At 42.1% G+C, this 245,186-nt stretch overlaps 6 protein-coding genes, 4 long non-coding RNA genes and 1 other non-coding gene across 21 annotated transcripts in view; 6 read left to right on the plus strand and 5 right to left on the minus strand.

Moving 5' to 3' along the window:
- SBF2 (SET binding factor 2) overlaps positions 1-18,418 on the plus strand; it is a 231,713-nt gene extending 213,295 nt beyond the window's left edge. For all 6 annotated transcript variants that reach the window (XM_077179816.1, XM_077179818.1, XM_077179820.1 and 3 more), the window contains 8 exons: positions 6,012-6,138; positions 6,994-7,121; positions 7,628-7,861; positions 12,044-12,148; positions 13,223-13,416; positions 13,892-13,979; positions 15,417-15,548; positions 15,822-18,418. In XM_077179816.1, the coding sequence (XP_077035931.1) occupies positions 6,012-6,138; positions 6,994-7,121; positions 7,628-7,861; positions 12,044-12,148; positions 13,223-13,416; positions 13,892-13,979; positions 15,417-15,548; positions 15,822-15,920 (1,107 nt within the window). In that variant the 3' untranslated portion in view covers positions 15,921-18,418. The remainder of the gene's footprint in view (positions 1-6,011; positions 6,139-6,993; positions 7,122-7,627; positions 7,862-12,043; positions 12,149-13,222; positions 13,417-13,891; positions 13,980-15,416; positions 15,549-15,821) is intronic.
- A 39,079-nt stretch (positions 18,419-57,497) lies between these two features.
- On the plus strand, positions 57,498-61,473 carry LOC143694260 (uncharacterized). Its single transcript, XR_013182604.1, has 3 exons — positions 57,498-57,593; positions 61,218-61,293; positions 61,386-61,473. It is a non-coding gene; the product is annotated as an uncharacterized LOC143694260 (long non-coding RNA).
- Positions 61,474-73,190: 11,717 nt separating this feature from the next.
- SWAP70 (switching B cell complex subunit SWAP70) lies at positions 73,191-109,415 on the minus strand. Its single transcript, XM_054635144.2, has 12 exons — positions 109,226-109,415; positions 100,419-100,559; positions 95,217-95,390; positions 87,206-87,433; positions 84,536-84,682; positions 84,185-84,293; positions 82,730-82,911; positions 79,275-79,382; positions 77,963-78,129; positions 76,997-77,195; positions 75,544-75,640; positions 73,191-75,222 (listed from the first exon to the last, which is right to left on the minus strand). Exons 1-12 carry the CDS (start codon positions 109,322-109,324, stop codon positions 75,113-75,115), a joined length of 1,761 nt encoding a protein of 586 aa, XP_054491119.1. The 5' UTR covers positions 109,325-109,415; the 3' UTR covers positions 73,191-75,112.
- LOC143694331 (uncharacterized) lies at positions 109,405-118,020 on the plus strand. Its single transcript, XR_013182709.1, has 3 exons — positions 109,405-109,543; positions 114,223-115,216; positions 117,010-118,020. It is a non-coding gene; the product is annotated as an uncharacterized LOC143694331 (long non-coding RNA).
- Positions 118,021-120,173: 2,153 nt separating this feature from the next.
- On the minus strand, positions 120,174-130,678 carry WEE1 (WEE1 G2 checkpoint kinase). The gene is made up of 11 exons (XM_054634725.2): positions 129,918-130,678; positions 127,687-127,895; positions 127,125-127,191; positions 126,869-127,041; positions 125,835-125,956; positions 125,108-125,254; positions 124,621-124,716; positions 124,454-124,539; positions 124,185-124,355; positions 123,948-124,093; positions 120,174-121,523 (listed from the first exon to the last, which is right to left on the minus strand). The coding sequence occupies exons 1-11, from the start codon at positions 130,482-130,484 to the stop codon at positions 121,373-121,375; spliced, it is 1,935 nt and encodes a 644-aa protein (XP_054490700.1). The 5' UTR covers positions 130,485-130,678; the 3' UTR covers positions 120,174-121,372.
- Positions 130,679-132,509: 1,831 nt separating this feature from the next.
- Positions 132,510-175,917, minus strand: ZNF143 (zinc finger protein 143). Of its 4 annotated transcripts, none has more exons than XM_054634424.2 (17): positions 175,785-175,885; positions 167,917-168,060; positions 163,712-163,830; positions 162,819-162,911; positions 162,306-162,389; positions 162,008-162,088; positions 160,881-161,077; positions 156,975-157,049; positions 152,737-152,856; positions 151,677-151,752; positions 149,679-149,804; positions 146,599-146,778; positions 145,245-145,472; positions 143,851-143,999; positions 142,372-142,533; positions 141,429-141,575; positions 132,510-139,494 (listed from the first exon to the last, which is right to left on the minus strand). In XM_054634424.2, exons 3-17 carry the CDS (start codon positions 163,821-163,823, stop codon positions 139,411-139,413), a joined length of 1,914 nt encoding a protein of 637 aa, XP_054490399.1. In that variant the 5' UTR covers positions 163,824-163,830; positions 167,917-168,060; positions 175,785-175,885; the 3' UTR covers positions 132,510-139,410. The 4 variants fall into 4 exon arrangements, with proteins under 4 accessions (XP_054490399.1, XP_054490394.1, XP_077035940.1 ...); XM_054634419.2 differs by having other exon boundaries at positions 163,700-163,830; XM_077179825.1 differs by lacking the exon at positions 167,917-168,060 and having other exon boundaries at positions 175,785-175,917.
- A 163-nt stretch (positions 175,918-176,080) lies between these two features.
- LOC129121825 (uncharacterized) lies at positions 176,081-193,603 on the plus strand. Of its 2 annotated transcripts, XR_013182711.1 has the most exons (5): positions 176,081-176,436; positions 182,171-182,270; positions 188,288-188,478; positions 192,031-192,951; positions 193,076-193,603. It is a non-coding gene; the product is annotated as an uncharacterized LOC129121825 (long non-coding RNA). The 2 variants fall into 2 exon arrangements; XR_013182710.1 differs by lacking the exon at positions 193,076-193,603 and having other exon boundaries at positions 188,322-188,478; positions 192,031-192,164.
- Positions 177,525-212,015, minus strand: IPO7 (importin 7). The gene is made up of 25 exons (XM_054634234.2): positions 211,788-212,015; positions 203,423-203,504; positions 201,678-201,831; positions 201,187-201,345; positions 198,760-198,916; positions 198,038-198,127; positions 197,524-197,618; positions 197,337-197,421; positions 194,189-194,323; positions 193,583-193,682; positions 192,474-192,550; positions 192,025-192,141; positions 191,151-191,240; positions 190,479-190,644; positions 189,578-189,738; positions 188,615-188,743; positions 186,925-186,991; positions 186,721-186,846; positions 186,332-186,429; positions 184,851-184,946; positions 183,943-184,163; positions 183,632-183,837; positions 183,060-183,266; positions 182,589-182,705; positions 177,525-180,329 (listed from the first exon to the last, which is right to left on the minus strand). The coding sequence occupies exons 1-25, from the start codon at positions 211,869-211,871 to the stop codon at positions 180,232-180,234; spliced, it is 3,117 nt and encodes a 1,038-aa protein (XP_054490209.1). The 5' UTR covers positions 211,872-212,015; the 3' UTR covers positions 177,525-180,231.
- Positions 190,802-190,982, minus strand: LOC129122296 (small nucleolar RNA SNORA23). Its single transcript, XR_008534566.2, has one exon. It is a non-coding gene; the product is annotated as a small nucleolar RNA SNORA23 (small nucleolar RNA).
- Positions 211,995-226,973, plus strand: LOC129121754 (uncharacterized). Its single transcript, XR_013182712.1, has 2 exons — positions 211,995-212,361; positions 220,139-226,973. It is a non-coding gene; the product is annotated as an uncharacterized LOC129121754 (long non-coding RNA).
- Positions 226,974-228,458: 1,485 nt separating this feature from the next.
- TMEM41B (transmembrane protein 41B) lies at positions 228,459-239,616 on the plus strand. Of its 2 annotated transcripts, none has more exons than XM_054635508.2 (7): positions 228,459-228,757; positions 230,575-230,692; positions 231,684-231,812; positions 233,390-233,483; positions 234,315-234,419; positions 236,202-236,340; positions 236,798-239,616. In XM_054635508.2, exons 1-7 carry the CDS (start codon positions 228,670-228,672, stop codon positions 236,965-236,967), a joined length of 843 nt encoding a protein of 280 aa, XP_054491483.1. In that variant the 5' UTR covers positions 228,459-228,669; the 3' UTR covers positions 236,968-239,616. The 2 variants fall into 2 exon arrangements, with proteins under 2 accessions (XP_054491483.1, XP_054491482.1); XM_054635507.2 differs by lacking the exon at positions 228,459-228,757 and adding an exon at positions 228,778-228,939.
- Positions 239,617-245,186: the final 5,570 nt, after the last annotated feature.

Below are 245,186 nucleotides of genomic sequence, written 5' to 3' on the forward strand. Positions count from 1 at the left end.
TTATGTCTAGTACATGTTCAGAAGAAGATGGACACCAACAGTTGTGTTGTGTAGGAAGAAATTAGGTTAAGAAGATTATATTCATTTTGGATTAATTCTGAAGTCTGTCCCTTTCTCCATCTCAAACCACTAAATGTAAATTGTTTGCAGAGATTCTGTGTATGCAAACATAAGGGCTTCTTGCATAGTTCCTCTTGTACATGTGTCCTTCTTTTTCCACTTCTCTGATTTTTCTCACTGAAAAAGCTGAAAGTTTCCTTGACCTTATTAACCTGTGTTAAAATGTATGGATGACTGTGGATCACAGAAAATTAACTGTTAAGGCACCAGCCTTTTTACTGGGAACACACATTCATAGTGAATACTTGCATGAAAGAGCAGTCTGTGAGTTGGTCCTACTCTGCTACCCAAAGAAAACTCCACAGATTAAATAATTTGCTAAACCAATGGAAAGCAATCTTCAGATATATCTATGTGAGATTGATAATGAATGAGCTTAGAGGAAGAGGAGTGAAAAACATGTTATGGAAAATATCCCCAGCTTTGCTTGTGTCCCAGTGGTAAACACAAACAGCCATCATTATTGCTGTCTCAGGAGTTAATAAATCCTATTCTTGGAATTGGCATTGATTGCTACAGCACTGCCCTTATGAAAACCTTAGAAATATTTGTCACATCTTCTGTTTCATCCATTTCCAGTGGTTGTAGTCAAAAGATTGTTTTTTATTTGAAATTGGGAGATTTCTCTAAAGAGAATCAGTAATGCATTTTTTGTTCAAATAAGTTAAGTTGCCCAAATGTCACACTTTTTCTTACAATAGGCTTAGGGTTATTGCTCCATTTCTGCAGTAGGAAAAAACCCATATTCTTGGTTGCAATGGCTACAGCAGGACAAAATTGCCATGTGCTCTAATTCTGAAACCCATCTGCCTGGTAGTTCACTCAATTCTGTAAATCAATAATTTGTCATGGTCATGGTGCTGTGTTCTCTCTGCTCTCAGGTGTCTTCTCTAAGCTTAAATTGGCTGATTGGATAACACCATCCATTGGTAGAATGGAGGAAACCTACCTCTGATTTTAAGCAGTAGTGTAAATTTGGAGCTGGAATCCTTCCAGCATCTCCCCTTACCATGTTTTGATGCTGTTCTGGTGCATGTGCACTACATTTTTTGGGAAGAATTGGAAATTGCACCAATGATTTGTCACTTAGCTTAAAACCATTGGGGTCATCAATGTAAAGTCAATGTGGAGTCATCCACCCAACTGGACTAAATCCAGTCCAGGTAAAGCCACAGCTGTGTGGAATGGCTGCAGGGACCTCAGCAGCAGCTACTTCAGTCTGTCTACTCTGGGCTCCTTCTGATTTCTTGCTAATGTAGACATAGCCTACATCCTGTTTCTGCCCCTGGAAACACTTTGCTTCAGTTTTACTGTAATAAATCTTAGAAAGTTGTCATTACAAGAAAGTTATCCTCACATGCCCGTGCAGTATTTCCTTCTCAAGTGATTCAGAGATGACACAGGTTTTGGAAACAAATGGGTTATCCAGAAGAAAGTTAAAAATTAAATGCAAGGATTTGGGTTTATTGCCATGAAATAGAATGGACCATGTTCTCTTCATAGTTTTTCTTTAAGTTATGTTTAACAAAATCTGCAGTTCTAAGGACATGGAATAGTGGATTATAGTCATTCCACCTTTAAAAGTTGGAATGAAATGCAAAGTGGGACAAATCCCTGCTGTTGAGAACTGTCAGGTGCAGTTTTGCCCCAGGCTGCACACATGTGAATGTGTCAGGAAAATTCAGGAACTTCACCTTTGTAATTCACCTTAGGGAGCAGCTTCAGTGCCTGTCACTTGTTGGAATCCAAAATGCAAGGAACTCTCAGAACTTTGAGCCTGGAAGCCAAAGCTTAGAATTAAACACAGGATTTGATCTGAGACCTTGGAAGGGGCTTCCAAACTTAGGTGCTAGAAGCAAGAATGTGGATTTATAGTGTAAAGCAGAGACACATTCAGCTGAGTAAAGGGAAGTTTAGAGTTTTAGAGTTTAAGTGATAGAAAGAATAAAAGTAGTTACAGAGGTAAAGAAGGAGTTTAGAATGCAGTATTGTAGGTTTGTGTGTCATAACATGATTGGCTAAGAAAGCTTACACTGTAGCATGGGTCCATAAGACAGAATATTTAAGGATTGGGTCAAATACATAAATATCCTTGTTGGCAGTGTTTTATTGGTCAATAACTCCTTAAAAGGTCTTGTAACTAAGGGTCTTGTGACCTTCTGAATGATGCTGTAATGATTTGAGCCAAATTCACTCTTCCTGCCTATGTAGAAGATAAAAAAATAAACTGCATCATCAAAAATGACTCAGAGGTCTCGTCTCTAATTCCTTCCAAAATTCCCCCCAAGTGAATTAGCACAGTCACTCAGCAGGTATCTGCCTCTGTTTTAGGAAATACACAGGTTATGAGCAGGTTCATTTTCTGGAGAGAAGAGCATTTTGTGTTTGTGGGTTTGAGCTGTGTGCCCTGGGTGCAGCTGTGCCGGCAGGACCGGTACCTCCTGCTGCCCATCAGGAGCTGCTCACTGCTGCTCTCGTGGAGAGCTCAGGGCTTCCTGGCAGCTCCCAGCCAAAATGCTGGGGAAAATTTGCTAGAAAAGACCATTAGAAGCACTTCAGCTTGTCCATCTGAAGGAGACAGTACCTTCTTCTGAGGAAAGATAAGGCTGTGAAGGGGTTATAATTATTTTGCCCAGTGTTATCTTCATCCAAGACAGGGCATGGGAAGCACAATCAGTCTAATATTGATAATATAGACTTGACTGTAAGCTGAATGACCTACAGTCCCATGGAGAAGGAAATTCTGAGTAACTTTTCTAGAACTAGAGTTAGGTTATCCTAATGATAACTCTTCTAACTCATAGTATTGAGTTACCAAATTCTAACAGTGTGGCTGTAATTTCTAAGAAAATTTATTTTGAAGTCAAATTATTGGTTGAAATTTCATATGAATTTATCATAAAAAATAAGTTTTCTCAACATCTGTACTTGAAAGTTTTTGTGAATTTTCATTGGTTTCTGTGCAAATTGTTACACAACTACAGAATCCAATTGCAACTTAACCCTGAAGTGTAATATATTATGTATGATCAGTTTTCAAAAAAATTACCCATTAACTGGAAGCAAACATTTGGTCCTTTCCAAGTACTTTTAACCTTTAGAATCCATATACTAGGTGCAGTAAGAAAATTACCAAGAGCCAGTACATGCATTAAATATCAGGGGTTAAACTAAAGATCCAGAGAAAACAAATGAAGCAGTGATTCCTAAATTAGAACTGCATCATCTTATAAAAAGTCATTGTTTATGCCAATTTCTCCAGGTGTCAGCTGAATTATTAATGCAAAATCAGTCTTTCACAATAGCAGCATCTGGCAGATGCTTTCCCTGCTTCTAGGGAGACGGAGTTTATGCAAGTGATGTCAGTGAGGAAGCTTCTCTTATTTTTCTTCTGAAGCTGTTTGGTAATTTATTAACTATAATTAAAATAGGATGATTTTCTAGAGTTGACATCTTTTAAGCCCAGTGAGGAGCTGTGTCCCAGCACCCTGTGTAAGAGGAGGTGAGTGCTGCTCCCATGGGAGGTGTGCTCAGGCATTCCAGGGTTTGCAGGAAAACCTCGTAGCCATCACCAGCACAGGACCTTTGGAGTGTTGTATTCCTCATTCAGGATAAGTAAAATTGATTTAAAAAAACAAAAATGTATTAGGAAACTAAGGAAAGCTGATAGATCTGTAAGATTATTAAATACATTTAGGAGTTACTTCAGTGGGACCATGGTAATTTTAAAAACAACTCCAGAATGCTGAGTTTCTCTAATCATAACATTAGAAACATGTACAGCTTTAATCAGGTTTTAAATGTTCGTGTACTATGGAGATTAAGACAACAATAATTACTACATTGTTTACCTCTATCAGAGAAATGGTTTATAGCTGTTTTCTCTTTAAAAGTAAATTATAATTATAATAACTTACTGTTATTACAATATTTCTGCATCCAGAAATCTCAGAAGTGGAATCACCCACAACATTTAGAGCCATGACAGAATTTTATCAGCAGCTTGTTCTTGTAACTCTTGCATGTATTAAAATAATTGTTGGACCATAAGTAGAAGTTAAGACCCTGTATATATTTCATGTCAAATAGCAGAATGTTGCCTCTCCTTCTTACAGTATATTAAAAAAACCTTCTCCTAACACAAGGAGAAAATATGTTCTAAAGAAGATATGGAAAAAAACCCTCTTTTTTTATAAATAGAGCTAAATACTTAATTTGTCTATAAAATTGAAGTCCTGAATGTATCATAGAAAAAAAATTGCTTATTCTTACATCTTTTATTCTTACAAATCAGTGCAGGAATGTAGTATTTGTATCAGGGGAAAAATGGGGATTAAATAAGAGTGGGTATATTGAACTGACATGTCTTAAAGTATCTGAGCATTTAAAATGCCCAGCCCCAAGATAATACTGAGATACAGTAACAGCAAATTCTCTGACTTAAACGCTGTGTGGGTGTTTGTAGGTCATTTCAAGGGATTTTCCTCTCAGTGTTGTATGTTCAGTAGAAAACTTCTCCTTGCTAAACACTTATTTCCCCCTTTATTTAGCTGGTCTGTGTGGAAATATAAATGTAAGGAGCTTCAGGTAATCTTAGTAACAATTCCCATCATTACTGAAAAAACCCCATGGAGTAACTGAGAGGTTGAGAGAAAACTGATAAGAGATTAGAGAGAAAATATGGAACAGAGAAATGAGTGGTGGGAATGCAGAAGACAAGGCAGGGGTAGAATGCAGAACTAAAGGTATATTACAGGTTTGATGGGGAGCTAGACAAAGAACAGTGGTACTTACTTCAAATGTGAAATTCAGTCAGCAGTTTCTTTTTCAATTGCAAGCTATACTTATTTCCACTGCAATTAGGAATTTTCAGGTAATTGCTGTGTTTATTCTGAAAATAAAGAACCTGAGTCATAACCTTATTTGAAGAGTAAATTTTAAATTAACACATGAAATTTCTCCAAGCACTCTCTCATCAAGATTTTTAGAATCTTTCATTTTCTATGGATATCAAGTATAAATATCAGTAACTAATGCTAAATTTTTTGCCATGAATATTAAACTTTGTGCTTAAAATCTTATATGAGGCTCTTTATGATTGTGTTAAAGAGAAGCTGCTGTGAAGAACCAGCAATTTCACAGTGCTGTACTCTGATAATCTTGTATCGTTTTCTTAAATAAAGTCTCCTGACTCATGTTGGAGACATTCACTGAATCAGACAGACCCACAGCCTAATGAGGGTCACAATTTAAGGAATGACATGGTTTTTACTGTTTCAAAAGAATAATGGCAAGACACCTCCTCACTGTGGGGTTTTTTTCATACTCTAATATTTTTGGTCATATTTTGAAAAGGAAGAAATATGAGTAGACTAGTAAGTACCTGAGAAATTGGCTGTTTAGGAGTGGTAGGTGGAATCTCATTTGCAGCATTGTCTCTGTACTCGTCTGCTTCGTGGGGTTCTCAGCAATAGACAGAAATCCAGTGTGAAACCTTTCAGTTAAAGGTCTAATTCCAGCCACATCCAGGAGTAGCATCTTTACCTGTGAAGTTGTGTGGTGACTCAAGAATTATCATAGAAGGTTTATATCCAGGTGGATTTCCTGGAAGAATCATGGGGATTGTACAGAGTATGATACTGCTTGTTACACAGTTCACTCTATCTGCTCTGAAATGTTCTTGCAGCACAGACAATACATGAATTTATTTAGCCAAAAAATATTCTAGGACAAAATGTTAGAAGGATTTTTGTGACACTTGCAATTTGTTTTCAGCATTCATGGGGGAATTGTTTTGCTGTCATTTCACTTTATTATTTCTTACATATCTATTTGTATTATCCTCAATATCCACTTTTTTCCTTTTTTTTTTTCTTAATTTTATTTTTTAGATTCATAACCAATACCCGACAGAGTTTGAGTTCAATCAATATTATCTGAAGTTTCTGGCTTTTCATCACATATCAAATCGATTTAAAACATTTCTTCTGGATTCAGATTATGAGAGACTAGAACATGGTATGTGTGATCTTTGTGTCTTGCATACTGCTTGTGTAGTTGTTGATATTTTTCTCCTCAGTATTTGGTCTACAAAATCTTTGCCTGGGTTAAGATGGTCCAGTAGCTGAGTGGTGACCCCAAAAGGAATTTCCATGTCATGAAATTACATTTCAGGTGTAGAAAGGAAAATGGAGGTGAAGAACATGCCTGAGCTGTGCCTCTGATGGCCCTAGGAGAAAGTAGAAGCAATTAGTGCCATGCCTAATTGGCATAAATTGCTACATTTTTAGCAATTTTTCTGGGTAGTTCCATTTTCCCTACTAAATACCTTCTTTTAACAGAAACAAAGTCTCTGTGAGTCCATCAGAGAGTGCACAAAGTTTCAAGAAGGAAAAGCCTTTCCATCCATCGATTTCCTCCCACTTCTTCCTCCCGCATTATCTTCAGTGTTTCTCCTTTTGTATTTTCTGTTTTACTCCATCTGTCATGTGCAACCTGACTGGTTCCAAGTCCTTAGCTGCCCTCAGAGCCATTTTACTGAGGCTACATCACCCAGCTGAGGCTGTTCTTGGGACTTGTCCACTCAAACATGCTCCAAATTTCTCTGCTTTGAGGGCTGCTTCTCATGCCATATGATCAATTGTAATGCTTAAAAAGTGTTGCAGCTGTGGGGCAGATTAGACTTGAGCAACCATTTAATTCCAAAAAAATGTTAATATCTATTATTTATCTTCTTTCTTTATTTCCTCTTGCAGTGGCATTTGATAGTAAAGTTTGCTATACCTTCAATGTGTGAAATTCCATTGGGCTGTGCTTTAGCATTTGTTGAGCATTATCCCAAAGCCATCTTTTTGCTGCTCTTCTTTTCCCCAGGGACATTGTTTGAAGATAAAGGAGATAAACATGCCAAGAAAGGAATTTGCATTTGGGAATGTATTGAAAAGATGCACAAAAGGAGCCCTATTTTCTTCAATTACCTCTATGCCCCTGCTGAAATTGAGGTATGATTTTTCTTAAAATGCAGGTGGTTTGTTATTCTGAGTGATTTCTTGAGTACTTTTTGGTATCTTAATTGTTCTGAACTGAGTTAAGTATTTGGTGGACAAAAATGACCCTACCTGATTGACTGGAGCAGTATCTGAAAGGCATGGAAATGTAATTTAAAGGGCCAAGTTCTGGAACATGAATTCATGCATCCTGGTAAACTAAATGAGGTTCCCTGTTTGATTTCATTAAATTTTATTAATTATTATTAAAATTGTCTTTAAAGGGGAACTGAGTTGAGAGTCATAATGGGATACATTTCACATTATCTACATCTCTGTCTTACATGACAATGTCTGTCCCCTAGACTGGGCTGTGTCTTGAATAATTCTAGAAAATTCACAGTGCACTCACCATTGTAGAATTCAATTTAGAATAATCTGGAAAATACAGGTATTGTGTTGTAAATCTGAAATTCAAAGGCTTCCTTCATGTCATTTTACTAACACTTTGTTTGAAATAGGCACTGAAGCCAAATGTAAATATGTCCAGCCTCAAAAAGTGGGATTATTACGTAGAAGAGATTCTGGCTACAGGTCCTTCCTATGATTGGACCATGGTACCTGCAAAATGCAGTGTTTCAGAAGAAAATGACCAAGCAGATGGTTCAGTCTCTCAGACTAAGAGGAAAATAGTGTGGCCATGTTATGATGATGTAAAAAAAATACAGCCTGATGCCATCACCAGCCTTTTAAATGTGAGTACTTGTGTTGCACAGAACAGTGAGTTCTCTTATGCTCCTGAAATTCATATTTGCTTTTTACTGAAATTATTGCCTTACAGATGTACTGTTCTTAAAGGATCATGATAGATGTGAAAACAGGTTTTAATAAGACTGATCTGGAGATGTGGTGGAGGTTCTGGGAATCAATCAGACTTCCTGCAAAGCTGATGTTGTTCTGGATGCACACTTCCCTGGGAGCATGCTTTAATTGTAGTCAACAACTACTCATGGATTCATTTCTTCACTCTCTGTTTTAAAGAATAAATAAAATTTAGGTTGTGTTTTGTAGGAAATGCAGGGGCAGTTATTTTCATTTGGGAAAATGGTGAATCTTGCTTTCTTCACTTCTTTCTCCTCGTTTTGAAGTAGGTGTGTGGTAAAATAACAACCCAGATTCTTGGACAGATCAGAAAATAGAATCTGACACTTGTTGATTGTAACAATTGGGAAGCAGATACACAAACATAAACTGAACATCTTGGCCCACATTTCACAAAAAAGCTTGCCATGATTGCTTTTAGTTTATTCATGTTTACTAAAAGCTAACTGATAAATTTAGATATCTTCAAAATATTTTGGTACTTGAAATAGATGCTTGATTTTGGCTTTTTCTTGTTTGGGCTCACTTAGGCTGCTTAGTTTCTGTCCTCATTAGAAGATGAAAAATGATCCCATTATCATCATTGTTAGTAGTGATTTAGAGTGATTTAACATCTGTTATTTAGAGTGATTTAACATATGTCTTCTCTTAAAGATGAAGGTGTTTGTTGATTACAATTAATTAGCAGCCTAACATTTGGTTATCATCATAATTGATGGTGCAGGAAAATGACAAGGGCACTCCTCAATTCCATTGTTTTCAGCCACTTGCATGTCCAGATACACATCCCTGTGTGCAGTGTTTTATTTTGAACACTCTTTGCAAACTTTACCTTAAATTAAAGCTGGGATTATGGAGCCCACTACTGCAATGCTTGGAAAATCAGGATATGCTCTAGGCCCCTAGTTCTCCTGATTCAAAGGTGATTTTTAGCAAGCCTTAAAGCAGGAAGCTTCTGAATGGATGTGAGTCCTTGAAGATTTTGATAGGGAGTTAGCTTTATTCTGGCACATTCCTCAAATTCCTTTTGGTCTGCTCCTTCCAATCCTGATTGATCGAACGCAGGACAATGCTCGGTAAAAAAAATAATAAATCAAGAGAATCTCATGTAAAACCCCCCCTGTAAGAGAGTCAAAACTTCCCAGAGGCAAAGGGAGAGCAGTCTCTCAGCAGGGAACATTTTGGGGATTGTTCAGCAAAGCACAGAGAGGTTTGTATCAGGTAACCAGAGGCCAGGAGCACATCAGGAACACAGCAATGTTCTCCTGCATTTCTTCCCAGGGTAGGTGCCAGACTATCCATGTCCACAACTGTGAGAAACTGCCATGTAACAGGGAAATCAGCCATGTTACAGGCTGAAGAAATGTGGGTCAGCTTTTATGGAGTTTAAATGTTATTTGTGAATTAGATTATAGTAATAAAAGATAGCAATGGAAAGAACAGTTGGAAAACTTTGGAGAGGTTGTATGAAGGTTACAAAAATATTCTTCTAAGTTTAAAAAGCAAAGTGAACACAAGTGTTCTTTTAAAACAAGTTGTTAATTTAGGGCTATTGCTGATATAGGAGAAAGACCTCCTTTAATCATAAATCCACTGAGAATGTGTTGGTATCCAAAAAATGTTTCAATTGAGACCATATTTAGCATCATAAATTACTGGGGAAGATTGAGTCTTGCTTAGTTTATAATGATAAGCCCAAATTTGTTTGTTCTAAAGATATTTTTCAACTGAAAACTAGATAGTGCACTTCAGGATGTAAAGCTGAAACAGAGAAGTTATTGAGTGCCTTAATTCAGAATTTTCAGAGTAGAATGTGATGCTCTTCTTTTAAGAGTGGATCATATCCTGGTATTTGTAAGAATTGTGAGAAATGAACCTGTGTGCATTCACAGACATATTGTGGGTGCAAAAGAGGAGATATCCAGAGTTCTGGGGCTGCTGCAGATGTAACTCCTGTCTCTACCATTCCAATTTTACAAAGCAGGTTATTTAGCAGATCTTCTGGAAGGCACAGTAATACTAATTGATGGTTATTAATTGCAGGAAATGAATAATCTCATAACTGAATTTGTCATAAACATTCTTTTATATATATTTCTTTCTTATATATATATTTCTGCTCCTGTAAGCCTGGACAACAGCAGATCAACTAGAGTGTTCAATTTAAAGATTTTTTTTCTTTCAAGGAAATGCATATACTCAGAATCCATTCCACACATGGAAAGGGAAAAAAAAAAAAATCTGCTGCTTTCCGTAAAATTTAAAACTGAAGAGGCATGAGTAAATCTTAGTGATTTATTGCCATGTATGGTTTTTTACATGGGGTCTATTAAAGGAGAATTTAGTCCTGACTTTTCAAGTTATATACAGGAGATTGTTGAAAGTTTTTTGTGAAAGTTTTTCATTTTAAGTTCTGGAAGCACTACTCACTATGGAGCCAAAAAAGAAGGAATGTGACCCAGTTGCTAAGTAACAAGTTTCAGTTACTTCCAGATTCTGCAGAGAAGGACTTGTACTCAGAAGTCAAGACTAGGGCAGAAAGAGAATGATCAGATTAAACTGCCTAACTTAGGGCAATAAAGAGCTTATATCCTTTTGCAGCAATTTGGAAAGGATGTTACTTTAAAAAGCATCTGGTAAACTGATTCAGTTTTATGCCCCCAGAAGTGTTTTCCATTCAGCATTTCAAAGACAAACAAGTCATCTAGAGAAGGCTTTAGTCTGGCTTGTGTTCATCATTCCTTAATTTTTTATCTACCTGAAGATACTCCAAACAAAAGTATTCTGGTTTCATTTCTCAGCAGAAGGAGAGCATATGTGACTTTCAGCTACCTTCAGTATTTCAAGCTTCTTGTTTGATTCTTACTGTTAAGCCACATTTCTTATATTTAGTTTCTCTTTGGAGTTTTCTAATTTATCTTCAGCAAGGAAAAGTTTGTAGAAATATTTTGTTCCTGTTACATTGTCAAATGTTGGCTTTTTATTTTCACCCGAGTTCAAAATTTAGTTCAGAAGTTAATTTCCTTATCAGAATGTTTTCTTACTTTAAAAGTATAATAATTTTCTGTCTTTCAATTAATAACAATTTCCTGAAAAAAAAATAAAATCCAAAGATCAATAGGAATTGGACAATATTATGAAATCTACTTTAATTATTAAGTATGGCAGAAGTAAGTAGAGACTTTCTCTACTTCAAAAATAAATGTCTTAGATGCTTAGTTAGCTTCTATATAGCATGAGAAACCTATGTCCTGTGGCAATTTTTTATTCCATCATTAATTCTTAATTGAATTTGCAAAATTGAGGTTTTAATTTTATTTAATTAACAAGAAGATTCAATGTAGCTGTTGAAAGTAAAAATGGAGAAAAAAGGAAGCATGGCAAGGAATATGGACCACACTTCAAAGTCTTGACAAATGTATCAATGAGTGTCCACAAGTAAACATAAACTCATAAAATTGCCTCTTCTTACTTAACTTTGCACTGTCTTATTAACAGGAAATAACCCTAACTGGAGGTTATCAACATAGGTCATATTCCCAAGTTCCACAACAAGAACATGTTGTTACAGTTTGGCATCCAGATTGAATAAATCTTTCTGTTTCATTTCCTTCTTTTATTACAGCTTTGTATCACATTTTATAAACCAGGGTAAATGTTAATATTGGCAGTGTCCAATGTTGGTGTCACAGCACAGAATTTGTTCTTTGTAAATATTTTCATAAAATACAGCCTGTCCTTATCAGTGTTGTGTTTCTGTTATGGCAGAATTTTCTGTTATGGGTGTTGAATTTTGTGTGTACTGGGGGGGAATTGGAAGCCTGGTGGCTCCTCCAACCTGGGACATGCAGGACAAACAAAATGCGGCTGATGCTGTCCTGGGGTGCCTCTGAGTCCTGATGCTGATGGCTCTCAGTTCATAGCTCGTGTGACAGAGGGGTTTGAACTTCACTGGGTGAAAACACTAGCTAGAGAATTGTTGTTTAAAAATGCTTGCCAGGGAGTGATCAGTTAGAAATGTTTATTCCTAAGGAAACCCTTGTTACTCGTTTCAGGAAATCGAGAGGTTGGAAAGTAAATTAAATCAGAGCCCAGAGAGGTGGCAGCTTTTGTGGGAAAGGGTCAAAATGAATCTCAAGGATGACAGCAGACAAGACAATGTAAGTAGAAAAGAGCTTGTCCAATGGAATAATTCCATTCCTGCTATATAGGCTACCTGAGGCACTGACAAAATCACTGTATTTCTTGGAGTAAAATCCTGCTTTTGAAAAACTGAATATGTTGTTCTAACCCATGATATTGGCTTTTTATTTCTTCATGTTGAAAAATGTATTTTTACTTGTGCTGTTTATCTAGTTGATTTTCCAAAGTAGTTGAAGGCATACAGATAAAATGAGCATTTTACTAATGTAGAAATGTGTGATTTTATACATTTGAAAGATTCTTGAAGTACTAAAAAAGTACTTCAAGCTCAGTTTCTGAAAGTAGCCAAAAGGATTCTCAGAGATACATAAAGACATTTCCATGGCTAAAGGGATTTATAATTTTTAAGTAGAGATAAGAAGTATTCATGCTTGTGTTGCCAATTCCTCAGTGTGGTAACAAGAGGAGCTGACAGTATAGATACTTTTTAAGTCAAAGGCTACCTCTTTGCTCTCTGTGTGCTCTCTAGAGCACCTAAATGCTGCTTTTTGGGAGCTTGGCCTTTGAACTCTGCACACTGAGTTACCAGTTCAAGACTGTATCAGTAGTGTTGTCATTTAGATTAAGACCAAATACAGAATCCCTCTTGTTCCAGGCTATTGAGATTCTACTAAAATAACATGGATCTATAAAGTAGCTCTTGGAAGCCATAGGTTTTCCTTTCTCCCCTTCCTTCCTTTTGAAATCAGGGAAATTTCTTGTAACAAAATGTCTGTTTGTTTTCCCAGTTTCTTCTGAGAAAGCAAGGCAAACACTGTTCAGGACTACGTCACTGGAATATGTGAAGCTTTTCTGAAATACTGATTTCTCATACCTTGTGAACCCTTCTGCCTAAGAAATGCAGGGAATTGCCATCCCTCTGCCTTCTTCTCTGAGGCTGCACTGAGTTGTATTAGGAAGATTTTTTGGCCTGACAGTAGTTCCCCCCTTACATGTTGTACCATGTATTTCTTATGAGTACAGCACTGAGACCATCTCACAATGCAAGACACATTGCATTACCTTTTCTCTCCTATTTCCCTCTTTTTCAGCTCCGGAGACATCCTTCTGGCTCCTCAGGGATGATGTCACCTAATCTGCATTCCTATCAGAAGAGGTCTTTGTTGGAAATACCTGACAGTGGGCTGGGTGAGGAGCAGAGTTCAAGCATCTCTCCCTCCAATGGAATAGACAGAAGAACAACCACACTGTACAATCATTTCACATCAAAGACTGATGAAAATAGGTAAACTGAATAATCAGACAGTAGTTAGCAATAGCAATCAGATAGTATATCTGAATATCATTGAATAATCAGACAGCAGTTAGTCATATTTTATTAGATTGGTTAAAATCTCTGCCTTAGGAAGCAATGAAGCTTTCACGTGCACGGAACGTTTTGTGGCTACCTTATTCCTTCTTTTTGGATTTGATTACTTTTAGTTATCTCAGTGGGTGTGCCTCTCTCTCCTACCAGCATCCTTCACCCCTCCCTTTCATTAGATGCACAAGCAAATTGTAGTTGTACATTTAATGCATCCAAGGTACTAAAGGGTGTTTTATCTGTGTATCACAGTTACCAATAGCTAAACCATTGGTTTGAATCTTGCTGGTTTTCCTGCAGGAAAATAAGTGTTTCATATGTATGTTGAAAGGGTTTAATATGTATCATTATATCCATAAAATGGGGTCAATGCCACTGTGTTTTCTGTCCCTCTCAGATCTTTTGAAGGTACGCTGTACAAAAGAGGAGCTTTGCTAAAGGGTTGGAAACCTCGCTGGTTTGTGCTGGATGTGACAAAACACCAGGTAAAACTTTTTAGATAATAGACTTCTTTTATTATTATGTTGCTCCAGTTTTATTGCCTGAGTTTGTATAGATTGGTCTTACAAAGAATATTAGTAATGATGATTTTCAGATGTGATGTGTGCTACATCATTTGTGACCTATCAATGTTTGTCTTGTGTGTTTTGTAGCTCATACAGAATTCTGAGTGGACAGAGGAGTTTTAGTATTTTGCCTTTTATTTTATAGAAAGAAACATATAGGAGTATTTTTTAAAAATATATGATTGTATTTTAAAAATATACAGAAGTATTTTAGATTAGTCAGAGTCATGAAGTTAGTAGCAAAATTATTCATAAGTGTCTACCTAATCATTGTACAAAAAGGAGCACCAAAAATAGACATCTCTTGGTCTAAACTTTTTATCCAATTTACAATATATGCCAGAATTCTGCAGTAGAAATTTATGGTCTTGTTACTTCAAATAATGTTGGGTCATCAGGCAGTAAAATATTTTGAACCAAATATTGCACAAAGTGGGGGTTATAACTTCTCAGACTCATGTATTCTTTTGTTTAAAAAAAATTAATTTATTGTAGTCCATACACTTTAAAATATGTAATATAGATAAAGACAGGCATCTCTTGAAGTGCTAACTGACTACTTTGAGATCAGTCTGGTAAATACCAACAAATGTGCTGTTTGTAATTATTCTCCCTAATATATCCTATATATCTTATATATAGGAGAAAAGATTCATTTTGCAGGAGAAAAAAAAAACTTTTACATTTTTTGTATAACCAAATAACCTTCTGAGTATGATAGATGTAGGAATGATACAGGTCAATCCTAGCTGGAATTCTGTTGTTTGACTTCTGCTGTGAAAGTTTCTGTTGCTATTTTGCATTGGCTTATGGGAATTTGTTGGGGTTTTGTTGTGGGGGCTTTTTTGGAACTTGTTTGCATGTTGGAACTCACTTTACAGAGTGATTAATATCCATATCAAAGTATCTTTGCAAGGACAAAAAAAAAGCACAGACTTTGTTCAACCTCTATGTGCAGTATAGGAAAATGTGAGCTTTCTGTGTGGTTTATAATTACCTAAAATTATACTTAAATTTCTGCTGATCACTTTAAATTCTTGAAATAGAGAGGATAATTGTTCTCTCAATGCCTCAGTGAAGTAAAGCTTTTGTGTTGATTTTATGAATTGACCAGTGAAGAAATGGTTCTGCTTTCCTGCCTCCCGTGCCCTCTGCCCAGAGCAATCCGTGACTATTTGCTTCTCTGCTCTGCAGCTCTGGGGACAAAATACTCTTCCCCCACCTCCTCAGCTCCTAGTAATCTTTGTGCTTCCCACCCTTAGCAGTCAATGCCCCAGGCTGTATCCAGGAAAAGGGAATTCATCTGAAAGGTCCATCTAAAAGCACATCTGGGTTTTCTTTTCTCTCGTGTTCCAGCTGCGATACTACGACTCCGGTGAGGATACAAGCTGCAAGGGACACATAGACCTTGCAGAAGTGGAATCTGTGATTCCTGCTTCTCCAACCATTGGAGCTCCAAAACATGCCAGTGAAAAGGCATTTTTTGATGTAAGTATATCTGGTCTTTACTTGATCTTTATGTGAAACTTCCTTCCTGTGATGTGTTGAAGCTCCTGGTTCCAGACCTGCTGGAAGGTGTGAGCTTGGAAAGAGCTGTTGTGCCATCTCAAGACAAAAAAAAAATTTATGTAGCTAGCATCACTCTCAACAGCAATAGTTCAAAAATGTTACATTCAGACCCAGTTGAGTATTGCACTTTGAAGTCTGCAGGTTTTCTTTTCCATGTGCTGACATCTTTGTGTCCTTGTTTTTCCCTTGCAGCTGAAGACAAATAAACGTGTGTATAACTTCTGTGCCCAAGATGCACAGAGTGCTCAGCAATGGATGGACAGGATCCAGAGCTGCATTTCAGATGCATAGAAAGGAGAAAAATGTTCCATGATAAAGTCCCATTTAAAGCACCTCATCCTGGAAGAAACTGAGTTCTGGAATGTTACTGACACACAACCAGCCTTCCTTACATTTCAGCCATTAAAGTTCATAATAAGTTCATTTCTGTTTAATAATTATAACCACTGTAACTGCTATTTTTTTTTCTGCAGGGAGGACTTGAAAAAATAATAATCCATTTATCCTGATTTTCATCCTTCTTCAGTACAATTCCTAGCTAGAAAAGTGGGTTGTATTTGCACTAGCATCTGATCCCAGTTTTCTCATTTCAGAGCTACTCTGTTAGGAAATATGTCCAAAGGAAAGTGTAGAAATTTTCCCTTCAACCAGAAGTGTATTTCCACTTTATTTAGATTTTTAAGCAGATTGTTCTTATTTCCAAGCTAGTCATGAATAAGAGGGAGCATGTCTACAATTCCTTAAAGCAGATAAATAAATGAAGCTTGTGAGTCCAGTGACATACACACCAGGTTGCCAATGTTTATAGACAGTAGGTATTTTTAAAGACCAAAAAAGTGAAATTGCCTGATGCCAGACTTTCAGGTGTCTTCTCAGTGTGCAGGTCATTCTCTATCTTGTGCTCTGCTGAGTGCTTCTGCAATGTTGTTATGGAATTTCAGAATCTAGGGATTACCTGAAGACCATAGATAGCACTTTTATTTTCGATTCTGTTTGCAATTCCCATGGGATAAACGAAAGAAAACTGGCTGACACTACCCTGGAGCAATGGAAAACAACAAACTAGGAATTCAGTAGATGAAGGATCTCTTGTGTGTGAGTTGTATGTGTTAATTTATATGCTGTTCTGCTCACTGTAAAATAAAAAATAACGAACATGATAATGCACTAAACAATGAAGCAAGCACTTGCACTGAAATCTTTACAATGCAGACATTTTGCAGGACAGAGGTAAGTTATTTGTAGCAGAACAAAACAAAACTAGCTAGTTAACAACATTTACAGATATTAGATATGTACATAATGAAAAAAAAAAGTTTGAGGTGTCGTGATTTGATACTTTTTAAACATTTTTTTGCACATTAATTGGAAGACTGTTTATAGATTTTTACTTTTGATGAACTTGTGTTTGTTCTGCTTAAAATCCTGGTGAAACATTTTTAATAGCCCCAAATTAGTTGAAATTTTACAGTCTACAAACAATGAGGACTTTGAGTAGAATATGTAGGTAATTAAGCCATTGTTTTTACTTTGAAATGTTAATATGTTAAATAGCACACTAATATTACAAAAGGTCTGTAAATATGATTCACTATTTTCTCATTTTTCCAGACGTTCTGCTTGTAATTTAATGTCAGCCTAACCAAACTGACTATACTTACAAGATTTTTCAGTTATTAAACTTTGTGGGTTTTTTTATAACTAATGTATTTTGTCAGAAAGGAACATAGATTTCTCACCACACACAATAGGAAATGCAGCTGTTTTTAATGCAATTGCAATTTCAAAACAAAAATATGAAGGATTTTTCTAGCATTTTTCAATTGACAAATTTCCACCTGTGACAATGGTGTTTGCACATTTGTATTTTTCTTTGTATATGAAGTACTTTTATATGTACTTTGTAAAATACTGATCCTGTTCTTAGGTTATATGAGGATATACATACCACTGCTTATTTTGTAACTGGTCAATTTTAACGCTTGTATGTTATGTGATATATGTATGCTAACCATCTTGTAATAAATACACTCCTTAAGGAAAAGTAAAAACTTTCCTTTTACTGTAAGAGAGAAAAAAAAGCAAGACCCACCTGTTGAAATATTCCACCAGGGCACAAGACAAATCCTTATTTACTCTGTATTAAGAATAGTGGGTGTATTCAAAGCTACGTGGTCTTTTGTATACTTGTAAATATTCTGACCTAAAAGTTGCACTTGGGCATCCCTAACTCAAACACTTGTCAACAGTAGCACTAAAGAAATCAGAATTTAAAGCAAAATTATCATTCTAACAAGTCTCAATGTATAGCCTTTACCAAAAGGCTAAATACACATAATGTTCATACTGAAGTCATTGAATACTAATGTTAAATATATTTTTTAAAAAAAAAAGATTCTGTATGGTATCACCAACATGAGTCAACTGCATAATTTCACCCTGAGACGTATCACACTCATATCACCTTATGCAAAGATGATCTAGTTCCTAAAAAGGAAACTATAAAATAAACAATGGCAAGGTCTGACTGGAGACTGTGCATGTGAATGGAATTCCTGGGCGTGGTGTGGGACAGCAGAGTCCAAAGGGAAAAGGGAACGTGTGGCAGAGGTGGGGACCCGTGGCAGTTCTGGGTGCTGTGGTGCTTAGAGGACCTGGTTTGCATATTGAGCTTGGCATGGATGCTAATGTTGCCTTAAATGTTGATCTCAGTTTTTAGTGTCTGTATTGATGGAAAATGGACTTGAGCAAGTTAACTTAAAAATACCCAAATAAAAGCTGAACTGAGAGACGTGGTGTTTGTGGTGTCTGTGTAGGCAATGTACAAGGGAATGGTAGAAAAAGGCTCCTGGTGTGAGGACACAGAGTTTGCAGTGTCACCCTGGAGGTCTCTCCTCTGCACAATGAAGATTCCAACAGAGACTTGGAGAAAAGTGGACAAGTCAGCATAGCTTAGGTTACAGGGTTTGCCACCGTGCTTGAGTTGTATCAGCAGCAGCAGCAGAGAATTAGGGACCGAGAATTTGTGTGGGAAAAATGCTGTGTACAAAGGGATTCAACTTCCTACTGGAACATTTTCTAGAAAAATCCACCCAGGAGTTGGGGAGGAGCAGACGTGCTCCCCCTGCTGTGTCACATCCCTATTCCACTCTGTGCATCAGAACATTCCTGCTGTAGAAAAGAGAATTACAACATCCCAGGGCTTACAGGAGGGGAGAGCAGTGTTTGTCCTTCTCTGTGTTCAGTAACAAAACATCCCTGGTGTAGGTGGAGGAACGAGTTTAGGCTTTGAAGAATTGTTACTGAGGTATTTTATCAGTGATTTCTCTTCCCTATCTAACAAGTGTTTTCTATAAAACCCCTTTCTTTTCATGGAGCCTTAGAATTACTACACTGAAAAATAAAATACTTAGCATGCCACATGTGTGGGTCACTGGTTATGTAATGGTACACAAACAGCTAACAGACCCAAGAACAAATGTTCAAAATTTTGTGTCACATCCCACACACATTATTTGTATCTGATATTTTGTGAATTTCAGACATAACAAAAATGCAGTGATCTTGTCCAAATACTGTCATTTTGCCTTTTCATCCTGTAATATTCTTGGAGAATATTGAAGTGGCTGCACCACATTTCTCATTTTTCATATTTGTGATCATCCAAATATTTTGTCTGTTCATGATTATCCTGTGGTTGCTTTGGAGAGTCAGAAAACTGGGATTAATCTACCCATTCCCCAGTTTTGCTGAAGTTCATGCTGAGTATCACTGTTGCACCTACTCTTTGGGGTTTGTCTGTATTTGATCAGTTTCTTCCCCACTTTTGGCTACTGTGCAAGCCAAGGGCAGTGGTAGCATCCCCATTCTCGTTTAGGGAATTTTCTTCTTCGAGTTTTTCCACATCCAGTTTTTCATCAACTGATTGTCAGTAAGGATGCTGCAGGTTCAGTATTGTTTCCTCTCTTCACTTACCAGTCAATATCCAGTGGGAAATTACATTTTGTCTAGTTTCAGCTTGCATTGTATAGTTCGGGATTCCTCCTTCCTCTTCAAATTTTGCTTAGAAGTCAGAATTTGCCCACTTAGAATAGGAAATGTTGCTTAATTTTGGCACATTCTCAGTTTTTCCATTGCCTATTCTTTGGTGAAGATGTGTTTAAGTGTCTTTTGGGAGATTCACAGGTTCAGGTTTCACAGATTCAGATTTTATCTGCAACAGACAGTAGTAGGAGATGTTAATAGTTAAACTAAAAGCACCACAGTACTGTCCTGAAGGAGATACAAAGGTGGCAGTTCCTTCAGGTATTAAATAGTGCTTCTTTCAGGTATTAAATAGTGCTTCTTTCAGGTGTTGAATAGTGCTCCTTCTTGCCCCTTTACTCACCTAGAAAAACCTGAGGCATAGCCTTAATTTATTTTATTTATGGATGCCTTGTTAATCAGTGTACATTCAGCAAATATCAATGAATACTTTGTTGTTTAATGAATTTCTCTCACTGTTCAACTCAAGAATTCTTGGAATTCAAGCCTGTCACCAAACAGGAACTCCAAAGCTTGGTAGTGTCCATCTGAATTCTATTATCTGTCCAAGAGTTATGCCAGGTGCAACATCCCTGGTCATGTCAAGACCTCCAGTAAGTTCAAATTGATAATATCATAAAATTGTGTGTAATTATCAGAGAAGCTCAACATAGTGAACAATAGTGCAGGTAGAACACTCTCAAATTTAATTAATTGCCTGCACAGGCTTTGTTTGTGTTGCATTGCTTTTGTGCCATCCCAGTAGTTAAAACTTCATTTTGCTTCTGCTGTGCTCACATTATCCCTCACATTAAATATTTTGATGCAGTAGTTGAAGCAAGTACTTGCACTAAGTTTTCAGTCAAAAATACTTTGACTATTTAGTATAAAGCATTCAAACCTTTGTAGGATTTCATGCAGTCAAATGATTTGGAATTGAAATTCTCATTCCCTACTTTAAACAAAATACTGTTGAAGAGTTGGTACTGGAATTGCCATTGATTTTTGATGAAGTTGGGCAGCCTGTTTCTCCAGGATGCTGGTAAGATTCTTTTTATAATCTTTTTTAATTTTCAAAGAGCTCTCATTTTCAGTGCTTCCTCAATTAGGATAAATCATGTATTTGCTTCAAAGCAAAATTAAGTTTAAAAATCTCTTCTATTTTTGTACTTAAAACAACTAGTTTTCTTCATCTTTAAAACTGTTTTCTGACCAAAGAACAGTCAAAACTTAAGTCAAAATTAACTTGATTTCTTCTCCTCAGGCCCCTGACTGAAAGGAAAGCTTGCAGAAAGTCTTAATCTGGTATGAGTACAAAAAGCTGGAAAATATCCCATCAAGTGCTAATGAACCAGAGGCAGGCATTAACTGGGGAGCTGCTTTTGGTGTGTGGGATGGTGTCAGTGACCAGTGAGTGTGTGATGTATGTTAGCAGTGGCAGGGCAGGCTCCTGACAGCCTCAGAAAGTGTCAGTCTCTTGCTACAGCAATCAGACCTCTGGTTTGAACCAGAAATCTACATTTTCCATGCCCTTCTTCACGCATGGGCTTTGAGGCTTTGCTTCTTCAGTGACACAAATTTCTGGAGAGAAAAATAATTTTTCAGATAAGCTGGTTTTATCAGTTATTATTTCAGTCATTAAAACCACACAGCTGACCACACAGTGGCAGGTGTGACAAGTTTCTCAGCCTAGCAACAGAACCCAAACATGCAGATATTTCCTGTGATGCTGAATGTGCTTTACTTCAAAGGCTGCTGCACACAGGTTTTTGTCATGCAAGCAGATTTTCTATTTTTGCTACCAGAACTAAATGTTGCTGTCAATAAAGTCATAAATACCCCAGCAAGCTGCTATGGACTGCCATAGCTAAATTCTTTTAGCTGTTGTCTGAAAGGCCTCAATTGAAAAATATTTCTCCCCTGGCCTAGGTCACTGCATGCCTGTAGCCTTTTGGTGTTCAGGTATTTCCTGGAAAAAGGGTTCTGTGCAGTTTCTCACTTTATCTTTTCTCAGACCTGGTCCCCATTTCACAGTGAAACATTATGCATATTTAATTCTTTTAAATTAAATTCATACAATACTTGAGATAAGGAGAGCTTTCTTTATTTCATGATAGCATCTCAAGAAAACTGATAACTTTATTTGAAAAATATGTATGGGCAACCCAGACAGACAGAGTTCCTCCAGTTTATATTGGGATTGCAGCCCAGCAATTTCTGTTCATTTTCATTATCAGTTTGAGTTACACAAGAGTGTGATGAGGCCTCCAGTGACACTCCAAATTATAAATTACTGGATCACTGCTCTCACTGGAGTATATTAGAAGCTGGGATTTTAGATAAAGCTCTTCCCACCTAGCCATGATGAGCTGAGATTATGAACACTCTGCATGTCAGGAGCGGAGAGGGGCACAGGAGAAGCAATCCCTGGCTGGCTGCTGTCTGCCAAGGGAAGGAGCTGATGCCAGGGTAGAGCAGAGAGGACACCAGCCATGGGAGCAGCTCAGTGCAGGTGCAGCTGGCAGACAGGGCCAGGGAAAGGCACTGCCAGGACACAGTGGGGTGGGCACAGCTCTCAGTGCACGTGGGAAGAGCAGCCCTGGAAGGGGATCCCATTCAGCCACACCTTCAGCAGCACAGGAAGGTTTCCCATCTCCTGTGCTTCCCCCAGGGCAGATGCTTTATCTGTTCCCCAAAGCCCCTCTCCAAACTTGTCTCACTCTCTGTTTTGGTTTTGACCTTTACTTGCCTGACCAGGTCTAAATTTAGCTGAGAGATTTTTGAGAAGCAAAGGTGACCCCTGTTAGCTCGTGGCCCAGGGGTGCCTTGAATACTTGCAGGTGCTCTGAATGCTGCAAGCCAAAAGGAAAAAGCTCTTTGTTTCTCTAAGTGCTCTGAACCAGTGGCTAGTTCAAGCTGTGCATGTATATTTTGGAATTTTGGGGAGCTGAGTGTGGTCTGCTGGGCTGCCATGAGGAATAACACTGGATCTGAGCCTGGACTTCAAACACCCTCAGCATTTGACAAGTGATTATCACTCTTTGGAATTGGATTTAACAGCACTGAGGAAAGAGGTCAATGTGAAGCCAGCACCAAGTGTGCTGAACTCTGCTCCTTGCAAATACCATGGCTCATGTTGCTATCAGTGTCTCTCCAGGAGAACATCACAGCTTTGTTTATCAAGAGCCCACTGGGCCAAATTATTATCAGCTGCTGGGGATGGGTACAAAGGATGCACTCTCAAGTCTCTTCTTGAATTTCCAAATTCTTTCCATGATGTAACATACTTATCTGCTGTGTGGGTATGCTCAAATGTGGAATAACTTATAATACACGATTTTGTCATACAGTAAAATATGGGTGCCTTTGCCTTCTGTTTATTGCTTTAACCAAAACAATTTGATTATAAATTTTCTTGCCTTTCTCCAGGGTAGCTGAGCTGCCCAAAAATTGCTACAGCATTGCTGTATCCTATTACTAATTAATGCTAATTTTATTTTGAGATATTATGTAATTAATATTGTTATTTTCCGTAGGACAGCATTCCTAGCAGTTTGAAACACCAACACCACACCTAAAACAAAGTCTCCCTTGGTACATCCAGTGAATGTTTTTTCAACCAGAACCCATATAGCAAACATGCCTGTTCCATTTCATCTGCATAGGGAAAAAGAAAAATACGTGATATGGCAGTAAGGTGGGCTCAAATATCAGTATATTATATATATAAAATATGCTAATAAATACTTGAGGAAAGAAATGGTACTTAGAACTCCTACCTTTGCTGCTCTTAAAGGAACTTGGTAGGTAACACAAGCACTTAGTTTTTGGATTGCTAATATGTGGTTAAAACAAATCTAAAGCTGCTCCTTTTAAAGATAAAACAGTGACACTGTGCACTTCAACAAGAAATAGTCCTAGAGCCCTTGAAAAAGAGGACAGTTAATATACAGGATTTCTTGCCAAATCAGAAATTACTGTTATCAAACTCTGCAAAGCTAGAAGAGAATGGGAGAGGAGAGAGAAACCTGTGGTCATTTTTGAGAACAAACACCAATAGCAGTTACAAAGAGAGGTGAGAAACCCTCAAAGCAGCCAGCATCTGAATTCTTCACTGCTGGATTAACACCAACATGGTACAAAATACTTTCAAATTATGGGTGTTACCCTACATTTCTCTATAAAATGCAAAGTCCAGGCCTTTATGAGAAGGCATTTACAGACACAACACGTGCAAAATAAGAAAAGTCTAAAGCAAATCCTAAAACTCTTTGCCCCTGCCCTGTTACACCAGGTGGCTTTGAATGAGGAGAGTGGGCAGGGCAGCAGCCAGGCAAATGGAGAAAATGGGAAAATTGTTCTTTATTACAGAACTTGGAAAAGGTTCCCATTCTGCTTGGAATTGCACAGGTTGGCAGAGACCCTGGGAGAACAGAAGACTAAAACCTCAAACCCAGGAAGGATAGAAATGACAAACTGTGTTTTATCTGTTGTCAGTGCCTTTGAATTATGTTTCAGGAGCATGGCAGCATTTTCTTCTGAAGAGAAAGACTGAGAATGAAATTGGGGTAAAAAAAATACACAATTTCCATTAATGTTATAATTTTAGTGTTTGTTATTTAAGTTGATATTTTGTTATTCTGAAGGGGAGAAGAGGGTGGCCATGAGACCCACAGGTGATTCATGCCCTTGCCAGAGGCACTTCTGGATGGATGAAATGGCAGGAAGGAAATGGCTGGAGCCACCAAGAGCCACCAGGGATCTAAATGGGATTCTGGTGCTCCAAAAGGTAACTGTGGAGTCTGGGGGCAAGTGCTGGAAGTTTGGATCGATGGTGCAATTCCAGGAGTTGTTGTCCTCTAGAAACTGCTAAAATATGGAAGGCTTTTGAACAGGAACAGCTCAGTTTGCAGCAGTGTTTTAGCGTGATATTTTGGGAACATGAGATTGCTGTGCCTGAGGCTGTGCTCTGCTCTGGATGGTTTGTGGCAGCCTGCCTTGGGAAGGTGCTCACAGATGTCTCTACTGCTAAAGGATTCCTGGGTGTGGAATGAGAGAGTCCCTGGTGGGGTTTTTGTGTGCCACTAACAGGTCACCTTCAGCCAGCTTCACAGGGAGCTCTGAAGTGTGTGGGGCAAGACTGAAATGCCATGGTCCAGGTGCTGAATTCTGCCCTGAGAGGAGAAGCTTCTGTGAATTATTCAAATAACTGTCCCAAGAGCAGCTGCAGGACCCAGTGGAGTGTTTGGGATGTGTTGCATTGGTCTCTCACAGCACATTTTATGCAGAGTTTGTGGACAGTGCATCCTGCTGGAGCTGATTTCTGTCAGCTCTGAGGTAAATTCAGAGGTGCTTTCCCTTCCCTCTGAGTGGTAACACCTGGAGCTTTACCAAGTCCTAGCAAAAGCTGTTAATATGCTATAGAAATAGAAACAAGCCAAAAGGTGGCTGCAGCTGTTGTTTACTACATGATTGCACAGTCTAGTTCCATATGTGCCTCTGTGGAAAAGAAGTGCTTCAGAATCAGCAAATAAAAATTAAACAAACTGGAGGAGATAAGTGAAGCTAACCCACCTTCAGCATCTCATTTGTACATTACCAGAGCCTTTCTGTATCCAATCCCAGCCTCCCAAAGGATTTGGGGTAGATCAGGAATACCTCTGAGCCTAATCATGGCAGTGGAATTCTTCCACATTAAAATAAAACACCAGATCTGCACATATGCTGAACGTGTTGAAGTTGTGTGGAATAAAAGACAGTTTGGACATTCTGTTAATGTGATGGAGAATATTTTGATGTTGTAATTTGCTCTAAGAGCATGTGTAAGTAATTGCTGCATGAGGCACTGAAGTCAGATTGACTCTTCACAGATGCAAACACTTCCATCTCCCAACCAAGAGTCTTGACTCATTTTGCAGTGCAGTGTGTTAGAAAGCATTGATAGGTTTTCCTCTTGTTAACTATGTTCTATATTTTATCTGAAGAAAATCATACTTCTGCTATGTCATAAAATATTTTATTTCTTTAAATTCTGTTACAATTATGAGCAACAAGAAATCTGCTGTGCTCAGAAGATTCCTCTATTCTGACCCAGGGAGGGTACATTTGCACACTTTGCATTTTGTGCATTACACGAGTCAGTGACATGTGTGTGACATGCCAATAGAGGCAGAATCTTTTTTTACATGGTGTTAAACAGCTCCTGCTAGAAACCATGATAAGTGTGTGGCAAACTGGAGAACTTACCTGTAAGCTGCAGGTGGATTCCATTTAGATGGAATTCTGGGAGGTGTGGAACAGGATGGAGCCTGCAGTCAGCTCTTTCTCTGGGCAATAGGATGGATACACCATCCTAAAGCACTTTTTAAAGATCCCTCAGCTACTGTGGCCTAATGGCTGTAGCAGCCACTTCAGACAGGCCAAGCACCTTCCATGAGCTGGATCTTTCCTTGCTCTGCTGCAGCACTTCTGGATTTAGCTGACTCTCAGAAGGGATCAATTGCTCGGCTCTTGAGTGATACCATGGCCAGCTAGAGCATTTCTCTGTGATTACATGAACATAAACAGCATATATTGCACACTGCAGCACTTAGTTTGACTTATAACTAACTTCCTGAATAGCACTGTCAATGATAAAAATACTTGGAGCTCTCCATTGTCTTGGCACGTTGTTTGACAGGCCCATTTCTCTGCTGTCATAGGTAGCAAAATTCAGGAAAACGTGCAGCTGAACATGTGGGACCAGAAAAATGGCTATTCTTAGTTCCTTTGTTTCTTTACTGCTATTCCTGAAGTCTTTTTCAGGGGCTGAAATTATGGCCTGCTTGGCCATTAGGGCCAAACTATTTGGCAAAGCTCACCCTGAGTTCAGCAAAGCAGAGATTCCATCCCTCACGAAGGTTATCATATCTGCTAAATTGAGTTTGAGCTCTGGTCATATGGAAACCAGTATTTGCTGTTATTATTAAAGCTGCTTTTCTTTCAGCAGAGTACTTTGGAACCATGTTTCTGTCCTCTCTGGATTTACCATCATCATTTCCAAAATGCTGTGTTCTGGAAAATGAACAAAAATAATACATGTTAACAACCATGGGATGCTGGGAAACTTCACATGGGTTTGGAAGTGACACCATAAATTTCTTTTAATTCAGTGGATTTATGAATTCACAAAAGAAATGGTGAGATTGTGTTTGTTACAAGCAGTAATCAAGATGAATATATGATGCAGGAACTATTTTATTGCAGAGTCAGCTGGCTGGACTGTAGCCCTTCAGTAATACAGCAGCTATAGAAACTGGTCAGTGCTTCCTGCAAAATGATGCAAAATACTCCAAAATAATGGAAAACTTTCATGTCACAGTGTTCAGCAGCCTGAGAGCCCAGCCCAAGGACAGATCTCCCCTGGGCTGGTTATGTTTGCTGTGTTAAACGGGGCTCAGTCCTTCAACGTTCACCATTTAAGACACAGCTCAGAATAAACTGGTGCAGAGCCATCATTTATAGCACTGGCTGCAGAATTTTTCCCAATTATCTCTGGAATTATTTAGAAGTAAAGCACATATTCCCAGCTGCCAGGTGCGCTATGAGGTGTATGAGATTCATTGCTATGTGTGATGAGCAACTGCCCCTGGGGTCAGCTGAGCCCTGAAACTGCCTGCAGACCTCTAATCCTTTCCTTTCCTTTCCTTTCCTTTCCTTTCCTTTCCTTCCCTTCCCTTTCCCTTTCCTTTCCCTTTCCCTTTTCCTTTCCTTTCCTTCTTTCCCAAGCTAGAGGCACATAAAGGAATGTCCAGTGGTGCTGGCTTCCTGCAAAAAGCTCCAGTGTGTGTTGGTGCCTCTCTCAGTGTCACTGCACACTTTAGGATGGATGGCTCCAGCCCTGGGAAATGGGAGTAGGACAGGGAGCAGCTCCTGAAGGGCAGGGCAGGGCAGCTCTTTGCTCCTGTGCAGCCTCTTGGAGTGAGCACAGTTACTCACAGCCAAAGAGGAACTTCAGCAGGGCTGTTTGCTCTCCATGCTGTGAGAGATCCCCCTGGAGAAGAAGCTCAGAGCCATTTCCTCGTGTCACAATCCAAGGCCAAGCTTGATGGCTCCCTGCTGCCAAGCTGAGGGCCAAGGAATTCTTTAAAAGTGCAGGAAATGGAGATCTGTTACTCTGGTTCAAACCAAACTGCAGTGAAACTGCAGTGAAGTCACCTGATGTTGGAACCCTGGATGCTGAGAATTTCAGACTTTCTGTGCTGACAGGCACAGACCCACAGGAGAACACTGCAGCTGACCTGAGGCTGAGGAGAAGGGCTCCAAAATGGATTGATAGCACTGGGATTACGGGTGTGGAGTTGGTTAGAAGTGTGTAATATCACAGGGTGGAAAACTTAGAGTTTGGGGTTGTAGAATATAGTAATAAATATGATGGAGGTTTTAGGGCAGAGACAGGTTCTTCTTCTTTACCTTCTTCTTCCTTCTTCTTTACCTTCTTCTTCCTTCTTCTTTACCTTCTTCTTCCTTCTTCTTCATGGGTCTGGGTGGTATTTTGTAATTGGACAGAAAACTCTGCATTGCAGGCTTCGAGTGATCAGTTATTGGGTTAAAAGGGAAAAGAATTTAGGTGTCAGTTCTTAATTGGATAGTTTAGCCTTAAAAGACCTTGTAACAAGAGATAGCCATTTTGTGCCTTGCTAAGGGAAGAGTGCAGAACATTGGTAAGAAACAATAAACACCCGAGGCTGAACGCGAGCGATCGCCTCAGGTGCCCTCAATCCTAACTCTGATAGAGGCAGGAAAAGGAGGCAGAGAACCCACAATGTGATGTAACTCACAGTGTTTCATGGCACAGAAAATCAGCATTCCAGACACTCAGTGGGGCTGGTTGGTGTTTCCATGAGCTGGAGAGGCTCTGCCCTGTGACCCAGGCCCCGTTCCAATGCGGTTTGCCAGCGACGTTTTCACTGTGGGAGAGGAACATGCAAGACTTCCAGACTCAGTGCTGCCACTGCTTCTCTGCCTCAGAGCCTTCAGAGGGAGGCTTTTCATAGGGTTTGCACTGGAAAATCATTTGCATTGCATTTTGTATGGTTTGCAATGCACATCCTGCTTTGCTCTCTACTTAGACGTGGATTTGTATTGGTTGGTGCCAGGGCTCCAGTCAAGTTTTCTGGACTATTGTTACAGTGTGTCACAGATAAAATTGCTTTGTCAAAACACCACAAAAATGCTTCTGTGTCTTTGGCATCCGCGCTCAGCATTCTGGAACCATTTATTTAATTTACATTTTTTTCCTTTTTCCTACTATCCACTCTTTGGAATGTAGAAACAGTAGCACATCTTCCTTTTAACTCTGGTTTTGGTGAAGTTATAGGCATTCCTTCTGAAGGGTCTGTGGCTCTGTTCATTGGAAAGAGTCCTAGAATGGGTCGGGAGGGACCTTACAGATCCTCCAGTTCCATCCCCTCTGCCATAGACATGGACACCTTCTCTGTCCCAGGCTGCTCCGAGCCCCATCCAAGCTGGCTTTGGGCACTTCCAGGGATGGGGCATCCACAGCTTCTCTGGGCAACCTGTGCCAGGGCCTCACCACCCTCAGAGTAAAAGAATTTCCTCCCAATATCTAATTTAACCCTGCCCTCCTTCAGTTTGAAGCCATTTCCCCTTGTCCTGTCACTACCTGCACTTGGAAAAGTCCCTTTCCAGCTCTCCTGTAGCCCCTTTAGGCATTAGAAGGTGCTCTGAGGTATCCCCAGGGTGTTCTTTTCTCCAAGGCTGGACAACCCCCACTCTCAGGTTTGATATTTCTTTCATTTTATCAAAGACACAAATTCAGAGACATCATGAGGTCAACTTCATGATTTAAAACAAAACCAAACCAAGGCATGGACACATAGCAAAATAAAAGTATTATCTTCTTTTGTTATTCTACAGTGTTATTCTGTAAAGAATTTGCTCTACAGCCTACACAACCTTGAGGTGAATATGAATTATTTGTGTTTTTAACCCATGTTAAAAGTTAACACCAGTTATTTCTGGAAGTGCTAACTGAAACCACTGCTTTGTAGCAGGACAGATGGAAGATCTGGTGAATTGAGAGGCAGAAACAGCAGGGAATTGTACTTTATATTTTTTTCTGTCCTCTTTATCTGCTTTTTATCTTAGCAGTCAATTATCTGAGGAACCAAGGACATCTGTGTCCCACCATGAGATGTGGGGAGCTGGAGCAGCGAGGGATTCTGTGAGGATCACAACGTGAAGGGCTGCAACTGTTCATGGACACGGAGCAATCTCTGGAGGGAGCATCCCACGCCTGTGCTCAGCAACAGGGACAAATACTCTGTCCTTCTGCCTTTTCCATAACAAAATACTCTTGTCCATAATACCAGAGAGCATTTGCAGTCTCTAAGGTCCTACAAAATTATGCACCAGGGTCAGGCTTTCACTCCTGCAATGTGATAGTTTACTCCTACATTTTTTTCGTAGTTATCCAGATGTTCTACTTATTCTGATTATCCTGAGTTTCTCATCTTGTTGTCATTATCTGGGGAAGTTCTTGGCTTGACTAAAGCAAAAATTTACACTCCGTGTAGTTTTTCTGGGTGGGCATTTCCAAAGCTGTGGCATATTTCAAAATAATTTATGTCTCCTTGTTCTAGATCTTCTGGTCCTTTGTGTAGTAAGACCAAGAGGACAAAGAGTTTAGGATATTTTTTTCACTCTGTGCACAGTTATCTTTTTGCCTGCTCTAGTTTAAAATACAGAGGAGGTCACCTAATTTACAGTGAACTTGGCTGCCACTTTGGGGTTGTGATTCTTTTTCTTCTTGAGACTTCATTGCCCTTCTTAATGCAGAACAACTTATGGACTGCAAATATGACCTTATGGGATCTGAGTGCTTGGATGAGAAGGATTTGGGAGTAAATTTTGCTTGTTATCATTGATGTGGGGGTTTTTGTCTTTAGGAATCTTATTAGAGAGATACTCTTGACCTAAAAATTCCTCTTGCTGTTAATAATATCTCTCCTGTAATAATATCTCTCTGCTATTGAGCATTTATGACAGTGCTGCAATGTTTGCTTTGCAACCAAACTCCTGCTCTTTGGAAGATGAACATTCTATTGAAATACTGCTGGAAGTTTTTGTTTTACTATGCTGTCCTTGGGTGTAACAAATACTGTTTAGATGGGAAGTCAAAAGCAAAAGGTTTGAGAGGTTAGTTTTATGAATATCTTCCTAAATCAATCCTAGGACTACAGAGTATGTTTCTTAATATAATAAGAATTATTATTATTAATAAGAATTAAGAATTTCTTAATAATGCTTTCAAGAGAATTCCTAGAAATTGTTTCAGATTGTTAAACAATGTCCTTCAGAAAGTATTCAAATACAATATAACTTTCTACTAGTGAGGGAAATTCACTGCATGCTGTTCAATAGAAACAACTAATCCTAAATTCTACCTTTGTAATTCCTGAAAAAAACCAGGTTTTCTGAAGACTCAAACCAATTCCTATTTAACTCGATGCCTTATTCCAGATAACAGCTACTTGTTTATATGCCAAACTCTGAGGTATCTCTAAGACAAGATTCCAAAATGCCAATGCCATTGTAGTGTATACATTTAATTTGGGCAGGGGGGAGGGAGGGAAAGAGGGAAAGAGGAAACAAACATGAACCTAGTTTGTTTCTGAAGGACTTCACACACTCCCGTGGCCTTTGGCAATAAATTGAGTTTAGCTTTCACTGATGATATTGAATAAGGCTGATCTAACCTTGTCTAGACCTGTGAGGGGTTTTTTCCTCCCCACTCCATGCCCCACCCCAAAGATAAATGTATTTTTACACTGGGTATGGATATTGATGTGTCAGCAGTGGCCTGTGGTATCTTCCACAACAAAGTTTATTCAGGAGAAGACCATCTGAACCCAGTTCAGTTTCTTGTTTTCAATTTGCTTGGGAGCTATTATTCTGAACTCTGCAATGTAGAAATAGTCACTGGCTTTTGCAGTGTTCTAACCTTGTCCTCTTTTTGCCTCTTTCAGTAACCTCATTTAATGAAATGTGTTTCTTGCTGGGATACGTGAGCGGCTGTAGCTCCCTCCTTCTCCAGCGATCATCCATTCCAATTCCCTTAATGTTCATGGCAGAAACAATCTTCTTTCAAAGCCTCTACCTGCAGCCCAGATTCCTCTCTCAGTTCTGGGGGCAGCTGGCATCCACCCTGCTCCAGAGCAGGAGGGACAGGAGCACAGCCATGCTCCACTTCCTTCCCCCTCTTTTTGGGACCCCATGACTCTTGTGGGTCCCTTCCAACTCAGCATATTCTGAGTGAGGCAGCCTTTACATTTCAGTCACCCTGCATATATTCCTATTTTAATTTAGCTCTGTATGGCTCCTTCCTATGATGGTCAGCCAGAACAAGCAAACCCTTAAGGTCTCCCAGCAGAGTTCTCCAGAACAGTCCAGGGTATTACAAAGCTGTTCCTGCACCATTCTCTGGTGATTGCTATCAAACCCAACTTTAACTGGGCCTCCCCAGGTGTTACTTTTCCTTGAAAGCTGCTAAGCAAGAAAACAGCTTTCAAGGAAAAAAGCTGCTTGAAAAAAAAACAGCAAAAAACAAATTATCAATTACACGAAAATCTTTTTGCATCACTTCCCTAAATTCCTCCCATGTCAAGCTATGACATTGGTAAAACAGGATGTCAAATCAATCATACTGGTGCAGGACTGCCTGGGCATGGGGAAAGCCTTCAAGTGGTGTTTTGGGTGGTTTGGATGAGTGCACAGATCTGTGCTGACCTCCTGAGCCCTCTGTGCTCCTGTCCTCAGCTCTGTCCTCAGCTCTGCCCTCCTTTGGGGCTCCCTCGTGCCTTGGTGCCTGAATGGGGCTGGTCCTGTGAGCTGGTGCCAGTGGGTGGAACACCTCCCGAAAAAACTTACCCAATATAGCCTGGTGGTTTCCAAGAACATTTTCTGCTACAATCTGAAATGCATCTGCAGTACAGAGTTTGCTTCTAGTTTTATTCTGGTATCCTTTTTTGTAGGGTAAACTTCACATATCTTGTGCTTTATTGAGCATAAATGCCTTGGCCATATCATCACAGGGAAGTACTGCTCTGATTTATTTATACTTTGATAATGAATTTGGAATTGTTTTTAGCTCTCCACAGGGCCCTAATTGTAAGAATAGATGAAAATGCAAATGTTCTCATTCAAAACAGCAGTAAATATGTTTTTAACTTGTTAACTCAAGTGGAACTTAATTAGGGTAGACATGTATTTACTGCTGTCCTGGACTGAGGTCAGTGAGACCTGGCACTGTCAAGTTTAGTTTTTGATTTGGTTGCTACAGAATGATTTATAGAAGTGAAAGAAAAACTTGTTTTTGTCTGGAGTCCTAGGCCTCTCGATGCTCAGTGATTAGTATCCTGGGAGCATGGTTTTCAGCACATTCTGCAGGATTTGGTTATAAATCTCTGTCCTTGTACACTTCTTCAGACTACCCCGATAGGTACAAACCTCTGCTTGTGCACACCTCCTCTGCTCTTAATTTACTGCAGTCAAGTGAATGCTGGAAATGTGCCCCAGGTGCATCCAAGCTTTTTCAGAGTGCAGGAATACCCCTGAACACATCTAGGGCTTGAGAAGCTCAGGTTCAGACCCAAATGCTTGGGAAGAGCAGCCAGCAGCTGAGAGCCCTGTGACAAACACTGGGAGAGAGAGATTCCCAGCTGGAGCCATGTGGAGCTCACTGGTAAAGGCTGTAGCTGCTCACCAGGCTGCTTCAATATGTGGGAATCCCACCCTGATCCATGGAACAGAACCTTTGCTTTCAGGAAAGCAATCCTGTGAGGGGAAAGCAGAGTCTGGCTGTGCCCTGGGTGAGGGAGCTGATCTTGTTAGGCTGTGGCTTGTCCGGAGGAGCTCAAGCCTTGTTCTCCCAGGGTGGCATTTCCCTCATTTATTTGTTCTTTGTTTAGCCCTGCATTTTTATGTGCTGGCTGCAGGTCAGTCCCTGCTCAGCCAGCAGCTGCACTGGCCAATTCAGAGTCACCAAGCTCAACTCAAATGTTAGCTTCTCTGTTCGTCCCTAGGTTTCCCAGGATTTTCAGCAGTAAATCTGGAAAACACATCTAATCCTGCTGAAGCATTCTCCAGCCTTCCTGACATGAAGGATTGTGTGGTGGCCATGGTGGTGTGTGTGCAGCAGAGGAGTCCCTGGGACACAAACCAGTGATTAGGAGCTGTGTGGTTTGGGGGGAAAGAGGAGAGGTTGTTTGCTATTTCTGGGTTAGGGAAGGAAGGCAGTTAAACTTTGCATTCATGAACTGACTAGAGGAAACAGACCCAAATCCAAAAATCCTGCCAAATATTAACTTTTTGTTGACGGTAGAATTTGTTCAGTTTATACACCTGCTATAGAAGTGCTTTTTATCAGCAACTGGCTCATTTCCAGAAATGAATATAAGCCTCTGGCCAATAATAGACAGAATAATACAGAAACACAAACAAAATCACAAGCAAGTCTGTCCCGAATGATTTATTCGCATTTTCACCCACATGGAAAGCAAATGTTTTGATTAATTTGCTGAAAGTTTACTTCTCTTGCTTTCCTTAACATTTTTCTTTATTATTGGATTTACATCTTAATACAAATAGTCTGCTATATATTTAGATATGTTGTTTGGTTTATAACAGTATAATTGGAAAGAAAGATGAAATTGAAGATAGCTACTGAGATACAATAAATTAAAGTTTATCAGATTTGTTTTCAGATCTCTGCTGCCTCTTAACTCTGAAATGTGGAAAACCAAAATTTCATCATCTTATTTGTTTCTTTGTTGTAGAGATGGAGGTGCTGACAGAAAGGTTGATGATGGCTGAGTAAACTTAAAAAAGGAAAAAAGAGAAAGAAAGAAAGAAATAGTGGTGATTCCTTAAGATGGAAGGAAAGGGGATCTGTCCTGGTGTTGAACAGTACCTTTCTATCCACAGATATGGTACAGGATGGAAGAATCTGGCTCCAGAATGGTCTTGCCAAATAAACCCAAAAGGCATTTGAGGTGTTTGCCGTGACTCCTCGTGAAATTGGACTCCCTTGCAGAGCTGGTGCACAAAACTGGGAAGGTTCTGTGCAGAAGCAACTGGATAGGCATTCCTTGCTGGGCTTTGTTAATTTATGTGTTCTGAGCTGCTGGATCCACTTTGGAACAGAGGAAGGTCTTAGAGGGGTACTACTCAGGACCTTAAGAGCAGTTCCCACAGAATCAGTGCAGTTGTGTGTTTCCCATTCTGCAATGAGCGCGGCGCCTGTTGGGTGCTCACCTTTGGGAAGAGGCACAGGGCACCCAGGCTTTCCTCTGCTGCCTGGGGCAAGCTGGGCCATCCCCACCACCTGCTCCCATCCCTGGAGGCAGCGCTAATTTCAGTAAATGAGGCACATCTGACTCTGCTGTTTGCTGCTGGAAAAGCTGGATCCCATTTTCCATGGCCTGGCTCCTCCTCCTTCCCCCAGAGGAGGACAGCACTGCCATACGGCACAGCAATCACTGGAAGTGGCCAGTTCAGGACAACTGGAAAGGAATTTGAGCCATTACTGGAATTCTAATCTCAGACTCTTCTAGAAAAGAGCTTAACAGCTTTTTGCTTGTCCTCTTGGGTCTGATGTTTGACAGGAAATGAGTTTGAAGGGTTCAGGAGCAGGTCACAGAACTCGCCTTGCTGCCAGCTGCTCTGCCGACCTTAACAGTGTGTTTGCAGAAATCTGATACACTTGCTTATTATTAAAGCCTTTTCTCTGAGAAAAGTTACTTCCAAAGCCAGGTCCTACCAGACGTATTTCTAGAATATTGCATCCTCGCCTCTCTGAATTCTTCTTCACTGACACTTGCTATGACCTAAGACTCCAGCCATGTAAAAAATGCTGTTTTGTAATTCAAGACAGAGTGAACAATTGTGTTTGCAGGCATGTTTATGTTTGTCTTTTGCAGCACTTACTTTGTTTGTCCTTTACGTGCCCATCTGTGGGATTTCAAAGAAACTCAGTTCCCCAATCTTGCCTAATTAATCAAATATACCTCATAGACTTCATAAAATAGCTCAAATCTAGTCTCAAGAAAGCAATTGTAATGGATGGGCTGACTGTTTCCTGTGTAGCAGCTGAGAAGTATATTCCCAAGCAAATTTAAAAATAAGGCAGCCTCCATGCATTCTTGGAATCCTGTTGGCAAGTCAGAGTTGTTCAGAGTAGCACGAAGTTCAAACAGGCCATGGAGACCAATGGCATGTCCCTCTTTCTTCACTATGTTTCTGATTTAGAAATCACTTTCCAAATTAAAAATATCAGAGCAGACAGAGCAGATCAGGACAGCAGGGAAGCTCAATAACGGGGCTGTGCTGGCAGGAATACTGCAAATAAAAAGCTGTGGCAGAAGTACTCTTGATCACCTGTTTTGAGAGTGCTGCATCTTCCTGAGGGAACAGCTCTGCAGCTTTGTGTGTTTCCTTATAGGAGGGCATGTCTAGGGAATAATCCCTGCTCAGAGCCTCCACTTCCAGCCCAGCAGCCTTGCTATTCCCCTCCTCTTCCTCCTGCCCAAGGAGCTTCTTGCAAAAGTACTTAAGGAGATGCAACTAAAACAACCCAAACTAGGTAAGACTAACTGGCTATATCACTGCATTTTTTATTCTCTTTATTTCTCTCCTATGTCTTCACTTCTGTAGGAACTTGGCTCCTCTGCAGCTTCTGCTGCTTTAATATATTGGTCAGTTTGCACTTCAGTTCAGCCTTCTCAAATGTCTGCTGTCTCTCCAGAATCAGCGTGTCCTGGAAAACAAAATGTGTGCAAATACACTGACAAAAAACAGACACATGGAATACACAAATGTACCATTATTTGACTTAGTTCAACCGGTGAAAAGTCTTCCAGAAATCTTGAACAACAACTGAAAATGGACTTGGAAGCTCCAAAGACCCATCATTCATGGCTAACAACTACTTCAGTCCTAATCATTTGTGGTTTCTGCCCGTTTGAAAATTAATGTGCAGGTCAGCCCACTATTAATGCAGAGCTGAATAGTAAACCTCTGATTCAATGGTGTGATTGCCAGACCTGGTAGCACTAAGCTAAAAGAAGATATACTGTTTGCTCCAGTGCTACATATGTGCAGCACTCTCCAGAATGGAAAAGCCAAGGATTAATAACAAGATTCTGACTCAAAATGTTTCTGGTCTCCTTGTCTTCCTTAGGGGTTCCTAAGAGTCCTGCTGCCTGTCCTTAGCTGCACTATTTGAGAGGAGCTACTTCTGTAGGAAGGAGCTCTCACTTAAAGAAAGAGTGGAAACACAGCAAAACTTTTCTACCACTTGTAGTGCAGTGGCTGCTGTGAGAATGGCCAAGAAGAATGGGTCATGAATGCACAAATAATGCCAGCTGAAGGAGCTGACACTCATTGCTCAGCACCTCCTCCTCACAGGATACAGTCAGGGTTTGCTGGGCAAGAGCTGGAAAGGGGCAGAGGGGAAGAAACCCATTGTGTTAAAGCAGCAGCAAAGCCCCTCAAAGTGCACTGCTCTGGTCCTTGTGCAAGTTCATCCTCCCCTAAAACCAGAGCCAGTTCCCTTGCTGTCCATGGAGGGCCTGGAACTGCATAGCTTTCCAAAAGAGCACTTGGATTTACAGACAGGGGAGAGGCACCTGAGCAGGAGCACCCTGGATTTACAGACAGGGGAGAGGCACCTGAGCAGGAGCACCCTGGATTTACAATCAGGGGAGAGACACCTGAGCAGGAGCACCCTGGATTTACAGACAGGGGAGAGACATCTGAGCAGGAGCACCCTGGATTTACAGACAGGGGAGAGGCACCTGAGCAGGAGCACCCTGGATTTACAGACAGGGGAGAGGCACCTGAGCAGGAGCACCCTGGATTTACAGACAGGGGAGAGGCACCTGAGCAGGAGCACCTTGAGTCCTCCCTGCTCCTGGCTGCACCCCATGGCTGCATCACCCCCCAGTCAAAGCCCCACGCTCCCAGCAGGGTCAGGTGGAGCTCAGACTCCCCTGGGATCCAAGCACTCCCTTCCATGGCACAGCTGAGCTTTTGGAGCACAGGACATGTGGGCACAAAGAACCACTTGTCTTTTAGATAGATATTTATGAGCTGCTGTCCTTTGCTGTGGTGTAACAATAGTGTGGGGTGCTGTCAGTGCACCAGGAGAGGTGTGTTTAGAATGTGCAAGATAAGAAGATTTTGGGCAGGGTGGGCAGGGATGAGGCACCCTGATAGTGGAGTAAGTGTACACATGACATGCCTCAAGAAACCAGCTCTGTTAATTGTTTTTCTGGATGAGATGGAACCTGAGACCAACCTTAGCAGCAGGAGTCAGTACTAACTTTAGAGCTAGAACAGAACATGGAATTATTTTCTTTTTTCCCCTTTTATAATTGCTGAAAGAGACCTTGTTGAGATAGGCCTAATTAAATTACTTCCTTCTATAAGCATCACTATTTCTAAGACCTGTTTTGAGTGCAGATATGGGAGGCAGTTTGTGCTTCACATTCATTATGAATATTTCAGATTTGAAAAAATTAACACGTCTGTTAGTACAGCAATGATGGAGTTGTACAATATCTCTGTTGTAGGGCTGGTTATATCTGGAAGAGAATCTGCTCCAAAGAAGAGAAATGTTTATTTTCCAAAATAACAAAATCATCAACATTATCTTAATTAATTTTAATGACAACAAGAAGTTAGTTCAGTCCTGGAAAGGTTAAAGCCAGGAATGTTTGTCAAGGAGCTTGAGAGCACAGGCAGCTGCTGACCCAGTGAAGTCACCTGTATGAACTGCTGAACATTTCTTCACTGCACACACTGTGGCTCTGGGGGATTCTTTTGCTTGGGATTTTGTGTCTTTGTTTTCTTAAAGAAGAACATTCCATTTTACCATCATGGAAGCTGAGAATCCAGTATTTTTCTTGACTCGGCCTTTGTTTCAGAAAGTTCCTATCAGGAAAAAATAAAAGCAAACAACAAAGCAAACCAAAAACGTGATCCAGAAGATTACAACTGCAAGAACCATTAATTTCCCCCTTCTGGACAGAGGCCTGTATAAAAACTTGCTTATAAAATCAGAATTTCAGGGGAAACTCCAACTTAAAGATTCATCATTGACTCGCGAGCCAAACAACTGTAAATGATGAATTAAGAGCAGTTTAATTCAAATCTGCACGTGGAGTCTCCTTTTTTTGTCATGTGCTATCAGCTTTTCTCATTTGCAGGTTTTCCTCACTGTTGTACAAGAAATAACACAAAAATTCGAGGACAGAATGAGCCTGACTGCACACAGCGAAGGTTCAAATGTGCAGGTTCACTGGGCTGGAGAGAAGGAGCAGAGAGCAACACTATTTTCTTTTATCACTCCTAGTGATCCTGGGCAGGCTAGTAGTAAATGGGTGGAAAAAATGTTGAAAACAAATGTTGTTTTCTTAAATTGATGCTATTCACAGCAATTCACCTTTGTGTGCTTTGTGATGCATTGAGTTTTAACTGCCTCGTGGCCTCTGTGATTCCTTAAAGGAAAGTGCTGATTAAATATATTTTTCTGAAATAAATTTGATCCTTCATGCTCAGCCACTTTAGGAATCATCTCATGTGGCCTGATTGAAAAAATCCAGTGGACTTGGAGTAGGATTCATGTAGGTGATTACAATAAGCTTTGGATCAAACTCGTGGGGAAAGAAGAGTGACTTTCCCCTAATCTCTTAAATTCTTCTCCTCTCCTGTTCCAAAGCAATTACAAAACTGGTGAAATGGAAGGAATGGTTTCTCTTGGTCTTGTGTTCTTCATCAGTCTTCAGATTTATTTTAGGCTATAAATTGCCCTAATCATGGATGTTTTCTTGTTTTTGTCTTACAATGTTTAACTGCAGAAGTCCATGTTTACTGCCTTTGTGCAGCTGCTGCTGTGCTGAGATTGTTTATCTGCATAGTGCCTGTCTGCTGTGGCTTCTTAGGTATTTCACAATCTGAAAACCTCCAAACTCTTCAGTAGTTGATAAGAGAACTGAAGCATAATGTTCTCAGAAACAAAATCTATCAGACTGAAAAAGCTGAGGGGTTTTTCCCCTCCTTTTGTGAAAGCATCTCTGAGGACCAGCATAATAAAAGCCATTTTTTGTGGCTGTGCTCTCTTGTGGTGCAGCATGTCCCACTTGACTGCTGCCAGAGCACAGCTGTGTGAAGCCAACATTCTGCTGAAGGGTTTGCATGAGGCTGGCAGCAAGACACAGTGGTTTTGTGGAGCTGACTTGTACATCCCCAGCCATGGTGCAGGGAATGCTGCTGCTCTGCAGCCAAAGTAGATTCAGCTGCAGATCACCACAACTGTCCAGCGCTGCAGGGTAACCAAAGAAGTGCTGGGCTCTTGAGCCAGGCTTCCCCAGACATATTGCCACTGCTGTGTAAAGTCCTGGGACTTGACATACTGTGTGTGGTGGCATCCAACTGGAAGAAGACGGAATTTTGAGGCTTGGAGTGAAATTTAAATTCCCATGATTCTTCTTGTCCTCACATCCATCTTGTTTTTTTGCAACTGAGCCAGCACCAGTTTGAAAACATTGGCAAGCACCGAGATGTTCGTGGGGATGAATATAAACAGGCTGTTGCAAGCTTGTCTGAAGACATGCAAAGCTGTCAGGACCAGGGCAGCAAGGGCAGCCAAGGAGGAGTCTGGCACCAGGCACACAGGATGTCACCCCTGCCCCTAGCAGACAGCCTTGCTCCGTGGAGTGGGGTCTGTCTGGACAGTCAGTGATGGCTGGCAGCAGGTTAGCTTTGTACATCTGGGACTGAAAATGGGCAAAATCCCTGGTGACCAAAGCCCTCTGCAGGGCTGAACAAGCCACAGTAGGTGCTTGTGAGTCTGTGCATTTGGGAGCCCTCAGGTTGTTTGATTTAGGTGATTCCCCTGCTTACACTTGCAGCCCCTGGAGCAATCCATAAGGAAGAGCCCACAAAGCCTGCCCAGCTGCAGGGTCACCTGTATTAAAGCATGAGGGCTCTGCAAAGCCCCTTGTGCCAGACTTGCCCCAGCCACTCTTGTGACTCTTGCAGGCTCTGGCCATGTCCCTCAGTGCCCTGCAGAGGAGAGACTCCATTGTGAGCCCGCTGTCCCCATGTCAGGCACGTCACCTCCAAGCTCTGCTGTGGCTGCAGGAGCTCTTCTGCACAGCTTGGCATGAAAGGAAGGGCTCCAGCCCTATGGGACATGTGGGAGGAGGAGGCTGATAACCTTGAAGGCAGACTTGCCCTTAGTCCAACCACTAAACAAATGCTGCCACATCTGGGCTGTAGTCATTCGCGCCCCTGCTTTGAGGATTAGGACTGCTGATGGAAAAATGTGTGCTGTGCTTTGTTTGGAAGGCACCCTGCATGTTGAGGTTGTGATGTATAGCCCCCATCCTCCCCTGAAGTGTGTGGCTGGAGTGGTGAACATGCAGAAATGCTCTGGATGGGGGAGAGATCAGGCTCTGTACAGAAAGAGGAGATTTCTAACAATAAACACATTTTGTGTGGGAGTGTGGTGAGTTGTTTTTTTGCTTGATTGTTCATGGGTTTTTAAAACAATTTTTGGTGAAAGATCCTAAATATGCATCCTCAGTGCACACTGGTCATTGAATGCTTGAGATAAGCTGTCCTGTGGGTAGGATTCAGGAAAAGGGGCTCTCCCAGTGCTCAGAACTGTCCTTGCCACCACTCCATGCAGAAATGAATGCTGATGGTGCCCCAGAAAAGTGCAGTTGCAGAAATAGGGGCATGACAACAGCCTGGCATCTGCGGTGACTCTTGGAGCCCAAGTCCCTGTCTGGGTCATGCAGGCTGATCCTCCAACTTCTGCAGCAGCTGCATCTGCAAGGCCACTTCTCCATCCCCTGTTTTCACTTCAGGAACCCTTTCCTCCACTGCTCTGTCTCTTTATTTGCCTCCTGGGATGCCCTTGAGAGCATTTTGAGCATTTTGAACATGTCGTCATCTCTGGAGCTCTGCTTTTCCCGACGTAGATTGGACAAGAATTTGTTTAACGACAATAGCAGCCCTGTCCTTAGCTGCCATGAGTTGTCAGCTGTTGGGGGGAAGGAGAAAATGAGCTATTGTAAGAATGATTCTTTCATGCCAACTGGAACAAAGAGCTTGGGTTGCTCCCCCTTCCCCCTTTGTTTTAGCTTTCTGGTTCTTCCCAGTCTTGGAGACAGCAAGACATTTTCCAAATGTTTTTTGCCTTTAAAGAATGAGGGGCATCAGTCTACCTTGAGGAGAGGAGTTTAGTAAAATTCAGCACAAATCAGACTGGTGTCTGCATCTGTTCTTACAGAGTTTGTTGTGGCAAAGGGAAACAGTTTTTCCTGCAGAGGCATGGTGGTGTTTGTTTGCACTTTGGTACTGGCTGTCCTCACTTCAGCAGGTATCTCTTTTCCAAAAGGCAGGGGACAAACAGAGCTTTGCACTGGAGTGGAAGGACACCACTGGCTCTGAATGGTACTGCCTGTTATGAGTCACTTTGAGAACTGCACTGCTGTGCAATTCTCTCCCCTAAATTAGATTTCCTTAAGGTTGCTTTTATTGTTTGGTTCTCTTACCTTTCCCAACCACTGCAGTCAGCACCAATTGCACAACAGTTAAGTGACCCAACAGCCCAGGGAGAGGTATGTGAAACCCTCCTGGTGCCTTGAATCATTTGTATTTTGCAGTCTCTGGCCGTTTTTTTCTAATCCTCAGCTGCTGCTTTGCCACTGCAGTGAGAGCTTGTGCTCCTGCCCAGCTACTGCAGTGCCACAGCCTTCAGTCAGGTGGCTGTGGAGGTGGAGGCAGAGGAAGGGTTAAAAGGAAGGTGGTGTGAGCAGCTGGATTGTACTGGATGGGAGCAGGTGAAGTGGTCATTGCCATCATTAGGAGGTATCCAGAGAGCCTGAACTTTTTCCAGTCTGGCCTCCACTTGGAACAAGTTAGAGATGCCACCTTTAGTTAAAGCAGAGGGTGGGGGATAGTGTAGATGAGCACCTGCAACAAAGCTGCTTTAAAGACACAGCTGGTAAGGCAAGAGGAGCTCTGACACAGCTGAAATATTCCCATTTTCAGCTCTGTGTGCATCCTGTTCCACTGCTCAGCACCTCTGCTCTGGCTGAACGTGCTGAGGCTGAGGCTTTCACTGCTGCATGGGTCCTGTTTGGCTCCCTAATCCCCTGCAGCAGGGACAGGGGTGCTGAGAAAGGGTTTTACTGGAGGTGTATCCCAGTTCAGGAAGCAGGAGGGCTTGGGTTTCTGTGAGCACTGGGGTCACCTGGGGCTCTGTTCATCCTGCTGGCACTGGCATCAGGGTGTCTGCTTTTGGGCATTTGCTCCTCACAGTGGTTGGTGCCTAGCAAAAATCACACAGGTTTTTGGGGTGGGAATCAGCCTCCAGCTTCACTGCAAGAAAACTGAGCTCCCATCTCCTTGTGCACAACTGTGAGAAAGCTCCTCAGTAGCAGTAACAGAATTTGAATTCACAAACAGCTCTTGGGTGTTTGAGGTATTTGTTGTACTTCTTTGGGGTTTGTTTCTATGGTAAATTACAGCTCCAGGTAAGTCCTAACACATGATAGAGTGTAGGTCACACAGTCTGCTGATAGAATCCTGGCATGGGGTTATGCTGAGGATTTGTCAGAGACTCATCACAGTTTAGACTTTATCCACTATAGGTTTAGGTCTGACTCCTAAAACTGTAACTTGTACATGTCATGTACTAACATGTACATCCTCTCCCTCCCTGAAGCCTCATTAAATGTTCACTCTGGTAAATTGCTTTATGTTTCTGATACAGTTGACCGACCCCTAGTGCTTAATGGAATTTACCAGGAGAGCTGGAGCTGCATAGGGGTGATGGATATCATCAAACTCTAGGGCAGCTTGAGGGATGCATCAAATGTGAGCTCAAAATGTGAGTTCAAAATGTGTGCACGTACAGGGGGCAAATGGACTCCAGCAACAGAAATAGTTCCCTAATGCCATATGAGTTACTATGTCACAGGAGCATTAATCAATAATCTTACTCCAGGAATTATTCTGAGGCTGAAGGGCAATCCAATCAACAGCAGAAGGATATTGGTGCTGCCAGAAACAAAGCTGCAAACAGCACAGGAATTTGAGAAAATGCATTCAATGCTGTATTTGTAATGGATTTACATATTTGTATAACTGCAGAGTGAATTAATTTTATTCCCACTGCTTATGATACAAGGAAATCTGGGAAGATAATATTTTCCACTGATGGTGATAATAAATGCGATCTGTATTAAGTAGTTAAAATTTATTTGAGCCAAAATTCCATAAAAATTGGCAAGTCATGTATGGGCAGTTTTTCCTGAAAACTGGCAAGAAAGTGAGCTCAAGGAGTGTTGATTGAAATCTGCATGTTTATCTATGCTCCTAATGCTGTTGGAAAAAGCCAAGAGGTTTTATACTGGCTTTTGTAAAAATATGTAAAATGATGAAACCCTCCAGGAAACTGAAATTATTTCCCCACCACCTTTACATTGCTCAATGCAGCTGCTGTGCCACCCACCTCGTTACTGGGGCCAGGGGGCACGGCCACTTTGTCACTTTGTCACCCCTGGGTTCCTCTGTGCCAGGGCTGGGCAGGGGGCTCTGGTTGCCTCTGCTCTGCCCTGCCAGCCCCTGGCACATGGGAATAGCTCCTCAAGGACTCTCTGGATGCTTTGGAGTTGGGAGGCAGGGACATTTCTTCCAAACTCCTGGGAGAATTTTTGTATGTCCAAAACAAGTTGTTTTTCCTTCATTGTTTGAGAGGGGAAGCTTTCAAAACCTTGCGTGTATTTATGTGGATATATAATCAAAAGTATCTCTTAATATATATATTTACAGCAATATAAAGATATCTCTGACCATACATATTTAAAGATGAAACTGAAGCCAAATCTACCTTTTAAGCCCCAGACTGGCCCTGTCCCTTTGCAGTCAGCAGACAGGCAGCAGAGCCAGCTGCAGAGATAAGAGGCAGGGTGATTAAACCCTCCAGACCTGGACTCCCACCGACTCCCAGCACTTCTGCTCCAGATCTGAGCCTGGTGGCACAGGCAGTCTGCAGCACCAGGGCAGATAGCTGAGCCACTCCAGCAATCACAGCTGAGCCCTGGAAAATGGAAGGGGTGAGTCACATGAGGGAGATGAAAGCCAGCACTAAGTGCTGTGATTATTCTATCAAAACCAGTGCTATAAACATGCAGTTAAAAAAAAAAATATATATATATATATATATCCCTAGCTAAACAATGCCATCAGGTGACATTAACTGGTGACACTTTCTAATCTGGGATTCTGAACTGGCTGGCTTTGGGTAAGCTTTGCTTTGCAGCAAATGGGAGCAGAGGGGTAGCTGTGCTCGCCAGGCTGGGCCCACTGAGCCCAAAATGGGGCAGTTTTGGGACCTTGATGGGCTTGTTTTTGTATTGCTTGTAGTTAGAAACCTGTTGGTGGATTTGTGCACACACTGCACTGCCATGGCTGGAGCTGTGCTGTCACTGTCACAGGCAAATCCGGGGTCCTGCTGTGGTTTGGGTCAGCAGCCGTGGCTCTCACAGCTACAGCCACTGCAAAGGCAAAAATTCCAATTGCTGCAGTGTTTGAAGGGTGGAGGGAACCCCCTCTCCTTCACAGTGGTGGCTGCACTTGCAGCTGCTGTGCAGCTCTCCCGGAGCCCTCTGTGCCGAGCAGGAAAGGTCTGTCTGTAACCAGACACTGGCTGTGCCCTTCAAAGAGCTCCAGAAGAGGAAAGGAGAGGTTTTGCTCACACCACTGACTCTCTTCAGGAGACCAGGAGAGTTAAACCACAAAAAGTCCTTTTAAATGTCAGGATGATGTAAGGTACCTGTGTCCCACCCTTCTTGGGTGTTCTTGGCTCCACTGTCCTTGACCCCAGTAATTTCAGTACTATTTGTTTTGAGTAATTTTGGTTTTGCTGCTGCATGTCCCTGTGAATAAGAAACAATGTTTCTATTGGCAGCAGTCAGTCCTCCATCCACCCATGTCTCCTCCTCAAGCACAATAAAAGCGCAGCACAGGCTCCCCGTCTCTGACCTTCCCAGTGAGGGTGCACTCTGTCACCCAAGTGCACTGAGAGCAGCATTCCCTCCTTTGGGTGTTCATCCATGCCACTGGCAGAAGGTGCCAGGTTTGTGTCTAGGCTGTGAAGGCACCTCAGGACCTGGGTTTGGAGGTTTGCTTGATGCCACTTGTAAATCCAGCTCCAGCTTCTGTAACTTGAGAGCTGGCTGTGTGAAGTCACTGGGAGCTCTGCCATGCTTATTTGGGCATGACAGCTTCACACTCATAATTTCCTGGGTTTGGGAGTCAGTGTTTCTATCCCAACCAACTTTAAGCAGGGAGAAGAGGATTATTAATAAGGTTAGCTCTCCAGGGCTTGGTGTTTTTTTTTTCTTTGCACGTTGCCATTTCTGGGAACTCCACACTGCAAAGCTTTGGACCAAAGGTCTTCTCAGGTTTTAAAAAGCTAGAAGGTTCCTGCAAGTCTGTGGGAGGCATCTTTCTGGCATCCTCCTGTGCTTGGCTGCAGCCTTCAAGCCTCCTGGGAAATGAGTGAGAGCCCAGCCTTCTGCAGGCAGTGTCAGCATGCCTGCTGGCTTTAATGATAAGGGGCTTTTAAATGGCTAAAATGTTTTCTGCTTAGGAAGAATGAATCTCCCAAGAAGGATGTCTGCTGCAAATGAGAGGACTGCACTTCCCATTAGCTCCTCCAAAGCCTGATGGAAGTTCCCTGCTAGATCTGTAAGCCCACCCTATAAAGTTCTAAGAAAATATCTCTGAGTTCACATTTCAGGACCATTTGTTCACCATAATTTGTTTACGCTTCACTGAAATGTTGGATTGCTAAATTCATAACATCTGCTGATGCCACTGGCTGCAAAAGGTAGAAGCTGTCACTTACTAGAGTGTGAATAGACATGTTGGATGACTTTGTGGGATGCCTAGTTTATTTTTCTTTGGTACTGCTCAGCAGGCATGGTTTTGCAATGCTCCTAGAACCAAAGCAGGACCAGCCCTTGCATCTCCCTCACTCCTGCTTCCTGGCCTAGAAAGGGAAGTGTGGTGCTGCTGCTCACAGAGAAGCACAGCTCTGTGGTAACAGGGGTGCAGGGGGACTAAAACTCCTCCTGGACTGGGTGTCTGCCCCATGGCATCTTCAATCCCAAGCTCTGGCTTCCTTCTCCTAGGTGGGATACTCCCAGTCCATCGATCCATGCTAGAGTAGTTTCTTCTTGGTGCACAACTGTAGCAAGATAATTATCTTCTAATGTGAGGTTCTTGCTTGGGCTGTGCCCTGAACAGAGATTATTATTATTCCAGAACAGAGATGTATGAAGTATATACCTCTGCAGTGTATATAAAACACACAAATACCCAAACAAAAAGGTACTGATGCTGTTTGCAAGTGAAATGAAGTGAGGCTGGAGGAATTGCTTTGTTGTTGTATGCTTACCTGGGTCTTATTTCATTTTTTTTTTCCTCCCCTTAAGAAAGGCAGTAAGAGCCTACATTAGAGAAAAGAACCCTCTGAACTTCTTGTCAGGGTCACACAGTGGTTACATGATAAAAATGGAATGTATATCCTTGAGCAGACCATGACATGACCTGGTGAAATGTTAGGGCCTGTGATCCCATGAGAATCAGACAAATTTTGGAGTTTGGACTTTTTCCTATGCATCAACATTGTTCTGGTCAGATGTTCCCTTCACAGTGCTGTTGCTTCCATGTGGTCCTGCACAAATCCCTAAATTTCTCTAGTTCTTCACTCTTCTGCTCAGTGAAATAGAGCAGAGGTTCATTTATTGCTGCCTTAGAGGGTTGAGAGTGGCTGCTCTGCAGTGTGTGCTGTGATGCCCTGATGAAAGCTACCATGTAAACCCTGATAGTGCAGCATGCCCACACTGAAAAGCATGCAGCCTGCAGAGTTAGACAAACTTTCTTCTCACTTGCAGAGAAGACAAGTCTTTCAACATGTTTTGGTTTTGGATTTTGATCTTTAACCTCGATACTTATGGTGGTTGGAAGAAGGAGAGAGTTGGCAAGTGTCTCTCTGTAGAGATTAACCAGAGCAGGAGCAGTGGAGCAGCTGGGGGGGATCCCAGCTCCTTCCTGCACAGCACACCTAGCCCAAGAGTAAAGCCTGTGTCATGTCAACAAGAAAAGATCTGCCTCCACTTGGCAACACAGCCTGTAACACTAAACTTGCTTTCTTGCTGTTCTTTCTCTCAGCACTGCTGGTATTTCCCTCACCTTCCTATGACAGCTCTCTTCTCCAGGCACAGGGGGGTCACCACTGTGTTCTCTTAACAAACTGGAAATGAGGAAGTGATGCTAAAAGTTCATCCTTTAAAAGCACTTTAAAATCCTTCTTTACCACCTTGTGAGAGGGGAGAAAATGATGTGGAGACATCTTGGGGTTTTGTTTTGACCTTGATTTGCCAAGGTGTAGAAACTACATGAAGCAGCCCAGGGTTTTAGTTTCATTTGTTCTGTCCTCTGGTTTCATCATTTTGGAAATGTAAACAATGCACAGAGGATCTTGTTGCAACATCTTCCAATAAGAGCAGCATAAAATCACCCTGGCTACGTGACTCTCTCAGGTCCCTGCTGCCTGTAATATTCCTTCTGATGAAGTAATTCAGAAGTGTATGGGCAAATCAGGATGTTCTTGATCTCTGCTGATGCCATAGTGGCATCTACTGTAGGAAAGACCAAGCCTTGGCCCCTTTCTGCAGTGGTCGCCTGCAGAATGTCCATGCAGAGTTCTGAGAGCAGCTGACACCTTTGTAACCCTGGGGAAGGGCTGCTCCCCTCCTTGGCTTGTCCCAGGGCAGGGACAGGGTGCACAGGCAGGGTCCATCCCTCCCAGGCTGGCTCCTGGATGTGCAGAGGAATGCTCCCCAGGCATGCTGTGAATGATTCACACCTACATCCCCCCAAGGCTCTTTATGGGTGAGGTTTTGCCTGAGTCTGAGCAATTTCCTGGGCAAAGCCCTTCCACTGTAAATCTGGTACGTGGTCTTTACACCAGCAGTGCTGCAGTCATAAAGCAGTGACAGCTCTCACAATTAATGCCAGCACATGACTGGCCTCCTTCAGTCTAAAATAAGTCATTCCATGGTCTTGTGAGGGCCAATATGAGGAAAGAGATTCCAAAATACTGAATACTTGAGGGGATTAGCAAAAAAATGCAAACGTTTGTCTTTCAGGTTAATAGCCTGCGTGGATGTTGTCATCCTGCCCCTGGGAACCTGTGGGTTGGCATCAAGGCTCTCTCTGAGCATGTTGAGAGTAGTTAAAGCATTATTAATACAGGCCACATTCCATGGATGTGCAGTTCTGAGGTGCTGAGGACACCCTTGTTAAAACCTTGGCAGATCATCACAAGCATCTTCCCTGCTTTTGGCCTGAGGGAGGTGTTCCTTTATGAGCTGCATTAGTCAGGAGAAAAAGGAGAAGGTTTCAAAACAAAACCAAAGTTCAAACCCAAAAAAACCAACAACAAAAAAACCTTTTAAAACTAGGATATTGTTCTGGGGCATGTAGTTGCAGGCATGTGCAAAGGCACAGTGAGTGCTGAGGAAGGTGTAAGCTTTGCTGAGAAGGGAGCTCTCGAGCTTCCAGCATGGCTGACAAGCACTGACTCCTCTGTTAAAGACCTGCACTCTGCCAGGAAGCTTTCCAGCTGAAGTGGACATGTTCCTACCACTGAGATAAAACAGCTTACTGAACTTCAATGAACTTGCAGAAAGGATCTGAATTTTTTTGCTCTAAAAGCCTTTTCCCCATGCAAGTGAATGGAATGCGTGGGACTTATGACTAATGGCAAGAAACTTCAGAGCAAAATGAGGGCATCACACAGTCAGGAGTCACAAGTCTGTTCCTCAGCACCTGGCCTGCTCAGGGGCTCTCCTCTGGTTGCAGCTGCCTGAGGAACCAGCTGAGAAGTGTTCATGTAACAGGTTCTGCCCTCAGGGGCTGCAGGAACACACCAGGAGCAGTGTCCTGGGCAGTCTTACTCTCCCTGTTCCCTCCTGCCAGCACAGGTTAAACAGGTGGATGTTAATCCTCTGGAAAAGGAACAGACAGGACAGCAATTGAGAAAGCATTGTCCAGTTACACTAAAGCTTTATCTCTGTTGTGTATTTATTTTGAGCAAGAGTGATGGAGGCTGGTTTAAATAAGAGCCTGCTTTAAGTTTCTCTGTACTTTCTAATAAGTGCTTTCAACCCCAGCTCTTGTGTATGGAAAAAGAAGTCTAAATAAAATGTAATTATAGTATAAAGTTAGCTTTTCTCCTCACTCCAAAGCTTGGAACATGGTTGTTTTTTACAGTTTGTAAAAATTCATAATGTTGTCAGGCTTGGTGAAGCAGTACCCACTTCTGTGTAGCTGAGGACCTTCATTCCACACTGTTTTCTTCAGAGGAGGGAATTCCTGACCACTGTCAGGACTGTAAAGACTCAAGTGGTCCTTGGAGTGCCCACCAGTTCAGGCAGGGCTGAAGTTTGAATACTGGTGTGGGTTTTATGCCAGAACTTCCTGGTGGTGACTGGGAGAGCAGCAGAGTCTGGGCAGGAGGCTGGGCTCAGTGACACCCACTGCAGCTGAGCCTTGTGGCAGCCCATGGAGGGCACCCTGAGGCTCAGCAAAATGCAGAGCCAAGCAGGCAGGGTGCAGAAACAGAAGGAATAATTACAGCAGCATCAGGCCACCAAGGGGTGTTGGGCTCACGTGCCTGTGCAGATGCTGGGGTTTGCCTGCTTCCACCATGCTAAGCTGGAAGTGAGAAGATGTAATGCTCCATCTCAGGAGACATCCAGCCTCCTGGAAATATTTATAGCTGTTAAAGTTTCTCTGTTCAGAACAAGCCAAAAATATTGGTGTGCTTTGCATGAGTGTGTTTCTATTCATATTTCCAAAAATGCCTACCTCTTCACTGACCTTCTGCAGGCTGCTAGAAATTGCCAGGGAAGGGCCTTTAAATATTTGTATAAATTACATATTATATATGTACTAGAAATACATCTAAATACAACATTGTTGATGTTGTATCTGCCATCTGATTTTGAAAAAACCAGCACAAACAGAGGGGAAAATGTTTCCTATTTTAAATCTCTTTGATTACTTGCCTGTGAGCAGTTGATGAATCCAGTTGGCCTGCTGTAAATCTGGGAGGGATTCTTTGGACAAAGTACCGAGTGTATTTTGAACTGTTTTAGCTGAAAACAACTCATCTTTTTAATTACCTCTTTGAAAAGAGGTCCACTGGTTAAATTCAGCACAATTTTACACGCGTGTTGGGAGGTGTTAAGAGCAGCCTGAAAACAGCACTGTTTGCTCTGAAGAGAAAACTTTCATCAGGGTAAAGGGAAATTATTTGGGATTGATATTGACCTGTTAGTTATTTCTGGAGGGCAAATAAAGTGGGGAAAAATCAATTCTGCCCCACAGCCTGTGCTGGTGAGTAGGGGATGGTCATGCTCAGGAAAATTACAGAACATGGGCTCCCTTGTTCTCTCTGATGCATTTGCAGGGGAACTTGGTGGGTCACCACATGAAGTCTAAAAAGCTTGGTCATCACCCCCATTCTCCTCCCTGGCCCTCAGGTGGGTGTAATGCTGTCTCCCAACCATTGTCCAGCACCCCATGACTGTCCTGGGCCTGGGGGAAGGTAAGAGCTGCCCTGCATGGCAAGCAGGGCCACATTTGCAGCTTTCAGCCTGCCAGAGCAGCCAGTGGCAGCACAAGGGTGTCCCCAGCAGCTGTGCTGGCTGAGGGCCACCCCTTTGGCAGGGCAGGAAGGCACAGCTCAGCCAAGCCTGGCTGAAGGAGCCCAGCCCAGGGGAGGAGGGTGCCGGGCTGGCAGGAAGGGACGTGCAAGGAGCAGTTTTCTGACCAAGGCAGTGTCCCACAGGAAGTCTAGGGCACTCTCAGAGTGGATTTGTTCAGCCTCTGCCTGAGCAGGCCCAGGGACCTCGCTGTGTCCCCTGGGGTTTTGCTCAGACACTGCAGTGGATACTGAGGGCTCTGCTGGAGCAGAGCTGAGCCCAACAGCTCACAGCTGTTTGACCATCGTGGAAAGCCGAACTACGGAGAGGAATTTTTCCTTGTTGATTTGTATGATTTTCTTTGGAGAGCAATGGTCCTTTGGGCTCTCTGCTTTTTCACTCATCTGTTTAAAAAGCCCCATTTTGGGACATCCCAATTCCTCCAGCCAAGAAAAGCTGGATTCTGCTCCTGGCTTGCTCAGAAATGGTTGCTCAAGAGCAAAATGAAGCATTCCTGTCAGGAGTTGGATGCACAACATCCAATGTGCTCCTGGGGTCAGAGGAATGGGTCCTAGGCTCGTGGAGAAATCCTCCTCATGGCAATGCATGACGTCAGTGCAGGAAGGGCCCATCCAGCCCTGCATTCCAGTAGGAAACACAGCAGCCAGGTGAAACGTCCAGCAAAAGGCCAGCTTAATAAACTTCCTGCTCAGCTTGAGGACAGGATAAATAGCTCCATGATGTCTGCTTCACAAAGCCAAATTGCACACCTCTCTGTATTGCAGAGCTGCTCTGGTCAAGGGACTGTCAACATTTCCCATCTGGATGGATGATTTAGCTGCTTCCCTTCTCATCAGGGCGTTTGACTTACCCAGTGCTGCTAAAAGACTGTTTTTATGGAATATAATTTTCATCCACTGGCTATGTCATCCTTGGGCTTGAAAAAGGAGTTTTAAGCAGTATTAGAGTGGAAGGATAATGAATATTTAAACACATAATTTTGCAAACCCCTGGAGAATAAGAGGAAACTTAGAGGCAGACACACACACAGTCTGGAGATGGCAAACACTCTCCTCTCCTTGCCTTTAGTTTTAGAAGGATCCATGGATTGAACTATTACTCATTAGAGTCTGCACCCCCAGCTTTGTGCTCCACGGCAGATGCTCAGTGTTTGTAAAGAAAGCAAACTTATTGCACTGTGTAATGAGATTTGAATGCAAACATTTAATTAACATTATCTGTTCAGAAGCATTGTTTAAACACCAGTTAACCTTTCTGTGCCAAAGCTGAATGAAACTTTGAAACTGGAGGCTGGGTTTTCTGTCCTGCTGACCAGTGCCATGGATTGATGTGCTGTTGATACAACCGCTTTCTCAGGTTTCACCTATGGAAGTCTGTGATGGAGCAGCAACTTCATTAATTTGGCCCATACGGACTCAGTTGAATGCTAATATTTTGACCTTATTCCCTAGGAAATATTCTTCCTGCTGCACAGATTTGGAAAGCATAGCCATCCCTGCGTTCTGAGCTGCATTTATGACAAACTTTCAGAAAGATAATATTTCACACGTAAATACGTGAGTGTTGGTTGTTAACACTTTCTGTATTACCAGAAAAAGGTGAGTCCTCGTTGCTCTGTAGTTTTGAGTGCTCCTTTGCATTTCTCAGCACCCTGAGGTGTACAGGTCTGCCTGCCCTCTAACCCAGGAAGGACAAGAATGTGAGTCCTGTGTGCAGCTGACCTCACCTGGGCTTGACACAGTCGTGAACCTCAGCAGAGAGGATAAAGATGCAGAGGTTACAAAAAAACCCTTAAATACAAAGGTGTTTAATCAAAGAGCTCCTTTAATGGCTTTGTGCAGCCAAAGCCCCGTGGTGGATCCAGCAGGCTCTGTTAAGGAGGAGTGTGGAGAAGCTGGACATTGGTTACTCATTGACTGACCCACACAGTCTAACTCAGTGATCACTGAGGTGGAATCTGCCTGGTTATCTCAAGGAGGAGGAAGAAACTGGGCTAGGAATTATGTTTTGTGAAAATACAATACAAATTCCTAACCCAGTTTTCAGCTGGGAGAACATGTTATTGTTGAACAATTGATACCACTTCATGGAAGCTTATTTTCTGTGCCTTAAGGGAAATTCAATTAAGTGAACTGCTATTTTAGAACACTGCTCTTTCCTGTCACTGATGAAGCAATAACAGTTGCAGAACATGGGATTTTCTGGGAGTATTGGTTGTTACTCTCATTTATATTAATTTTTCAGCCTCTATTTGAATCTTATCTATAATACCCTCCAAGAGAGCCCACTAGAGACCTAACTGATTTCACTGGTGCCTCCAGGCTGCTGTGTGCTTGCTGCCACAAGGCAAGGAGAAAGGCATGTCCCACAGCTGCAGGAGGCAGTGCTAGAGGAGCTGTGGCCCCAGTGAATAGGGCTGTGCATGACAGCAGCTGAGGTTTGTGGCATACTCTACCCATAGGCACTTGCTGACATCCAGAGGAGCCTGTTCCTCCACATAGTGAACTGCTTTTGTCACTATCCAGCCCAGAAACCAAAATGTTCAGAGTGGTGCAAGTCCATTGTCTAGTCTTTGCATTTGCTGAGCTGTAATGAGCATGGAAAGGCAGAGATTTGAATCTCACATGACAAGAAGTGTCAGGGTTGGGGATTAATTCTCTGTGAAATAATTTTGGTGATGGGATGCTGCCAGGACGCCTGACTCTGCATTCCTCAGACACCCCAGATTCCCAAACTGCAAGGAGAGGACTGTCTAGGCAAGAAATGCAGCATGAACTTGTAAACTTTTCAGAGATATCTTAGCACCTTAGTGGGATGGTCTCAAGAGCCTGCTGTGCCAAAAAGGTGCCCCTTCTAGGACTGGGGCCATGTCTAGAATGCTGGACTTTAGTGAAGGGCGCATTTTTATAACTGTCTCCTATAAAAGGCTAAATACCAGGTTAATTAGGCTTGACCGTGCTGACAGACTCCTAATTAAATCACTGTGAACAATATCAGTGTTGCATAACTCTATTTCCATCAAAATCGCCAGAAACGAGGATATTTTCGTTGTTCCTTGTAAGAGATGAAGGTCTGACAGCTTGTTGCCATTTCCAGTACTGCTGGTTCATTAATTTGTCCATAATTCTGATCTTTCTACTCCATTCCCATCTCTCTTTGGCTCTCTGTTCTGCTTGTTTAGCACTGCCATTTTGGCTCATTCAGTATCATGCTGTATTGTGCCTCTCCCGTACCCTTCTGTCCCTCCATCCAGCCACACAGGTACAAATGTGCAGTCCCTCAGCAGGGATGGGTCCTGCAAAACACCACCTACCACGAGCTTGTAGCTGGTGTATCTGGTGTCCAGCACCTGCTTTGTGGTGGGTTTTGGTTTTGGTTTTTTTGGGGTTTTTTTTGGTTTTTTTGGAGACTTTGGAGTCTGAGTCCCTGGGCAGAAGTCATTTAAGCAGAGTGGAAATCCAGCCTGAGCCCGGGCTGCTCCGGGATGTTGGCAATCCATGTAACTCCTGGGTGCTCATTAATTGCTGTAAGGGTTAAAGGGAATGCAATGCCTGGTCTTGCTGCCAGTCTCCTGCCTGTCTGTCTGTCTGTCTGTAAAAGGGGGGCCACTCCATGCCAGCCTTTGAGTCATGCCAGGAGAACAAGCCAGGGCAAAGCCCTCTGCTTGCTGCACAAACCCTGGGAGCAGCTCACTGCTCTCTCCTTTTCAGTTCCTGTGCTTCAAACCACACTGCAGCAGCTCTTAGCAGAGCTGAAGGCAAGAAATGCTCACAGTGAATATTGGAACTTCAGCCTGCTGAGCCCCTAGCCAGGGGACAGCAGCAGTGGATGCCTGTTGTCCCCTCCTGTCCCCAGGTATCTGGGGAGCCCCTGCTTGCCCAGCGGGGAGCAGGCAGCACAAGTCTGGCTTTGTCTGGCCTTATGCCCACCTGTGGGTCACCTCAGGATCAGGAAATTCCCAGCTGCTCCCCAAGACTGGAAATGGTGCAAGGGGAACATAACCTGGACGTGGGGTCTGGCCTGAAATCTCCTCTCCAACTCCAGAAACAGTTTGCTGTCTCTGTCTCAATGTTTTTGTCTATCTCTGCTTAAAAGCTTTAAATAATGTCACGAAACTACTCACACATCCCACACTGCAAAATATATAAACAGTGAGAGGAGCTGAGCGTGTTTAACAAGCTGGAGCACAACCAAAAAATACTTAAAGCCTGTGATCAGCTTGGTAGCACACAGGAGCCACCAGAGGATGACCACAAGGGTTGACTCAAGTTCTGCTCCCTCTTCTGCCTTCCTATCCCATTGTACATCCATGATCTCAAAGTTATTCATTCTCCCGTGACCTGGTCTCAATCAAGCCTTTAGCTCTTGTTGCTGCTCATGTTCCATTTCATGTGCATCAAGTTCTCAGGACCTTGAAAGAGCCACCATGTCTTGAAATCCCATTTCTTGGGCTGCAGTTCATCTTGCCTGTTCTCTCCCTCTTGCCCCCTTGCTTTGTGCTCATACTCAGCCCTTGTGATGTAGAATGCAAATAAAAAGGGTTTGTGGGAGACTACCAGAAGATTGCAATCTTCTTATCTCTCATTCCAGACTTATCCTGAAATGACTCGTTCTTTCTTCTCTTTTTATTTCACAATATAACCATTTCACAGAGGAGGTGACATCTTTCAGTGCTTTAGCATTTCATCTCCCTATGTCTTCACATTTTTTTCCACTTTCTCATCTGCATGTTACCAACTTAATTATGCTGCACAATGACTTTAAAAAGGCAAATTCTAACAAAGGCTAAGGAGGATGTTTCTTGGCAGCTGGTCATGGTTTTGCCTTGGGCCCATAACTTTGCTTGCCACTCTCCACTGGGCACTGAAGCTGCTCTTGTGTTTAAAGATAATTGCTCCGAGCAAGATTATATCATATTTTCTGTCTATGCTTTCAGGAGGGTTTAATGCTGTATAATCTGCTCATTATAAGCACATCTCCAGACAATAGCAGGCTGCAGAATACAGTGTGATAAAGTGTTAGCAAATCTTGTTCGTGTTCACTCCCTGTCGTTATATTTAGGTTCTAATGGTTCAAGAGCACACAGAAATTTTATTAAAATGGGGCTCAAATTAATGGCTGCAGATGTACCCAGTTTTCTTCACCCATAACTAAAGATGACAGGGACTCCAGAAGAGGTGCATGATATTTTTCTGAATCAGTCTGTCAAAGAAGCTTAAGAGCTTGTGTAAGATCTTGCTATCTAATGATGCATATTGACAAATCATGTTGATGTGACTGAACCAGCCTTCAGTAAAGGCACTGGAGAATAACTGCAGCAACTACCATCTTCTCCAGGGAATTCCAGGTAAATTTCTGAAGCTCAGCATGCCCTTTCTTTTTATGGCCCATTTTCCACAAGCAGCACCATGATGCTTATTCCTTCTGCAGCAGAGCAATTTCTTGTGAGCATGACTGGTAGATGAAGTAGCCAAATTCCATTCAAGACTGAGGAGAAGTGACTTTGCCTCCATTTCCTGTCTTGTTAAAGATATATCCAATGTTTAAAGACTTGGGAAGTTGTGTTTCTTGAAAGACCAGTTCCTTTAAATTCCTGCATACATATTTAATTTCTGAGTGCCACGTGTCAGTTATGTCCTGAAAACATGGTGAAGACACATTATTTCCACATGGGTCAGAACCATCTTTTGCAAGACTAGAAAGGATCTGATCTTGTCTCAAATTGTACTCCTGGTTCCTAGAAATACTCTTGCTGGGAGATAAGGAATATGATGTAACCATTGATGTCCCCTGAGTATTCTGGATTGAATGAAATCCTCCTCTACCATGAGAGTGGTCGTAGAATAAAAATTCCAGATGGGCTAATCATAACACAAACATTTACTGAGGTTTCAAGCTGGGACATCTGGGAGAACAGCTATGGAGCAAAATGCTAAAAAGAAAAGGTGCATTTATCCTAACTGGGACAGCTTTTACCCCGGAGTGAGCAGGGGAAGTGCTTCATTTGGCCAGCAATAATTAATGGCAGGAATTCCCAGCCAGTGCCCCCTTGGACTTGAAGGTGAGCCCATGAAGGTACTTACTGGGGGTGAGGAGGGGTCTCTTGGGGAGCCTTGTCCCTGGAGAAGGGCACTGTGGAAATATCTGGTGCTTGGGTGAGGTTTTATAGTGGCATTCCCTGTTTGTCTTCATTAATGTTTAAATTTATCATGTGGGGAACAGAGCCGAACTTGAGTTTGCTCTATGTGCCATCTACAGGTAGGGGGGTGAGAGAGGCTTCTCCTCCTGCTGAAACCATCCTCATGCTTTGTGTTTAATGTAAACAGTGTGTTTAGAAATGTATTGTCTGTGGCAGACCTGACATCACAACCAAATTCTTTAAAATAAAGTGTTCAGGGGGAATCGTGTGTCAGCTGCCTAGCGCTGAAATGTATGGAATGGAATTAAGCAAACCTTTTCTTAATTAAAAAAATGAAAACGGATTCTGAACTTTAACTAAGGGTCACTTTGGGATGATTTTTAGACAGAAAAAATCTTGGCTTTCTGGCAGGACAGCTGTGAGGGAGTGCTCTATTCATTAGAACACAATTTGTCCAAGAAAATACGTTCCAAGTCCTAATCAATTTAGATGAAAACTTGCTGGACAGGGTTCAAGCAGGCCAGTTATGAGTCTTATAAAGCCAAACCCACATGTCTCAGTGGGCAGGAGGCAAGATAATCTTAGCTTACAATGGAATGTTTAAATGTATACAGCTAAGACACTGACATAGGCACAAGGGCTGGTTCTTTTGTGATGGGGTTTTTTTTTTCTCCCATCATGAAGATGGGTTAGAATTTTTAAGAAGAATTGGAATTTTTAAAGAGAGGGAATATCCCTTTAAGATATAATCACTCATGCTGAATGGACTGTGGCCATATCCATCCTTTCTTGAGCATCTATAGAAAGATTTTTGGAAAAGGCCAGCTTCCAAAGCACTGGGAACGGAGGTGTGCCTCCAAATAAAGGTCCTGGCATCGCAGGCTCTTGCAGAGTTTTATAATTCCCAGCTGTATGAGGATTTTTTTTTTTAATGAGCTGCTTCAGCAGTGGAAATGGAGCAGTTTGGAGAAGCTGTTGCACAGTGAGCCCCTGGGAAGGTGACAGCATGCACAGCATTGTTCTGCTGTTAAATGCAGGCTCTTTCTGATGACACATCGCTACCGAGCACAGAAAACCACAGCTCAACACACCCCCAGCCCTCCTGGGGTTAATGGTGACTATTTTAGGGTTTGCTTTTCTGTCATTCAGTTAATTTCTCCATTCTTGCAGCTGGTAGCTTTAAAACAATGTGTTTGCAGATCCTTGCAAATTCCCATAGGGATGAGATATATAGCCTGAGCAGTCTTTAGCCTGGGGAATATTTCATTTCTTAATCTGAAATGGTTTTCTTACTTGCAGAGTCTTAGCTAAGGTTAATCTCCATCACAAACATGAATCAATGGTGCCTTTCACAGTAACTTTCAATGCCTGGTAGAAAGCCACAGCAACAAGTTGGTCCCTGAAGCGCCAGTTCACATTCACCTCTTGGCTAGTGGATCCTCTGCTCTCCTGCATCCGTCACTGGGAAGGGACAAACACAACATTTCTCTTCTCTCCTGACTCTCTTCTGGCACTGGAAGGCCTTCACTGACTTCAGGGGTGAAAAAAATTCTTTCTAGCTGTACGTGGCCCTGTCTACACCACAGGGCAGCCCCTCAATCCCAAACTTGTTACTCACCAGCCTCCTCCTATCCAGGACTGAGACCTGAGCCAGGAGCTGTCTTTCCTCATCACGACTCCTGTAATTTCAGGGGGCAGTGAAACACCCCTTCTGCCAATCCTCCTCCTGCTCCTTTGTCCAACACCACCACCCTGCACCTGCATCCCCCCTCTTGACTCAGAGAGGGATTTACCAGCGTGGCTGGGGCTGGATGTGAAGGAGAAGGATCATACAGTGTTGTTAAGCAACTTGTGGTTAAAGTCACAAACTCTGGAGACTTCTTGACTACTGTAAACGCCAGCGGCTCCTTGTCCCACAGCCTCTTCCTTCCTTCACGCCCCACTCTGCCAAGTCAGCCACCTGAGACTCTGCTCATTGCTCTTGTTTTCCCTGGCTCTTCTCACTTGTTTACTTTAAAATCTCTTTCCCTCCCCTTCCCTTCGTTTGAATTTCTTGCAGGAGGGTCTTGTAAGGACACCTACTTCAATCAGAATTTCCTGTGAATTAATAGGCAGCTTTTTTTTTTTTTGAGTTTTACATGTTTTGAAATAAAAATGTGATCATTTCTTCATTGCCCCTTCCCCGAACTCTGCTTTCAACAAACCCTCTTCTTACGGAAAGCCGTGGTTTTAGAGGCCCAGTGTGAAAGGCAGACTCTGTCCCACAGAGGAGGAGGAGGAGGGGTACTTTGGATGCAGCAGGACAGCCTGTCACCCAAGGGAAAACAGCCGACATGCTGCTGAGGCTGGCTGCATATTTTTGTTTCAGAAAGCACTCCAGACTCAAACCACCTGTGAGTGAGTCTGGCTGGCTGATTTAGCAGGGCCTAGCGCAGGGTGTCCTGTCAAAAGCCACGCTTATTTTCACAAAGGCAAATGAATCAGGTTTTACGTAGCAGGGCGACAGCTCGCTGGGACAGGCTCATTAAAGCTTTGTAAAACAAACTGTGAGCGAGAGGTGCAACATTTCCCCCTCCAAACCCGGAGAATAGACAGGCGTCCTATGGAAAAGTGAGTCATCATCTCTGTGGTACATTCTGTTCATTCTGTTATAATAAACATGAGTGTTTGTTTGCTGAGTCCATCAGCATGCAGACCCAAACTTGATCAGGAGGACGAGCTCCTCGGCCGCTGCCGGGCTCGCGTGTGCGCCGCTGTTTGCTCCTCGCTTGGTTGTATAACAGCACCAGTCATGTCAGCCTGCCATTCCAAGAGGAAATAACAGCACTTCCCTCATTTCTTTCAAATCCATCCCAAATTTCTATAAAAGACATCAAAGCAATTACTCTGATGCTTCCCGTGCTTTCCAAATGACTCATCTTCTAAAGAAACTGCTGGAAAATAAGGCACAAGCAAGGTTCCTTAATTCCAGGGCTTGAGACTTTTAAGAATCTCGTGGAAACAGGTCAAAATAAGAAGCCACAAACCCACCTTCTCATAAAACCCTTCTCCTTGTTTTATATATTTCTCTGCTACCAGTTGGAGCTGGTTTTACAAGCTGCACTGCCAGGAGATAAAGCAGGTTGTGAGTCCAGCTCTGTGACTGCAGAAGGTGAATTAGCTGGCCAAATGTGTTCATTGCTGCTGCTGTTGGAAGATGACTTTTAAATAGGATGATGCTTGGCTGCACCTAGAGCTAGCAGTGAAACAAGGGATTGTCTGCTGGAAACAAGGGGACTTCTGGGAAGGAAGTTTCCATGCAGCATGAGTAGCATTTTGGAAATCTGACTCCTGCCCTGTTATAAGAACGGGCAAGATGTCCACAATTTTAAATGCTCACTGCATTTCTAAGAACTGTAGATGGGCAGGAAGGATTGCTTCTGACTTCAGTGGGAAGAGTTGGAGATTGGACATGGGTTAGAAATTTGTTGGGCTATAACTTAGAGTACTTCAGCTATTTCCATGGAATCACTTGCTAATTACAATTGCTTGTCTAATGTGCTCCAGGAAATGAGGCTACTGTCCTGCAAAATCTGAAAGGAAGGGCTGGGGACAATGAGCATCCTCTGCCTGGCTCTGACAGGTAGGCATTCCCAGCTTCTGGGGTGCATGGAGTACCCTTTAGAATGCTCATTTTGCTGACTTTTTTCTTCCACCTTTACCCACATGTGGAAGGAACAGTGGCATTGCCATTGCAGACTCTCTCATGCAAGAGGACCACACACCAAAAGGTTTTGGGGTACCAAACAGCATAAGACTGCAGGTAAAATGGCTACTTCACTCCTCAGCCTGAACCTACCAGGGGCATTCACGTTGGAAATAAAAACTCTTGCCTTTTTGCTCTGGCAAATATCTGGTGTGGGGTGAATCTTTTTGGGTGTTTTCTGCCTCGATAATATTTTGTTTTTTAATTTCTCTGCAAGTTATCCAATAACTGGAGTCCATTCATCCTTTCCAGTCCAGTACTACAAGTATTTTAGCAGCTGAGGAAAACCCTGCATTTGTCCCTCCTCAAAGTCTCCTCGTGCCGCTGGTGAGGTGAGGAAGTGCTTCAGAGGCATGTGAGATGCTCTCAGCATGCACAAGCCAGCTCCAGGAGCCAGCCCAACTCCAGGTTTCCAGAAAGAACCCAGAGAGGTCTCCCATCCCACAGGGAAGCAGCATCCAAAGGCTCTCCTCACCCTCTGCAGTGTCCCAGCTTCTCTCCGTGAGTCAGGCATCGCAGGAGAGCTTCTCCTGACCATAAGTGGGATGTTTAATGAACCTGAGGTTTTTAATCTTTAGATGTTCACAGCTGTTCACAAAAATATGAAATACATAGTCCAGCATGAGCAGCTGCATGCTGGGAGAAAAAATGCATAGCATTGTACTTGATCAGGGGTCAGGATGTCTCTGTGGGTTCTCTGGCAGGAATGAGTGGTTGGCATTGTATTTTTCTAGGTAAAATACAAGAGGTTTTACCCAGTAATAGAGCCTGTTGAGTCCAGAGCAGCCTGGCTTCTTGTAACATCCCCTGCATGTCCATGCCTGTGTTGCAGGTAGAAACACCACATTTAAGAAGTGAGGAATGACTTAGAGGTCTTCACAACCTAAACTATTCTATGATTGGGATCACTGAGTTGAACTGACTTGATTTCTGCTTTTTATCCCTATCAGTGACTGTCTTCTTTCCACTGTGGAAATTGTCATTCTGTGACCACACCATTGAAGGGATTATTTTTATTTTTTTAACCTGCTGGCTATGGTTTTTAAACAGTATTTTTTAATATTTCATGTGTGTGTGTGCTAATACAAAAGCAGGGGCTGTAGGAAGCTGCAGGTCTTTGCTGTGCTGGCTCCTGGTGAGCCATGGATGCATAAAGCTGTTTGGTATGTGCTGCTGCAAGAAGTACATGTGCAAGCAGGATGAGGTATCTGTGGGTGCAGGAGCATCTCCCTGGGAGCTCTAATGTTTGCTTTGCTGACAGTATCATTCCACTGAAGCAGCTCTCAGTTGCTTTCTACCTCAGCTTGTTTATCTGTAAAATGGAAATGGGGAACTTCCTAGAGAACCCAGAGCCATATTTTTAATTATTCATAGCCTTTGCATACCCTTGAGGCGAGTGTAAGCTGTAAATCTCTGAAGCTGCATACCAACATTTCTGTGGTTTGAGCATCAGGGGAGCCCCTTTTGCACAGACACTGCTGTATTCTCCTGACTGTGTGCTTCATGGCTAGCCTGTGCTCAGCCCTTGGCATGCAGACCAAGCACTGGGACCCCTGACCCCTTGCTGTGTGCAGAGCCAGGTGTTTTCCTGCAGAGCCTGTCCTGCTGGGGGCTGAGGGCTGGAGCTGGGAAGGTGCCTGTGGTGTGTGCTGTGCGTTTGAGGTCCTGAGAGCAGCGTGTGGCAGACCTGGGCTCCACAATCTGTGGGGGCACGGGGCAGCACCAGCACGGCCCTTCCCCAAGCTCCAGCCACACTCTGGGCCAGGGCCAAGCCCTGCCAGGGCTGTGGGCACACACAGTGCATCCCAAACAGGATGGAAGGTTGCTCAGGTCACCTTGTGCCTCTTGGTAAGCAGCCCCGTGCTTCACCATGAGCTCCCTGGAGGCTGTGACATTTGAGCTTGCACTGGCTGCCCCAGCAAGGGGAGGTCAAACAAATTGAATTTCTCTTCTAATTAGCTGTCTATGGCTTTGATCCATTGGAGGCCTTGTGTGTTTCAGCTGGAAGAAGGCACGCCACGTTCCAGCTCCCTCCCGCAGCGGGGAAGCGGTGATGCCCCGGCAAACGTGCGCGCTCAGCTGAGAGCCACCGCTGCAGCCTGGCCTCTGTGGAGAAGGATCCCAGCTTCCCGGGGCCTCCCTCTCACAGAAGTCAATTCCTTCCTATTGTCTTTGCAAGTTCTAACAGAACAGTAAGCTGCAGTAAGGAGAGGGGATATGTTCAATTTGAGCGGCGAGATTACGATGTTCCGAATAAAGCCGTATTTATTAATAATTACCTCTCTGCCATGACTTTAAATTCAAGCAGCTGGACAGCCTCTGCTCTTTATTAATTTCCTTGGATCCTTGGCACGAAGCCCTCAATTCCTGTGATGTAATGGTATAAAAAGTTGGCTCCTGACTGAGCTCCCACCCACAAGTTCTAAATTTGGAGCATGGCAAATTTCTGCAGATTCCAGAGACAGGCTATGCTCAAGACGTGCTGATGCCTTCAGTCCCATCCTATTGCACCAAACAACAAGGTTGTGGGCTTTTTATAACGGGGATCATAAATATGACTCAGATGCACATGTTGTCTATGTAAGCACTTGGGGTTGGCTATCACTTTATGGTACTGGGAAGAAGCCAAGCCAAATAAAAATTGTTTTGAGTAAATATTACATTTCTAGAGCATGAATAAGTTTTCTCTGCAGCCAACGTGTCACTAATGGGAATAAAGAAGAAGACGGGGTGGGGGGAAAGCAGTAACTAAATCACCCCTCTGAACACAGACAGTCTGCAGCAAGACCTGTTGTTTGGACTCGTCTGGGGTGTGATATCCCAGATAATTCATAGCAGGTCTCAGCAAGGCCACGAGAGATGGAAATAAAAATAGCTGTATAGCTCAGCGCCGTCCTGCTGCGCCGCTCTCGTTTGGGTGGGATCTCCAGGAGTGGTATGTAAAACAGGCAAGCAGAGAACCCAGTGTCCTCCTCTCCCCTGCTCCCAAATGTGCAGAGGCTCAAGCATGTGGATTGCTCCATGTGGAGATCGGTGTTGCTACTCACATGCTCAGCACTAAGCGTGTGCACATGTCTGCCCAGGATCCAGGCCAGGAGGAAGGATGAGTTTTTCATCCTGCAGTTTTTGGACCCCAGGGGATGTCTGCACTGCAGGGGGGAGGCAGAAAATGAGCCCACGTGCAGCTCTCATCCAGAAGGAAGCAGCTCCCTGGCAGCTCTGTGGGGCAGGGATGTGCCATCCCACCACGGGCACAGGGCTGGTTCCTCACAGCTGCTGGCTCTGCTCCAGCTCCTCCAGCAAGCTGATAAGCCTCAGCATCCCCCAAAATCCCAATTGCTCCTGCCCTTGAGCAGTAGTCAGGGAACAGCTTATGAAGTACTTCATGTACCTGAAATGCAAAGGGATTAAAAAAAGAAAAAAAACTCTTTCTGAAAGAACTTTTCAGGAAACATTCCCTGATAAAAGGAATCCTCAAGTCTTTAAAAAATGTTAGCCAGAGAGAAATAACAAGTGAGAGTCTAGCTTTGAAAATCATTAATGTCTTTTCCATTTTCCTGATGGGCATGTGCAATCCTTCCTGTTGCACCTGTGAGCTTCTACATGTCAGATAAGAGCTTTCCTGAGCTTTGCTGTCTTCTCCTTTTTTATAGGCTTCTTTCAGAGAGCAGGCAGAAAACCTGGCTTTAAAAGAGGAGCTCAGACAGGAAGCAGCAATCTTCCAGGAGGATTTCTGAGTGAAGCAGGAGAGCAACTGGCTTCTTGAAGTGTGAATTTCAAAGATCCCTACAACCCCTTGGCTGCACAGTTGGAGCAGGTGAGCGGGGAGAGCCCTCGACATTCCCATGTCCCGGCCGTGTCCCTGTCAGAAGCTTTTGAAGAGCTTCTGTGTGCAGTGGACTGGGGCTTGCAGCTAGAGTGTTTGAAGGGCTGTGAGCCCTGCAATAACCACAGCAGCCCTGACGTCAGCAGACCTGTACCTCCAGGGATTAGTGCTGAGAAATCAGGGCCGGTTTGCCCAGCTAAGGCGGTTTTGACTGTTTGAAGGATCTGGGTGATAAGTCCTTTTTCCATGCCTTGAATGCTGCCAGTGGTCATTTTCTGCCAGAAGAGCAGCCCAAACAGTGTACATGGGGCTGGCTCCCTCCCCTTTGTAATGCATTTTACAATTTGGAGAAACTTTTGTAACACAAGAAAGTGTTTTTACATATTAGAGCTTCTAAATTGTTAGAACAGTTGGAAAATCCTAATTGCCTCTAAAAGTCAAGGAAAAAAAACCAGGAAAGAAAACATTTTGGACTGCAGAATTAACAAAACTGGGAGCTGAAGTTCAGTTTCCTGGACAAAAATTTATTCAGGGAGTCCTGTCGTACTTGTGACTTTAAAACAAACACTTGAACCTTCAACAAGGGATTTGCATCTACCCCCAAACTTGCTCTGAGATGCAGAGCTTAAGCTTTAGCTTTGAAAACTCTCCAGAGATGCATTGTTGAGGTTGGCCATGTTTAGATTTACCCCATGTTGTCAGGGCTCCACATGCACAGGGGAGGGGAAAACCTACCTGGAATTGATTCAGCAGCTTGAATGAGAGATGACAAAAGAGGGCTTGGCGGGAGTGCTGGCCTAATTTCCATGAAACTTTGGGGGTAGCTGAATGGTGATTTAAGTCCAGTTAATTAGAGGCTAAAGGCTGCTTCAATTTGTGGTTGATACCCAAGAGGTTTTCTGGCTGCCAGGGATCAGGAATAAAGGTGGAGGAGCTGGAGGTGACACTGCAAGGGGCTGGTGCCACAGAGCTCTGGCCGTGCCCTGGTATAAATGGTGTTTTCCAGGCCTCACTCAGCAATCTCTGATTTGCACCTGGTGAACACAGGTTCAGAGTATCACTTAAAGAGCCCTCCTTTCAGGGACAGTTCACTGTTTTGCAGATGTCTGTGTGCTTTTTTAATAGGTAAAGATCACCCATCTTTCATCAGTGCCCAGCAGAGGCACAAGGAGGTTAAGGGACCTGACGAAGGTGATAGCAAGTCAAATTGTTTGGAATTTTGTAGCTCTGAAAGATCATCTTTCTAAAACAGGAAACCCTCTCAGGAGTAGTAGGTTTTCATTAAAACAACAGTTCAAACCTGTCGATCTTGATCTATCAGGAAAAAGAGGAATGTAGAAAATGTGAGAGTTAGCTTAGCCTCCCTTAAACTAAACCACCAGGTTCACGTTCCTATGGAGAAACAAATACCCTGCAGGCATCGTGGTGTCTTTGATTTATTTTTGGAAGCTGAAAACTCCCCCTCTTGGTGTCTGAGCTAAGAAAAAAAACAAGGATTTTTTGAGGCAACAAAAGGTTTCTGGAGGAAAAAACCCTCCAGTCCCCCTTCTCAAGGGCTTATGACACGAGCAGTTGAGCTAAGGTAATCCAACTTAGCCTCCCCTACATTTCAAAATTGGGTTAAAGTTCCTAAGTCATTGAGGGAAAATGTTACTCAACAGAGTAATGACTCCCTAATTGGCGTGGCAGGCCTTGGCAGCGGCGGGTGCGGACCCTGCTGTGGGTCCCCCGAGCAGCTCGGGGTGCCCAGCGTGTCCCCAGGAGCGAGGGGGCACCGCGGCCGCCCGGCTTTGGGTGACTCCAGGGGCTGCGGTGCCCAGGGGCGCTGACAGCCGGGTCAGCATCTGCCCGCTCCTCTCCCTCCTTCCCCGGAGGCCGGCGCAGCCCCGGGCAGAGGTTTTGGCCGCTGTCGGTGTGGGCTTGCGGCGAGGCAGCAGCGCTGTGGTGCTGCACGTACACGGGTGACGCGGCCCGGAGCGTGGGGCCGGCCCGCGGTGAAACCCCGGCGGTGCCGCATCCCCGGCTCTGCCTCCCCGGGCGGGATCCGCACATGTGATTCATTAGGAGCCTGCCGGGCAGGGCCCTGCTCCCCGGGCTCTGCGGGGCCGTGCGGCGGTGTCCGGCTGCCATCTGCTGTCCGGCGCCCGGGGGGGTGCCGCATCCCCCGAGAATCCCCCGCGCATCCCCCGAGAATCCCCCAAGAATCCCCCGAGCATCCCCCGCACATCCCCCGAGAATCCCCTGAGCATCCCCCGCGTATCCCCCGCGTATGCCCCGCGTATCCCCCGAGAATCCCCCGAGCATCCCCCGAGAATCCCCTGAGCATCCCCCGCATATCCCCCGAGCATCCCCCGAGCATCCCCCGAGCATCCCCCGCGCATCCCCCGCGTATCCCCCGCGTATCCCCCGCCACCGCGGCCGGCGACAGCGCGGCCTGAGTGCCATCCCCTGGGCTGCGGCCAAGCCGTGAGCAAGCTCTGCCCAGACTCCCAGGGCCCCCCGCCACGGTATCTCCCGCATTCCTGCGGCAGATCTGGTATTCCTTATTGTTCTCCCCGTCTCTGGGGGAGCAGCTGCCGCTGCCTGGCCGGCCTGCCGGGGCAGGAGCTGGCGGAGCCCTGGGCTGCGGGTCCCACGGCTCGCCGGGGGCTTTGGAAAAATCGTGTCAGTCTTCTCACCCTGCTTCGGCACGTAGGGACTTGGGGCTCCATGAGAATGAGAAAAGAATGGAAAACTGGAAGAGCAGCGAGTGGCTGTGCAGCTCCGCTCCCCTGGAGGTGCTGTGGGCTCAGCAGGCCGGGCCCGGGTTGGCCCGGCTCGGCCTCAGCCGGGAGCTCTCAGCGCCATCCCGAGTGCAGCACACAGCACCTGGGCTTTGCTGGCAGCCCCAGGGACACCAGGGACAGGGACTGGTCCGAGCAGGGCGAGGGGCAGAGATAGAGCTGCCCTGGAGCTGGGCAGGGCTGGTCCCTGCTCTGCACCCGGGGCACAGCAGCCTGGCCCAGCATGGGTACCCAGCACATGTGGAGTTTCCTGGTCCCTTCCCCTCTGACTGGTTCTTGTACCCCATGCCTGCTCCATTCCTTGAAGTATGATTTCAAGGAATGCACCCTCTGGATTTTCTGCTGCTGGCAAGAAGGATTTGCTGGCTGGAGGCGGCTGAGGGCCACTGCAGGCTGGGCACTTGCCATCTGTAATGGTGGCAGCGAGGGGCCTGGGCTGGAGCACGGGCAGGCGGCTCTCCTTCACCACAGGGGCCATGCCCAGCTGTCCTCTGCTGGTTATTTTGGGCAAGCCATCTCCCCAGGAACCTCCATGGGCCAGCAGAGACCCCCCTGGACGTCGTGCAGCCCTCACAGGCAGGCAATGGCCATGCTAAAGCAAACCAGCAAACACAGAAGGTGCCACCTCCATGCCCCCAGGGAGCAGTGCCACAACACTCAGCTTTTGGGGGTGTGAGCAGGCTGTACCCTGCTCCCATCATTTCCCACCTCCTGTGTGGGAATAAGCATGGCCACAGACATCTTTCTGGCAGGGAGGAAAGCCTGGCTGGAAATGGGGCATGTTCCACCCTCACAGAGAGATGTGGTGGCTGTCTTCATGGTTTGGGGAGAGTAAATGGCCCAAAGCATCACTGGCAAAGGAAGTGGTTCATAGAACACAACCTTGCACTGCTCCAAATGCAAAAAATCAGCCCCAGTGTGAGAGGCACTTTCTGAAAATGTCTAAGCAATGTGTGACCATAAATAAGTTTTTTTTAAGTGTGGTTTGTTTTGCTTTTTTTTTCTTTTTTCACTCAGGGCTGAAGACCCACCACCCCAGAGGACCTGCATGTCCCCAGCACTTGTACCTTGAGTCATGGTTGAGAAATCTCCATGCTGGGGCAGGCTAATTTGAAACAGCTAATTAGAAACAGCTAATTTGTGTCAACACCAAGTCCAGGCTGCTTTTGAAACTGTCTCGTGTCTATGCCTGATCTCTCAATCCCATCTGAGATATCGAGGTGTGCTCAGAAATAGTGTAACAACAGGAGTGACAGCAGGTGAGTGTTTGCATGAGGACATTGTTGTGCCTGGATCCTGTTAAAGGCCTTGGTGTGCTGCAGCCACAGCAAGCACCTCTATTAATTAGCAATTACTTTAACAACTGTGTGCAAAGCTGGTGCCAGATCAAGCCTCTTTGGTGGGCAGAAGAGTGATGTGAGCTGTGAGCACGCTGAGTAGGGTAGAAAGGGCTTTTTTGTGGTTTTATTCACTAAGGGATTGATAGCCCACTCAGTAAAGGCTTATGGAGGAAAGTGAGTGCATTTGTGCTGGAGATTGTGATTTCTTTTTTCCTTATATCAATATTCTGTCCAGTCTGCCATGGACTTTCCTCTGACCCTGCTGCTCATATCCTTTTACATTTCCTCTGGCAATTAGGCTAAAATATGAGAAAAAAAGCAAGAGAAGGGCTCTTGTCAAGTGGTTCCTCCAGGGTTGTGCACACAGGTATTAAAAACTACCTCATTAAATCTCCCTCTCAAGGCCTTTCAGAATGTTTAACTGTTTTGCATCATACCCTTCCAATTTTAATTTCTTCTGAAGGTGAGATGCAGCTACATTTCCCAAACATAATTTCATCTTATGTGTTAAAACAACCACCGGCCTTTCCCTTTTTTTGAAGGATGGTACTTTTGGCACACCCAGTGTTAAAAACACCAATCTCTTGTTTTCAAAATTTTAAAAGTTTAATAGTAATAAAATGGTTATAAAAATAGTAATACAATTAGAGTAATAATAATTTGGACAATTTGAATTAGGACAATATGAGACAATAGAGACAAAGAGTTACGGACATCTGGGTACCTTTTTCTGGGCAGCACGAGCCCAAAGGATTAGCCCTTAAAAGCAATAGCCTGTTACATATTCATACACTTCATATATGATGCATAAATTCCATTCAAATACAGGATTCTGTCTAGTAATTGTCAACTTCTTCCTCCAAATCCTAACAGCACCTTCGAGGCAGGAAGAAGTTCATTTCTTCTGATAAGAGGGCAAGAAATTCTTCTTCTCTGAAAGATTTAGGTGTCCTCTGGCTGCTATCTCACTGCGAGTCCTTTCTTTTTTAGAAAAGTATCCTACATAGCATCGTTTCTATTTTAACAACTTTTATAACCTAAAATTATATTTAACACAGTACTTAAGAAAACTAATACAGCATTACTTTCTAACACAACACATATAATATTCATTTTAACATTTGCGAAAAGCCAATCATAAAATACATGCATTTTTCACACCCAGGAAGCCAGTCCATAAGGCAGTGCTTTCCTGCACTTTTGAATCCTGCCATTTTCCAGGTAGTTGGAGTTCACAGCGAGAGTAAATGTGTGGAAGCCACAGTAGTGTCTAAATTGTGTCACAAAGTTTCTGTTTGCATTTTATTTTATAATCATATATATGTATATATAATTTATTTAATTTTTAATATATCTATATTTATAATGTGTTTATATTATATATGTGTATAATTTATTCATTTTACATATATATATATATATACATATGCTATAATTTATTTTGCATTTATTATTATATTTCATTTTATTTTATTTTGGCCCTCACGGCCACATGAGCTGATATCCTCTCCTCACACACGCCCACCCCGTTCGTGGCTGGAAGGGGCGAGCCCGAGTCCTGCTCCCAAAAAGAGGAGTACGTGATGCTGAGCACGTCCTCGGCTCGGCCCCGCTCCTGCAGCCTCGGGGCGCGCACACAGCACCTGGGCAAAGGCTGTGTGCAGGGAAGGAGCCTCCCTCTCACGTGTTTCCTTGTTCTGCTTTTAGGGAAGCCGCACGGCAGCCCGAGCTGCGCCTGCAGATGCGAGATTGCGGGATGCTGTATCCCACTGCGCACATTGTCCTCCTGCGGTGCGCCGCGGTTTGGTCGGAAAATATGTCTGAATTAGCTCACAGCCCCGTGGTAACAACAACAACAAACCAAAAATCCATTTTTCCCAGGCTGACGGGATGTCCGTGGGCACACTGAGTAGGAACAGACCGGGCTCCTGGAGCAGGGGCAGGGCTGCGGTGGCCAGGGCGGGGAGGCGGTGGCGGTGCCGCAGCCGCGGCGCTTTTCCCGGGCAGGGCAGCGGCAGGGTGGCTGTCCCGGGACACCGCCACGGCCGGCAACACCGCGGGATCACGGTCTGGGACGCTGGGCTGGTTCACCACGAGGTGGCAGCCGGAGCCCGGCGATGAGGCAGCCCCGGGGCCGGCCCGGAGCGCTCCCGCTGTCCCCAGCTCGGTGTCCCGGCGTGGGCAGCCGGGCGGGGGGCGCGGAGGCTGCCACGGTGACCCCAAAAGATTTGTTAAACAAACAAAAAAAACCCAGACAACAAAAATACAAAAAGCCAAAACAAAGGCAGAGAGAGATATAATTCTCGAGTCACAAGACTAGGAAAGCCCCTAAAAATCTTAAGTGTGAAAGGAATTTGCCATTCTCAGAGGACAAGTGTACAGCACACCTGCCGCCCTTCACCACCCCTTCCTTTCGGAACAAATCATGGCCTCTCACCCCAAAGCAGCTGAAAGGCCTTGTGGATATCCCCTTCCTGGCCCTGCACCGGTTTGCTCAGAAATTGTTTACAAACTGCTTCACATATTTGAGATAAAAATCAGAGCAGTTTTTTTCCATTCGCTTTCACTGAGAGGGATGGTGGAGCTCCCATTCCAGGTGTCCTGCATGACTGAGACCCAGCATCACAGGATAGCTAGGGCTGGAAGGGACCTCAATGATCACCTGCTTCCAATCTCTCTACCATTAACAGGGCCAAACAGGTGCTTCTTTTGACTCTAATGATCACCTGCTTCCAATTCCCCACCTTCCCAGGATACAGATTCTGTCCCAAGACACTGTTCCTTGCCCCGCAGAGGCTTTGCTTTTGTGGCTGCTCATGCAGGACAGTGAAACAGGAGTAACATGAGCTGCTGGAAGCCAGCCTGTTACAGTTTGGGAATGTGTGATCCAGTGAGCACAGCTCATAAATCAGCTCCATAAAACGGTCACAGGGAAAAGAAAACAAAAATAAAAACCCTAAACCAAACCCCATCCTGTTTGCAGAGGGAAACAGCACAGTACTGGGGTTGTGGTTTGCAGGACTGCTCCAGCAGCAGCAGGTAAATGAAACCTCAGTCTGGCAGACAGAAACAAGTGGGCTGAGCCCTGCAGTGCACAGCTTTCCCCTGGCCCCTGTGTGAGCCTGAGGTGTAGTTAGGGCTTCTTGGGCAGAGCAGTGGCATCCCTAATCCCAGAGTTCAGCGGGATATCCTGACCAGGAGCAGGCTCGTCGCTTTGTGGGAACAGCAGGGCAGTTCCGCGGCCCCACGGGATGCCGGCACAGCGGGATGCAGATTTCCATGCCCGGCGGTGACTCACGGCTCTGTGCTCCCTTGGGATGCTGCTCAGTGCCGCTCCAAGGGGCTCATTCTCAAGTGGTATTTTTGCTCGGCATGCAAATAGTTTAATTTTTAAACCAACCACACCCCCCAGCTTTACTGAGCAAGGCTTCACACAAAGCTTTTTTAATTTGCCAGAGCAAGCAGAAACGACTAAATTAAAAGGAACGTTATCTCATTTCCTCTTCTGCCAGACAGACAGACAGACAGATAGGGCTGACACAGTGTGAGGGGCTGCTGTGTGTCTGCCCCAACAGCTCCCTGCGGCTGAGCCTGCTCTGCCCTTGCCCCATCCTGCAGCAAGGAGTACTGAATATGAACATTTGAGAGCAGGAGTGCTGCTAAAACAAAGGCTGCTTGTGTTATCCTGTGACCACTGCCTTTATTATGCCTTTAACATCCCATTGATCCGACCACTAAACTTCCTCCACACAACAGTCACTGGATTTTGAATTCCAACAGGCCAAAAGAAACCCAGGCAATAAGACATCCATTAATTCCAAAATGTAAATTACTTTATATTACTTTATTAAACAGCCATTTCTAAAGAACAGTAAAAAATACGAAAACATGCAGCATTTGTTGTTCTTAAAAAAACATTGTCCAAAATAAAGACTGTTAGAAAAATTAAACAAGTTTAGCCCCAATACCCCTTCTGCTCTCCACATAAGATGTTTGGTAGTTACAAATACTCTTCCAGCTCCTTTAGCAAAGTTTAACCTTGTGTACATTAGTAACTCTATTACAGGTGGGTGGGTTTTTTATTCACATTGCTTCTGTAAATGTGATCAATTTAAAAAATGCACTGTTATCAAGTTTAAGGAACTACTGTTTTCCTGTACAGTGAGTATAAATAGGAAGATCCTGGATTTTCCTGCCATTCTAATCAGCACTCCATTTACTGAAACATTAAAGATTTCAATTAGTACAAAAATACAACCAGAGAATAAATGTCTGAAAGATTCAGTATTTGAGTGAGTCTTAGTTAATAGGCAAATAAAATACTATTTATGACTTCCAAATCTGGACACCACTTCTGTACAGCTTCTGCTCTTCCAAGACCCAAGTATCACAGTGCTGCACAGCAAGGCACTGCTTATCCTCCTGAAAAATTCACTTCTTATTTACTACAAATAATTTAACATGTAGCTGAACTAACAAGCAGGTGAGGGATGGATGGCCAGGGTACAGTCAAAGCTGCTCACAAGCCACACCAGTGGGCACCTGCTTCTCGAGGGGGCATCTCAAAATGTCTGTACAACTTGGCAGGAATCCTGCTTTACTGAGCAATGCTGGTGTGGGAGATCTGCAAAGCAAAGTTACAGCCTTGTTCCTTTTCCCTACAGAAACAGAAATAACTGGCTTTGTCCCAGGAGAGAACAGTAAGGCACAACAGCAGCCTCTTTGGGAAGCCTTGGTACTACAAAGACTGAAGTTATTTTATTGACAGGAATTACTTTTTTTTTTTCCTAAAGCAGTATCACTACACATTTATCACTTTTATTTAAAAAAACATTTCTTCTTACATTTTTTTAATCTGGCCTCCAATTAAAAGTAAGACAGTGCTCCATCTAAAAATGGTGGGATGCTATAATCAGATTGCTTGCACAAACACAGCCTTGACATGGAGGCTATTTGCCCTGTGTGTGCTACCACCTTCCATTGATCTGTTTCAGAAATCTGTGAGCCAAAGCTTCATCTTTTATACTATGAAGAGAATTCTCAAGGCTTTATTTAGCACTTCTCACGTATGAGACAGTACAGAAACAGTCTTGTGTGACTACTTTTTCCAAATGTCTTGCAGCAGTGTTTTCTACATGCCTATCTCCAGTTCTTTTGTTTGGATTCCTGCAAAGAGAGGGAAATAGGACACCAAATCCAAGCAGGCAGCAAGCACCCACTGATGGCAGCCCCCCCTTGCCAAGGGAATGTGTCTGAGCACCAAGCACTGTGCAGAGAGCAACAGAGGGACAGCAAAAGTAAAAGGAGGAAGGAAAGGTAATGCTCCATCTCAGAGTTGGACACAACCTCCAGGACTGATTTACCCTGGGTTGAAATGATACTAAACTGAACCAGCAGAACAACTGCTTCCCTGACCTTCTGGAATGAAAGTGATGCTGCCTGACTGGTTAGCTGCTGTCAGATTGTTACAGGCTACTATAGGAACAACTCTGTCACAAGCTACATTTCAATACAAACTTTCAGTTGCAAAGTCTTGGAAACGTGAGGGAAAACAGCGTGTCCTGTCAGACTCCACCCACTGGAATGGCTGAGCTCTGAGCAGACCCTCCAGCCTGGCAAACAGCATTTCATGAGCAGAGAGGCCCAACCTGCTGAGCAAACTAAACTTTGTAAGCAAGAGGCTGCTCTGTGCAAAGCAGAACGAGGGAGGTGGGCTCCTGTTCTGGGCCACGTGTCAGCTGCCACTGTCACTCTGAAGTGGCTTTCTTCCCTTTCCAGCTCCTTTGTCTCTGCTCCAGTTCAGCTTCAGTGAAGGCAGCCGGGCCCCAGTTTGTGATTAAGTGAGGATTCTTGGAGCCTGGAAGATGGAGAGCAAGACCTGAGACAGGCAGTTCTGACAGGGACATCACACTCCCACAATGCAGTGTTCAGGCTGATCCTTGCTTTGTTTTAAACATAAAAGAAACAAACAATATTGATAATAAAATTGTTATAGTAGGGCAACTAGAGGGAAAGACTTGGAAGCCCCCATCAGCAGTTCTCACAAAGGGTGATATTTATAGGCTGCTGTGAACCAGTGAACTATAGGAAAAGGCAGACTTCAGTAAGCCACCAAGTGATGGAAGTGCATGAGACAGAATAAATACATATTTTTGTAACTCTTCTGTCGATAACTCACCTGGCTCTATTAGTCGAATCAATCCCTCATGATGAGCTACTTTATCTTTCCAACTCTTGGTGTTGTTAGCTGCTGTTTCCAACTTCTTCTTAACCTCCTGAAATAAGACAGAGCCCACTTGAAAACAACAGCTTTACTCTGCTTTTATATAAAGATACAACACCTTTTAAACCAAAAGCCAGAACCATGCTTATTCCCCCAGCTCTCTGTTTAATGTGGAAGCATCCTAAGTAATTTAGTCACCACCAAACTCCAAAAAAAAAAAAAAAGTTGACAAACCAGAATCCTAAAATAACAAGGTTTTACAATATTGTGTAGCTGTGTAATGAAGCTAGTCTTCATTCTTCAGCCTAGACTGGTTTTTTGGACAATTCCAAATGGAAGGCTAGAATTTACATTTAATTATTTCTAAAATAATTGGTTTGTAGATTTTTTTTTGTGGTTTTGTATGTCTACTCTACTCAGCAATTCCTTTGGAGTAGTAAATGATGCTTCCCATACAAAAAGCCTGAGATGTCACCTAAAAAAGAGCCAAGTACTGGCCAGAAGCAATCTTGTGATGATGTGAGATGTAACACCACCCTGGGAAGTTGTAAAGTGGCCACAGCTACCCCAGCTGGGCCCTTGCTTGCAGTGAGCGCAGCATTCATGCTCTGTGCCAGGCGAGACAGGCTTGTCCTTCAGAGCTCACCCCATAAACACCCTCCCCTGCTAAACACAAACCCAGCCAGGCTTTCTTTCCTGACCTAAATAAATGCAGGATCAACACCTCTCTAGCCCTGGAAAGTCTGCAGCATTTCAGCCTCTGGATTCTTGCTGGATTCTGGCTCTTATTTCTTCCATGAACAGTTACTGACCTTCCCCAAAAGCACTCAGCAGAGCAGAGAGCAGGCCTGGCTTTTGGGACACGAGGCTCTGCTGCACACTGAGAATCTCAGCTAATCTATCTCCTACCTATCCTTAACTTCCATTCAGTGCTGAAATACATTGTTGAGGAGTAGGTGCCTACAGTAACACATTGACCTGTCCTCTGTAGAAGACAATACAGTGCCATAACATCATCAAAATACTGCAAAAATTACTACATCAGAAGCAAAATGCACCCAGTTATGGCAGTAGTGGGACTGCACATGAAGTGAGACTGCAGTACAGGACAAATGTACACAGAGTATTTCAGGATGTGACTGAGCTGGCCTGCATGCAAATTGTGACAAAAATAAATAAAAGAGGTTCAGAGGTGTGTCTGAAACAGATCCTCTTCTTCAAATGTAGATACTGGTCTAGAAACTGAGTAAAAACTAGAAAAAAAACCAACAAAAACAAAAACTCAACCAACCCAACTGTCCTACCTCTTACAACTTTTGTGCCATAACCCTTAAAGAAGCATAATATTGAAGAACTTCAAATACAATCTATGGCTAACGATGAGAGGTTGATGACCAGAGCAGCTCACCTCATACTGCTCAAGGGCCTCCTTCCTTTCCAACTCAAGCTGTTTCAGTTGCTCCATGGCCACTTGAAGAGCCTGTTCCTTCATCATTCTCTGGTTTTCCAGCTCTTGCTTCTCTGCTTCTGTCATCTGAATGGTCTGTTGCTGCTGCAAATGCCATTTTTCCAGTTCAGCTCTCTTTGCTGTCTCCTCTTCCAGCAACCTGCAATGGGGATTGTGATGTTAACTGCACTTTTCACATAAGTCGTATCCATGCAGGGAACCCAAATTAATTAATTTTTTCTTTCTTCTTTTTTTTTTTTTAAGAAGGAAAGAAAATATTGTTTTTAAAAAAGCTTGGGAAGCAGGGGAAAACAGGGGAAAAGTTATTGTGTGTTGGCTTGCCTTCAGTGTCATGCCAGCAGTGCAAGCAGTCTGACTGTTACAAAGGGCTATTCAGAAAATGTAGTCAATAATGCAAATACACAACACAGAGCCCCAGAAGAAACAGGCATGCATAAGTTATCTTCATTGTCTTAGGAGGACTGAGTATATGAAGAAAAAAACCACACTCCACAAAGCCACTGTAAGAGGAAATTTAACCCTATATCCTTACAGTTTAAACCTGTGATAAAATACAGCAGAAAATTCTTTTTACAGATACTCCTTTATAAAATAAACAGCTGAAAAACCTGTAGTGATCTGAGTTTTTCACATGCTGACATGCACAACACCTGATGGAAAAATAACTGCACCTGCTTTTCCAAAACTGCTGAGCTTTCCCTCTGCTAAAGGCTAATCAGACATATTTTAAAAATCATGAACAGCAGCTTCAGCCTTCATATCTTAAGGAAAAATAAAATCTGTGCTGTGTTTAGACTTGAAGATAGTTCCCCATTCCAAGAGGCAAGCAGTCATTAGTAGCAGGGCACAGGTACCCACTATTGGCAGGGGGGACTGAAACACTTTTCCACCTAGTCAAAGCCATACCTGGCCTGAAGTTTCCTCACAGTCTCTTCATCCTGACGCGCCTGTTTCTCATCCTCCAGTGCCTCCTGGAGCTGTTTGTACATTTCTTCCAGTTCACGTACTCTTTGTAAATACTGTTCCAGTTCAGATGATTTCTGAGCAACCTGCTCTTCCATTTTTTGTCTTACCTAGCAGCACAAATTTGGGACACATAAGCTACCATTCAACTCAGGTTTCCAATTTTTAAAGGAATTGCCAGCTTTCCCTCAGGCCATGTTTCCAGAGACAAACCTCTTCCTGCTGACTGCAGAGCAGAACTGATAAAATTGAGGCTAGATCTGCAGATGTGGAACTAAGAGCATTTAAAAAAATAAATAATAACACAGGCTACTTATATTGACCTACTTCCTGCAGCACAGGATTTCTACAGGGGTTCAAACCTAATTTCAGTCAGCTTGATCTTGTTGCTTAGTTTACAGATACACAACTGAAGGAAGAGAAAGGTTGTAGAGAGGCCAGGCATGAAGGTCAGGCTGCTTTAAGGGCACTGTTTTCATTCTCCCCTTGGCAGCAGTGTATCTCACACTTCTGTCTCTGGATGATGGCACAGTATGGATAAAGGGGGTTGGAATGTCCTGCCCCATTGGTTTGCAGGCTGCTCCCCTCAGCTGACCCAAATCCCAGTGACCCAGAAAGGGATTGTATTCAGGAATTCATGCTCAGCCCATAAAGCAGCACTGTGTGCATTAATGTCCTGAAATGTCCCATCACATCACTTTTGCTACTTCTTTTCCCCAATTAACAGAACAACCTATCACAGCCCCTGAAGACTGAAAATCAGCTCTTTGGGGAGTCTTCAGTGTAGCTGAATAGTAACAGTATTGTAAAGCAGCAATATTTATTTATTTTTTGTATCTGTCTGTGTGTATAATTGTAAAAGAACACACAGCATAAAAAAGCTGTTCTAGGAACACATAAAATGCATTTTGCTTATTCATACAGCAAGTACTGGCCTCAGCTTCTCCATCTCTGAAAACTGCAAGGGGAACTTCAGTCTGCATTTGTCCTTCAAACAGTCTATTTTTTTTCCCAATTTTCCAGTCATATTTAAACCTTGAATGCTGCACAAAGTGTAACCAAGCTGTTCCAGTATTTGAATTCACCGGTAAAAGTATTTTAATCCTACATCTCAAATAAACACAACATAGATTCCATTCTCCAGGCTCCTGCAAAACCTGTGGAATCCTTTCAGTGGCTGCCTGTGAGGGAAGCCCTTGCTGAACACATGGCTCCCTATGTGGAATAGCAGCAGAACCCCTCGTGCACTTCTCACCATTTTTTCTCTCTCCAGCTCCAGACTGAAGCGATCTTGTAACTCAACTTGAGTCTGAAGCCTTTTCTTCTCCTCCTCAGCAGCACGAGCAGCTGCTGCTTCCAGTTGCTGAAAGAGAAGGGTGGGGGGTAGGGGGAAGAAAAGAAGGAAGAAAACAATTTGTCAAAACTAAATTATTTTGAGGGAATGGAACTTTATTTAACAACTTTTGGTTTTTAAAAAAACTGAAGAAGCCTTCAAAAGCATCAAGGCACCAGTTTGGGTTTTTTAATGTCTGAGACTACTCACAGACTTTAAATATAATTTACTATCTTGATTGTTTGCAAGACAATTTTAAATTTACCAATGAAAAGGCAATTACCTGACTATCTCCAAGTTTCCTCTGAGTCTTGCTTTGCTCAAATGATAGAAATCACTGTATTTCCTCCTCTACCTCAATAGGATAGAAAACTTATCATGAAAAAACACATTTCAAGCAGGAGTGCATAGGACTTCCAATAGGGAAAACATGCCAGCAAGCACAGAGTTCACACAGAAACAGAAATGAGAAGCACTGAATTGCCATGGGAAAGCAGAAGTGTCAGGAACTTTGACTAGAATAAGTGATTGTGCTATTGTGAATCATCCCTCTAATATCCCCTAAACTGCCAAGTAAGGTAAATAAAATCCTGGTCCATAATCATCACTTGAAATTAGGAGGAACATTAGCTAGGGCCTGGGAAACAGCTGCTGATACCTTTCCACCTCCTGCATCTTATTTTACTTTTGTTGAATCTTGATTTCACAAATAAGGACAATGGTCACAGTTGTTCCTTTTGCCAGGATTTCAATCCCTGCAAGGTTAGAAATCTTCAAGTACCAGCCTAAACTTTACCAGTAGTGAAAACAAAACCATTCTTTCACAAAATTTTCCTAAGAAAGTTATCTGATGCTTTTTTTAAAATATGCTGGGTTATGGGAATTGCTTCCACAGACCTTTAGCAAGTGCAGTGCACAACATAAAGATGACAGAGACCTGTTGGAGCAAGCCCAGAGGAGGTGACACAGGGACAGGCTGTACAGAGAAGCTGTGGATGCTTCATCCCTGGAAGTGTTCAAGGCCAAGTTTGATGGGCCCTGGAGCAACCTGGTGTAGTGGAAGGTGCCTCTGCCCACAGCAGGGGGACTGGGACTGGATGGTCTTTAAGGTCCTTTCCAAACCAAACCTTTCTGTGATTCTGTCATGCTCCTGAAGGTACCACATTTAAACCATGCTCCCTCACCAACCTAGATGAACTAAAGAGATGCCCCAATGATTAAAACTGCCAAGCTCCAACTTTCACTCTTTTACATGCTTGTTGTACACTCTGGTCTCAAATAGATGGGAAGAAGTGAAGGAGAAGGTTCAGGTTTCTGGGTTTATGTTGCAGAACACAGCAGAGAACCTCTCTCCTTTGCAAGGCTTAAATGATGCCAGTGTTTGAGAAGCAGCACTCTTCCTCTGCCAGGACATTCAAAAGCATGTCATTGTAGTCAAATCCAAGATGCCTATTTAAGTGAAATCTCCTCTAGATTTCCTTCCCCACTCTGAAATGAAACAAACATTGCCAATACTGAGCTGAGAGGGTGAACATGCAGAGTCAGAGGCAAGGGTGGGTGCCAGGCCATGGCCAGAGAACTCAACAAGTAAATTATCTTTGTCCACTCAGTATCAGCAACTTCCTGCTTCATCCACCAAAGCTGTTCCTAGCAGGTAAGGTAACTGGGAACTGTGCACTTCAGGGAAAAGCCACAAGTGTTGGAGGGAGGAATAGAACAGGAACACACCATTCCAGCAGGCACAGACAGCACAGAGTCCCCAAAGCCCATGCAAGATCTCAAATTGAAACAAAAAGGGTGCACGTGTCCTGTGCATGCTCTCACACAAGGAAGAACTTACCTTCCTGTCTGTTCAATGTGCACATGTCAAAATTCCAGTAAAAAATATGAAAAAAATCTATTTTAGACAACAGCATTTATTCTTTTGGAATGCTCTACTGCAGGAGCTACCAGAATACAAACCAGTCCCAGAGTGCACTTTGGCAGATGCTGCATAAATGGTGGCTCACTGCCATCAGCAGCAAATCAACCTCTGAGCTTCCCAGAACAATCCAGTTTCCTGAAGCATTTACAAAGCCCTTTCCTTGAAGAACAGTTTTCTAACTAATCAAACCCTTTCAGTTCCTCCAACAATGTGCCTCCTCCCTAGTTCCACCTAGGCAAAGTGCAGTAGTTCATGTCACAGCCTAAGACACCTTCCTTGAAAAATCTTTTTGATCCAACCCACTCCAAAAGATGCTTCTGGCCACAACTCTCTGTGATTTTTATGAAACTGTGATTTTTATTAAACTCCCTGGAGCCTGCCAACATCCCACTGCTCCTTTGGGGTTGCTCCCATGTTGCCTTCCCCCCTAAGTGTTTTTCCATAAAGTAAACAATGCAGAAATCCTACCTTATTATTTCTGTTAATGGGTACATTACTTAGCAGTAGAAGGTAACATAGGCTATCCTTTATTGTCTATGTTGCATTCTGAATCTTAAACACAAGGCAGACTACAGGTGCCAAAATTAAATTTAAAAATGGTTTTCCACTGTCAGACTCCATTTAAGGCAAACAGAGTAATAATTACCTACATCAGGACTATCAGTGCAAGACTAATTTTAAAAAAGACAAATTTCTCCTTGCCACAAATTGTGACAATGGCAAGAGTTTAAAAAATGTGGGTTTTAAAAATTTTGTTTGCTTTCTAGACTTAAAACTCTAAATGTCCTCACAATATTTATAGCTGCAAAGACCACTGAATTTTTTTTTCTAAGGGCTGAAGCTGGTGGGTTTTATTTATGAAAAGCTCAAACAATTATGCAGATTTGTCCTAAATGGGAATGAAAAAAACTTACATTAATTTAGGGAGGTAGTGGAGACATGTAGAGTAAACAAAGGAAGACCTGTACTGCTCTAGCACCAGGGACTCAGCAGCCAAAATGTAAGGCAGGAAGTGGGGAGGGTTTGAATTAGAATATTGGGTTCTAAGCTCTTCTCAAGGCACACTCCACACTAAAAGTAAGAAAAGCCACATATTTTGTTTTCAAACATAGAAATTATAGAAATTCATCTGTGGGAAGAAAAGAGTTCCCATAAACATACAAATAACATAACAAAACTTGGGTAAACTATAGAAGAAAATCTTCATGCAAAGCCCCATGTTTGACATATGTGTCTGACAGAAAAGGAAAACTGAAAATATTGGTTTCTCCTGTCTGCAGACACCATCAACAGAGCTGGCAGGCTCTTCTTCACCAGACTGCTCAGTACAGGGGCATGACACAAGCACAGCTGCTCTGGAGGAGTCTGCTCCATGTGCCTGAACAGCACAGACACACCAGTCCAGCCACAGGCACGGAACTCCGGGCTGGAACGCCGGCGGCTCCGCTCCCACCTTGCGCACGGTCTCCAGCTCCTTCTGCTTGTTCTCGTTGGCCGCCTGCAGCTCCCTCATCTGCCGCTCCAGCTCCTCCTGCTCCGCCTGCAGCTTCTGGCGCAGCTCCTTGCGCTTCTGCCGCGCCTCCTTGTGCGGAGGAGCGCTGCCCGCCCGCAGCAGGCTCACCGTGCTCTGGATGGCTGCGGGGACAGAGGGGAGCACCGTGAAGGGCAGCGCTCAACTTTCTGGGGAGGCCTGGTGAAGAGACCCGCAGTGCTCTGCTGTGCTGTGCCGTGCTGGCTGCGGGGTTGGGGATTTTTGAATGTATTTTTAACTCAGAGAGCACTGTTGTCAGTTGTCCTAATTCTCATCAGGCTGGCTGTCAGCACAGAGTTGTGTTGACAGAAGTGAAAGGCACTTAGCTCTCAGTGCTGGCTGCGTGCCACAAGGATAAGGTCTAATGCAATTGACATAATGCAATTCCACTGCACTGTGTCAATCCCAATATTGATTTGTAACAGGCTATGGACATACGAGTCACGCATACACCTGGCTGCAAGAAAAAACCCCAACCCTTGAGGATTTCTTACTACCTAGACTCAGTGACTTGGCAAGGAGTAAGGTGTTACCTGCCTTCCCTAGAGCCAACCTTAAACCCTGAATTTTTAGATACTCCAAGGGAAAACTTTCTCCCAGTAAGACAGTAGCTCTCATTCACTTACATGCGGTGACAAAATATTTAAGACAGCAAAGCTGAGGAGTGGCAGATGATTTTGGTATTTTATTTACATACCACAACCATGAAAAAAAGTCTTCTTTTGAATCATTCATCATACACCTGACTTTGGTGCAATGAACACATGCTGCAGGTAAAGAGGGAAGTGCAAATGAAAGCCCAGAGCTCCAAATATTTAACTGCTGCACATTCTTCAATGGCATTGGCAGCAACAGCTTTTGCAAGGGCTTCTACCTCACTCTGCAGATGGATGTACCCATCACATATCTGGGAAGGTCTCACAAGAGGGGAGACCTATTCCCTTTACTGTGGGACTAGAAAAGCAAGCCCTAATTCCCAGCTTTATCCTTAGCTCACCAAACCATACTACTTCAAGCAGAACTGTACAACCAAAGCCAGTATTTTACAGTGCCAAAACAAACAAGCTTTCTCCCCAAAAGCAACAATTTACAATGTTGCTTCCTTTCCCCATCACTAGAAGTACAGTGAATATAAAAAACAACAATAACAACCATTTCATTTTGGTTATGGCTGCCTGAATTGAGGCACCTACATGACAAAAACTGATTTCCCTTATGTGGATCTTTAGTTCTTCCTGAGTCTCAGACCCCTTAAAGTTCCATGTGCCCAAAACAGAGATATCAAAAAATCACAAGACAAGAATTTCAAATTTGAATAAAGCACTGCTGTAAGAATTCCACTAAACTTTGACATAACTGGCATTTTTGAAACCTCACCTTGAATCCATTCCTGCTTCTTCTTTTTATCGGAGGCACTGATCTCAAAGGTTTTATCAAGACATTTGATGAGGAAAAGGCATTTCTTTCCATCTTTGTCAGGCAAGGCCTAGAATGGGTAACAATAAAGATTAGCTTTGCAAACAGTGAAATCTAATTTACAAAGTCAAACAGCATTTATGCACTTATGTGTCACAGAGCTACAAATACCAGCACTAAGAGCCTTTATTAAAAGGGTGTCGTATGAAGTAAAAAAAAGCTCTGTTAAAAGATACCAGGAGTCAATCCCACACACAAAAAATGATTAATTCTGATCTTTAGAGACATACATTGTTTTTGGACTGGTTTTACCTCTACACAACAGTTGCCATCCAGTATGATGTCTCCCTTCTTTTCCTTTAAATCTTCACTTACATAGTAGGAAATAATATTGGGTTTTAGCACAAACCATCGTTCCATCCAATTTTTCCGTTTGTGACCTTTTTTCAGCATGTAGCCCTGTTAAAAGCAACAGAGCAGCTGAAATGCCTGTCCTCTGCTGAACCATCTGGTTTTTTGGTTATGTAAAGATGTAAAGACCCAACAAAGCACACAGAAAAGTTACCTCATAGCCCCAAACAATTTCAAAGTTAGCCAGTATTTCAGCTGTACCTTCCATTTCTGTAATCATATTCCCCAAATACTTACATACTTTTGTCTGACAGTTAACTTCCAAAAAAAGTCAAACCACAGATGAAACTGAAACATCAACATCAATATAAGCTATGAACAAGTCATATAGAAAGTATACTCTGTATCCAGAGTATTCCAGATTATGAAGATAAAGAAGTTGGAAGGAAGACCATGGAACATTTTTCTGTAATGGCTTTCATCTATAACTGAAACACCTATTAACATTTTTAATACATACAAATGTTCTTGTACTAAATATATATATAAAGCAATGTGCTGTGGCATACTTAAGCCAAAGGTATCTTTCTCTACAGGTCTGAGGAGTAAGAAAACATTCAGAACAGTTGAAGAAGCCTTTTTGTTTAAAAAACAAACCAAACCAAACAAAAACCCAAGCCACCCCTACACATACAGCTTATCTGTGCTCAGCTTTTCTAGCCACTGAAACGTGTCCAGAGCCAAGGCCGTGCCTATTCCCAGGTGGCATCCCACTCCCCTGCTCCACACCAGGAATGCACAGCTTTGTCTGCCACCCCCACACTCGGGGCTGAGCTCTGGGTGGTTGCAAGGTCATGTGAAGGACTCCTGCAGCTTCAATCTTTCATGCTTTGCACAGTCTAAGTCATAGGCAGAGTTTTTTTTTTCCTTTCCTGAATTACCAAATTTGCTTTCAAAGCCAAGTCAGACTAATATTTTCCCCTCAAATTTCTGCAACATATTTACCTATTATTTCAGTATCAGCTGCCTCTCACCTTCCAAGAACCCATTGAGAGCTCTTGAAAAGCAGGAGCTTTTTCACACCAACCATCACACAAAAGACACATCTTTCAGAACACTAAATACCACAAATTTAACTATTGCTGCTACCCTCTGTAAGCCTTAGAGATCCAGGATGTGTTCAACAAAAAGGGTAGCACAATGCTTGGTTATGAGACCATGTGTCATTAATTAATACCTTGAAGCAATTATGTGATTACTGCAATAAACAGGACAATTCTGAGAATCAACAAGGTACCAGGATACTGAAATCACACAGAACTCCACCCTCCACCAGGTCAGTAAGTGTCCAAACTGCCCAGGAGGCACAGGGCCAAATCTTGACACAAACTATTTTTAAGTGTCAAGGAACCATTCAAAGGCACTCAGACATCCTTGAGAAAGAAGCCCAGGCACCAAGAGAGGAAAGAAAGGAGACACAAAACAAAACAAACAAACAAAAAAAGGTGTGGGGGAAGACACACAATGCACTATCAAAACCAAAAAGAAATCAGATTTTCTCACAAGTTTCAAGTAGGATTGAACTGACACTGGTTAATTTATTTTCATGGTACCAAACAGCAGAATGACTTCATTTTGCCCTCAACTGACTTTATGTGTGTGTGTGTCCCCAGCCCTCACCTCCAACAGGCAACCAGCAGTTAACAAAAATAGACTTTTGCATTGTTCTGTGGGTATTCTAAAAGAATTTCCTGTGCCAAGACCTTCTGATGGTTTCTTCAGAACAGCTTAGGAAAGCCTGCCAAGAAATCCTTAGTTTCTCTCCTCACCAAGAAATCAAAGATGAAAAAAATTCTCTTGTCAGGTAAAAGTCAATTTTAAAGAGCTGTCTAGGTAAACTCTGCTGTGACCCCTCAGGTCCCTGTGGTACTTCAAATTCCCATGAAAGAAATGCAGTTTTTAAAGGCATTCCTAAACTGATAATCCAGTCACTGGAAACCTGAAGGAAGAAGTTTGCTAAGAATACAAAGGCCAGCATGATTTCTGGAGTCTGAGTGCAGGTAAATAAGCTGTCAGTCATGTAGCCTGCTAAGCAGAACAAGAAGGGACAGCCCTCTGGAGCTCTTCCACACCTTTTTGCCCTGTTGAAGTGGGGCACTTGAGAAGCCAAAATACCCTGGTCCAGACCCCCTTGTTTAAATATAGAGGTTGTGCCCAGCACAGCTGCCTTTCCTACAGCATAACTGAAACTACAGAATAGCATTTCCAAGACTGAAGAGCTGTAAACAGAACTGAGAGCATGATGCAGCTATTTTGTGGACTAACAAGCAGCTGGTACTAGTGTAAAAAAGGTAATATTTCAAGTCAGAGCCCACTTTTTTCACTTTCTAAGAGCAAGCTCTCCCAAGAAGCAACTCATTCATAATACTGCTACAATTACAACAATCTGAATAGCAGCACAATTTCTTTTATAAAAATGAGCTCATATTAAAGAACCCTTACAGATAATTTATCTAATTTCCTCCGGCTCATCATTCAATAGGGTAAAAAAATTTGAGCACAAATTGAACATTTTCTAATTAAAGCAATAAACAAGTCTACTTTAGAACATTCGTTCTCTGTGGTTCTTACCTGCTTGAGTACATCTAGGATGAGCTCATTGAAGACCTCACTGATTGCCATGGACACTGTCTGCCTGTCCATTCCTTTACTGAACTGCCCGCTCCCGATGAGGTCGATCAGCTCCCACGCGGAGAGTCCCTCTCGACTGGTGTTGAGAGCAATCTTGTAATGGTCAAACTGCTCCTGCTGCCAGCCTGCTCCCATGGCTTCCGTGATCTTTTTCAGCAAATATTCAATCTGTGCAGAAACACAAGCAGAAATCCATCATTTGCAGGAAAACACATTTGCAAGTGTTTGAGAGCTATAAAGGAAGTTTCTCCAGAGACTCCCATTACAGTGAGTTTCCTATGCTCACATGTAGGCCCCCACACGTAGGTGGTTCAATTAACAAAGGTTTTAAACTCCTGTCTCAGCTGAACTCTTCGCTGCCAAGCCCATCCCTCAGTTACTCTCTTCACATGAAAACAAAGAATTGAACCTGACAGCCTCATTTAATATTTCAGATTCCTACAGAACACATGGGACCTTCCCTGCAATGGCTTCCAAACTGTGAATGACTGAAGCGTGAGAAAGCAAGAAGTTTCAGAAAGTATTTTGCAAGCAGAAAGCAAACAAATAACAAAAAAATAAGAAAAGAAGGCTGTTTGGACTAGAAGTGAAATGAAAAATGACCAAGGTATGATCTACACCTGACCCCTCTTCTCTAGCTCTCAAGCACTCCATCCCTGGACACAATCCTGACAGTTGTATCAAAAGAAATAAAAGAAAAAATATTTCGCATCTGCTTTTGTTACCTAAATAAATTCTCCTTGTCCTTTAATCTTTCATCACTCTGTAAGCACTACCATGCACAGGACAGTAACACCAGTCAAAACAAACAGAAGAATGAAAAAGAAGCAAAGAAGGCTAGGGCTCTTTAGTCTGGTTTTTTATGTTGGTTTTAAACTCATCAATGTTCATTTGCAGTATTTTAAAGTAAATCCATCTACAGTATCTACATCTGCAGTATTTTAAAGTAAACCCAGCTCTGAGGACATGCAAATGCTTTTAATGACTCTCTAAATGAAATAATAGGTGAGGGCCTTCCTGCTACAGCTCAGAGTCACCTTTTAGCTGGTCTAATAGGCTTTTGAGTCTCTATGCAAGAGATTTGGGAGTACAAAGAAATTAAGGAGTGTTTCTGTCCCCCACACATTTCACCACAAGGACTCCCAGGCCTCAATATATGATGGCTGCTGTTTCTCTCTCCTCCAACAGGCACAGCCAAGTCCCTTCCTTTCCCCCATGTCTATGCTCAGGAAACACAAGTGTGCAGTAGCACAGTAAATCCCAAATCCACCCTGCAGAGGGATGTGCTTTTCCCACTATTTCAGCTCTTGGTGTCACAGCCCCTGCTCCAGGGCATGTGGGTAAAAGCTGCAGAAAAAGGAGAAGCTGCAAAGCTGCTGCAGCACTGGGAGGAAAGTTCCTGCTCCTCTGAATGGGCTGGAGTACACACACCTCCAAGTTGTGCCTGTCACATCCTCCTCAAGTCTCTCTTAGGAGAAGACAGCCCAGCCAGGCACAGAATATGCTTCCAGAAATTGTAGGGAGCATTGTTTTTCAGGCCAGCCTTACCAAGAAAGACACTTCAGTAAGTTTTAGCTCCTCGTGCAGTTCTTAGTAGCAAAGATAGGGTCTAACAGAGGCCTCTGCAAAAGTGGCATTCAAATTCACAGCCTTTAAAATAAGCTTTGCTGATTTTCACTCTCCAAAATCCTTAAGTTAAAAAGACAATCCAAGGCTTTCAAGCATTGACTACCATAAATCCTCAGTATTCAGTTACTGGCAGGAAGCAGCTTACTTCCTACTCCAGACATGTTTTATAGAAAAAAAAAAACAACCCAAAAAAAGCCTTCACAGAGTGCAAAAACAGGAGCACTGAAAAGCTGTTTCAAACCTCCTAAAACCTTGATTTTTTCACCCACGTTCAAAACACATTCTGCCAGTCTGCTCATTCCCTTTGAGCAGCATCAGTTCTGAACTATGATCCTGAACTGGAAAGAAAGCTAAAATAACTCAGACTTAATTAGGTAGATGACATATCTGCCAAAATGCTACAAAATAATAGTCATTAAAAAAAAAGAAGAACTCCAACTATAAAATTCATTGTTCCAGAATTTTACCACCTCTTACACTGCTTGAGGCATGGCAACTTAAGGCCTCAAGTTCTCAAAGTCCTTTGGTTAATTATCTAAAAGTACCAGGTCTCACCTGCAGACAATGGAACACACACACAAAGAGCACACCTGAATCAATTTTTTCCCATTTTTGCTCAAGCCATATAAATAAAATGTGGATCAAACTAATGGTCTGGAAATGATGCATTGCAGAACTCTTGGCCAGTACATGTTATCACAGAATACACTAAAAATAAGTCAACACATTGTTTCCTTTAGTGTCATTTGTACACTTTTAATCTTTTTTTGGTTCATAGATTAGATTTAACCATTTAAGTCTGTCAACCCCCATCTGCAAGTCACTTACATGACTACAAATATCCTACAACCTCACTAAAGTACATTAAATACTCATTATTTTAAACTACATTAACTCTTCTTAACTGAAAAATGACCTGTGCATGTTACAATACAATTTCTAAAATTTAAAAAAATTAAAGGTTTATCTCGAATTTAGTCACATACATGGCTAACCAAAGTTCCCAGAAAAGGTTTATCTGATCTATCTGCTCAACAGCAACAGTAACCTTTGCACAGCATGAATATGGAAGTATGAGGTAAATACAAAGAAATAAGTTGCAATAAGTGTGAAAGCAAATAGCAACCACCCATTAGGTGCTCAAATGAGGAACCCCTGAGAGCAAATGACATTTCCCCTCCTCCACAGAGATATGTCAACCCAGCAAATAACTGACAAATTAAGTCTCCTGTCTCAAACATAAACTACTCTTGTGGCTAAAAAGCAAAAGTGAAGTGATGTTTGCTGCTATTTTAACAAGGCCTTGCTTTCAGGTCAAAAATATGCAAAACACAGGTGCAAAAATACCAGGGAGTTGTTAACACTACATAAACCAGGAGGGACCCAGTGGCTCCACACTACCAAAACCAGCTTCCATCTCAAAATTTTCAGCCAGAATTTTGCCAAGAGAAATCAAAAATAATAACAAAGAACAGAGTTCTTATTAGAGTCTGTTTGGGAGCTTCTTTCAGAGGGCACTTTTTCCCCCCGCCATGTTTCAGTGTCTATTTGTTTTCCTCTTCCAGGTATTCCTGCTTCCATGAGGAATGAAGCATCATAGATTTTTCACAAATATTTCTGATACACTATAGAGTAGGTCTCTTAGAATAAGAAAAATAATGCCAAGGAGGCCTTCATGCCCAGCAGAGCACAGCAGACAAGGCTATTCTGGTTCACACTATTCAAATAATGTTTGTGATATTAACAGAGCAGATGTTAAAAGTCTACTCACGTTGCCTAAAATTCTGTGGGAGTATATGTCACTGGGCCACAGCCATGAAAGCAGTCAGAACCCCTCTCACAGTCACCAACTCCTTTTCTTCATCCCATCAGAACATCACTTACTTTTATGTAAAGTATTTGTTTCTTCCTTTCCACCAGCAAAACTGTGTTCATTATCCAGCATAAGCCACTACCTTGTTTCTTTTTTTTAATATTGAATCAGTGTTAAGTGAAGTATAGTAAAGGTCAACTCAAGAAACAACCTGCTGTGTGAGCTGAAAACTATTTCATATTTCAGCAGCCAAGGAAGAAGGCAGTGAAATGGGAAGAATGCCAAGTCTTCCTAACCAAGTGACTAAAAATCTTCCTAGCCACTGTCATCAACTTTTAGAGATCATGAGTCAATTAAAACCCCACACAAGCAGCTTTCATCCTCTTTATATCAGTTTCAATGTAATTTCTGAAGGGCCAAGGGTCAATTCCCAGTATTTCATTCACTCTTTCAGTTTCTGGTACTAGAATGCAGAACAAGGAAGCAAACATGGCCATAAAAACACACTCCAGAAGAATCACTACTGGATCAGATTCTCACCTCCCCAAGCTAAGAAAACATCACCTCATTTTGACATGCACAAAAAGCCACACAAGGCTTATTCCTCTCAGGAGGATTAGAAATGCCATCTGTTAATAAATTTGAAGACTTTTGGTTAATTATCTAAAAGTACCAGCTCTCACCTGACCTCCTTAAATTGGAGGACAAGTGAAAAATGACTGTACAAATCTTTCCTTGTGAAGCCAAAAGCAGCAAATGTGTTTGGCTTACTTGAAACTAACTGTGAACACTGGATTACAACACTGAGTATGCAGCTTGCAGCACGTGTATCTCTGAGTTTCACCATGAAGAATAGCCCAGAAACACAACTAACCACACACCACAGCGCTCAGGCGATAAAGCATTCCCAAGGCTGCAGTCACATGTCCAGAAATAAGAAAGGGGAAGTGCTTGAAAACCTTTTTATAAAACAGAAAATGTCTGGTTAAAAATTACCAAGACACACAAATAAGTCTGTAACAACTAAGAGGTGACTTGTAAGGAAAGCTCATGACAAATAGAAATATTTCTCCTCTTATGAATTCAGTTCTCTCCACCTTTTTTGCTTCATTCTATCCCTCTCATGGAAGAGGTAATGCCTGCAAGAGCTGAAGGAAACACACACTTGGATGTGTGCATCTCAGATGATCTAATGGAAAATCTGGCTGTGGGGAGGGGAAGGAGCTCCCAGCCAGTCCCTGCTTTCTGCCTTGGCACATGAGCACCTTTGCAAAATAGACATTGATGGATCTCTGCTCCTTCCCAGCTCTTCTGAGTGCTCTCAGCTGCCCACCAGTAGGCAGCAGAAGGAACACTGGAGTGCAAGGCCATTCCCAGCTGTGCCCAGTGCTCCCTGTGGCCACCAGCTCCTGTCCCTGTGTCACCTGAGTTCTCCCCATAACACAGAGGGATCCTCTCAAGCTTGAAGTCACATTCCAGAACTGCACATCCCAACCCAATCCCTTCCCCACACTGGTTTTACAAACCTTATCTCTCTCAAGTGCAGGGCTGGCATCCCTCCTTCCAGGGCAGGTGAGGAGCACAGGCCAGTCACTGCCTCTGGCTTTCAGCCTGGCCTCTGCTGAACAAGCAGCATCTGCCCTTGCATCACCTCTCCACTGCTTTCAGATTCTCTCCTGGTAACTCTTTTCCTCACCTTGCTCAGCCTAAAGCTCTTCTCAGCCTGCATCTCTGAATCCTTTCCAAAGCAGCTTCCTTTCCCTTCTCTGGATGAGCTGCAGCCATTTGCTGCCCATTGAACCCTTGGGCAGGGAATCAAGACTTACACGTTGTAGCTGGGGGTAACACCCTGCCACATTCAGCTGCCTAAAAGGAAAGGGCCAGCACAGCAGCACCAGGGCAAAAGTACATGACATGGGCAAGAAGGAAAGACAGTGACTTCAGTAGTTAGTCAGCACAGTGCAAATAAAGTGAAACTGCACTCAAGCAGTAGGCTTCTCCAGATATGAGATCTATGAAGTGACAGCAGAAACCACTTATCTCATTTTAAAAATTGCAAAAAGAAAAAAAAAAAAAAAAAGAGGAAATTCAGACTCCCAAGCTCCCAAGCATGTCTCAAAGAGCAGCTGCTCCACATGAAGTTGTGTTAATACATTAAATTGAGACCAAAGTCTTGTAATTTTCAACAGAGGATGCAAAAATCTTCAAGGGATCACCCTTCCAAACTGAAAGCATGTGGCAAGTATCTCAGTTACTTATAAAGTGGAAAAGAAACAAACAAACAAAACAAAAAACCAAAAACAAACAAACAAGAAAAAAAAAAAAAAAAAAACCCACCCAAAAACCAAAAAACAACCAAAAAAACCAAAACAAAAGCCAACAAGTGGAAGGGAGGGAGGAGGGGGAACAGCTGGATCCCACACAAACTGCTGGATCTCTGAACCAGAACTGCAGTGGATGGTGTGTTGCAATATTTTCAGCCAAGGATTAGAGCAGGGCAGGGCAGGAGAGCCTGCTCCCTGGGTGGGAAGTGTAGCCACACATGAGAGGTTTACACTGCTCTCAGCAAAACATCAACAGCACAAACAGCAGGGCTTCCATCCCCCTCCTCCTCTCCTTCACTTTGTAAAAATCCCCTCACTGTACACATGACCTGCAAGGCATTTTGTAAAAAAACATCTGAGAAAAAGCAAAACTGGCTGAAACTGAGACTTTGCATTTTTATTTTGGGAATTTTGTGCAGAGAATGGGAAATTTTCTGGAAAATGGGAAATTTTCCAGAAGTACAGAGAACCTGATGCAGGACCAGTGCAAAGCAGAAAGGAGTGTGTTCAACAGGCAGCATTCCTCCAGTGGCTGATTACATTACCTGTGTGGTCTGAGGGAAGGTGGAGTGAATACAGGCATTGTATAGGATAAGAACAGAGCAGCCTTTCTTTGTCAGTCAGGCTCTGTAAGCTTTCTTTAAACAAATTGCACAATTTAAATCTTGCTGTCATCAAGGAGATGCAGACACAGATCCACAATCAGAATTTTTTTAACAATCCAAGTAGAAGAGCAGTACAGGTTAACCTGGACATTAAGGATGGGAAGGAAAGCAAACAACAGCACATAGAAAATCTGGAAATCAGGAAATTCTCAGCTCAGTGCTGACTCTGCAGCACATCTGCCAATGCTCAGACATGTTGCCATTACCTGGCAGCAGCCACAGAAGGCAGCACCAATCTGGGGCTTCCTTGGTGGAGAAGGAGTGGGGAGCAACACCCCAGAGCTGGCAGGGCTGAAGCTTTTAACCATGCCAGCAATTCAGGAGATGTGAAATGTCTGCCCACAGGTAAGCCAGGCTGCACAGCAGGACACACTGACAAACCAGAGATGTGGATTTCAGTCCCAGTTTTGGCATTTTTAGTAGCTCTGACCTACCATGCCAAATATAGCACCACTAAGAAAGGAGCTGTCTTAGCTTTTATAACCATGATCCCTGTTTCCCAGAACCAACAGAAACAAATGGGACAGCAAGCAAGAAGACTGTCTCATTTCTCATGGGAATACAGCATGCCAGGCATGGGCCAGTCTGGCAAAATCAGAAATGTGCAGAGTGAAAGTGTTCTGCTAAAAAGTGAGTCAGAAAGCAAAACTGAAGAGTTTCTTTTGATAGGAGAGCTATCTGTACTTGAGGGTTTGGCACAACACCTTGGAGTCCAACAGTTATGTTGTGAGTGGCATGTTAACCAGACTGTTTTGGTCCCTGGCTGTTCAACAACTTGCAAATATTTATTATTCCATCCCTCCAGTGCTGAACTGCAAACCACTGGGATTTGCATACACAGTTTTGCAAGGGATTATTTATGCCAACAGTTCTGATCTTTCTGCTTCTTTCCCCACCCATCCCAAAGGGGAGAATAGTGGAGATACCAAAATCTTGCTTGAGGGTTAAAATACCTATTTGAGTGCTGCCAATACTTGTTCATGAACTGCAAGAACAAAGAGATCTCTCTGGTGTTATTCCTTCAGACATTTCAAGCAAGAGTGTTCAGGGGCTGGTTGGTTTTATCAGAAACAGACACCACCATAAAATTTTGTATTGTCCTTTCCATCAGGAGGGTGACATAAGACTGAAGACACACCTTGCAAGTCACAATAACACAGAACATGAGGACATTTTTTTTCAGAATCACATGGACCTTGTAAAATTGTAACCACCTATAAGTAAGTGCAGTGATTAAAGATCACATCCATGCATGTCCTGTTTATCCTGTTTAGTCCAGGCTGCTTAAATGACAGACACACAGAGCTATCAATATCTCAAGTATCCTGTGGAAATCCCCATATATCCACCCTGGAAGACAGAGAAATGCATCCAAGGCCTTACAATACTAAAAGAGGGGAATAAAAATTTTAAATTAAACAATATTTCCTCTTAAATTTCTAGAGAGTACCACACTTAACACAGTTCAACTGAGATATTAGGCAAACTGGAGTTAAAGAGTTTAAGTTTTTGGTTCTTACCTCCTCAGGTACAATGATTAAAGGGTATTTGTCCTCTGACAAGAAGTTAAAAATAACCCACACTTTAAATGCATCTTCATCACTAATCAGCAAAGGACTTTTAGAGAGGTTCTTTTTAGCACAGAGAGTCCAGCACATCCTGTTGAATTCAACTTTGTCAAAGTTCCCTTGAACCTAAAGAGAAGAAATTGAAGAACAACAAAGAAATTGATATGCATGAATGGCACAGAATAGCAGATAGACAATGTTTGTCAGGTTTCATCATACAAAAAGCACAAGAAAATTGCAGTTTGCACAAAACACCAAGGCCCAAAAAGAGCACTGTAACAACCTAGTCTGACTTCCTGCATGGGGTAAAATAAGGATTTCCTCCTAGCAAAACTGACATCCAGCCTCCAATTTCTGGTTGAGTTAATTACACTCTGACTCCATGGAAAAGAGGCTACAGTGCACTCTGTGTTTCCTCTAGCACATCAGCTTCCAAACCATCTCCAGAACCCAGTTCCAGCTGCCCTCCTATTGCACTGACTTACTGAGATGATTTTATATAGCAAATTTGGAAACCAGCATAGCCAAATCCACATGTGGATATGCTAAAAGCAATATTGGAGCAACAACCGGGAAGGACCCTTAGTATGTTTTTTACTTCACATTACTCAAACTAACTCTTGAAGAGTATTCATAAACACAGAATAATTTTTTCCTCAAATGCTAATGCACTTAAAATCTCTGTTTTTTCTCAAGCTTGCAAACCTTCACCTCATTGATACAAAAATCCCTCTTGTTTTCATTATCCTTTATCATATCTAGCAGCTGCATCTACAGATCTGTGAATTATTTATACAGGCAAGAGCTCTAATTTACTGTTTTGTTTTCAAACCCTTGTTTAAGTTATACATTAAACCTATTTATTATCTCCCCATAACTTAGCAACGCTATTTCTTTACCAATGTGTTACTGATTAAGGCATGTTTGGCACAGTAATGGAAGCCCCTTTGAGATTTTAGAAAACACATCTAAGGAACAGGTTCTTGTACCTCTTGTGGTAGTGAGACCAGTAATGGTCAGTGGTTTTTTCTAAAGATAAGCCAAACCACAGATCTCAGGTGCTTGAAGAGTACCAATGCAAACTGTCTGATTTCCTGCCCAGTCTGGCAAGCAGTCAAATACAGTGACCACAGCACACTGGCTCAGTCAGTGACAGACATGGAAGTTGATGAACTGATGTGGGTGCAGGGGAAAAGGAGGGGAAAAACGATTTAAAAAAAAAAAAAACCAAAAGCAAACAAGAAACCAACCTGATGACAAGAATAGTCTCCAGGCATAAGAGTGAGGCTATCAAAAAAAATCAGAGCTTGCATGAGGCTACAGCTGTCCTTTGAATGAGGTGGCAGCTGTAGGAGCCAGAGCTGCTCCAGCCACAAGCTCAGCATCTGTCTTGCTTGCACAAGAAACACAGATCTTGAATGAAACATCAACTGAATGAACAAAGACCCTCTGGATGAAGGGCCCGAAGTCAGGATTCCTTCACCTCTGTTCTATTCACCAGCACTTCCCTCCTTGGCTACTCTTGCCTGTGCTTTTTCTGTGTCCTCTCCACCCTGCCCAATGAACCATGACTTCTCTTCTGGCAGTGCTTTTCCCACCCTGACAGTGAGCAGTTCCACCTTGGAAATGTCCTGGTGGTGCACAGGTTCTGCTACCACAGCAAAGCAGGAGTGCAGCCCCTCAGACACTCCTGTCACAGCCCAGGTCACCTGCAGCACGTCCCTGCCACCAGGGCTGTGCACCAGTTGAACAGGAGGTTTCAGAACCATCTTACCACAGGGGAAGAGGTCCCACAGTGCAGCAATCCCACTTTAGACATGAAAGCCCTTTTTTCAGAATCCAGATTTGGTTCTGAGACAGACTTTGTGGGGCCCACGTGTCATCCAGAACATAGACACTGTTTAGGAATTATTCAGGACAATAATTACATCAGCACATAAGCCCTGGCTCTCCAAAATAACAAAAATATAGCAAGCATTGCTAGTCTAACTTGCATTCATGAAGTTGCCTGGAAGATGAGGTAACCTAAGGTTTGAACAATGCCTCCCCTCACCAGGACTCTTCCCTGCTCTGAATAAGGCCTGCTGTAAAATGGCACCACTGCCATCACTGAAAGGGAAACATTTCCAATTGGTATTTAAAGATAGACGTTGTAAATAACAGAACATGCTAAAATATGGTTAAGGAACCAAGTAAAACAAATTATGAAGACACTATACTGGCAAATCACAGCTCCCTCCTGAAAGAGACATTTACAGAACAAGACAGGTTTTGTTTCTGATGCAAGAAAATTCTAGATAGATGTATCTGCTGAGTAACAAGATGCATAACATTGGAAATCTTCAATCAGACCATACTAATTACTGCAATAATTTACTGAAATTACCTATGTGAATAAAGGAAATTAGTTGTAGCAAATGTACCTCACTTAACTACCTTGTCTTTCTTCACAATTGTCCCTTTCTTGATGATTCCTTGGTTCTATATAATAAAGCTTTATTGCAGGATAAGTTAGCACCAAAAAAAATAGAAAAAGTTACAACTGCATTTAAGAGTACAACACAAGTTATTTCCAAAGGTTACAAAGTCCTCTCAATAATTTTCTAAGTCACAGCTATATAACTATTTTAAAAGAAATTTAAGAAATCATCCATAAAATATTTATGAATGTCTTAAAGCAAAATATCTTAAGATCAAAAAACCTTTCTTGAGCCACTGGCTCTTGCTTGAATCAATTAACTCACTGTAAGATGCATGACTGGAAATTGAGAACTTCCTGTGTATCTGGGGTATAAAGCATCACTCCTTTTTTAGTAGCTTTGCTTACTAACAGCAAAGAATATACTAACAGCAAAGAATATACTAACAGCAAAGAATATACTAACAGCAAAGAATATACTAACAGCAATTTTTCTACAATCACCCCATCTAAAATAACAGATTACGCCTTGGAAAAATAAAGAAGGAGTTTCTTGTTTGCTTTTTTGTTTGTTTGTTTTAAACAAAGGAGACACGCAATGAATCAGTGACTTCATCCCACTGCATGTTGTCTTTTGGCACTGATTAAACTCATCTCTAAAAGAAGTCACAGACAAGATTTTTCCTGTCCAAAAAGACAGCCTTCTGTCCAAACAACTTCACTAATTTTCTTATTTACAAGCATTCAGTCAAGATCAAATAACATCAAGTTATAGATAATTTAATCCTTTTCCTTAACACTTCAATCTTTTAAGATTAACTGATGATATGGATATATCAGGCAATCACTGGAAGCCAGATCAGTATATGAATAAAACAAAACAAAAAATTATACATAGTCATGTCCTTCCCTTTCATACCTACTTACTTACATAGCCAGGTCTGTAATTTTAATATAAAAGTGTCACTTAAATGCCATTTTGCTCTTCATTTCCATAACTATTCTCCCTAGAAACACTCTTTAACAATAAAGCATTTTTATATTTGAAAAAGCCATACACATCTCTTTTGGGTTTTCTTTACTTAATGGCTTGCTACTGTCTACAAAGAGTATTAACCCACTGTGGTTCAGCCTCTCCCACTGTAATCCTGTGGTCAAAATAAACTAAGGCCTTTTCTTTTATCCCAGAATTTGGGGAAAAAGACTGCTTGGTCTCCACAGGATCTCAGACAGCCAAGATGAAGCAGAAAGGCTATCACAACTTCTTAGGGACAAAGTAGGATTCTTCAGCATCAAACAACCAAGACATTAAAGAGTTACCTCTACCTGTATTAGAGGCCAACCACTCCCACACATCAAACAGGACACTCTTGGCCTGTCTCTCACACTCTTTGGGTGGGAGAGAACACAGACTAGAGAGGCAGAGAAGCTGATAAACTAGATAGAAGCTGATAAGCCAGACATAAGCTGCCAGACTGCATTATATATATCCCATTCTCCACCACTATTAAATGGAGGAGCAGAAATCAGCAAATGGGGCTGAGGAATTTGCACCATCTGCAATTGCTGCACTGGACTTCTCGGCAGTATGTCAGCTCAGGACTTCTTCACATAACGAAACAGAGCAAACAGCTCTGTATCTCTGCAGCCACAACATCAAAGTTTGAGGGTTTCTGGGGCTGGCCCTCAAGTGTACAAGAAATCAGTGGTGTTGAAGCTGATGTTTCCACCATCACGTGAGCTGCTTTTGCTACCCAGCCCAGTATGTGAACAGAAGACAGAAAAAAAGCAGGAAGATCATTGTTTGGGGCTTCCTAACTTTCCATCCCAGTGACCACCTACTTTACAACATGATGGAGAGGAGAGGGAGAGGGAGAGCCCTGCTGGCTTTCCAGAGTTTCTCCTGAAACAAGGCACCACAGAAGACTGAATAATGCTCTGACATGAAAGGAAAAGAACTTGCAAGACATTCACGCCCTAATGTCACCCACTGTAACCTTCTGAAGGGATCTACTTATTAAAGTACTTGGTGACAAACAGTGAAGATATTTTGATATTTTTACCCTTTCTGTTTGCAAAGGAGTGTGTGACAATATTCTGTTGTAGCTGCAGTATAAAGTGGGACAAGCTACAGCTCCCAGACACTTTCAGATAAATTCAGGCTGAGGTGCTTTATTGTCACAGCATGTCACAGTAGAGACAGCCACAATACACAGAGTATCACTGCACAATTTCAGAGGGCTGCAAGCCTCTGCCCTTCTTGTTCTTTAGCCCAACCTTTCATACCCCTCATGTTGATGCACTGCACCTGTGTGCCCTCTGTTCCCTTTGGGGATTGGTCAGTAACACCTCAGCACTCCATGGCTCATCACCTCCAACACTGCTCACCTGCTTCTCACAGCTGCAGCCCATTGGGGATGGGGCTCGGCCACAGCCCCACTCCCAATTCCCACAAACTGTGTGCCTACTCTTTATTAATATGAGCACAGTTCTGCATGACCACAGCTTAGGCAAGGGCCAGATGTAACAGGAAATACAAGATGTGGAGAGCAGTGCACTCTTCTATTTTTAGGCACAGGCTCCCCAGAGTAGCCACGCCATGAGGACCCACAGACACACTCCCAACCAGTGTTTCCACACCAGCAGCAGCCTCCTGCAGGCACCAGTCACCACAAAGACACTCTAACAACAAAAGCTGATACAGGAAGCACAGAATATGAGAATTCAAAACTTACCTTTTCCAAGATGAATTTGTTTAGATAAGGCATATAACCCTGATTGGAAACTGGTCCTTCGTCATCATCCCTAAAGTGCTCTTCCAAGGCCACTGGATCATGGGGAACGTTTAACACTGTGCACAAGTTGTGAGACAGGACCTAAGGACAAAAGATAAACCAGTGACACTGCTGTCAGCCTTAACCATGGTGTGCTCCCTCCAGAGCAGACCTGTGACTCCAAAACCATGTGCAAAGTGATACTTTGATGTCACCACAAGTTCTGCCCCACAAAGTTTTGCAAAACATAACCAAAAAATCCTCACTTGATGGTTTCAGAGAGTTGATTGTTACAGAAGCAATGTGAGCACAGAGAGGTCCAGCCCTAGAGAGCTACAAATGCAGCTCCCCTTTGTACATATATCCCCATGCAGCTGAAAATCAGGAGAGGCATGCAGGAACACCAGAATAATATTTTAGAGTGAAGTCAGATAGCTATCAAAACAACCACAATCACCTAGCCTTTGAAACTATAAATATTTATATCTAGTGAAAATGAGTAACAAAGAAAACAATTTAATATGTAGCTTTAGTTTACAAAGAAAAGACTATTCAGATTAAAGCATTAACTATGGATTTCTCTCATCTGCTTGCTTTTGGGCTGCTTCTCAACATTGACCCCATGGTTCAGCTGCAAAGGAAAGTAATGTTACAGAAAGAGGAAGGGTTTAGGTGTGCTTCTCAAATTTTTATTTTAAAAAGCTATTTGCATGAAGTATGTCACGAACCTGACACCCACTAACACTCATGTCTGTTCTTGAGAAATGACCTTCAAGAAGAGACTACACACTTGACTAATTTTAAGGAAGTACTGAATTACTAAAAACAAACTAGCCAGCCCATCTCAAGTTCTTCAGCCCGAGCTGAGCTTTGCAAGCACAGACCAACACCTCAGTACCAACAGGAAGGCAGAGTCTGGGCAGGAGCAACTCCTGTGCCACCAGCACTTCCCAAAAAGCAGCAAAGCACCATCCCTCCCCCTGGCTGTTCACACTGTCTGCGGTCAGGTCAGACCTGTAACAGGCTGCCCACATCACCCCTTGGCATGATGCAGAGCTGAGCCTCTGAAGATGATGTACCACCAACATGGGCTGGGTTAAGGATTTAGTATTACATGCCATGGTTTGCGTGGGAAAAAATGTAAAAAAGGCAAAAAAATACAGCTAAAAAAAGTTATACAAAGGTAAAACAGATCACATCTTTTCAAAAGGTATGCTGCCAGTGCTATTATTTTTTTTTTTAATTGACAACTACATGGGACAAAGTGCAACTGAATTTTGTGGATTTTATATAGAATTTTTAAAAAGAGACCAAAATGATGCAAAGAGAAAACAGAAAAAAACCAAAAACCAAATGTGCAGAAAACTTATAAGCATGCCTATTATGCCTATTTAGGTGAGTAGACACAAAAGATGGTCAAAGATGAAGTAGTTGTAAAAGAAGAAGTGAAAGTCTGAAGTCGTCAAAGCCTAGGAAATCAAACCAAAGCTACACACTTAAAATGTCTGGGCTTTCCCCCACCCACCTACCACCAAGAAAGAAGAAAATGTACATTTACTATTCTGATGCATGATAAGGAGACAGCAGAATCTCTGTGTTAGTTAGCAGAAAATATTACAAAGATAGCCCAAAATGTATATTGACTTCAGAGGAGAATTCCTCTCTACATACCTCCGAAGTTAAACTTGCTTTCAGAAAAGAAGACATTTCCATGAGAAATACATATTTTCACAGATGTATGCTAACACTAAGGCATTAGAGCTAAGAAGGCCTAGAAATTTTTTAAGAATTAAACAACAGCATCAGCCATAGCACAACAAAAGCTGCACTTCCCAAAGCAGCAAAAGAGCATTTAGAAGTTATCACATTTCACAGCACTCTCCATCAATAGTATATTTCACTTCAATCCATCCTTGTCTCCAACCAGATCAAGAATTTGAGTCCATGTGATTTACATATGGGGTTGGGGGAATGTACTATCATGTGTGCTTCCCCTTCTATTTAAGGCTTCTGCTGTTATTTATAGAAGCTTGAGGGATTCTTGAATTTCTGAGAGAGAGAGATGATTACTGTTTTCCAACCACACTGGAGTTGCTAATACTATAACTAAAAAAATACTCAGCTAATAAAAATATTCTGAAAGCATGACTGATTTCAGCCTACTACCAAAGTAAATTAAAAAGTCTTGATAAAATACTTTCTTATCATGTGCTTTCTACATATTTGTCTTCCTTTTTTTGGTGTTCTTGCTGTGCTTGGGCTGTCAGAAACCTAGGTGCTTTCCACATCAAGTGACCAACTTACCAGGAAAGAATTCCACTTTCAATGATTTTCTAAGATCTGCTTTATCTGTGATCTCTCTGGTGCCCAGGGCCCTTTTCATAACTCAGGAAATTCCTCGGCGCCTGCCAAAGCTGCTGTTCTCAAACACGGCCAAGTGCCAGCTGAATTCTTCACGTGCAGGGTAAGCCAGAAAAGTTCTGCCCTGAAGTCTCCTTTGGTTTGGTTTTGTTCTCTCAAATCACATTATCTGGACCTGAAGATACTCTATGTTAATTAACAATTTCTAAAAACCCCAACAAGTAGCTGAGCACTAGACTAATTGGGGCACAAAAGAATCATCTTGCCTTGCAGAAGCTACATCAACCATGAGGAAGTTTTGCAGCAGTCAGGATTATTCCCCCAGTGCCCACAGGGTTGCTAGGCAGCTTTCTCCTTCCGCATTTATCATGCTCTGGATGCCACATTTAACAATTTACCTTCGTGCCAAAGCCAGCTCCTGCCCCAGCCCACACACTCATCTCTGCTGCAGCACATGGACACAGTGGGGTCCCCAAGCTGGGGTCTGAGACAGCACAGGCAGCCTGCAGGGGGTTCATGATACCAGTGCACTCCAGGTATAACAATTCCTTCACTTTCCCTTGGAAGTTTTTAAGAAGGATGCCTGGTGGCATCCCATCTTTCCCTGGGAACGCTGAAGGTGTTCTGTTCCAAATACAAATACAAGCAAGCTGTCATCACAGACTTTGGATTTACTTTATTATGTCATGTTTCATGCCTCTTTACCTTCAGGTCTACTCTGCCAGAGCTGCTCCTCTCTTGAGTTCCCATTTTCCTAAACTTTCAGTGCGTGTTGAATTGTTACCATCTGAGTAGTTTCATTTAACCATGTCCCATACAAGTGATCTGCATTTCTACAGGGAGAGGGAGGATCTGACTACCTACTGCTCAGTGACAAAAATTTGGCCCAGATGACAGTGGGAGCCTTACCAGGGCAGACTAATCCTGCAGCAGCCATTGTCAACTTCTTGGTAGTTTTCTCTTTTTCTTTTCCATCTTTCAGGGGGGTCCGCCCATTCCCCGTCTCTTTTTCAGATTTTAAAATGTTGGCATCCCAGATCCCAACAGCTCCGTTCGGTGGCTTTGTGTGAATTCATTCCAAGACATTCTTGGCTCATCTCTCCCTAACATCCATGTCAGCAGCCAGCCAGCCAGCCAAAATAAGGCTACTCACAAGTACTTTCCCTTTTTCTTTTATGACCAGTGTTAAAAGTAGCATCATGTAAGCCCCTCATCACAAGCACCAGGTCTTTTCATCCAGGGTACACCGAACACACACCACATCCTGCATCACCACACCCCCAAGGTCCAGCTTCCTTATCCACTCAGGTAGCACATACCCCATCTGGAGCCTCAATATTCAACATCAGGGTTTCTGCAGCAGCCTCTTTCCCAGCTGGATGAGTGTATTCCAGACCAGGTTCCTGACACTTGTGTCCTTCACCCACACAGCTCCTTTCACCACTGGGCGCTTGGACATCCCTCATCAACATCACCATTTTCAGCAACCTCACCCCTCCTTCTGCCCTCATTATCTGCACAATCCCCCTTGGCCTCCAGTCACATCCTGGGGTCAGCCTGAATCTGCCTAAGGAGTCACGGCCTTTCTGTCCTGGGGCTCCCAGCCCTTAGGAAGAGCTCCTTGTAAACATACTCCAGGTACTGCAACTTCCTTCTACATCTTCCCTGACAAAAGAGAATCACAGAATCCATTAGGCTGAAAAAGACCTTTGAGATCATCAAGCCCACCCTATGACAGAACACCACCACATCAACCATGGCACTGAGTGCCACATCCAGTCTTTCTTTAGACACCTCCAGAGACTCCATCACCTCCCTGGGCAGCCCATTCCAATATCTAATCAGCCCCTCTGTGAGAAGATTCTTCCTAATGCCCAACCTGAACCTCCTGTGGTGCAGCTTAAGTTTTTGTTCTCTTGCTGGTTGCCTGGATGAAAAGACCAATCCCCACCTGGCTACAAGCTCTCTTCAGGCAGATGTAGAGTTGTAAGGTCATTGCTGAGCCTCCTTTTCTCCAGGCTAACATGCCCAGCTCCCTCAGCTGCTTCTCACAGGACTTGTGCTCCAGACACTTCACCACCTTTGCTGTCCCTCTCTGCACTTGCTCCAGCACCTCAATGTCCTTCCTAAACTGAGGGGCCCAGAACTGGACACAGCACTCGAGGTGTGGCCTCACCATGCCCAGTACAGGGGACAATCCCTGCCCTGCTCTTGCTGGCCACACCGTTGCTGAGCCAGGCCAGGATGCCACTGCTGCCTTGGCCACCTGGCACAGGCTGGCTCAAGGTTAAACAGGCTGCTGATCCACTGGGAGCTGCTCCTCTCAAGCACAGCCTCATGGCCCTGTCATTTCCTCATGCTCCCCGTTTTAGTCTACAGGCAGCCTGGGCTTCCCTGGCACAACATCGTGCCTCCCTCACACCTCACCGACAGCACGGCTCACGGTTACCCTAACTCACACACTGTGAGCCCTGCTGACAGCCCCAGAGCAGGACCCTGTCCCTGAGTCACAGTGAGTAATTTCCTACTGCCCTGCACCACTGCACAAAGCCGATTGTCCAACGGGGTCCTGCCCACTCAGCCAGGCTCCCACCCTGCCCCTGCCTCACTGCATTGTTCAAGGTCTTCCTCTGCGCTCAGACCACCCCTCTCACCCCTGATTACACCATTCTTCCTCTTCCCACAGGCCAACTTCTCATCTAGGGGAAAAGCAAAGGCAAGGGGTACAACAAGCCTGTAACACTCCAGAAATGAGAACAGACCGGTATGGATTTTCTAAGCCTGACAAGTAGTTTTGGTCACCCAAAGTTATAATACAGGCCTGAGCGAGACAGTATTTGCTCATGTGGCTCACCATCCACTTTCTGCAGATAGCACCCAGGAGTCCAAGACCCCAAGACTAAGAAAATAAACCCCAATGCAGCATGGAAAACAAGAACACCAAAACAAACCCACCGCCTAAGCAGAGACAAGTCACAAAGCAACAAGTGGAAGAGCTGCCAGAGAGGGTTTAAAAACTAACTGGTGGATTTTTCCAAGATCCAATCATACACACACACACTACAAGCAATTTTGCTGGCTGTCAAGTGGAACTGTATTTGAAATTACAGTGTTTCAAGATCCAGATGAAATGTGGATTTAACGCTGATACTTAAGAGAAACTTCTAAAACAAGTTAATTTTAAAATTGTAGGTTGTAAGAAAGATGAAATTGAATCTAAGTGTAGAAAAGGAAGTAATTTGGATGTAGCTTGTGCTGGAATCACAGGAGCAGCTGTAACTGTGTACACAGAACTTACACCTGAGCCTTGCTGTATCAGTGTTTGAACATGCCAAAAAACACACTGGCAGAACAATGACTGTGTCCAGCTTTAAAGCTGTAATTTAAGAACAGAATACACAAATGTTTCTGCTGATGTAGAAAAAAAAGACTTAAGAGCTGCAGCCAACATAACAGTATAACTTCTGAAGACTACCAGTTGAAAAAAAAAAAAGTAGAAAAACCCAAACAAACAAACAAAAAAAAATCAGTGCATACTGGAAGAAGACAATATTCAAAATTACACTAAGAACTGATTTGACTGTCTCCTCTCTCAGCAGCTCAGAACATATACAGAAGATACAAATGGATAAAAGACATCTCATTACATCCTTACTATTCCAAGCAAGTCTCATTTTTGCCCTCAAGCATTTGCTGTTTCTCCAGACTCCAAAACAGACCAAGCTGACTCACCTCTATCCATCTGCTCTAGATCTACTGAAAACAAATGTGTGACGCAAACCCTTTGCAGTAGGGCCTCAACTACAGAACACACACACACACACACATATATATTTATTTTTCTCATAGTATTTAAAGTTAATTATTTATTTTTATGGAAGGTTCAAAGGTCACTTCTAGGCAGAGTAACTAAAAATCACTTCCTTTAACAACCAAAAGTATTATCCTTAGGAATTTCTCTGAAATGTGATGGCACCACCTTATACTGGATTACAGAAACCCATGGCCAGTAGGTTTTCTTACTGAGAAGGGAATAGTTCAGCAGGTTACAACACTGCCATTCTCACAAAACAAAAAGGTTTTTATAATTTTTTAAAAACAGCCATTCCACTCAATTATTAAGCATATTTTTCTAATGTCATAGATCTCTACTAACCTGTTGGTCTCCAAGCATCATCAGTGCTCCATTTCACAGGAGTGCTGTATCTTCCTCATGATGATGAGAAACACTTCATTGGGAAATACCTTCTAAGGACAACACAGTCCTATCTCTATCATACAGGAACTTCTCTTTTGCTGTCCTGCCTGCCCTTTTTAATTATGTGGGGCTACTGCCACCCTGCACACCTTTTCTCCCCAGCAGGTCCATCAGTTCAACACCTCAGCATTTGCCACAAAAAGTCTGTGTAAGAACACCCTCTACTCCCTCCTGAAAACTAATTCTTGGTGGCCACAGGAGAAGGTGGCAACCTCATTTCAGACTTGTTTCTGCACTCACAGATCCTCCACCAGGCACTTCCCACAGGACTAATTATGGATATTGATAGAATATTAATTATTCCCACAAGAATAATTAATAATTAATAATTATGTCACAGACAGAACTGCACAAACACACAAAGCCCTGCTTTTTTTGAGGACACTGTACCAGCCCACCAGCACAGTGGCAGCTCCTGTAGCCATCTCCTTCAGGCCAGCACCTGAGTGTAGGAATGTGCCCTTCACTGATGGAGTGACAAAATTATCTTTTGTCTCCTTAAAAAGGAAAAAAAGCCCAGAAGTCTCTCTCCTCAATTAGCTAAAAAGACACCTCACAGGACCTTAGGGACTTCACCTCAAACTTAAGGATAACCAATTAGACAGATGCCAAAAAGTCCTGCCTAAGCAATTTACTAGAAAAAGAAGACAACAAGGGAACTAATCGCTTTTGTCAGGTGTTTTAGCAGGAGCAAGAGCCTCTTACACTTAGCTCGGTTTTTCTCTGTAACGAGCTTTGTTATTTTGCCTTTTATTAAAACTTTTCTGTTTCCAACACTGCCAGAGAAGCCATACTGCTGATTTTATACCATCTGAAGTAGCTGAGCTATCTCAGGTGTGATATAGATGTCCAAGAGCTTATAAGACCTAGCTCGAAGAGACCATTCTATCGCCTGAGGTTTTGCAGTGCCCTGCACCACGACATCTGCAGACACTCTCAGGTGAGTGCATGGAGCACACCAGCTGTGGTGGGCAGCATGACAGGAAAAGAGAATTCCTATAAAAAGCAGGACGATAAAAACAAAAAAAAAGGCTTCTCTGCTACTTGCTTCAGTTCATCCTGCAAGGCTGGAACACAAAGATTCACTTTCATTGACACCCAGGACCTGCACACATTTTCAGCCGGAGTTCACAGCCAGGTCTGGCGTCTGGCCCGAATCCTGCCCCGCAGTCACTTCTGGCCGATTCCGGCTCTATCTCGCAGCCCCATCACCCCAGCAGAAGAAAAGGAGAAGAGGAACAGGCTGCTTGCAGCACGCTGCCAGCTCCGGACCCTCATTACATAATGCTAAAAATAAAGTCCGTGAGCTGGGCTGGTCCGTGAGCGACCAGCCACGCTTGGGAACAGCACCCAGAGCGCGGCCACTGTCGCTGGTGGAGTTAATCCCACAAAAGGCACAAACCTCGGCTGATTGCTGCTGCCCACGCAGCCCCAGCGCCGAGCACAAGGACCCACAGTCTCGAATGTCAACAGGTGTTGCGTTCTTATTCAAAATATTTATTTAGCCAGATTCCTGCTATTATTCCCAGGCCAAGACGGTCCCATAAAGCAGGGCCAAGATGGGACTGGATTCAGCGAGCTGCCTGAGAGCTCTTTTAAGAGCACAAACACTACTTCAGCATATAAGCTAAGGAAAGAATGGCACAGTTGGAGCCTCTTGACTAATTCTCCTGTTTATATCCAAATAAGAGGGCACTGTGGAACCTCTCTCTCCCCTTGGCAAGCTGTGAATTTCACTTGGACGCAGCCAACCCCTATAGATAGGACCTTGTGGCTACCCCACAAAAGATTTTGGCCAGAAAGGGTAGCAAGGACATGTGGTTGAAAGCGGACCAGAAGCACAACAAGGGTTTGTGCGCTGACATCCCGGGGAGGACGGAGCGGAATGAAAATCAGCCTGCCCGGGCTCCAGGACGGCTCCGCGCCAGCCGCCCGCGGGACGGAGGTGGCCGGGGCCCGCAGGGACAGCGAAGCCGTGGGACGAACGGCGGGGAGAACGCGATTTTCAGCGCCCAGAGAGCCCCAAAGCGAGCGCCGTGTGCCCCCAGAGGCAGCAGGCGGGTCCCAGCCCGCGCCCCGTGCCCGCGGCGTCAGCGCTCGGCGGGGACCGACCCCTCGCACCCCACCGGGCTGGCCGCCCCCCGCTTGCCTTCAGCTGGGACTTGGAGACCTTCCCGCTGCGGTCGAGGTCGAGGGCGGTGAAGGCGTGCCAGATGGACTTGAGCAGCTCCTCCTTGAGCCCCACCATGGCCGGCCCGCTCCCGGCCCGCGCCCGCCGCCGCTGCTGTGCCCCGGCCTGCACCGGCCCCGGGGGCGCGGCCCGGCCCCGCTGGCGCCGCCCCGGCAGCCGCGTCCCGCCCCGGCGGCTGCGGAGCGCGGGGGGGGCGGCCTGCGCCCCTCAGCGCCGCCCGGCCCTGCGGCTCACGGCCTCGTTCTCCGGCCCGCCTGGCTTCCTCTGCTGCCCCAGGTCTGCCTTTTATTCTTACTCGGAAATGCACACGGTTAAACGGACAAGTGCTGGATCCTGTCCCTTTCAGTTTATTCCTGACGGCTCGGTGTAACATGGGTGCATAAATTAACATTGGTCGCTTTCGTGTTCTTCAGCAGAGTTAAAACGCCGTTCAGGGTTTTCACGTCAGGTGAGATAGTAAATAAAACAATAAAAAATTGTCATTGTGACATGCTACTGGAAAGATAAAATAAGCATTACATGGTAATGCAGGCTGTCATGAATAGATCAGTGAGCCTAATACTTTTCTGTCTTTCCAAATAATTCCCCGCTTGAAAACTGTGGGTTTTTGAAGAACAGGAATGCAGTTGAGTCTGGGAATGGAATTTATGAAAGTCTCAGGTCCAATGCTCCCAGCAGGGTGTACCTCACAGCAAGGAGAGCAGCTTTCCTCTTGGAATTTTTCTGTCCCACAAACAGCTCGGAAGGAAGGCTGTGCACAGCGGGAGAGAGTGCAGTGCAATCCCAGCGCAGGGGGACAGCTAAAAACTCCTCCTGCTCCACTGCCTCCAGAGCTGAAGCCAGGCAAAATGTGACCAAGAGGAAGGAGTTGTGTTGTTGGAAGTTTTTTTGAGAGTTGTTGGGTGTTTGGGGTAGGTTTTTTGTGTTAAGTCTTCTTTAATGCTGTGGGATGGGAATAAGCTCTAGTGAGGGCAGGAACACAGTTCCTCTGTGCGAGGACTTCAACAGAGATTATTAAAATAAATCTATGCATAATTTCTTCTGCATATTATAGGAAAAGCAAATTATTATTTATGATGTATTTGCTGTGATCTCAATGGTCTTTTTTCCATATATGGAGTCCCTATAGTTTTGGCTAAGTGTTGGTGTTGGTTGGTCTACTTAGCCAAAAAAAAACTTCTTTCTCTCCCCAAAGACTGGCTTTGGAGAGAGAAATGGAATGGCCTTTTTGTACCTCTTGATGGATGTCTTCAGCATTTCATTCTGAAGAGCAAATACCATAAATCATGTCAGCAGCACAGCCAGGATCCAAACCCCAAATGCACTGGAGACCTAGGCCCAAACAGGAGCCACACACTGAGAGCATCTCTGTGAGCTCACTTTGCAGAAAAGGACAGTGGGGGAGAAGTGAGGGACAGTGGGCATGGTCTTAGAAGGTGCAAAACTCTCTAACATTTATTGACTGACAGAGGATGAGAAATAGGACTCCTGCATGCACTATTTCCTGCAATTGATAGGAAAGTTCACACTTTTCTGTCTCTCTGTAACCCACAGACATTGCTCCAAACACTGAGACTGTCATTCACAGAACCCAGCTCATGATCACTTGAAGGTTTTATTTTCACAGATTTCACACAGAACCATTAAGATCCCAAACTCAAGACACATAATAAACAGCACGAGGAAAAAATTAGGTTTTGCCCAATTTTAGTCTTCAGCCAATTGCATCATCAGAACAAAAATAGCACTCCAAGTGAAATAGTTCTGGCAGGTACAGTTTGACAACTGGTTTTGTACAAGGTGGTGCTGGTTTATCGTGATTCCAGTAAGAAAGGCACTCAGATTCTAAAGTGTCACTTAAAATACCATTTATTGTAGCCAACATTATAGTGGAGAGAACAGTGCAGATAACCTTACATTCCTTCAGGAATCCTGGGCTGTCCAGCATCAACCAGGTGCAGCACGTCACGCACATCCTGCCTATGGAGAATTTACACCATTTTGGTCATTCAAGATATTACAGGAGTTTTGTCCAAAGGGACAACTCTACACATTTTTTCCTATGGCCAAATATAAAACATGTTCACACCAGAACCCTTTGCTGCCATTTTCAAATGAACTGCAGGGCATGCAGGGGTTGTCATTGCAGGTACCATGTAGGACCTGCCCAAAAAATCCTGTGGGACAATCAGCCAGGGAAATTGTCCTCCATGGGTCTGGAGGCCAGGCTGGACAGACAGCACAGCTCAGCACAAGCTGGGCAGTCACAGACCTAACTTGCATGGATCACTGATCCTCCAGGGACAGCAGGCCAGGAGCAGGGCAGGTGAGCAGGCAGCAAAGCCCACTGTAGGAAGTAATTCTAATTCTCATAGGTGATAAATTATAAGATTGGTTTCCTCTATGTGATGGAGACTATAATCATCCACAGATTTTTATTCTTTAGAGATATCTTTTTTGAGATGTTATAACCTCCCAGTAGCACAGTCAGTTGCCAAACACAATCTGCCTTATTCACTGAGCATACCCTAACAGCCTTTTCGCCCTCCTTTTTCCCAACCTTTTGCTCCATAATTTATTCAGGACTCTGGAATCCACAAATAATTATTTATGGTCTTTCCTCAAGATGGATACTCTGAACTAAATTATTAACATAAAAAATTATTTTGATAAAATTTCCTAATGAATCTGATTTGCTAACATTATAGCTGTTACTATTACCAGAAACATCTGCCATCTTAAAATACATTATCATTTCCCCAATTAGAAGACAGCTATTCCACTTAAGAAGGAAAGAGACAACTTTTATATATGCAGATAAGTTAGTAGCTGAGCATCCACAAGGTCACCAGTAAACACAGAAGACCCTTCCTAAAGTGCATTAAAATACAGTTAGATTCAGTGAAAAGTCACTGAAGAAAAGCCATTAATGTTAGTTCTCACATGAATCTTCTAATGGCAGGGACTTAATCTCTGCTTTGAACAGAGTTCAGTGATTTTTTTGGCAGTTTGGATTTTTGGTAAAAACAATAGAGTGGAAAAACAAAATCCAAGCTAAATGCTCCACAAATTGTAAAAAAGAATGAAACCCCACCACACCCACACATTTAAAAACCAACCAACCAACAACAAAAAACCAAACAACCAATCAAACAAACAAAAAACTTCCAGGGAGAAAAAAAACCTAAAACACTAAAACCCTGTGTGTCACTTTTCATTTTCTCTTCCTTCTTTTTCTGGCTTCTGTTACTCCTGATTTAAATGACATGCTAAAATCCTTTGGCAGAACAGGATTTGTTTTCCACTTAGAATATAAATAGTCCCATTCAGGTCACTAGGTTAGTGGTCCATGCTTAAATGCTTCACTAAAATGAGTGGTTTATACAAGTCTCAGCTGCTCCAGCACTTGGCAGGTTAATCAAGAGATGCTTACAAGTTGTGCATAAACCTAGTACATGATTTTATATAGCCATACTCATATTTAAATCCTCAGTGTTTTATAGGATTGAACTAACTGAGAAAAACCAGTTAAAGTGAAGATCATATTTAGACAAACTTGCTGTGGAAAGAAACCTTTGTTTTTTATGCTTACCCAAAATAGCTTTAACAAAGTTACAGGACTGACTGCATCCACACCCAAAGTGTGAGTTATTTTAAGGAACCCTTCTATTTTGATATGCTAATCTGGATCTTTGCTTATCAAAGACTTTACATTCTGAACCTTTGAAGATAAGATTGACATGTAATGCATTAACCATTAATTAACAGCAATCACACTTAACCAAGAACCCTTGATAGCACTACATAAACTCTAAATTGCTTGCCTGGTACAAAAGCAAGTTCTGATGCAACTTCACATACTTCTGCTTTTCCTGAAAGTTGTCTGAGAGCTCAGCAACTTCATTTAAAATCTGTGCTTATTCTAATTTTGTTTCCTCAGCACAGTAAAAAACTTGACTGAGGGGAGGGAAGACTGGCTCTGTGAGTCTCACAGAGTGACTCACAGTTTCAGGAAGGAGCTTTAGTCAGACCCTGCTGAGGCTCAGCCTTGAGGGGTCAATCACTTTTCTCTTGGTCCTCTTTGCAGAAGCTTAATTACTCCTTGTTAGCCAAATAATAAGTATTTGTCAGGGAAGTTCTAACCAGAGGAAAGATTACGCACTTGAACCGTTACTAATTTTGTTTTATGCCACTGAGTCAGTTAAACTGACATCAAGGAAAGAATTCCAGCACTTCAGTTCTCTGCTCATTGTTAGCCCAGGGAAAATCTTCCCAGCCTTGGCTAGAACAGTCATTTTCATTCTCCACAGGAAAACTAAATGGAAGCAAACAGAAATTGAAGACTGTTAAGGCAGCTTTGCAGCAAACTGTGTTTCCAGTATCTGCCACTTGACAGCAATGTTTCAGGAGAAAATAAAACTGAAGCGAATGCTGGGGTTTATTATCAATGTGTTAGTTTCTGAATAGACTTCTCCTGCCATAAAAACATCTCCAGGAAACAGTGGGGGAGAGTGTAAAAAGCAGTAAGTATATTTGACATAATAGCATGACCCAATCCTCAAGCCATCTGAGGAATTTGTCTTTTCTTTATTTTAAAATACTTCAGTAGTTTTAGATGAAACAAGAAGCAGCATTAGATGCTGAATCAGAATGGCAGTTTAGTCTCTCCTAGGAAAAAAAAAGAAAAACAAAAAAAAAAAGAAAAAAAGGTGATTTTTCCATTCAATTCTAAGACTTTCAGAGCCATCTCCAAAGGGATTACAGCAAGGCACAACTATTTCACTATAGTTTTCTACTATTTATACACATGTGCACAATACATGCATTTTTATTTAAACTTCAGAAAACAAACATAATGTAGGGGTAAAGCATGAGGTTACTTTTCAGTTCCTCCCTGGTAACACACTTCTTACTCTATACTTTCAGCTGATAAGGTATTTCTCACCAACTTACAGGATTCACTATGGAGAACACCATACCACAGACACCTTACCTGCAGAGAGGAAGAGGAAATTCAGTCCCATGTGTGCTGCAATATCCCATCTTTTGGAGTGGAAACTGGAAAGAGAAATAGCCAATGGAAAAAGGCATTTAAGCAAGGTTAACGTAGAAGAAAGTCAGTCAGAATCAAAGAATCTTCAGTGTTGGAAAAGAGGATCATTGGGCACTCCTGTTAACCCAGCACTGCCATGTTCACCACTAAACCATTTCCCTCAGTGCCACATCCACATGGTTTTTGACTTCCAGGGATGGTGCTTCCACCACTTCTGTGGACAGCCTGTTCCAATGCCTAACAACCTTTTCAGTGAAGAAGTTTTTCCTGATGTCCCATCTAAACCTCTCCTGGAGCAGCTTGAGGCCGTTCCCTGTTGTCCTGTTGCTGTTACCTGGAGGAAGAGCCTGATCCCCACCTGGCTACAGCCTCCTTTTAAGCAGTTGCAGAGAGCAACCAGGTTTCCCCTGAGCCTCTTTTTCTGCAGGCTGAACACCCCCAGCTCCCTCAGCTGCTCCTCACAGGACTGGACACAGCACAGGGGGACAATCCCTGCCCTGGCTCTGCTGCCCACCTATTTATGACACAAGCCAGGATGCCCTTGGCATTCTTGGCCACCTGGGCCCACTCTGGCTCATGTCCAGCCCCTGTGGACCAGCACCCCAAGTCCTGTTCCCTGAGCAGCTTTCCAGGCACTCTGCCCACAGCCTGCAGCACTGCCCGGGGTGGTTGTGACCCAAGGGCAGGACCTGTCACTTCACCTTGTTGAACCTCATACAATGGCCTTGGCCCATCAATCCAGCCTTGACCCAATGTCTACAGGATCAAAAGGAGTTTAAAATCCCATGTGCTAAGGCATGGATCAAATATATGGGGAGATTCTGCCCTGAATCTAAGTAGATGAGAATGGAAAGAGGCAAGAGGAAAGAGCTGCAGAGGCAGAAACATCTCCTAAGGTTGGTGACACTGCTAAAGGTTGGGAATAGCAAGTGTTTCTCCAGTCCCCCCATCCCTATCCTCTGAAACACCTTGCCTAAAATACTTTCACTAGGGGTGCCTTGTGCTGTCTGTAAATCAACAGATGAACAAGATCTCCTCCATCAGGATGCAGGCTGAACACGTAGAATCTTCCTGTGTATAAATTCAGCAACAGCAGCAGGTTTTATGTCCATCAACTCCCTTGTCTGGCAGCAATCTGAGGGATACACAGGAGATCATTAATCAGAGTCAGGCCACTTAGTCTGCTTTCATCTTGACTCAAAGAGAAATCAGTTTAGACCAGCATGATAATTCAGATGTCATGCTAAATGTTCATATTGTGTATTGTAAGGGAGTCAAATGATGGGCAAAAGGAAGCTCTTTGAAGCCAATGCTTCAGCTTTTTCAAGACTATCCAGAATCTCAAGTTCATTTTTAGGCATGTACAACCTCAGATCTCTGAGCAGCATGTTAAACAATAATAAATTGCTTCCTGTTTAATTAGGCCCAGCAATATTCTCTCCTCGGGGCACCTCCCTTTCCCCTAGCCCAATCCCATTATACTTTGGGAAGACAGAATCTCCATGCAGTTCCAGCTCTCAGCCAGAAGCAGTTTCCTGAGTGCTGTCCTGCCCAGTTTCCTCCTGCTTTCTCTGTGCCGTGTTTCTGGAGCTGAGAACCTTCGCTGGGCTCAGCAGCTCCCTCCGAGGGTTCCAGGCTTCCCTGGAGGAGGGAGGGCTCAGCAGGGCTCAGCCTGATTTCACTCTGCTGGCCATGTTTAGACCCGGCTCCTCAAGCCCAGTTACAGCAGGGATATTTGGAGGTAGCACACACAGGGGTTTATTAAACACATGCACACATCACACACCATACATTCAAACACATGGACTAGGGTGCCCTTTCCAAGTCTACACAGCCAAAGGGGTGACTGGAGATGGGCAAATGAGAACGCTCTTACCTGAGCTACTGCTGCCACGAATGCTCAGTCACTGCTGCAGAACAAGACAATGCCTTCTAACAATCAGGATCGAGTGTCACACCAGCACACAAACACTTCAAAGACAAAACTCAGTGCACAGTTAACAATTCTGTCCAGCAGGTGTTGCTGGAGACTACAAAACACATTCAGGCAAGGTCCAGCTGGCCAGCTTTTGGGAAGGTGTCAAACACATGGTGCTCCACTGCCCCAGATCAGCAAGGACGGGGTGCCTAAGTACACTTCTATTCATGAAACTTTTCAGTGTTATAAAGTAATGCAAGCTGTGACACTGAAATCGAACTTTGGAATATACAAGCAATGCCTAACTCCATTTCTAAGTGGAGGTAAAACTTCCAAAATAAGCCAATTTGACAGGAAGATTTCAGGTTCTACATTTTAGTGATTCAGATCCACTCCAGCTAATAGGGTAACAGGATACTTGGAAATTGAAAAATGAACCCAACAAAAACTATGAGGAAACCCTAGACAACTGCTGTGTGGGGATGCCTTCCCAAAAACAAAACAAAAAAACATACAAAAATGACCTCCAATTGTATTTTGACAGTAATGGCATAAACAGAATTTCATGTAGTATTTGAACACCAGATGTGATTCAATATTTTTTAAAATATACCATTTATGATTCAATTCAATTATTTAGCCTGTAAACCCATCAGTATTTCTACAGACAATGGAAAGGTTTGAATTGAAAGATGAATTATCCGAACAGTGAATCAATCCTTGATACTTGAAATTAATTTTTCTGTGTTAAATGGTGTTGTGTCTTTACAGGAAACTGGGTCTGTAGGAGCTTTAGTCCATCACACCACCCACTTTTTGGTCAGAAGAGGCAGAAAGACTGAGCAAGACCATGCAGGTGGTGTTGTCCAGTAATGCATCATTAGAAGATGGAGAAGACAGAGCAGACAAACGTCTAGAGGAGGTGGGGGTATGAAATACCTGCTTTCAAGTATTTTTACATTCACTTTGAGTTCTTCATGAAGTCATGTCATCTGATCAAAAAAGTTAAGCTTGGGAAATTTAAGCTAGATGAATTCAGGAGAAATATGGTTAAACATTAAATGTAGCTATTTTGAAGCACGTTTGCCACCCAACTCTAATGCTTGCTTCTTAGATTCAGCTCAAGCTTTCCTCTCCAAGTGCTGAAGCTCATCCTGTTACACTCTGCTTGGCTGAATCTCAGCTAATACCCAGCTACATTTTTGTGACAGGTGAGAAGCTCCTCCTTCCACCTGCTCAACTACAGATAAGTTTGGCCCAAGCCTTCTTTCTGCAATAATTTGTAAGCTGCCAAAATTACTGTAAGATTGTTCCTATTAAAAAAAGAAACCCCCTTCAATGTCAGTAAAAATAGATACCACTTCTTACTCAGTAAACATCTGAATCATGAATCACTGGATGCTGGGAATATTCATGGGAAGCATTAACACACACTTCCCAAATTCTCTGCTCCTTCCCACCAGCCACTGTTGCAGCCAGGATTCACTGCCTCACCACCTGCATCAGAAAGGCTTATGAAAACTTGAGATAAAATTTCACGATTCATACTGCTCCCATAAATCACTTTAGAACTCTGAGATGCCTTTTTAAATACTGTCCTTGGCACACAGGAAAAAATTAAAACATCTAAAGTCACTTCAGTCCTATGGTTTAAGCAGGGCACCCCTTCAATGGCACACAAAACCTGTGACCAGCACTAGAATAGACCCACAGAAATTTTTAGGTGGAAAATACCTTTAAGATCATGGAATCCCGCTGTCAACCCAGCACTGCTGAGTCCACCACTCAACCACGTCCCTAAGTGCCACATCCACACAGCTTTTAAATAACCCCAGGGGTGGTGACCCCACCACTTCCCTGGGAAGCCTGTTCCAATGCTTGACAACTGTTTCAGTGAAGAAATGGTTCCTAATATCCCATCTAAACCTAACCTGGCACAACTTGAGACTGTTTCCTCTTGTCCTATGTCTTGTTACTTGGGAAAAGAAGCTGACCCCCACCTGGCTATTATCTCTCTTCAGGCAGTTATAGAGAGTCATAAGGTCTTTCCTGATCCTCCTTTTCTCCAGGCTAAACACCCCTAGTTCTCTCAGCTGCTCCCCACAGGACTCTCCAGACCCTTCCCCAGCTCTGTTGCTCTTCTCTGGACTCTCTCCAGCCCCTCAATGTCTGTCTTGCAGTACTGAGAGGCTCAGAACTGGACACAGCATTCGAGGTGTGGCCTCACCAGTGCCCAGCACAGGGGACAATCCCTGCCCTGGTCCTGCCAGACTCACTATTGCTGATCCAGGCCAGGATGCCATTGGCCACTTGGCTCATGTTCAGCCTGTGTTGCAGCACCCCCAGGTCCTTTTCCACTGCGCAGTTTTCCAGCCACTCCTCCCCCACCTGTAGCCCTGCCTGGGGTTGTTGTGGCCCAGGGAAAGGATCTGGCACTTGGCCTTGCTGAACCTCCTGCAGCTGTCCTCAGCCCATTGAGCCAGCCTGTGCAGATCCCTGTGCAGAGCCTTCCTGCCCATTGAGCCAGCCTGTGCAGATCCCTGTGCAGAGCCTTCCTGCCCATTGAGCCAGCCTGTGCAGATCCCTGTGCAGAGCCTTCCTGCCCATTGAGCCAGCCTGTCCAGATCCCTGTGCAGAGCCTTCCTGCCCATTGAGCCAGCCTGTCCAGATCCCTCTGCAGAGCCTTCCTGCCCATTGAGCCAGCCTGTCCAGATCCCTGTGCAGAGCCTTCCTGCCCATTGAGCCAGCCTGTGCAGATCCCTCTGCAGAGCCTTCCTGCCCTCCATCAGATCATCACTCCTGCACAACTTGGTGTCAAACTGAGGGAGCTTTCAGTCCTCTCACCCAGATAATTGATAAGGACATTAAACAGGACTGGACCCCACACTGACCCTGAGGATTCACCACTGGTGGCTGGCTTCCAGCAGGATAGAGCTCCAGCCACCACCTCAGTGGGCCCAGCAATCCAGGCCATTCTTTACCCAGCCACAAGCACAGCTTGTTTGCACAACAATGCCTCTACTGCTGGTGCAGGCCTCTGAAAATCCGTGATGAGGAGCACAGAACTGTAATAGATATAACAGAGTTTTTACACTGTAGAGATAGAAAGGCTTAAGTTCACTGATAACCCACCAACTGGAATTTCTGACTGTTCAGAAGTATGCTTAAAGGTCTCACTTAATGTAGATGAACATTAAAACACTGCAACAAACCCATATATTTTAAATTCTCTCACAAACAAGACAAGGCTATCTTATAAAGTAAAAACCTAAAGGTACTTCAATGTATCAATTTTTAGTTATCAGTAAAATATCAGTATTCAAATACCCTAGACCAATACTCTGAATTACACTGTCGTATGACTAAAACTGAGAACTCTTAGTTATTTTCTGCTAATTACAAAGCTGAATTTTATACTTTATACTTTCACAATAGACAGACCTACTAACCCTTTATTTACTGTGTCTCTCTTCTTTACATGTACCTCCATGCCACAGAACATGCCATCACTGTGTTCCTGAAATATTCCAACTCCTCCCACTGTTGTCTTCCCAGCTTCTAAATCAGCAGCTCTCTTCCTATTCTCAACAGTTCCTGCATTTTCCCTTACCTCAGACCCAGCTATTCCTTCACATAGTTTCTATTCCTCCACCATCAGTCATGGGTTCCACTTCTTCCAGGGGTTTCATCTTTGCCAGTGCAATACCACTCCTGAGCCTAGAGACAGACTGCTATGGACACTAACACATGGAGTAGGATCCTTCTCTCCTAACTATCAGCAAGTCTCTTATCTCACTCAGTCCCACTCTCAGGAGAGGGAATCACAAGCATCAGGCATGAGTGGGAAGCAGATCTCATCAGGACTTGCCATAGTATAGTCCCAACTCAGTATTTTATTTCTGTAACTACTAAAGTTAAATAAGTGTTACACAATATTAAACAAACAGAACTTTTAACTTTAATATTCAAATTCAACACTAGTAAGAACAAATAGAGCACAAAAGGGAAACATTGTTTTAAGTAAAATGAATGAAGAGACAAGCCAGTAATCAGAACAGTTCTTCTGTCAGCCTAGGTTCAACATCAGCATTGGTTCCATGGCCACATTCTGTTCCACATATTGGAACTTCAGACTGAATAGTTAAGCTGTGTCTGCTGGCATCCCAGACTGCAGTTTCTGTATAGTACACTATAAGCATGATCAAACTTATGTACATAAACAATGAAAAACAACCTGAACACACTAAACAACTATTTACAAGTATTCCAACATAAAAAAACCAAACATACAATAGCCTCAAGAATGGGCAACTGAAGAAAATATGAACATTCAGAGAACCTTATTAGAAAGTAGAACAAAACATCAATAGCCAAGACATTAACAATTGCACTACACTAATAGAGTCCAAATATTAAATTGGTGCATTTTTTCACAATGCACTAGCTTTGAGAGAAAAATGCTGCCTTCACTAAAATGCAGCTTACATTTGTTTCACGTAATTGCTTGAACAAGAAGCCTATTAACACAAGAATGATTGTTTTAATGCTACAGTTTACAGCAAGGACATTGAACTAAAAATAGCAGCAGTTCCACATGGCACTTAATTCCACAGGTTCCTAAGCTGTGGTTTATGCAATGCCTACAAAGTGCTCCCAGTTGAATACACAAATAAAATTCACAACAAAAGTCTACCTGACATCAGGTACATTGACTGTAGGTGGCCTTAAAGCCTGTCTTTTAAAATTTATTCCCCTCTGCTCCAAAAAAAAAAAAAATTAACTATCAAAGTAAGGCCCCCTCCCTCCTTCTTAAAAGATTAGGGATATTGCTTCTTATTACAATGCTGTAACACTACAAAGCAGCACACCACTATAGTGGTTAACCCTGGGACAACGTAACATCTAACAGTGTAACCGAAGGCGTATGGAGTAACATCCAGGATCCTCTACAGACAGGAGAGTAACCGAGCCCACCAACCCCAATGGTGAATGCAGAACCAGCCATAGGGTACAAGTGAAAACCAGAAGCGATAGCTGTCAAACTGGTGGTGCTGACTAGGGGACAAGGAGCAGGAGCTGAAGGCTCCCTCAGTTGCCCAGCTGTGGCGGGGCAGAGGAGCTGCCTGCCCCGTGCTCAGTAGATGGTGAGGCTCAGGGAGCGGTTCATCTTCTTGCCGATGAGGCGCGACGGGCGGCTCTGCGTCGTGGAGCGCGTGGCCATCCTGTCCGTGAACAGCGCGCGCTCCTCGGCCGCCGCCTTGGCCAGCTGCGCCTTCTTCAGCTCCCTGCAACACAGGGACACGGCTCAGCACAGCAACAGACAGCAAACCACATACAGCAGGTCAACAGCCATAACTTTAGGTCACTTTTAGGTCATACTGAGAGCGTTCTGATCCACATCCCCCTGTTTACAACCAGAGGGCAGAGGCGGCATGCTCATTACTTGTGCAGATGTTCTTTCTTTTGAAAAGCAAAGGAAGGAAATGAAAAATTCACACAACTCAGATACTGAAATCTAGCCTGCTGCAAGCAGCTCAGCACTTCAATTACCAGGACACAGGAGGGTGCTTTTACCTCCTAGCACAAGGCACGTGTTAAGTCAGAGTTCATTACCGAGGCTTGCCCAAAGGAAGCATATTCAGCCACACCTGAACTTCTGTGGGAGACTCAAACACTTAGATGAACACAGGTGTGGGTAACTGGCAACAGACAGCTCAGGAAGCATCCTTTCCCTTTTGCATACCCACATCAAAAGCTGATCACCACCTCCACATTTTTTGCCTAACAAAAATGGGAGCCTGCAAGGCAGAGTCACTGAAGGCAGCACAGACATTGCCCCTGTGCAACATTCTGCCAACTGCGCTGTTTCAGAGAATTACCAATACCCAGCCTGAGGACACAGTTAAATCTAACTCAGGATAAAATTATAAAGTAGTCCAACTAAAGAGCACAGTTATCTTTATAAAGATTCCCCCCATACACTGCTTTTCTTCTTTCTTCAAATACTGACATATGGCTAAAGCTCAGCCTCCCCCCATACTCTCTTCCTTGCACAATCTCAAAACTATCCACTAAAGAACTTTCTCTACTATAAGAGTATTTGTAATCTCACTTCACACCCGGCTGCAAAGCAAAATCAAATTTTACAAAGCTTGCTGCACATTGGTGTAGGTGTATTCAGTTTTAAGCTACATGTTTTAGTTTAATAAGCAATTCCCATTATTGTAAGCCAAAGTATTATTCATTGACACCCATGCCCCATCTAATCACCCCCACATTATCATTGTGCCAGTTCACTAGAAGAGAATGCAACCAATTTTCAGTCCTCTTCCTTGTGAGCATCAGTCACAAATACACACTCATGTGCTCGCCCAACCACCACACCACATTACCAGGAAATTTAGTTTTACAATATCCTTCCACTCTTCCCTAGAAGTCTTGAGTTCTTGCCTAGAAATCTTGAATTCTTCCTTCCTCTGAAGAGGACAACACAGTAGAAAAGCTGAGTTGCCTTAAAAGGATTTTTTTCACTGAAGATGACTTACACACAAAAGTGGCATTTTAAATGGTTCAAATGTACAAGTTTAAGAAAACAAATCCAACACAAAATATGCTGTCCCCCCCAAGCTACCTGAAGTATTTTATGAAGCACTTTATGTAGCCACACAACATTAAAAATTACTGTGGCGAAGTGTTGTTTTTAAATTATTCTTGGATTTACAAGGATGTATCCTTGTTGCCAGGCCAGAAGGAATCTTCACAAAACACTAGCTTTGCCATTTTTCAAGCAAAAAGATGTTGTCTTCATATAAGCAAGCAACTTACCTCAGCAAATCTGCCCTTCAGCAACCTGCACAAATTATCTGATTATTCTTTCAGTGTAATTCATAATATTATAAAGATAACGAGCTAATCTAGTACATCTGGCTGTGGTCAGACTAACAATGGCAAGATAACCAGGTAACACTGGAGTGAACCTGAACATGAAATTAACATTTCATTCAAGACATACCACTCAAAAAGAAATCAGTGATCTATATATTCCCTATAAAAGCCTGCCCATTATGCATAACACGTGCAAAGATAACTGTAGTGAAAGAGTCAGATGGCTGCTTATTAATTTACTAACTCTTTCCCCGAAATTCAAGCAGAAATCAGACTTTCCTAAAGGGAATCTCTTTTTCCATGCTTTAATTCAGAGTGAGTGTTTGAGCAAGGGGTAGGACAAGATGACCTCTGGACACAAATGATTCTCTGGTGACCCAGTAACACTGCTGTATAGAGGTCAAATTAGTCCAATAACATTCCTGATGTGCCATTCCATTTAGGTTAAAAACAGGTCCTTTAAGTCATTTTCCAACATTTCAACAGACAATGACCTAGGAAAGCACCGACTCAAATCATACAGATGTAAGCTAGGCTATACCTGTCACAAATGTGTGCACTGTCCTGAAACAGCTGTTTAAAACCATAATGTTTGGTATGCCTTGAATACTAATAGTGCTCTTCGGATTCCCTTAGAGTGTTCAAGAGTTCTTTCTGTGGAGAAAGTTCCTTTTAAAGTTCCATGACCCACTTTGCACTCTCAGGTACGCACGTGCATACAGATTTGGGGATCTCACCCACAAACAAGGACATTCCTGTTTTATCATCACTTCACTCTCAGGTAAGAACCTGTTAGAAGTAAAGGACCCCAAGGACCTACTTACTTTTGCAAGAGGGAGTTCTTGAATTTTTCAGCGTTCAGCTCTATCCGGAGCTGCTCCGCGCTCTTTTTTGCGGCAGAGAGAAGCACTGAATGCTTCACTAGTGCCACAGCCGAAGGCCTTTTCTCTGGATCAGGATTAATCATAACCTTGGGAAAAAAGAAAACAAGGCATCCTTGTTAAGGCCAGCAAGACAATAAATGACACTTATCAGCGAGCCACTAGTACAGGAGTTCTTACTTTTAGTAAGTCTAGTAATTCTTGAGAAAGCACTTGTGGCAGTCTGGGCAGCTTTCCTTGCCGGATTTCATGCCACTGGTCCCCATTGGTTGGAAGAGGTTCAGCACCAGCAGCACAGACAACAGTCAGAGCGAGAGCAAAAATATCTGCTTTTGGCAGGTGAGTGTAGTTCTTCAAAAGAAAAAAGGAAAAATAAATTCACAATTTTTCCCCCAAAGGAAACAGCATGCAGGCCTAACATCACTGCTTCCCACAAACAGAACAGTTACCTCTTGTAGGACTTCATTTGCAAGGAAACGGCTGTCACCTTCTTCCACTTGAGGACTAGAGACTCGAGTTACGTGGCCCAGGTCACCTGCAAGGAGAAAAGAAAGTTACTTTTCAGATGACAACGAGATGATGCAATTCTTTTGCACATAAGTGTGTTGCTTCTCACCTATTTTAAATATGACTCTATCAGATGACCAGTCATCATCATCACCTTCCTCTAGAGTTATACTTGGGACTGATGTTCTAGATATGAAAATGTTACCTGTAAAAGAGCAGAATTGTTAAAACAAACATTTCCGTATTACTTCTACTTGACCTAGTTTCACTACAGTTTGCTTTAGCCTCGCAGAAGTTTTATTTGTATATAAACCCTGTTCAAAGAGTGAGAAGCTATAACTGATTCATTGTGGCCCCTCTGCTGGGAAGGCAGCCAAGTGTTATGCAAGTAGAGTCAATTACACAAAAAGGACCCAAGATAAACTCAACAGTTTAGGTCTGCTCGCCAATTTTATAACTGACATCTTTGTGCTCCTATTCAGAGCTTCAGGGAAGAATTTACAGTTAGTAAGGTGTGGCTAACTGTTCATTTTTCTACAGCAGATTAAATGAAGTGAGCAAGTTGTCAATAGAGAGTAAAGTAGTTACAAACTTACTAGGTTTGATATCCATGTGTACCAGGGACATGGAATGAATGTACTTTAAACCTCGAGCCACTTGAAGCAGCAAGTCCTTCAGTTCTGGTTCAGTAAAGTAACGCATATTCCTGTAATTTTCACTTATGGCATCTGCTAAACTGCCACCTGGAAAACCATTAAAAAAAACAAGTTATACTTTTGCATCAAACAGCTGACAAAGTAACGAAAACTAGCTCCCCAAACCAAGTGAATATATCACAGAGAACTTGCTGGCAATATATAGTAAGCATAAAATATGGTGCTGTATCCTCTTTTTAGCCATATAATAATATCATAAAATTCTTTTCTCCTGCAGTTATCACACTAACAGGATATCAACACAAGGGAAAGGGCTCTCTTTTCCAAATCTCTGTCAGGGCATCAACAATAGCAAAATGCTTCAGAAACAAATTTAATCTCCTTTTTGATGGAAACTCCGGCAATTTTCTCTATTCCAGCTTGTACTACTGTACAGAAGAAAGAATAGCTCTTCTGCTCACAAACAACTCACAGCACTTCCAGTATGCTTGAACATGCATGACTTGGTCTGCAACTTTGTACAGTTTTTGCTTCATCCATCTGATATGCCTTTTCCAGAAAGGAATATCAGTCACTTGAGAGAAAGACAGCATGAGCTATGAGTAGGGTTATCAGTTCCTAACTAGTGTGAAGAGCTTGTAGATACCTGTACATCTTCTTTACTTACCATTGCAATATTCATTCTGTATAAGCATGTGATCATCTTCTGCCCATGCAGAGTAGTACCTCACTACATGGGAATGCTGTCCCAGAACTGCATGTGCATAGACCTCTCTTAAAGCATTCTGCCTGTTAGTCACACAAAACAACAGCACATGTGAGTATTGTGAGGTGAAATTAGTACCATTTCTTATTACAGTAAGTATTTCTAATTAAAATCTTCCTATTCAATTCTGTGGCACCCTAAGCTGGATTTGTACTTATGTCCAAACAGCTAAAATTATTTACATTATATTAAAAGACTTAATCTATGGAACATCAGAAAAAACAGTTTGGTGTGGGAGCCACACTTCCATTACATACTTGGCAACCGATAGCAATAGCAAACTTTAAGATGCATGACTGAAGCTCAAGGCAAAAAATATAAGTGCTCATAAGCCAAGGGTTTGACTGAACTCAACATTCCCTAGACTGAAAGTCTGGTATACAATTTTGTGCAACTCAGACTTCGGGTGTTTATATTATAACTATCTGAACACACTATTGTGTGTTCAAATACTTATAAACTATTCGAACAACTATTCCCCACACTATTGAAGTGTGGGGAAAAGTCCTGAATCACAGGCTCATTCACAAATGCCAAAAAACACCCCCAAACTGACTTAAATCATCTACATGCCACTCAAGGTGACAAGGATGAGGACTCAGTTGGAAATAGTGCCCTCCTTCCATCTCTCAAAGATGACCTTTGCAAGGAAGTGTTATTGTCACTTTGAGAGCAATCTGTTTCCACACAGAATACTGGGACAAACATCTGATAGGAGTGAGGCTAATCAGCCTTTCCTCCCCAGTACTGCACAGTACCTGAGGAGTGGGTGGGGAAGAAAAAAATCAAGTGGCTTCAAAATTGTATCTATTTTACATTTAATTCATGTTTGTTTTGTACTTTCCTCTTAAATGCCTTCTCTAGACACCAACACAAAGAGCCAAGAAGAAACACCAAGAGAAGACCTTTAAGTTTTAAGAGCAGGAAGTACTCACTCATCCACTGAGCCAGCCAGGGGTTTCTTGGATCGTTTTATTGCATAGATGCAGCCATCCAGCCTCTTCACACACTTAAACACAGAGCCAAATTCACCAGACCCAATCTTCTCCAATTCATGGAATTCGGTTGCATACCGTGACTTCATGTTACTTTCTGTTATTGTTATCCTCTGCAAAGATTACCAAGGAAAACATTTAGATCTGCAGACACACAAACTGCTGAAATTAGTATCAAGGTTTAAAGATGGAGTACCTTAGCAGGTCTCATGGCTTCCTCTTCAGGCTCTCCATCACTTGGTTCCATGTCCTCCCCACAAGAGCTGAAATTCACACCAGAAATAACATGGTTTAAGTAAACTTTAAACTGAAGCCCAGAAGCTGTTGAATTTTTCTGAGAGCTAGTTCTTTTATTCTATCTAATTGTAGTTAACTAATTGAACACTAGACATCCATAAACACAAACTCATAAAATTGCCATGCTAATATCTTTGTCATTTCTTTCTTCACATTTCACACTTGTATTTAATGCATTTTTTTCCTCCTGAAGAAAAGACTGTGCATGGCCCATTCCATGAGAGGAAAAAGACCAGCACACAGCCTAGTCTATCCTCTCTGTACAGTAATCAGAAGATCTAGTGCTAAATGATTATTTCATGATATCATGCCTCTTGAAGCACATCCTTTAAGAGCTGTATTATACAATACTAACAACCTGCAAGCAAAAACACATTCTTAGAAGCAATTTGTAACAAAACTTTTGCAGCCAAAAGTAGCTCTAAATACAAGTTTAACAAAGGAAGCCACAAGTCACTCACTCATTCCAGTGTATCCTCTTCCTCCTCCGACATTTGCCATCAGAGTTGTGAAGGAACATGGAGTCAGGAGTGAAGGGATTGATGTTCACATGAGGTGTTTGTCTAAAATCATCTTCTTGCTTCTCTGATTTCCCAACATTCATAAACAGTGAGCCCCCTCGAAGTTTGACTGAGCTGGAGCCTAAACCTTGTGCTTTAGAAAGCAAACTCTGTATTTAAAAAAAAGAAACAAAACAAAAATATTTATAGTCATTTATAGCCTTGACATTGCCTCAGACATTCAACAGTCAGGTCGTGCCTGAAGCCATCATTACAGTATTGTCTAATTAAAGTTAGCATCAGTTGTTTAAATAGCTGCCTTTCTAAGAAACCATAATGCTTTGTACTCTACACAGAAACAGTTCAAGCAAACAAATACTAAAATTATTTTTTAAATGTAGCAAAGCTGATGATGAGAGTAACCTTTTTCTGTCTTTGATCATTTCATCACTTAAACTTCTTGGACAAATCTTTGTCCATTAAATGAACACAGATGAAACTCAAGGACAATCCTGTATTGTATCACTATGATTCGCACATGCATGATGTGAAAGCTAGATCAGACATGAAATGATCTTTGGTTTCTACAAATTTAAGTGACAATCTTAAATAGCAAATGCAACATTTAATATTGATGCACTGGTGCATTTTCTGAGCCTACAAAAAACGGTTCAAGAATTGGCAGCATGGCTGCACTATCAGTTAAAGATCCAAAACTGATCATCTGGGTGGTAACTTGCCAGACCAGGCATCTTCCAGGCACATAACAAAACCTCTCCCAGTTACACTGGGAGTTACACTGAAAAGTCTGCACCTGAGTCTCCTTCAGGTGAGGCTGCAAGGATGACTGGATCACAAGCAGGAGCATCACCTTATCCTAACAACAAAATAAAGACTTGACGGGACTAAAGCCTAAACCACCACAGGGAAGAACACTCAGTACATGGGAATCTCAACTGCAATCCCGAGTCTGCCCTAGATGAAAACCTGTGCTTCTCAGGACACATTTCTGTACTTCCACGGGGTACCTGAACCAACTGATTCTTCCAAAGATAACCTATGCAGAATTTGGCCACCTAATTTAAGAATCCCACTGAAGTGCTGTGTTAAGAACTTGTTTCTAGTATCACATTCCACAAAACTTTTGCAGCTCTGAAGCGTCTGCCTCTGACAAAGTGTAAAATCACCACGAATTTTACCTTTTACAAACTTGTACCACTGATTTTCACCAGTGAACCCTCACTGGAGATTGAAGCTGTAGAAAACCAATTAAGAAGGAAGCCTTCCTCACACCTTAAGTCAGTTGTTTTCCATCTATAGCCTATAGACCCCTGGGAGATTATCCCCGGGGATTATCCCAGGATTACTTCTAAAGGGCTATATGAAAAGTAATGAAGAAAGGAAGCCAATTATCACTAGATTTAAATTCACTATACGGGATTTTACACAGCGTCGAGTTCAAAAGTTGAAATGCCTTCCAAAAGTCTGCTATTGACAGAGTTAAGAGCTACTACCCATCTCTCCCTCTACACTTTGGACTCCCCCAGTTTCCCAGCACCGAAGCGATTCACGTTCGATGCAGGAGGAGTGCAGAGGCTGAAGCAGCGCTGGCACACGGGAACAGCGCTCCAACGCGACGGGATGGCAGCAGAGCCCGTCAGAATGGAGCAGCCTCTGAGATCATCGGGCCCAGCCCATGACCCAACACCGCCGTGTCACCCAGCCCACGGTGCTAAGAGCCATCAGTCCATCTTTCCTTAAACACCTCCAGGGACGGTGACCTCACCACCTCCCAGGGCACTCCATACCGATGTCCAGTCACCCTTCCTGTGAAGAAATTCCTCCCAGGACACGCCAGCTCACCGCTCAGGATCACACCCCAAGCCGAGCTTTAACTTTCGGGCGACACCCCTACCAACCAACGCCCACTCCGCACTCCAGCACGCACTTCGGGACCTTTAACACTCCACGCTCGCACTTTTCAAACACGCCTTCCACAAAACACTACCAAACTCGGGAAACTTTTTTGTTTCTCTGTGACTAACGCCTAAGTAAGCGGCTCGCCCCGTGCCCGTGTCCCGTCGGGAGGCGGCGCCGCCCGGCCCCGCCCCGCCCCGGCCGGAGCCCCCGGCGCGGTCCCGAGCGGCGCCCCCGCCGTTACATAACGGGCCGGCCCGGCCCGCCGGACTCACCTTGGGTGTGTGCGGCGTGTCGAACAGGCGCAGCTTCCGCAGGGTCTTGTGCGGCGGCGTGCCCGGGTAGTCGGGCAGCGGCGAGCCGGGCTCCTCGCCCCGCGCCCCCCGGTACCCGCCGGCCGCCGGGTGCGGCGGGGAGCGCTCGCAGCAGCGCCGGCCCTTGTGCGGGGCCAGCGGCGAGGGCGAGTCGAGCAGGAAATAGGCTCCGGGCGACTTGACCGGCGAGGAGCCGAAGCCTTCCTCCTCCCACGAGTCCCCCTCGTCCGGCAGCGGCGCCGCCGCCGGCTCCATCTCCTCCTCCTCCTCCTCCTCCAGCAGGGGCGGGTCGCTCCGCGCCGGGGTGCGCGCGGCCGAGAGCGGCGAGTCCGCCTCCTGGAACGCCGAGTCCTCGCCGGTGCTGTTGGCGCTGCTGCTGCCGCAGCCTTCCTCCTCCTCCTCTTCCTCCTCCTCCTCGCAGTCGCTGTGGCCGCTCAGGAACAGCAGCTTCTGCCGGATCGGGGCCGCCGCCCGCCGGGCCGAGACGCGCCGCGGCGGCGCCGCCCGCTGCAGGCTGAGGAAGCTCATGGCGGCCGCTCCGCCCGTGCCGGTCCCGCTGCGCTGCCCGCGCTCCGTCCGCGTGCGGTGCCGGTTCGGCTCGCGCTGCCCACGAACGGCCCCGCCGCGCGCCGTTCGGACTCCGCGGCTTTCCCGCGACCGTTGGTCACGTGCCGCGCACGCCGGCCAATCGCGCCCGCCCACCGGGTTTGAAAACACGGCGCGCGGGGGCGGGGCCGCGCGCGGTCGCGTCACGGGCCGCTTTGGCGCGAGCGGGGGGGCGGGGTCGGGCCGGGGCCCCGCCCCGAGGCGGCCGCGCGGACGTGTCCGCCCGTGAGGCGCGCGCCCGGCGCCATTTTAGCCGCGGGGCGGCCCCGCCCGGGCAGCGGGAACCGCCTGGAGACGGCGTCCGGGAGCGCCAGGAGCACCGCGGGGACAGCGCCCGCCCCGCCCGGGCAACTCCCGGGACACCGCGGGGACAGCGCGCCGCCCTGCGGGACTGCCGCTCCCCGCTTCTCTGCAGCGTGGTCTGGCTCCCGTAGAGTTGCTGGAACTGAGCGCGCCAAAATGTCCATAAAAATTATAATACAGTATTTAATTAATTATTAATAATAATAATAACAACACCTTCTGCGCCAGTGAAGGGCGCGTTTTTCCTTTCCAAGCGCAGCCAGTCCATTGCTGTACTTGCAGGAGCGGCACGCACGTGGTTTAAAGGGCCGGGGCGCAGCAGCCGCAGCGCGGCCCGCGCCGTTCGCTCCCGTAGGACGCTTCCAGACGGACACTAGGACACTTCCAGATGGACTCGGCCCCAGCACAGCGAAGGCCGTGGATGCTGGAATCATCCCTACGCGTGCCACCACTTTGCCTCTTGGCTTCGTTTTCTGTCAGGTTACACCCAACAGATAAACCTGCCCCTCTCTTCTGAAGCACATCGCCTTAAAACGAGCCCCTTGGGTAACAAAGCGCGTGAAAAAATAGGGGTTTTTCCAGCCCCGGGAGCCCAAAGGCCAGCTGGGTACTCCTGTGGAGCTGCTCTCCGGACTCGCAGAGCGTTCCGGACACGCAGGCAGTGCCGGGATTCGCTCAGCGCTCGGAGCTGAGCTGGGTGCCGGACGCTGTAGCACAGCCCCTCTCCGGCCTCCGCCAGAGCTGCCCCTGCTCACCCCGCAGACAATGCTCATGTGCTGCCCCTGACACACTCCTGGAGGGCAGAACCTCGCACCCACCGGGATGGCAGTGTCCTCTATTCCACTTCCAGCAATTCCAAATTTTTTGTCCTCTTCTGCCTGAAAATACCCATTTCTTTGCAGAGAGCTGTCCTGGTTTTAGGACAAGCGGTGATGAGCCACAGGAACACAAGTTTTGAGATTTGCATTTTGGAGAAAACTGAAAACAAGTTTCAGAAAACTGAAAGTAGCCAGCATAACCTATGAAAATGGGACAGAGATAGGGTTACATCAAGTAAAGTATAAACACATTTGGTGTGCAATAATTTAGAACCACACTAACATCTCATTAAAAATACTCATTTTTTAAGATGGGGTACAGCAAGTACTAACTGAAGCATTCAAGTTTTAGAACAGATGATGTGAGAGAAGGTTATGTAAAAATAGAATCTCCACCACCTCTTTCTCCAATCAGAGCTCAGAGGGAGATACAAAGCAATTCTTATAACTGACTCAAAACTTCCCAGCCACTATCTGTGGCTTGCTTCAGTCATACATGAAGTTTCCTTTTCTTTGAAAAAGTTTAAAGACTGTAAGCTTTCAATAAATCCCTCCCCCTGTAATGCCAAAGTCTGCAGTTTCCTTCCCAAACTCAACCTAATATAACTCATGTTTTCTGGAGTCTACACACACAGGTATTTGGTGACAGCAAGTGACAAACTGAAGTTCAGAAGCCCTGTTGTAATTGAATGAATTACTAATGAATTACAATGAATTACTAATCACTGGAACAGTTTAGTGGGACAAAATCAAGTGGTAGAGAAGAGAAGACATAGGAGAGGAAATGAAAAAAGGAATAGAGAAATAAGGAGACAACAGTAACATAGTGATTTTAAAAGAAAGTTTATTTGCAATCTGAAAGCATTTAAGAAAGGGAAGTAGTGAATAAATATGTAGCTAACAAAATGCACAGCTGCTGTGTAAGAGTTCACAGGCTCTGTGTATGTGCTGCTCTGAATTCACACCCATTGTTTTGCTGTAGTCTGTCAGGACCATGAGCAGTTGTGTTGAAGAGGTGACTTTTGCCCAGACTGAGGGGAACTTTGCTCCCCTGTGACACCTGTGATGAGCATGAGGAGCCCCACAGAGCCAATTCCCTCCCAGAGAGCACCTGAGCAATGGACATTACCAGAGGAGGAAGAAGCTCAGTGAGGAGGAGCTCTGCAGGTTTCCACACTGTGCCAAATCATCCCAAATTCTCTGAAGCTGATTAAATTGCACCTCTGAACTGCTACAGATCTTGCAGACTCACGCCCTGATTCTTCCAACAGATGTAACAGCACACAGAGTGATGGCTAGGCAGTGCCTGGCTGATATTCCCACAAATTTCAGTGGTTTAACAGTTTTCAGAATATATATTTACAAAATTGGTTCTTTTCCTTCTTATAATACTTGTTTGTAAGGTGCACTGAAGATTTTGCTACTAGAAATATTTATCTGGAGCTGTACACACTTACAGGCAAACAGCTGCTTTTAACTAGGAGTTCTCCAGCTCAAGGAAACCATTGTTTCCAACTTTTGTGTGTAGCAGGGGAAGTCAAAAATGAGGAAGAAATAGAACAATGGCCAATTTGTCTGGCTGTCAGAACTGCCAGAGAAGTGGCATTGCCATCTTGTCATGATTACTGCACTTGCAAGCTCATCTGGAATCCTCCAAAACCACTTCCATCAAATAAGAAGAGTTCTGCCAAAATCTGGCTGAAACCCATTCTACATCAACCAGCATAATTCACCTTATCAGGGGAGGTGTGAATGGCAGAAGAGGAAGAAGGAAAAGCTGCTTCTATGAAAAACAGAAACACTACAGGCAGCTGTGCCAAGGCTGTTGGTGGAGAACTGAGAGCAGAGAGAGATCTTTGCTGTTTTCCCAGCTTTTATCTTGGTTTTCAGCAGGTACCCAGGGACCAGTGTGCTTATCACCAGTGCCAGCAATGGCATTCCAGTGCTCACACAGGACTTGGCATATTCAGGGACAACAGTCCCAGTGGGAGTGTGCCAAATGGGAGATGTTGTGTCTGGGCCACTGACAGCCTAAAGGTGAGCAGTTTAAAGATTATTTTATCTGGGGTTGTGCTGCTAACAGCTGCTGTTAGCTGGCAACCTCTTTCTCTTCAATTACAAGGTCCAGAGTTAAATGTGTTTCCCATCAAAAATGGACTTTGTATATCCAAAGACATGCCAAGAGCTGGTGCTGCCAGTCCTTATTCTCTTTTTAGTCTATAGTCTGTAGGCAGAGAGAACATTGCTCAGGGATTTATTCACCCAGGAACTCTAAATAATAACAGCAAGAGAACAAAGTAGAGAATAGAACAGTCATTTTGACAGCACCAAGGTTTCCACAAAGTAAAGAACAGCTTCTGGATCCAAAATCTAGGAATTTCAGGGAAAATCCAAAGGTACTCAGAAGTTAAAATGTACAAAGTACATTAAAAAAGTACAGGTTGTGCCAAACAGTCACATACAATTCAGTAATTCTCTATGACTATGAGAGCACACACACATGACAGTTTTTAGTGACTTCCTTTTTTGCTTTTAAGTTTACCTCTTAACACTTGAAATCTGCTTAACCAGAAAATGGAAAAACAGTCTGTTCCTGAGAGTTGTATTCAGGAAAGAAATTTCCTCCAAAACATCTGAAGAGTGGAAGATTGCCATGACTGAAACCTGTACAATTAGAATGTCCCAATCCTCTGTTGAGGCCAAGTTAAAATTATCAAAATAGAAAGATTTTGTACCAGCAATTAAAAACCTCACAATGTCTAATGCACAGAAACTAAGTAGTCACTACACTACTAATTCACCTCTATCACTAACCTACCTGCTTCCTTTTTCTCCTTCAGGGAACATGCAAAACCATAAGAGAGGTACTGTGCCTTTTTCCAAATCTACTTCTCTTCTAATAATCTCTTACGTGCATCATTTAAGGTAAGACATTTTACAAACAGTTTTAGGGGGGCAGATAAAAATATTTTTTAAAAATCTGTCTCTTGAATGTATGTGCTTAAAGACAAAAAGCAGCTAATCCCATCTGTCCCACAAACCATTCTTGCACTGTCTGATTTTTCAGTCATTACAACCAATATTAAAATCTGAATTAGCCCTACACCAGGGAAAAAAATCCACTGGAGATGTAGCTTTAGACCATTGTTGTATCTCCAGGAGCTTTTTACATCCTTGTGGGTGGTTTTTGTTATTCCAGCAGACCTGCCAGGTGTTGGAAAGTCAGTCTCTTTCCCTTGTTTTGCCTCACTAAGGAACCTGTTCAGGAACCTCTCAGCAAATCCTACAGAACCAAGCAGCAACACGATGGAGAGTCCAAAAGTCTCTTGAAAAATAAGTAAAAAGCAGTAGCCAATCAACCTAAAGGGTGATGATGGATTTAAACAAAAGAAAGGGTAAAACACCGGGAGGGTTTTGACTACCACATAAGATACTTTTTACTTACAGGAAAAGTTCCACACAGTTACTTGTGCCCTGAAAGTGTAAATGGTTTGTCATTCCTTTGAGCAAAGTGCTGCAAATAATTAAAGAGAACAGTAATACCCCAAAGAAAATCCCTTATTGTTTCAGAACCTGAGATGGATTGGATTTAATTCACATTTCCAGCAGAGATCAATACATAGACTGTGTAGGACCAAGTGCTCACTTGTTGATATAGGCTTCTATGTTTATTAGGATAATTGTATAAGCTTTTATGTTTATTGGGATAATTAAAGTCTGCCTTGAATATAACCCTCGGTTAGAAAGTCTGGTATCACCCCTTCCTGATAGGGTGAGGTGTCAACAACTTAGTGCTAATGGTGATGGCCTAATGAGATTGTTACATTTTCCTCTGGCCAAGCGAACTCCACCAGCAGAACGAAAACAGAATCAAAGGAATGCCAAACTGATGGGACATTTTACAATACACATAACACAACAAGGAAAAATGCTTGCTTCTCTGCCTCAGTTTGAGTGCAGTTTACTACCTCCAACAAAGGAACTGAAAATAGCTCTTAATTTTTCTTTTGTTGTCATGGGTGTCTATGCTTTAGAAGGGTTTTATCCATAGAACACAGGATACTTTTGGGAAAATGGTGTTCAAACACATACAGTGCAAATAAAAAAGTAGGAGTACATTATTATAAACAAGGGTCTGGGGTTTGCTTTTTTGCATCTGCAAAGACAAGGCGATTTCCATTTTTTCAGGACAAAAATGATGCATGCTGAATAAATAAAATTTTTAAAGCTTCAAACAACTCTAAGTTAATAGCTGAACAGGACACAAGTTACCTGTCATTTCCAGTCTCTCAAAATATTACTGCTTAAGAAAATCAGTTTGCATGTCACCCACACAGATATTAATGAAATTTCACCTGTGCTGTTTTAAAATTACACAGAAAATTTGTTTTCATTCAATGACAAACTCAGAGTGAACAGAACCAGTTTGTTATGGGGCACTTCTTCATCTTAGTCAGCTTAAGGTGTTGAGTCTGACAAACCTCAACAGCTGTAGAGCAAAACATTTTCTATCAGATCCTTCCTCCACACCATGCTTCCCTGGGGAAGGCTCCCTGAGTGCACTGGAAGAGCACAGCAGGGCACAGGGATTTCCCTGCTCCAGCAGAATGCTCGCAGAAGCCAGAGCAGGCAGTGGGACAAAGTGGGGCAGTATTGCAGGGCTGAGGAGGAGCGGCCGCCCAGCCCAGCCGGTGTTGGTTTATCGCACCCTGAGCCGTCCTGCCCCTGTGCTGAGCACACACCACGTGCCTGTCTCACACCGGACCTGCGGTATCGGTCAGCTGAGCTGGGCTTAATCACAGCAGCAGGATGAGGGCTGTTTACAGCAGGATTTACTCCTATGAAAACCATTAGCCCTTCAGGGTAAAAGCCGTCCTGTTGTTATGTAGAGTGTGTCTGGCACAATAGGTCACCAGCCTGCAGCACCAAAAATGATCACCTCCTTTACTATCAGGAGAGAGACTAAAATACAGTAAAGCAAAGGCCACCAGAGGGAAAATCTGGAGAAATACTTAAAAGGGAAAAGTTGACTGCGAAGTCTGGAAAGACTTTGGGCTCATTCCTTCATGGGTAGAATTGGTATAGACCCGGAATTGACATACAAGAGAAAAATCATGACTGGAAATGTGGGAGTCAGTCTGCAAGAGGCAGTGATACACTGAGCTGATTTGCTTTACATCTTTTACAAGCTACTTCCTTCTAGTGTGCTACAGCATTCCCTCTGAGACAGTTTTCAAACGAGGGGTAGAATCTGTGGGTAAAGTATAGAGATTTCCACTGCCAAACACCCAGTCCTGTCATATTCTCTGCTTCCTCCTCCTGAAATCCTTTTTGCAAATTTTCCTATCTATCTAACCCAATCTTGTCCTGTCTAGACTCCACTACAGCTCCTTCCACTGCTGGCTGCATGGAAGCAGCAGGTGAGCATCACCAAGGTCTGTTATGAAGGCAGGCCTTCAGCTAAGGCACACATAATCACCTCAGCTCTTCTTTAAACACAAAGCACTCCACCTTATTTATGTCGAGGGAGCTAGCAAAACATGGAAGCACCACCTTTGACTTGGGAGTTTTGCAAGAGTAACTGATAAGGTAACAGTCACAGAAAAAATTTTTAAAATACCACAGCTTTCCTGACTGAGCTGGTAGTGAATGAACACCTTGCAGCAAACCAACTTGTATGAAAGAGAAAGAATACTCACATTTGTACAGTGGTCAGGAAATGTCCTGGGAAATGAAAAGAAATAAGAACTGAAGTTATTTCTTTGCTAAGTCAAAGTCACCGTTCCAGCCACCATTTTCAGAAACTATTAGCAATGAAATTTAAGGAAAAAAAAAACCCTTCAACATTCACATCAAATGATACAACTTTAATTTCTAAAAGGTGATAAGTACTAAGAAACTGATCTAGTTGACAGGCAATTAATCCTCCTTGCATAGTACATTTATCTCCATGGGATATCAAGATTTACAACATTTCAGGAAAACTGGCACCTAAGTGAGCAAGCAACCTCAATCCTATACAAAAGTTACAGACAACCTATATGCTTCCAAGTTTTACTTTGTAATTTATGCAGAGAATGGCCTTTCCTTTGTCCCCTTCTATCCCACAGTACTGTATTCTCTCACTGCTTCTGTGTAGAAAACATAAAAGGCTGCAACCCACACTGATAGAGTACTTCACAATAAATTGGCTCATTCTATTCAAACTTGGCCTTTCTGAGGTCAAATACCTCAAGGTACTTAGTCATGGACTTTATTTTTTCATGTAGGATGTGTACCTCACAATACTTGGGATTCCTTAATAAAGACTTTGTCCAGAGGATGTTCAATCCTTCCCTTGAAAGGGAAGAAAGCTAAAGGTGAGGTTTCAGTGTCAGAAGTGCTCTTAACACTAATCTAAAATAAGCACTGAATCTTACAGGAAGCCAAAAATGTTTAACTTGCTTAACCAGCTTGCTAACAAGACAAGAGTAAAAACACTTCTTCATATAAAAAAAATTGAAAGTTACATTTTGCTGTATATTTTAGACATATCTACAATGGATTTTTTCCTTTACAGAATGATAGTTGGAGAGCAGCATTGTACTTACATCATCATTAATCCCTTTTTCCTAGTAACTTGTGTCCTGATTTTCAAAAGCACTGATTATCAAGCACATCCTAGGTACTGAATGGTAGCAGCAGGCACTCAGAACTGTTGAAAACAACTATTAGTACTTGTACTTTTGCTGCAAATGCACCATTTGAAAATAGTTCACTTGAAAATGGGTAACTTCACCTTTTAGTAAAAATCACTCTTGTAGTGTTTTAGAATGTTTGAAATAACTATTACCAGTATTTGCTTAATACACTATAATGGATTACGATCAAAATTAATGCCAAAAAATTAAGTTTATGATAAATAAACTTTGGAAAAATTTATACAAGGCCGTAAATAAATAATTTGAACTTCAGTCTCAGTAAAAAGTAAAACAGTAAGTCACATGACAATATCATCCTATCTAAACAATACAGTCTTGCTATATTTTATTGCATAATAATTCAAGAGTAACATCTTAAGTAAAATATGTAAAGAAACAAAATCATTAGATTTACTTTCTTTAATATTCAACAACCAGTTCTTTGTACATAATCCAATTTAAAGATAATATAATTAGCACTTCCAGCATTAACAGTCTGTATTTACAATGAGTGAGATGGGGTAGATAATCTAAAGAGTATTCAAATCTGTATGAAACAAATCAAAATACGAAGATTTACAGTAGTAGGCTCAAAATCCAAGACTTTTCCATTAATGGAATGCAATTTTAAAAGGCTTTGTTGCCTTTATTACTTGTAAGGGTTCCTGAAATGGTTATTTAAACAGCTGAAATCTTCAGTAATGCCTTCATTATTTGTACATGACATTAAAAATTAATTCCAATACTTCTAATTTTTTACTTGCTTGTAGACCAGTCTGAAATCTGATGAAAGGATAACAAGGAAGTTTACTATATAATCCTAATTCCATATTCCTGAATGCAACGGTTGGAAGTAGATGATGTCAGTCCATTCCAAGGGTTATGTACACAAAACTTAGAAAATGTTCTTCACTCTTGCATAAAATGTGTACACAGTATCAGTGAGTGGGGGACTTCAAAGTTTTTACGGGCTGTTGCTGGCATGGACCTTTGTTGGTTGAAAATAAAATACCTTTCACTCTATTGTTCTGGTAGCAGTTTTACAAGTTAATCATCAATCCCTGGTGTTTCCCCCTGTTGTATTCTGGAGGCTATTCTAATGGCTTCTTCCAGAGACTGTTGTTCTCCAAGCTGAAACAAACACATTTAAACAGAAAAAAAGTCCAAAACGTTACACTTAGATAATAAATGCATCAAAAAAGTTCTGAAAGCAAAGATCAGGATACCAAACAATATTCAGGCCAAATAAGTGTGATCAGTATTGTCACACCTCTCCTGGATGATAATATATAACAGCAGCTATCTAATCAGCCTGACAATTAAGATAGCTGCTGCTAGGAGATCACACCGAGTTTATATGTAACCACCAAATACATGTGCTTCAAAGAACTGCTGCATGATAAACACACTTCGTGACCCACAAAGTAGGTGATATTTTACTTGGCAGATATTACAAAGTTCAGACCAGGCACAGAAGTCACAGTGGCTGTTGCATTTCATTTTATCACTGGTAAAGCAAACAAACATCTTCATTTTTCTTAACTCTCTTAACAGAAAGTCAGCTCTTTGGAACACCACATGACATGAATTTATAGAAAAAGTGTTCATTTATTGCAGAATCCCAACTGCATAAAAAAGCTGTTGTGATGACACTGTTTGATTCTACAGTTAATTTCCTCTCTAAACTATCTGGTACTACCAGAAGTAAGATAAGCAACCCCAAATAAATACAACTTGACACAATTTTGGGAAGGAATCCATGGAGTTTTATACTATGTTCATGGGAACACTGAAGACAACCTCAACCTCACAAAAAAATGTAAAGCTGGCCATTACCTATTGGCTCAGAAAAAAAACACATATGAGAGTGTGAAAGGTAAAACCAAATTGCTGGACCTAATGGGACAATTCTAAGTATCACTTGTTATTTTTACAGTCACTGCACATCACATTCGGGATCCACTCAAATCCACTCTGTTTGCACCTCGTTAGCATTTCAACAGGACTATCAGGCTACTGGCTTTACCAGGACTTAGAAACCAAATGGATTAATTTGTTAGTATTGAAGTACAAGAGAAAAGCCAATCAAACTCTCAGGAATAATCAATAGTATTTTAATTCTAAAATATCTCCCTTCTATTTGTGTATTTTAAGTTTAATTAATGTAAAGCAACTTAAGCTAATGCCCCATTGCTGGTAACAGAAGAGGGGCATGTGCAGAGTGCCTGTTTTCCTTTCATTCAAAGGACCCTTTTAGCTACTTTTTTCTTTCCCTCATGCAAAAATTGCCTTCTGACATGGTTTCTCTTACAGGCAGTTTTGATTAGTGCCAACTTAGCTCAAAAGAGAGGAGTTCAGATTCAGGGCTTCTCAACTTTCAACAGCACCTGACTTACTACTTTCCATTTAACAAAGGGTAAAATAACAATCTCTTGTTTCTGCTTGAGGATATTAATACTATTCCTTTCAATCTGAGCTCTTAAGAGCTCTTTCATACCTAGAAATTACGTTTTCCTGACAGTGTTTGAACAATGTGAGGAACTATTTACAGAGACTGTTTGTACTGTGCTGGTTTGGCACATTACAGAAGGTCACTATTTCCAAAGATTTCAGATTATTAATCTTTCTATATAACTGTTTGCACTATTTTGCTATTAGCATTTCAAGGTTTAAATAACAAATTTGCTAATTTTATAAGTTCATAGCAATTTATCCTTGAGAGGTTGGCTTTGTATGTGTCAATCCTATATGTAAAGCTGAAGGATGAACAAAAGCACTTTTTTGCTGAAAACCTGTGAGTCCATGAACTACTTGGTTGACTTGAAGTTTGGACCTCTCCCAGCCTTCCCCTTTTTTCAGAGTTCTACAAGTAGGTTTGGAAAAATCAGATGCTGTTTATTCCTCTTTCTCACCCTATATATTATTTTAAATATGAGATCATATAGTTGTGGGCTATTTTTTTTCAGGGAAACCAAGGTTATTCAAATAATTTTGTTTCCTGACTAGGTAGCTTCTAGCTCTAGAAGTAAGAAACACTCCAAAAAAACCATTTCTCCCCATCTTACCTGTACTGCAATTTGTGTCCCATTGGATGTAGCCAACAATGTGACAGGTCTGGTTTCTGTAGTCACTAGGTGGTGTCCGTGCTGCTGGTGTCCCATTTCTGAGGAGGCACTGTGAAACGCTGCTAGGTCTTGGGCCACAATTGCAACCTTCAGGACAGAGACACAATCACCTGCCTGGCACATCTCTTCCTGCCCCTCACCTCCTACCACCCCTGCCTTCACATTTACAGTCAAAACTGGGATCACTCATTAGCATAATTGTATTGTGCAAAAGGAAAGTTGCCATAATTGTGTTCTCCAAATTATTACTAGCTCTTAAAATATAAATATCCTCAGGACTGCAGCAATTTGAGAAATGCACCTACAGACCTGTGCTTATCTACACAGAGATTAATAATTATCTTCATTTTCATGTGGTGCAATTTTAGAACAGTAGAATGAATTTTAACTTAAAGATAACATCATATTTGTACTAAAAAGTTAGCTGTTTTATCTGTACGTTAAAAACCAACCCACAGATATAGACTTACACAAATGTTTCCCATCTGCCAAATAAATTACAGTCCCATAATATTAACCAATGAAATTATAGTTCATACTGGATTCTATACTTAGTTCTGTCACACATTTACTGTGTGACTTTGGGTAAAAAGCTTGGCATTTCTAGGTGTTATTTTACAGACACCTAAATGAATCATTGGACCGGTACCTCAGATATTTTTCTTGGTGCCCCCTTGTTTTTAAAGCATTTTAAAACATTAAAACCTGCAGATGTACAGCCCTGGGTAGAACACATCAGGCACTGAGGAGGGGAATGTGTGGGCCAGGTGCTGGAAACTGCTGAGCTGAATCTGCACCAATGCCAGCAGTGTGGCGGCTCAGGGTCCCTTTGCCAGCAGCTCCTGAGGGGACAGGAGCAGGTGTGCAGGGCAGTGTGCCTCACCTGCTGTCCCTCGGTGCCCTCTGCAGTGACCATGGCCACCGAGTGCGTGCCGGCCGAGGAGATGACGGCGTCGTGGGCAGGGACGGTGATGGTGGTGCCATCTTGTGTCACCATGGTGATGGTGTTGCCGATGGCCTGCATGTCTGCCTGGGAAATGTTCACCTGCAACACACGGCAGCTCCTGAGGCAGGGAAGGGGCTCAGAGCTGCTCAAGCCTCGTTCCCTCTGCCCCACTGGCTGGGATCCAACAGCTCTGACCTTTCAGACACACTTACCTGCTCAGAGAAAAGAATATGGCCCTCAGTGGTAGGAGGGGATGCAAGCCTAATGCCAGAGCCTACAACTCCACGTTATCCCAAATAACAGCATAACAGATTATCTATGCATGTGTCTTGCACAGAGGTCAGTGGGATTTAAGGTTGTACCGCCTGACATACTTTGATCTTGATGTAAATACTAAAGAGCCCTATGAGGGCTTAGAATTGAAGCCACAAATAAACAATCCATAACTAATTAATGATATAAATTACTGATGTCTCCAGTAATGCATTAAGGCATCAGATATATAATTTGATGCCTGATTTACAAGGTAATAAATCCCAGAACTGAAGTCAAGCTGAAAGATAATTTAAATGTAAGAATTCTGTGTCAAGGCTTCTGCAGGACTTCATTTTAGAGGGTAAAAATTACCAGTTACTTAGTATTGCTGCAATTTCCAATATCCTGGCAATGTAACAGGCCCCTTGGATATTTTATTTCAGTCTGAATTCAGAATATATCTTACATATGTTACTGGTATTTCAGTTGCCCTGCCAGCTGATATAGATTTTTTTTTCCCAAAAGCCTTCAATATACTGCCACAGTGAATCAAGAAAGTTGTGTTGAAATCCCCTTCCAAAGAAATCTAACATGAAATCCTTAAAAATATGTATCCATGAAAAACCTTAAAAAAAAAAAGACAGCCATAGGAGCGTTCAAGTGGAAAATAGTATCAAAGGATTCCTTATCCTTTAGTTTATGTTAGAAACTGCACACTACCAACCAAACTGCTTGTGAAGGAAGCACCTGGACTGAAAAGACTTCCCACTCCTCAACCCCCCAGAGTGTGTGCAGAGAAGACAGTGAAGATGCCCATCAGATATTAACAGCATAATCTGGGAATTATGAGAAACCTCAGAAGCAGACTGTATATATAGCAGTTGTTTAAACAGCCCTTTTCAGAGTGACAAAGATAACAAGGAGAGACCAATCCCCTAACTTTGGAAAACTTTACAGTTTCACGTGTCAGAATATGTGGTTTCACTTAGATATTCCACAGGAGCACAACCCTAAAGATATCCTGACACAGCTCCAGAGAATCTTCTTTCCACCAACATTTACCCAGAATCCTGTGTGATTTCAGAGAGCCCATGGAGAAGCTACAACCTGTGCCTCAATTCTCAGCATGGTTTTGTCAGCAGGTGACACTGAGTTACTTACATGTTGGGTTCCATCCTGGGATATTAGTGCTACTTGTTGGCCTAATCCTGACTGAGTAACTGTAGCAACCTGTGCAGAAATGACATCATCTCCCTCTACACCTGTCACATAGGTGATCTGGGAGCCTTTGAGCACATCTTCACCTTGACCTATTGGATACAAAAATGCAACAGGTTACTTTCCATACTCTAAATGCTACCAGGACAGCCAATGACAAGTCCCAGTCTTGTCTGAAGGTTTTAAACACTGCGACAGAAAAAAATAGTATAAAGATAAGAAAAATAAAAGGAGGAAAGATACCAGAAGCAAGTCAGGAAGTCTTATTTTGGGAACAGGGGGTATAATCTTCTAGCAATCAGTTTAAAGACACATAAATACTACACACACATTCAGTTTGTAAGCACATATTAAAATGTGATAAACATTTCTAATTTATTCATTTAATGTTAACCTCTCCATTCAAGGGACTCCATGCAAACAGAACTGGATTTTTTTTTAAGTTATTAATTAACACACATACAGAAGAATCTAGTGACATGCCTTTGTGTGAAGATTTAAGTAAATTCATTATCTTGATAAATGTTTAACCTCAGCAAATAAATGTTATCATTCCTTTAAAAGAAGGAATTAAGCTATAGTAAGTCTGCTTGAGGCGTTCAGTGCAGTTTCCCACCAACGTGGTGCAAAACAACTTTGCTAACCAAAACAGTTTGTGGGGATATTTCTGACCTTCAGCCACATCCAAAAATCACAATTTGACAAGTGGTGTTTGTCCTTTCACAGTATTTCCTTCAGTCTGATCCTTTATATGCATAGGATTCAATACTCATGATACCATGAGCAGCAAACTCGAAGGAGTACTGCAGCACAGCAGCTCCTTTTCATCTCTGCCTCTAGGACAGTTTACAGAAACTGCTCTAAACCACAGCTAAGCCAGCACATATCACTGTACTGCAAAAACAGATTTTTTTTTTCTCAAGGCAGAACCTTTACTCCCACACAAAAAGACTGTCACCAGCCATGGTGTTATATATATACACACTCGTTGAAAAATCCCTAACAAAAGTCCAGTAAGTTGTAATCAGCTTAGAGGCTCTCTGGTCCCTTAGCCACATTCATGTTTTTAGCAGGTTTGCTGAGATTTCAACTCAAACTTCTTTCTTAACCCCATGACTGCTATAAATGAGTTTATTTTCTGGCCAATTCCCATGCAATTTCTGTTTACAAGTTGCCCAGCACCCTAAAAAGTCTTACAGAGAAATTAAGATATCTTTATTAAGTACTTTAACTTCTTATCTATGTTTTCATTTCCTTGGCTATCAAAATCCCCCACCAAAATACCATCCAACCCTTTTTTTTTTCCCAACTAGAGATTCAAAGGCTGCAATTCTAACCTGGAGGTGGCTCAAAGAAAGCCTCTTGTTCTTCCTCAATGGGCTCTGTGTCGTTGTGTGCTGTTCGTTTGTGCATAGCAAGGGTAGAGATCTGCTTGTAGGTCTTCCCACAGTGATTGCAGTTGTAGGGTTTGGAATGAGTATGTACAACATGATGTTTGTATAAACTGGAATACTCTGTGAAACGTTTGTCACAGCCAGGAACTGTACACACATAGGGCTTCTCCCCTGCACGGGAAAACAAAAGGGATAAAGAGAACTTTATTAAGGATGCATAGGAAAAATTGCCAGCAAATTATATCTGGGGACAAACCTTCATTGCCAACCATACTTTAATTTCAAAGGCAACAGAGAAGTTCAACCTCACAAAGTTTATCAATACAACATCTTACTGTCTTTAAGAATTACTGCCTGTAAATTTGGCCTGTTTTTCTCCCTATCATTCCATCTAAAATATCCTTCTGACGAAGGCAGAATGATACAGGCTGAAAGCTGCCATTTCAGTTTGTCATTGTACTGAGAATTTTGTTACTTTATTACTGGAAGCCTACAGTTTTCCTCAATGATCAGATATATTCCTCAATGATCTATATATATATTGATTGACTAATATCACTTTTGAATATTGAAAGCTCTGAGGAAATCCATAGGAAGCATATGTATAAACAATTATGATTTCATATAAAAAAACCTTCAATTTAAAAATCAATGGAATGGGTACAATGTCCAAATTGTAATTTTTAGTTTACATTGTAAACTAAAAATATAAACTAAGCTATAAAACGTTGCTCTATGAAGCTTGTCTGTGTTTCTGTAACATACATAATGCTGCCAAGCTGATATGGCTATCGCTGCTTTTACATTTTAGAATCTTCAAATTTGTGCTTATTATTTCTGCTCACCAAATAAGTACTCTGCTCACTAGATAAGTATTTTCACGTCTAGTCTATAAAAAAGGAAGTTTTGACCACAGTTCCAGCAGCAAGGAAAATATGGGATGAAAGCGTGACTCGTAACAGTGAGCCAAAGTTAAGCTCAGACTTGTCCTTTACTGGTATTTATTTAAGAAAACAGCTCACAAGCCCCAGAATCATATTAAGGATTCAGCCCAATGCCCAGTTTAAAAAACTTTGTATCCAAACCAAAATGATTCTGCCTTGCTAGCAAGGTGGGAAATCTAAATGCTTAAATATCCTCAGCTGAGGGGAGAGGAGGCCCAAACAGAATGACCAAGCCAAGTCATAGAAACATGACTATACCCAATGACAACACACCACAACACTGTTGACAAGGAGAATGACACAGCCTCTCCCAAGCAGATTCCACTTCAAAATACAATAAATCACTCATATACCTGTGTGTATTCTCACATGATTCTTATAATTAGTTGCACTGGCAAAAGCTCTCCCACATCCTGGCTCTGTACAGTAATAAGGCCTTTCGCCCGTGTGTGTCCTGATGTGAACCTTTCTAATATTAGATGTTGTGAATGACCTGCCACATCCTTCAAAGGGACACTTAAAAGGCCTTTCACCTGAAAAAGAAGACAAGAAAAGGTGCACAAGCAAAGGTTACAAAAGAAATGAAAATCCCAAGTTACACTTAGACATGAATGTAGGAACCTAAAGCTACCTAATTTTGTCTGTGAGATCCCTCAGTCAGAAACTGCACCAACATGCCACTAGAGTGTTCTAGTTTAGCCAAAATGAACAAAATTCAGGAAAACGATACAGTCTGTAAGCTAAATTATGAAGCATTGAGATTAATACTTCAACATATGTAGAACAGACTCAATTGCTTGGATTAGCTTGCACACCGCCCATAATCTAGCAACTGTTTAACAGCCTCCCCAATTCATATATATATTATCCAAACCAAGTGTATCATACCACTGATATTTGACAATTGTTAATTCTTCAAATGAAAAAAAAGTACCTTCATGATTTAACATATAACCAGGATAAACACGGATTAATAAAACTTGCTGTAGAAAGCATTAACCTTAAAAAAGAACAAACTTCCTAAAGAGAAACAGCCATGAAACTCAAGTTTTAAACCCCCAGACCAAAGCAAATCACTTTTTTGTTCTTTTAAAGTCTTTTTGTGTAATATAAGTTTAAGCACAGTAACTTACATCACTGCACCACAGCATTTCACTGTGAATAGCAGACAAGGCCAACCAATAATACTGCAATAACCCTGACCTTTCAGATCTATCAAAGCACACAGAGAAGGAGAGCAAGGGGGGTTAAACTTGGAGATGTTAGAGCCACTGACAGGATGTCCTGGGGTAATTTCCCACTTCTAGAGCCAAGTACATTCCACACACTGAGCTGCTTACCAAAGAGCAGAATCTGAGAGCAAGAGCTGAACACCACTACTGATACAACTGTAGGTAATTAGAAATAAAAGAACAAGTCCTGATAGACACTAATACCACAAAACTCCACAGCAGTTCACTCCTTGGCAGAGGAAACTACTATTCACTCCTTCGGGCAGCTGTTTCGGGAAGGTTTTCCAGCTTCCTGCCAAGGCAGTGTGTATTCCCCGAACACCTCAGTGTTGTGTTACCATGGCTCCCCTAATCCTCGCTGCAGCCAGGACCCCAAACAGTCCCAAAGCAGCAGGGCTGCAGAGCCAGCCCCACCCAGCAACAGACGCTGCGCTAAAAACCAGGACAGATCGCTCGGAAACAATGCCCGCAGGAATGTCACCAGACCGGTCCCTGCAGGGGCCTTTTCAAATTCTAATGTACTTCCTAGCCAAGCGACCTGTTTCCAGGTGACAGCGAATTCCAGCTCTAGCAATGCAAAGCCTTGAGGCTGTACCCCTCGGCAGCACGAGGCACCATCCACAGCAGCTCTCCTGATGCCAGAGCTGCGTGGCTGGGGAGGGCATGGAGGAAGCCAAGGCAAGCATTCGATGGCACTGAAAGCAAGACTTGACTCTACTCAAAGACGGGGAGAAGTCGCTTCTGGTTAAAACAGGCAGAAAGTGAAGCAAGTGCTGACCCTGATGTGCCTCCTAAAGAAGGGAAAGGTTTCTGAGCCGTGGCAGGGAGCGGGAGAGCCCAGAGCTGCCCCCTGCCCTGCTGCAGCTTGCACAAGGCATGAGCACACGCTGCTCCATCCACCTGCACAAAGCTGGTGCTGCACCTTTCCTCTCCTTCTTTAGCTTCCTGGAAACTCATAAATCTAAAATGAGACACCTCTGGCCCCTCACCTGCTGGGAGATTATGATTCTATTACTCATATTGTTCAGGTGGGTAGGTTACATAGGGCTGGCTCAAATCTTTTGTCTCAACTGCAAAACAGATTAAATTACCACACACCTTCTGTGGTGGTTTAAAAGGAAAGAAAACAGTCCACAGATAGGAAACCTTCCAGTTCATAGTCTGTACTTGATGCAGTGCATATCAACAGTCCTCTTCTAGAGCTGAGATGATATGTGCTCACACTGATGTTGAAAGATCAAGATAGCACTAATCCCAACAGAATATTTTTGTGTATGGAAGTCCAAAAAACCAGAAATATCTTAATGTAATCCTGAGTTTTTTACAATTTTTATTGCCTACATGTACATCCCACCCTGCAAAATTTTAAGTATTTTTAATTAAAAAAAAAACCACACCCCTACTTATTTTATTTTTTTTCTTCTTGACTTACAAAGATTCAGGCAGTTGAGTGGAAAAGCTTGTCAGTGTTCTAGCAGGGACATAAATATATTTAATGGAATAGGTTAGCCAGTGATAGATTGTCCTTGCTACATTTAGGGGTTGTTTTTCTTGAAGATCACAGGCACAAAGGAGACATTGTGCAATCTTGTTGACACGTGTGTGCAGCCACAGAGTTTTGCAGAGTGTAGTGTGCTGTCTAGAATTTGTGGTTTGGCTTTCAATTTAATGTTTTTAGACAAAACGTAAGATTTTATTTTATTGTGCCTTTGCAACTTTTAGTAGCTGTTGGTTTTCTATGACATTTTGGTTTTTCTGCTGGAAGAAGAGATGGGAAATGAGGATAACAAGCTCAGAATATCAGCTTTCATGGAGCTGGCATGCAAGTTATATTAAAGCACCAAAACTGAGGAACACTGAAGCCATTTCTAAGAGGCAAGACAGATTACTGAGGGAAAGTTCCTTGTTCTGTTACAGCTGCAGATGAAACTGTAAAGGCAATGAGTGGCCCAGTGACAATATAAGTGAGGCACTGCTAGAAGTTAGTGCATTTGCCATAGCAGTGTGAATGCTTTAGCACTTTTTCCAAGGAAAGCATGCTGGATTTAATGCTTACCATGCTGAAATGCTGCTGAGCTCACTGGGCTTCAGGAAGAGAATATACACAGGCTGATTTTGTCAGTATAAAGTCAGAGAATGAGGAAAGAGAAAGAACTAAAAATCCACCAGGGTGAATGAACAAAGACGTGTGCTGACAGTACCTGTGTGTGTCCGAATGTGCTTCTGCAGGTCTCCAGAAGTCTTGAAGGACTTGGTGCAGTTCTCCTCGGTGCAGCGATAGGGCTTCTCCCCGGTGTGCGTGCGCACGTGGCTCTTCAGCCCGTACCCTGGGGACACAAAGGGTGTCACAGGGCACCAGCACACAACCAGGATGCTCAGCAACCAGCACACAACCAGGACACTCAGCAACCAGCACACAACCAGGACACTCAGCAACCATCACCAGCAAAAGATGGGATTGCTATTCCACTCAGCAATGTTGATGAGTAAAATTTACTCTTTCATTCTTTGCAAGCTCTTCATTCTACCCGACAGAGCAGCAGAACTCTAGATAACAGTTTAGAAATTCTTAGAGTCTTTATTTTTTGTTATTTTGTTTATTTCCATGATTCTTCTCCTTCCCTTCAGAAGGATAAACTGTAATTGTGTGGACAAATATTTATTCTGCCTTCTGAAGAAGCCATATGCTGTGCATTCCATCGAGCTTTTACCTCTTCCCACTACTGTCATCAAAATGACATCTAATTATTTGCTCACAGGAAAAGCAATAACCACAAAAGAAGTCAGCAGTAAAATCACATATACAGGTGCTAACCAAAAGTGTCATAGACACTCATTCTCTTTAAGATTACTTTTAGGAACTCATCATCATCAAAAGCTCTACCAGTCTGAAGTGAACTTTGGATCAGACCCTCTATAAATTATTTTGCAATGAGCATTTAAGCAAAATTTTCCTTTCAGCACTTCACTGAAAAGATAATGACCAAAGAAACCTGAAACAGCCATTTTAGAAAATGAACCTGAATGTCACTTGTATCCACAAGTGATGTATAAATTTGTACAAAATAAAGTCTGTAAGAAAATGACATCTACTTTCATTTCAGTGAGTTCTCCCCAAAACAGCTGAAATTCCTGTTCTTGATGTTTTTAAAAGCATGAAGCATGTTAACCAAGCTGAGCATTAATTTACATTTATATCTAAAATAAACTCAATTTCATGACCCAGCCCAGGAGAGTTCTTAACATTTAAACCAAAGACTACGCAGTACTTAAAGTGAACTTGGTCCAAGGCAAGGATGTACAATAGTATACAATGCCTCTGATCAAAAATAGTGTTCATAAACAAAGAGCTGTTTATAGCCATACACCAGTGTGTTGCAAAGGAAGAGAGTATTTAATGACATAGTTTTGAAATCCCTTTACAAACTCTATGCAATTAAACTTAGGTGCAGCCCTTTAAAAGTGTGGTTGTTTCCCTTTTGCTCTTTGCATCAGTATTTATTTTGCTTGTTTCTATTCAAAGCAATTGTAGCAAATGTATTAGAACAGATTAAGTTATTTCAAAAATACCTTATTAAAAAAACAGAGCCTGACTTTTCTAAGCATGATACTAATTTACATTCCAAGTAAAAGAATAAAATTTGAAACAAGTTTTGCTCTTCCACTTCGTTCCATGTTTCATTCCTCATAATTGCATTTTGCACAATCAAATTCCATCTCAGGGAGACCATCATTTATGAGCAGAGTAATCTGTACAAATGGAGAGTTCCCTTCATGACAGATGTCACTCTGATACAAATTCAATAAAGAACACTTAAACCAGCATCTTCTCTTCAAGTTCCTTTCAAATTTAGACCAGAAGATCAGGAATCTGCCCCTAGCCTACAGGTTCAGCTTTCTATTATCATCTCATTTAACTTTTGGTATTAGTTTAATGGTAAGAAAAGCCTATTTTTAACATTATTTGACTGTAGATGAGAGAAGAGTGAGGGAAGTGTTGAGTGCTTGACCTCCTTCCCCCTTCAGTAAGAGTTAAATCCTCTGTCCTTTCTATTGCTACACTAGCTAAAAACGTAACTTTCTTTTTCCAGTTGTCCCAACCAACTCAGCAGTTAAAAAAGGCAATATTAAAAACTTACTTTATTCACAGACAAACACAAACACTAACAAGCAGGAGGAGCTAGTCTGCTCAAGATTACCTGTTGCAAAGGCTTTGCCACATCCGGGATGCTCACACTGGTATGGTCTGTCTCCCGTGTGAGACCTTTCATGCACCTGTTGACATCCAATACAGTGACTTAATGAAATGCTGTATCTGGTCACTTCAGCACAGAAACAGGTCATTCTCAGAGCAAACATATTTTATTTATCTTACTAAGATTCACCTTGAAGTGTGTGTTTATGCCAGTGATGAAAAAATCATGAAATATGGTAACAACATTTTCCCTAAAACTAAAGCTGTCTCTTTGCAAGGTGTAACTTGATCCTGCCAGTCAGTTTGGCACAAAACACTTCTGTAAATACATGCTCAGTTGCCATCATGCACTACACTAAAGACAGGAGGTAAATATGCCCACTCAGAGCCCACTCTCTATCTGATTTTTGACTCCACTGAATGCTTCCAATAATACTCTAATATTGCATGAAACCTCTACAGCAAGGACATCATTTTAGCAATGACTCCTAATGCCAGCCACTCACTGACTCCTGTGGTCAGGGACAAAGCAGCACTGTGAGCAGGTTACCTCATCAGCAAGGGATTGTGCCAGCCTCAGCTGGAATGTCAGCAGCCCTAGACCATTCACCATCTCAGTAATTCCTTTACTTATTTTAAAATAAGGAAGAGAATTAAGAAGTCACCATCTGTGAAAAGACATGCCATCTTTTCACTCTGAATATTAATTTTGAAGAGTCTCACTTTGTACTATGATGGTGAAATATTTCAAAACCTGGAATTTTTGCATGATCATGCATACATGTAAAGTTGATAAAACAAATGCTGGATTCCAGAATTTCTGTGACACTGCTGGTAGGAACAACCTCGCTATGCTGGCAATAGAGCAGCTGAACATGATCCCAGAACACAAATAAACTCAGCTGAGCACCACCAATTACTGTAAAATCAATCCAATAAACATCTGACAAAACAGCCTCATTGCAACTGGCTCCCTCTCCATTTCTATTACTTTTAACCACATAATCTTTCCAAAAAAAAAATCACATTTACAAAGCAGCAATGCACATTTTACATCTCCTCACCTTAAGATGGTGAGCTGTTGTGTACAGTTTTCCACAGCCATCATAATCACAGCGAAAGGCCTTCTCTCCAGTCTGCTGAGATTTTGCTGTCACTCTTGTTCCATGTCCTTGCAAGACAATCTTAAGTGAAAGAGAAAAAAAAAAATTAAAAAAACCCCAACCACATACTAAAAAAAAAAACAATCAAAAGGGATCAGAGAAGTTACACATTTATTTTGCTATCAAGCCAGGGCTGATTTTGACAGGTTTCTTTTGTTTCTCTTCGCTCTGCTAGGCCATGTATTTCTGAGCCCTCAATAAATAAACTAAAAATAAATAACTGAAAACCATGATGGAAACTGTAAAACATTTACTTGTACCTAGCAAATTTAAAAGCTTGCATTAATTAGTCCAATAACAAAGACAAATTATTTTAAATATAAGCACAGTGGTAAAATTAGTAGACAGACAAGTCATAGGTGCTAGCTGTGTTCCTAAGAGAAATTAAGTTATAAATCAGACCACCTTCAAACATAAGTTCATGGAAAGGCCAAACAATAATTAAATATCCTTAGAATAAGCATTTTTTGAAAATGAAGTAAAGCATTTTGTACTTGGTCTGCCATGCATGTACTTTGATCAAACTAATTGGAGCACTGTGAGCTAGGTTCTACTCTCCCTTGTGGCATGACAACAGGAAAATAAACAGCACAGCTTCAGGAGGCACCTGAAGCCCCTTGCACAGGCTCCTTTCTACACTGACATGCAAGAAACATGAGCAAGACCTGACATCCATACAGACAGAACACAGAGGCAGCAGCCCAAACATCAGCACTTCCACACAACTCTGGGCAAAGCAATCGAGACTCTTTTATACAGTCTGTCCTTTCAGATCACCTCCCTTTTGGTACAAATCCAATTCTACTCCAAACTGTCAAAAGAAGATTGCACAGGGTGGATGAGGAGACAATACTCTCAGCAGAAAACACTGTCAGCTGCAGCAGGTTGCTCACAGCCATATCCAAATGGGTTCTGAGTATCTCTAAGGATGGACACTCCTGAAGTCTGCTCCCAACATTCACATTCCCAACTAATTCTTTTGGCAACTGAGGCTCTGCAAAGTGGCTCCCTTTGCTCAGTAGCCTGCTCAGATTGCCCCTTGCCACCCCTGAGCTCCAGACTGCTCCTCCTGTGCCCTGCTGTGATGTCCTGTATTCTGCAGATACCGAGGAGGTTAAAATTCCCCACGAGGCCGTGGGCCTGTGCACACCAGGCTTGCTCCACTTGTCTGAAGAAGGCTTCATCTTCCTCCTGATCATGGCCTTGTGGCACAGGCACCAGCTCAGCCCCCACACTGGGCTGAGCCACCTCCCACCCCACAGCTCTGTGCAGTCCTGCTGTTCCCAGTGGAAGGGCAGCTCCTGCTACCCTCTTTCCCCAGCTGGCCCTTTTAAAGAGCCTGGATCCATCACCACAGCACTTCAGGCACCTGAGCCCTCCCAGCACAGCTCCCTGCACCAGGGAGACTGCACAGCACACACCTTTATTTCCTCTTCCAGAGAAATCACACATTTCACTGCTAACACCTTTCCCACAGATTTTCCAGAGAGGATGGAATAACCTGTTACCTGCAGACTCTTTGTAAGACTAAAGGAGCAAAGTTTAATACAAAACTTTTAATCAGCTGAAATGTGCAACTCCATCACTTCAGAAAGTCTCCTCTGGAACCACAGAGAAAAATAATCTGGATTGAGAACCCATTATTGATACTATTGTTTAACCTGTGACAGCATGAATCACAGAAATCACTTCAATACTTAAGGATCATAAAGAACACACTTGGTTGAGCACCTGCACTGAAGCACTAATTATTTTTTCCTATCTATATCTCTCCTACTACTTCTTTGTTGTTCCAGCATATAAAAATATTAATACAAAATATTTATATAAAAATATGTATAGTTGCTAAGTTCTACCATAAAGCTCAAGTATACCAAAGTTGAAAAGAAAATAAGAACAATTCTGTAATGTGCTGATATCTGCAAGGAAATAACCAGCCATAATCCTACCAACATTAAGATGGATACAAAAACTGGGGAGGAAGCACCTTTCTAATAATGTGGAACTTACTGAAAGGAACTGTGTACTTCAAATACTTTTAAACAGAATGAATAAATAAATAGAATTTTAAACCCCCTATTTTTAAGAGATCACAAATGCATCCTGATCTCAGAGAGGTAACACAGGAGAAAAACAAAGATCTTGGATCAGATTTTTCCTTGGATCAGATTTTTTTACTGCACACATAAAAGCAGAATCATATAACCAAAGTGTGTATTATGAACAGATGGGTATGACAGGTTTGAAAGGAAATAGTGAGATATCCATTTGGGCACAGAGAGTCTTTTGTTTTCCCATGTAGAAATCACAAAGAGGTTTTATGCTTTTTTTTTCTTAGCTGAAACACCTAACTAACCACATGCAAGTCTGAGTGACTGCTTAGCAGTGTGACATCTGTTCTATTCCCTGTGGACTTAAAAAGTTTATAAATATACACCTATTTAATTCTACATCTAAATATGAGACTGTTTTAAATATTATAGATTAATACATATGAATACAGAATGAGTTCCAGGCAGGTATCTACTTAAATCAAGATATAAGAATGATTTCTATTTTTATACAGAACTGATAGCTGTGGGTCCCTTCAACTGAAGGCCAACTGTAGTCACCTTATAAGGGTCAGAATTTGAGACTAAGCCTCATTACCTTTTTCAAATATCAGATCTTGTTTTGTTTGGAACATGCAGTGCTCCACAGATTGGCACATTTCCATATTGCACATATGTTGCCATATATGTATAAGATAAAACCACATCCACATTCAGTTTGCTTTGGGGCTGAAGCCAAAATCAATATTTACGTGGATACTGATTACAAGTAATTCTGCTTAATAGGCTCTTACTTCAAATAAAACCAACAAAGCTTTTATCTTACTCCTCCTTGAATTTTGCCTTTCATTGCAGTTGTATCCCTATTCCAACCTACAAGTGCAAACCCTCTAAATTTCTTGATTTCATTTTCTGGAACATGGTCCAATACAGTAAATAATTCAAGTATTAGTTATTCTCTCCTTCCACAGTCATGCCACACAGCCAAAAGTGAAGCATCTGCAGCTTTAAATATTGTGGGATCTATATTGTGGGATCTAACTTGTAAAAGATAAAAATAGAAAATTTGAGCTGTGAGAGGTGAGCCTATAATTATTCCTTTCACACATGATGTATTTTGAACTTGGAAGAAGACATTTTTCCTCCTTGTCTACTTCATTATTTCTTAAATTAAGCAAAAAGGAGAAAAGGTTTGCCCAGAGAAGCCCCATTCTCAATGCAATGACTTTTCCGTTTTTGATTTTGCCACCTGAACATGGGAGGATATGGAGTTTTTAGTGTTGTTTTAGTTGTATATTTGAAGCCCAGGATACATTTTTCCTTTGTCTTTTCCTTTAATGAAATACATTATAATGCCAAATACCATTCTCCTTACATAATTTTATGGATCCTAGGGAAAAAAGCTTGAGACTTAGTAAGTTGCACCTATATTTTCCATTACCCTTTGAACTTTTACATTCATCTTTTAACATTTAAAGGTTTTTACATTGCTGTGTACAAACAATAAGGATCCAGAAGAAGTTGTTGAAATCTTTTTCTGTTCTTTAAGCATTCTCTAGGAGCAACACTCTTAACTACTGATTCTTTATAAAACCTGCTGTAAAGGTCAGGGACCCTAACAGGGCAAGTGGAATCAAAATAAGTCATTCAAGAGAGAACAGTTCCAGACTATGCCTGGAATGGTCTCTCCTAGATGAAATTTAAGAACTGAGACAGCATTCTTCTGCTTTAAATACTATCAAAAGTCAGCTCCTTCTCTGGAAAGAATTTCTGAAATACTTACATTCTTATTGAAGAAATACTCATGTCAGCTTGAAAAATCTTAGAAAGTCAACCTAATTTTTAATTACCTTTTAACAGGAAAATCCCCTAGACAGCAGTAAGTATTAAAAGATCTTTTACACTCTTGTGACATGATCTTGTGCAGAGTGAGATATTATAATCTATCTGTATAGTTTGAAATCTACAACTTCTGAAGGGTAGAAGCAAACCAGAGTTCATGGCTACAGGACTCCCTGTCATGCACCTTGTTGGGCAGAAAAGACAAAAGAAATAAAAATATTTAATTATTTTGTATTAAGCACATACCTGCATTTTTTTATCTTGTTCATTTTCCCCTATAATTCCTGTGCTACTAACACTGTCATTTCCATCAATAGACACCTGAAAAACAAAGTTGAAATGGGATAAACATTTACACCAGTTACTTTTATTCATCTCAGAAACAGAGGGTTACAGACAGTTCCTGGGTTTATTATTTCATAGCTCTCTAGCTCCCTCTTGGAACACGGATATCCCATAGTACCTGAACTTACACAAAAATCACCTCTTGCAGCATCTGCATTACACAACAGACCAAGTGAGCACAGCAAAGGTGTTTTGTAACAGGCTAGGAAAGACTGCAAGAACTAAGGATGTTAAATTAATAGACAAAAGTATTACAATATAGCAATAGATTTAACAATACCGAGTTCTGACAAAAACCAAAAACCCCCAACATTTACTTATTTTATAATCAAGATATCTCTCTCACTCCATTAAGCAGAATGTACTTGTTCAAACAGCACAACTGCTTTTTGAATCAACATACCTAAGACAATGTGTTACATCTCAATTTGAAAAAGTCAAATAACAGCTAAGCAAGGACTTGGGTATTGCTACATAGGTTTGTTTTTAAAGACAGTCTCCAGGAGGAGAAAGGTATTGCTGTTTCCAAGGAGCTCATAAAAATATTTGAAAGACTGTTGGTGTTAATGTGAAATTTTTATTTAAATAAAAATGTAATTACCCAGTTTAAAAAAACACCCCAAACTCTCTCACAAGCATCAGCTCAAAGAACAGCATGTTACTGGTCACTATATAAAAAAATTAAAGTATACTTTGCATAGTTTTCCATCCCTAAATTGTCTCTGTACTAACCACAGGCATTCACAATAATCTCTGCCTCCATTATATTCAAGGCTGAGACTGATGCACCTAAGCCCAGTCTAAGTGATTTTATTCTTCTCTAAAGCAGCTGGGCAGGACTCCTCCCTCCCAAGAGCCACAGCAGGCCCCAGAGGTCACTGGGGTTGTGTGAAGCACCTTGCCCACAGCACCAGCCCCCAGCAGTTTGCTTGGAGACTGGCAGAACTCATCCCATGAGAGCTTTTCACACTCCCGCTCTAAATTAGACAATTTACTTTTGGGAACTTTGAGCTACAACAGTAATAAGGAAAGTGCCCAAACAGAGGTAAATTTACATTACAAAAAGATTTAAGAGAGTGTCAGAAAGCAGGTAATTTTGGGGTGTTTTTTTCAGATGGAAACAATAGCTATTGTGGGACCTTCCCCCTCAGAATTTTTAAAGGAAGAGGGGGAGAACCTGCACAGAAAGGAGACTTCAATTAGTTCATCCTGAACTTCCTGCTGTTGGTAGAGAGAAGAACTGCTGCCATGAAATTAGAACTTGATCAACTATTGGAAATGAATGATGCCAAGAGAACGTGTGTGCACGTGTTGAGGCATGCACAAATCCCAGTTAGTGCACTCTGCCAGCAGCTGGGATGGCACAGGAGAGCAGCTTTTGGGAGGCAAGGATGTGTTGTAACCTCTTCACCATTCCATCACCTATTCTCACTTCCCTGAGAGCAATGACCTTTTCTCCTGGCTTGCTTTGGGAGGATGGTGGCACTGACTCAGCCCAAAATTACAGGACTCAAGTCTGCATGTGCTTTGCATGTTGGAAAGTGGTACTTTCCTGCCTCAAGGAGAAGAGAGGGACAATGAAAAATGTACACATTCCACCACTTCCAGTGAGCTTCTGGGGAGTCTGCTTGGGCCTCTTTGTATGAACTCTCTTATATTCTACACTGATCTTGGGCACCCCACTGATCTTTCTGTTTCTGCCTGTTGCATAGGACAGGGAAACGAAGAACCACCACTCTCCAAATTCACCTTTTTTTTCTTTGCCCTTTAAAGTTCAAAAAGAAAGCCTTAAAAGAACCAAACAAAAAAAGACACCCAACTTTAAACTTCTCTTTTGCAGTATTGTAAGAATTCTGGAAGGATTCCAGGGCAGATCTTTGAGCTCCTCCTAAAATAATCTCCTTTATGCTAAAGAAAGATTTAGTCTGCCTTCAAATAAAAACACAAGGGCAACTACATTGAGTCAAAGTAAAGGCCATACCACTGCACCATTTCAGTTCCACCAGCAGCCAGCAGCAGATGCTGGAGAACACTAAACAAACAGGCCAAGCATGGAGTGATGCATTCCCCATAATCTTCTGCCAACCTCCAAGCAATTTGTGGTTTATGAACTTCCCGAACCAGAAGTCACGTGTTTCTACCAAATAGCCATGGATACATTTTTCTTCCATGAATTTATCTAATTACTCCTTGAATCCAAGGACATATTAGTGTCCACAATATCCTACAAGCAGGGCAGTGCTTAACTTTGAGCTGTCTGAAACAGCACCTTCCTTCTTCTTGAACCCATCACATGTGAGTTTCACCTGATGTTTCCCAGTTCTGAAACTGGTGCAGCCAATGACAAATCACTACTCTTTTTTGGGCTACCTAAAATTTTATAAAAACCTATCATATACTTACCATGTGTATTTCATTTCTTCCTGTACCTTTCTCAAGGTGTCTGAAATACCAGCTATGAAAACTGTACCTTGCCTCCCTATGAAGAGTGCATGGACATGGAAGAATCACAAAACTACATTTCTTCTTTTAAGAGAGATCCAGGGTTCTGACCATTGAGCTGCTATTTGGTTTTGTACCCAAAAAAACCCCATAAACCAAATGTAGTGCTTGGAAACTCACTTCTACTGGCTGTCCCCTTAAGGGTCCAGCAGTACCATTCAGAATAAGGTTCTGAGATGAAAGCTTAAAGAAAACAATTTTTCCTAAACAAACACTCAAGTGCACTACAGGAAACAAATTCACATGACAGAATTAAAAAACCCATATTGAGTTAAATAGGATGAAAATGCAAATTTATTTGCATTTCTTCTGTTTCTTTTTCACCTTCTCAAAACAGATATGTATCAGAAATTATGATTAATATAGATGCCAGTTAAGAAGGGCAAAGTTGTGATTGATGTAATCTAAATGAAATAGTACCTGTGGAATGTATAAAAGCTTGTGATTACAGCCCAACTAACACTGAATTACCTTTTACTTCATGAAATGTTAAATCACAACACAATTTGACTGCCTGCCTTAGGGTCTCTCAATTCTAACAGACAGAAGCATAATGAAAAGAATAGTGAATAAGCTATTTAATTATCCTAACTGGCCTCCCAAATTTTGACAACTCTCTGTGACATTAAGATGACAGGCTTTAAAATATATTCTGCTCTTTTTCCAGAGCAATACAAGCCCTGATGGCAATTACCTAGCTGCTGGGACACAGCTTAACTACAGAGTCATGGAAGTTGCATCACCCATTACCATACTTACATCATGCTTTGCAGAGCCCAGGAAAGTGAACAACATGAATTTTGTGCATCCTACTGCATTTTTACTATTGAAAATAGAGATCAAAGAAGTTTGTCTGATTGTCTTTTCTACACCTCACACCATGTGCTGCCCTTGCTCAGTACACCAGGCCATACTCTTCCCATTCAGGAAAAAAAACTAATCCAGCAATAGTGCCTGAACAAGAATAATTCAACTTTGTCCTTCTTTGCAAACAGTGTCCTTCCAAGAGACTCCTTTGCAATGCTATAGGATAGAGGAGATTTTAATTTGGCTGTCTAAAGGGCTTTCTAAATCCTACTCCAGTTCAGTGTTCAATCTTTTCTCCTTTTTGTGCAACACTAGGCACCAGAGCTGCTCATGACAGTGAAGCACTGTCATGACAATTTGGTGAGCTCTCTTCTAGGAGTCTGAGACTCTCCCGGCTACAATTTAATTTCTTAAACAACAATTGGCTTGTGCTGCCAGGTATGTTGTGCTGTACATTTTTTTAAGACATGGTGGCTAGAGAAATGCCTTGCAGAGTACCTTGGCTGCATATTGCTCCAAAGCACTGATGGTGTCAGGGTCGATGGCAGCATCTCCTGTGTGCAGTCCTGCCACTGTGCCATCGGCCTGGATGGCCAGAATGGTGTCTGACTGTGGCATCTGCACCGTGTGGTGGATGTAGGCTGTGGTTCCATCCTCCAGCTGCACAGCCTGCAGGGCACTCTGGTCATAACTGTCTGAGGAATGATATTGCACAGTGTTAGGATTCTGAAAGGAGCAGCAGTGTGTTACATGAGAAACTACTGCTCTCCAGGAGGTGTCTCCTGAAGTCACAGACACATATGAAATATATGGGAAATAGAACCACTAGTTTATAAGAAATATAAACACTTAAAATAATACTATGAATAACACAGGAATTTGTTTTCAAGACAATACCTCCTAGAGTTTTATTTCTACACTTAAAAAAGTTCCAAAAAATTTATATTGATCTAGTTTTATTTATAAAGGAAATCAGGAACACAAATATACCTTCCATTTCAAATCCACCTATAATAAAATGAAAATAATATAACAGATCTACTGATATCATTACTTCAGATTTTAGAATTCCCAGATGTCACATTTTAAGAAGAGAATCATGCAAATGTGCAAAAGAACCACAAAATATATGACAACTTTTAACAAAAAAAATCTATATTACATTCTTTCCTCTTACTATTGTTGTTTGTAAAATGTAATTGTCACACTGGTTTAAGCAGTCTTAAAATATATACTTGATCACTTTTTCTAGAGAAGTGGTACTGTTTCCAAGACTAGTGTAATCATCTTCATTTCAGAAACATATGTTATCTGGAATAACTACATTTGCATTCTTGACTGTCAGCTGTCACATTTTCTGCCCTACTACCTAAAGGGATAAACTCACTATAATGTGATCCTGGGCTAAATAAACAGTGAAACACACTGGGTTTGATTCCATTTAAACTGTTATACGAGGCCCAAGAACTGAAACAGTCATTTCAACAATTTTCGGATGTCAAAGCAACAAGTAATTCACACTGTGAATCCCATTAAGATGCTAATTTTTAGAGAGTATCCTGTTAAACACTGCTGAAGTTCTGTGGGACACTGAGGTGACAAATGCCACTTGCCAGAGCAGTTACCTTTTGAGGTGTGATGAATAAATGCTGTGGTTCCATCTTCCAGCTGAACCGCCTGCCCATCTTCCAGACGCAGGCTCTCCCCTGCACAGGAGAACAATTACAGCAAGACTTCAGAGAATGCTTAGGTGGGAAGATCTAACACTGAATAGCCAGGATTACAAAATACCTAAGATCCCTTCATGATTATTTCCATTAAAATAAGAAATCAAGCTATTTATCATGACTGTTAATTACTTAGGAGCAATATTTATCAGGAATACATTATTTTACAACATATTTCTTGTATTATTGCACTCACTGCTTTTAGGCATAGGTACATGTTGAACATAGGCAGCAGAACCATCTTCTAATTGAATCACTTGGCCATCCATTAATTTACCATCTGAAACACACAGAATATTTTTAAGAATTCTAATTGTGTAGCACATCACAGTTTTAATACACAGTTGATACTTTCTAGATTAACATATAAATAAAGTATTAACAAGAAATAATGTTTGGTAAATAGAAAGCACAGTGTTACTGTAGAGAGATTTTAAAATTCTGGGATTAAAAAAACAGAAAAGGTCTGCTGTCCTATCTGTTAGGCAGAATGTTGATATCTGGGTTTGAACCTCATGTTCTGAATTTCATTTTTGCATCTTATTAGTGGCAAAACAAAAACATTTATTTTATAGCATTACCATAATTTCCCACTGGAATTGGAACTTCAGAAACACTGTACAGATTTTGAATGATTTTACAATGCAAAGAGAGGGTTAGAAAGGGGAATACCACTTGAGTAGCCATCAGTTGGCAGTGCTCTGCCTACCTTTAGAATTGTGCTGGATGTAAGCAGTGGAGCCATCAGCCAGGGTAACTGCTTGCAAACTTACACCTTCCATGTTTTCCAAGTTGTCACCATCTAGCAGGGAAAAAAGTTCACCTTCACTTCAACCAGCATGGAACCCTAGAAATCTCAGCTGAAAGACCTCCATAAATTATGACATCCCCTCAAAGCACACTGGTTTGACAAATAACAAGAGTAAGTAATTCTTACTTGCTTTCTGGTTTCTAAGCCTGGGACATATACTAGGGTCATATATTCTAGATTTTGCTCTGTAAACATGACAGCTAAATGTTATTTTCCTTAACTAAAAAAAAATACAATGTTACTGAATAAAGAGCTACACAGCTGAGGTTTTAGGAGAACTATGAATTAAATCATCAGAGCCAAGAGTGAAATAATGACACACATACTCTATTGAAAATTTTGTTTTGTACAAACTACTTGTCATTAATACACACCAAGCTATTTAGATTAAAATGCACATTTAGGAGAGAGTTTGTAATCATGTAAAATCATAACAAAGCTGTTAGGAAACATCAAGTTTAAGCCAATTTCAAGTCAATCTATTTTAAAACTCAACTTGCTTAATGCATACTTAGATATCAACTGAATTAACAAAGTATAAAACAGTAAGACTACACAGAGAATAAAGTCAGATTGTATATTTCATATATTTTTGGCACATTTGCACTTCTATTATCTTAATTAAAAAGTAATTTCCATCTAGAATTAAATTAGTGAATTTAATCAATCTCAGTTAACTGTTTTCTGTTGGACTTTTAATTCAGAATAAACAACATGAATGTTAGTGTTTTATCTGAGTTTCAAAGAGGAAAGACAAAATAATGTAGAGCTATTTTAACCTGAAGGGTCACCTTGCACAGCTACAGCTTCTGTTAGACACAGAGTCACGTGCTGGGCCTCCATTCCTCCTCCAGAAAATTCCGTCATTCCCTGAGAGTCTCGATTGATCTGAGCTAATAACATTGTCTACCTAGAAAGAAAGGATTCAAAAAACAGAACACTGAAATACAGAGCCATCAGCCCAGCTCAATGGGATTTTTATGCAGCTGCTACAAATATTTTATGTTATGTTTTGCATAAAATAGATGCAAAAAATGATTGATTTATTGAAAATACTTTGAAGGAATAAGAGTTATCTGAAATAGATAAGTATTTTACTTTATTTAAGAATTAACTTAGATATTAAGGACTTCAGGCAGGACTTTATATAAGTAAGTGCATCAACCACATTTAAATTTCAGTTAAATATAAATGATTTAACCAATGTACAAAGACCAATGGTGGTAATGACAGTGCAGATAATGACACCTATTTGTCCCCAGAATTGAAATAAAGCTGACAATTCACCCATAGTCACCCATGACAACAGCAGGGCTTTATCTGTATAAATCAAAGATCTTCCAGTGCCAGTAAGAGGTTTAAAAACACCAACACACTGCAAAAGTCTAACTGAACAATTCAACTATTTCCCTCGATTTTTCCAGAAAGGTTTGTTTAAACAAAAACAAAACAATCTGTCCTTTAAAATAATGAAGTATCCCATGATAAAATTTGTTAATTAGACAAAAGGCCAGTGATCAGGGAGTGACTGCTGTACCTCACAGAACCAGACAGAGCCATCCCTTTGCATACTCACATTTTTACCAGGCATGTTTTACTATGGGAGATCACATCACAGCTTTTAATCCTAGTGTGGTTCCATGACCTGCTGGTTTATAATTCAAGGCTGAGAAGAATAATCTAGGGGGTTTCATTTATTTATTATTATCTTTATAAATATATTTACCTATTTTTACCTCTACAGTCCAGAAATCTGCTCTTGAATAAGGAATTAATCAACAGTCTCAAAAACCACTGGGAAAATTGTACTTTTCTCAAAACTAAGGAATAAGGAGCACAAAATTAGTCCACATAGATACTCCAGTATGCCTACAGGATTTAAAAAGTTGCCACACTAATTTAGTAGTTGACAATTACACAAGCAGTATTTTCCAAGTACATCCAAGTGTATACACAATACTTTGTATACACTTGGATGTATACATCAAATACTTGTTCCTAGAGCTGCAGGCTCAGTTTCTTATTTCCAGTTAAAGGAACAGACACAGCTGAACAAAGGAAGTGGAAAGCAAGGGTACCTTTGGGAAAGTTTTAAACCTCCTGCCTTTTTCATATGTCACATTGAAAATCATACCAAAAAACCCAAAACATTACTAATGATCAGTACATAATTCTGTAAGAAATATGCCTTCCAAGATTAATGTCCTCATAATTTCTCTCTGGAACATTAAGGAAATTAAAATACTGGCTCGGAATAAGGAATTTGAACCTCGAACAACTGGCATCAAAAAAATATAATTAAGAGAGAAACCAAAATATAATTCAAAATGGGTGTGAGGGTATTTTTTTAGAATCCAAGAGAAGATGGGTAATTCTTCCCAACATCCTTTTCAGGAAAAAAAGCTTTTACAGAAAATGAGGCCTCTGAAAGAGATGCAATACACACAAAAAGAAGAAGCCACCCAGACTAAATTGCATTTATATAGATGTCTCTAAAGAAAATTAAATAGAAAAATTTTTTGGATACTGTAATCTAACAGACAAGGAACTGTATGAGGATATAGGAGAGCCTGAGTTCAACCTCTTGCTCTGCCAGGTCCATGACTGTGAATTTGGAAAAGTAACTTCTTTTCTACCACTCATTTATAATCTCCCCACCTCAAAACAGGCAGTAAACTTTCACTTAGGAAGCAGTTTGCTCACAAACCAAAAATCAATCATGATGTAGCTACAGAGTCAGCCTAAGCAGGCACAGAAGCAAAGCAGCCCAGCATTCATGTACTATGCAGAAAACTGTTAAGTTTAAAAAACCCCAACAAATACGATCAGAAAACTGCAGTTTAAAAAAAAACCACAACAAAACAAAATAAAACAAAGCCAAACAAACCACCACCAACAAATCTAGCAACAAAAGGACTTTTATCCAGCCAGTCTGCAAGGGCTGCTATTCTGGAGGTCCTACTAGCTTGTAGCAAGTTAAATGAACTATTTCTGGTACTATATGCTAGTGGTACCCAGAGGCTGGCTGTGCTCTGACTGCTAACAGAGGTCTGTATTGGCAGCATTTTCCATGCACTCAGTTTTCAGGACACCTCATGGAAGCAGGCTGCAAAACAGCTACACCACTGCACCCAGCAGAGGAGAAAGGCTTCACAACCACAGGTGCTCACTGGAACTAGAGTGAAACAATTCCAGCAGATTGCACCTCAAAGGCCTTTCAACTCAAGGGTCTACTGGAGGAGAACTCCCTCTCTTAGACCCCCAGCACCTTTAGTATCACCTCCCTTCCTTCAGGACTCATGGCTCTGCTCCCACCCTTGGGCAGCAGCGAGGGAGCCAGTCCATGCAGACAGCTGCAGAATTCTGAGTCTAAGCAGAACTAATGGCTTAAGGGGTGAGTAGCTACTTTGGAAGGAAAACAAATCTAATGCCAGATATATTCAAGTGCTGCAGGAGCAATAGTTTTTGTTTAAATTGTTTCACAGTGTTTGTTACTGTAGCGTGGCTATCAACTCACACACACTGAAAACAGCTGAAGGGAACTGCTGCACACACAATGGCTACAACTTTCCTCTGTTCCACAGGATCTGGACTATCATACAACCTCACACAAGAACTCAGCAGCAATGCAGCCTGTTCCTCCCAATTCCAGCTCCTTTCAATGGTCACTTCCAACACACCCTTTTCTCAATCCTCTGTCCTTCCACAGTTCCTTATCCCCAGCTCCATTCCTTCTCCTTGTACCAATTTTCTTCTTCAGTCCTATCATGATACCATATTTCCAGAACATGATTCTTCCCAGCTATGATCCCATCCTTCTTGTCAGAATAATATCAAATACTTTCATGCCCACACCAACTCCTTCTGCAACCAGTCTCCGAATCTTCTCTTGCTGCTGCTCTGTTCTATGACCCCCTCACACCACTGAATATCCCCTTCCTTCCTCTCTGTGTCACCAGCTCATGTTCAGACCCACCTTGGAACTACATTCCCAAGAGGCTGGAGTATTGGGGTCCCCCCAAACACCAGCCCCAGCTTTGACTCCCTCTGCAGGGACACAGCAGCTTTGTTCTGACACTGCTGTGCAGGGAGGAGAGCCCTCTGCCAAAAGTGGCTGAGATGTGCTGCTCCCTTCCAGGCTCTCCTCTTCCTCCCCACTGGAGAACACTGACCAGCCAGACAGGGCAGGACAGATGCAGGAAGGACAGATGCAGGAAGGACAGATGCAGAGCTGCCTGTGCTGCAGAGAAAAGGGTCAATCTGTCAGAGGTAATGATGCCACAGTATCACTTGCTGAGGGTAGTCAAATACAGGAACAAATTGCCAAGCCAGTTATGGACTCTCCATCCTTGTAAAGGTTCAAAGCACCTTGACACAGCCCTGAGCAACCTGGGCAAATGAGACTTGCTTTGATCAAGCCTGAGCCAGATAAATTTCTGAAAGTCCTTCTAACTTCACCTGCTCTCTGGTAATCATTTCAATCATGCATACATCTACAACAGCATCACCTTGCTGTTCATGTATCATCCACCCTGCAAAATCTACTCTCCTAACTTTTTATAATTTGCTTTGCTTTTTCAAAACCAGTTGGTTTTCATCAAACTCAAATCTCTTCCTTGCCTCCACTTCAGTCACTCTCTTGAGTTTCCATCAAGTTTGTCTCCATAATTTTTTTCAATCTGAATCTCACCAGCTTCTTTCCCTGATTCATCATTGCTTTTATTCCCCTGCCTTTGCATCAGTTAGCTTTTTTCTTTAAATCTCCTGTCTGCCAGGAGTTCTGTCAATAAAAATCTAGCAGAGATTTCCTTTACCCACTTCAAATATTGCTCATTAGTTAAAGGCAGTTGAAAGTAACCATTTTTAGGAAAAGCCAGGAACCCTGGGGCGGAGCCTACATAGCAGCTCGGCAAAGATTGACACACATGGAGTCTGCTTCATCTCAGGAGCTGTCTTGCAGAAAAGACAAGTCCAAGCTCAGTCACCAAGTACTCACTGAAGTGAAAACTTGAGAGTTGACTTTGTGAACTCTTGCAAATCTTCACAGATCACAGGCAAGCTGCAACTGTCAGTTTCCAAAGGCACATCAGTGACGATATCTGGGCAGACTTGCACAAGGACACGAACGTATCCTGCATTCCTGAAATGAGTAGTCACCAAAACATATCTATGGTATCCATGCAGAGAAAATCTTACCATTCTTTTAGATGGTTCAAACACTTCTCAAAAAAATCAGCCTGAGGCAAAAAAATTTGGCAGAAAATCTCAGAACTGAAGAGTGTGTCCAACCACAGGCAGCCACCCCCTCTCTAGCACTGATCCATCCCTTCAACAGCATCCAGCAGGACACAGAGGTGCAAGCTCTTATTAAAGAAAAAAACAACCAAACCAAAAACAAGCCACCACCCCCTGCAAATTATCTGAACAGAAAAAAAAAATAGGCACACATTAAATTCTCAACTTGGAAACCAAAGGAATGTGAGGGAGGGAAAGGATTGTTAAAAACAAAATTTTTTTTCATGAAGTTGCCTATCTACAGAGCACCTCCTGTAATTTTTCCTCCACCAACACTCAAACAAATAGAATTTTCTGGGTGCTATCACTTGTTTTGGAGAAAAGATGCAATGTTAGAAGAAAGGTTTTTATGTAAACTCAATGTAGCAACTGGAAACGGGAATCTCCACTAAAAAATAGGAATCAGCAACAAAAAAACAGCAGGTGGGATTCAGGCAACTGTAAAGCAAGGGGAGAGCTGGCAGAGGGCATGGCTGCTCTGCAGCAGAAAGGGGGTTTGGGGCACTTGGGAACTCCAGAAGCTGAGAGGAGAGCCCAGTGTGGCTGGAAAAAAGCAGAAATTCGCAATTTAAAGAATAACTGTACCACTGTATTGCTAGACAAAGGAAAAATCCTGCAGAGACAGTAGCAGAAACTCCTTAGAGAGACAAAGATGATGCTTAATGGGAAGAGGATGATCAATGGGAAATAGAATAAAGTTTGTAATAGCAGGCATGGAAGAAAATTTACTGTTACTAAATACAAACTTAAAATGTGTAAACAAACTGGGAAAGAATGACAGGAAAAAAGCAACCTTATGCTTGTTCACTCCCCTCATGCAGACAGCACTGAGAAGTTTGAAATAATATGCATTTATTTCAGTTGAAAGGAAACATCACTTTTATTTTAATACACTTCTAAATAATGTACAAAACCATTGTAACTTTATAAAATATAAAAACAGCAAATAAAAACCAATCAAGAAGGGTAATATGGCAAATAATACATAGCCTCACAATAGTGAAACTTTTATTAAAGATTTTTAGAAACTGTATTCCCATGTTTGACACAGCTGGATCCCAAAAATCAATTCAAGTATGTCCGCAGTGTAACAGTATGAAGATTTTTCTGAATTAATACTGCCTACCTTAGGGTCCTTCTCAACTGATATGATTGCAAATATCAGTAATTTCACAAAACTAGTCTGAGCAATGTATGTTAATTATAGGTACTATTTTTCAGTTTTCAATCTGGTTAAATACATTTCAATTGATAATTCATATGAGTCTCAGTGCAAAAAATAAGTCTGACAGACTGGAAAACTGACTGTTCCACACAAAGTTCTTCCAGGCAACCCAAGAAGACTTTTAGCATTTCTTCCCCCACTAATTACATAAAGTCATTTGTCATCTTTAAGCTCAGAAATAGACACAGGAGAACTAAGACTCTTTTAACAACCTTACCTCTGCTCCCCTACATAGCTGCATGGTAATATTTTCCAGTATTAAGCAGAAATCTCTAACAGGGTCAGAAATTTAATCTAGATCCTGTGGGTGCTTTGATCAAACACTTCAGGAGACATGGATTTCCTTCTTCATCAACAGCCCTTACCTTTTCCAGGATTTACTGCACTGAAAAATTGGGGTTTATGCTGTTGTCAATCAGATTGACTTTCAGTAAGGGTAACAACTTCTTAATTGCTATGTGCTTTCTCACATAATCTCAATTTCTTTCACTGTATTTTCTCCAGTCTCTTATAAAGGCAAAACATAATTAAACAGCAATTTCCACAGTATAAAATGAAAACAAGGCTGAAATACAGAATATAAACCTCTCCTACAGAATCTGGTAACATCAGCTGGATTCAGATAATTTCATAGCAAATCACACAATCAATTTCCTACATGGTAAAGAAGTGTTGTGAATAATAAATAATAGTCCCTAAGTCTGGTCCTGCAGAAAAACCCGACCAAGAGTGAGAGCACTGTCAACTGCACAAGCACAACGTACACACCCTGAAGCAGTCAAACTCAAGGCTCCTTTTTATTCTTTTTACAGTATTTCAGTGTTTCTGTTCCACAAGAGATATATCCTAATAATAAGCAGTTCAAGACTAATTCACTGCCACAGTGTTTGGTATTTCTTCAGAAATGAAAAATAAATGCAGGACCAAATTTATCATTACCTTAACCACACATCAGTCTGACTTAAGTGTGAGCTGTGGGAACTACATTTAGCATGACAAAATTACTTCATGTTCCAGCAGTCTTTTTCCCCCCAAAAGTCATTTCTGTACAGTTTATAGAGCAAATGCTAAAAGTATAAACTTTAAAACCGTTAAAAGTATTGTCTGATCTCAGTGCTTGCATTTTATAGAAATTTAAGAAAAAATTGGATTAACCAGTGCAAATAAAGAATATTTACAAATCCTTACTCTAACTAATGAGATTATGTGTGTGTGTTTTCACTCTGTGGGAATGTGAAGGTTGCTATTATTTTTGAAGGTATGGCATTTAAACACAGGAAGATTTAGAAAGTCACCCACCAACAAGTCCTACACATGTGAGAACACTCAGGCTGATCCCAAATATGACTTCAACCTTCACACATTTCTTGAATATATTAGAGAAGAAATTACTGGTTAATGAAAGGAGGCCAGAGTAGTTCCATCAGCACTGAGCTGTCAGCAGTGCTGACAGAAGCTGAACTCCTGCAGCTCTGGCACAAGCAGCTCACAGCAAACACCCAATTCCACGACCACATCTGCCCTGGGTGCACCATTCCAGCAGCATGGCTTCCTGAGCCAGAGGTTTGAAACAGATCTGGGAGTTTCCAACAGAGCCAATTCCAAAAATGCTCCATGGAAGCTGACAAGCAATTGAGACCCATGCAGCACTGTTTGCAGAGGTACAGACACCAGGGTTCCCAACCTTTTATATTAATTAAGTACAAAAAACCATATTAATGCAGCTGGTCAATGAGCAACATGCTAATGACTCGGTTGTTATTATTATTATTATTAGCTGTAGTAGTACACAGCAGCAGCAGTTTGGCTTGAGGAAGAGCCACCCATATAATCTGTCCCAAACACCAGATTCCAGCAGGCCTGAAACACCCGTGTATCATTAGGAATGCTGGGCTGTGTGCATGGAATGCCTTGCAGACCTACTGCAAATGCAACTGCAGAACTCACCTACCCAAACTGCCCATCAAGTTTCTCTTGATGCAGGTGGTGTTTCTTGTTCATTTCTTCTCTCCTGACCAAACTTGTACTATCAGTGCTCAGACACACCTTCCTTTCTAAAGAACCTCAAACCCATTTCTTTATTGCAGACTGACTGGTAATAAATTACTTGTGTTTTAATAGTCAAAAAAGGTTTGGGTAACTAATCATAACATGCACGCTCAGAAAAAAAGCTGAATGGCAGGTGAGCTGATTTTCTGAAAAAACTTAGAACATGATCAACAAAGATGAAAAAAACCCAAACCTAAAGTAATTTTACAGCACATGTTAATGAGATAAAGCATTTAATTCCAAATTGATTTTCACCCTGGAAGTATAAAGGGAAACGGATTTAACACACCTAATAGATAAATGAGTGTGTTTTTAAAACCACAGGTTCTTGTTTGGTTTGTTTTTACCATCAAGTGGATATATAGCTAAAACACACATGCAGAAGGTATCCAGCCGATGCATGTCACAACTGCATCTCAGTCACTCCTAGAAATGAGCAGTGATGCCCATTTACACTTAAATATATATACAGTTAACTCCTGAAACACTTCATGGGGCTACTTATCCCTAAAATCATAAAACCTCCAGTTATATCGGTTTTTTAAATAAAACTGGGAACATCTGGTGAGTAGATGTACAGTTAAGGGCTAAAAATCTGAAAGAAACTGAGACCTACTATTTCTATTGTTGTTTTACTTCCAAGCCAAACAGACTAACTTTTTAACTATCAAGCAATCACAAAAGTCTCTTATTTACATCACCAAAACAAATGAATCCTGGCCATGCCCTTTCAAACCCTACAAATCCACTGAGACTGCCAACAAAGAGAGGAATTTTGAGTGGGTAGTTTTGTGTGGCTATGAGTTAATTAGCAATCTGGTAAGTGCATTACAGATGTATCAGCATTAGCCATGACAGTTAATGGCAGTGCTTTAGCACAGGCTTGTATTTCAGGAGCTAAAGGGACAGCCTGCTGGATTGCCAAAGCCAGATTACAAACAGAACTTGAAACACAGTACATTGAAATACATCCTACAAAACTCTGTGCAGCACCACGTTAGCTATGTACGAATACACTTAAAATATGAGCAAACCAACTAACTTGCAAATACAGACCCATCTTCCAATTCTAATCTGTCATCAGAAATCACGTCCAAGAGTATTAAGCATGTAACACAATTTTCTGCTCAAGTGTGTACAGAGGGAAACATTCTGCAGACAGTAAAATACAGACTGAGGTAAGCTTTACATAGTTTTAAGGGTAACTCTGATGTCAACCTTGAAAATTGCAAAACCTGCCAGAACTGTAAATTCCCTTTGAAACTGAAAATTTCATTTATTTAACAAGTGTTATCTTGGTGGAGCAAAGTACAATCCCACTATACAATTAATTAAAAACCAGCCACGTAGGCCAGAACATTTTAGCAGACTAAGTCACGGGAAGCATCTGCTAATTTAGTCCAATTTGGTTTGGAGTAACTGATCAATGAGCCCTGGGGCACAGAGGGGGAGAAGCAAAATCATATTCCCTTCAGTAAATACAACTAAGATGAAGTTACACTGAGGTACAAACAAAACCTCATAAACACCAGAGTGCCGAGATGGGTCCCCAGGCTTCCTTTTCCTCCTGCCTAGCAATGGTGTCCATGGGAAGACACCAGGCGCAGATCGCTCTCTCCAGGCTCAGAACAAGAGCCGCGCACACCTCAAGTTACAGGAATTTGCACTTCAGAGCTGAACTCCTGGGTTCAAGACGAGGATCCATCGGTTCGGATCGTGTGTATCTCAGGGATCCATAAGCTAAGCAGAAACTTTCCTCCCATCTTTTGGGGTCTTTTTTGTTACAAGCCACTGACAAGGAACTGACTACCCAATTCACTCTGTCCTTACCAGGTGCGCTGATCTCCTCGCATAGAGGAGAGAAAAACCCAAGCTGTCCCCAGTTAATGCTGAGCGAAAAGCACTGCTGGTTGGTGAGCTGCAGAGATGTGGCAGCAACACAGGGAAAAAGTCAGCGAGCAGCAAGGCAAGGCTGGCCTGGGTGCTGTGCTGGGAACACACATGGCAGAGGAGGAACAGGAGCCGTCACGGGATGGCCAAGGAAGCAGGCACAAGCCACAATGCAGACAGGAAAAGAGTAACTACGAGAGCACCAAGATGGGCCCCACCCTCCTCATGAATATTTGCATTCTAGCCATTGTAAGGCCTGGAACTGGAAGAATTGCCCTGATTATCTGCGTTTGGAGAAACCTATCCAAATTATTCCAAGCCTTTTGGAAGACAATTCGCCTCACAGGTGCCTGCTAACGACTCCCCCAAACGCAATAGTGCTTCTCAAGGACTCCACCTACGCTGAGCATGTGTTAACGCCAAACTCTTCAGGTGAAGATCACATGCAACAGCAAGGGAAGACCAACATCCCCTAGGGCAAATGAAGCCATCCTGACCACACTAAAGCCGAGGAACCCCCGTCCTTATTATCCCCGTACCCATCCCACAGGGGTAGCTGCAGGGAAACAGCCAGCGCTTGGAGCTGGCCACTGCTCAAACTCCTGGCAAGTCCCTTCTCCTGGACGGCACAGATCAGCACAACGTCCACTGAGCTGAAGCAGCACACAACTGGAGATACTCTAAAGAAAAAACTAATTTACAGCCTAATTTTGGCACCTCTTACCAGGGATTATTCATCACTTGACTATCTGTGCCTGTCTCCTGAGAAAAGCATTAAAAGCTACACAAGAATGAAGACAGAGGGAAGTCAGTGTGACTTCCTACCTCAAGTTCTTTTACACTAATATAAAACAAAATTACTCTTCCTCAGATAGGGTAGTACAAATGAAATACTAATTACAACGAGAATAGTTTAAATAAATTATTAAATCAAGTTGAAATACACTTCTCAAAACTCTTTCAAAATGTTTATTTTTACATCTCATTTAAGCTGCAATCCATCACCAAAGCAATCATCTATTATTTGACCACATATTCCTGAGGTTTCTTTTCTGCAGTGATACAGACAAATCGCTTTTGACACAAACACAGCTTGAAAGCTCAAGGCATTAATGCAATATACAAAGAAAAGAGCCATGAAAACACGCTACACCGTATTCTGCCATTCTAAAGCCGTATGGCAAACGCACAAAGCTAACCATCTATCATCTGTATGTTAAAAACCTGATAGTTAAGCATAATCTAATTTAATTTTTCAGGTACCTAGAAGTTACAACAGAAATATCTGGTATATAGTCTGCAAAGACAGCTGATGGACAATATGTGATGAACACTCTCGATAAAACAAGAAGAAATGTTTGAATGACTGGAAGGCTGCAGTTCCTATGTCACTAGACTAGAAATAAAATTCCTTACAAATACTGATTATCACTCTGCATATGATAGCAAATGCAATTCTCTAATAGTTCAAAATGAAACCTTAAAAAATTTAAAACTTTACAGAGCTGCTCAACCTAGCCTTGTTTTAACAGAAAACTTAAACTTGCACGGGAGTCACGTTATTTTTTCTGGGTGAAAAAGCACCACAAATAAAGTCTTATCAGAAAACAAAATAAAAATCTTTGCGTTATTGCAGGCCATTATTATAGAGGAGCAGCTTCTCTTTATCCCGTTTTATTATAAGTTCTAGAGAAAAAAAAAAAAAAAGATGACGGGAGCAATAGGAAAAAAAAAAAAAAAAGAAAAAAAAAAAGGTTAAGATGCTTTTGCATTGTGGCGAGGTGATGCAGTAGAGCAGCAGGGTTAGAGGAGGCCGGCGGTGCCAGGAGCTTTCCCGTGAGAGCGCGGCCAGGCCGCGCCGCAGCCCCGCGGCTCGGGCGGGCACAGCGGATTCGCCGCTGGAGCCTGCGCGGGCCCGGCCAGGGCTGCTAATGCCGCTCGGCGGCCGACAGCATGGAAATACCACCTTCGGAAAATAATAGCAACAAAAAACCTGTATCTAAAAATAGGGGAAAAAAAAAAAAAACCAAAAAACCAAACAACGGGGAAAAGGCAAAAATTGATGAGCCCCCCCGATTTAGGGACGGCGGGCGGGGGGCCCGGAGCGCCCCGGCCCGCGCACCCCTGGCCCCCCGCCCGTGACGCAGCGCCGAGCGGGCCCGAGGGGGCGGCCCGGGGGACCCCCGCGGCCCGGCGGGCGGGGAGGGGCCGGGCGGGCCCCGCGGAGCGGAGCGGCTTTATCGCCGCGGCACTGCCGCTCGGCTCGGTGCAGCCCGCGCCCCACTGCCCCTGCCCGCCTCCCCGAGCACCGCCGGCGGGCGCGGCGGGCGCGGCGCGGCGGCCCCGTCCGGAGATGGCGGAGGGAGCATAAGGCACACTGGGTAAAAGCACATTTATATACGAACCTCGCCGAGAAATTTTCCAACAATTCCTCCGTCCGACCACCATGCACCAGGACAGGAAACGGCCGCTCGGCGCCGCCCGCCCGCCCGGCACCGCCCCGCGCCCCGCGGGCGGGGCCCGGCAGCTCGGGCTCCGCCGCTCCCATTGGCCGCACCGCGCGCGCCGCCGCCGCCGCCACCCCCCATTGGCCGCCTGCGGGCCGCGCGCTGGTGCCCATTGGCCGCGAGCCCGCGGCCCCGCCCCGCGGCTTCATGGCGACGCGGCTGTGCCGGGCGCGGGGCCGCCGCCATTTTGTGCAGCGGGCAGCCAGGCGCCCGCGCGCCAGCGGGGAGCGGCGCCATTTCCTGCCCTCCCCCGGCGCGCGCCGGCAGCGCCTGAGGCGGCGGGGACGGGCAGGGCACGGTGAGGGCACCGACAGCGGCCCCCGGGCCTCCGGGGAGCGGAGCCGGCACCACCGGGGCCATCCGCTCTCCCCTGGGCCGTGCGCGGGCCCCGCGGGGCCGCACGGCCGGGCCGGGACCAGCGAGCGCTCTGCCCTTCCCCTCCCGGCCTCCTGCCGCGGTATCTCCGGCTGCCATTCCAGCCCCGCTCTGAGGGAGAAGGACGCTGTCCTTAAAGCTGTGCTTGGGAGTGTTATCCTTACGAGATTTTTAGGTATGGAAACGTGTAATAAATAGCCCAAGAGCTCCCAGTGTAAGGCAAGCAAAGGGTGTTACGGGTAATTCCGCAGGTGATTTCTCATAAAACCCCTGTTGTGAAGTTGACGTGAATTGTTCTCATTGATGGGACAGTAAGCCCAGCTCTGATTGATTTAATGCATCTTCCTGAACATGAGAGATGTAAAAAAAAAAAATTACACTTTGCTCCAGAATCATCGTTCGAAATTCTTGCAGTTCAAAATTGTTGCAGTTGTACAAAAAGCCAAAAAATACTTATACCTTAACAGGCCTAATGGCCAACAATTTTTCTTCTTAAACTTACTATTTCCTAATTGTAAATGTTAAGCCAAATACAAGCTGCAGGCATCAGTTTGTTTCGAGGTACAGCAGCAGTGAAATACCCAAGATACAATCCTGTTTCTCATTTGCCAACTCCCCTTAATAGATTATTATAATCTCCGTAAAATACTACAATCTCTGTTTCCCATTCTGAAGTGCTTTAGGTTTACACCATCAACAGTTTGCTATGAAAAGCAGAAATACACAAACCAGTGACACACCATTTAAGATAAAACTATATATTGACTGAAAAGTAACTGATAATCAGCAGCAAGCAAAGCTTTTCCACCTGGCTCATTCTGGCTATGTAGAAGGTTCCACAGAAAAAATAATTAACCCTTAAAACTTACCAGGTATCCATTACTAGGCATCATTAAAATCACCTGCATGTTTATTGGCAGGTAGTCAGTAATTATTCCACTGCAGACTTGACAAATCTTACAGTAACAGTCCTAGGCTATAGGAGATTGGAATAGAGCTTTGTGTTACTATGCCGATACATACTAATAATTCTTTGAAGACAGTGATTTAGAGAAAAAAATATTAACCCAGTATATCAGCATTTTAAAAAACTACCTGGTTTTTATATTTAACACAGTTGAAGAGAATTCTGGTTATGCCTAACATTTGTTTGGAGGAATATTTTGGAAAGGGAAATACAAACCTGACAGCTGTACAACTCGAGCAGGACTGTACTGTAAGGATACAGCTACATTCAAAACACCACACTGAAATAAGTGAAGATAAGGATTTGCTTTAGATGTTTATTAATCCAAGGAGATCTTCCATAATAGAAAAAAACAGAGGCTTTAAATTTCCCAGCTCTTCCTTTAGAGTTGCATTATCCTTGAAAATGGAATGGATAAGTGCAAGTTCTAGGAGGAAGATCAGTTTTTAATTTGACATAATTGTATCACTGAAATTGATATATTGCATCACAAAATGCGCTATCACCACCAACAACAATGCAAAATTGCTTTGCAATTTATATAAATACATTTCTTGGAGCAAAGGAAAGCAAAGTTCTAGATCCATTCTTAAAAAAGATGCTCCTTGCTAGCCAGTCTAGTGACACATAAAAGCACCCTTGAAGTAAGACTGTATTCCTCACACCAAGGTAAAATTCTTCCCTTGACTTGTAAAATAGAATTGTTCCAGAACTGACAACAGCACTAAAATTGGTGATTTTCCCATTTTTTTGTCATCTGCTTTATACATGAAGCCTTCTCACTGCTGCTGTCACATCTTCTGCCACGAGGCCCAAAATGGCTCATCTGTCCTCAAAGCTTCTCATGCATTTTTAGGATGCATGTGAAGGTAAGCAGATGCCCAAGCAGCAGATGTTCAGAAATGATTTGTCAAACTGGGTGTGCCCAAGCAATGCAAGGAGAAGGCATGCTGGAAGCACATCTGTCAGCTTCTTCTACAAAAATAAAACCCTGTCTGGAGCTTCCCTGGGGGCCCGAGCACACCTGGATGTGCCCGTGAGTTACAGTCACAAACCCCCAGTGAGTTCTGCTCTGTGCAGCCCCTAAAGCTGCACAGCAACCATCCCAGGTCTCACACCACCACGAGGATGGATATTCCCATCCCATCCAAGGCTTCTGTAGTCAGGCTTTTCCACCTCAGGGGCTTTGCTTTCCAAGTGTCCCTTTGGTACTGGGCCAGGGCTCCATGTCCCACCTTGTCCCCCAGGTGCAGGGAAGCGTTTGCTGGAGCCAAGCAGAGCCTGGGGCTGGGCAGCTCAGCAGGGAAACCCCAAAGCACCACCAAATCCTGCTACTCTGCTGATGCAAAAAACCACACCACACAGACCAATTTTCTGAAGACTGCATTTTGAGTATCATAATATATATATATGTGCATTTCATTTTTACAGATAAAAACTCAGTTTATTTTTAACCTGTATTTAAATTTTGGAGGCTTACATTAAATTAAGGTAGCTTGTTTAATATCAATTGTAACAGCAGGTGACATTTTTATATAAAAACAGCCTAAAGAAAAAAAAAAAACCAACCCAAACATTTGATTTAAAAGACCTGACACCAATGATCTCAAGGCAAGATCAAACGCCAATGGATTTGCTTTTAGAAAAGAAAAAGGGGGCATTTAAGCCAACCCGTTCACAGCCTCTCCCTGCTGGCTTCTTCATACAGTGGTTTTGATAGTGGTCCCAGAGGGAACTGTATTTTGCCTCTCTAGCTAAAATACTAGTTACTATAGCAACGTTGAAGGAAGAAAATTGTGGCTTCAAAACTGAAAGATTGGCAAAACTTCAAATACACTGTCTGGATCAGGCAGACAACAGCACACACTAATGCTGCAAGTGCAAAAAGAGGGGGAATGAAATGCAGGAGTAGTGCACCTGCCCTACCATGATCTGGAAAAACAATATTCTGCACACCTGGGGAAAAAAATTGCATTTATATACCATAGCCCAGATCAGCCAATGACACTGGTTTTTAATAGATTGCATATGTAGGTGTTTCACCCATACACTTCCATTGACCTTAAGAACTTCACATCTCATTTACCTGCCTTAGAGAGGATAACTTTTCTTTGTGCTTACAGTACATATTTGTTCAATTTTCTAGCTTGTACAGTGAGATCTTTAAAAAAAACAAAGGACACGGAGGGTGTTGCTATTTTTTCTTTAGCAGCAATGAAATATCACTAACCCCTTTTTACATATCCGAATTCAAGTCACAACCAGAGGTGACTGCACCACAAAGTCACCAGGTACAAAACTGCTAGTTCATTTTAAATTAATAACTTGAAATTATTTTCCCCAATACATCCCTTTTTTTTTTTATTTTTATAAACAGCAAACATTTTGCTATTTTTGTACATAGGCTAGCAGGCTTGTTTCAATATGAAAGTGCTAATTCATTTACAGATTTATCAGTTATGTAGTGCTACATTAAGTGTCCAATATTCTACATATGAACAATCTTGATAAATGGAAATGATGAAGATTAAGTAAGGCTATCTGATTACCTTATCTTATTTACATTAAAAGAATAGACACCCAGTGGTAGGGATAAAAGGGAAAGAAACTGGGCAAATACTCATACTGCCACAGGTGTAAAAATTAAGTCTGCCTTCTAGCTTGTACTGTAAATGAGACATTTTAAATAGTCCTGCAGCCCATGTCTAGTTTTTTTTCCTCAGAAAAAGAAAAGCTGCCTTCACGACATCCCCTCTTGATTTCCGATCTCCAACGTGTGTCATTTGAAGCTTTAAATTCAGATTCTTCCTATCTTCAAAAAAACCTCTGGTTTGCTTTCCAGTATCAGGTTGAATGATCAGGTCCCACTTCTGGGGCTTTGTCCAATCTATTTATAAATTAGTTTAGAGTGAGTTGTAGATAACATGAACCAGTTCTGGAACCACTATTGGGAGGAACACAAGCTCTTCACTACAATCACACAGTAGCAGGAAAAGTGATAATTCAATTCATTCCTGGGGCAGGGCCTCCAAAATTAAATGAAGTTGGCACAACTGGAGCATTGAATTTGTATCCTCCATGCTTTTCGATCATTTTGGATTCTAAAACAAAACAAAAAAACAGAAGGAAGAAGTTTTAGTGTGTGTAGGGGGGAAGACAGACCAAGATTCCATGACTGACCACTCTGAGTCTCTCAGAGATACAGGTTTAACCTGGGGTTACCCAACCAAGCAATCAGCACCCACAAGTGGGCACATGCCAGGCCCCACAGAACAGATGGGCTGACTATTTACTTATTTTAACTTCTCTGTGTTGTTACCACCATGCTTTCATGAATTTGTACTTTAAAAAGCCCACACTTTAGCTTCTGGACATGACTGTACTTTAGAAACAGAAAGAATACTGCACTTTTAAACTTGGTAACAGGCACACAATTCTTTCTGCTTAACATCAACAGACTTTGCAGTCTAATCAGTAACAGAGAACATGTGCAAAAAAGCAGTACACAGATTATTGGGTAAATTTTTGGTGTTCCTATCTCACTTCAACAATATAAGCAGAAACCACCACTGAAGCACCAGAAAAAGCCTTTTTCCACATGCTGCTACCCAAGCAGGTAATTTGGACTGTAGGTTACTAGACCACAAAACATAATTCTGAGAGAAAACTACCAAGTTGATCACTTTTCATTTTCAACCAGAACTTAGATCTTTAGACATCTGAGGTGCACATATCCATCACTGTAACTACCAGTGATTGTTAAGGTGTCTGGTTTTACCATCCTTCAAACACTGCTGTAGGACAGGGATTACTGTAAACCGCTTTTTACAAGCTCTAATACACGGACAACTGAAAATCAGGTTGGTAATTTAGGTTCTACCTTTACTACAATCTAGATAATACAAAAGGTGGCTTGTATTATTCCCAGGCCAAGATAACAACAACTTATTAATGTCTTATATTGGTCTCAGCTTTTTCCTAAATCGAAACAGTTGCAATCTCTCTGGGAATGCAGGTCAGATCATATTATCTGGCAAATGTGCATTTTGGCTCTGTTTCTTTCAAAACAAGCACCAAGATGTTGCCATGGCTAATGGAGCATGGGAGGAGAATCCCTCACAGCTCCACAGAAGACAAATCTCTCAGCATATGGCAATTCTTCTAAGCTATATTAATATAAGGGAGAACTGTATTTCAAATCCTTTTAACAGGATGTCCCCATGTGTGGTAAGTAGCCTAAATGTAGTATCAGTGTTCTGTGATAGTAGGCAAGAATTTCCCAGAGGGATCTGGTTGCTTAAGTTAAACTTTACAACTTCTCTGAAAAAACAGTACAAAAACCACAAACAAACACACACCTCAAACTCTTTTGTCTCCATAAAATGCAGTAGTATAAAATTACGTCAACAAATGTCTACTGCTTGATAGGAGTGACAGTGCAACTGTATTTTATAATCATTAAAACTGGATCATTCTGGACCCAAACAAGCTTTGTGAGGTGATTTAGGCTGTTCTCTCATAAAAAGCACTTATTAAATGTGTATTCTTGCTACCAATATTTTCACTGAAAAAATCTATGAATTTCTGTTTTGAAACATCTGTAGCAACTGCTAACTAAGACAGGTGATATGAGGCTGGTATATTCTTCCTACCAATATTTTTATTGAAAAATTTATAAATTTCTGTTTTGAAACATCTGTAGCAACTGCTGCTCACTAAGACACAGGATATGAGGCTGGACTGATCCCTCAACATGCAGTCTTGACTTAAGAGTGTTATATATATTGGCTTATGCTCCAAAGTGAAAACCTAGGAAAAAAGACAAAAAATATAAACTGAATAAAGACTCAAAAATCTGTACTATATGTAATATTTAATAGGCTTAATGATGTGGCTTTATAGATGGTACTACTTCCATAATTTAGTATTCTCCTACCCACAGAATCCTTGTCTATCCCAGCTGGACTATGTGACATCTCAGGAAATCATTCATCAGCCACTTGATGTGTTTGTTAACATACCTGGAGTTCAACTATCTTCAGGTAATCAAATAAATTATTTTCAAATCTAAGAAATGAGGACAAATATGCTTTTCTTTCCTTGACTACCTCCCCAGGTGTTTCTAGCACTCCTCTCACCTGTGGTATTGCCACTCAGTTTGTGCATGGAGGCTGGCAATTCTAAGAGCTTTCTAACAACCCTGTTCTGATGGAGCCATTGTCAGGCTTGAATGAAAGGCCTGTTCTGTGCTGTGCTCCTTGAGCACATCATCACCATCATCCTCACTGTGTTTGCATGCTCCTTGAGCCCCCCGGGCAGGGCAGGGCCCAGGAGGCAGGGCTGTAGGAAGGTGTGAGTACCGTGTGCTGCCCGCCGCTGGTCCGCCAGGGTGGCGATGTCCTGCAGCTGCTTCCTCTGCTCCTCGCTCAGGCCCTGTGTCAAAGCCTGGTACCACACAGGGTTACGGTTCTGAATTGCTGCAGCAGAGACAAAACATAAGCAAAAGGAAAGGGCTGATCAAAATGTTCTAGAACTCAAACCTTACTCACTCACTGCCATTTTAATCAGAGTAATATTCTGTTATGTTACATAATTCAAGACACTTAAACACTAGGACAGCTTCTGACCTCTTCCCTACCACTATAAATTCATTCAAGCAATCCCCTCTGCTAGAGAAGTTTAACAATGGCATCTCCTTTCCAAAGAAAGAAATGGTTCAAGCCCATATTGGAAAGCCTGTTTGGAAGTTTTGAACAGGTTCTAGTTAACAACAGTGTACACTAAAGCTGAAACGTAACTTGTTGGCCAGGAAAAAAAATACAGTTACTTACTCTGAAAAATTGTTTTAAATATTTGATATTCATCAACAGGGTTATCTTCATCATCAATAATTGTGGAATAACCTTCCAAAGCAGTCTCTTCAGCATCATCTTCTTCCCAGTCTTCATCATCTCCATCTTCACCTGCCTGTTTTGCTAGAATTTCAAGATATTCTTGACCATCTTCATCAATGTCATCTTCATCACTCCCCAGTTCATCTGAATTAATTATAAACAAACAAAAGTTTATCTTGAAAATGTCAAGAACAATTCTTTACAAAGTGGCTAATTAGGTAAAACAGGCAGTGGAAGTGGTAACAATACTGTGCAGGCTGGAAAGGGGGGAGCTCTTCTAACTCTGCCCTGGAAGAAGTCAGTTTTTAAGAGAGTGGAAAGTAATATATACTTTGCACTACATATACTATACAGATTTACTTAAAAGTTGTCAAGAGATGTTCAGTGTTCTACTGCAGTGCTTCATTTTTGGAATTAGGATACTCAGAATAATTTCACAAAGGAACTCATTATCTCCATCAGAAAAAAATGAAACATCCAAAATAACATCAAAGGTTCCATCTCCATACCTGTTTCCTCATCTTCTTCAGCTTCATCATCATCATCACTGTCATTTTCATGCTCTGCATGACAGGCATATGCTCTTTTCAATCCATTAAATAAAAGGATAAAAGCTGGCAGGATCTGCCCAGCAACTTGATTTAAAACCTGTGGTATTTGCTCCAGATTAATAAGAGCACACAAGCCAAGGACACACATCTTTCTGTCATGGAGTCTACAAAACAGAAGAGTAGCAGAGTTGCAAGTTTTGTCATGATTTCCAAGCAGCTCATAGATAGGTGTATCACAGAGAATCATCTCCAGAAGTACAAACACTTACCCCAGGAAACAGTCCACATCATTAAGCCACTGAGTTATGAAGTGATTGGTGACAGGCTCCACGTTATTGGGGAAACGAAGATTTTCCAATGTGTTTAATAGTAAATGAGGATTGTAATACAAAGCAGCTATGGCAACCTGGAGGCACATGGTTCGCAGCTCACTGGTTTTCACTTCTCTGGTCAGTCTCTCCAAGGCAGCTTCCACAAACGAGGGTATGCACTGGACAGTGAGAACATTCACACTCAGTGATCAAAAATAAAACTTGTCGTTCTGTACTTCAACAGTGTGGCACATAAACACAGATGGCATAAAATTGAGTCATTTTTAACTGCCAGCAGAAGCCAGATACAAAGATGAAATGAAAATGTGAAAATATTTAATCACATGGATTTTGTGACATCCTGCACAGCAAATGTAACTTCTGGTTCTATAATCTTGTGTATTAAAATTGGAAAATATAGAAAGTCCAGAGAAATCAACTTATTAATCTCTCAAATTCCAACTGCCATATGTACATAATGAAGTCCCTGGTCCCTCTATTATATTGATTTGGATTCTAGGAACTTCATTTCCATTCTTCATTATTTCAAAGCTATGAGGTTGACAGAATAATTTTCATTAAATATTCACTAGAATTAACTTAGAATGCAATTAATTGACTTTTTAGAACCAAGATTCCTCGGGTGGCACTCTTCCAGACTCATAAAAACGCCAGTTTTGCAGTGTCCTAAATTCTGAGACAAAGCATGCAGGAACTCTCTGCAGTGCTGTCAGTAACACTGACAGGATTATCAGTTGCACCACATGAAGTGCTCAGAACAAAACTCATCTTAATACATAATCAATTCACACTACACAATAAATATTTTAAAAGTATTAGTTTTAGCAATCAAAGTCATTACCAACCTGATCAATGCCACGCCCTTTACACTGAAGAATAATTACTTCTAACAGCTTTGCTGCATGACATTCTGCATCCTCTCCAGCAACTCCTGTAAGGACCTGAAACACAGCCATTACTGGTGGTGTATCCCCTCAAGGAGTATTCTCTATACACTCCTTTGCTTTGAAAAGCTGGTATGAATTTACCCCCTCTAACAATGCCAGCATTAACAGCCATCAGTGAAGCAGCCAGATCTACAGCAATGGCTCACTGTGACAACCAGGGACTGGAAACTGCTGGAATTGGGCAAAACCAACCAAATGCACAAATATTCAAGAACTCTATGGATGCCGAGCCTACCACAGTTACAGTAAAAGAATCAGCTGCCATTTTGTCAAGGATTATTTCCATAAATGAAAGAAAAACTTTACTGATCCATCAATGTACTGAATTTTGTAAAAGTTTTATTTACAAAAATGGGCTATCCAGTGGAAGACCATGCAACACCTAAAACCTGTGTTAAAAATTCACTGTGCTCAGCTAACACCAATCACTAAGTAGTCATGACAGGCTAATTTTATATGTAAGATTCCAAGAAATTACAAACATCCTAATTGGCCTGGTTGCAACTTGTTTTCAAACAAAGGCTGGCAAGAGTTATTCACTAGTATTTATAAAATACTAAAATAGTTATTCACTGTAATGTTTAAACATCTTCAAAAGAATTACTCAGGAAATACCATGGGCAACACAGCTGACAGGTCACCAAAGCTCTTACATAGACATCACACCCCATATCCAGGAGTGGAAATCTGAAATCCCCACATATTACTATTAGAGATGGTAAAGCATTAACACTGATCTTATAAAAAAGTATTCCTATCCTCATATGGTGCTAACACTCTGGAAAGCTGTATATTCTAGAATTTGACTGCACAAAGAAAGCCCAGTAATACAAATTAGAATACAGAAACCCTGCCCAAAAGTGTCTGACTGAGTCAGACCAACTGCATTCTACCCCCAGCTTTCACCACTGATGGGGCACGAACTTGGGAAAACAACTTCCTATTCCTGTCCCTTTACCTTTTATCCCTACACACTTCTTCAGCTAATAGGTGTCAGACCTTCAGCACACATGCAGCACATGTATCCTGGCCATGGTGAGGCTACAAATCCCAGATGGAAGAATCCACCTACCTTTTGCAATCTGTCTTGCATGCCCATATGCACTAAGTGTATTGTACCAAACCTGCTTTGTTTATTCTGCTTTCCTTGTGTAGGATTTCTTTTTCCCTTCTGCCAAAAGCATGTATCTGAAATTTTGATGCAACCTCTTTAAATTTCTCTGCAATAACTTAGTAATTTCAGGAATCTTAGAGGATGTTAGATAGCAAAATGCTTTAAAGAGCAGAAGTCAAAAGCTGCTGTGGGAAAAACTACCCAGTTTAACATGGTTATTTCTTCAGAGATGGCAGGTTTTGTTACCACACAGGAATCTACTCACCTTCTTGCACATACTGTAGATCATTTCAAGATATTTTGTGTCTGACAGAAGTGTATCTGTATCAACAGTCACATAATTATGCAAGAGAGGCATCATATCTGTATTAAAAAGGATGATCACAGTTAGGTATCATCTGTGTGCTATTAAAATCAGGTTGAAATCTGTGTATTAATAATGACAGTTCTTGCTTAATGCTTGCCAAGGTAAGCCTGCAAATCATAGGTGCCTTAGCAAAACAAGTCTGGTAGCAGCAACAGCAAAATAAAAATATTTCAAGTGTAACCTCACTTGAGTGTTTTCCTAAGATTTCAGTCATGATGCAATTCATTGTATGGCTGAAATGGCATCCATGAAACCCTCTGGCTCCCTGATTTATTTATATTACTTACCAGTAAAATAATCAAAACCATCCTGCGTGAAGACTTCAAACACAAGAGGAAGCAGCTGCCACATTTGTGCAGAAACCTGTTGGCAGGTCAGACTATGAGCCAAGGAAAAGATCTCCTCGTAGAACTCTAAAACAAACAGAATCTAGGTAAATAGCATGCCAATGCCATGCACTTCTAAAAGTAAGCCAGCAGAAGTACAGATACCTAATACATGCTGCTGCAAAACTGTTCCAATTACTTGCAAACAGATCCCTTCCAGCTGCTGGGTAATCTGAAAAATAAAATAAAATCAAAAAGAACAGGTAATGGTTATTTTCAATACTTTGGAGTTGAAATGAACCACATTTTAAAATTTGTCAAAGCAGCTTCTATATATACAATATAGTTTTTAAGAACTATTAGAAATGCCTCACATTTTAGAGCACTAAATGTGTAACAGCACAGCTCAGCTGTGCTCAGCACTCAGCTAAGGATTTGCAAGATAGCTTTCAATATAAGGTGGTTTTTGAGTACTGGAAGAATCTCATTATAGAAAATCCTTTAAAAAGGAAAGCCTGACTAACCCTCTGCACCAGCTCAGTCCCATTAAAACACTGTAAGCAAATTATATATATATATATATATATATATATATATATATATATAAAAGGAGTAAACAATTGAAATCACAGGAGGTATTTCCTATCTCAGAAAAGAAATTAAACAAAAAAAAAAACCTCCAAAAAAAATCCTAAATACCAAACCACTTCCCAAACCTAGCTTAGGATGTTCATGGTATGGAGAGCACCAGTGTAAATGCTGGTCCTACAGATTCAGTCATTGTTCCCAATTAGTATATATTAGTCCATGGAATAGCTAACAACACAGTCATTAACCTGTTGAGGGCACTCACCTTGCACAGGGACAAGTAAAGGCTGAGTTTCTGGTTTTAGCTATGCAGAACAGGATTTGAACCTAACCTGCTAAATACCTTATCTCTTGGAACACTGGTCATCCTCTGGGAGATGTCTCTAAATACAAATGTTTACTGGTCAACATTTTCAAACTGAGCTACTCAGGACTAGCATATCATTACACAGACTGTTAATTTAGAAGGCAAGGATTTGATGACAAAAACAAGTACAAGCAGCTCTAGCAACTGAGCTGGTCCTTGGTGTGGCAGCACTGAATTCTTGGGAATTCCCTTGGGAATTTGATGCTGCTTCGTTTGTAAAGCCTTCAGATCTGTACAGCTTATTACTGAACTTTTTAGCCATTAAAAAACTATAATGTATTTATTAAAAGCCTGTAGCTGACTTTGTCAAGAAAGATTTTAATCAGAAGTAGCATCTTTTGAACTGGCTGTACTCTGGACAGAAGTGATTCCATTCAGTATACCAAAACCAAATGACAGAAGTTTTAATCCCAGAGGGAAATTCTCCAGGGCAGATGAGGCAGGTAAAATCCCCATATCCGAGCACAGCCACAAGAGCTGTATTTACCCACATTGATTCTGTCCCAGAGAGCAAACCCAGTCAGCAGAGTCAATGTTTGCAGCTATGTGAAGCTTTATGTGTTTTGTTTGAAGGGCAGACCTCATCAAATCTGATGTGTGTTCCCAGCTGAGCTGACAGAGCTCCACCTGCTACAGACACATTGCTTCTACTGGTTGAACAAGAAGCTGGATTCTTATGGCAAATACTGTGGCAACATTTATGCTCTATTACTGCATGTGTTGCATTAGAAAAGTGACCCACTCTGTCACAACTTGGCTGCATGGTAAGTACTTCACTATTTTCTGTTTTAACATCTTTTTGGCCAAAAGGACAGCTTTTCATGTAACAATGCTAGGACTATAAAGGACTTACAGTGTTCTTACACCATAGATATCAGCTGTAAAGTAATTTTTACTTACTTCCTTGTGATCTTCAACTACACTGAGAAGTGTATCGATAGTATTCAAGATTCCCATGGCTGTCACTGCTTTGTCATCACTGCCCTCTTCATCTGGACCAGTCTGGATTACCTGGTTAAATGTCATTGCCTGCACGTAATAGCAGAACAACCCATAAATATGTCATTAAATTTGAAAGTCTGGCACTCTACACAATTTCAGAAGGACTTCTGCTGAGAAAATGTGTACAAATAATAGAAGGTGACTGCTCTGCTCCAGAATTTCTTCTCAGGATAATAAAATTTGGATGTTAAACCACTGGAGCTGTCTTTACCCTTTATCTACTCCTGAATAAAAATATGTAAATGACATTATGTCCCATGCAAAAGAATACATTTTCCCTTGGTAAGTTCTTCTAACACAAGGTTTCCTCAGTAGCTGAACTAGACTGGAACACTTGGCAGGCATTCCCAGAGAGGACACACTAACAATTCCATTTTAACTCCAAGGCCTTTAATAGGGAAGCACTGAGCTGACCTCTGCTTTTGCAACCACTAATACAATTTGCTAGATATGTCCATTCAGGCTCTGAATTTCTCCAGCAGATTCAACTCTATTTTCACACCAAACTTTTAATTTAAAATTTACTCTTTAATTTAATATTTTAAAACAGACAACCTAAGTGACATGTTAGAGACTACTACCTAAAATGTGCTACCAATTCCATTATTACCACTATCAGAAGAAAATATGCAAAGATTTCACAAACATTTCTAGAATTGTTCTTAGAGAAATTTCTACTCAGTCTAAGTTATGAAGCCACTTCTGATGAAACACTGTCTAAATGTAGAAGAAAATTACTTGTATCAATGCACTTAGACTGGAGTAACAATAGCTATTAATTGATGGTCATACTCAACTATCAATTTTAAATATCAATCTTGCCCATATTAAAGATCTCCCCAAGCCACTGTAAAGTCTCACCAAGTGCTGTGTCATTTCTACTGCAATTGGGGTAACTTCTTCACTATATTCACAGATCATCTTCTGAATCACATTAGTAAGATCATCATTTTCAGTCTCTCTTATAATATGAAGCAAAGCTTGCATTACAGGTCTAATGAAGGGAGTAATATATTCTTTAGCTGTAAAACAGGTGGAATGTTTGAGTTAACATTCTTAGAAAACCACAGATCAGTTTAAGAACCTACATTTCAAATAACTTTATTTACTGCTTCAGCATTAACACACCAAAACCATGAGTAGAATAAATCATTATAGCAATACTACCATTCAGAACAAATTTTAATAATATGTAACAAGAGGATTGAAATTTAAGTATGAGAACCAGAGCACTGTGGTATGAATTAATAAAATGCAAGATTACTGATCAATGCAAATGTTAATTGAATGGGAATGGGTACATGTACACCTTTGTCAAATTACCTTAAGTATTACATATATAGTTTATGTTTGCTTTGTGGCTTTTATGCCAGCTTCAGGAATACTAAGCCAAGTAAAACCTGCCTGGACCAGGATAGTTGTTTTTTTTCTTTAAATTTTAACATGAATGAATATATGCCAAGACAGATATTGCTACTGTATTTCTGATTCAATTATTAGGTGCTATAAAACTGGATTTACTGTACCATGAAGCTCTTGCTTAACACGTCTTAATAATCATAATGTCTTATAATGTTAAAATGCAATTTATTTAAAAAAACTTAACTTTTCTAGCTGAAAAATTAGAGTAAATGATTCTAAGTTACAATTGCAAGAGGGAAATTAACATCAGGGCAGAAGAGAACAAGTCTGCCTGAACATCACAAAGTTAACAGCTATTCCATTAAAGCTTGCTGTAGCTGTATCAAGAAAAGGCTCCTACCTTTCTCTTGATTACTGATGAGAACTTGAAGAGCTATTGCAGCTTCCACTTTCACAGGCATTTCCCTATCATCTATCAGACACCTTCTCGTGAGTTCTAAGGCTGTCTGGAGATTCTGGTCACTTTTAAATTTGACTTCACAGAAATAATGAAGAACCCAGCAAGCCTGGAAAAAAAAAAAAAACAGACATGGAAAAAATTTGTGTTTGCAAAAGCCACAAAGAGGATTACCAACTGTTTGTATACCCATAACCGACACAAATCGTTGAATCTGAGGTGCAACTCCTGATGAATAAAGATACTCTAAGACTTGTCAGTGATGAAGATGTCTGAGAGTGTGGAGGCTGGTCAGTGGGAGGCTGTCTTGCAGACATCACTAAACCAGTACTATGATCTCAGGTTCATCTTTGGCCACAGGTTTTGTGTGAGCAGTACAGTCTATGTGCAAAACACACACAGACCCTACCACCAGACACAGATGGGAAACTGTGCACACAGCGCTGCAGCCATTCCAAAACTACACAGGGGCTATCTGTAATCACATGGAGAAACTAGTACCCATCCCTGGAAAAGGTGCAGAAAGGAGAACATCTCTGAGAGGGAAGAAGTTGCAGATTTCTGAATTCTTCAGTTGGAACAAGTGATCTCGCAGTAAATACCACACTTTCTTACCCGAGCTCTCATGTAACCCAGCTCACTGCTGAAGAGAGGGAACACATGATTCTGCAACATATATTCCATTTGATCCTTATAGATCTTTTTCTGTCAAAACATGAAGGGAAGCACATCAGTTTAAAACTTCATATAAAAATGTATTTCTATCCCAGTAAAAAAAGTCACACATGATAAAGTGTAAAGAGTGTAACAAACCCTCAGACTTTTCACTTATCCCTTTTTTAAAGTCAATTATGCAATCATGATCTCCTATATTAGTAATTAAACTTGGATCCTACATGGATTTTTAAAATTTTCAGTCATAATAGTGACACCTTTCTCCCCAGCCATTTTTTGACGCCAAAAGACACCTTTCTGTTGGCAGCACATTGGCACCAAAAGTAAAAGTGGTCAGGGAAACTGCTTAGATCTGTGGTCCAAAAACAAGTCTATGCCATGCATCTATTTTCCTACTATTTTAACTGAGCAACATCTCAAATTTCATTTTATTTCCTCTCTTCTAGATACAAAAACCAGTCCATTAAATAAACAGCCTCTCACTGGATGCACGTTTTTCCTTTCTTCCACAAAAAAGGGAATGTAATTAAGTGAAGCACAGAAATGGTGTAGTAATTCTCACCAGAAGCACAGAACTTAAAGGAACTTAATAACTGAACTTGAACATGACCTATAAAACTTTGGTAATTAAGTAATTAAGCTGACATTAAACCCAAAACAATTAAGTTGAACAGTTTAAAAAAAACTGGCAGCAATTCAGAAACTTGCGAACACAGAGCTATTTGCATTTCTTCTAAGGCACTATGTGTTAGAGACAGCATAGGAGGGGCAAAAAAAAAAGGATGAAAAGAACCACTGGATTTGTTCTGCTTACTTTTAGGAGAATTTCAGCCAAAGAACCAATCATATGTAAAGCACCATCCTTCTTGCGAGGATCAGCATTTGGCTCCGTAAGGATTTGATAACAAAAGCCCATTGTCTTCTGCAGGACCTAGATTACATGTAAGGTCAGTCAAAGGATTCCAGTCAATCACCCCAGGTACCATTCTCTGTGCTCTGAAATGCTACAATATGTAATAAATAGCCTGCTCCAAGTCTGGAATGTGGGCAATGTTTTAGGTCTTTGTTATAAACACACAATATTCTGTCAAGAATGGGTCCTAGGGGAATTTGCAAATACAAAAAACCATAAATAGACCAGTGTAAAATAAATTTGGAATTTCAAATATGAGAGCAGAAAAGTAAAAATTTTATTAATAGCCCTTTCAGCAAATAAACTGAATTTAGCTGGTGGTATTTCAGTATAATCCTTGAACAACTTACCTCTTTCCTTTTACTACACGATGTAAACAATAATGTCTGAGCAGCAGTTGTTGGAGAAATGAAGTCTTCAAATACATCTGTTAAATAACATTGTAACAGTTTTAAATACCAGTCCTTTACTACAGTTCATGATCCTAATGTATTTAATATGAAAAAAAAGAGCAGCCTTCAGGTGTGGTTAATCATGCTTTCTTGCTAGAGATATTCCAAGACTAAAGAGTAGCAGGTGGTTGGATACATATGTTTCATGTTTTTCATGATGACTGCCTCTACATGTCTAATTTGAAGTTCTGTGTCTCTTATTTTTAAGATAAATCTTTTTCAACAGTAGAAGCAGACAAAACAGTCAAGTTTTGACATGGATGTTATTTGCTCTACAGGCCAGCACACAGAATTAATTGGGTTAAAAAATGCTGTTTCTCATTTCTCTGCAGAAGAGGATTATCAGAGCCTTGTGCAATACCTGTAGTGTTTACAGGTATGCTCTGACCTGAGGGATAAAAACTCCCAAACCCCTCAAGATTCCTTGTTCTAAACATAAACATTCCTAGTGAAGGGAAGAAATTGTTCAGGGAGTCTGAAGTATTTTTGTTTGTTCCCAGCCTCAGAGGACTGCACAGACTAAGAGTAAACCCCAACATAAAGTAGCAGAGCACAGGAGATGAAATGGGACAAGTCTGGAATGCCAGGCTTACTCCATAATGTGTCATTTACTACTGGGGTAAATCTGCTCTGAACTGTGCCATGGGTGAAATTCCGTAAGAAATCCAGGGCCTGAAATATTAGCTGTTTATGGCATAACCTTTAAATGACATTAAATTTATGCAGTTGTTGCTAGCAAGACCAGGACTGTTTGACTTGCAAAAACTTTGTAACTGTAAATGAAATACTTTCACAAATGCACAAACTCCTGTGCCACTGCTGACTGCTGTATCCTCTCTACTTTCCACCAATATGTCCAACTTCTATTTGGTTAATATACTGTGTTTCTCTCTTTTTTCTTTTTTTTTTTTTAAGATTAAATCCACCTGTTTTCACAAAAACACCCCATAAAATCCCATCCTTTGCGTGAAATAATTTTTTAACATGAGTAGATTTCAAAGGCTCACCAAATTTCATGCGGATATATTCATATGGATCTTCTTGCCAAAGCTCTTCATCAGCATCTGTATAGCACATCAATGGGAAAATAACATCTTGGATGATTCCCTGGGATAGAAAGAGATTGAAAGCAGGTTAGCACTACTAAATCAATCTCTGTATTCTGTCCTGTATTTTATAGATTTTCTCCATCCTGTCGGTAACATTCTAAAACTATTTGGATTTAGAGTGGATTTATGTGGCACTTTACAAAGAAGCACATCTTTTGTGTTTAGGCAGAGTTACAATACAACACAAGATACTAGATTGGCTTTGGATAATGGAATGTGGAAATGATTTAATGCCATAAATTCAGCAGCTAACACCATCTCCAAATAGGCTGTGTTAGACTGTAATCTTCAATAAATTAAAGCACAAAGGAGAGACAGCAATAAATTAGTGGCTTTGCTCATGTTTCAAGGTAACCTTCATTAAACTGGCTTAAACTCTTTCCACCAGCAATTTATAAGAGAAGTGCCTAAAATGTGAATTGTAGCAAGGCTGGAAACACTCTACAGTAGACTGACTAATGTACTCCTGAGTCATCTAAGTATTAAACCCCAAAAATGGCTTACTTGAATATGAGGTTTCAGATTCCTCCAGGTGACTGCATGAGACACTCCTTGATTGATGTAATTTAGTGTTTGCTGCAGAACTCTAGGAGCCATGTACTGCTTTTCCTTGTATTGATACAGCACCTTCAGCAACACCTAGAGAAATCAGATCTCATCAGTGTCTTATACTGAGCACAGCCCATTTTCACCACAGTTCTACCCTCCCTCACAAGCCTACATAAGAACCCCTCAAAACTGAACAAAACCCCCATTTATTCATTAGGCTAAAATGGGTACTGACTAAGCCTTCTACCAAATGTCATTGTTAATTTTATAAGACAATTTGCAGCTCATACTGGGTGCTTGCACATCTTTTAAAAATACCATCCTTTAATAACACAAACCATACGTGCTAATTCACCACCAACACACCCCAGGGGGCTTTGCCCTCTGCCTCTGAGGTTTATTTTTCCATCTTCACTCTTTGGGGGCAGAAATTCCCACCCAGCCACTGGATCAGAACACTCTACACTCACAGTCTGATCTGTGCCTCTGCTGCCTCACAGAGCTGTGAGCAATATCTGTGTGTGGAGTGATCCAGCAGCCAGTCACTCCCTTGGTTTGGCTTTCTGGCCTAAACTCTTCTGCAGTGGCATCCAGAACTCCTTCACAGGAATCCACCTGTGTTCAAGTCCATGGCTCTCCACAAGTAATGTCATGAAAAGGACATGGGACCATGACTAGTAATTAAATTCCAGCTCACAGGAGAGGTTTGCACAGGTAATGCAAAGGGAATTCCCTGCAGCCCAATCCAGGTCAGTAGAAACACTGCACCTTCAGAAGCAGCGTGACTAACTGGAGAGAAATGGCAAATTCCATTGCCAGGATTTCATTTCAGTCTTCACACAAAAGAAGCATTTTTTAAAAAATCCCAACCCAAAGGAGCTAGAAAGATATTGATCAATCTGTAATACTACCAAAATAAAAATCTAGGGAAAACAGGATTCATTATTTTGAAAATGAATGCTGTTGATACCATTGATTACACAAAGACTGAAGTGTTTTTCCCAAAGGAATTGCTTTGTACTTCAGTTTAAGGAGGATGCACTCGTTCATCAAAATATTCACAGCTTTACAAACAGTTTTATGCTCTAGATGCTTTATCACTTCCCAAAGTTTGAACTGCTCGTGTTTAAAAACCTTCAGGATTTACAGAGAAATTACTTGGTACCAACACCCGAGTACAAGGTTTTGTGGCATTAGGCATTGAGTTAGGATAGAAAAGAAGAGAGCAAAAGATCAAACTTGCAGGGTTTTTTAGGACTATCCAAGAAGATGCATGTATTTTCATTATTCAGATGTAGTAGGTAAAGATATTAAAAAATTAAGAACATTTTTAAGAACTGCAGTGAGGAAAAACAGCATGGACACTCTGGGGCAAATAAAGTAAAATTCTGTAACAGTGCCAAGGAACTACAAGGCAGCAGTGTCCATCCAGGGCTTAGTTCTGGCTCCTGAGAAGTGTCTTGAGCAAAACAGCTGCTAACAGAAGGGATAAATTCAGGGTATTCCAGTTAGGCAGCTCAGCCTGGTTTGGACAAACTAAGAAAGTTTAGCTAAAGTGAATGCTGAATGTACAGGATTTTTTTTTCTTTTTGGAGGGGGCTAATCAATGAGAAGTAATTATGACAATAATATTAGCAATACATTTCAAGTTTATACTTGAACCACCTGTAGTCTTATGCCTTATATTTATCTATTACTCCTTTATTAAAAGGGTGCAAACACTTGGGAGAGTAAAGAGAACTCCATGAAACATTATCCAAATTTATATTGTTCAGTAATTCAAAGATTTACAATTTCTGTGAAGAAATATATCCTGCTCAACAATCTTCCACAACATTTGTTTGGCAGATTCCATGTCCTGAGCAGAGGCCCAAGAGCTATCTCCTGCAGAAAAATGGAGGGCAGGACCTTAACATAGTCTGTCTTCCTAAACAAGTTACATTATTGTTTAGGAACAAACTAAGCCTGCCAAATATTGATTTTTTTAGCAGTTTTCTTCAAATACCTGAATTCTTAGGAGCTTTCTAGCTGCAATAACAATAAGGATCAAAATTGATTCAAAGAGAATGTAAAGAAAAACGAGCATTTTGTCAAACTGTTAAAATTATCTTTTCAAAGACTACTGGCCATAGCCCTTTGTCAGAACTTGATTTTCTCTTGGAAGTGCAAAGCAACCAGTAAGGCCTTAAAGAACATGCAATAATTATCTGTCTAATGTCACCTAGAGGTGACAGGTGAGCACCTCAGGAAGCAAAGCTGACACCACTTCCCTGAGCAGAAGGTTGGGATATATTGCCTCACACTCCATGTGAAAAATGCTTTCCATACTTTGGCCAACCTTCAAAATGCATGGATTTATGAGACACTTTCTCTACATTTCCTCTTTAAAAGTCCTGTAATTCATTATAATTTCATTAGAAATTAAGAGAACTGAAACTGAACCAAGAACTGTCTGTCTGACTCAAAGGCTTTGAAGAAAACATTCTGCACTGTGAGATTTTCATAAATCAATAGTCTATTCTATATTTTATATATATTTATATTTTAATCACCTTAAAATAAAGGTATTTATGAAACAAATAGGAGATAATTTTATAAAAACATACCTGAAGTTTTTAATTAATCCAAATATTATTTGCATACAGCAGATTGTAAAACACAGCACAAGTGGCACCCCCAAAACAGGGAGATGAGTGGAAAGGGAACATCAGAATTACCTGTCTATAAGAGAGCCTCTGCTTGATCAGGCTTTTGCAGAAGGCTGAAAATTTAGCATTTACAGACTTTAAGTAAAAATAACCTGTATCAGAGATAAAAGATAGTTCTGAAGGTCAACTACACCACCATATATGCATCTCTTTCAGAAAGGAAAAAAATTGGTAGCATTTGTCTGAAGCTCATCTGAGGGCTTGTAAGTGCAAAGTAGATTGTGATATGTGGCAAATTTTTTTTAGCCCACAGACACCACTGCTTTCCACACCAATGTGCTTGAAAAAAAACCTGTGAATAGGAGCAAGAAGCCTTTTCAGCAAATAATGAAATAAGCAATCAGTACTAACTCTAAACTTATCCTAGCACTCCCCCCACACTCAGTGTTTCTTACTTGCTGAACACCAACAGCGAAGGCCTTCAAAAAAACTTCAGCAAACTCATTGTACTCCTTGGAAACATTCCCAGGGCTTCCATACCTAGAATTAGAAGCAAGTATGTAAACTAAAGGCTGCAGCAATATTACTGACTTGAATGTTTGCTTAGAGATTTTTTAAAAATAATAATGGAAGAGAAAATACCTCTCAAAGAGCCTAGCTAAGATATGCAAAGCCCACTTCTTGCATTTCCACCAAGGCAACTCAGGTCTATCATCTTCATCAACCTGAAGGGTTTCCTTTAGGAAAAAAAAAAAAAGACATTATTTACCAATTATTCACAAAGAGTTCAAATTATATGTAATTAGAACAACTTCACAGTATATCTTGCTTTTAACCTGCCATTTGAACTTCTAGCTTAATAGAAGTATGAAGCAGAGCATATCTAAAAATAAATCCCATGAAAATATGCCTAAATGATCAATAAATTTTTGAAACAAGAAGTCAAAATAATTTTTGCTATAATTTAAGAATAGAACTTGCATACAAGCTACATATTTTTAAAATTTGTTTAGTCTGTTTGAAACTCCCCATATAGCCTAATCTTTTTTATTTATTCTTTTCTTGGCATCTGTAGAGAAAAAAGAATGCAGAAATAGCAGTCTAGTGAATGAAAAATACTTAAACTTAAAGACATATATAGCCAAAAGCCACTTACAGCTGGTACATCCCTATCAACAACAGTCTTCAGGATTTCTATCCACTCAGCCAGGTTTTGCTGATTTATCAACTCCAAAGGTAATGTGTACTGGTTAAAAAAAAAAAAAACGACAACAAAAACAAACAAACAAAAAAAGAAATTATTTTTTAACTGCTTTATAATAAATTTATGTTACTTTTACAGTTTAAATTTTAGCTTTCAAATCTTTCCCTACACCACAAAAGATAGAAATTTATCTGAAAAAGCAGGCTAAAGAACTCAACACCATCTAACCTATATCCTAAATATCCTCAAAGGTGCTAGAGGTCTTTGCTCTAATTCATTGTCCTTATGCAATGCTAAAATGCCACTTAAATGGATGTTACTCTACTTTCTGAAGCATTTAACAGCAGTTCCATTCCAAACTGCTATATTTACACTGGTAATTCTCTGTAGGCTGGCCTCCACAATCTGTCCTTAGAAAACTCATTTTCTAACTGGTTTTCAGCAAACACCCTACCTTAGAGGATGGCAAGTGTAACTTTTATCTAATGCCAACAAGAATAGCACTGCTCAAAAGTAAAAGCACAAGACAATCAGAAACTTGTGATTCATGGAGCTGAGTAGTAGAGAAAATGATTCAGATGTAATCTAATACTGCAATATTTCTGTCATTCACTATTTTAAGGAAAAGCCTAATGCTTTAAATTATCGTTCAAGTATATACAATGTTTATTTACCTGGACAAGGGCATAAAATATTTTGAAGATCTGTTTCTGGATGAGGACAGACTGGTCTGAAGGATCATTCAGGAGCTGAATGAAGCTGTCCTTCAGGACTGGCAGAAAATGTTGCATTGCAGCTATCAAGGGACTCCGCTCCTCTGGTTTCTTGTACCTTTAGAGAAGAACAAAACCAGTTTTGTAGTTGTTTCAGGTGGCTTTGAATTGAAACAGCTCACCTTGCCCCAGTGTAGGCACAAGTAGGTTATATGACAGCTCACAACAACCTGTCACTTAAAAAGAACCCCCAGCCAGTTCCTGTGACAGAATCGGAAATAAAGCCATAGCCAGATGGTGTAACAGATAAGAAATACATTAATCAGAGTGCACAGTTTCTCAAAATATTTGCAGAAGCTACATTGCTTCACTGACACTGGATAAAGCAAACTGAGGAGCCTCTCACAGCCTGGCACTGATGGCTCTCACATCTCACCATTTAATTTGCCCAAAGGCAATAATCTGATAGAGAGGGTGGGATTCTAGGCTGTGGGGCAGACTCTGAGCAGGCAACCACCCTTGAAGGAAAACCTCAGACCTTCTATGCTAGGGACAGCCCCCCAGCTTGCCCATGCTGAAAACAAGGCTCCACTTCCTTTCTCCAACACTTCTACATTCCTGAAAGGAAGCAAAGCCACATTTTGAAATCTCTGCCCCAGATTTTAATTTATACACAAGAAACTCCTAACTGATTCAAGATTTATCACAGCAGAGCAGGATCTTTTCTATACTGGTGATGACAATAACAAGGTAAAATATCATTTTGTGATTGCACATTTGTTTCTTGATTCAGTAATCAACACTTGTCAGATTCTTGGACTCCCGTGGGAGATTTCTGGGTTACAGGATTGAGCTTTGGTTTGGTTTGTTTTTCAAACACATTTTTGTGGACTTTTCACTAATATTAAATATCAATACTCAGCTTCCTCAACAGTGGAAATTTTCAAAATATAACCAAAAAATAACGACTCAGTCTGCTGCCAGATGGCATGTTCTGTAAGAATTACTACAAAATACTAAGCTCCAAAATCCTGTTCAATAATACAGTCCTCATGCATTTTCTGAACCAGAAACCCAAACATTAAAATAAAATGTTGCTCAGAAAAATCCTGTTTCTAATTTTCACAAGAAAAATGAAAAACACTAGAAAAAAATTACTATGCAAAAAGCAGCCATTTGATCTTGCTGGTTGAATTGAAAGGGAAAAAAAGTGAAAAACTCCAAGATATTTATGTCCTATGTTAAGGAAAAAAAACAAAACAAAACAAAACTTAAATATTCCTACATCTCAGGCAGTAAAAATTTGATCAAAGTAGTAACATCACACAGATTTGTGTCCCACTAAACTGACAGAAACACTGAAATGTGCACATTCCTACATGATTGGTGACATGAAATTCACCCTTGCTGACTCCACCAGAAAGCTGAGCTAGCAGGAGCAGCTCCTGGCCTCAGCTGAAGTGTTTGATCAGCTGAGACTACAGACACACTTATCACACAGTGAGACTGCACTCAGATCCCTAAACACGCATTTATTTCTATCATCAGAATTCACTTCTTCATTTACAGCTCCCAGATCTGCTGGGATATTTGGTTAAAGATCTTTAAGCTGAAAATCAAGTGAGAAATTTTTTGTTTTCCTTTCCTAGCAGAACTTACGATTTCCAGCCACCAAGAAAACTCCCACTTGGGATTACAAAGATTTTTATGGCATTCCTGTAAAAGTATTTATGAGAAACTGGCATTCACTGTTTAACACTGACTGACGTAAAAATCATTAAATTAGATGGAAATTTTCCCATGCAACGTTTTAAACCAAGAACCTGAAACAGAAATGTTATGCATTCCAATGCTTTGAAAGAGTAAGTTGTGGATTCCATCAGTTCCTGCTACAATTCCCCAACTCCAGGATTGTCCTTTTCTCTGATCACCCAAGTGATCATACCAAAGTCAGTTAACTAATTCTGAGCTCCCAACATTCCAGATTTCACACTTTGAAACCTTTCTATGGTTACTGTCACCAAGTACTAGAGTACCAATTGTTTAAAAGTTTTAACCTGATTTAAATAATAAATTCCTGCAAAAGTCATGATTTTGAGCAGACTTTCTTACTGCTATCAATCTGTAAAAATAACTACCACACTAAGGTTTTAAAACACCCTTTTTTTCTGAATTCAAACTTTTAATGAAGGCAGTTTTTGTCATTTTTAGTTAAGATACATGAGCCAGCATTAGCACAGCAAGTAGCCAAGAATACTTTCTAATATTACATTTCCATCACCTTTGTGCAGTCCCATAAACAATTCTACATGATTACAATATACATAGAGTACAAAAAATAGACACCAATGTATTGATTTTGCTGGTTTACATGGAGAAAGAACTTACTCATAGTTTTTCACAAGTTGATAAAGACAGAGAAGAATTCCAAGCCAACAAGCACTATTGTCAGACTGGAGATAAAATCCAATTTTCTCCACAACTGCAGTCCAGCGACTTGGATAATCGTACTTGATAATGTGGTGAATGCAAGTAGTAAGCTGCACTCTGGAAATCAAAGGCACAACAATCAAAAAAGGTACTATTAGTATTTTAATAACATTCTTGTAGTGTTGAAGCAGCAAATAGTGTCCATACTTAGACTTCCTTTTTGTTTAGAAGGTTTAGGTTTAGTTTCTGCTTAATATTCTACAAATTTCTACATGTTACACAAGCTGAAAATTGTTTTTCCATCTAGATTAATTCTATGTTTAGGATACACAGTGTGTGACAATGATGCTTCGCACGTGGGTGATCTTGGCTGGGGGAAAAATATAAAAAGACAGAAACCCAAGAGTCAGAATCCACAGGCAATTGACACAGAGGCTGAAAGTGTGCACCTGATCAGCTCAGGAGAGTGGATAATGGCTTCTACAATGTTCTCACGGATGCAGTGTCTGTCCTCTTCTGGGATGGAGTAAGGTGGGATCTCCCCAGGAGCACTTTCACGGTCCGGCCAATACTGGGTTATCATATTTTTCAAGTAGATAACCCCTGTGAAACAAGAGTGCCAAATCAGCTGGCAGCCATTCCAAGCACAAAACAAACACACATCTTGCAAGCAAATAATTTTTAGAACCAAACTGACCAAAATTACAAAATCATTGTCCCTTCCTAAGTAGGAGAATCAAAATACCTAAACCATGCAAGTTATTAACCCAATAATTTACAAAACTGATACTCTTTCACCCACTTAATATAAAAGTACTACAGGTATTGCTTTTAGCTGTGATTCAGGTAAGTAGCTGTGGAACTATTTAGCAACACACTTCTGATAAATCCGTTATAATGATTTTCTCAATATTTCCATTAAAACTGAAAAAGAAAAGCTGATCAATACTAATGACAACCTAAAACAGCCCTTGTAAGCTAAAAAAAATATCTAAGTTAGTGATACAGGAATGAATGCAAGAGAAACAGAGCTCCTTTATACCCAGGTTATGGGCTACAGCAATTTGTAGCAATCAGGTTCCTGGAACAAACCCTGCATTTACCATTTGACAACCAAATCCAAACTGCTTGTGTGGCAGAATATAAAACACAGCACTTGGAAAACTACCTTCAACATGCAACAGGAAATCTAAAATGGCAAACTGGTAACAAAGTTACTGTTAATCTAATTCTACATAAAAGTCCATAAAGCTACTTCTCTTCCTAAATACCATATGCACCTTTTGAAGATTCAGAAACCAGAGGGTTTCTGAAAGTGTCTGCAGAGGTCAAGAAACACTCAGCAGATTATTACAAGACTGAAGTAATGAGACTTCTGCTAGCCCTTGGAAAGATTTATCCATAATTGCTTGGCAAACACACCCTGTTTGTAAGCTGGGCCCTGAATGAGCCATCCCCACTCTCCACAGGATGCTTTGGGTTTAATTGGTTTGGTGGAGGAGGGTGAAACTTCAGACGTTTTCTTCAAACTTCTTTCTGCATGTGACACTTGTAGAGCAGTAAGCTTTTTCAGTCATCATTTGAATGGTACCCACAAGCAGCAAGATAAAAATGCAAGCTAAGTTTAGGCTACAGCTTAGAGTAGTTTACTACACAGAAAGTCCAAATAAGCAGTCCAGATCACACTCTCCTGACCAGTCAGAAAACTCACTGAAGTATTGTACTAAAAACCTCTATCAAGTACTTAGAGCAACTTTAAGGTGATGTTTGGAGCTGTCAATAATCAACATCCGATTTTAATGATGGCTCATGTGCAAATAAGCAGGGTTCCAAAAGACATAATCTGTTTTCTTCCACTTAGTATGTTTAGAAACATTAGTGCTCCCAGTACAAGTTTAAATGACCTCCTTGGACCAAGTGCAACAGCATCATAAACCATTCTGCTTCCCCCAGGAATGTTCACTAGGGATAAAGGGGAAGAATCCTTCAAGAGCCAGACACACCTTTTCTTTCTGTCTTCCTTATTCCGTGAATAGTGCCAGATAAAAGTTTATGATGACTGTAATGTGAGCAACTCCCAACTTCTGAGTGCTTGACATTAAAACCATTAGAATTCTTTAACAGTATCTGCATGTGTACTTGTGTGTATGCACCATTTGAGTAGATACAATGACAAAAATATTTGAAAACTTGCCTGCCTGTCTCACTGGTAAATCCAGTTGCTCGGACATAGTGATCTGAAGCAGAGTTGAAACAAAGTTCACTGACTTATGAGCCTATGGAGAGAGAAAAAAAAAAAGTTAAGTTTTAGAATACTTCCATTACGTTTTACAATATCTTTATAATGATGTAATGCAATCAATAGAATACCAGCAATTCAGCTAGTTGCACAGGAGTCAGCTAATCAGCCAAAGCATTCCAAAGTTTTGTGCTCACTGTATTTTGAAGACAGCAAGGGTGAGGAAAAACCCTATTGCTTAAGGTAACAGCTGAAGAAATCACTGAACAGGAATCAGCCTTCCACAATCACCAAACATGTTCCCCATTCAGCACAAACACTTGAAGCAAGAGCCCCTGAACAGCCCAAAAAACCAAAGCACAGCAAGTTTACAGTGACCTCTAGCAAGGTATGAGTTCATGAGATAATAAGCTAAGAAACAGATGGGAACTATGTTTTAAAACTAAGTCCAAGCCCTACTTCATCGTTCTGAAAAATCAGTTTCAAGGGACCATTGATGCACTACTGCAGCAGCTGTCCAGAGAGCCACACCAGAGCTAAGAACAGCAGGGAACTCCAGACAATAAATTTATTTTGCTGGGAAAAGTGAGTTGCAATCCTTAAAAACTACCTCTGCTTTTCTTAACTGAAACCCAACATAATTTTCCTTGAGGTCAAGAGTCCATGGACATGAGTTACAGTGGGAAATCCCTCTTTTATGCATGGAAGAAAACGTCAGAAGGGAGGCCAAGGCCTGGGACACTTATCCACAAAGGCTGTGGGACCTCATCCTTAGAGACATTCTGTTGGACAAGTCCTGATCTGCCTCATCCAACTTCCAAACAGCTTTGCTTTTCTGCTTTATCTTCACTTACATGTCAATGTTGTTTCCTATGTTCTCTGCAGTTCCCCTATCAAAGACAACTGCATAGATCCATATATTTTAACCTGCTGAACTCTTAGGAAAACACTTCTTACCCACTTGTTACTTTCAAAACCATTGAAATTACACACACTATTTATGAAAACTAAATGGCTGCCTCAGATACTACAGCAACTTCAACTCCTTCCATTCCTCTAGTATGACCAAAAACTCTTCTGACAGTATGAAATGATGACAAGATTCCTCCTAAGTGTGTCACGCTGCTCAGCTCACTCCTACAGTACTAGAATGTTCTCTTTAATTTTCATTTTTCTGAGCAAGTATCTCCAATAGGTCCCAGTATAAACAAGTGTCAAAGGGACAGCCTGGGACGTGACATTGGTACTCAGGTTTGGTTAGTGCAGCTTGTTGTCTACATCCTGTTCTTTAAAACAGATTTTAAATGAAGGACAAACTTCACTTAAGAATCTGCCCAAAATGTTAAAACACTGCTGTACACATTCATCCTGTGCACTAAAACTCTACAGGCTCCAGAGCACCCAGAAGCACCTGGTCCCACTGAAATGTTTATTTACAGAGTGTGGTTTGATGAACTGAGAGTAACTGACACTGCAATATGAGCACACGTCCTGCTGACCCATGTCCCTCTGATATTCCCCAAGTCCTCAAGAAGCAAAAACACTTTCAAATGGAAAAAAAAATAACAAAAAGGCAATTGTCTTCAACTGCCAAGTAGTGGCTGAATAAATAAATTTAAAATAAAATTTACTAGTTGGGTTTGATTTCCCCACAGCTCCAGGCCCGTTAAGTTGCTCCTTTCCTTAAGGAACATTAATAGACACACAGAGTCCTGCAGCACATTGCCAATGACATCAGACCCTAATTCAGCACAGCACTCAATTACACGCTCAACATTCATGGCAGCGGAAGTGCTCCTGCCTTTAACGTGTCCTGAACCTGAAGAAAGCTTTCAGTTTCAATAACCTTTAACTCACCTGCAATAAGGTCATATTAGTCTGCATAAAATGGACTTAAAAGTGCATACTGATGTCTTTCCACAAGGGCTATCAGCTTAACAGATACCTTTTTTATAGTGAAAATTTGCAATGTTTGCAAAGGCAGAAGCATTTAATCCTATAATTTAAAAAATGAAGGATTACTTTCCCTTTTCCATGATAAATGACCACTATTGGAGTAAAACCCATCCATTTCAACAACAAATATGGAAATAATGCTTAAGAGCTACTAAAGAAGTAATGGGAAAACCAAAAGAAATTAAATTTCAAAAATCTTATGTCATAAAAGAAACAAAAAATAGGCAGCAGTGTACAAAACTGCCACACACTGAAATTTAATAAAACACCAAAGAATGTTTTCTTCATTTACAAAGATAGGACTGAGCCTGTGCCTATAGCAGGCTACAGAAGCTCCCTAGAAATATTAATTCTATTAGTATGTGGGATTAATATATTCTCATTGGGTTCTTTGAACTACAGCAAACTTTAGGGGACAAAACTGAAACATCTACACCATTATCTGTTTGGTTTTCTAAAAATCTTACAAGTATCATCCTTATTAGCATCTGAAGCACCAGACTCCGACCAAGCAGGAGGATGAGCTGCTTTATCACCTTTAGTGGTTCAAAGCAGATTCAGCCAAGATATAATCTGTGCTTTTAATACAAGTAAAATACCTTGTACTTGCCAATCAAAGCCTGCTCTTAATCCCCTCCGTTAAGACCTACAGTCACACAGAGCTACATTCACACCTCCTTGCATTCTCTCTGGAATGTAAAGGACTCCCAAACTCCTTCCCAAGGCACTGAAAGGAAGGTGATTGCAGAGAAACTGAGCTGCAGGGATGAGCAGGGACAGTTCCATGAACACAAGGGTGTACTGAATGCTCAGATAAAACACCAGGTACTACAATCACCTCTCATTGCTCTGCTTCACTCTTAAAAAGAGCATCCGGTGCTTCACTGGCACTTGGAGAAAAACAACTGAACCTAAAACAAGACACCACCATAGGTGCCTTTTTGTATCCACAGCACTAAAAAATACTGAATCCACATCTCTTTCAGCTATTTCCATCTTTAATAATTTTATTGCCCCAAGAGGGCTGCCTCTCCGGACAACATGCTCCTCTTCACTGACTGCACTGCTAAAATAACAACCAGACTAAAAACCACACCTATTTTAGGTTCAGTTTTGAACTAAAATCAGGATTTCACAATGGTCACTCACTATCACATACACTAAACTGCATGAAGAACAGAAAATTTAAGACTTTAAAGCTCTGACATTGATAAATTTTTTACTTTTATTCTCTTGCTCTTTGTTAACATGTACCATTTAGAAGTAAACATTACATTTAGAGAACTACAGTATTATTTCAAAAATAGTTCTGTCACAGAAGTCCGTTTTCTAGCACTTAACTCAGCATTTAAAGAAAAGCAAAACCAAAACTCGTCTCAAATCCTTCCCCCTTACAAAAGGTCCAACATGCCATGTCACTGGTATGACTTTGCTGTCTAAGAGCCAAAGAATTCGGGGACTTTTCCCAAGAGCAATCTTTGCTATGCAGCCTGGCTAGCTGAGGAATGTGTTCTATCAGACCACAAACCTTGCACCACTGTCTGTTAATACCAATCACTGCCCCAGAACACACAATCTTTTTGCACACTGCAGCTTTTCCTAGCAGGCTTGCTTTGTTAGACATGTGCTAAAAGAGACTTTTGAGAAAAGTATCACACCAGAGCTGCAGAGTCCAAAAGAGGAAAGAAGTTCAAAGTTAACACTGAAGAGACCAGTTCATGGCATGTGAACTATGAACAGTTAATTACAACGTGGAAAAGCACTTTTCCTCCAGTAATGATACTCACTGCAGTAACTTAAACTAATCTTTAATGCTGGAATAATAATCTCTCACACAAAGCCTGCATGCCTCTAAATCTTAAAACCAAGTTTCATCTTGGGTAAAAAGACCTCCATGCATTCTTTTCAGACATCAGGAAGCTAACATACCATAACAAACACACTACAATAGGCACCTCCTTTACTGCTGCCCAAAAAAGCAGAACAGATGAGCAACACTTACTAAATGCTGCTGAACTGGAACCCCAGGTTATTTATATAGCTATTCAAAGTAGCACAAATGTGAATAAAGACTAACATTTTGAAAATAAAGTAGATTAAAAAAAAATTGAATGCTTCTCCACCCTTCAAGTTTTGGGGAAAAAAACCTGCATGCAATTTTTGATCTGGGCCATAGCAGGACAGGGTGCATGTAACTATTACACTGAGATGAAACTGTTTTCTTAGAGAAAGGTAAGGTCAGGAGCTGTAAGGCCACGCTGAATCAGCAAACTGCCCTGTAGCACTCTTTTAATTCTTTTTTAAGAACTCAGCAGGTGTGGAAGTCGTTCTGACCTCGGGTTTTTTGCAAGCCAGTTTTGCCCCCTCTTACGCAGCTACAATGTATATGCAAACCTAGTTTAACAAAAGATAGACACACACTTAGCAGTTCCTGCAAACCTCCCTGCCTGCTCCTTTCATGCTGTCTGCAAGTTTGCAGGACTATTTGCTCTCCTGGCTGAGGAAAAAGCAATGTGCTCCTAGCAGAGGCTGGCTAGGCACACACAGGAACTATTTGCTAAGTCATGAGAAAGTGACAAGTGGCCCTTTCTGCCCGGATTTTACCTCGTGCTGGGCAACTTGCACCCAGAAGGAAACCTCTTCCCAGTGGAGCCAAGGCTCCCTCGGTTCCTTACTGCCCCCAAGGGGATTTCTGGTGTTGGACCAGCCCCGGCAAATGCAGCTTTAAACACCCAAAGCAGCCCTCATCTAGCAGCACCAGAATGTACCGATGGAACATGAGGGAAGTGAAAGTAACGAAGTACTTCGGGTAAAATGTCACACCAACAACTTCAAAAGAGACCCCATGATCTGATATTCAAAGCCAAGAAACTCATGCTCTGTTCTTTTCCTTACACTACAATACAGAGCTGTAGATGTTACACATGCAGACCATGTTAGAAAAGGTTAAAAAATTTCAAGCTGGAGGTAACACTATAAAAACCTCGCCCAAAGTATCCATAGCATTCGGCATTTGAAAAGTCCTGTCTGAAAGACTCCATGTAAGAAGAAGCTTGCCTCCTCCCCTTTGACAACCTTCCACTCCAAAACCCTCAGCAGCTAAGAATCCAATCATTTAATGTAACCATTCCATCCTTGTGACATTTGTAGCTATTAAGGAGGCAGAGAAAGGCACCGAACCAGGCCCTACTGCACTGTGAAATCAATGGTGATGGTGGCCAGCCAACAGGAATCCCTCTTTATCCTTTCCCTGTCACTCACATTAGGACACAAAAAACCTTAAATGTAACTTCTGAAAGTCACTTCCCAGTAGAGCATCAGGATCTCTTCCTAAACAAACTCTGTTGAGCTGACTTACAAAAAATGATGAGTTATAGGGGGTTGCACTTTTTTTCCCTCCAAACATTATCAGACACAAAAATTCTAATTTTTTTTTAATGACATCTAAAAAGATGTCTTACTTGCTCACACACTGAGGTGAATCTCAAGAGACTTACAAGACATCTCACAATGAAGTTATAAATTCCCTGGAATTACAAAGAAAAAACCTGCTAGGAAAGTATTATCTAGCAACTGCACCTTTATAAATATGTTGATATCAGAAGATGAAACAACACTCTGTATTGCTTTCAGAGTGCCATTCCATAGCTGCATAGTTAAAAATGCCTATTTTCATCACAATTTCTGAGAAACTCTTTATACATGAAGCACAAAGACTATTTCAAAAGGCAGCAATGTCTTCCTGCTGCTCTCCAGTAGCTTAATTGAAGAGTCTGGTTCTAAGTCCTGGTAAAACACAGGAGACAGAGACAGAGATGGGTGAACACCCCAGGGTACCCCATCAGCTGAAAATGCTGAGACACAAGAGTCAGTGATCTCATTCCCTGAAACTTCTTTTCACAGTGAGAAAAGTAAGGACAAGGAGACCGAAATACTTGCTTTTTATCATTATCTCAACTCTGAAAGTTCTCGCAGCCTTTTATGTGCAGGAAACATAACCTGATAAAACTTAGTGAAAGGAGAAATAAAGCATAGAATAATTCATTACTTAGCCAAGGTCAAAGGAAAAATAACAAGAGCCTGAACAAATCAAGAATCATACTCTCCAGTCCCCTTCTCCAGTCAGGAGAACTTTGTTGACTGATAGGATATGGTGAAGACAGATACAAATACTTGGTTAACTCTCACCTAATTTGATATCTCTTGCACTAATCAGGAATATCAATTACTGACTGATGATGCACAGTCTTTTCTGCTAGGGTAAAATGACCATTCTGCTGAAAGCCAGTCTCATCAGTTCACAGGCACTTCTGACAAATTAAAGTAAACTGAAAGGCCAACCAAGGACAACTATTAAGCTATAAAAACACCTGTGCAGCCTGGCCATGTGCAAGAACAGTGTATACTGCTGCTGTGATCTCACCTTTACAGAGAAAGAGACCCCCATACCTGTAGTTAGGTATTAACTGGTAATAGAATTGCTCTAACATTCAACAAATTCAGACCAGCATCCTGCAAGAAAATGCATAGCTGACTTCAATAAACCTAAGTAAAACCAAGACCACACATGTGAATAAAGCTGAATGTGTGTGTAAGTGCTTGCAGACTTCTGGTTTAGCCCATATTTTTATCACAAAATATCTGTGAGAGATTAGTGATGCTCAATTTCACACAACTAAGAATTCTTACACACTGGTTCAGTAATATCTGGTCCTTTTAAAGGGGCACAACTATTCAGATTTTATGCCAATTTAGCACTTGTGGAGTACACGATGGACCATGGGGTTTTGATTCCAAAATGAGAACAAAAGCCAGTGGCCAGCGAGCACAATCCTTCCTGCAAGAGTTTGCCATTTGCTGAAGACCCCAGCCGGCAGTGAATGGTAATTTCCTGCACCTTCAGCAACTCAATACCTGCAGAAAAGAACTAGAATAGATTTCAAGCAAGTTACTATATATAAATATTGACATCCATTGAATATGAAAAAAAAATGCATTTTGGGGCCAGCTTAAGATTTCATAGATATTACTGTCTTTATAGGCCATCATATTTTTTGCATTTTTGATTTAAATAACAAACACTAACATACTCTTTAACAGAGTACATGAAAAGACAAGCAATTACTTCATACAAGTCTCAATTAGTCATTGAATAGTTTTATAGAGCTATCTATTTCAAAGGTACCTAATATTTATTTGCCAGTCACTTATTTAATAACATGCAAGAATCACTTTTTAATTTTCTGAGAAGCTCTACTTTAGTTTTTTTAATTTTCTCCACTGCCAGCAGAACATTTGGCCCACCTTTATCTAAGCTCTGCTGAACATCTGTTGCATTACATGAGTATTGTCAGGCCTGAAGTCTGCTTAAGAGCAACAGGGAACATGTTTGTGGAAAAAGCCAACTAAAGGCACCACAAGAGCTGCCATGCAGGCTTATCCTTTACCTCCTCCACCAAGACATCCTCTTTTTAAACACTAAAACACTTCTGTTCTCCAAATGTCTACAAACCCCGTGGCTGTCTCTCATCAATAAAGTTTCCATCTACCAGGTGAGGTTAAGTAGAACAAAAATATAATCTTCTTCCAAATCCGAGGTCGCTGGAACTGGGAGCTGCTGGGATGTTACATGCGAGTCTGGCAGGTGCGCGCAGTGCAAGGATGACACACCTGGGCTGGGAACCCTGTCTGCCCCCGTCCCTGGGACACGTGTCCGCATCCACCCAGGAGCACACCTACCCCGGCAGCCCTGCTGAACCCGGGGCCCACGGCATCTGGAACACCAAACACCGCCAGCCTGCCAGATCTGATTCTCAGCTCAGCCCAGGCCATCAGATTTGCTTCTGAACTCAGTCCAGGCCACTCTTACAGGCAGCACTGCTTGCGAAGCGATGGGGCTTTCGCTGCCTCCTTCCCCGCTGCCCAGTTAGTGCTTTCAACACCCTAAGACTGATGTCGCTTCAGCGGTCCCGGGCAGGGCTGTGTCCAGCGGAGCCACCGAGGGCCTGCACAAGGGCGGTTTTAAACCCCCCTCCGCGATCACCCTTTTCCCGGCTGAGCACGGAGACAATGGAGGCAATTTGTTCCCGCCGAGAGAGGCCGGGGGGCCTCGGCCGTTTTCTGCCGCTGCCCCCCGCCCGAGCAGCCCCGCCCGGCCCCGCTGCCATGTGCGGGGACAATGCACGCCGGGCCCGGCCTGCGGCCGGCGGGACGCGCCCGGCGGGAAGGGGCCGCGGCGGCGGGGGAGCGGGCCCAGGAGCCGGGGGGACCCTCTCCGCCCCCGCCCCGCTCCCCCTCCCACGGGCCGGCCTCGTCCCCGCTCCCCAGCGCCGCGGCCCCGGCCCAGGCCCGGCGGCGCCCTCACCTCGTTGAGCTGTCGCTCGGCGGCTTCGCGCAGCGCCGGGTCCATGGTGCCCCGCAGGGCCTCGATGATGCCGCTGGGGTCCATGGCGGGAGCAGCGCGGAGGGCAGGGGCCGGGGCCGCGCCGAGCGCACATGGACCCGCCGCCTCCAGCGGCCGCCGGCGCGAAAGGAAGAGAGAGCGCCAAGAGCCCGGATAGAGCTGCCCCCGCCGCCGACGGGAGCGACGCCCCTTCCGCCGCCGACGGGAGCGACGCCCCTTCCGCCGCATGGCCAGCCCTACCACGCCGCGGGGCGTCCCGGGAAATGCAGTCCGGCGGCCGTACCGGTGCCGAGGCATGGCTGGGCACCGGGACCGAGGAGACGCGGGACAGGCGGTCTCGGCTCGCACCAGCCGCCTCAGGAGCCGCGGCCCGGCTCGAACCGCTCCGTCACAGGAGCCATGGTCCCGCACCGGCCGCTCCGAACCGAACCGAGCGAACTCCTTGTTGTAAGGGATCCGTTGTTTTAGCGAAAATCCCTCCCGCATCCGCGTCCCGTTCTCGGAGAGGCTCGTGTGGCTCAGCGAGGAAGGAGGGGTGCGTGGGGACATGGGTTTGCTTTGTCCTGGGCATGGGGTGCTGCCGTGCTGGCTTTAGGGTGGTGGGGGAAAAGAGGAGAACAAAAATCCTGAAGATGTGTCAAAAATCAATATAAGCGGAGCTGCCGCTCGTGAAAGGTCTAGGAAATGTGTCTTGTGAGGAGCGGCTGAGGGAGCTGGCGGTGTTTAGCCTGGAGAAATGGAGCCTCAGGCGGGGCCTGACTCCCTGCCCAGCCAGGGCAGGCCCGTCTGTGCTGCTCTGCCGGCAGAGGATCCCAAGAAACATGAGACAGGGGAAATTCAGATTAGATGTTAGAAAAAAATTTCACCGACAGGGTGGGCAGTCAATGGAATAGTTTCTTGCCCAGGTTCAAAAGGCATCTGAAAGTGGTGCTGGGTGATGTGGGTTACTGGGTTAGGGGTTACAGGGGCAGTGCTGGGCTGGTGGTTGGACGGGCTGATCCTGAAGGTCTCTTCCAACCATGACAATTCCATGATTCAATGATTCTGGAGGCCTTGGCTCAGTCACAGAGTCATGACTGAACTGCTTAACTTGGTCCTCTGTAAGTCACTTCTGTAAGTCACTTCATCCTACAAGCATTTGAGCACTGAAGTAATTTCACTTCCATGAGTAGTCACGATGAAATGAGCAATGCTATATTTAAGTTAGTGAGTTGTAGAACTTAATTGGCACTATACAGTCATTCACTGTCATGCCTTCATTCGGGGGATGGCATGCAGCGATGTACTTGAAATTTTGGGAGTTATTTTTATGAGAGGAATTTATTGAACAGTGTGATAAAATCATCAAGAAAAAATTTTCACAAACACCTCATCCTGAAATGACTCTGAAATGTAGGCACATATCAAAGAGAAAAGCAGAAATGCAAATGCAGAAAATAAGAAAATTTAAAAGTGATACAATTTAGAAAGTGCACTATCTCTTTACAGTTAAGTTAGACCATTTCAGGAAATCTAGGCTTATCTAGACTGTCTTTCAAGTCTACAGACTTGCTTTAGTATATAATTTTCCCAATTTAGTGATTTTTCTATGATCATCACTGGACTAAAGCCTGGGTTTCTCAGTTTCTCATGCTGCTGTTTGTTGTTTGGGTTTTTTTTAACATAATGCTAAAAATTATTATTTACACTATGTAGCTTTTTCTTATTACAAGTGTGAAAATGAGCAACTAATTTATGAAACTAAACTGTGAAGCAGCAATGAATGTCTGCTTTTCTGTGTAAGCACAGGAGACATATGGGCCCAGATGACCCAAGCAGCAATGTGGAATAATTTTGGGACATGATGTCATATGCTGTTCTTTTATGAGTTGCTCAGATCTGCAGTCATACTCCAATTCTAGATGTTGCACAAAATGTTAAAAAAAAAAAAAAGTGAAATACTGTAGGTCCAATACCATTACAAAATGCTGCAACAAAGTCTTTTCCCTGCTTCCCTGTCACAGCACAGATAACAAGATCAAAACTCTTTGTAGCAAAGGAGCAAAGCAATCATGCCCCCAGCCAGGGTGCTAAGCTGATCCGACAACTTATGAAACAGAATGTGTCTTCTCTAAAAATAAAAGTAAGTGCTTCAAAGGGCAGAGGGCTCGTGAGGTGCTGGTTGTGCATAATGCTCTGTGTCAGAGGTACAGATGTGAAATGCTGCAAAGACAAGGATGGGGTGGGAGCCATCATCAGCAAAGCTGCTGTGCCTCTGGAAGCTGTGCCAGAGCTGTTCCTGTTCGGATACAAAAGTGAGGAGGACAAAAAAAAGTTGTGCAAAAGAATGTGGAAGCAATTGCCCACCCTGAGTAGTCAGAAAAAGAAAACCTTGTATGTCCAGGAATGTTGGCATTGTCCAGGACATTTGTACTTGCACTTTGCTTGCCCAGAAGTAATAACAACAGCTAACTTCACAGCAGGATTAATTGCATAAATGACTCACAGAAAAAAATAAATGCAGGATTCAGTCAAGATGGACATTTCATGTCCACAGGAAGCCAAATCTAGGGGGAAACATCTCTGAGGTTAAAATAGGATTTCTCACACATCTGAACAATTTGTCGGTGGGTCACATTTGCTGTGGGTAGTGTAGTTAGAGAGAGATGAAATAGTAAAGCTGAACAAAAACTGACACACCAGCAGTTTGAGTGGAGCAGCCTAAGAGGTGGCAAATGACCTCAAATTCCAAGGGACTGGTGAGCTGTGGCATCCTTAACAGTGAAGTTTTGGTTAAATAAATTTACCCACTTCCATCAGATATTTTCTTTGAGCAATATTAGCAGGACAAAAGAGACCTTAAGCCCACCCATCACAGCACAGCAATTGGTGAGAACTTTGGCCAAACCTGTTTAGCAAACAAAGGAGATGTGAATCAATATCTTGCAAGATTCAACAAGATGAGTTGATAGAAAAATTTAATTTTGGAGTCAAATTTCAAATCACAAGAGTTAACATTGGAAAGAAGTATGTCCTTTAGCCAGATAAGCCACATCAAATTCTTGGTCTCAGAAGAGAACAAAAAGAAGTGTATGTGCTGCAGCAGGGATTAGCTGCCCAGAGCTATTCTCTGTTGTGTAGGAATGCTCACAGGCTACCTCAGGCTGCTGTGGGAGAGCAGAGCCTCTCAAATTATCTCAGAAAGAGCAACGTGGTATTGCACAGGCCTCAAATATTGGATGCAAATCGGTCTCAATTACTCCTGAAGATAAACATGCTCTCCCAGCCTGTCTGTCTTGGGGTTTGCAGTCATGTGTACTTTCCCTGGAAAGCTGGAGCAAAAACAAAGACAATGTTTGTCAGCTTTAATAAAGTAATGTGCTCCTTGGAGCTGGCTGTGGAGCACTGCTTGGCCTGTGTGCCTTTCTGGGGTACCATTCTCTCTACTGTCACTGAAAAGCCAGAAATCAGATATAAAGACAGCACAGCTAGCAAAGATCACCACATTTGGGTGCATTTACCAGATGTTGCTAAAGAATCGTGCATACATTTTTTATACCATCTACATATTCCAAAAAAAGAAAAAACCAAACCAAAACCCAAAGACAGTAACTGATAAATGCTGCTATCAGCTGTTCTGTGCTGGAACAGATTTGACAGCAGCCAAATTAACTCCAGCTATGCAGAGCATATTCCTGCATCAACAGCATTCCAAATGTCAACCTAGGATTTAGAAAAAAAAAAATACTTGCACATGAAGATAATTAACCAGTCCTACAGATCCAAAGGGAGTTTGGACAGGAATGAGTGGATGAATCACCAACACGGAAAGTTATTGTGAAACTGCTTTTGATAAATCAAAGATGGCAACAGGAAGAAAAAGGTATGCACAGAAATATTGTGCTGATGTGCAAAGTATGGAAAGAACTATTTCTATTAATCTTTTTTTAAAAGCTGAAATGGGATTAAAATATGAAACTACAAAATGAAACATGCTAGTCAACATATTTTGGTGTAAAATCATCAAACAAATGTGATTGTTTGAGAAGTTCTCTGGTTTGGCTGGAGTATGAAATAAATACCTTTTTTTGCTTTAAAATATGATTGTAGGCTATGACCCTGAGCACACACTGAAGGGATTGATAACTGGCTAAATTGCAATTCTCAGTTAAAAGGCAGTAAGTGAAGAGTGATTATTTAAAGGGCCAATTTTCTACTGATACCACTAGCAGACTCTATTTGGTACTTTAGGCAGTTTTGAAATAAATACAAAAATCACTGCAGACCATTGTGAGAATGATGTAAGATTAGCAAAGCAATCCTGTGTGAATGGGACAGGAGTGTAACTTGAAAAAGAAACAGAAATGCACTTTAACACAGCCAAATGTGAAGTTACACATAAAAAAACCAGAAAATGAAAGATTGGAAGGATCAGGGATACAATGGGCATGCAGGTTGGCATGAGCTCCCAGCAGGATGTTGTGGCAAAACCACAGTTTTTGAGTTGAAAACAGCTGTCTGAAGAGGGGGAGTGGGAAGTGGTTTGTCCCTCCCTCTGGTGGGGAGAGATGGGTGTTCATTGCCAGAGAAAAACACCAGCATTTATGGTTTTTAAGCATTTACAAATTGGAATGCATGAAAAACCCCCAAAAGTTGTTTGAGATGAAGAGTCTATTCTCCTCATCTGTCTGAGACCTACTTGAAATGTCCAGTTAGGTTAAAAAGAAAAGATGTGAGGGGTCTTGGTTGCTGTTTGTCACTACAATTGTGCTGAGGTGAAACAGAGATTTAGCAGGCAGAGGAAGGGAGGTTCCTTGCAGAGTCCCTGATCTGGGGCTGGCTCCAGCCAAAGGAGCAGGATGCCATTGCATGCCCAGCTCATGGTTTCACAGCTCCCTTTAATCTCCTTTAGTCAGCTGGGAGTTGGCTTTACCCTTAAGGAGAACTTTGCTGAAATTTCTTCAGCATTTTTTTTTTCATGAGGAAGGCACTACTCTCCTTGCTTCACCCCACCAAAAACCCCAGGAGCCATCCCCACCCCCCAGCCAGATGGCAAGGCTGGAGCAGATGCTAAACCCTGTATCCAAACAGGTTTCCCAGGGGACAGATGCTGGAAACAAGATTCAGCCATTAGCTGGTGGAAGTGTCTGCAAGTGGAACAGCAGGAGTAGCAAGGCTGAGATGGAGCAGCAAAGAAACAGTTGCTGTAATTCAGCCAGGGTTATTAAGGTCCTGAGGAAATGTCAAAGAGATAGAGCTTTCTTAGAGCTTTAGATCAATAGTTTATAAAAAAAAATAAAAACACCCCAACAAACTACCAAAACCAGGAAATACAAAAATCTCTGACGTGTGATTCTTGAGATCAGAAAAACTGGACATCTTGTTAAACATCTTTCAAAGATGCAGGAGTCCCTCATCAATTCTTATTTTTATCAGTTAACTCTGGACAGCAAGTTGAGGAAAAAGAGAAAGATCAGGAAGACAGTAGTGGGTACTGAACATCTCTTTAGTGAATAAAGTTCCTCTTACAACTTTACAAATAAAGTTGTAAGAGGAGCAAATGTCTAACAGGTGAAACTAGGGAGTCACTGAAGAAAATTCCCAGTGGCACTAATTGGTACTTTCTTTTCTCCAAGTGAGCCTGGGTGCAGTTCTGGAAGATGTTTTAGTGAAAACACAAGCTGTGCTTCAGTCAAACCAACAAGCTTAGGGCTTTAATAAAAAACATGTGCATAAACCTTGAACAGGATGCTGGACTAGATAATGTGATGATGAAGTGCACAGTATTTTGGGTTTTGCTGTTTGCTGTCAGGTTGGATCTGTCTGCTCCCGAAGGCTGGGTTTGCACTGTGTGGAAGTGCAGCCAATCCAGCCCACAGCCTGCTTCAGGCCCTGTGTGACAGACAGAGGAGCAGGAGTGTCTGTAATCTACGGCAGCTCCTCCTCCTCCTCCCTCTTGCTCTGTTTTTCACCCTGTGTGTTTATATTTCACAGCCCTGAGGGAAAATGCCACTTAGAGAGCTGCAGGATGGTGGATTTGTGACACCCTGGAGAGATAAGCAGCAGACAGCAACTGGTATCTGTGGCATTAAGATGACACTCACACTTCATGCTTTTTTTCACACTTTTGATACAGTTGCATAGGCACAGAAGTTACAAAGGCATCAGTGGAATTGGTTATACTGTTTTGAAATGAAAACTCAATGAAAACTCTGTGCTGAGGATCACAGGATTACAGTGTGGCCTCAGAATAATGCCTGTGATCATGGTGTTCTCCAAGAATATCTCTTTAAATGCATGATGGGACTTGGTTTATTTTGTTTTTGCAAGGAAACAAGTATGTCCTTTCTTTACTGTTCCTTAAATAGGACTGCAAGCTTATTTATTTTTTTATGATTGCTCAAATGGACAGCTGTGAATCCAATGTAACATTGACTTTACGTTTTGAGGAAGCAAATGGAAAGAAAATTTAAGTATAAGGGGTGTATATCTATGAATTAGGGTTCAAGCAGATATTGATTTTTAAAACACAAGCTTTCTAATGCAGTTTTTACAGCCAAGATGCAACAATAAACTGGAATTGTTCAGAAAGAATTGTGAAAATAAGCTGTGGAACAGGCAAAAATTTCCAGAACTTCTGAAGAGTAAAAAAGAATATTTAAACTATAACTTTAATTGTATAATTAAATGTGTGTGCGAGGCTTATGCAAGCTATATGTAATTTATCAAGCTATAATATTTCATTCAATTTAATAAGACAGAGAGTACTGTTTAGAATAATTTTAGTCTTTATAATCCTATCCTCTTTCCATTTAGATTGATTCAATAATGAGTACAGTAGAACAGGATTTTATTCTATTAAAAATTCACTCAGAATAAATTCCCAGCACCTAGGGAGAGCTTTTCATATGCAAGGAGCTACAAACACACATTAAGAATTTCAGTAATCTAGCAGCACAGTGCTCAGCATGTGACTTCATCCCATCACACAACTGCAGGCAGTGCCTCCAGGACACACCTGTGTTTGGGAAGTGTGCCAGCCTGGCTCCTCAGGAGCCTGTGAGGCATTTCAGATCAGTTAAAATGAGTGACTTCTGGTGATGGCCACTGCCTTAACTGTACACTTGGGATTTATTATAAAAATGAAAGCACATTTTGGTTGTGCTGGCATGGTACATTATTCCTTTTTCTCACTTTTTCATCTTTTCCCATCTGTCTTTCCCTCTGTCCTTTCTAAACTTGAGGAGACAAAGCAAAGTACTCAGAGTAAAGTTTCTGGATTTCTGCATAGCACAGGGGGAACAGGGAGATAGAAAAGGAGTAATTTATGCAGGGAAGGTGTAAAACCACTTTGGTGGCTCTGCAGAATATACAGCTGGTGTGATCATAGCTGTGTTAGCAGCAGAGGTGAAGAACTGGAGCTGCAGAGCCAAGTGTGTTTCTTGGGTCTGGCTGCAAAGGGAGCAGACTGACTGAGGCAGGGTGAATTCTCTGTCTGCTCAAGAGGAAGCTCAGTAAAGGCAGACATCACAGAAAGACCCAGAGGCACACAGGGAAGTGCTCACAGCTCTCTGGGAGAAAAACTGAGATGAGATACAGAGTTGGTGAGCAGCAAGTAAGCCAGCAAGTTTATGTAAAAGTACTAAAATAAATATGCTTTCCTGTTTGAGTCCTGATTCATTAAGTGAATCATAGCTTTTGATACATTTTTTAAATAAATAACATTTCATAAAACTTACTTTTTCATGAAAATACTTTGCTATTAGAAATATTTCTATAAATCATAAGTCTTAGATAGCTGCTTATGTTAAAGGAGTCAAAAATAACAAAATTAGGATCGACAAACAAGAGGTTAGCCGATCAGCACTTTTGTTGGGACACTCATAGTTTTTATTCTTTGCAAAGCTATACATATTGCTGTCCAAAAGGGTTTTCTATTTGGTTATACTGTTTTAAATACCAGTGTTTTCTGATGTGACAAAAGCAGTCATAATGCTGGAACATGCAAACATAGGACTTATGCTGACCTTTGTGTAAACTGCTAAAGAAACACATATATGAAAAGGAGTGGTGAAATTGCTAATACTCCAGCTGTGCAGAGGTCTGTGTTTGTGGTGACTGTGGGTGCACCACTAATTGTTTATGTAGAGCAACAGGTGGAACAGCAGGAGCAGCTGCTCACAGATCCCCACTCCTGTGCCTTCCAGGCCACGGGCAGCCAACAGCTGGATTGAAATTCCAGTACCTGCAGCAGCAAGGCAGGGCAGGAAACACGAGAAACGTATTGCCAGTGCCCATGTCTTTGTCTGAACAAGCCTCTGTGTCTTTTCCAGGTGCTTTGTGAAGTGCCAAGGTGGAAAATGCCTGCCCCTCATTTCACCTTTGGCAGGCACATGAGTGATGCATGCAGGATAACATCATGTTCTGAGGAGAGCTGGGAGCTGTGTCAGCTTCTCTGGGCGCTCCTCATAATCTTTGACCCCTGCTTGGCAGCATCCATCCCTCTGTCCCACTCCTGGCCTTTCCTGAGCTCAAGGGATTCCTCACTTCAGAATGTGAAATGGACTTGCATTCATGTTTCTGTCGGGTTGACAAGGTAAAATCATGAATTGCTATAACTAAATCAAGGTTAGAGTTTATTAAAGCATTTGGATGCTATTGTATTGCCAGTACAACGAGTAATTCCACACAAAAATCAAAAATGCTGGTTCAGCTGCAGTAAGGGTTTCTACAGAATAGTGCCACACCAGCTTCTTGTGGTTATTATAACCCCACTTATCAGTCTTCCTGATAAGTGTCCTTTTATTTTCTCCATGTTAGTCTTGCTCATTCAGCAATGATTACATCATATTAGTTCATAATGTCTTACTGAAGCACCTGACACTTCTTTTCTGCAGTCACTGGTTTTAGCCAATTTTGTTGCAGGGAACAGGCCAAAAAGCTGATCCTGTAGTTTATCCATAGGAAAAAGGGAACTGCTATTTCGTGCAGTAGAAAACATGCAAATCTCTGTATTGATATTTGTAGATCTGGATTTCTTCATTCAGCCCAGGTATCTGACAGGAAACTTGTCTAGGACTGGGTGGATAATGTTCAAAATTGAAATGGTTTCCCTCACAGAACTGCCTTAGGTGAAAAGAGTCAATTCTTATCAGACCATCCCCATTTAATCTCTTATCCTGATTAACAACTGATTTTGTGATGTTCATTTAGTATGATAGTAAGTGCTATCAGTCATATTATAGCTTTTTCAATTAATTTGATAATTTCCCTTAGGAATACACATACAGCAAATAGTTTCGGTGAATGTTGGCAGCTTTTCTAAAATGTTTCAATTAAATCACATTTTCACCCTTCTGATATTGCTCTGAATTTTAATTCTTTTCCATTGCAGACTACTGGTTTAATGATGACGTGAATCTATTTCTTAAAAACTAACTGTGGGTGTGGCTGCATACAGCAAGGGTTTGTTCCTTGTGAACTGGTTATTGCCCACTCTTTATGGCTGTTTTCTGCAAGCACTTAGACCTTGGAGGTCAGATCAGGACAACACTGAGCACTCTCACTGCAGACATTTTGTACCTCACAGAAAAAGCAGCCTCGATGAAAATACAGCGTGACATTTGTACATATTATGATTAGACCATGCATTCTTAAATTGTTAATTGTGAAATGCAGTGTTACAGGAAAAAAAACTTCTTCCCTTCTAGTTTCAAATACAATTCATGCAATTTATCTGAAGTTGCAAGAAATCCTTACAATATGGGAAATATTTAGAAGTTCTAAACTTTTTCTCTGGAAGTTTTGATTTTTTTTAAAGTAAAGCTGAATTTTCCTACTTTTCTTTTATTCTGCTTTCTTCTACAAAGAAAGTGTTTCACACTCCCATATTACCTAAACACACTTTCCCACCTTTCTTTTCCTATCAGACTCGTTCTGCATTTTTTTCCCAAATCAAGTGTCTATCATATCACTTTTTTCCCAGATATTTGCTGGTCTGCACTTCCAAAGGTCCAAATTTTTTCTTTTCTGACTCCTTTAAGATAGAAGAATTTTTCTATCAAAAGCAAGGATCCTCTTCAGCAACAAAAGCAACTGTGCTTGTGAGCACAAGCAGGGAACAGCTTGGATTGGCCAACTGCTATAATTTGGGGTTCATTGGTGAAAAGGAGAGATTCAGAAGCAGCACGAAAAACAGCAGCACTTCAAACTGTCAGTGTGGGAGGAAGGTTGATTAAACCATGTCCCTGATGTTTCCTCATCTAGCTTATTTCTTAAAATTAGGGGACAGAGTTAGAACCTTAAATCAGGGCAAATTGAAATAAAAGGAAGCTTTCTTTAGCACAGTGCAGCCAACTGACAGTCAACAAACAAAATGCAGAAAGGAAATGTCAATAGACAGTTGCAATGATATTTTTAAGAACCTAGCAGCAAGAGGAGATCATTCAGGTCCTGATGAGTTCCAGCAGGAGATCCCACTTGGGCCTTTTGAGGACAGTAGAAAAAGCAGCTTAAAACCCACTTGATTGCACTCTGCAGCATTAATTTCTGTCATTACTCCAGCAGATCAGACATGGTCAAGGCTACACACCCCAGCATGTGTTCAACACTGGGAGGTGGCCTGAAGCTGATTCCCCAGACCAACAATCTTTGGTTTAACTGGGCTGAAACTTCAATTCCACATTTGTAAGAGCAGAATCTGTAATGGCATCTAAAGAAAAATTAAAATGGGTCTTTGTTCAGATTAAAGGTGGTGTTTTTATCAGCATGGAATAACCTATATTTGGAAACTTTTGCCCTCCAGATGGATATGTCCAGCTACATTGCTGCTGTAGATCAGGAGTCCTTGAAGGAACATACTCCTCTTAGCAAGAATATTTGAATTTTCAGCTATGTTAGTATAAACTCAGCTTCAGACAGGGTATAAATCTGATCATTACATTTAATCCCACCCTAGCATTAAATATGAATCATGACTAATGGGTGTATGTCAGGATAAGGGCCTGTGCCTTCCCTGCACAGAAATTTACAACTGTGATCGTTATCACAAGCAATAAACACCAGCTTCTAAATACCTCAGCTGCAGAGCAGAGCTGCGTGGCTGAAGCCTTGTGCAGCTGCCTTTGGGTCAAGCAAGGACTCTCCCTGCAGCTCCACATCCCACTCTCCTCTCCTGCTCCCTCCCTTTTGGCCTCCCCTGACTGTGCTCTGTTCTGTTGTGCTCTGTGTGGGCTCTGCTGTGCTTCACAGGTACCCCCAAGAGCTTTGAAGGAGACTCTCAGCTGGAATAAGGTGCCAGGAATATTTGATTGCTTTGCAAATATTTGCTTCCCTTCCTACCTGTCTTAAAGAGTTGACATTGTCTGAGTTCTTCGACATATTTGCTGCTTGAACCCATTCCCAGAACTCAGATGCTGTAAATTGGTTACAAAGACTAAGTTGGTTATTACTGCCAGGAGGACACCTGAGATTCCTTGTACTGTGATGAAAAGTCCCTCTTTTATTGGTATTTTTAGTAAGAGATTTGACTTTTTAGAGAAAGTGCTTTCCAAGGCTGGGAAAAAAAATAAAATTAGAAGTAAGGTCTCTGAAAGTTGGAACTACATTTAAGGAACCTGACAGAGCTTTCATGTTCCTCATTTGGGGTGGCATAAGATTATTACAGGGTATGTTTCACTCTTAATTTGCAGGAAGACAAAATAACCTTTAATTCCTGGTTTTTGCATTCAAATAGAGGATATGAGCAGACTGACCAGAAAAGTTTCTTTCCCTGTTTCATGTACTCCCCCACTGACACATGCAATAGGGAAAAAAAAAAGAAGCTGGCTGTTAAAGAGGATTTATCAACTGTTAATTAGGAACAAGAGGTGCATCAGAATTGAGAATCTGGGTCTTATTTTTACTACTTGGAATAGAAACATCATAATTATCTGTTTTACTGTGTTCCTAAGTAATTAAGCAATAGTGAAAACAGGTGCACACTATTAAAAATCTGCACTTTGTACATTTGTACATTAATCTGTGTACAGTGTATTGTCTGTACATATGTGCAGTATGTAGCCAAAATGTACATAAAATGGACAATAGGACTCAAGAAACATACTTTCTATAAAAAAATACCAGAAGAGAAACAAATCTGAATACTTATGATCCCTGAGCTCAGATTCAACTCATTTTAATGCATACAAGATCTGCTCTCACTTGCTGTTTAGTAATTTTTTCAGCTTCTGTCCTTGAGCACTGACTTTTATAAATAAAAGCTTTCATTAACTCTCCTTTGGTCTCCAAGAAACTTTTAATCCTTCATTCACACAAACAGCTACAAATAAGTGCTCATTTCTATTTATCTCACTTGTTGGTGACATTTTTTATTAATTTTGATCCATACATTTGCATTCTACCCCGAGTTGTCTCCTGTGCAGCTGGTTATTCTCCAGTTACATCCCCAGACCCCTCACTGTAACTGACCAAAGTATGAGCTCAGTAAAACACACCAGCCCCCCCCTCCAAGCACACAGGTTTATTTGGTTTAAATGGGAATTTAGATAGAATGACAATAAATGTTTGAGGTTTAATTTCTTGCCATATTTATACAAAATAAAAATGCCAAAACAATGCAGTTTGCTTTGTGGTGGTCAAAAATAAGACAGTAATAGGGGGGGAAAGGGTTCTGAATCTGTACTTCTCAAGAAATTATACATAAGATTTTCTTGTTGATTAATGTTTCTGGTTGTTATCATTTCCAGCTAGAAGCTCTGAGGAGCAGGATCACTCTCAGTCTCTCATCCTCCTTCTCTTGCTGACAATTAGCATGACAGTCCACAAAGCATCAGCAGTGTCAGTGCCTCAGCTGTGTGACATGGGCTCTATCAGTCCACCTAGGAGTGATTTAGAAAAGAGGCAAACACAAATTTCTGTGCTGAGGGAAGACAACTCTTTCAGTCTGACAGAAATAAAGCATTTCATCCAGCCACCCCCAGAAGGAAGTGACTTCATGGAGCTGACCACTTAGCTGCTGCCCTGACAGATGTCGATCTATTTCTATTTCATTACTTTCCACCAGGTCAGAAAAACTTTTTTCTTTTTGGTTCACAGATATTTGGAAAGAACTCATACTCTAAGGTGTATATTCCAAAATCCATTTCATATAAAGCTTTTGGCCCATTCAGTCTCTAGCCTCTAAGTACAGAGAGAGAGTGCTGCTCCCACTGATAAAATCTCTGAGCAAACTCCAGCTGGAGGCTGGAGTCCTCCTCTCGTTTCTCTGCTGGACAAAGCATTCTGCAGCGTGTGTTCCCTGCTAGCTGGGGATGCTCCAGAGACAGGGCAGGTTTTGAGCTGTTAAGTTATACATTATATACAGGGGATGCTTTATACACAATGAGAGTAAATCTGTTTTCAGTCCCTAGCTATGGTTCCCAGCATGCTGTGGAGTGAAGCTGTTCCTGGCAATCCTGATCTCAACCATGAGTCAAAAGTTTCCTTGATACTCACTGAGTTCCAGCTACCAAAACTCTTTATCCTCTGAACACATACAGGATGTAGCCTACGGCAGTATTTTTCATTCTTTGCCTTCTTTCCAGTAAATAAATCTAAGTTAATCTTCTAAATAGAGTTCCTGAATTATTTCACTTACAGAATGAGCCCCAAAGAACATTCCCCAGACATGTCCTTTTTTTCTTCCTGAGTGAGTGCAGAGGTTCTGCTGACATTTGTTAGGTGTGGGCATCTTTGTAGGGGACTATTCAAATTATCAGCAGATACTAAACACTGCTGACAATTTCAAAGTTTAGTGAAATAGACAACACATTCACACGAGCAGCACCCCCCAGCAAGGGGACCAAGAACAGTGAAGAACAGTTTAAAAGTCTGCTGCTAGTTCAGTCTAGCAAATATAATTTGTGCAGTACATATCAACTGCAATGTGAGCTAGCTAATGAATCCTTAAATTTCACTCTGGCAGCAATTCAGAGAGCTGGGGCTCCCTAAAAGTGAGGGGATTAGAGTTATCTTCTCTATTTTTAATGAGACATATACTAACACTGTGAGCTTCCTGCAGAATCAGCATCCTGGGAATCATCTGCAGGCCGTGTGCTTTCTACTAAATGGAAGGGGAAACACAGAGCAAATCTATATGGTTGAAATTGCTTGTTGGGCATTTCACAGTGGTGTCTTGGACAGGGGAACTGCAGAGAGTTCAGCAAGAATCAGAAGTTGCTTGGCCTGTGTTTCAGTTCCCCTGCAGCTGGGTTACACACAGGGGCTACACAATACAGAGCAGGTTAATTAGAAATCAGACATCCCCTGGAGCAGGCTCTGCCCAGCTCCATGGCTCTGGGTGCCTACTGAACAACAACCACACCAAACTGGGATTGATACCCCACTGAATGAACAATCCACCTCACCAAAATGAGGCGTGGCCCTTGCAGCATTTAGCATCTACAGTTTTAAATTGTGGTACTTATTTATGTTTTTCAATCTGCCTCTTTCCTCTTCTGTTTCAGGATGACTTGGTAAAGATTCCTCTGCATAATAATCTGGTTTCTGATTTTGCTTCCAACATTCTTCAGTTTAGTATCTATTTGATGCTTTGTCAGAAGTTAGAGAGGAAAGAAGTCCCAGTGTTTGAATAATTTTACCTGGAGTTTCAGAAGTAATAACCAAAAAGAGATGACAAACATGACGTGCATTTACAATAGGGGGAAAAGTGCCATTTTCTACAGTGTCAGCAACTCCCATCTTGCTAGTATGTACAATTTTCTAGTGAAAGGGTTTGAAAAAACAAAGGACTCCCTCATCTGGCATCAATGCCCAGAGCAGCAAGTTCACAGACCTAACTGGCTTGTCAGGGCATTGAATTCCTGATTTATCGATTGCAAATATTAAAAGAGCTAATGACATGATTTAATGAAATAACTTTAAATAATTTAATTCTAAAAGAAATAAATTCTGAGTAAATTATAGCTTCCCATGGAATTTGGTCATGATTTGAAGCTTTATGTGGAATCTGACCACAATTTATAGCTTGGATTATTTCCTGCCACTAGATTTGGCAGGGACTGTACTTGTGTAATAGCATATTAGACTATTTAGATCTTAAATGAATCATCAACTTCCTGTAACACCAGCGAGTTTTGTACACATAGCAATAAAGCTGTGCTTTGGAGAGCTCTGCTGTGTGCTGGTCTGCATCTACCTCACGGCTTTGGGAACATCTGTGATCTTGGGAAACTCGACCTGTAAATACCATTGCTGTGAAACAACTGATCTGCTGGGTCCTGTATCAGCAATTTAACAGCTCTTTAGTCATGGTGTAAAGGTGGAGGAATCAGACAAACGAGGCTGAAGTTAAATCTCAGTGTCCAGCTCTCCCCAGAGAGCTTCCTTTTCACAAGACCCTGAGGAAAGGTTGGACATTTATAAGCAGACACAGCTGGAAAAGAGACGAGGGGGAGCCACAGTGGCTCCATCAGCCAGCCCGAAGGTTGTGCAATGTGCTGTCCGCAGGGTTCAGTGCTCTCCCTGGAGAACTCTCCCTGTAACACTCTGTGCTGCCCGGGCGCTTGGAAGGCTCCGGGATCGGCTGCTGCCAGGAGGTCGCAGAGGAAAAGGTGCTTCGAGGTCACATTCGGCTTGAAGGCCACGGAATCTGGCAACGCTGGGACGTGCCCCTCTGGCTCTTCTGCGGGATTTCAAGCGTTCTTACTGACAGGAACGGACGTGAGGAAAATTGCGGGGCTGATAGAGGACTTTTCCTTCTTCCCGGCAAATAGGCTTTCTTTTCGAACGAGAGGAACAAACGCAACAAGGTTCCCCCTTTCCTGGAAGCCCGGCACTGCTCCAGCGCCAGAGGCACCGAGGGGCTCCCGCCTCCCGCTCCCTGAGGGGAGATGCCGCTCCCTTCGCTGGTGTAAAGCCATTACCGAGGGAAAAGGGGCTCGCAGACGGGATAAAGCAGCTTTATCCCGCTGCCCTGTGGCACGATCGACGCTGCAGTGTGTCCAGGGAAGGGAAACGAAGCTGGGGAAGGGTCAGGAGCTCAAGTCCTGTGGGGAGCGGCTGAGGGAGCTGGGAGCCTGGAAAAAGGAGTCTCAGGCGGGACCCATGGCTCTGCAAATGCCGGAAAGGAGGGTGTGGCCCGGCAGGGTCGGGTTCTTCTCCCAGGAAAGCAGCGACAGGACAAGAGAACACCGCCTATAGAACTTCTCCTCGTGTGCCAGGGCAGGTTCAGGTTGGATATCAGGAGGAATTTCTTCACAGAAGAGGTGATTGGACACTGGAATGACTGCCCACGAACGTGGTGGAGTCACTGTCCCTGCAGGTGTTCAAGGAACCACTGGACGTGGCACTAAGTGCCATGGTCTAGTCGACACGGCGGTGTTCGGTCATAGGTCGGACTCAATGATCTCAGAGGCCTTCCCCAACCAAATTCCTGGGATTTATGTGATTTCTCCGCACCCGGGAGAAATCTCCCGCCGCCTGCACCGTATTTACCACTAGCGAGCGCATCCCCGTTACCGTAAATACCCACACGGGTACGCCCAAATGCCGCGTTACCGTAATTACCGCCACTAACGCGCCACGGCATTTCAAGGACGTGGAGCCCAACACGTGCTCCCGCACACCACAGCAAAGCCGTAATGCCCCGAGAAAAGCGCATGCGCCGTGCGGCGGCGGGGGCGGGAGCGCGGCCGCGACCCGGTGGGGTGAGGAGAGGAGGAGCGGCCGGTCCCGCCTCCTCCTTCTCCTCCTCCTGCCCGCGGCTCCCGGTGCTGTCGGTCCCGCCTCCTGCTCCCCGCGGCTCCCGGTGCCGCCGAGGCCTGCCCCGGCCCTGACTCGCCGGGCCCCGGGGCGCCGCAGAGCCATGGCGCAGCGAAGGGTGGCGGAGCGCGGGCCTTGCCAGGCGGCGGCGACGGCGGAGAGCGCCAGGCACCAGCGGCAGCTTCTGGAAGGTGCCGGGGGCTCGGGGCGGCGGGAGCGGGGCTGACCTCGCCCTGGCATCGGACGGTGCCCGGGATGGGTGTCGGTGCTCGGGACGGAGCCCGGTGCGGCTGTCGGTGCCTCTCGGCGCCTCGGGCACCGGCCCCGTCCCGCGCGGGCACTGGGGCGGCCGGGCCGGGCCGGGCCTCTCACGGTGCGTGTGGGGTGAGGCGGCTCCCGCCCCTCGGCGGCCGAAACGGGGCAGCGACCCCTTTCCCTTTTCCTTTGCGTGAGGGAAGACGCGTGGTTCCATGTCTGTATGTGTGTGTGTGTGTGTGTGTGTATGTATGTGTGTGTGTTGGTGTTATTCCACTACCGGCACGCCTGAAGTATTAGAAAGTGGCAGAAAGCATAGTGGGCTGAGTTTTCCTTTTTTGCCCTATGAGTTGCTTATTTGTTTATTTATGTATAATTAATTTTGCTCCTTGGAGAAGGTGTTGTCAGAATAACCCCGGTTACAGCGCAGTGGAACAGGTTGCCCAGAGAGGGTGTGGAGTCTCCCTCAGTGGCGATGCTCTAGAGCCATGTGGATGCCTCTTGTTCCTGGGATGACCCTGAGCTGGGAGGTTGGACCCAGCGACCACTGTGGTCCCTTCCAGCCTGACAGCCCTGTGATTCCGTGCTTGGAATTGCTTTGTGGATGCTGCCTTTGGCCTCGGCTGACCCGGTGCACACCTGTGGGGTCGCACTGACCTTAAACCTAAAAAACCTCACAGCCGATAAAATTGCCAGCTCGCCCAGCGGGCTCCGTGGGTTTCGTCATCCAGTCGCTGCATTTCACAACAGTGAGGAGTCAGCGTGACCCACTTGAGTGCTGTGTGTTGGCATTGTAGCTGTGCCAGCGGCATCTGCGAGGGAAAACACAGCCTCGGCTCTTGGAGTGTTCCCCAGGTGACCCTGGCTGTGAAGCTGGCTGAGCCTCCAAGTGTCTGAGGAGAGAGTGGTTTAGTACATAACACACCCCAGTGTGGATGCAGAGAGTACTGTGCGTGGTGTTCATTTCAGTTCTAATTCTTTATGTATATAGTTGCATTTGTGTTAATGAATGTATTGCACTTATGTGGTCATTTTGATAAAAATCTAAAACACAGAAGAGGCCTAAAATGTCATTGTGTCACTTACTCCCATTGTGTACTCCCATTGCTTCCACTACACAAGGACTTAAAGGCTAATAAACACTTATGTATATATATCCACATGAGTGTAAAATATGTGTAATTCCCAAGACTAGCACTTTATATCATAGGCTAGCATATGTGTTTGTGTTTATGTAGATTTCCTCCTAATGAGTGTGTCTCATCTAACTGGCTGTATCTGGTAGTCTTTCATTAGTGGGGGGGAACCCCCAAAATCTGTTAATGAGCAGGTTCTTAAGTTACATTGTACATCCTGGAAATTTAACTTCAAGTTGAATCTCTAGTTAATTAGACTGGCAGAAGATTTCTGGCAAAAAGGAAAACATTTGTATGGCTTACGTTGTTCAACTCTGTTTTTTCTCTTTACAAATGTATTTATTTATTGAGGCTTAAATTGCTATGGATCATAAAAGGTGACTTCTGTGGAATTTTTGCCAGCATAGAAACTTCCAAGTTGTTTGAAAGCTTTCAGGGAATGTGAGCAATGTGTGTTATTGAAAGCATTGGTTGGGAGATGTCTACAGAGAGTTTACTTTAATATTTCCTTAAAGGATAAGTTTGAAATCTGTTGTAAGTTGTGAGGGATTGCTTTTTCTTGTTTTGTTTTGCTGTTGCTGGGGTTCTTTCTAACTTTGTTTCATGTTTAATTTCAGGGAAAGCTCTTGCAGAAGGTGGATCAGCTCGGACATCACTTCTTATTTTAGTGTCCATCTTCTTATCAGCTGCTTTCCTCATGTTCCTAGTATATAAAAATTTCCCACAACTTAGTGAGTAAGTATGTTATGAAAGTTTAATTCATCAATTTATTTGATTTTCAGTATCAGACTAGAGGAGCCTGCATGGGGAATCGTCATAAACTCAGAGAATTGTTCTTGATTTGAGGTTTCTGTTGCACAGTGGAAATCCTGTGCTCTGAGGTGTTACCCCCTGGTACATTATCAGTGGTAACTGACTCTTCTTAACCACCTTCAGCTGAGAGCAGAGTGTGTTTGGTTCAGGCTGAGTTCACTTGAAACTTCCTTGTGCCTTGGTGAAACTGGAGGCTCTCATCAAAAGGGGAATTCCTTCCTTCCTAGCTAAACTTTGCCTTCTCTTTTTCTGCTTGTTGCACCCAGTGCTTGTGTTGGGATGGCAGGTGGGAGCCTGCTTGTCTGACAGCATTCCTTTTCACTTTTAGTAGTTGAATTTCTGTCTGATTAACTTGCTCAACAAGGTCAGTTGGCAATGGCCCATCCCAAAGCCTGATATAGAGGGAGCAAAGACACTCAAGTGTGCTGCCCAGGGCTGCACCAGATTAAGGTGTGACATGAGATTTTGCCCTTAGAACTTTATTTGTTTGTGAGGTGAAGTTCTGCCACTCCTGCTGCACTTCAGCTGTTCTGACCCCAGCGCTGAGGCAGCTGCAGTTGGTTTTGGCTGAAATGTTGGCTGCTTTCACTTGCCAAGGTTGGCCTTGCGCAATTTTTATGTTTTCATCAGTACTTGATAGGGGAAAAAAAAACCCTAGAAAAGAAGCACATCATTGTACTGAATAAAAAAACCAGCTTGCAAATATCTAAAATTGGGGATTTTCTAATATAAACCACACTGTAAATATTAGGTGTTCATCTGAGAACATTATTACAACAATAATCATGGCTTGTTTGCTAAAGCTGTAATTTGGTGTTGCAGTGTATCTAATTATCTCTGTATTCAGTAAGTAATTGTACTACACTGTTTGATTATATTTCCATCATTCCTGCTTTTTTTTTTTCCTCTTCAGAGAAGAAAGAGAATGTATAAAGGTTCCTAGAGATATGGATGATGCAAAGGCCTTGGGAAAAGTCTTGTCCAAATACAAGGACACATTTTACGTTCAAGTGTTAGTGGCTTATTTTGCCACATATGTTTTGTATCCTTTTGCTGGTATAAAGGGCAGTTTTGATGTAGTCATGCTGCTCTGAAAATGAAAAATACAATTTGATAAATTCTTGGTCATGGGTGAAGTTTAACATACCTAGGAGTGTCTACAAAGGGACACAAATGTTTTAAACTCTTGGAAATTTATAAACTTTTCTCTGTGTATTAGGCTTAGTCTTTAGTGTTACAATAACTTTTAAAATAAAGTGAATTTTGAGGTACAAATTACTGTTTGCTCTAAAAGAAAACTGAGACTACTGCTTTACTCTTCCTTAAGACATTCAAAGACACTTCCACATAAGGGTAATGTACAGAATATTTAGCAGTATTTCTGAAGGAAAGTATTTTGAGCCATCTTTCATCCCTACACTGCCCAAATTCACAAAACCAAATCTGTTTTCTTTTAGAGAGACAAATTTCTGAAGTACTTTCTGTCCAAGGAGACACAATTGTGTTGACTTCTTTTTCCTGAGTGCTGAATATATTAATTAATCATTAAGCACACTCCTAACTGGAACACTTAACTAAAGGTTAATAACTTTAAAGCTGTAGAAGAGGTTTGTGTCACAGTTTTAATGCAGGAGGCTTTTGTAACTCAGGAGAGTCAGCACTGAACGTGCCATCGAAAGAATGAGCTGAAGGATAATTACTCAAGTATTCCACAAAAAGTATTTAATATTTCCCAAATTATAGATCTAGGAAGAAAATTAAAATGTTAGCTTACATATTAACAAGGAGTAGAATATATTGGCTCTTTATTGAGCTGCTCTAGCAGTTCTAGATGTGATGACCTTTACTGTCTCTGACTGTGGTCAGTTTCCAGGCATGGTACAGTTACCTCTGAACCTTGACATGGCTTAGCAAAAGCTGTACTGGCTGTAATGCACTCAGGAAAATTATTGGGCTTTTTAATATTTCAGTCAGTTCAAATTGAGTAAAATAGTGTACATGGCTTTTTTGCTTTATAACTTTTCCATCCAAAGTAGGCAATGCATCATAGTCTCAAGTATAGCTAGCAAGCCATAAGTCCAACAACCTGCTTGCTTATGCTGCAGAAACCTAATTTTTGCCTTTTAAAAAATTTCTGACTGAGATTAGTGTATTGCAGTTAGTGACTACACCAAGCCTCTTTGTAAGGAAGGAATAGCTGCCTTCATACATTTCAGTCTTCCATGAAACTTGTGCTTATGGGCTTGGACAGGCCTGTTAGCTTTCCAGAGAGAATGTCTGAATCTGCGCATCTCTAGTCAACAGGGTCAAATCAGAAGCCAGTGTTTCCTGGAAGTCACAGTAAATCCTCTGTGGCAGTTGTAGCACAGATAAAGAGAAAAATGTAGTCAGCTTTTGTTACTTTGTGACTATTCTTTGTATGTGTAGTGATGGATCTGTATCTTGTTGCTCTGTGCTTGAGCTTCTTGTGCTACTCCACAAAAGGTTTTTTGAAATAAGGATCTTGAGAGGCCCTGCCTATTTATGCTTTTTCTAATTGTAAAATGTATCGTGACTGCTTACAAAACTAAGCATGTAGCTTTTTAGAAATGTGTTTTTCCTTAACTAAGATACATCCAGCTTGCAAACATTTGCAATTCCTGGGTCTATATTCCTCAGTATCCTGTCAGGGTTTCTTTATCCCTTTCCACTGGCCTTATTTCTTGTTTGTTTGGTAAGTATGGAAAGTAGTTTGTGAGGGCATATATTTCTATCCATTTGGAATCCAACCAAGCATCTGAGCAGCTTCCTGTTGGAAATGATCAGTCTGAGACTGGCATACACTTCAGTTTCTGATAACTATTGAGTTCTTACTCAGCTCTGCTGCAGGGGTGGAATTACACACAAAATTCATTGTAGCACTGGGTGATGATCCAAAACACTGAGCTGTTCCTCCAGGCTTTCTTAATAATGAAGACACTGGCGTGTGAATCAGGCAGAGTTTCCCATACTCTAACTTTGTTTAGCATCTGTCAGAACCCAGCTGTAATTTAACTACACAATTACTGTGGTTTTATTATCACACTGCAAAATACATCTGTTTTTTAACTGGCTTAAATATGCAAGAAGCTTAGGTTAAGATTTGAAATGTATGTTATCGACAAGCTTTAAAATATGTCATGGGCAAAAAATGCAATCATAATAAGCCTTAGTATTGAGAAGGTAGGGAGGACCCTGTTCAGTTTTCATGTTTGAATGTGTTTAATGGCATTGTGCTTATTTGCAAAGGTTTCACTGTTCAAAGTCTTAAAACTGCAGAAGCACTCAATATTAACTGATAAGTAATCAATGTTTTCTATTGTGAGTGTTGAGATTGGTCGAAATGCCTTGGAAATAAACAGTCTTGGGTCAACAACATTCTCAGGGAGTGTGTCCATAGTGCTGGAGGAGAGCCCTAATGGAGGGCTGCATGGAAACCTGCTCTAGCCAGGCAGTGTAATGAATACAGACACAAGGCTGACATTAAGTAGAGTTTCTGCTCATTTGTTTTCTGGTTTTTTTTTAGTGCTCAGGACTTGGAGCTTCATTCTGCTACATGCTGTCATACCTAGTGGGACGTCCCGTTGTGTACAGATATTTAACAGAAAAAGCAGTAAAATGGTCGGAACAGGTAAGGTCTCTAGAGGTGCTGGAACTTACTGTACAAAATGTGCCATGGAATAGTGTGGAAAACTGGCAGGTCTTTCTTATGCTCAGGTATCCAGTTACACAGAAGGGATTCTGGAAGCATTCCTGATTTTATGGCATTTCCCATGAGAAAGTTGTTCTAACCTAGGTAGTGTTTGCAACTGATCACCCCCCTGGTTTATCTAGTGTCAATAGGAAACCTCTCCAGTTTCAGGTCACTTCAAGTAATTGCTCTCTAAGCATTTGCAGTAATGAAAGCTGGGTTTGTATCTTTGTGCTGGAGGAACCTGTAGCTGTATGTCTGATTGAAAAACCTTAATTTGAACATGTTATTGTAGTTGGAGCATTTAGAAAATTTTCTTAAAGTATCTGGTAACATTAGTTTCAGCAGGTCTTGATGTGAGGTGAACCTAAAGATTTTGCAGTACAGAAATACAGTGTGCATTGTACTTGACCTTATGTGTCTTTAATTGATACTCTGAAACATTTGAACAAATTTTTATTTTTTGCAAGTATGAAGAACATGTACTCTGTTCAAGACTTGTTTGAATCACATAAAAGTGCTTCAAACTTGTTCCTCATTAAATAAGATATGGATGTGTGTCTGGCACAATTGACCTTGTTAGATTTTACAGTACCACTTTGACTCTTGACCCAAGTAAATCTTAATTGCACTATAATCTTGAGGCTATTCTGAGTAGCAAATGGTTACTGTTGCCATTAGTAGAATTGAATATGTGATTTAAAATTGCATGTGCAGCTCATATCTCAGTGTTTCCAGGTTAATTGGACTGTGTCATGCTTATCATGCTTGCATATTGAGGTTAAGGCATTTTATATACAGCATTAATCAACATTTAAATATTGTCCTTCATTAAGGTTTAAAAAAACCCATGGTGCTCCTGATTTTAATGTTACAGTAAAATCTAAATTTGGCTAAAGCTGAAAAACAGGGTTGTGACTGGGATGAGCTGCCACGTGAGATTTCAGGTGGAATTGCAATCAGACCAGGTTTGTTTTCAACTGGCTGAAGCTTAAGCTTAGTGCAGGTCTGCCAGGCTAGGCCAGAATTGTGGATGCTCAGCTATCCTTGCAGCTTGGCTTGAGTTGCATTTGCTGTCTGAAAGGGCTGAGATGGGCTGGGAGGAGAAGAAGTTTGTTGTAGCATTGGTGTGAGGGGCTGGGCTAGACCTGAGCACATCATTAAGACTGTAAATGAAGCTGGGGGTGTTGTTGCTCCTGGGTAAAAGTAACCTGGGCACTGTGACCTCTGGGGAGACAGGCTTTGGAGCTGTGCTGGAGCAGCCACCTCATGCAGTGCAGAGCTGTGACCTGGCTGAGTTTCCAGGTGAGGAATGTAGCTGTGTATCAGGCTTGATCACAAGCTAGGACGGAATGGCTTGAGGAACAAACTCGATTGCTGGTTCTTGGAAAAGCTGTAGGAGTGGGATGACAGGCTGGCTGTGGTGGCTGGGCTGTGGCTCTGCCTATGACTCCTTTGCTGCTTGAGCTGGCTGAGTCAGTCAGACGCATCACCACTGCTCTGCCACACACAGCTATTTCCAGACTGATCTCAGTGTGTATAACAGGTGACTCACTGGGCTCTCTTCCCCACATCACACATTTTTAAACTGATTTTTATGTTTGCAACATGTGAATGTCTATAAAATATAGGGGTAAAAACTCTTGAAACCTCTATGGTTGTGTATTTTTAAGGCAGAGATGTTTTAAACAACGTTTTGTTTCTTTGCTTTTGTTTTGGCAGGTTGAACGACATAGAGAACATCTCATTAACTACATAATATTTTTGAGAATAACACCTTTCCTCCCCAACTGGTTTATCAATATCACATCTCCTGTAATCAACGTGCCATTGAAAGTGTTTTTCATTGGCACTTTCCTAGGTAAGAATTGTGGCTAGTGAGCCACAGTTTGGGGTGGCCAGTAGAAGAGCCATACACTATAGCTATTTTAATTTTTAATTTTAATGTGCTTTTTGGCACATTTTTGCACATACTTTTTAATCTGATTAGGAAACAATCCAGTATTTTTCCTTTATGAACTTTATTAAAAAGTTCATTATTTTTCCTTTATGAAAAGTCAGTTTGTAAAGAGATAACTTGAAATCTGGAGAGTCTGAAGAGCAGAGATTATTTGCTTAGTCTGCTGTATTTGAGTCTGCATTAAAAATACTAAGAATGGCTTAAAACCGTTTTTTTGGATAAAGGTTTTTTATCTTTGAATTCTGCATTTACTGCACTCTTTAAAAAGTACAAGACAACAAAATCTCAACATTCTGGTGTTAAAATTGGGATGAGTAATAACCTAACAAGCTGTTTTTTCATCCTTTCCTTGCTCCAGGTGTAGCACCACCATCTTTTGTAGCCATTAAGGCAGGAACAACGCTGTACCAGCTTACAACAGCAGGGGAAGCTGTTTCCTGGAACTCTGTTTTTGTCCTCATGATTCTAGCCATCCTCTCCATCCTACCAGCTCTGTTCCAGAAGAAGCTGAAACAGAAGTTTGAATAAGGATCAAACTGGACCAGAATTTCCCATATTTCATCTCAGGATCAGCACTTCTGATATTTGTATATTTGCTTTTCTATTGGATCTTAAGCAATTATAGGGGAGGCTTGTGATTGATAAGAATGTCTTTCAATGAACACATGGCCTTAGACTGAAGGAAATGTGTTCAGAAATGTACTGCATATAGTTTTGTAACCAAACACCAGTGTTTTACTTTGGGATGGTGTGTGTGTGTGGCCCTCAGGATGAGGGAAGTGAGAACATAGGTGTAACGTTTTGCTCTAGTTACATGCAGAGCAAAAACTGTGATGTAGACATAAACTACAGGTGATGCTCTCTAACACTTGCAGGAAAACCCCCTGAACAATTCAATCCAACTTTGTAACATTCTCTGTAGGCTTGCATGTCATCTGCTCTGAGAGCATTTCTCACTAACAATATTTCCCTTCTTTTTTGCCTTGGGGAGTTTCCAAATAATGTAACGGTGCTCACTCAGAAACAAGGGTTCTTTGCAGTACTTTAACTACAATGTTATTCTCATCCTGGTTGTTTACTTCTATTTATTAGTGCTGTATGGAATTAAATACTTGAACCTACATCTGCTTTACTTACTGGATTAACAAAGGCAAAGTGTCACTTCATTCCCTCTTGTCCCTGTAAAGTTTTATTCTGGGAGCAGATATAGAAAGGGAGGGAGCAGCTTAGAATTCTTATCTTGGCTAGCTGATGATTTTTAAGTTCTAATTTTCATTTTTTAATATTGATTGTTTTGCCAATATTTCACTTTCATAGATTTATCCTGCCAACTTAAGGAGGTGATGGTATGATTATATAAAACTTGCAGTTTTCAAGTGATTTAAAAACGCTTAAGCAGTGTAATGTTACCATTTCTCAAGCAATATGTAAAGAGTATAAAATTTCTCATTGCAGCTTGATTAGCTAAAAGAAATGTCAGGTACACAAACTGGTGCAGTTCCTATCAAACAGCTGATCCCAAATAATGTTCAGAGCACCATGGAACAGCAGGCTCTTGTGTCAGTGTATATAACATGGGGGTCCATTGTCTGCCAAGGCAGCGACCAGCCATGCCTCACCTTCAGTAGCAGTGTGTGTGTGCTCTCAGTAAGGTACAAGGTACCTTCCCCTGTGCTTCCAGCTGTGCTTGTTCGTTGTGTTGTCAGTGGAGCCCCATCAAACAAGGCTTGGGCAGTGAGGAGTTGGGCAGCACATGGCTGTTTTATCCAGCTGAAACCTGTGCTGCTCCCGTGGTTTGAGCTGATTCCCCAGCAGTGTCTTGCTGGAAAGGGATTCAACACATCAGCATGTGCTCCAGTTCCAGGCTTTGTTTGTCTGTGTCCTCTGTTAACTCGTGATCATATCATAGATCTTTGAGATGTAAGAGAACAGTTCATGAATGTGATAATGTAAAAGGTACTGACTGGTACCTTTAAAGGCTTTATTCATTTTTGTAACATAATGTTAATTGACTGCTTCGTCTCATCACAGTGTTACTTGTAAATATATAGTAAATATTATTGATACACCATTTGTCTTTTATTTAAATCCAGGCTGCACAGTAAATGCTATTTTTTACATAACTATATAAAGGAATTTATATCAGTTCTGTTTGCAAGTTTATTGTAAGATCATTCAGCTCCAGCAGTTCTTTTGTTATTTAGAAATTACTCTAAAAGTGTACTTTGGCATTTAAAACTGATCAATGGTTACTTTTATTGCTGCCATTCTAATTTCCAGAGCTCCTCTACCCAGGGGATTTATTCCATAGTAAACCTGGATGTGAATTGAGCCATGTGAGCAAGTGTCCCCTGGATTACTGAGTGTGAAGCTGCAGTGGATTTACAGCCTCCTTTTCTGCAGAGGTAACATCTCATGCAGATGAACTCTCAGAATAAATTACCTACCACTTATTTTACAGTGGCTTTTCTCAAAATCTGTCTCAGTTCCTGGTCAGTTACAGAAGCTGCTGTAACATCCCTTCCATGCCAATGTTTTGGTGGAACCTTGTTGCTAAAGAAGGAGCTGAACTCTCTTTTAATCTAACATGACTTGTGCTATCACTTGACATTTTCACTGGGTTCTGTGTCACTATGGAGATGGGATCAGGCTTTGTTACTGAAGACTCTGTTCCTGTTGTATTTCAGCCACAAGACTGGCCTCCCATCACAATAACTAAAAGCCTTAAGACCTTCAAAAGGTTCAAAATAGGGTTCTTTACTTTTTCAAAACCTTAACATTTTTTAACCCATCCCTCCTGTGTTTATCTTCAGCCGCCAGCAGCCTGAGGTGCTTCCCTATCCCATGAGGACTTGTGAGCATTGTGCAGAGTAAGGCAGGCCTTGTGGAAAGCAAAAAAAGCACTGTGCTGTGGGTACTGTACTAGCCTACTCTTTCCTTTAGGGAATCCAGCAAGTGATCCAAGAGATAGCCATAACATTTGGACAGAAAAACAGTGGCTGCCATGAAACAAACCAGGACATCAGAAAGATGTAGCTTTGTTTTTTAATTGCAAGGGGTTTTTCAGCTGTTAGGTGACCTGGTTATCTTTTGGAAGCTTTTTTGTGATACCTGCATGACATCATTACTAAGTGTCTCTTGCCATTTGATAATAAAGCTGTTATATAAAATCTGAAATGCTGTATTTTTTGATTATAATGAAGCATTCTGAACTTCCCACTAAGCTGAATTTTTTATTAACCTGTTTTAAAGGGCTGAGTTCTTCTTAAATGGGATTTTTAATGATTGATTAAAAATTAAACTGAGCTGATTACTTCTGTAGATGAGATTAATTCTGTTTCTACCTTTATTTCAAAGTAAATAGGTAAATTCAACTTATCTCTGAAATTAATTTCTCACAGCAGTAATTTTGAAAAGATTTTCTGGTTTGCACTGAGAGGCAACTGGTCTAACTTTTGTCTCTTCAAATACATCTATTTTCACAAAGTGCCTTTTTTTTTCTTTTCATTAATCCCTTGTGGAAAACTCCTGTGCCAAAGTTATTGCAGCTTCATTCACCTTCCCTTAATATTCTGTCAAGGCCAGTTTATGAAATGCTTTTTCTTCCTTGTATTTTAAACTTGCTGAAAGGGTAAGACAGAAGAAGTAAAAGTCAAAAATAAGCAGCTTTTGTTAGTGAATGATGCTGTTATGCAAAGTCAAAACATATCTTTTGTTTTTAGGCAGCTGAAGGTTTGTGTGTTTCTGAGAATTTTCATCATGTGTGGTTTCTTTCTGTTGTAGTGTGGAATTTGGGAACCCTATAGTTGAGTATGGCAGTGCTAAGGGGGAAATGGAAAAGGGTTTTGACGGGAAAGCAGGATCCAGAGCACCTTTTTCAAATTTCCAACAAAGAGAAGTAAATACTCTTGACTATTTTATGACCAGTTGATGTCTTGCAATGACAGACATTTATAACTCTCAGCTGGTGGCTTTATAGCTCCAGGTCACCCAAACTGAAAGGAGTTACAGCCTTTTAGTACTGGCAATTAATATAAATAATGGCATAATACATTTACTAACATACCATAACTCCCCTTCCAGTTCTTAAAAATGCTCCACCTAGTGTGATAATTCCCATTTCCTTGTTTTATAGTGCACAAGGAAGAATCTGGGGCTGGATTATGAGAGCTCAGTTAGTGACTGGTGTATATGTGAGAAGCTCATAAAAGCTTCTTTCTGTAGATGGTCTTCCAAACACAGAGGGTTCTGCTCCTGTGCAGCTGTGGGAATTTAGAGGTTCCTAGGCCCTCAAGAGGGCTGGGAATGCTTCAGTGGGAAACAGCTTTTAAAATTCTGCCTCAGAATTGAGATCTAATGTTACACTCATAACTCCTGATTTTTCGTTTACAACCTAGCCCTGAGGAGTTGTATCTAAAACCTGGAATTTGCAGTGTTTACTGTACTTGGAAGAATTCTATGTCATGGAGCAGTATTCTGAGCAGATCACTAAATCATTCTATGTTTGACTCTTTGTTCTGTGTTAAACTGATTCCTCATGCCTGTGAGAAAGATAAACTCCCAGTCAACCCTGAACTTGTGCAGGATTTGCTTCTTCAGCTGGATCTCTCTAAGTCTATGGGGCCTGATGGGATTCATCCAAGAGTAGCCAGAGAGCTGGATGGTGTCACCACAAGACCTCTCTCAATGATTTCAGAATCTTGGCAATCTGGAGAGGTCCAAGTCTACTGGAAGCTGGCAAATACTGTCCCAGTTTTCAAGAAGGGCAAGAAGGATGACCATGCAAACAACAGGCCTGTCAGTCTCACTTCAATGCCCAATAAAATCATGAAGAAGAGTCAGTAAAGCTTCTGATACCATTTCTGACAGTATCCCTCTGGAGAAAATGCCCAGCACTCAGCTGGCTAAGCCCATTGTGTGCCAGGTGAGTGACTGGCTCACGGGTCAGGCACCAAGGGCTGTAGTAAATGGGGGGACATCACCTGTGGGCCCTGTCACTAATGGGGTTCTGCAGGGTTCTGTCCTCAGCCCCATTCTCTTCAACATCTTCATCCTGCTCTTGTGCAGCTGTGGGACTTCACTGCTTCAACACTCTCTTCAACATCTTCATTAATGACCTGGACACAGGACTGGAAGGAGCAGCAAGTAAGCCTGCTATACTGACTATACTATAATGGGAGGAGCTGTAGACTCCCTCGAGGGAGGGAGGGAGGGCCCTGCAGGGACCATGGCAAGGGCTGGGCAATCACCAACCAGATGAAGTTTAATGAAGACAAGTGCTGGATTCTGCCCCTCGGTATGGAGCAACCCTGGATGTGTGGACAGACTGGGCAATGAGATGCTGCAGAGCAGCACCGTGGAATGGGAGCTGCAGGTTGTAGTTTTTGGTAAATTGAGCTTCAGTCCATGGTGTGGGCTCCTGGAGCTGGGGAGAAGAGGGACAGTGCTTCATGGGAGTTTAGGAAATGTTCCACCCCCTGAAGTGCCAGTTCTGCTCTGAGCTGTGCCCTGATGTGTGAGGATCTGTGTCTTAGGTAATCTGCTGTGCAGGCTCTATTCCATAAGTCTGCCATGTAGATGTCACACCAAATACCTGGTCAATAAGTTGCAGCCAGATTCAAGTGCCTGGTTTTGCAGACTGGAGAGGATTGCTTTAATGGCAAGAGTCACTGATTGGATTTTTGTTTTCTTAAAGAATCCATGGTAAATATCTTAATCAGAGTCATTAGAAGACACCACATATGATCAGCACTCTGACAACTGGAGCAATTTGTTTGTGCCCTGAGCTCTGTTACTTTTCAAAGCTTAGCTTATCTTGGGAAACAGCTGCCCAGAAAAAAGAGAAATAGCCCATTTCAGACTTCTTCAATTCTCTGAGCAATGTTGAATGGAACTGTAATTTGCTGTTGTGTTTTCCTATTGCTTAGTAAATAAACTCTTCCAAAAATCATGACTGGGATTTCTGGCAAAGTAAATCTGAATTAGGTAGTATGAAGAATACTCAAGATATCTTTGTATCAAGTTCTGTTCTTTGCTATTTCAAAGACTATTTTAAAGGTCTGAGCTTGAAAATACAAGTCTGCCATAGAAAACATCAGCTGAATCAACACTGATGGTCTTGCCAAAGACAATGAATCTTTTAAATCTCTTCCTATTTACTAATATGTGTTTCTGATTCTCTGGCTAAAGAATCCTAGTTTCCACAGAATTCACAATCCCACAGATTTTCTCAACATCATAAAGAATGCTTTCCAGAATTCATCATGTTGCTCAGAGTGTTGTTGTTTTACTCAAGGACATGTAAGCCATTTGCAAAGTTTCCTGACAGAATTGCCATATTTTGGGTGTTTCCTGTGATGGGAACATTGGTCAGGATGACTGACAGATTAAAGCTACTGGCCTTTGAAGTAGATGTCACAGATGTTCTTTGTGGTGCCTAGGCAAGAGTATTTCAGAAATGAAATAATTGGGGAGGAAAAAGATACAGTGGAAAAGAGAATCATTGACAAAATGAGAGAAAAAAGCTCTAACTTTTCAGGCACATCTGCTGGAGGCACAGATTTGAGAGGGACTACCCTGCAAGTTGTCTTGGAATGCAGAGAATTTATCTGACAAATTAGGAAAGAGCTTTCCACAGCAAAAAATTGTGTTAACATTGTGTTGGTTCTGGTTCACGCAGTTCTACCCATCTTGTCAATTTCTCATAGCAGTTCAAAGCAAATCTGAGTTTCTTAGTCTAAGACTCTCCTTAAGAAAAATATTTCCTGTTCCTTACCCTGTTGCATAGCAAGGTATGTGTGCATTTAAATACTGCAGCTCAACAGTATCTCTGGTATACTTCTGTTTACTTTGTGGCCCATCTAACTTTGTTTACTGATTATTTACAAAATTAATGGTTATTTCTGGAACAGTTGAGGTGCAAGAACAACTTTTTATGTCCCCCTTTTACTCTTTATTTGACAAAAAGCCCCTGCCAATATTTGTGCTGTTTCCCCAGAATCTCCTACTAGTGTCAGAAGAGACCCTCAGGCTATGGATTTTGTCTTAATGGTTAAACTACAGTTCAGGCTTACTTAAAAGAGGTTCACCACGTGCTGAATACATTGTCCTTTGCCACACTGAAAGCAGATTGAGAAGACAAATGTGCAAAAAGTGGCTAGAGAACACAGCAGAGTAAGAGCAACCAGATTTAGCTATTTCTGTTCTCTGTTGTGCCTTCCACACACCACCAGGCAGGCTCAACACAATCTAACTGTGCTTTTTGTAGAGTAAACTCGAGCCCTTCGCTCTAATATTGCTCCTACCCTGCCATCTCTATTGAAATCTTTCCCCCAAGTTAAACAGTGCTTTAAAACTGACCTCTCAGTCAAACCTAAGCAATGCTTTGCTTCACTGGTAACCCATTCTCTAAGGCCATACAGTCTTAATCAAGTGAACACTGATAGCACCAATGCTATCCTAAGAGTTTTTCCTGGCTCCCAGAAGGATGTCCAGCTGTCCACAACTCACTGGGCACAGTGGCCTAAGAGTTTAGTTGTTGTACTGCAAAAGGTTGTAAACCATTGGCAGTGAAGTCTTCTTACATGTGCTGCTGCTTCTACTCCCTACAGACAGCTTGGTCTGTCCTGGCAATGGAAACTCAAATAGGTGAGGTTTCCTATGCTTGGCAGTGTTTTAAGTTAGATTGGTGTCTGATCAATTCAGCATTATGGATGAACCGTAACTACTTGGTTAGTCCTGGATAATAATCATTAAAGACTGCAAAGTTTTAATTTCTCCTCTTCTAAGCCCTACAAGATATGGAAGGACTCTGATGTAAATGCCACAAATAGAGAACTGAGAGAGGAGAGGAAGGGGAACTGCTTATAGGTCTAATTTTAGGCTGGCAAGGCCATCCCAGGCACCTCTATAGCCACAGGAAAAAAGCACTCTCAAGGCAGAGCATGGGTTTGTGTCACTTGTCCCTCTGCAGCTCTGCTGGGGTCATCCTTCCCCAGGGCTTGTTCTCCTTTCCACGCCGAGCCAGAGGGGAGAGTGGATTTCACTCTGCGCAAGCCCAGCTGTTAACAGAGATGTGTGTGATGTTAATTGAAATACGAAAAAGAAAACAACCTTAGAACCAAACAATCCCTAAAGCATTTCCCTGCACAGGCAGCTGCTTCTCCAAGCTGTGGAGTCAGGCCAGCCACCGGGGCTGCGGGGACAGGAAGGTGGAGGGGACAGGACAGGAGCCCAGAGGTGCTCCCAGAGCACCACCACTGATCCTGCCCTGGGTGAGCAGGCCTGGCAGTGCCCTCCTGGCTCTGGCTGTGTCTGGTTCTCCTCAGTGCCAGAGACAGGGAGCACCTGCAGTGGGGCCAGCAGAGCTACAGAGCTGACCAAGGGGCTGCAGCATCTCTCCTCTGAGGAGAACCTGAGGGAAATGGGCCTGGACACAGCAGGTTGGACTCGACCTCAGAGGTCTTTTCCAGCCTAATTGATTCTGTGATTCTGTTCGGCAATGAGAAGGAAGAACTGGGAAGGGACCTCATCAATATGGAGGCGACAAAGGATGGATCAGGCTCTGCTCGGTGGCGCCAGGCAAAGTGACAAGAAGCAACGGGAACAAACAGAAGTTCCACCTGAATGTGAGGAAGAACCTCTTTACTGCGCAGTGACCGAGCACAGAACAGGCTGCCCAGAGAGCATGTGGGGTCTCCCTCACCGGAGATACCCAAGAACGGTCAGGACAGACCCCTGTGCCATGT

This window comes from Agelaius phoeniceus, chromosome 6 (genome assembly GCF_051311805.1).
Source record: "Agelaius phoeniceus isolate bAgePho1 chromosome 6, bAgePho1.hap1, whole genome shotgun sequence".
Lineage (NCBI taxonomy): Eukaryota > Metazoa > Chordata > Aves > Passeriformes > Icteridae > Agelaius > Agelaius phoeniceus.

Bases quoted from the DNA above. Each gene is read 5' to 3' on its own strand.
- TMEM41B (XM_054635507.2), top strand. From the start codon at position 228,822: ATGGGTGTCGGTGCTCGGGACGGAGCCCGGTGCGGCTGTCGGTGCCTC. The intron at 231,813-233,389 runs GTATCCTTTTGC...AGATACATCCAG, and splicing joins TATTTTGCCACATATGTTTT to CTTGCAAACATTTGCAATTC. The intron at 236,341-236,797 runs GTAAGAATTGTG...TCCTTGCTCCAG, and splicing joins TTTCATTGGCACTTTCCTAG to GTGTAGCACCACCATCTTTT.
- IPO7 (XM_054634234.2), bottom strand. From the start codon at position 211,871: ATGGACCCCAGCGGCATCATCGAGGCCCTGCGGGGCACCATGGACCCG. The intron at 194,324-197,336 runs GTAAGAAACACT...TGATTTCTCTAG, and splicing joins TCGCTGTTGGTGTTCAGCAA to GTGTTGCTGAAGGTGCTGTA. The intron at 186,847-186,924 runs GTATCTGTACTT...TGTTTGTTTTAG, and splicing joins TTTGCAGCAGCATGTATTAG to AGTTCTACGAGGAGATCTTT.
- WEE1 (XM_054634725.2), bottom strand. From the start codon at position 130,484: ATGAGCTTCCTCAGCCTGCAGCGGGCGGCGCCGCCGCGGCGCGTCTCG. The intron at 127,896-129,917 runs GTGAGTCCGGCG...TTTTAAATACAG, and splicing joins ACACGCCGCACACACCCAAG to AGTTTGCTTTCTAAAGCACA. The intron at 124,717-125,107 runs GTAAGTTTGTAA...GCTCTTTTACAG, and splicing joins ACACATGGATATCAAACCTA to GTAACATTTTCATATCTAGA.
- ZNF143 (XM_054634421.2), bottom strand. From the start codon at position 163,823: ATGTTATTAGCTCAGATCAATCGAGACTCTCAGGGAATGACGGAATTT. The intron at 145,473-146,598 runs GTATATGAGTGA...TTTCCCGTGCAG, and splicing joins TCATGTGAGAATACACACAG to GGGAGAAGCCCTATGTGTGT. The intron at 139,495-141,428 runs GTAAGATGGGGA...TGTTTGTTTCAG, and splicing joins GGACACAAATTGCAGTACAG to CTTGGAGAACAACAGTCTCT.
- SWAP70 (XM_054635144.2), bottom strand. From the start codon at position 109,324: ATGGTGGGGCTCAAGGAGGAGCTGCTCAAGTCCATCTGGCACGCCTTC. The intron at 77,196-77,962 runs GTATGGCTTTGA...TCCCCATTGCAG, and splicing joins GTGAGGAAACTTCAGGCCAG to GTTGCTGGAAGAGGAGACAG. The intron at 75,223-75,543 runs GTGAGTTATCGA...TCCATCTTCCAG, and splicing joins GATTCGACTAATAGAGCCAG to GCTCCAAGAATCCTCACTTA.